Source organism: Orcinus orca, chromosome 12 (genome assembly GCF_937001465.1).
Source record: "Orcinus orca chromosome 12, mOrcOrc1.1, whole genome shotgun sequence".
NCBI lineage: Eukaryota > Metazoa > Chordata > Mammalia > Artiodactyla > Delphinidae > Orcinus > Orcinus orca.
The window spans coordinates 74,386,691-74,675,048 of record NC_064570.1 but is presented as its reverse complement, the minus strand read 5'-3'; the positions used below and the strand labels follow the sequence as shown (position 1 = coordinate 74,675,048).

General features: G+C 39.8%; 2 protein-coding genes and 1 long non-coding RNA gene across 3 annotated transcripts; 1 reads left to right on the top strand and 2 right to left on the bottom strand.

Moving 5' to 3' along the window:
* Positions 1–64,502: 64,502 nt before the first annotated feature.
* LCA5 (lebercilin LCA5) lies at positions 64,503–141,394 on the bottom strand. Its single transcript, XM_004270093.3, has 8 exons — positions 141,200–141,394; positions 130,165–130,554; positions 125,407–125,936; positions 79,680–79,817; positions 78,654–78,750; positions 77,800–77,942; positions 75,118–75,250; positions 64,503–67,284 (listed from the first exon to the last, which is right to left on the bottom strand). Exons 2-8 carry the CDS (start codon positions 130,361–130,363, stop codon positions 66,425–66,427), a joined length of 2,100 nt encoding a protein of 699 aa, XP_004270141.1. The 5' UTR covers positions 130,364–130,554; positions 141,200–141,394; the 3' UTR covers positions 64,503–66,424.
* A 4,606-nt stretch (positions 141,395–146,000) lies between these two features.
* Positions 146,001–156,142, bottom strand: LOC125960655 (uncharacterized). Its single transcript, XR_007470543.1, has 3 exons — positions 152,424–156,142; positions 148,683–148,758; positions 146,001–147,254 (listed from the first exon to the last, which is right to left on the bottom strand). It is a non-coding gene; the product is annotated as an uncharacterized LOC125960655 (long non-coding RNA).
* A 26,512-nt stretch (positions 156,143–182,654) lies between these two features.
* SH3BGRL2 (SH3 domain binding glutamate rich protein like 2) lies at positions 182,655–275,400 on the top strand. The gene is made up of 8 exons (XM_049695271.1): positions 182,655–182,783; positions 201,654–201,816; positions 209,505–209,599; positions 224,171–224,226; positions 225,432–225,942; positions 255,832–256,017; positions 269,089–269,169; positions 272,128–275,400. The coding sequence occupies exons 1-8, from the start codon at positions 182,655–182,657 to the stop codon at positions 272,137–272,139; spliced, it is 1,233 nt and encodes a 410-aa protein (XP_049551228.1). The 3' UTR covers positions 272,140–275,400.
* Positions 275,401–288,358: the final 12,958 nt, after the last annotated feature.

The window sequence follows — 288,358 nt, the reverse complement described above, 5'->3', positions numbered from 1 at the left end:
TCAAGGAAATCATGAAAGACATTGTGGATATGGAAAATTTTTTTAAAAGGTGGGGATTGAAGGGTTTCAAGATATGGTCCTTGGAGAAATTTAAGAGTTAATAAACACCAGATGAATTAACAGAAGGCAACTTGATGAAGTTGAGTGCTTCTGAACTGGTACCAGAGGATGAGGAAGAAGACATATAAGGAGCAGTGCCAGATAATGAACTGACATTAGTCAACCTGGCAAAAGTGTTCTGATTATTCGAAACTGCTTTTGACTTCTTTTACAACATGGACACTTCTATGATGCAGGCACTGAACCTAAAGCAAATGGTGGAAGAAGGATTGGTACCATATAGAAATATTTTTAGAGAAATAAAAAACCAAAAATGTCAGAAAGAAAATTATGATGTCTTTGCATAATACAAGTGTAACTTCCCTTTTACCTCCTTCAACTCTTCCACCTCTGCCGCCCCTGAGACAGCAAAACCAACCCCTCCTCTTCCTCATTCTCAGCCTACTCAATGTGAAGATGACCTTTATGATGACCCATTTGCACTTAATGAATAGTAAATAATCGTCATGCCTTACAGTTAATAAGCTTATCTGTTGCGTATGTGTGTGAGTGTCTTTGTGTGAAAGTCTAATAACTGCATGACAAGAACTGTATGAGATGTTTTTGTGTCACCATCATCATCAGCATTGCTTAAGTACTCATCCTGTAGAACACTGTGTGCAAGACTTGTATTGAAGTGCATAGCCTATTGTTATATAGGCATAAAGTGAGTGATATTTAATATATAATTAATAATGTGTTAGTTTTCTTACTGTTTTATAACTTTCAGAGAATTACATTACCATACAGTATACCTCTCTCTCTTGTAATTGGAGAAACTACATATCAGCCTATCATCACATGTAAATGGTTTTTTTAAAAATGTAACAATGTTTCCATACTGTATTATGAATATGAGTGTAATACTGTATGCCATAAAAATGTGGTAATGATTTATTCATTAATGAATAGACTAGGCTACTGTGAAGCAAGTATATTGATTACACTAGCCTACCATAAAGCAGTCATATTGATGCTTCTTCTTTATCAAGGCATGAATTGTTATACCTGTAAATAAATATGAATTTCTTTTTCACATCATATTTTCATTTTTCATTTTTCATGTCTGGTGTTAGTAATGTGTATAATGTCTACAGTATTCTGTATCATATAAGGCAATATGGATACAGGTACTTCAAGATGAATGACAGATGATTCATCTTGTAAACAGACGATGTAAACTTACAGCATCAATGAATACAGTACTGTACTGTAAATGTATTTTCTCTTCCTTGTGATTATCTTAATAGCATTTTCTTTTCTCTGCCTTACCTTATTTTAAGAATACAGCATATAATACATATAACATACAAAATATGTGTTAATCAACTATGTTATCAGTAAGGCTTCCAGTCTACAGTAGGCTGTAGTTTTGGGGAAGTCAATAGTTACACCTGGATTTCCAATTGTGTGGGGGAGGTCACCATCCCTAACCTCCCACATTGTTCAAAGGTCAACTGTATGTGGAAATTAAACAACATACTCCTGAGCAACCAATGGGTCAGAGGTAAAAGCAAAAGGAAAATCAAAACATCAAAAATGGAAATATAACATACCAAAATTTATGAGATGCAGCAAAAGCAATGCTGAGGGAAGTTATAGTGATAAATGCCTACATTAAGAAAAAGGAAAGATCTTAAATACACAACTTAAATTTACACCTCAAAGAACTAGAAAAACAAAAACAAAGCCCAAAGTTAGCAGAAGAAAGCGATAACAAAGATCAGAGAAGAAATAAATGAAACATAATAGAAAAACAATAGAAAAGATCAACAAACTGAGTTGATTTTTTAAAAGATAGATAAAACTGATAAATCTTTAACTAGACTTACCAAGAGAAAAAGGATTCAAATAAATAATATTATAAATGAAGGAAGAAACATTACAACTGATACCACAGAAAAACAAAGGATAGTGAGATATTACTATGAAAAATAATATGCCAACAAATTGGACAACCTAGAAGAAATGGATAAATTCCTAGGAACATAAGACCTAGGAAGTATGAATCACAACCTACCAAGTATGAATCAGAAATAGAAATGAAATAGAAAACCTGAACATAACAATAACAAGTAATGAGATTGAATCAGTAATTAAAAACCTCCCAACAAAGAAAAACTCAGGACTGGATGGCTTCACAGGTGAATTCTACCAGAAAGTTAAAGAAAAATTAATGCCAATTCATCTCAAACTCTTCCAAAAATCAAAGAGGAGGAAACAGTTCAAATTTATTTTACAAGGTCAGCATTACCCTGATACAAAAGCCAGTTAAGTATACTAAGAGAAAACATGTATATGTATAACTGAATCACTTCATTGGACCCCTGAAACTATCACAACATTGTTAATCAACTGTACTCCAATATAAAATAAAAAGTTAAAAGAAAAGAAAAGAAAAGAAAACTACAGGCCAATATCCCTGATGAATATAGAGGTGAAAATTCTCAACAAAAATATTAGCAACCAAATTCAACAGTACATTTAAATGCTCATACACCATGATCAAGTGAGATTTATCTCTGGGATGCAAGAATAGTTTAATATGTGTAAATCAATAAACATATATCACATTAACAAAATAAAGGATAAAAATCATATGATCATCTCACTAGATGCAGAAAAGGCATTTGACAACAATTCAACATCCTTCATGATAAAATGCTCAGCAAATTGGATATAGGAACACCATACCTCAACATAATAAAGGCCATATATGACAAGCCCACAGCTAACATCATACTCAATGGTGAAAGTTTGAAAACTTTCCCTCTATGGTTAGGAACAAGACAGAGGTTCCCACTCTCACTACAATTCAACATAGTACTGGAAGTCCTAACCAGGGTAATAAGGCAAGAAAAGGAAATAAAAGAAAGGAAATAAAAGAAAGAAAAAGAAATAAAGAATTTCCATCTAAATCAAAAAGGAAAAAGTAAAATTATCTTTTGCTGATGACATGATCTTGTACATAGAAAATCCTAAAGACTCCATGGAAAAACCGTTAGACCTAATAAATGAATTTGATAAAGTTTCAGGATACAAAATCACCATACAAAAATTAGTTGCATTTCTATACACTAACAATGAACTATTTGAAAAAGAAATAAAACGATCCCATTTACAATAGCATGAAAAAGAATAAAATACTTAGGAATAAATTTAACCAAGGAAATGAAATATATATACACTATTACACATTGATGAAAGAAATTGAACACACAAATAAATGGAAAGATATTCCATGTTCATGGATCATGAGTTAATAGTGTTAAAATATTCATACTACCCAAAACCATCTATAGATTCAATGCAATCCCTATCCAAATTCCAATGGCATTTTTCACAGAAATATAAAAATATCGTAAAATTTGTATGGAACAACAGAAGGTCTCAAATAGACAAAGCAATCTTAAGAAAGAACAAAGCCAGAGGCTTCACACTTCCTGATTGCAAACTATTTTACAAAGGTGTAGTAATCAAAACAGTATGGTACTGACATAAAACCAGATACATAGACTAATGGAACAGAAGAGAGAACCCAGAAGTAAATCCACACATACTTGGTCACCCAATGTTTGACAAGACAGCCAAGAATACCCAATGGGGAAAGGATAGTCTCTACAAAAATGGTATTTGGGGAAATGCCCTGGTGGTTCAGTGGTTAGGACTCTGAGCTTCCACTGCAGGGGGTGCAGGTTCAATCCCTGGTTGGGGAACTAAGATCCCACATGCCATATGGCACAGCCAAAAAAATTTTTAAATGGTGTTTTGAAAACAGGATATACACATGTAAGGATTGAAATTGGTTCCCAATCTTAACATTACTCACAAAAATTAACTCAAAATGGATTAAGTACTTAATTGTAAGACCTAAAAACCACAAAACTCCTGGAAGAAAACATAGGGGAAAAGCTCCTTGACATCAGTCACGGCAATGATTTTTTTAATATGGCACCAAAAGCAGAAGCAACAAAAGAAAAAATCAACAAGTGAGACTATCAAACTACAGATTTCTGCACAGCAAAAGAAATAATAATATGAAAAGGCAATATGCAGAATAGAAGAAAATATTTGCAAACCACATATCTGATAAGGGGTTAATATCAAAAATAGGAACTCATAACAATAGCAAAAAATAAAAACAATTTAAAAACGGACAATTTTAAAAATAGACATTTTTCCAAAGAAGGCATAAAAAGTGGTCAACAAGCTTATGAAAAAGTTCTCAACATCACTCATAATTAGGGAAATGGAACTCAAAACCATGATGTATCACCTCACACCTGTTAGAATGGCTGTTATCAAAAAGACACGAAATAACAAATCTTGGGGAGGATGTGGAGAAAAGGGAACTTTGGTGCACTGTTGTTGGGAATGCAAATTGGTACAACCACTATGGAAAACAATATGGAGTTTCCTCAAAAAAAATTAAAAATAGAACTACCATATGATTCAGCAATTCCAGTTATAGGTGTATACTGGAAGAAAATGAAATCACTATCTCAGAGAGATACCTGCACCCTCATGTTCATAGCAGCGTTATTCCCAATAGCTGAGACATGGAAACAACATAAGTGTCCCTCAACAGACGAATGGATAAAGAAAATATAAGATACATATATAAAATGTGAGATATGTACAAAATGTATTCACATATATAAATAAATGAAATAGTCATAAAAAAGAAACAAATTCTGCCATTCCGCAACAACATGGATGGAACTTGAGAGCACTATGCTATGCAAAAGAAGTCAGACAAAGACAAACACTGTATGATCTCACTTATATGTGGAATCTACAAACATCAGTCTCATAGAAACAGAGAGTAGGTTGGTAGTTGCCAGGGGCTGAGGGGCAGTGGGGGGAATAGAGACATGTTGGTCAAAGGGTACGAGCTTTCAGTTTTAAGATGAATAAGTTTGGGAAATATAATATACAGCATGGTGACTATAGGTAACAAACTGTCTTGTGTGTTTGAAAGCTACTGTAAGAGTAGAGCTTTAATGTTCTCACCATAACAACAACAACAATAAAATGGTAATTGTGTAAGATAAATTATGTGTTAACTAACCTTATTGTAAACATTTTGCAATATATATGTGGATCAAATCATTACATTATATACTGTTTAAAAAAGTTTTATTGAAGTATAGTTGATTTACAGTGTTGTGTTAGTTTCAGGTGTGCAGCAAAGTGGCTCAGTTAAATATATATATATTCTTTTTCAGATTCTTTTTCATTATAGGTTATTACAAGATATTGAGAATAGTTCCCTGTGCTATACAGTAACCCCTTGTTGATTGTCTATTTCATATATAGTAATGTGTATTTGTTAATTCCAAACCCCTAATTTATCCCTCCCCCCCTTTGGTAACCATAATTTTGTCTTCTATATCTGTGAGTCTATTTCTGTTTGATGATAAGTTCTTTTGTACCATTTTTTTAGATTCCACATATAAGCAATATCATATAATATTTGTCTTTCTCTGTCTGGCTTACTTCACTTAGTATGATAATCTCTAGGTCCATCCATGTTGCTGCAAATAGTATTATTTCATTCCTTTTTATGGATGGGTAATATAACATTGTACATATATACCATGTGTTCTTTATCCATTCATCTGTCGATGGACATTTAGGTTGCTTCCATATCTCAGCTATTGTAAATATTGCTGCTGTGAACATTGAGGTGCATGTATCTTTTCAAATTAGAGTTTTCTCTGGATATATGCCCAGGAGTGACATTATACACTTTAAATTTACACAATGTTATATGTCAATTATATCTCAATAAGCTGGGGGAAAAAGAATATGAAGGATTTGGGGCTTAATTTTTAAGTACTCCGATCTTGGAGGCTGATTGTAAAGCTTGGCATCCCGTACCCATGGTGATCTACAGGTGGATTGGGTCATTAAGAATCTCCCCTCCTGTAATATGCTACTACTTTATGTAATGAATGACCCCAAGCATAGATTCTTATAGGTATTTAGAAGAGAATTTCAAACTAAAAAGAAAACATAGTAATTTTGTCCCACCACAAATCAGCCCATCTGTGATTTGTGTATCGAGACTTCCCCAGAGAGATTTAGGCAATTAAAAATTGCAAGCCCTTAATTAGGATGAAAGAGTCAGAGATGGTAGATGAAGATGCTGATGAGTTCCAGAAGGGCTCTGTGCGTTGGAAGAGTTGGGTAGTCAATGCAATATTCCATGTAAAGCAGAGTGGAACATTTCATTAGCAAACAATGTAATGATGCCCAGAGATTCCCCAGAGGGGCTCCTCGTGTGTCCTGATCTTGGGGGCCTGTTTCTTCTGGTGTGCTTTCGGGACCATTCAGTGGGTGGACGGCCCTGCTTTCCCCCAGTGGAACTAAAGAGGGCGTGTCGAATCCAACACCTTCCAGAGCTTGCACTGGACTTTGTCAGCCGTGACTTTGTCAGCTGTATGCTTTCTATAATCATCCATCATAAGCAAAGAAGAATTGTTTCTACCCCTCTCTCTGCCAGGCCTGCCTCTAGTACCCAAGATTCCCCTCTGCCACTGGGTGGTTTACATATCATTCTTTCTGTTTGGAACAACCTTCTCTGTTTTCCACACCTAAGTCTCTCCTGTTCTTTGATAGACAGCTTGAACTTCACCTCTTCCAGCAAGTATCTGAGGGTTAGCCTCACATTCTTAAAAAATTCTATTGTGAATTCCTTGATTATATGGTGGTGTAACTGCCTGGGTTCATGAAAACAGTACTAACCAGGGGTCTTTAATTAAAATGCAGTAATGGTGAGGCACAAGTGAGATGCCTGCTGGTCTGGAATTTAGGAGAACAAATGTCTGAAGGGAAAAGGAAAGTAGGATTCAAGTAGACTTTCTAACGATAAAGACTCCAAAGAAAAGACTGCATTTAGGAAACTTAAAATACTGTTAATCATAAATAGAAATCTAAAAATAAGTTTGGACGGGTATATGTGGGAGAGAGTGTAAAAGAATAACAATTAAGACTTCTGCAAAGTGACACAGGAAATGGAAATAATAATCTGAATATTTTAGGCCAACACCAACAAAACACCTAACAATTGTTTTTGATGTACTGGAAAAATAAACAGATTTCATCTTTTAGTTCCTGGGCAATATTAAAAAATTTTATTCTACCATTAGATATTCCCTCTGCCAACTTCCTAAAATGATTCTAGAAGTATTACTGACTTTTCTAACTTTATTTCCCCTGCTACTATTATTTTGTATGTTATTCTGTAAGCACCTTGCTTATTTTCTTGCCTATAGGGAATAATTTTACCTAAATATTAACATTAGTCATTTGAGCATAGTATTTCACAAACATTTTTACCCCTCTGCTTTTCTAAGACCATCCATTACTTTTATTCTGTTTCCTGCGTCGACATTTTTCATGCTGTTTGCAATGATTTTCAGTAGGAGAAAAAAGCTTAAATGCATACAATGATGCTTCCGTGAGACGGAATTTTCAAAGATATTTGTTGCCTGGATCTGTTGCTACAGTTTTAAAATAGAAATGTTATACCCAGGAAAATAAGGGTGTATTTTGCCACTGTAGGTAGGTTCAAATTTCCCCAAATATTTTTATTGCTTTCTTTCCTTTTTTTTTTTTAGTTTCACAAGAAACTATTTGTGCATTCAGAATTTCTTTCTATTTATTGAGATCGTTTTTACTCATTGTTACTTGATGTCAGCTCACCAAAATATCTGATTTCAGTATGTTTTCTGGTTGGATTCCTGAGAGCTGGCAACCTCAAACAGGTTTGTTTAGCCGTGTGATGCACAGAACTGCAGGAAGGAAGCAAAGGCTGTTAGCAGAAGCCAGGAGGAAATCTTTAAAAGTGTGATGAGCCATGTCACACACACTAAGGACACAAAGAAATTGCATTCTGCACCCTCCGTAGAGATATTGATGGTAAGTAACAGAATGTTGGGAGCCAGAGTGTTTACGGAGGATCAATGCAGCCTCGGCTGCAGGTGAGAGGGAGCTGAGGATGCCAGAGCCGCCGGACACCAGGGTCAGAACTGCTGGTCCTGCAGCCTGGAAACTCTGTGAAGCTAGCCTTGAGTGAGAGCTTTTTTTTTTTTTTTTTTTTTAAGCTGGACCGAGACAGCTCCTTGAGTGCAATGTCATTCTGGTCATCAGATCCAAATACGAGCTCAGCAGCTCTTTAAAAAAAAATAAAAATAAAAAAAAATAGCAGATCGCTGCAGGGCCAGCCCTTCCCCCTGATGACTGTACACATTGATTTGCTTTGCAGATTGATTGCTTTTGGCATTTGCAGCCCTCCTGAACAATGGGGGGGAGAAATCCAGGGACTGGGCCAAATTCACGATGATGAATGTGTGTGAAGACACATGTGGCGTCACATAGCTTGCTCTGGATAACAGCACTTAAGAGTAATAACAGCTGGATTCAAGTTTTTTAAATGAAGGCCATATTATTATTGGGGGGTATTGGATCGATGGGAGTCAGAGGGAGATAAAAAATTATTTGACATGAATGGGTTGTACCTTGGGATAGCGGCCACCAGGCGGGCATGACACACTGCTCTGGGTCTTTGTGGGATGACTTTTCTCACCTGGACTTGGGTGTTATGCCTTAGTTTGCAACGAGGGCACAGAAGGAGCACAGAACCTCTTGCGTATTTATTGTGGGGATTTTGTAAAGTATATTGTCCAATAAATCTCACGCTGCTTTCTTCACGAAGATATGCAAGAGAAATTCCTCACAGACCTTAGAGACAGGAAAAGCTATGTTCTCCAGAGGAATGGTGCTGTTTCCCCGTTATGGGCACTGCCTCTGGTGACTGCCAGGCTTTTCCTTCTGCTTTGACCCCTAAGACATAGGAACTGGGTTGAGGGTTAGGATCGGACGTTCCATACACCTTGTTCACTACTTTTATTCCTGACTTCATTTTGCTATCTTAACCTCATTTTCCTTTTAGTTTCATCTCTCTTTCTCATAGGCATTTTTGCAATATAGCAGAGTATAAATGAAGAGTAAATACGAGTTCTATTTTTAAGTGATAAATTGTCATTTAAAACTTTGCCCAAGTGACGTTGTCATCATGAAGGAAACATCCTTAATTTTTAAGAGATGCACGCTAAAGTATACATGGGAGTAAAATGATATGGGGCTGTGATTTGCTTTAAAATACTTCAACAACAGTAAAAGGGTTAGATAAAGCAAGGATGGAACATTTTTTTAAAGTGTTGAATCTAAGTAGTTTCTTTACCGTTCCCTCAATTTCTGTGTATGTTTAAAATTTTTAATTAGAAAATGTTTTCCATTTGGATCAAGTTTCTGACATAGTGGGAGGCCAGGCTCTTTGTGAACTTAACAGTTACATTTCCATCAGGAAATGCTTTGTTTATTCGTTGTTCATATAGTCTTCTGAACTGGCTTTGGTTGTTGGTTTGGTTGTTGTTGGGTTTGGTTTGGGTTTCCTCTCTGCCTACTCAGTTGATGCTTCAAGTCAAAATCTAAGACAGAATGAAGGCAGCAGGTCCGAAATCCAAGGCTACTTAAGTTGTGCTGAACTGAACATAGAAACGCTCCCATGTGCTTAGAAACACATCCTGCTTTCCTCCTTGATTGCCCAAATACGCCCTTCTGAGCTGCCTTTTTTTTTCCTCTCCACCCAATCCAGATCCAGATCTGGGAATTTAAATCTAAAGAAGCAGGAAGTGCTGATTCATGACAAAAGTGCTACACTAACTTGCAAAGTTGGAAGCACATAACATACCTTGTGCTCTTCCTGTGTCATGCATGTTACTGAATTTGGTTACTTTCTCTGTCTCTGTGTGTTTCCACTCCTGTATAAGAGTGAAGATTTGAGATAAAGACTGGAATTTAAGTGTGTATTAGGAAGGAATGCATCTTGGTTTAAATATGAGTCTGAAAAAATCTGTCATGGGCACTCAGCTAGCTGCTTACTTAGGGAAATGGTCATCTTAAGAGAAATTTATCATATGGCTTCATTGTAGTCACCCCTCCATATCCATGAGTTCTGCATTGCAGATTCAACCAACTGACCAAGGATCAAAAATATTCGGGAAAAAAATTCCAAAAGTTCCAACCGGCAAAACTTGAATTTGCCGTGCACAGGAAACAATTTACATAGGTTTACATTGTATTAGGTATTATAAGTAATCTATAGATTATTTAAAGTATACTGGAGGATGTATATAGGTTCTATGCAAACACTATGCCGTTTTTTATACGGGACTTGACCGTCAGTGGATTTTGGTATCCACAAGGGTCCTGGAACCAATCCCTCCTCGATACCAAGGGACGACTGTATTGTCTGGGAACTGATGAAAGCAGGAGTAAAATAACCTCTGCTTTCTCTCCATCTGGCGATGGTATAATGGTTGAATAAATGCACTTTGCTTATGGCCTGGAAAAGCACAGGGGACTTCACCTTTCCAAGTGCTTTCATGCAATGCCCAAGGCTTATTCTTGGCATTTCATGCATAACTGGTCCTAATGTTTTATTTTCTTAACACCTGCTGGATCAACAAGAACCCACAGGATCATTGCTCCAAATTGTCTGAAAGAATTCTGACTATGAACCGTCGATCACAGTGCAACCCCTTAGGCCACTAAACGTAAACTGTCCTGTCATTTTCAGCAGCATCCACAAAATTTTACGTTCTTCTTGCACGGTCGTCATTCCAGATGTACTTCTTTTTTTTCTTCTTCTTCTTTTTTTTTTTTTTTTTTTTTGCGGTACGCGGGCCTCTCACCGCTGTGGCCTCTCCCATTGCGGAACACAGGCTCCGGACGCGCAGGCTCAGCGGCCATGGCTCACGGGCCCAGCCGCTCCGCGGCGTGTGGGATCTTCCCGGACCGGGGCACGAACCCGTGTCCCCTGCATCGGCAGGCGGACTGTCAACCACTGCGCCACCAGGGAAGCCCCAAATGTACTTTTTAATGAGCCTGATAGTGCTATTCTTATTATGATTTACAGTGGTAGCATTTCACCTAAAAACCAGTGCTATGCACACTATTAGTTAATAAACTTTGGGGAAATATTAGGTTGAACCATAGAAATTGACATTTTTACACTTCAAAATGAACGAATCTTGAAAATTTGACATGGCTCAACTTAACAGTGGTCTCTCTTTCACGCAAATTATTCTGTTTGTTATTTTACTTTTCAGGACTTTCTTACGTCAACCCCAGGCCGTTTCTATCAGTCATGGCCTGATGGGCACATGTCGATTTCCTGGGTGTCATCAGTATTCTTGAGCCGTGAGGCCAGAGCTTCAGGGGCCAAGAAATGTGCTTTGTCACCTGCCATGTGGGAGGCAAGGACTGGAGTTCCCTGCAGTTGTCAGTGGGCCCTTCAATGTCCATGTGCCCTAACTTTATTCCCTCTCTTTGTGTTTGAGAGAGATCTAACAGCCACACAGAATGCTAAGGCTCTTAATCCTTGAGGAGATTACCTACCTCAAATTTTAAATTCCTGTCATCATAGGCCATGTTTCTCAAACTGGTATAAATTGTATGTCATGCAAAACCAGAAGACGCTTGGAAACTGTAGTCAGTCCTACCCAGTGATGAATGACTTAAATCACCAGTTTTCTTTGTGTTGAAAGAAACATAAATATACTATGAAATAAAATACAAAAGTCATGTGAATTTTTAAGACCAAATATGACACTTGTTAGACATGTTTTTCTTTTAGAGCTATTGCCACTCCCAGAACCATGCGATGGGAGTTCACTGTTCTCGGCCAGTAGAGGGACTTTAGTGGAAGATTTGAGACCCTGAGTTTAGGAAATGCTTAGATCTGACAGCAAAGCCCATGCAACACTCTGTAAAATTACACTGTAAAATTAGCATAGAATATTAGTCTATAATCATTTGTGGAATGAGTGAGGGTATATATGACGATTATCATGATAAAAAAAGCCAGTATTTATTGAGTTCTTACAATGGGCCAAAGTATGCGTGCACCAGTATCCCAGAGGCTGGCAAACTATGTCCTGAAAGCCAAATTCAGCCCACTGCCTGTTGTTATAAATAAAGTTTTATTGGAACACAGTCACGCCAAATCATGTACCTGTTGTCTCTGGCTGCATTCACTCTTCAACAGCCTATTTGATTTGTTGCAACAGAGACTGTATGTCCTGCGAAACCTAACCTATTTATCATCTGGCTCTTCATAGAAAAAGTTTGCCAACACCTGTATTAATGCATTTATTCCTCAAAGCAAGCTTTGGAAGGACATTCTATTATTGACTTCATTTTCTCATGAGAAAACTAAGGCATGAGAGGTTATATAACTTACCCAAGGTCAAAGAGCAGGTAAGTGGCAGGACAGGGTTTGGAATCCATCAGTCTGGTTCCAAAACCCATATGTCTTAACTCATTATTAGAGATCCTTCTATATAAGAAGAAACATCTTCAAGGTCATCTTAAAAAAGCAGACCTTAAGTTGATAGCTCCCTAGTAGGTGACGCTGGTATATGTATCTATAACTAAAAAAGGTGCCAAGTCAGAAGATGATCAGCAAGAAGCCTAGCACATAGCAACAGTGGTGCCTGAGAAGATCACAGCTCATCCATGTGCTGCCCATTCCCCTTCTGCCTGTGGGCAGACCAGAGAGTCTGAGACACCTGAACAAAGCCCCGTGGAAACCTTGGCTCCAGCCAACATCACTCTTCCTGAACTTGGCTCATAAATCCCAATTCCACGCTTGTACATTCCCCAAGTTGTTCTTTTCTACTTTAATGCCCTCCCAATGCCCACAGTGAAAGAGGTGGGGAGTTCAGACGTTATGTGAGACGACGTTGATAATGGTGGGGAATGTCAGGTTTACCCTTTGGTGGTCATGACAGTGGCGTTCTTTTTTTTTTTTTTTTAAGAAGATGTCGGGGATAGGAGTTTATTAATTAATTAATTTATTTTTGCTGTGTTGGGTCTTCGTTTCTGTGGGGGGGCTTTCTGTAGTTGTGGCAGCGGGGGCCACTCTTCACCGCGGCGCGCGGGCCTCTCACTATCGCGGCTTCTCTTGTTGCGGAGCACAGCCTCCGGACGCGCAGGCTCAGTAGTCATGGCTCACGGGGCCAGTCGCTCCGCGGCATGTGGGATCCTCCCAGACCAGGGCTCGAACCCGTGTCCCCTGCATTAGCAGGCAGACTCTCAACCACCGCGCCACCAGGGAAGCCCAGTGGCGTTCTTTTAACTTAATATTATTAATCTTTCCAGAGGACAAAGGTTATGACGACTTTATAAAATTCTTAAGATCCTGCAGTGTGCATGTGACCACATCATAAATAGAACAAATGATCTCGTCGTCAGGCTTCCGTTAACTGAGATTGCTCTGTTCATTGGTATTCCTGTGCTTATAGAGTGGTGATCTCAGGAATTGTTGAGGGTGCTTCTTCATTCAAAACCTGCATTCATCATAGTTTCAATATTAAAGGTATTTGACTCTTCCTGATTCTGTTTAAAATGTACAATACATATGGTGTGCTATTTTCTTTTTAACTGGAAACAGGTCACTTAAAAAGCATTGGCAGTTTTCTCTAATGATGAAAATGGCGGCTTACCTTTGGAACTGGCTTCCTTTGGGGGGCGGACAGGGAAATTCCCAAATAGTCCCTTGTGTGATATAAATATAAAGGAAATAGCCACCCAGGTGTTGAGGGAGGAGATAGCCAGGTGTTCATGGGGTTGAGCCCCAGGCTCTGGCTCTGTAGGTAGATGGGGTCTCATAGCCTGTCAGTGTCCAACTGGTTCCTCTGCTTTCAGGGTCAGAGCTGTCAGAGTGGCCTGATGGGACTCAAAAGCCCCAGTGGAGGCCAGATGGCCAGGAGGGGTCATTAAGTCCTGAGGTACAGTTTGCCATAAGCCGGGAGAGTTTGCACTGGTGACCCTGTTTCAAGGTCAGGGCTTTAATCAGCTGAGTGGAACACTAACTCTGAATTCAGTGCATAGCCTATACTAGAACCTCTTTGGACCAGTAGCCCAGTACTGTGTGTGCGTCCTGTGTAGAAATGGCTGACGGTGTGATTCAGCAGAGCTGATTTCATAAAGTCCTTGAAGTCCAGGCCATATCTGTTGTGGGCCACGCATGGCTGAGTCTACGGAGGAAGATGCATCCCTCACTGCTCCCCAAGGAGCTCTGTGCAGAGCAGGGACAGTGGGAGTGCAAACAGTGGACTGCCCTGTCCACCCGACCTCCTACCAGGGAGTGAAGGGGTGGGGGATGTCCAGAGTTGGGGTGTCTTCTTATAGATGGACAAGGGTCTTAACTTCTGACTTGGAGTAATGAGAAGATCCACTCACTATTATTCTCTAAATGATGTTATTTTCTCACCTCACTGTACTATGAATACTTCTGTGTACATGAATTTATTGGGCCCATTGAGGACTCTTCATGAATGGAAATCTCTGCTGCTCCCTTCCTTCCAAAGAAAGAATGGATAATCTGCTCTTTGAAAATGTTTGAGTCATGAGTCTACAGTCATTTGGAGGAACTTTAAAATATAAAATTTATACTAAATAGAGTATGAGGCATAATTCTTTTCCACTGCTATGGGATGTATAGATGTTTGGTAGACACAGGGATCTTACTGAAATAGTAAAGAGAAATCTTAAGCAGATAAAACTTTTCGTGTATAAGCCAGGAACAATCTAAAATATTTGCCCCTTCCACAATAAATTATATATGTAAAATCTATGTTTAGTTGAGTGCCTAGCAGTGTAATCTAATATTTTACTGATCATCTGATATTTCATCAGAATGAATACGTAACGACACCTTCAGCTGGGTAGTTCTATTAACAGTTTTTGGTCCTCTTCAAGGATTGCTACCTAAGGTTAGCATTTAGATAATAATGCCCCTTCTTCTTCATGTCCAAAACAAATTTTTTTCAGTGCTAGCTATTTCTCTAGGAGTTAAGAAATATGTTTACCTTATGGTAACAATACACAGTCAGGAGTCTCTCCCCCTGCCTTTGGCCCTTACTTGCATAAATCTTTATAAAAGAACATCTTACTTAGAAAAAAACAGAGATTCCATAACTGTCACTGGGAAGTTGGAAAAAATTTCCAGTGCTTCAGAGCAGCTTCCTTGTACAGAGAGGCCCTACCTTATTATTATTATTTTTAACATCTTTATTCGAGTATAATTGCTTTGGCCCTACATTATTGATCCCTGCATGTCCTGGGGACATGGCACATAGAAGGTCCTCACATCTGGTAAACTGCCCCTTTTTGATTTTTTTAAATTGAAGTATAGTTAATTTATAATGTTGTGTTAATTTTGGGTGGCCAGCAAAGTGATTCAGTTACACATACGTATATATCTATTTTTTTTCAGATTCTTTTGCTTATGCACTGTTGCAAAATATTGAGTATAGTTCCCTGTGGTATACAGTAGGTCCTTGCTGGTTATCTATTTTATATACAGTAGGGTGTATATATCAGTCCCAAACTCCTAATTTATCCCTCCCCTGCTTTCCCCTTTGGTAATCATAAGTTTGTTTTCAATGTCTGTGGGTATATTTCTGTTTTGTATATAACTTCATTTGTATCATTTTTAAAAGATTCCACATATAAACAATATCATATGATATTTGTCTTTCTCTGGCTTACTCCACTTAGTATGATAATCTCTAGATCCATCCATGTTGCTGCAAATGGCATTATTTCATTCTTTTCTGTAGCTGAGTCATATCCCATTGTATATATGTACCACATCTTCTTTATCCACTCCTCTGTCAATGGACATTTAGGTTGCTTCCGTGTCCTGGCTATTGTAAATAGTGCTGCTATGAACATTGGGGTGCATGTATCCTTTCGAATTATGGTTTTCTTCAGATATATGCCCAGGAGTGGGATTGCAGGATCATATGGTAGCTCTATTTTTAGTTTTTTAAGGAACCTCCATACTGTTCTCCATAGTGGCTGCACCAATTTACATTCCCACCAACAGTGCAAGAGGGTTCCCTTTTCTCCACACCCTCTCCAGCATTGATTATTTGTAGACTTTTTGGTGATGGCCATTCTGACCGGTGTGAGGTGATACCTCATAGTAAACTGTCCCGTTCTGAACACGATCATAGCTGGATAGATTTTGTGTTAGAACTCATTCAGGTGCAAGTGACAGAAAAACCCAACTCATACTGCCTTAAGCGAAGAATGAATTTTGGGTTCACGTAATTAAAATACCCCAAACCAGGTCTTTCGCCCCCTACCCCTCCCCTTCCCCCTCCCCATCTCCCTCTGCCATATCTCAGCTCAGCTTTCCTTTTGCATGTTATCACCATGTAGTAATTCCAGCAGTTCCTGGTAAAGATAATTTTTTTCTTTTCTCAGCTGTTCTATAAAAGTCCCAGATTTATTTCATTGGACCAATTTGGAGCATGTGCCTTTCCTGAACCAATCACAGTGGCTGAAGAATTTGAATCTCTTATTGGCCAACCTAGATCATAGGCCCAGCCCTGGAGCTATTACTGTCACTTGGATAAGATTGGAAAAGTTGTGGTTCTTCCCCCCAGTATGGGTTATTTTACTAGAAAAACATAAATGGATACCAGGCAACCTGATTCCAGGTTGGGTTTTGTTTTTTTTTCCTTTACAACAGGTAAATATGTCTATGTCTTTCCCAAGTTAAGTAATCATTCCTCCATTTCCACAAGAAGGAAACTGTTCACACAAAGACTATAGAGAAAAGGGAAACACGAAAGAGGTGAGAGCTGTAGCCAGGCTGACTTCACGTGCATATGCAGCTCTCCTCTTAAAATTGGAAAGCCCTTAAACATTCAAGGCTTTGATATTTTGGCTCAAATTATACATTTCAACACCTTACTGTTTGTGTTTGATGTCTGGGTTAGTAATATTAATGCAAAAAGAACCATCTGGGAAAACATTTTTTTCCTTTCTCACGTGGCTTCTTAATGGATAAGCAAAATGTTAATTATTTAAGCAAAAATGTTTATAAAATGAAGCTGCAATATTGTTTTGAATAAGGAGTTTTATCACTGTACCATCCACTTCTAGTTACAGAAAAACAGAAGCAGATTGCTTTGTACTCATGAGGAAAGTGTGGAGATCATTGCTAGAAACGCATTTTAGAATTTGCCCCAAATATTAATCTGTAAACACCATTCTTTGTAATTAAGCTCTGTTATAGTATAAGAAAAAAACTCAGTAAACCCTTTTAAGTGATATCTCATAAGATTATAAAATCTCTGAAACCATTTTTGGATTAAGAAAGCCACAGACACACAATATTCACAGGGAAAAGAAGATTTTTAAAATAAAATTCTTGAAACTAACAGATTGGCATCATTAAATCAGGTGAGTTCTGGTAATTACTGAGAAATAAGACACCTGGATTCAATAAATATGGAAGCATTTAAGCATGTAGGAAAGCACAGAGAGACAGAGTAAAATGTGTAAATTTGAATTCTTATCCTATTGAAAGTCACAACAATAAGAATCACGTGAAATACTCTTGGCTTCCTGGGCAGAAATGAGCACATCAACACTTCAGGCTATGGCAATACGTATTAATGCATTACAGATAAACCAATTAAAGGGCTTGATTACCAAATATAAGACAATGAAAAGCAGTGCTTCTCATATAAATGTATGTGGATATTAGCGTACAGGACACTGGCCCTAAAAGCCCTAAGGATCTAGATCCTCACTCTTCACACAAATTCTGTCCTAAACCCATCTGCCTACGGACACCCATCTCCTCCGCCGCCACTATCCTCTTTTTCCCACTTCACCAAAGAAGAACAAACCTCTTATCTTCTTTTTTCTTGAATCTAACCATACTGCATTCTCCCAGAGTAGAAAAACCTCTCATCTAACCAAAGGGACTACTTAACATATAAAATATAACGGGGACTTATAACGGTGGTGCAGTGGACAAGACTCCGTGCTCCCAATGCAAGGGACCTGGTTCGATCCCTCGTCAAGTAACTAAATCCCACATGCATGCCACAACTAAGGAGCCCACGAGCCACAATTAAGACCCGGTACAAGCAAATAAATAAATAAATGTGTTTTTTTTTTTTTAAGTAGGAAGCTTGTTTATAGAGAAAAGAAATTAATTTAAAAAAACATAAAATATTGCCACAGGAAAAAAAAATCATCAGTAAGAAATGAGGATCCCGATGCCTTATTTCATACAGGTGACAAATGTATGAAATGATTTTTTTCATCAAAGGTTTTTATCTATCACAGAATTAGAATATTTAACTGTGAAAAACATGCTGGGAATTTACAGTCAGCTAAGAAGTGCGTTCTGTCTGCATTTTTACGATTCTCCACAGCGAGAACGAGCTTTGGTGATTCATGTTATTAACCTGTGTCTTGGTCTGTGTCTCAGTTGCTCATTTTGCATGATTTCAAGGAAGGATAAAAATGTCCATGTTTACTTGCATCAGATTTCTAAAGGTTATAATAGAAATCTTTGTGTTTTTTTTTAATATAGGCACACATCTCCTCCTGTCACTCTTCATTCATTCCATTTATTTATGTACTTAACATTGCTGTGCTGTAGATGGTGCACTTAACAGCAATCATTTTATTCACTTTTTGTAAACTCTACAATTATTAGGGACTAAATACCTTCTCTTTGCTGTTAATTCCCAGAAGAGTTAACTGCACTCTTTAAAGTAAAACATCTATTTAGGTATGGGTGTACGACAAAATATTCTCAAAATGCAATCTAGTGTGTAATACCCTGAACTTTAGAAAATCATCTTTATTTAATAAGGATTAGTTCCTTCCACTCAGATGTTGATATTTTAATACTGTCAAGTGTGTAATCATAAACTTAATAATTTTCATCCAGGAAATGAAATTCTTAAGCAGTCCATATGTAATAATTCTCAACTGTCTGTCTTTAAAGCCATCTGTCATGCCTTTGTAAGGTCCTTCAAATCAACCTAGAATATTGAAATTGGCATAAAATAGGGCTTTGTTCGTGAGCGACAGAAAAATTCTTACAGTCTCCAGTTTCATGAGGTTGTTTTTTACCAGGTTTGGTCCAAACCCAGCTCCACAAACAAGATGCCTCTAAAGAGTATAGCAGGTGTAACTAACCATCAATTGGTTAAGTCTTGATATAGCATGAAGGTATATTTACCAAAAACTGAGAAACTGAAAGGCTTTTAGTTTGTCTGGCAAAATACTGGATGATGTCTTGGATATTTTAATATTTTGTATCCCAGTATTATTACCAGTAGTTGAATGAAACTCACCTGGAATGGGTTTGGTAGGCCTCCACTCAGTACTTCCAACTTCTGACAGGCGTGTGCAGGGAAGAGAGCTCTCACTTTAGATCTGAAACATGGGTTAGATCTGAAAGACAGTCCATTCTCTCTTTTACTGACCCTCTTCAGACTGACATAACTAATACTCATCACCCATCAAAGACAGCATGCAGAGCTTTCCTGATAAAACAAACATGGTATCTTAGTCTTCTTGGGCTGCCGTAACAAAATACCATAAACTGGGTCGCTTGAACAAGAGAAATTTATGTCTCGCCATACTGAAGGCTGGGACGTCCAAGATCAAGGTGCTGGCTGATTTGCTTCCTGGTGAGAGCTCTCTTCCAGGATTGCAGATTGCACCTCCTCACTGCATCCTCACATGGCCTTTCTTCTGTGCTCATGTGGTGTCTCTTCTTATAAGGACACTAATGCTATTGGATAAAGGCCCACCCATATGACCTCATTTAACCTTAATTACTTCCTTACAGGCCCCATCTCCAAATACAGTCACACTGGGGGGTTAGGGCTTCAACATATGAATTTGGGGGCGATGCAAATATTCAGTCCATAACACACGGGAAATGATAATTAAGTGCATGCCAAATAAATGCAAAAAATAGAAACTGAGCAGTCCTGCATAACAAACCACTCCAATACTTATTGACTTAAAATAACTGTTTAATACTCACAATTCTGTCATTCAAGGATTCAAAGAGTACTCAGAAGGGAACGTTTATTTCTGCAGTTTGTGGTGTTGGTTGGAGAAACCCTGATAGCCTTCCTCACGTGTTTGGTTTCTTAGCTATTGCCTGAAATGGCTGGGGGTTGGCTGGGTCTCTCTCTCTCTTTCTTTCTCTCTCTCTCTTTCTCTCTCTCTCTCTCACTTCCCCCCTCCCTCCCTCCTTCCTAATAGGCTTTTCTACTCCAGAGCCTCTTTCTTTCCACATGCCTCTCTTTACAAGGATTCTTTAGATGTCCTCTGATTTCCCCCATGATTGAAAACAGAAACTATACAACCTCTGAAGTCCTGGGCTCAGAAATCCCAAACTATCATTTCTGCTGCATTCAGTTTGTCAAAATGAATCACAAGTCCAGTTCAGATCCAAGATACGGGGAGATAGACCTACCTTCTTGGTCAGAGAAGTTGCACAGGCGTACGGGGATGAGATTAATTGTTATTGGCTCTAGTTGCAGACAAATCTACCACAGTCTGCCCTCGGGGCACAAAAGTTTACATCACTTCCACATGTAAACCATAATCAACTCCTCCAAAGACTCCCAAAGTCTCATCCAATTTGACATCAGGTTCTATGCCCAGAATTTCTTGATCTGTGTTGATATATATTTTTATTTATTATTCTTTAGACAAATTTTCTTTTTGAAAATGGTTTTTGAATTGAATGATTTTATAGGTCAACAAATATAAGAAAAATAATTATTCGTTTCATAAGTGAGTTTTTCTAAAAACTGCAAATGTCCCGGTATAGATTTTTAATGTCATAGTCACCATTCCACAGTTGTCTAGTACACTGCTTTCTGCAGTGATAGAGATGTTTTGTAGCTGCACTGTCCAGTGCTGTAGCAATTAGCCACATTCGAATATTGAGCACTTGAAATATGGTTTATGTGACCGAGGAATTAAATTTTAAATTGTATTTAATTGAATCAAGCCAAATGTGACTAGTGGCTACTATACTGGATGGTTCAGGTCTAACAAGTCCTTTTGCTAGTTAAGAGGTATATAATTCTTTTCTTTCAAGAGACTTAAAGAAGAACATAATTGTGTTGTCCAGTGATAGACTGAATGAGTCATGGCAACCACCCATGGTCACATGGCAAGAAAAGTATGGCATATGCACATTAGAATAATTCCAGGAAGATTTAATACATGGACTATTGATAAATGTAAGCAGGATGTAGGGAAACTCCCAAAATAGTGCAATACCTTAGGGATAGTAACAGGAAAGTTGTTACCATCTTTGGGCCAGAAGGGGTAGGAGGAGGGAGAGTTGACCAGAACCCAGAAGGAAACAGGCAATGTAGAGAGGGTCACCTTGAAAGGAGAGAGACCCTTGCAGGGAAGGAGCTAGGAGAACAAATATTCGTCTCTTCCCTTCCTATCACCTCCTGCCAAAAGATCCTCATTGGCCAAATCCGACTGGAAGCAAGAAGGAAAGAAAGTACATTGGTGTAGTCTGTACAGGTCAGCCTCTGGACAGAAAGTGGGGTTAAAGAGGATGACATAGATGTAGAAGGATAAGTAGAAGATGCCCCATACATAAAAACATTAAAATAATTTTGTACTATAAATTATTATGTGTTTTTGGCATCCAACTCAAATGGAATTCAAGGAATTGAGTGACATTGCTATAATTAGACTCTTTCTATTTCATTTACTTATTTATGTAAGTAAGATTTTCTCAATCTGAGCTCTGTATAATTTGAGGAATAAGTGATTCATCCAAAGGTATACAAACTGAGTGGAAGGGAAAGCTCGATTCATCTCACATTTTACAAAAATATAATTAGACTTGGCAAATGTTTTGTGTATTTAGATTCTTAAATCAATGATGAGTTTTATTATCATAATTATTAGCTTCAGGTGAGTGAGACTTTTCAAAGGAGGTGAATGGAAGCATCAGCAGTCCGTGATGAGAGGCAGCCAGTGGGGGCTCAGACTCTGGGCTGGGTGGCCTCGATTCTAGTGTGCCACCACTTGTTTGCTATGGAGCTTCAGGCAAGTTCATTAACTTCTGTGCCTCAGCTTCCTAACCATAAAATGGTGATGATACTAGTACTCACCTCATAGGGTTATTGTGAGGAATAAATGACCTGATGAACGTAAAGAGCTTTAGACAGTACTGTATAAATATGTGTTGTATCAGTCAGCCATTGCCACAATAACACTGAGTAACAAAAAAACATAAAATTTCAATGGCATAAAACAATAAGCATTCATTTCTCACTGTGCACTTGTGGATTGCTTAGAGTTGCCTCAGGCTTCAGGTTGAGCCCAGGTCTGCTCCAAGAGTCTCTGATCCTCCTTGGACCAACAGCTAAACAGAGCATGTTCTTCTCATGGCAAAAAGCAGGAACATGAGGAGATCTTAATCTCCTTCTCTGAAGTTAAGAACTTTTCTGAAGTAACTTTTTGCTTAAGTTTTAAATTTTCTTTTGTTGCATATGTCTTTCTGATATCTTGTATTTTTATTGGAATCTCAATAGAGAGTACATTGTTAATTGAAAAAAATTCCTTGATTTTGAACCAAATTCATGCTTCATTCAAAAGACCAGTATATTCCATTCTTTGCAAGAGTCTCCATCGTGTCTCCAGCAAACAAATGACATGAATCCTGGACAACATAAAAGAAAATGGATAGCGATCATTTTCCTTGGATTCTAGATTCGTTTTGAAAATAATTTTTTCTCTCCTTCTTTTGATAAACCTGTCTGTGGACTATCTGAGCAATTTCATAGCATCTACTGAAGATAAATAATTTGGCAAACACATCACATGTGCTAGCTAAGAGAGTAATCTTGCCCCTGAGCAGATGAAGTAGGATTCCAGGGGAAATTATGGATCTGTCCATCGTTTGGCCTGCATGTTTTATTATCAGAAGCCAACGAAGTTTTAATTTCACCTTCTTCTGTTTTCTGGTGAGTAAACAACAACTGTAAACAGTGCGGCAATGAACACTGGGGGGCATGTATCCTTTCGAACCATAGTTTTCTCCACATATATGCCCAGGAGTGGGATTGCAGGATCATATGGTAGCTTTATTTTTAGTTTTTTAAAGAACCTCCATACAGTTTTCCATAGTGGCTGTACCAATTTACATTCATACCAACAGTGTAGGAGGGTTCCCTTTTCTCCACACCCTCTCCAGCATGTATTGTGTGTAGACTTCTTTGATGATGGCCATTCTGACTGCTGTGAGGTGATTGATATCTCATTGTAGTTCTGATTTGCATTTCTCTAATAATAAGTGATGTTGAGGATCTTTTGATGTGCCTGTTGGCCATCTGTATGTCTTCTTTGAAGAAGTATCTGTTTAGGTCTTCTGCTCATTTATTTTTTTTTAACATCTTTATTGGAGTATAATTGCTTTACAGTGTTGTGTTAGTTTCTGCTGTATAACAAAGTGAACCAGCTATATGTATGTGTATATCTCCATATCCCCTCCCTCAGGCATCGCCCTCCTATCCTCCTTATCCCACCCCTCTAGGTGGTCGCAAAGCATTGATCTGATCTCCCTGCACTATGCAGCTGCTTCCCACTAGCTATCTATTTTATATCTGGTAGTGTATATATGTCAATGCTACTCTCTTACTTCGTCCCAGTTTACCCTTCCCCCTCCCTATGTCCTAGAGTCTATTCTCTACGTCTATGTCTTTATTACTGTCCTGCCCTTAGGTTCATCAGAACAATTTTTTTATTTTTTTAGATTCCATATATATGTGTTAGCATATGGTATTTGTTTTATTCTTTCTGACTTACTTCACTCTGTATGACAGACTCTAAGTCGATCCACCTCACTACAAATAATGCAGTTTCGTTTATTTTTATGGCTGAGTAATATTCCATTGTATATATGTGCCACATCTTCTTTATCCATTCATCTGTCCATGGACACTTAGGTTGCTTCCATGTCCTGGCTATAATAAATAGTGCTGCAATGAACATTATGGTACATGACTCTTTTTGAATTATGGTTTTCTCAGGGTATATGACCAGCAGTGGGATTGCTGGGTCATATGGTAGTATATTTTTAGTTTTTAAGGAACCTCCATAGTGTTCTCCATAGTGGCTGTATCAATTTAAATTCCCACCAGCAGTGCAAGAGGATTCCCTTTTCTCCACACCCTCTCCAGCATTTATTGTTTCTAGATTTTTTTGATGATGGCCATTCTGACTGGCATGAGATGATACCTCATTGTAGTTTTGATTTGCATTTCTCTAATGATTAGTGATGTTGAGCATCCTTTCATGTGTTTGTTGGCAATCTGTATATCTTCTTTGGAGAAATGACTATTTAGGTCTTCTGCCCATTTTTGGATTGGGTTGTTTGTTTTTTTGATATTGAGCTGCTTGTATATTTTGGAGATTAATCCTTTGTCAGTTGCTTCATTTGCAAATATTTTCTCCCATTCTGAGGGTTGCCTTTACATCTTTTTTATGGTTTCCTTTGCTGTGCAAAAGCTTTTAAGTTTCATTAGTTTATTAAGTTCATTAAGTTTCATTAGGCCCCATTTGTTTATTTTTGTTTTTATTTCCATTTCTCTAGGAGGTGGATCAAAAAGGATCTTGCTGTGATTTATGTCATAGAGTGTTCTGCTTATGTTTTCTTCTAACAGTTTGATAGTGTCAGGGCTTACATTTAGGTCTTTAATCAATTTTGAGTTTATTTTTGTGTATGGTGTTAGGAAGTGTTCTAATTTCATCCTTTTACAGGTACCTGTCCACTTTTTCCAGCACCACTTATTGTGGAAGCTGTCTTTTCTCCATTGTATTCTCTTGCCTCCTTTATCAAAGATGAGCTGACCATATGTGCATGGGTTTATCTCTGGGCTTTCTATCCTGTTCCATTGATCTATATTTCTGTTTTTGTGCCAGTACCATACTGTCTTGATTACTGTAGCTTTGAAGTATAGTCTGAAGTCCAGGAGACTGATTCCTCCAGCTCCCTTTTTCTTTCTCAAGCTTACTTTGGCTATTCGGTATTTTTGTGTTTCTATACAAAGAGTGAAATTTTTTGTTCTACTTCTGTAAAAAAAATGCCGTTGGTAGTTTGACAGGGATTACATTGAATCTGTAGATTGCTTTGGGTAGTATAGTCATTTTCACAGTGTGTATTCTTCCAATCCAAGAACATGCTATATCTCTCCATCTGTTTGTGTCATCTTTAACTTCTTTCATCAGTGTCTTACAGTTTTCTGCATACAGGTCTTTTGTCTCCTTATGTAGGTTTATTCCTAGGTATTTTATTCTTTTTGTTGCAGTGGTAAATGGGGGTGTTTCCTTAATTTCTTTTTCAGATTTTTCGTCATTAGTGTATAAGAATGCAAGAGATTTCTGTGCATTAATTTTGTATCCTGCCACTCTACCAAATTCATTGATTAGCTCTAGTAGTTTTCTTTAGGATTCTCTATGTATAGTATCATGTCATCTGCAAGCAGTGACAGCTTTACTTCTTTTCCAGTTTGGATTCCTTTTATTTCTTTTTCTTCTCTGATTGCTGTGGCTAAAACTTCCAAAACTATGTTGAATAATAGTGGTGAGAGAGGGCAACCTTGTCTTGTTCCTGATTAGAGGAAGTGGGTTCAGTTTTTCACCATTGACAATGATGTTGGCTGTGGGATTGTCATATATGGCCTTTATTATGTTGAGGTAGGTTCCCTCTATGCCTACTTTCTGCAGAGTTTTTATCATAAATGGGTATTCAATTTTGTCAGAAGCTTTTTCTGCATCTGTTGAGATTATCATATTGTGTTTAATCCTTCAGTTTGTTAATATGGTGAATCATGTTGATTGATTTTTGTATATTGAAGAATCCTTGCATTCCTGGGATAAACTCCACTTGATCATGGTGTATGGTCCTTTTAATGCTGTTGCATTCTGTTTGCTAGTATTTTGTTGACGATTTTTGCGTCTATGTTAATCAGAGATATTGGTCTGCAGTTTTCTTTTTTGTGACATCTTTGTCTGATTTTGGTATCAGGATGATGGTGGCCTTGTAGAATGAGTTTGGGAGTGTTCCTCCCTCTGCCATATTTTGGAAGAGTTTGAGAAGGACAAGTGTTTGCTCTTCTCTAAACGTTTGATAGAATTCGCCTGTGAAGCCATCTGGTCCTGGGCTTTTGTTTGTTGGAAGATTTTTGATCACAGTTTCAATTTCAGTGCCTGTGATTGATCAGTTTATATTTTCTATCTCTTCCTGGTTCAGTCTCGGAAGGTAGTGCTTTTCTAAGAATGTGTCCATTTCTTCCAGGTTGTCCATTTTATTGGCATATAGTTGCTTGTAGTAATCTCTCATGATCCTTTGTATTTCTGCAGTGTCAGTTGTTACGTCTCCTTTTTCATTTCTAATTCTGTTGATTTGAGTCTTCTCCCTTTTTTTCTTGATGAGTCTGGCTAATGGTTTAGCAATTTTGTTTATCTTGTCAAAGAACCAGCTTTTAGTTTTATTGATCTTTGCTATTGTTTCCTTCATTTCTTTTTCATTTATTTCTGATCTGATCTTAATAATTTCTTTCCTTCTGCTAACCTTGGGTTTTTTTGTTCTTCTTTCTCTAATTGCTTTAGGTGTAAGGTTAGGTTGTTTATTTGAGATTTTTCTTGTTTCTTGAGGTAGGATTGTATTGCTATAAACTTCCCTCTTAGAACTGCTTTTGCTGCATCCCATAGGTTTTGGGTTGTCGTGTTTTCATTGTCATTTGTTTCTAGGTATTTTTTGATTTCTTCACTGATCTCTTGCCTATTTGGTAGCATTTTGTTTAACCTCCATGTGTTTGTATTTTTTACAAGTCCAGCCTGTAACTGATATCTAGTCTCATTGCTTTGGGTCAGAAACAATACTTGATACAATTTGAATTTTCTTAAATTTACCAAGGCTTGATTTGTGACCCAAGATATGGCCTATCCTGAAGAATGTTCCATGAGCACTTGAGAAGAAAGTGCATTCTCTTGTTTTTGTATGGAACAGCCTATAAATATCAATTAAGTCCATCTTGTTAATGTGTCATTTAAAGCTTGTGTTTCCTTATTTATTTTCATTTTGGATGATATGTCCATTGGTGAAAGTGGGGTGTTCAAGTCCTCTACTATTATTGTGTTACTGTTAATTTCCCCTTTTATGGCTGTTAGCATTTGCCTTATGTATTGAGTTGCTCCTATGTTGGGTGCATAAATATTTACAATTGTTATATCTTCTTCTTGGATCGATCCCTTGATCATTATGTAGTGTCCTTCTTTGTCTCTTCTAATAGTCTTTAGTTTAAAGTCTATTTTGTCTGATATGGGAATTGCTACTCCAGCTTTCTTTTGATTTCCTTTTTCATGGAATATCTTTCTCCATCCCCTCACTTTCAGTCTGTATGTGTCCCTAGGTCTGAAGTAGGTCTCTTGTAGACAGCATATATACGGGTCTTGTTTTTGTATTATTCAGCCAGTCTTTGTCTTTTGGTTGGAGTATTTAATCCATTTACACTTAAGATAATTATCGATATGTATGTTCCTATTACCATTTTCTAAATTGTTTTGGGTTTGTTTTTGTAGGTCTTTTCCTTCTCTTGTGTTTCCTGCCTAGAGAAGTTCCCTTAGCATTTGTTTTAGAGCTGGTTTGGTGGTGCTGAATTCTCTTAACTTTTGCTTATCTGTAAAGGTTTTAATTTCTCCATCAAATCTGAATGAGATCCTTGCTGGGTAGAGTAATCTTGGTTGTAGGTTTTTCCCTTCATCACTTTAAATATGTCCTGCCACTCCCTTCTGGCTTGAAGAGTTTCTGCTGAAACATCAGCTGTTAACCTTATGGGGATTCCCTTGTATGTTATTTGTTGCTTTCCCTTGCTGCTTTTAATATTTTTTCTTTGTATTTATTTTTTGATAATTTGATATTTTTTGATAATATGTTTCTCGGCATGTTTCTCTTTGGGTTTATCCTGTATGGTACTGTCTGTGCTTCCTGGACTTGGTTGACTATTTCCTTTCCCATGTTAGGGAAGTTTTTGACTATAATCTCTTCAAATATTTTCTCAGACCCTTTCTTTTTATCTTCTGCTGGGACCACTCTAATTTGAACATTGGTCCATTTAATGTTGTCCCAGAGGTCTCTGAGACTGTCCTGAATTCTTTTTTCTTTATTCTGTTCCCTGGCAGTTAGATCCACTATTTTATCTTCCAGCTCACTTATCCGTTCTTCTGCCTCAGTTATTCTCTTATTGATTCCTTCTAGAATATTTTTAATTTCAGTAATCGTGTTGTTCATCACTGTTTGTTTGCTCTTTAGTTCTTCTAGATCCTTGTTAAATGTTTCTTGTATTTTCTCCATTCTTTTTCCGAGATTTTGGGTCATCTTTACTATCATTACTCTGAATTCTTTTTCAGGTAGGTTGCCTATTTCATCTTCATTTATTTGCTCTTGTTGGTTTTTACCTTGCTCCTTCATCTGTAACATATTTTTTTGTTGTTTCATTTTTTTTTTTGATGTGTGGTGCTTTATTCCTGTCTCACTGGTTGTTTGGCCTGAGACATCCAGTACTGGAGTTTGCAGAAGGTTGGATAGAGGTGGGCCTTGGTGCTGAAATGAAGACCTCTGGGAGGCCTCACTCCAGTTGATATTCCCTTGGGTCTGAGGTTCTCTGTTAGTCCAGCGGTTTGGACTTGGAGCTCCCACCACAGGAGCTCGGCCTGACCTCTGGCCGGGGAACCAAGATCCCGCAAGCTTTGTGGCATGGTTAAAAAAAAAAAAAAAAAAAAAAGGAAGAAAGAAAGAAGAAAAGGAGCAGTACAATATCAAAGAATAAAAAACTGAATAGAATTAGAAAGATAAAAATTATATTAGGAAAAATAAAACTCTAATTGAGACAACTGCAACAAGGTAAAATAAAACCACAACAGAAAAATAAAAATACAAAAGAATCAACAACAGTGAATCAACAAGGTAAAACAGAACCCCAATCTAAAAGTGGAGAAAAGAAAAAAAAGCCTTGGCTATGGGGACGGAGTTTAGGCGGGGGTGGAACTTAGAGGCAGAGTTTAGGTTGGGACGGGACCTAGGTGGGTGGGGGGCTGATGTTTGAGCGTGGGGCGAGGCATTGGCAGGGCGACGTTCAAGCGTGGGGCGGGGCCTCTGCTTAGGACCTGAGTGGAAGGGGAGAGGCAGCATGTCAAAAGGAGGGCCTCTGGAGTGTGGAGTTCAGGACTTTGGAGCTAAGGCCCTGAGTGAGGGTGTGTGGGTGGGGTTTAGGCCCAGCTCGTTGGAAGGGGTCTCCCAGTGTAGAGGTGGGGCCCTGGGTGGGGCTGTAGGGGCAGGGCTTGGGTTCTGTGCTGCAGGAGGGAGGCTCTGAGGGCAGAGGATTAGGCCCGGGAACCCAACAGGCTCCTTGGTGCCTAAGTGGACAGGGAAAGCACGGGCCGCATTCCCTTTCATTCCTCTGTGCCCCTCCCCCATCTCCCCCACGGTCTCCCCCATCACTACTGGACCCCTAACCATGGGTGCGTCCTATTGGGTGTAGGAACTCCTCCCCTCCCCCAGCCACCCGTCAGGGGTGCTGGTCCCAGAGGTCCAGCCTTTACTTTTGCTCCCCCTTCCCTCCCTCCCACTCCCTCAGGACCCGCGTGGCTGGAGGGGGCCTAGGTGGGCAGAGGATCAGGCCCAGGATCTCAGCAGGTTCCTGCAGGCCTATGTGGGCAGGGGAAACCTGGCCATTCTCCCTTGTGATCATGTGCCCTCCCAATGGTTCCCCAGTTTCCCCCTTTTTCCCTCCCCCAGCTGCCCCTCAGGGGTGCCATTCCTGTCCCACCTCCACTTCTCCTCCCCCTTCACTCCCCCCATGCCCCACATCCTACCCGTTTGCTGGGGGTTCCTCCCATACCCTTAGTTGTATGTGGTCCCCCTCCAGGGCCTGGTAGGTAGTTGTCAGGAGACATGAATTCCACATCCTCCTAGTATGCCATCTTGACTCCGCCCTGCTAGGTCTTCTGCTTTTTTTTTTTTTTTGGTGTGTGAGTGTGTGTGTGTGGTACACAGGCCGCTCACTGTTGTGGCCTCTCCTGTTGCGGAGCACAGGCTCCGGACAGGCTCAGTGGCTATGGCTCACGGGCCCAGCCGCTCCACGGCATGTGAGATCTTCCCAGACCAGGGCACGAACCTGTGTTCCCTGCATCGGCAGGCAGACTCTCAACAACTGTGCCACCAGGGAAGCCCCTGCTCATTTTTTGATTGGGTTGGTTTTTTTTTTTAATATATTGAGCTGCATGAGCTGTTTGTAAATTTTGGAGATTAATCCCTTGTTGGTCGTTTTGTTTGCAAATATTTTCTTCCATTCTGTGGGTTGTCTTTTTTTTTCACTTAAGGTTTCCTTTGCTGTGAAAAAGCTTTTGAGTTTAATTAGGTCCCATTTGTTTATTTTTGTTTTTTTCTAGGAGATGGATTGAAAACAGTATTATGCAATTTATGTCAAAGTGTGTTCTGCCTATATTTTCCTCTAAGGATTTTATAGTATCTGTTCTTACATTTAGGTCTTTAATCCATTTTGAGTTTATTTTTTTATGTGGTGTTAGAGAATGTTTTAATTTCATTCTTTTACATGTAGCTGTCCAGTTTTCCCAGCCCTATTTATTGAAGAGACTGTCGTTTCTCCATTGTATATTCTTGCCTCCTTTGTCATAGATTAATTGACTGTAGGTGCATGGGTTTATATCTGGGCTTTCTATTATTTTCCATTTATCTGTATATCTGTTTTTGTGTCAGTACCATAATGTTTTGATTACTGTAGCTTTGTAGTATAGTCTGAAGTCAGTTAGGCTGATTCCTCCACCTCCATTTTTCTTTCTCAAGATCGCTTTTGCTATTCAGGGTCTTTTGTGTCTCCATACAAATTTTAAAAGATTTTGTTCTAGTTCTGTGAAAAATGTCATTGGTAATTTGAATCTGTAGCCTGCCTTGGGTAGTGTAGTCATTTTGACAATATTGATTCTTCCAATCTAAGAACATGGTATATCTTTCCATCTGTTTGTATTATCTTCTATTTCTTTCATCAACATCTTATAGTTTTTCAGAGTACAGGTTTTTTGCCTCTTAGGTAGGTTTATACCTAGGTATTTTATTCTTTTTAGTGTGATGGTAAATGGGATCATTTTTTAAATTTCTCCTTCTGATCTTTCATTGCTAGTGTACAGAAATGAAAGGGATTTCTGTGTATTAATTTTGTTTCTTGCAACTTTACCAGATTCATTAATGAGCTCTAGTACTTTTCTGGTCTCTTGTGATTTGATGACTAACTTTACTGTTGTGTTTGGATTCTTTATTCTTGAGTGTGTGTGTATCTATTGTAGATTTTAGCTTTGCAGTTACCATGAGGTTTTGATATAGCAGTCTGTATATAAACAAGATTGTTTTAAGTTGCTGGTCTTTTAATTTCAAATGTATTTCCAATATCCTGCACTTGTACTCTCCTCTTCTCATGATTGCTGGTTTTGATATCATATTTTTGTGTGGATGATCTTCTACCTTTACTGTATGTTTCCCTTTACTGGTGAACTTTTCCATTCATAATTTTCTTGTTTCTAGTTGTGGCCTTTTTTTGCTGCCTAGAGAAGTTCCATTAGCATTTGTTGCAAAGCTGGTCTGGTGGTGCTGAATTCTCATAGTTTTTGCTTGTCTTCTCCTTCTCCTTCTTCCAGACACTACCTCTTGCAAATGCTTTTGTTAAAGGAATTCTTGCCAGGAGGCTCGGTGTGAACAGTAGGTTAAACACAGGGCTGCTTTGGTAGAGGTGAAGCGGAGATCCCCGCTTACCCTTCCCCCTTCCCACACCGGAGGGATTCTGCACAGACCAGCTTTCAAGGGCCATGTGGGCAGTGGGCCTGCGGACCTGTCTAGAGGTGGGTTGGAGAGGAAAGAGATTCTATTCATAAAAATGTAACATGCTCAACAATACTCCCCCCCCCTTTTTTTCTTTTCTAAATTACTTGCTTTTGTATTCTGGGCTCCCTAGAACTTAGATTGACTTGTAACTGAGCAAATACTTGTTTAGTTCTTGCTGAGCTGCTATCATGATGTGAGGTTTTAGAGAAATATATGGAGCAGTCCTGCCCCCAGAAAGTATATAATCTAATTGGGAAGCCAAGACGGTCACCGTCCTGAGAGTGGTTCCAAATTTACAGGTTTTCATTTCTGATCTCTTGCCTGAATTTTAGCTCTAATACTTTACCTGTCTGTCTGCCTCCTGGACAGTCTCTGCTTGGCTGTCCCACTCTCACCCGAACTCAAAATTTCTAAACCTGGAGCTCTTTCTCAGAAAACCCAGAAAGTTCACAACATCAACATCAGAGTTGTCTAAGAGAACAAAAGCACTGAGGAACATCAGGAGACAGCAGGGATCATCAAAGTGACAAAAGCAACACAGATAATTGGGGAGAGTTGCCATTAAATATGTGAAGCCCATCATGCATGACAGGGAAGAGGTGTGTCCTGCAGGGAATGTATAGCAACATCATCTCGACTAGTCTCAGATGTCTTGTGAGACTCTCTCTCTATTAATGTGATGGTAGTATTAAAAAACAGGTGTTTTATATATAAATGGCCTTTAATTGCTTGTCAACAACTACCACCACTGTTCAGCCACAGAAGTAGAAATCTGTTCCAAAAATGGAGGGAAAACTGGCCATGACAGGTTTTCTCCAAGATGGTATTATGTACACAAAACCGTATTTACTATAACTTCTGGGTGGTGACTGGGATTTTCAAGGGTAATATTGACCTCGTCTGCTTACTTTATTTTTTAAATTTTTTATTGGAGTAGAGTTGATTTACAATGTTGTGTTAGTTTCAGGTGTACAGCAAAGCGAATCAGTTATACATATGCCTACATCCACTCTTCTTTAGATTCTTTTCTGTATAGGCCATTACAGAGTATTGGGTAGAGTTCCCTGTGCTATACAGTAGGTCCTTATTAGTTATCTATTTCATATATAGTATCGTCTGCTTACTTTAAAATGAAAATACTCCATGAATTGTGACTTCCTTGTATTTGATTTTGCTCTAGAGGACAAACCGAGGCTGCAGGTAGCAGACAATTGCTCGGGGTAAGGGAGAACTGCTAACAAGACAGCTGCCCAAAGGCACACTGGGTGGCGGCGAGAGCAGTGTGCTTTCCTCCCAATTCAGACACAGGCCAGGATGAATTCCTGCATTTGGAGGGAGGCTGAATTGAAAAGCCTCCCAAGTTCCTTACAACTAAACATTTTATGAGTGTATGAATATGAGCTCCTTTGGAGGTCAGAGAGGTGAGAAACTAAAATTAGGAGGCGTTTTCGCAGAGGGGCCTTCCTGATGGAGGAGGTTATTGGGGCTTGCTTTGAAGGACTGCAAGGTTGGGGAGGTGAGGCAAGGAAAAGCGTTATTCTGGGTGTCAGAGGTGTGGAAGAGGCTAGGCAGGGGCAGGGGAATGAAGAGGCCAGCTGATGATGATGGAGGAAGAAAGAAAGATGCTAGAAAGAGCCCCCTTGAGAGAGAGGATGAGTTGAACTGTGTTTGAGGCAGTGGTGAGCTTAGCCAAAACCTGACAGCTGTTCATACATTATCTGAGAGACCTGACAGTTGCCTAAGGACACGTGAAGTTTGGAGCAGCTCTGAAATGAAAAGAGGTGGGAAAACTGTACGCTGTGTTAAAGCTTCCTCCGTAGAGCTGAAGAACTGGGGTTTTCCTAAACACAGGGCAGGGCTACCCATCAGAACTCCCAGTAGGTCCAAGGCCAAGTAATTTGCTCTTTTTAGGTATCTCACCCCTCTGTCTATATTGAGATGAAAGGGCAGCGAGAAAAATCTGTGAACATCCCACTAAAGTCAGGACATGACATTTTAAGAACTTTATTTCCCCACAGAGGTGAAAAGGATTTTCTAAGAATATGATAAAGATGTTTTGTTCGTGAACAAACAAGTACAGAAATGGTACAAGATCATTTATAACATAACTGAAAGCAATCCTGACATGGAACTGTTTCAAAAGGACCTTTGAATGATTATCCATTTAGTAACTCTACTCTTGTATTTATAATGAAAATCATACAATAAAACCATTATTGGATAGTTTGCAGTAGTGTGCAGCTTTGAGCGAGGGTGTATCCTCTGGACTATAAATGACCAATCTCTGTTGTCAGCCAGTCCCACCTGAGCCTCTAGAGATATGGCTGTGCATGTTATGTAGGTGATCAAAGAAATATCATGATGGTCTTGTCAGAAACTCAAAAGCTGTGATGGTTCTAAGTAGTTTGCCTGTCCATGTTTTCGTGTTATTGGGTTACCACTGTGTAACTCTGTATTTTTATTTTATTCCTTTTATCTATACAAAGGAAAGAAAGGAATACATTCAGAAAATTGGGAGCAACACAAATAACGTTTCAATCAAAGAGACCTCAAATCTAGAAATATCATTAACCTGGAGCAGGTGAAGTCCCAAACGATCTACTACGACCATCCTGTTGTCCAGGTGTGAGGAAAACACTGGTGTGAGCACAGAGGACTAATCACAGCACTCATCATTGGGATAATGAGGCTCCTTGGTAGAATAAAACATCAGGAAATTATGCTCACTCTGAGGAATAGACATAAGACTTTTGTAGCTTGGATGCTGGCAATACCCAGTATTGTTTATATCCCATTACCTTCTGCTATAGAATATTATCTCTCCTTGGGTCCTACCAGTTTATGATGAACCTTGATTTCAAATGAGTTTTCCAAGACATTGTAGTTTTTCCTCCTCTCTTTTCAAATGTTCATACAAGTAGGATTTGGATGAGATGAGGGGAAAGGGACACTCAGGGCAAGGGAAGCAGCCTGAGTAAAGACAGTATGTTCAGGTAGGAGGGAAACCAGAGGGGGAGCAACCAGGCTGGGACAGATGATTCCTCCTGGAGGGGGAATAGTGGAAGGTTAAGGAGAAATATTTTGGTGGGCGATCTTATATAGCAGTGGACATGCTGGGTTATAGAGCAGTGAGATGGGGGCCAAAGAGGGGACGTGGCAGAGGAAATATGACAACTCCTAGGCGGGTCATTATGAGGAACAATGTGGGCAACTGGGTGGCTTCTGAGTGGGGAGCTAGGGAACAGTCCACGAGACCACCCTCATGCAGACAACGAGTTCAAGTTTGGGGGGCCCCAAGACCAACTTCAGTTTCAGTATTTTGCTAGCAAGACTCACAAAACTTACTTAAAGTTGTTATACGTGTTAAACCATGGTTATGACGTATTACAGTAAAACAATACAGATGAAAGTGAACCCATGGAAGAGATGCATGGGGAAGAGTCCAGGAGAGTTCCAAACTCAAGAACTTCCAATTGGAGTGTGGAAAGCATTAACATTTCCAGGAACAATGTGAGACAATGAGCACAAATTATTGCCAATCAGCAAAGCTCACCTAAGCCTTGGTGTCCGGAGTTTTTATGGGAGCTCAGTTACATAGACCTGAATGGCCACCCACATTGCTGACCTCAGTATCCAGCCCCTCTGGAGGTCTAGCTGGTGCCACGGGACCCAAAGCCTCCGCCCCTAATCACACCGTTGGAGTACTGGTGTGGCCCATGGCCCTCAGACACTCTGATCAGACATGACATTCCAAGGGTTCAGAGGTCACCTCCCAGGGACCAAGGGAAAAAGCCAGACCTCCCTTTCGGGTGCAGTTAATTCTTTACTACACACTGAGGTAACACACTTTTGCTCCTTTTTTCTTCTCCCTCACATTTCTGTCCCTTCCTTCTTCCTTTCCCTAAATCTTTTAACGTTCAAAACAATCAGTGTTCCTAAGGACCTCTTCTCAGCTGCTGTCAAGTCAGGCTACAGTCATAGTGACTGGCCTCCAAAAAATGAGAGCAGAGTCAGTGGCGTGTCTTCCTCCTCAGCCTGACAAACTCCATGGAGGGCACTGGGTACATCTCGTGGTGCCAGGTCCCTGGAGAATGTTATCTGCAAGGATGACTTCTACTAACTTGGGAAATCACAACAAATAGAAATTACCTCCGAGGCCAAGGACTAAAAGTCTGATTTCCATGGTAACATAGAGATCGCACCTCTCTGCTAGGGATGGAGAATATATGGCCCCAGAAGACTTCTTCTGGGGCCATATATTCTCAAACAATGAGATTTCTTTAAAAAAAAATTACCCCAAAGAAAGTGACTGTGATTTAGATCAGGCTGCCTCAAAGCCTCAGGACAGTTCCCTTTAGAGCTCTCCCAGGTGGCTTTTTGTTTTACTTACGATTTCTTTCTTGGTCAACTTGTTCCCTTCATTGAATGCTTAGCCCAGAGAAAGCCTTCTCAGATAATGGGGAGCTTTTTTCTTCCTGCAGATGTTGCCATCGTGAATCATAGTTCATCTTCAGGCTTGCTTAATCATCTGTAGAGATTTCTATGAGGGTTGCCTGCCTTAAACATTTTTTTAAAATTATTTGGAAAAAGCAGGTTTGTCTCAGCTTTGGGCTTAGGGCTGCATGATAAATGCTAAAGGGCTTTATTTGCAAATAAAATGTTTTCCACGAGCACTTGTCTAACCAAATCACAGAGCACAAAAATAAGAGGACTTGAATTGACAAAAACGATCATTATTTGCCAAGGGAAACTCTTTCAAATGTGCTTATACCTATCCACATCTGGTTTTTGATCTTGGGGCCCAAAACCCTCTTGATTTAAGTGTTTTGCCTAGGGTGCATTTATCTCAGAATTGTGACATGAAATAAATAGGGAAAGTAAACAGCATTATTTTAAAATAATGCAATTTGTATCTAATGTGGTCATGTGTGGTACTCTAACTTATTATGTGGAGCTGTAATTTGAAATACTTCATATCCTACATTTTAAAACTAACCTAGGGTTTTCTCCGACGTTTTCAAAAGTCACTATTATATTTTCATATTGTCATTAACATTGATTATGCTACCATTCTAGTGTTCTGCTTTATATATTTTAATTAAATGTTTTATATTGTGTACTTGAACCCTGAGGCAATTTTAACATGAAGGGGACAATTTTATAAATGAAAAAAAATAAAACCTTACAAAATGATTGGTGTGTTCCCTGCTGCACAGAACATTTAAGAGCCAGAATTCCTGCCTCAAAATGTTTCCAGGCTAAGTAAAATTATAAGGAGAATTAGATGCTTTCAAAATGTCAAGAGTTAGCTCTTTTATTTGGTTTGATTTTTGGTTTGTTTGATATAGGCATGAAACCTTTTCTCCTTAAAGAGGAGTCCCTTTTTGCTGAAGAGAAGGTAGTATAAAGGTTTATTATATAATTATTTGTAATCATTTAAAAATTGGATACAATATAGGTGTCCCAAAATAGGGGGCTAGTTGCATGGTTAGGTAGCATCCACACCACGTAATCACACGTGTTTACTGTATGTTAAGAGAAAAAATCAGATCATAATCAGTATGCACAGAAGAGTCCTTATTTTATTAAGAAAAAATATGCAGAATATGAATAATATGTGTAAATATGCATGGAAAACCCTGAAAGTCTATTTGCACCAGGTTAGTAGTGGTCTCTCTGCATGAACGTGACATGATTTGAACGATCATAAATCCCTAAATCTTAGAGTTGAAGGGGACTTGGAGATCATGTAATTCAGTTTCTCATTAATTCACCAGATAGCTCATTCCATTTACAGACTGATCCAAGTATTCGGGAGCTCTCTCTTAAATGGAATTCCTACCTGCCTCCCTGTAGGTTCCACTAGCTGCTGCCCTCTCTGCCCTCGGGAGACGTGTGGAATAAATCCAGTTCCTTATACATCACTGCTCTTGAGCTATTTAAAGACTGCTACTCCTTCTTCCTAAATCTTCTTTTCTTCAGGGTAACATCCCTAATTTATTCAGTCATTCTTTGTGATTTCCCAACTCCTCCTGTGGCCCCGATTCATTTTTCTGGAGGTCAGGGAATTGTTGGCATATCCCTCTTAAGATGGGTCATCCAGAACAGACCCCCATGTTCAAGTGCGCTCAAGCCAGCCCCAATCCAGTGGACCTTGTTTGCTCCTTTGATCTCTAACCAGTAAAGGCCACGGTTTGTATCAATTTGAAGTCAACGAAAACTTTTCCAGAGATCTTCTATATGAGCGACTGTTAAGGGCCATGTTCCCCAATTTGAATTTATTCTATTAATTCTTTGACTCCAAAGCAGGATCTATACAGCTATAACAAGCTGCAATTCAGCTTCTAGCCTTTCTATTAATCCTTACTAAGCCATATCTTATTTGTTTTATTCTATATCCAAGTCTGTCAAACTCATTTCAAATCTTGATTCTGTCCAGCAGTGTGTTACCTCTTTTTCAGGTTTTTGTACTTCCTATATTGATAAGTAAACCATCTCTATCTTTAGTCATCTCTGAAAATCATTTTTAAGGGCAAAGACTAGAAGTCTCTGAAATCCCAAATCTGCTTTTCACACAGCACTTGATGGTACAGTATTCCATTGGATGTCCCCCTCTATTCACGACCTACAACTCTGGGGTGAGCCAGCAAGCATCCCCGATGAGATGCCACGGGCAGCAGCTGGGGAGGAACGCAGCCCTGAATTTCCTACCAGTGGGCACAGTAAAAATGTCTTGTGCTTTTCCCACCACCAGGCACAGGAAAAAGAATATGAAAGCCAAAAGTGGAGACAAAACTAAAGAGGGTATTTTCCTGAAAGAAAGGAAATGTAGTAAAAGAACGGAGTTCCTGGTATCAATCAGCGCTTCCATGCCACTGACAAGCTAAGACCCTATAAACAGAGTAACGGGTTGGACCCCTGCCTAGTTTCCCCTGTAAATGCCACCCATGTCTGGCCCATTTATTTGAAATGTGGTCTCCAGAAAAATCTTGGATGGGGGAACCAAGTTCCTGGGAGAATTAGTCAGCTGTGAGTTTCACAGACTTTTGTCTTTACTGATTCTGCAGCGTCCCCATGGAGCTCTGGTTCCACACGTCCAAGGTGAGGGAGTTGAACGTGACCCGGTGACCTTCATGTCTTCTCCGTTCAATACTTTTGATATGAAGATAAGTTTGATGCACGGTCAAGGGGCAATTTCCAGTTTTTCCTCATTATGCTGTTCAAGGTTATCTGTGGAACACAGATTTGATATTTCCAGAGCTTCTCTCCTTTTAACAAAATTTTATTTTATTGAAGTATAGTCGATTTACAATGTTGTGTTAATTTCTGCTGTACAGCAAAGTGATTCAGTTATACACACGTATCCAGAGCCTGTCCCTTGCTCAGCAGTTCTCTCACATATCTCAAATAGGCTCCCTTCTTTTTCCACGCCCCTCAGGCACTGCTTTCCGCCCCTGCATCCTCCCTGTTTCCTGAGAAAATCGCAGAGATCTAGCCTGATGGCTAAGGGCAGCTATGGCAGCCTCTCAGGCCTGGACCTCTCAGGCCTGGACTGCACGCCCCTCAGCTGTGAATTCTGCTCCTTCCTGCGAGGGACCCAGCCCACCACTATATTTCTTACAGCCTCAGTTTACTTATATAAAATGGGGATGATAATTCTCACAGGACCATGGCGAGGCTATGTCAAAGAAAGAGTGTAAACTGTTAAATATATTGTCTGGCACATAGAACACACACACATAGATGTTAGCAAAAAAACCAAAACAACTTCGCATTTCTCTGCATCTTCACCCTATCTGGTCTGAGAGGAAGTAGGATACATCTTCTTTTTCTGAGGTGATCACAGTTCCATTTGTACTGATTACTGGCTTAAAACAATAAAGAGGAATTACAGGTTTATGTAAGCGGAGGTCCAGAGAGAGGACAGAATACTGACAGCAACTTGAGGTTCAGGTGAGGGCCCCTCGGGGCCATGAGATGGCTGCAGAAGTTCCAGCACCTCATCCTTCATTTTGCACGTTCAGCAGAGAAAGAGAGTTGCTTCCAGCACTTCACTCAGAAGAGCAAAGCAGCTTCTTTTTCAAAAGTCTAAAGAAAACTCGTCTCATATCTCACTGGTCTAAATGAGATGAAATGCCTTCCCTGGGCTTCCCTGGTGGTGCAGTGGTTGAGAGTCCGCCTGCCGATGCAGGGGACACGGGTTCGTGCCCCAGTCCGGGAAGATCCCACATGCCGCGGAGCGGCTGGGCCCGTGAGCCATGGCCGCTGAGCCTGCGCGTCCGGAGCCTGTGCTCCGCAACACGAGAGGCCACAGCAGTGAGAGGCCCGCGTACCGCAAAAAAAAAAAAAAAAAAAAAAAAAAAAATGCCTTCCCTAAATCAGTCGGGCGAAAAGTTCATGCTATTTTAGGCTTGAACCCCATACTCTATTTCTAGAAACAGGGTGGAGTCAAATTTCCCCATTGCATATAGGGTTTGGGGTACCCAGGCAGCATTGTCCAATTAAACAGTTTCAGGAGGCCTGATCCCTATGGATTTCTCTTCTGGAACTGTGTTCTATGCTATCCACATAAAATGCAATGGGAATAGTGCTCTGTGGAGTTACTCAGCTGGAAGCATTGGACTTGGAAAGAGGTACATAAGTCCCCTACCTACAAACCTTCAAATTGTGAACTTTCCAAGATGTGAATATGCGTTCGTATGTCCAATCACGTAAGTTAGTTCATGTGTCTGGTGCATATTGTCATGTGCGTGCATCCTCTACAAGTGGTTGTGCTTTTGTATCGATCTGCAAGAGGATGACTTCATTGAACTCCTTGCTGTGCAACACAAGGGGCTTACTAATGAAGACCTGATGGAATTGGAGGCCCAGAGAAGGGACGAAGAGAGACAAGAGGAAGAAGAAGTAACTGAAGAACTGAAGAGATTCACGTTGCAGGAAATGGCAAGGGGATTTTCTGTATTTGAGGAGGCACTGTTAGTTTTTGAGGCACAGGACCTGAACGTAGACGGTACACGAAGGTTGCAGCAGCCGTTCAGAATGCAATCCAGTGCTACCGTGTCATCTATGGTGAGAAAAAAAGAGCTACTACCCAGACATCCCTGGATCATTATTTCAAGAGGGTAGACAGAATTGAATCCAGCAAGGGATCAGAACCTGTGCCGTCAGCGTCAGGTGTGAGTGAAATTGCAGCCTTCTGTCTCCTGTTGCTGACGATCCTTCAGCTCTACCACCTCCCATCTCCTCTCCCGCCTCCAGTCAGTAACTCTTCTTGCCTGTTCACTCGATGCCAGCCCCTGCATGCCAGCTGTTGTACTGTACTACTGTACTTTTCGAGGTACTGTACTGTAAGATTAAAAATGTTTCTTTATTTTTGTGTTTGTTTTTTATGTATTATTTGTGTGAAAAGTATTATACACCTATTACAGTACAGTACTATATAGTCGATTGTGTTAGTTGGGTACCTAGGCTAACTTTGTTGGACTTAAGAATAAATTGGACTTACGAACGTGCTCTTGCAATGGAACTCGTTCGTATGTAGGGGACTTCCTGTACTTGAAGTTCAAGGAAGTTACCACAGAGGTACTAGATATTGGCTAGCTCATCACAAAGGTCATTCCACTAGTGCCTGAGTCCATCTCCTCCTCCTTTTCCTACGGAACGTTCTCCTGTTAATTTATCCTTTTTCTTGAATTGGCATCAGCTCCCTTTTTTATTGGGTCACTTGCTTATGCTGATTCTTCTTCATCCAAAACCAAACAAAAATTAAATTAAAATTAAAAAATCAAAGCTTCCCCAAACCTGCTATTCCACCAAGCTACCTTAACTTCCCTATCACAGTTCCTGAAAGCACGGTCTGTATTCATTGCCCCAGGTCAATCATCTTGCTTCTGCCTCAACCTCTCCGCTGAATCTGCTCTCTCAGAATCATTTCTCTGTAAACTAATCGAAATGTCAGGCCAGTTCCAACTTCTCTGATCACCACATCCTCCTTCGTGAAACTCTCTCCTCCTTCCTATCCATTTATTTGATCAATATTTATTGTTCACCTGCCACATGTTAGGCACTGGGGTAGATGCTGAGGATGCAAAGATTAAAAGAATCTGGTTCTCAAAGAGGTTATAAGGCAGTGGAAGGGCAGCCAATGAAACAACAGGTGAGAGCCTGAGTGGAGGAAACATCTAAATCTACTAGGAATAGGAGAAGCTTCTAAAAAGGCAATTCTTGGACTGTTTTTAAAAAGCTAGGCGCCTGTTGATTGGAAAATGTCAAAGGCACAGGGAGAAGCATGGTACAATCAGGAAACTACAAGTGGCTTGGTATGGTGTGAAGGATGGCAGAGACCCTGGGGCGGGAGGGAGATAAAGTTGTTCAAGAAGGTAGAAGCCAGGTCGGTCAAGGGTTTGGACAATGTGACATAGATCGTGGGCAGCTGCTGAAGAATTCTGAGCCATTTAATGACATGATCCAATTCATATTTTACAAAGATCATTCCAGTGGAGGACAAAATAGGCCCAGAAGCTGGAGGACAAGTAAGGAGGATGCTAAAGAATTTGGATAAAAATGATGATGTTTCTGAACTACAACTATGGTGGGGGGGCTGTTAAGGTGGTAGAACAAATTCAAAAGATATTGAGGAAATGAAAATATACAGCATATAATATGGGATAGGAAGGTAGGACCAGTAAAAACTGGTGAAACCAAGTGGGAAGAGAAATGCAATAATATAGTGGAGAGGTTAGTCAAGAAAAGAACATAGAATATTCTTGGTTTCCTCGTTACTTCTATGACCAGTTCTTACTCATGCTTGGGTTCTTAGCCCTGCCCCTGAGCAGGGGTGCTTCCCAGTGAAAAAGCCGGAGCAGATCTGCATTCTTCCCTTCACAACACCATCTGATCTTATGGCTTCGACAATCACATCTATGTCCTAAGCGCCGATTCTACTCATCTGAGTCCAAATTGTTTCTCAAATTCCAGTGTCAGTTTTCAGTGCTTCCTCGGTGTCTTTTGCTTGGATGTCCATCTCTGCATTCTAACTAAACTGAAATCATTGCCTTTTCTCCAAACATATTCCTTCTCCCCCGTTTCTTAATCTGTTAATGCTGCTGCTCTCCTTTTAGCTGGACAATTTACTGTCACCTTTGCATCCTTATTAGTTCATTCATTCACTCATCAAATATTATCGAGTGCCTATGATATCTCTTGAGCGCTTCTAAGTGCTGTAGATATAGTGATGACCTAAACAAAGTTCCTGCCCATATACAGCTTCATTCCAGTAAGGGAATACATATCGTGTTAGATAAGTGCAAGAGGGTAAGAGTGACAGAGTGCTTGCTTGCGACATTCAATAAGTTGGTGAGACCTTTCACTTTAATGTCTTTTGCATTTATCCTCATCCTCTATTCCAACACTGTACCAAAGTTCTGCCTTCAGTGTCCCTCAGACAAATGGTAATAGTGTCTCAGTTTAATCCAATTCATTTGAAATAATACGTCGGGAGCCCTTACTACATGCTGGATGCTTGGCTCGTTACAGATCCCGAAATGAACTCTAAAAACTTTGCAATTTAGAAAAAGTGATGAAATGACCACCTAAACCACTTAAATACAAAACATTGATAAAATTCCACATGGAAATTCTACCTAACTAGCCAGGGAAATTCACAGGATGGGTAGATCACTTCTGAAGTGGGCTCAGTTGAATTAGGGGTATTCAAAATGCCACTCAAAGGATAGATTGGACTTTTATTGGGTCTGGGGTGGCAGCTGGGGAGGAAAATGCATTCCAAGGGGAAGACACTGGATGAGTAAAGGAAGGAATGTGGGAAGGCATGAGTGTCCAGGTAATAGTGGGTAGTGCCATTTTCTGGGAGCTTCAGTTACTGATAGAGGAAGCTGAGGCTAGGAAGACAGACTAGGACCATCCTGTAAAGAAGCATAAAGGCTGGTCTGATGAATTTATATTTAAATTATGAAAATCCATCATTTTTTCTCTTATTTTTATTACACACATGACCTTTTTATTTGTTAATTTGCTTATTTATAGAACACTTGTGGAATTACTACCCACTCCTATCCCAGAATATTGGTAATTTAGTAAAAAATTGCTATACAAGACCCATGTGTTGAAACAATATCTTATGATATGAAAGTTAAATGAACTCTGGTAGACGGTGGCATGAATGTATTTGTATCTGAAAAATTATGTTTCTGAGCTTTGAAATATTTTGGGTTTCCCATTATTTTGAAATTAGATAAAGACTAATTTGGACGCTAGCAGTGAGCTAGCTTCCAAACTTCTATTTTTGCTAACTTCGTAGAATGAAAAAAAAGAAAATTTCTCTCCTGTGGGCTTTATCAAAATTCTATGAATTGGCAAAGGCTATGAAACATTAGAAATTTGAAGAACAAATCTGAGTAGAATATCTCCAGACTTTAATACATGTCTGAATGAAAATACCAAAACTATGGTTTCTTCCAAAAATATGTTAATAATTATCCATTTCTAGAATGAGACATTAGTTTCTAAAGAGGTGCTAATTTGTCTTTCTAAATAAAAGATTGAGTTGTTTTAAGTTTTGCATCACCTTATGAAAGGAAATTCCCATTCGGAGGATTTTCAAAAACAAATAAACCAGTTGAAGTTTCCAAATATAGAACTATGTGTGTTCTATTGATGACATCTCTTAACAACCAGCTTTCTGGTTTAGCTTCTGAATTATTCTGTACATGGACAATCTCTTGAAAGTATGTATTTGGTAATGAGTATCATACTGATATGCTCCTATGTGAGTAGATCTGAAACCCAGTATGATTTCAAAATTGGCCAACTTTACCAAGGAAACATGAAGGTTTCCATGGTTCCAGAGAATCAATAGTGCCCTCTAAAGGAAATCCACGTGAGGTGCAGCCCACATCCAGGTTGAATTCAGCAGTTAATCTGCCAAAACGTTACTCAATTGTAAATCCAAAAATGCATTCAAAATTATAAAAAGAATGCAGGCCAGCCCTCATCGTAAGTCCCCTAGGTAGCTGCCCACCCCACTTTGGGACTGTTGGAGCAGAAAGACCATTCTTCAGCCCTAGTTTCTTCTTCGTGCTGAGAGCTGTTTGTCACCACCCTGGGGGAAAGTTCCTGGAAAGGGAAAAGGTGATGGTTTCTAAAGGGAATCCAGGTACGTGTCTTGGGCAAGTGTGTTACGTGTAAGGAAAAATGTGTAGGATAGAGTTTCGAGGAAGCCTTGCCAGCCTTATGCCCTGGGCCAGCTCAGAAAACCCGAATATCGGGAAGAGAGCCCGATCAGCTGAATTCCAAGGGGACAGACAGTGTGGTCTGGCTGAAACACATGGAAATAAAAAGAAGGGATATGAAACATTTGTGGATATGCGTCTGTCCATCTAATTTTGCGGTTTAATCTTACATTTTTTCTTCTATCCATCTTGCATGATACACAGAGAAATAGCCACAGATGACTTGATAATGTTACAAGAAATATTGGGCAAAATTTTATATTGTTACTATTGATTAGTAGCAGGAGAAGCCTTGGAGATTAATATCTGCCTTAGAGGCATAAAAAGTCAATAAGTACAGAAGATGTTAATCCCAAATATAAATTGCTGAAGCAGGTTATTATTGTCATAATGAGATGGCTGAGAATGAAGTTTACAATATTTCCTTTCTTCTGTTGCCGAAACTACATGTATAGAGAATTGGTTATATTTTTAAGATCTTCCTTCAGCATTCAGGTCCCGTTTTGTCAGACAATAAATATCACGGTGAAGTTGGCACTCAGCACATACACCTGTAACAGGTGAGACAGCTTACCTGGCACCTCCAAATGTGAGACTTCACCTGAGCCTCACATTGACCTTGTAAGGTCAGCAGGTCAACTATTTATTTTTAATTAGTTAATTATTTATTTTTGGCTGCATTGGGTCTTCGTTGCTGCGCGCGGGCTTCTCATTGCGGTGGCTTCTCTTGTTGCAGAGCATGGGCTCTAGGCACGTGGGCTTCAGTAGTTGCGGCACACGGGCTCAGTAGCTGCGGCGCACGGGCTTAGTTGCTCCATGGCATGTGGGATCTTCCCCGACCAGGGCTCGAACCTGTGTCCCCTGCATTGGCAGGCAGATTCTTAACCACTGCGCCACCAGGGATGTCCCAGGTCAACTATTATCATAGCAGAGATATGGAACGAAATCTCATGAGCATTTAATTTCCCAAGATCCTTTTTTCTACTTATTGATTAGAATATTAAAACACCTGAAGATACATTAGGTTAAAGATGAAGGGAATTTTAAAATCTGCTAAGATGATCCATCAGCCACAGCAAAGCTTTCCCCTACCTTTCGGGACAGTCCAGTTGAAGGGACACATTTCCACAGATATGGCTGTGGTTAGTAGAGTGAGTACCATCTTAATTAGACGTGACCCATTCGTCTAAAGGAATCTGAGAATTATGGCAATTAGAGTCATTCTTAGCAGGTTCCTCCAACTACGAGCCAAGCTAAAAGGTGCATCGTCAGAGCAAGCAGGTGTGCGAGAGCTGACAGGACATGCTGGCTCACTTATAGCACTACGTCTCCTCACAAGCCTCCTAGGATGCATTTGAACTTCACAGGCTAGAAGTTAAAAGGGGTTTTAAGTGTTCATTTAGGTTTCCCTTCCAAATGGCTCTTGGAAAAGACAAATCCTGGAAACTACAGATTTCTTTAAATCTCCAGGGCAGGAGGTTACACAAAATCCCTCCTCCCATGACTTACCCTTTTCAGCTAAGAGGCTATTTTAAAGTAGGTGCCAAAGATGTACTTCTAAGGGTTTATCACCACCACAGCCCGGCACAGTGGCTGGCGGGGCCAGGATCACAGAGCTCCCTGGGTCTGACTGCCCGTCTCAGTGTGGAGTGGGATGTGGGCAGCCTTCTTCCAGCATTTTTGGAATTCTTTTCTGGAACCAAGGCCCCACTTTGGGAACAATGGCTCTTGATGGAGTTTCTGCTCACGGGGGGCCTCTGGCGGGGTGAGCAAGAAAGCTTCTAGCCTGGGACACACATAAACAGCCTAGGTACAACCGAGGGTCAGAAGCCGTCTGCCTTCAGTGCCTTGGCCACTGAACAGAAACAGTACTTTCTATTTTAGGCACTAAACTCTGTATGAGGTCAGAGCCCATGGCTCTGAGAAGGGTGCTGTTCAGTTCGTACTGACTCCGTAACTACTGGGTCTTCTCACTGTCACAGACCAGTTTCTCCTTGTCCTGAGAATTATTATTATCATGCTGTTCTGTGTGGTTGTCATACTTGGACATGGCATGGACGGCAACTCCGGAAGTTAGGAGGGCAAGGACTATTATCCCCACCTCGCTGCTGGGAAACCAAGGGTGAAATGAAATGATTGGGCCTGAGGACACTCGGCTGGCTGAGGACACTTGGCCCCACCCTGTAAGCAGTGCTCTTTACTTTATATCATCTACCCACCCTCCTTCCCTCCTGTGCCACCTGTCCATGAGGCAATGTGATAAAAGAACTAACACGGATAGGATGAGATCAAAAGTGATTCCCCCTTGGTCTCTCTTCTTTAAGATCTTTCTGGAGACAGTATCTTTAAGTGTTCACTGTCTTGGTAAGAATTTGAGGCTGGAAAGGATAGCATTTTCTTGTGGCTTTTAGGGATGATGAAAAGCAGTGAGCAAATGCGCACCTTTAATTTTCTTGTATAGGATGTTCAGGAACACACTACAGGTCTTTCGGCTGTTCAAGAAAACTGGCCCAGGCACTAGGATTCTGCTCTGCGTTGGGCCAGGGGGACTAGGTGACAGGGCATGGGCGCTACATCGGTTAGACAGAGGATTGTGACCTGTATGTATGGAAACCTTCTGCCAGAACACTGTAGTTGTTCAATGATAGAGTCATTCAGGATGTTTCGTGTGGATAATGGGGCAATGATCGCACATTTCATTTCTATTTTACTGGATTTGAACATTGCTTTGGTGACTGGAAGAGCAGGAATAGTTTGGGGGACGGTTTTGAAGTGCAGTGAGAGCGTGAGGAAAGAAGAGCAGGCAGGAGTCAGTGGACCCTTTACCTAAATGAGTGGTTCAGAATATGCATGGCCCACAGAATTGCTTTCTCAGTCTGCTGCTAGAGAAAGCAAATAAATCCTGAGGACTATTTCTGAAGTCTTACCCGTTACAGGGTCAATCACTGGAGGCACTGGCCTCCATTAAACTGGCTCATCCCAGTAGTCTAAGATTCTACCAATCAGGAAACCACCATTTTCCTGACCTCCCCAAACTGGAAAGCGAAAAATGACATTCCCCAGACTTGTACGTACCTAGGGTTCTGGACGCAATGAGGTGAAGGTTATCTTCTTTCAGTTTGGGGCACTTTTTTTTTCTGCTGGCAGCCAAGACTGTGGAGACCCCTATATATACCCTCTAGATGCTGTAGGGGCAGCAGGAACTAGACTCCAGGCTCCAGTGTCCAGCAATTGTGGTGATGTTGCTTTCCAATAATGGCTTTTAATTCCCTGAATTGAAGCAGGGATAACGCGTTCTTGAAGTCGGGGGGCCCTGCCTGTGGCGAGGAAGGGGTGCCCTGGGGGATGAGTCAGGCAGTGTTCTGGAAGTCAGCTGTAGAAGCCCAGTCTACAGCCCACTCCTCCAGTTCTTCTGTTTTCATAAGCACTTCATTCCCAGTGTTAAATCCTTTCTGTTCAAGATCTCTCGAGTGGTTTCTGTCTTATGCTAAACTTGTTCTGATACGCAGGGTACCAGAAAAAATAGGAGAGGCCTTCAGTAAACATGGCCCATTGACATTTTTATTTCAGTAATAAGGAAAGAAAATCTAGGCAAACAAAGAAGTTACTAAGGGGAGGAGATTTGAATTAGAGTAATAGTTCTCTATAATACTAAATAGCAAGAGAATTGGAGTGGTATCAAATTTAGGAAATGACGCATACTCCACTTACAGATTCATAATATGTAATTGCCTGGTACAGACTCGGAGAAGCTTGCAACAAAGAAGCATGCTTAATTTCGTTTACCCTTGTATTTCCCAAAGTCATTCAGAATGACAGTCATTATTTGGGAAATGCTAGTTCACTTCAATCTGAGGTAAAAAATATAGTCTTAATAACTATTCTTAAAGTAGATTAGTACTTTGTAGTAACTTACTAAGGAAATACTTGAGATGCACACACACCAAAAAATCACGATTTAAAAAGCAAAGACAGGCTATAGAAGAAAAGTCAGCAAGCCGTAAACCCAATAAAATAGTGAATGTTGAACTAATTGTTAATGTGGCTACTAAACTTAAAATGCATATTAAGCAAAAGTCTTGAAAGGAAAGATAAAGTAAAATGCTAATAATAACTATAAATTTAAAATGCTCTAATATTTGAGCAAAAAACTAAGCAGTAGGAAAGGAAGAATGAAGAAAGTATGTTAATGTTTATATTCTACACTGGGGGGGCAACACATTTGGATTTGTTCTCGATGCTGATAGGAAAATTTAGGAAATACATACATACATACATATTTAATGCTTCAAGTAACAGAAAAGTATTTGGATTAATAGCTTTTTAAAAAAGAGAGAGAAAGAAAGAAAACCTAATAGAGAAATAATATCAAGAAATTCTAGCATTAGATGACAAACATAAAATAAAACCCAGTAGTGACACCTGTAAGTGTAAAAAGCAAAAACACTTACACTGGCTTTTAAAGAAATCCAACTATATGTTCTTTATAAGCAATCTATCAAAACCAAAATCATATAGAAAGCAGAAAATAAATCAAGGGATAAACAAAGATATCACGAGAAATGCAAACCGAAAAGAGGTAGGAGGTCTTGGTATCAACACCCAAATAAAACTCAAGGTAAAAAAAATTAACTGGAGAAAAAAAGGAGATTTTAATGTTGCTAAAAATTACACAGTGATGACAAAGGGGAGAGATGCCATTGTCTCCCTCTCTGAAATAGGAGCTCCCCAGCTCTCAGAAGTGTTAAGGCCCAAGCCTTCAGAAGTGCTTTCCCCTTTGCTCTCCTATGTCCCTTCCAAGGGATGCCTCATTTGATCAGTGAAATCAGAAAAGGATCATGTGTACTCAGGGACTCCACTCTTGGCACACTTTCTTAGAGCCACCTACCTAAAAGCACAATGAGTTCCACATGGAAATCTCCCTGGAATATAGAATGATTCCATTGGCGAGTGGCTTTGGAGAAATCCAGCCCCTCCTCACTGAAGCCACTAGAATGAAGAGTGAAACAGTGTGCTTGCTCTGCAGACACGGCTTCAGGATCTGCTCCCTGGCATGCTGTGCCAACCTCACTATACAGAACCACCCCAACTATATAGAAATCCTGGGCTACTGCCTTTTCTGTCCTGGCTACTCCGTTAATGACTAAATGAATTCAGTGAGTAGAGGAAGGTCTATTTTGGCTAGAAATCCAAGCTAAATCCTCCAATTCAGTTTAGTATGCAATGAAGCTAATATTTTATCCCAATCTGATGTCTGAGTATCTTTACCAATTAGTTTATAAACTAGAAAGGAGAGAGCTGTGGGTACTTACAGCCTCCAAACCTCCAAAATGGGGGCCATTAACTTTAATGAAAATATATTAAAGCAATATATAAGAATAAATTGACAAAACCACATTCTAGAAGGAATACTTAAAACACTCTGTTTCAATCCCTAACTGAACAAAAGGACAAAGATTATGACAGGAGATAGAGAATTTGAACAAATAATAAGAATATGAATACATCAAAATTTGTGCTCTATGAACAGAGAGGATATGCATTCTTTCCATATATTTATGGAAAAATTTACAAAATTTGATCATATACTAGCCCCAGATAGAAACTCAATAAAATTCAAAAAGTGACAGTTCTTCCTGCTATATTCTCTGACTGTAAAACTAAAACTGAAGATTAACAATACAAGCAACAGTAAAATAAAATTTTAAATGAATTAAAAATATTGAGTAATCCTAAACTTCCGGTCAAAGAGACAATTCAAATCACAGTTTCAGAAAGTTGAAATAAATTACATCAGATGCCGCCTGTGTACCTTACATCCTTCTTGGTTTCACCTCTGATTCCATCTGTATCTGAGACAAATATTTCCACACAGGTTTCAGCCTGTTATGTGCAGATAACCATGCCCCTCAAGGGTGGGCCATACTTAGTACTCATGGATTCTCAACCAGGACGTGTGGGGAAGTTAAGGCCTCAACCAATGGGGATGGGAGTCAGCGGAGAAATAGTTCTTCCTTTTGTCCTTTGGGGAGACAATTCTATGACACTTTCAGTACAGTCCTCAGAATGTCCCTATGGGATCAAGGACCACTTTCACATACTGATCATCAACTCAATAACACATACACACCTTAAACGTCCCTCTTTTCCCTGTTTCAGTCTCCCTGGTCTCTCACTCCTACTCCTGGTATCACTTCCCAAATAAACTACTTGTACACAAGCTCTTGTCTCAGGCTTGCTTTTCCCTTTCCCAAGAACACAAGGTAGGTGAAGCATGGTCCTAGAAAGCTCACCCTTGGGATGGTATCTGGAACCCAATTCACCAGGCAGATGGCAATAAGAACCCCACTGTGGTGAAATGAACTTCAGGTAACTGCAGGAGGACTGAGAATATCACCACGAAAGGATTGCTGCCTATGAGCACTGAGTATATTTACCTATAGAATTAAGACTAAAGCAAATGAAGAATAGGGTATCAGAACAGAGTGTAAATGTTTTATGTCCTGATATTATGGAAATTATTAAACTTGGGAAAGGAAGGCAGAAAGAAATAGGAGCTATTGTAAGAACATTAATTTCTTCATCTGTAATAGTTTAGAGTTAAAAGATATCATTTAAAGTTGATGACCCAAGAATCAGAAATATAATAATATTTAACAATACAAAAAGAAGATATTATCAGCTAAAATTTGTTTTTAGAGAAAAGGGGATGGGGGGAAGAAATATGCTATTTTTTTTTAACACTGCAGGGTAGGAAATTAATAGATACTGTCCAAAGTAGTAGAAGACTAAGTAAGGGTATTAGGTAGTAGGGAAAAAACTCACAAACCTTTAATATCAGAAAAAGAAAACACACACACACAGAGGCATATGCATGTACAAAGAAAACAAGCCACATAATGAAAGACATTTTAAAAACTGCTAAAATAGAGTACATAAAATAATACAGTGGAACAAAGATCATCTGAATATCAATAAATGTAAATTTAATTTACATATTGAAAGAAAGATTTTCAGATTAGATCACAGAATAATCCCCAACTCTATGCTTTATACAAGAGGCATATCTGAAACAAAACAATCTAGAAAGGTTCAAAATAAATACTAGGCAAACACTTCCCAAAATAAAAATAGGGTCAGGATCTTAATATCAAAAAAAGGTGGAATTCATACCAAAAAGCAGTAAACAAGACACACAAAAAAGGACTTTTTTAAACCTAATGGGCACAATCCACAGTGACTGTATACTTAAGAATCTTTCATGTACCAAATAATGTTGCTGCAAATGTTATAAAGCAAAAATTGCAGAACCTACAAGGAGAATTAGAAACACAGTCTACTAATATCATTCACCACATTATTAGACCATTCATATAATCCTATCTATTGTTATGAAAAAAGCATTTGGAAAACAACTGAACAATCATTCTTGATTACAAATACTCAAGTAAAATGGGAAAATATGATTATTTGCTTAACATGATAAATCTATTTCAGCCCAAAAGTCAGCATCATGCTTAAAGGGAAAACAATAGAAGCATTCCTACCAAAAATTATGTGCAAAACGAGTATGACCACTGTCCTGACTATTATATAAAACTGTGCTGGAGGAAGGAGCCAATGCAATCAACCAAGGAAAAGAAATTAGACACATGTGGAATGAAAACAGATAAAACTACCGTTATCAACATGATCACAAACCTGGAAAACTCAAAGAGTCGCTTTGACATATACACATAGTAATCAGATAAAATATATGATATGAAAGTAAAGTTGCTATTTACAGTAGCAGCAAAAAGATTAAAAACCTAGGAATGAACTTAACAAGAAATGTGTGAGACCTTTACAAAAACAATAACAACAAAACTTTAAAACATACTGAAAGATACAAAAAAAATTGAACAAATGGAAACACATACTATATTCTTAGATAAGTCAGCCAAATATTAAAAGCATCAATTTAACACAGTTTTAATAAAAATACCAAAAAATTTTAAAAAAATAGACAAAAATGATTCTAAAGTTTTTAAGGCAAAAAGCAATATATATCAAGCAAAACTCTGAAAAACATGAGGTGAGAAATGCGGTGGAGGGTCTAGTACCACTAGATATTAAAATATATTTTATAGTTTCAAAAGTTAAAACAATGTAATATTGGCAAATGAATAGACAGACAACCAAAGGAACATAGAAATACCAGAAATACATTCAAATACATAAAATAATTTAGTATATGATAAAGGTAGAATTTCAAATCAAAGTTCAAAGACAAGCTTTTAACAAATAGTGTCAAGACAATTGGATAGCCATCTTGAAAAAAAAATTATGTTGAAACCCTGTCTCACAGTATATACAAGTATTGATATAAATTCTATCGAAAATGGAGACTAAAAAATTGTTAGATGAAAATAGAGGATTCTATTATAACTCTGTGATTCAAAACAAAAGACTGATAAATTTTACATAAAAATGAATCATGCATGGTGAAAAGAAAAAAACACATAAGCAAATCAAAAGACAAGGGATAACCTGGGGGAAAAGTTTCCAAGTCATATCACGGGTAAAGAGCTAATCTCCCTAATATGTAAATAAATCCTAGAAATAAAGAGTAATAACCTAATAGAAAAATGGAAAGATTATGAACAGTCAGTTCAGAAATGTAAATGGCTCTTAACCACAATCCCACACTTGCTAAGGGAAATGCAAATGAAAACCATATTGAGAGATCTTCAGAAAGGCAAAACAGGCACTTACATTGCTGAGTGTGTAAACTGGTTAAAACCATGGAGGGTAATACTGTAGTATCCATCAAAATAACAAATTATATATCTTCTGGCCCATCAATTCCACTTCTGGGACTTTGTCCAAATGAAGATATACTTAGATATACATAAAACTGATGTACAAAGTCATTCAATGAAGCATTGTTTGTAAGAGCAAAGACTGGAACAATACAAATGCCCATCAATAGAGGACCAGTAAATTAACTCTGGTTATTCCTCACAATGGAGTACCGTGAAGCTATTTTTTAAAAGCAAGGATGCTTTCTATGTAATAATGTAAAAAGATCATCGTACTAGTTTCTCAGGGCTGCTGTAACAAATCACCACAAACCGGGTCGCTTTAAAACAACAGAAATTTATCCTCTTACTGTTCTGGACATAAGAAGTCTGAAATCAAGGTATTGGCAGGGCCACATTCCCTCTGAAGACCCTAGGAAGCATCTGCTCCATGTCGTTCTCCTAGCTTCTACTGGTTGCAGGCAATCCTTGGCGTTCCTTGACTTGTAGGCATCACTTTAGTATCTGCCTCCATCCTCTTATGGTGTTGTCTTCTAGATTAGTGTTTGATTGAACAACTGGGTACTACAGCTAGCCAAGTTGACACATAAAATTAACCATCACAATCACCAAGAAATATATTAAGTGAAAAATAATTCAAGATACACAGTAGTATGTAAAATATGCTACATTTTATTTACAAAAGGGTAAGAATAAGAATTCATATTGCTTGTATTTGCATAAGTTCCGGAAGGATTCTCGTGGTTATCTGTGTGCATGTGTAACTGGTTAGATTAGGGACAAGGAAAGGAACAAGAATTTACTATAAACCTTTTCATATTATTTTAATTTTTGAACCATGGAATGCATTACCTAGGCAAATGTTTAACTTAAAAAAAGAAGATGCAACAGTGAGATCTGCGGTACTGATGTAAGAAAAGGCAGATCATTAGAACAAGATACAAAGTCCAAAAATAGACACATACACACACCCCGTTTAATTTTTTTTCCTATCCGTATTTTTTATTTCCTCAGTGAACTTGTTTCTTCTGTGGTGCTAGAAAAACAATTAAATGTCCTTAATCCCTCTCGGAAAGTTTAGCAGAGACGATGATGGATCAAAGCCTTTTGAGAATCAGAGAATTAATCTTCACAAAAGTGTTTAAAAACTGATAGCCTCTCCTATTTTTTTTAAAAGATACATTTCTTACCTTGAAGGATTTGAAGGGTGAAAGAAAACAGGTCCAGCAACTTCATTATCTGTACAGTTCATGTATTTATGAAACTCAGAATTAAAAGTGAGAACTGATCTTTAGGGAAACTGACACGATCATCTCTGCTATTACCGACGTTTGCATTTGCATCTTTTACATATTTCGTAACCTTGTGCAGACCCATGGCTACGAATTCCAGACATGTGTGATTGAGTCCCAGATCAGTATTTCTGGTGTGTCTCTTCCTTCCGTTTGCCAGACATGTCCATATGGACAACAAACTCAACATACTTAAACTGCAGTCACCCACCCCACCTCCTACCTCACACACCTGCTCTTTTCAGTCCCCATTTCAGTCTGTGTCACTCACCTCCTCAGTGACTTGGGGCCTCTTCTCTCTCCCGCCCTCCTGTATCTAATGGATTACCAAGTGCTGTCAATTCTCTCTTAAAAAATAACTCTACAATTCATCCATAGTGTAGTCCTATTGACTCTGTCTCTTGTTATTTCTATTTTTCCAGTTTTATTGAGATATAATTGATATACAACACTGTATAAGTTTAAGGTGTACAGCATGATGGATTGACTTACATGCTTTGTGACATGATGAGCACAATAGGTTTAGTTAACATCCATCATCTGATAGAGTTCAATAAGAAGAAAAAGCAAAAAAAGGAAATTTTTTTTTCCTTGTAATGAGAACTGTTAGGATTTAATCTTCCGAGAACTGTCATATGTAACGTACAGCAGTGATAGCTACAGTCATCATGTTGTACGTTATATCCCTCATACTTACGTTTCTTATAACTGGAAGTTTGTGTTTTTGACCACCTTCCTCCAATCGCCCCCGCTTCACCCTGCCTTCTTTGATAACCGCATACATCACCTTTTTCTATGAGTTTGTTTGTTTGTTATTATATTCTACATATAAATGAGATCATATAGTATTTATATAGTCATTTATAGAATGACTTATTTCACTTAATTTCACCTAGCACAATGCCCTTGAGATCCGTCCATGTTGTTGCAAATGGCAGGATTTCCTTGTTTTTTATGGCTGTTTTATTATATCTACAGATACAGCTATAGATATATCTATATAAATATATAAATATAGATATATCTATAGTTATGTCTCACAACTTCTTTATCCATTCCTCCATCAATGGACACTTAGGTTGTTTCCATGTCTTGGCTGTTGTAAATAATGCTGCTATTACATGGGGGTACAGATATCTTTTTGAGTCTGTTCTCATTTCCTTGGGATCTAGTCCCAGAAGTGGAATTACCAGGTCATATGGTAGTTCTATTTTCAATTTTTTGAGGACCTTCCATACTGTTTTCTACAGTGGCTGTACCAGTTTGCAATCCCACCAACAGTTCACAAGGGTTCCCCTTTCTCCACACCTTCGCCCGCATTTGTCGTCTCTTGTCTTTTTGATGGTGGCCATTCTAACAGGTGTGAGGTGATCTCTTATTGTAGTACTGTTGATTTGTATTTCCCTAATGACTAGTGAGGTTGAACATCTTCATGTACCTGTTGGCCTTACATATATCTTCTCTGGAAAAATGTCTATTCAAGTCTTCTGCCCATTTTTGAATTGCATTATTTGAATTTTGCTATTGAGTTGTATGAGTTCTTTATATATTTTAGATATCAACCTCTTATCAGATATATGGTTTGCAAATATTTTTTCCCTTTCCATAGGTTGTCTTTTCAGTCTGTTGATCTGTTAAGAAATCTGCTCGTTGTCTTACGGGGTTTCCTTTGTATGTAACTTCTCACTTTTGCTGATTTTAAAATTCTTTGTCTTTGACTTTTGACAATTTAGCTATAATGTGTCTCGGTAGAGCGTATTAGGGTTCAACCTATTTGCATCCTTTGGGCCTCTTGGATGCAGAGGTCTATTTCTCACCACAAGCCTGGGAAGTTTTCAGCCATTATTGCTTTAGATATACTTTCTGTCCCTTTCTCATTCTCTTCTCCTGCTGGAATTAGCTTCCCTACCCAGGCTCATCAGCTAAGTATCTCTAAGGCCACTAATGATCTTTGTGGTCTTGACTCAAGTCAGCCTGCACCCCAGTTTCACTGGCTGAACAGGTGCTACTGACTTTGCTCTGGGGGCCACCGGTTCTGCCCACTCACCTGCCTGTCAGCTCAAGAGTTGCTGGGTTGTGCAGCTTCCAGATGTTCTTGTCAGCCCTTCCCGTAAGATAGGAGTAGGTAAAGACCACACTCTACGGTGGGCGGGGCTGTGACCCAGACTTCTGCCTGGGTGGGACTGGGAGAGCCCACTTCAGGCAACTCCCTAGTTTTTTCTGAATAGGATTTCTGGTAGGGAGGCTGGGGGAGGAGCTAAGACTCAGCTCTTCTGCTGGGCGTGGGCAGACCAGGCTCCAGGGCTGGCGGATCTCCTCATTGGAAGACCCGAATTAGGCAGACTTGCGCCCCACCAAGCTCCGTCGTCAGACTGTGCCACCAAATGGGCTGCAGAAGAGCAAAGCTGCTGGTTGGGTTGACTCTTTGGGCTCTGCAGGCAGGAGCTCAGTCTGCCAAGATCCGAGTGCTGCTTGTTGGAAGCCCCTCCTCCGTTTCTCCATCACAATCAGATTCCCAGTGGTTGAGCCCACAGATGCTCCTGTGAGCCCCATGGGGTGAAACCAGAGTAGGGGTTCCCATGAAGTGACCCCCGTGCTGGCGGTGCTGGATGTCACCGCTGTGTTCTCTTTTGCCACTGGAGGAGCTGTAGGCACGGTGCTGTGCCGGCCCAGGGAAAGGGCCATGCGGTCAGCGTGTAGCTGTTCCTCTCACCCTTGAATTCAGTCTGTCTTGGTCTGTGTGGTGCAGGAGGTGCTTCAACCTCACTCCCGTGTTCTGAGATTCTCTGAGTGATGTTTTATTCTTGCATAGTTCTTAGTTGTTCTTCTTGTGAAACGGAGTCAAATCAGGTGTGACCTATGTCACCATCTTGGTGATGTCATTCTCTCATTATTTCTGATCTGCAATTTCTAAACAGTTTAAACCATTTTCCACATTAGTATAGAAGTTATTGCTCCACAATGAAACTCTTATGTCATCAAAACTCCTCTTTTGACTTCTATTAAGTTCCATTTTATATAATAGAATCTCCATAAACTCTTGTTAAATGAATGAAGAAGTGGACAACTGGATGATGGGCATTGAGTAGATTTAGGCACAGTTATTTTCAGACTTATTAGCCATAAAACAACTGTTAGAAGAAATGCCAGCTAGTTAAACCATTTGCTAGAACTTAACCTCTGAAACAACTGTCCATATCACATCAAACTATTACAGATGAAGTTATTTTTCTTTGTAAGTTTCTTGATTTTATTTCATTAAATCAACCAGAGACAATGATGGCAACTTTATGAAATGTTGGAATTGAAAAGACCAGTAAATAATAATCATAATAATCACAATAGGATTTCTGCAGTACTATAGACACAATGGAGATGTATTTCCTAGTGGTGATTTAAAATTCAGAATTCTTTCAGCTCCAAATCCATATATGTTGTACAACACAAAGGAATCTCCCTCAAAAGAAGTGACGAATTCTCATCCACTAAATTGTTTCAAAACACATTCTTTATAAGTGTACCTGCACACATTTCTGTAAAGCTAAAAGCGTCCAGAGATATAGAGCGCTCATCTTGCTATAAATTTAAATGTAATCCTGACCTGTATTTTTATGAATTAATAAAAATTTTACTTGGGCCATCTGGGTTTTGCAGTTAATCAAGAGAATTGTACCTTTAAGAGAGTATCCTAGCAACCTCTCAGCAGCTAAGGAAAGACCCAGAGGACAATATACACAGATTTAATTACTCTTCTGGTCTCCATCAAACTTTGCAGTTAATCAAAAAGATACTTAAAAACAGAAACAGAAATTAAGCCACAGCTGAAAATGAGAACTATTGGTAAAAGGGCATAAGGGAAGAATTATCTTGACTATAAAGAGAACTTTTTATTCTGGAACATGTTTATCAAGAAGCAGAGGAGCAATGAAATTGGTAAAGTTATGATTGCAGTAGGGGTGTCAGAACCAATATATTATTACTCTAAGAGATTGCTAGTTCCAGGGTCAAAATTACATTGGAATAATCATAGCTTTATAGATATTCTCAAACTTGAAACCCCACTACATTTCAAGGCACTGTCTAAATGTACACTTTCTAGTGGTGATGCATTTTAAGGGAACTAAGCCCTGGAGAAACATGTTTCTCTTGAGCACACATTTGGAAACAGCTAATTTCATCACCGCTACGTCCTACGTCCTTCAACCACCAGTCCAAACTCCCCATAATCACCACCGTTATTCTGCATGGCCTGATATTCGGCGCCATCTTTATCTCTTTATATCCATAGATGTTTATAACAGATTACACAGAAACAGGTCTGTCCGAGATGAGGTAGGGGACTTTTGGGTAACAGATGCATAAATCAAGGAAGCCAGAGAAAGACAGATGGAGACTTTGTACAGCAAACAAAATCCAAACTTGTGAAAACATGGCCTGCTTTGTCTAGAAATAAAAACTTCCCCTGGATGTATATAGGCATTCTTGTTTATATACATGTCTTCAGCAATGCTAAGGAGTGGACATGAGAAATCTGAATACTTAGTTCTAATTTTTCTTTTATTTAACATATTCCCTGTATATAGGCTAATTTAGATAATTTTAATATTTCTTAAACCTCAGGCACAGAAAGCTACTTGCCTGGATCATCAGGTACACACACACACACACACACACACACACACACACACACACACACACACACACACACACACACACACACACACACACACACACACACACACACACACACACACACACACACACACAGCCCTGAAACTCTGAGAAAGCTGAACTTTTAGATGTAATGTCAAATTTAAACCACATTGATTAGTTTTCCTTCAGGGAGTGCTGGAGGATGTTTGGAAAGTTTTTCTGGAAGCTTGGGGGTTATAGGCTGTGATGGAGGAATGACATATGAACTAACTAATCTTTTTGGTGCTGGTTGTTCCAAAGGCGTTTCTCTTTCCTGACTAGTTCAAATCTTCTGATATATTAGCCACAGAGAGCTAACAGTTAGACCATATCTGGTTATAGCCGTAAAGAAGTGGCTTATTTCTAGTCTAGGTGGCACGCAGTGTGAGGGGCAAAGGTGAGTCCAGATCCAGCACCTGCACACTGCAACCCCAAGTCCTCAGTGCTAAGATTCGAATTTGCAAAAACTTGCAGGCAGCCACTTCTGTCTCTGTAGGAACGTTTCCCCTCACCACCACCTCCTATTGTTAGCTTAGAGCAGTAGTTCTCAAACTTCAGCTGCAGTGCGATCCCCTGGAGGGCCTCTTCAAATACAGACTGACCCACCCCTGGACTTTCTAATTCCAGAGGTCTGCTGGAGTGGAGCCCGGGAACTAGCATTTCTAACAAGTTCCTCAGGGGACACTGCTGCAGCTCTGGGTGGGTTTGGGGACACACTTTGAGAACTACTGCCTCAAGTTTAAAGCAAATGTGTCTATTTAAATGATGCTGAATCTGTTCTTCAAGAGAAAAACCATGGTTATTGTTCAGAGAGATGCCATTATTTCCTGCTTAGAACCAAGGACTGCGTATTTATGATAAAGCTCGACTTCAGAGTTACGCGTGCCATTGTTTCTGGACCCCGGTGATAATGTTTGAGGTGATAACATGACAGATGTTCCTGGCCCCTGTTCTTTGGTTCTACTGATTCTAGTTTTTACTGAAAATATTTTAAATAAAGAACAGATACGTGCTGATTAAGTCAAGGAGGTCCTCTGTAAGTGCTTAGGAGAGTAAATAGTACAGATATCATTGAAATTAGAAGCAAATATTGAAGCGGAATTTAAGATCTGGGGGTAAGTTCTTATAGAAGAACAAAAGGACTTCAATAAACCTTTGTTCCCAGGTGTACCCAGAAATTTTCAGTATCCACGATTGCCTAGGTAGGGTAACTCTTGGGTTCTTTTTATCAGGATAAAAAAAAAAAAATGATGTGAAATCTATGATGTCCTGTTATATATATAGATTGTATGAAAAGTATGCCTAGCCAGGATCAATACCCACTGGGACAGGAGTTCTGAAATTTGATATTTAGGTCAGTTACACAGAGAGAGGCAAGGCAGCTGCTTTCGGCCATGCTATTCAGGGCGATCCTCGCTCTGTGGCAGGGAGGCTTCACCCTGAATTTCAATGCCCTGTCTTCAGAACACAATGTGGGCTCCGGATTTCCATCTATTCCTCCTCCATGGAAACGGCTAGTGAAGCAAAACTATGTGTGTAAAACTGCTTCTCCCACAGGCGGCTTGTTCCCAGAAGCAGCAAAGTGCCTTCTGTGGAAAAACTGTAACCTCCGCGCGGCTCTGTAAAGACAAGAGCCACTTCAAAGATGGCAGATTACAGGGTGAAATAGCACGTTTAGTTTTAAAAATTCCATATTAACAAGCATCTGCTATTAAACAAAAGTTTGGGGCGTTGATACGGAAGTAAAGTACTGACGAGGTGATGCTCTCCCTATGCTGACATGCCACTGTTTTACTTATTCTCTTCTCTCAAGAATACATCCTTTTATTAATCCTCACAATAACCCTTGTAAGATATGATCTGCCCTACTCCCCATCCAAGGAACCTTAAGTCAAATAATTATAAGGTTGTAATTAGCAAGTGACAAACTCCCAACCCCAAAGCCTGTGTTCTTTCTACCCTACCCTGGCTACCTATTTCTAATTTTTGTTTTGTGCTGGATTGAGACAGAATGTCTTCATTTATATACAGATATAGATTTCGCAAATGTAGCATTTAGTATGGGAAAATATGTATCTGGATCTCTAAGCCTTTTCTATGAACGTAGAAAAGCGTAGTTTAAATGTCTTGCAGACTCACCTACCGCTGAAATTGCTCACCTTTAACAACAAAATGAACTTCATAACACAAGCATGGTGAAAATCCTATCTTATCACAGAAATGGCCTGTTCCTAGGAATAAGGCGTATGGAGTAAGCAGCTAAAGCTTATTCCATTAAGAGCCTTTCAATGTTTTTTTCTGTTAAGAGCCATTCATTTTTTTAATTAATTGGGAAATACAGTAAATATGATTTTCTTTTTTATGCCCAAAGTGTCTTCATCAGGGAAAAATGCCTCCTCCACTCCACAGAAATACCAATCATTCCAGGAAGAGGGCTAAGAGTAGGGAGTCCATGCCTCCCATGCACATGCCACCAGCCCTACAGGCGAACACGTAACGTAAACTAGCCAAGCAGAGCTTTGCCAGAACTACAGGAAAGATTTTCTCTTTTTGAGGTGGGTGCCAGCTGAAGGGATGCTAGGGCTTGGGGCTGCCAATTGCAATACTGTCAGCAAATGCAGAAGTTATCTGGAAATGATACCCAGCAAATGATATGCTAAGACGTGGACAGAGTAGGCACTACTGTTTTAACCGCCAGAGCAAACCACATTTTCTTGAGCTTTCCAGATTCAAGCCAAAATTAATTTCCTTGCTCTGCTTCAGCTAGTCTTATTTGGGTTTCTGTCACTTACCACTTAAAGAGCACTACTGCAAAACTCTTCCTAAAATACTTTCTTTGGACTTCTTAAATTGAGACTATTGAATGCAGCCTGTTACCTGTGTAATCTATCATATATTACAACCCGTTAGTCTCAACTGTCAAATGGGAGCAGTAGTAAGCGCCTTCTTTAGAGAAAGCTTTGGGAGGACCACGCGAAAAAAACACCAACCGCCAATTCTATATATAGAATTCAACAATACCACTTCACCCCCCCTTTTCTCCGTTACCTTTCCAGAACATCAACAATTTGAGCATCAAATGGTTCTAAGTTTTTTCATGTAGGAACTCATTTACTGTATGCAACTACCATGAGGTAGGTACTGTCATTAGCCCCACCTCGTAGAGGAGAGGGGCGGTGTGGAGAGGCTTTGAACATATCCAAGGACACACGCAGACATTGAGGGGGGAGGGAGCTGGACTACAAATGGTCACATTCTGCAATCCAAGTCCGGTGTTTTCTGGATTTCATTGTCTTTCTGCTATGAGGCTAACTCTCTACCTCTCCTTGCGTCACTAAAACTGTCTTCGGAAAAGCTTTCCAAAACTTAGCTGTTCTACTTACTCTTTTGTAGATTAGGAAGCCAGCTCATCAGTCATGCACAGTTAGTGCCGAATAAAGGGACATTCTAAGTGCAGACCTAAGAGGCACAATATATTCAGTACAGATATTGTATGTTAATTTGGAGGTTTAGAAGCTCTTTTTGCTTGTATCTTACTCAAAGTATAATGTCAGTGTATTTTGTATACATTACCTATGCTCTATTTTTTCCAAGTAGTCCCTAAAGGAAACTCATAACAACTGTGGTAACAACAGCTGATGTTTACTGAGTGCTTAGAATGTATCATGCACTCTGCCAAACATTAACCTAAGTATTTAAGGTACTCCTCATAGCCACCCTAGGAAGCATTATAAAAGACTAGTAATTGCTAAGTAGCCCAAGGACGCCCAGGGAGTGGATGGAAGGGCAGGGATGCAGCCCAGCTGGCTCGTGTCCACACTGAGGGAGAGGCAGGGCCTTACTCTCCCGGCAAGGTAGTGCCGCGCACCCCGCAGGGAGCACGCAAACAAGCAGTCGGTGAATGAATACATGATGTGCTCTTTGCTCAAAACCCAGAACAGAAAAACACTTTCAAGTGATACGAAAGGGGACTTGAAGGTGAAAGGGGCATTTACTGTGTAGAAAGGAAAAAGCTTTAAAAGCAGATCCTTTCTTGACAATTTATGGTAACTTCTTTAATCCTAAAAAATCCACACTGTCACCGTAATACAAGTTTCCCATCCCCTTTTCACCAGGCCGATCTGCAGGCTCTACCCAGGTTAACACCCAGCCAGGGACAGCAGAAGTTTCAGCGTGTCTGAAAGTGAGGTGGGGATGAGCATCAGAAAGCCAGTGCGTCAGCCCTGAAGTGTTTATTTTGATTCAATCTAGTCCCCCTTACCGCCGCCTTTTAATATTATAAGCAACATATGCCATTATGACAGCTATTAAGTGTGAAAGAATTCATTAAGACTATAATTATCTGATAAGGCTAAGCATACCGTCTAACCCGACTTAGGGCAGATTCATCTACTTCAACTAAAAATACTGAATAGGAAAATTTAAAAAGGTGAATAATGAAATAAAAACCCTGCAGGTCCTATTTCCACTATATATTTCCCAAGTGACCTTAAGGAAGGTACCATTCAAACAAAGAGTCAGTGTGTTTTACATTTTTATTAATAAGAGTTCTGAGTGCAAATAAATTTAACTTGACATTTAGAAAAAAATAGTTATTCACTAAGGTTTGTTCATAAAGAAAACTTGTTCTGTATAATCTCCAATTTTAATGCTTAACACTATAATGCTAAGTCTATAACTTAATTTTAGGTTTAATTTAATAATTCTGCCTTATTGCATCTGGTTAGAAAGACTAGAAAACATCAGGTAGAAAAAAGCAAGAGACTAACTAAAATGACCTGAATATAAAACTTTACTAAAGGACTTTTTACAAAAGCCTTTAGAACAAAAAAACCCCCTAAAAATTAGAATACTTTTGGCTGAAAAATTAGCAGCTATGAACAAAATTAACATTACATAATAATATTTTATCAAGAACTGCACTACAATAATATTGTGGTTTACATATATTAGAATGATTTACAATATACTAAATGCTTATTTATATCAGTCATAGAAAACTCTTTATTAAAAAATTTTTAATATACTTTAGCACTTTTGAGAGATTCAGTTCCCAGTAAATAACAGGAACACAATTTAGAAGATGCTAGGTGGTAACAACTTTTAATTAGAGACCTCACCAGGTCAGTGTTGTCAAAGAATTATGAAATTATATTCAATAATAAGCATTTAAAAGAACTCAAGATAAAACAGTAACTCTAGTCCCCTCATCAGTATGTATGCGTGGCATGAGAAATCGTACTATGAGCAAATATGTAGTAAATTCTTGAAAACAACAGTTCACTTTAGAATTAGTGCCAATCAACATTATTTATTCTTCCCCTGACGCACTATTTCCACCACTCTTCATCTGAACTGTGTTTTCTCCTTGGTTGGTGGTGTATTACTGCTTCTTAAAGACCAATCGTGCCCAGCATAACCCAAGGTCATCAGCTCCTTTGCAGCTGAAGTGAGCTACAAAACAGCAAAAGACCAAACACTGCAACAGAAAATCAACCACCCTACTCCGCGAGGCAGGAGCCCCATCTCTTAAACAATTTTTACCAAGGTTGCTTTAAAATTAGCCCTGTAAGTCCAATAGTATCACACTATCGTTGTCTCTTTGGTTTGACAGTAAGTTCAAATCTTAAAAGTACGTATTAAAATTTCCTAGTTATGTTACTCTGGAAACATAATTGAGTTGAAAGTCTTGCTATTTTGGGATGAAATTTCTTCTATCCGTGTATTTGGTATGAACTCTCACATCTAGTCACTGAGATATAAAAAGCGTAGGAGATCAAGAAGACGAATTACTGATTACACTGCACCCAAGCCTCTGGGAGCCATGACAGGGAACTGTCCACCCAAACAAACATCTTCTGAATCCAACCTAATGTATTAGCACAGTTGTAGGTAAGTGATTTAACGAGACTCTGTAATTGGGAAATGAGTAGCATTTAACTGTGGTTGCTTCCAGAGGAATGGGAAGTCCCCATGTTGTCACTGTTCCACTTAAGAGTACCCTCAGCCTTGCCACACTTCCCAACAGAGCCTCTCACTCTTCATTTCCATTCGACAATCAGCAGGAAGACTGTATTTAGCTCAGAGAGGATAGGGCCAAAAATAAAATAAATAAATAAATAGGGATAAAATAGAAAATGAATACGTACGCCAATGGAGTAAAACTCCCCACTGAGCTGATTCAGAGGTAAAACCCATTTGTAAAAAGAAAGTAAGATGCAGCTCTATTTTCGGTTTCAGTCAAAAGAGCATGCTTCATTCTTGGCAAACTAGCTATGCGGTGTGATATGATCTACTTTCTATTTCCGCTGTATTTATACTTTAAAAACTATTGCTTAATAAGGACTTCTTAATATTTATTAAAAACTCTGTTTATAATAAATACTGTATTAAAACATTTTAATATTTACAATTGGAAAAAATATATACTCTAGTCAGTCATCTCAGTGCTACTTCTTCAATTTCATCTTCTACAGAATCACCTTTTACTGCTGGTTTATTGTTTGCATGTTTTAATTGGTGTCTATTTGGATTAAAACTTCTTCCTTCGCTGAAGAAAAAGTCATTGTCATCATCATATTCCCTACCCCTGTTGCTTTTATCCCCAGGGAGAAAATTTAGAGGGTCAAAGTCTCCATTGGTGGCAGCCAGAGAATGTGGGTCACTGCTTTTAGAGGAAATGCTGCTGCCGCCACTGGCACCAAATAGCTGTTCCATCAGATTAGCTTTTTTCTCTTTTCTTGTAATTAAATCGCCACTGTCTTTACTAAATTTCTCTATATTGTTTCTTTGGAAATCCAAAAGGCTACTCTTGTGGCTAACTGGACTTGACTTGCCTAACGTTTTCGCAAATGAAGGCACATAGCTACCAAATGCAAGCCCATCTGGAGAGGCTGGTTTTCTGATACTGCCCGGATTCTGACCATCGCCTTTTGTACTGAAAAGACTGATGTCTTGCAAATGATGCCCATTAAATAATCTCTCCGAGGATTCAAAGAATGTGTGTGTTTTGGGGTTTCTCTCTGGGGAGCGCAGTTTTGATTCCAAATCACGAAGCAATGGCAGAGAAGGATATTTTAGATTCCGAGAACCTTGGAGTTCTCTGCTGATTTCATTCAGTTTAGCAAGTAGCATTTCTCTCTTTAGCCTTTCTTCTTCCTCTTCTTCCAATTTATCAGTATTTTGAATTTGGTACGTTTCCATTCGGTATCTTCCAGTTTCCAACACTGGCTTTTCTTCTCTCTCCAACAAAGATGTCTTTTCCTTTTGCTTTTTAGCAAGTTCTTCTCTTTCCCGCTCTGTATAAAATCAAATTTTAAAAATGGGATTTTACAGTAGTCAGTATTTTCAAATAAGAAAACTCAACTCTCATCTTTTACAAAACAATAGCTTTATCTAATTTGTGTATGATCAGTACATTGACGGTGGACACCATAAATTTCATTTTTATACTTGATATTTAGGGTTTCAAAAAATAATATATACTTAACATATATTTAAGATTCACAATTATAGAAAAAATTTTGTTCTTCAAGTTAGGGGTGAGAAAGAAGGTTCTCTGCCTATTTTTTATACCTAATAGTGTGCTGTACACTGAATGGAGGATGGTGGGATGGGTGGAGCAAAAACTTTTAAATTTAAAAATAAATTGAACCTTTGGATGTCATACCCTGAGAGGGACACAACATCACTTATGTAGTGTTCAGACAGAAGATGCAATAACCTGAATTTAATTAACAGAAAACTTCAGATAAACCCCAAACAAGAAACATTTTATTAAAAAAAGGGGTCGGTGTTCATGAAAAATGTTAATCTCACAAAATATTTTTAAAAGGCTGAGAAGCTGTTTTAGATGAAAGCAGACTGAAAAGATATGAGACCTGAATGCAATTCATGATCACATCCTAAAGGGAAGAAAATGCAGAGATGGCGAGGAAGATGGCAGACGAGTAAGACACGGAAATCACCTTCCTCCCCACAAATACATCAGAAATACATCTACACGTGGAACAACTCCTACAGAACACCTACTGAACGCTGGCAGAAGACCCCAGACCTCCCAAAAGACTCGACTGGTGATTGGTGTCTGAAGCAGGAGGGAGGGCAGTCGCAAAGGACCGAGCCCTGGACCCGTGGAATCTGATGCCATCTCCAGCCGTGTGGATGAAAGGCTCTTGGTGCTGCAGCCAGGAATCAGTGCTGTGCCTCTGAGGTGGGAGAGCCAACTTCAGGACACTGGTCCACAAGAGACCTCCCAGCTCCACATAATATCAAACAGCGAAAATCTCCCAGAGATCTCCATCTCAACACCAACACACAGCTTCACTCAACGACCAGCAAGCTACAGTGCTGGACACCCTATGCTAAACAACTAGCAGAAGAGGAACACAACCCCACCCATTAGCAGAGAGGCTGCCTAAAATCATAATAAGTCCCCAGACACCCCAAAACACATCACCAAAGGTGGACCTGCCCACCAGAGAGACAAGATCCAGCCTCATCCACCAGAACACAGGCACTAGTCCCCTCCACCAGGAAGCCTACACAACACACTAAACCAACCTTAGCCACTGGGGACAGACACCAAAAACAACGGGAACTACGAACCTGCAGCCTGCAAAAAGGAGACCCCAAACACAGTAAGATAAGTAAAATGAGAAGACAGAAAATCACACTGCAGCTGAAGGAGCAAGATAAAAACCCACCAGACCTAACAAATGAAGAGGAAATAGGCAGTCTACCTGAAAAAGAATTCAGAATAATGATAGTAAAGATGATCCAAAATCTTGGAAATAGAATAGAGAAAATGCAAGAAACATTTAACAAGGACCTAGAAGAACTAAAGATGAAACAAACAACGATGAACAACACAATAAATTAAATGAAAAATACTCAAGATGGGATCAATAGCAGAATAACTGAGGCAGAAGAACAGATAAGTGACCTGGAAGATAAAATAGTGGAAATAACTACTGCAGAGCAGAATAAAGAAAAAAGAATGAAAAGAACTGAGGACAGTCTCAGAGACCTCTGGGACAACATCAAACGCACCAACGTTTGAATTATAGGGGATCCAGAAGAAGAAGAGAAAAAGAAAGGGACTGAGAAAATATTTGAAGAGATTACAGTTGAAAACTTCCCTAACATGGGAAAGGAAATAGTTAATCAAGTCCAGGAAGCACAGAGAGTCCCATACAAGATAAATCCAAGGAGAAATACGCCAAGACACATATTAATCAAACTGTCAAAAATTAAATACAAAGAAAGCATATTAAAAGCAGCAAGGGAAAAACAACAAATAACACACAAGGGAATCCCCATAAGGTTAACAGCTGATCTTTCAGCAGAAACTCTGCAAACCAGAAGGGACTGGCAGGACATATTCAAAGTGATGAAGGAGAAACCTGCAACCAAGATTACTCTACCCAGCAAGGATCTAATTCAGATTTGATGGAGAAATTAAAACCTTTACAGACAAGCAAAAGCTGAGAGAGTTCAGCACCACCAAACCAGCTTTAAAACAACTGCTAAAGGAACTTCTCTAGACAAGAAACACAAGAGAAGGAAAAGACCTACAATAACGAACCCAAAACAATTAGGAAAATGGGAATAGGAACATACATATCAATAATTACCTTAAATGTAAATGGCCTAAATGCTCCCACCAAAAGACACAGATTGGCTGAATGGATACAAAAACAAGACCCATATATATGCTGTCTACAAGAGACCCACTTCAGACCTAGATACACATACAGACTGAAAGTGAGGGGATGGAAAAAGATATGCCATGCAAATGGAAACCAAAAGAAAGCTGGAGTAGCAGTTCTAATATCAGACAAAATAGACTTTAAAATAAAGACTATTAGAAGAGACAAAGAAGGACACTACATAATGATCAAGGGATCGATCCAAGAAGAAGATATAACAAAATGATCAAGGGATCGATCCAAGAAGAAGATATAACAATTCTAAATATTTATGCACCCAACATAGGAGCACCTCAATACATAAGGCAAATACTAACAGCCATAAAAGGGGAAATCGACAGTAACACATTCATAGTAGGGGACTTTAACACCCCACTTTCACCAAAGAACAGATCATCCAAAATGAAAATAAATAAGGAAACACAAGCTTTAAATGATACATTAAACAAGATGGGCTTAATTGATATTTATAGGACACTCCATCCAAAAACAACAGAATACACATTTTTCTCAAGTGCCCATGGAACATTCTCCAGGATAGATCATATCTTGGGTCACAAATCAAGCCTTGGAATATTTAAGAAAATTGAAATTGTATCAAGTATCTTTGCCGACCACAACGCTATGAGACTAGATATCAATTACAGGAAAAGATCTGTAAAAAATACAAACACACGGAGGCTAAACAATATACTACTTAATAACCAAGTGATCACTGAAGAAATCAAAGAGGAAATCAAAAAATACCTAGAAACAAATGACAATGGAGACACGACGACCCAAAACCTATGGGATGCAGCAAAAGCAGTTCTAAAAGGGAAGTTTATAGCAATACAAGCCCAACTTAAGAAACAGGAAACATCTCGAATAAACAACCTAACCTTGCACCCCAAGCAATTAGAGAAAGAAGAACAAAAAACCCCCAAAGTTAGCAGAAGGAAAGAAATCATAAAAATCAGATTAGGAATAAATGAAAAAGAAATGAAGGAAACAATAGCAAAGATCAATAAAACTAAAAGCTGGTTCTTTGACAAGATAACAAAATTGCTAAACCATTAGCCAGACTCATCAAGAAAAAAAGGGAGAAGACTCAAATCAATAGAATTAGAAATGAAAAAGGAGAAGTAACAACTGACACTGCAGAAATACAAAAGATCATGAGAGATTACTACAAGCAACTCTATGCCAATAAAATGGACAACCTGGAAGAAATGGACAAATTCTTAGTAATGCACAACCTGCCAAGACTGAATCAGGAAGAAATAGAAAATATGAACAGACCAATCACAAGCAATGAAATTGAAACTGTGATTAAAAATCTTCCAACAAACAAAAGTCCAGGACCAGATGGCTTCACAGGCGAATTCTATCAAACATTTAGAGAAGAGCTAACACCTATCCTTCTCAAACTCTTCCAAAATATAGCAGAGGGAGGAACACTCCCAAATTCCTTCTACGAGGCCACCATCACCTTGATACCAAAACCAGACAAGGATGTCACAAAGAAAGAAAACTACAGGCCAATATCACTGATGAACATAGATGCAAAAATCCTCAACAAAATACTAGCAAACAGAATCCAACAGCACATTAAAAGGATCATACACCATGATCAAGTGGGGTTTATTCCAGAAATGCAAGGATTCTTCAATATACACAAATCAATGTGATACACTACATTAACAAATTGAAGGAGAAAAACCATATGATCATCTCAATAGATGCAGAGAAAGCGTTCGACAAAATTCAACACCCATTTATGATAAAAACCCTGCAGAAAGTAGGCATAGAGGGAACTTTCCTCAACATAATAAAGGCCATATATGACAAACCCACAGCAAACATCATCCTCAATGGTGAAAAACTGAAAGCATTTCCACTAAGATCAGGAACAAGACAAGGTTGCCCACTCTCACCACTCTTATTCAACATAGTTTTGGAAGTTTTAGCCACAGCAATCAGAGAAGAAAAGGAAATAAAAGGAATCCAAATCAGAAAAGAAGAAGTAAAGCTGTCACTGTTAGCAGATGACATGATCCTATACATAGAGAATCCTAAAGATGCTACAAGAAAACTACTAGAGCTAATCAATGAATTTGGTAAAGTAGCAGGATACAAAATTAATGCACAGAAATCTCTGGCATTCCTATACACTAATGATGAAAAATCTGAAAGTGAAATCAAGAAAACACTCCCATTTACCATTGCAACAAAAAGAATAAAATATCTAGGGATAAACCTACCTAAGGAGACAAAAGACCTGTATGCAGAAAATTGTAAGACACACTGATGAAAGAAATTAAAGATGATACAAATAGATGGAGAGATATACCATGTTCTTGGATTGGAAGAATCAACATTGTGAAAATGACTCTACTACCCAAAGCAATCTACAGATTCAATGCAATCCCTATCAAACTACCACTGGCATTTTTCACAGAACTAGAACAAAAAATTTCACAATTTGTATGGAAACACAAAAGACCCCGAATAGCCAAAGCAATCTGGAGAACGAAAAACAGAGCTGGAGGAATCAGGCTCCCTGACTTCAGACTATACTACAAAGCTACAGGAATCAAGACAGTATGGTACTGGCACAGAAACAGAAATATAGATCAATGGAACAGGATAGAAAGTCCAGAGATAAACCCACGCACATATGGTCACCTTATCTTTGATAAAGGAGGCAGGAATGTACAGTGGAGAAAGGACAGCCTCTTCAATAAGTGGTGCTGGGAAAACTGGACAGGTACATTTAAAATTATGAGATTAGATCACTCCCTAACACCATACACAAAAATAAGTTCAAAATGGATTAAAGACCTAAATGTAAGGCCAGAAACTATCAAACTCTTAGAGGAAAACATAGGCAGAACACTCTATGACATAAATCACAGCAAGGTCCTTTTTGACCCACCTCCTAGAGAAATGGAAATAAAAACAAAAATAAACAAATGGGACCTAATGAAACTTCAAAGCTTTTGCACAGCAAAGGAAACCATAAACAAGACCAAAAGACAACCCTCAGAATGGGAGAAAATATTTGCAAATGAAGCAACTGACAAAGGATTAATTTCCAAAATTTACAAGCACCTCATGAAGCTCAATAACAAAAAAACAAACAACCCAATCCAAAAATGGGCAGAAGACGTAAGTAGACATTTCTCCAAAGAAGATATACAGACTGCCAACAAACACATGAAAGAATGCTCAACATCATTAATCATTAGAGAAATGCAAATCAAAACTACAATGAGATATCATCTCACACCAGTCAGAATGGCCATCATCAAAAAATCTAGAAACAATAAATGCTGGAGAGGGTGTGGAGAAAAGGGAACACTCTTGCACTGCTGGTGGGAATGTGAATTGGTTCAGCCACTATGGAGAACAGTATGGAGAACAGTATGTAGTTTTTTCCTTGAAAAACTACAAATAGAACTACCATATGACTCAGCAATCCCACTACTGGGCATATACCCTGAGAAAACCATAATTAAAAAAGAGTCATGTACCAAAATGTTCATTGCAGCTCTATTTCCAATAGCCCGGAGATGGAGACAACCTAAGTGCCCATCATCGGATGAGTGGATAAAGAAGATGTGGCACATACATACAATGGAATATTACTCAGCCATAAAAAGAAACGAAATTGAGCTATTTGTAATGAGGTGGATAGACCTAGAGTCTGTCATACAGAGTGAAGTAAGTTAGAAAGAGAAAGACAAATACCGTATGCTAACACATATATATGGAATTTAAGAGGAAAAAAAATGTCATGAAGAACCTGGGGGTAAGACAGGAATAAAGACACAGACCTACTGGAGAACGGACTTGAGGATATGGGGAGGGGGAAGGGTGAGCTGTGACAAAGTGAGAGAGAGGCATGGACATATATACACTACCAAACGTAAGGTAGATAGCTAGTGGGAAGCAGCCGCATAGCACAGGGAGATCAGCTCAGTGCTTTGTGACCGCCTGGAGGGGTGGGATAGGGAGGGAGACGCAAGAGGGAAGAGATATGGGAACATATGTATATGTATAACTGATTCACTTTGTTATAAAGCAGAAACTAAGACACCATTGTAAAGCAATTATACCCCAATAAAAATGTTAAAAAAAAAAAAAGGGAAGAAAATGCTATAAAGGACAATACTGTGTCAACTGACAAAACAGTACTGTGGACTGCAGATTGAAGAAATGTGTTGTATCAAAGTTAAATTTCCTGAAGTTAAACTATACTGGAATGATAGAAGAGAATGTCCTTATTTTGGAGAAATACATATGAAAGTATTTTAGGATATGGCCATGAAGTATACAACTTACTCTTACGTGGTTCTCTGGCTATTATTGCCACTTTACTATAATTTTGAAAGGATTTCTAAAAGAAAAAACTAAAAATATTAAACATGTAAGAACACTATGCATTTGGTAACTTTATAAATGGCACATATTCTCACTGATAATCAGATCATTCCACACAGACTCCAGGAAAAAAAAAATCAGTCAAAAATGACTAAGAAGAGACAGTCTTCTGCTACTTTATTCCTTTTCCTGGTTCCTAGACAGAACTGACCATAATACCTATTTTCTACTCTATAGTTTAATATGTTGCAAGTGTGTCTTCCTTTGTGGTTTAGCCAACATTGATATAAATGTGGCTTCTATTTCAACTGTTAGATTGTTTTAAATACACACATAAAAATATACATACTCTAAGCAATAATTAGGTCATGATTTTTTGTTAACTTTAAGGGAAAAACAGTATTTCTCTGTAAGCAGCTAATACATAATTAATAAAATACATGCAAAGGATTAGAGTCTGGGATCCTTCTCGCTTATACCTTTAAGACATTTTATCCAAATGGAAATGAATTTATTCCTGAACTTCATTTCCAGTATCTGAAACTATGTGAATTGGTTCACTAAACTTCCACATTAATGGTTGAATATGTTAAAGATTTATTTTATATATTAAAACTGAAGAAAAATTATAGGAATATATTCAAGGCCTCACAATTCATTGATTTTAATGTTTGGGCTGGTCTACAGACTAGACAGGCTCAAGGTCAAGCCAATAAACAGGGTTGTCTTTCAGTTATCTCTTCATCAGGCTTTAGTTATACATAAAGAATTTTTTTCCCCTTTCAAATGAATTCTACTTTATCTGAATTTTCTGAAGGTAACTTGTTTCTATCCCCTAATCCCAAATAGCAACTGACTTACAGTCTTCATTCTTTTTCTTTCCTTAGTAACTTCATGCAAAGGTTTGTGACTGCTTGATAGACTCCCCCCACTACTGTATCAACCTTTTCTTGTTCTGTATAACCAATTCACTGTTCAGCTGGAAGATATTAGGGGATATTAACCCTTTCTTTTCCAAGGCATGCTGACTTATCACTTGCTTACACTCTTTCTTACCATCCTCCAGCTTCTCAGCCTCCTGTTTCACAGCATGGAGTCCTTGATCTTTAACAAATTTGTCTTCTCTTTCCACAATTGGGTTTAGAATCCCTGCTTCTTCATGATCACCTCTCTCTTGAGATTCCAGATCCTATTATACATTTTTTTTAAAATGCAAGTTCACATGCAGGAAAAGGGGGATAAAGCAATTTAAATATCATAGATTTATCTCCCATTAAGCACAATCCCAACTGTTAGAAATTAAAGCAAATTTTCCATTTCTAAAGCAGCAAGCTACAAGTTACCACCTTTGAAAGATTTTCAAAAGCACACAAGATTATTTCTTACTTTAGTTAAAATTTTTAAAGAGGCATTTGGAAAACATATCAGAACCAATATAATGGAAGCAAAGCCAATGCCCTACATAAAATTCTTAACAGACAAGTATCAGAAGTATCCTTACTGGGCTTCCTTGGTGGCACAGTGGTTAAGAATCCACCAGCCAATGCAGGGGACACAGGTTCGAGCCCTGGTCTGGGAGGATCTCACATGCCGCAGAGCAACTAGGCCTATGCGCCACAGCTACTGAGCCTGCACTCTAGAGCCCACGAGCCACAACTACTGAAGCCCATGCACCTAGAGCCCATGCTCCGCAACAAGAGAAGACACCGCAATGAGAAGCCTGCGACCGCAACAAAGAGTAGCCCCCACTCGCTGCAAGTAGAAAAAGCCTGCACGCAGCAACGAAGACCCAACACAGCCAAAAATAAATAAAATAAATGTTTATTAAAAAAAAAAAAGAGGTATCCTTACTTTGCATATTTCACAACAAAATCTGATGAATTCAGTTAACCAATAAAGGCTATTCATCAACTATTAAAGGCCAAGTGTTATGGTGCTGAGCTGTAACACCGACAGTGACAATGGCATAGAATCTTTCAAGTTTATACTATGCCCAAGGTCTCCAATTAATAAATCTTATAATATTTAAATCAAATAAAAATGTAAACTTAAAATTTATTGTTTCTTCTGGTCCCTTTCACGTGTGTGTGTAATTTTTCTTAATAAAAGTAAAATTTATTACTAGTGGATTTGTAGAGAATTGTCTCCTAGTATCCATTTTCCCCTTCTTCCTTTTTGTTACAGAATCCCTTAAGTTTTAGCAGAGCACAGGGCTGCCTAACTGGAGACCACATTTGCTAGCCTCCCCTGCAGCTAGACAGGACCAATGGAATGTAAGTGGACATATGTATGCAACTTCTGATCACATTTATAAAAACAAAAGCTGCTTGCCCTCCACTTCCTCATTCCTCCTTCTCCCAGGTATGATAAGACAATTGCAACCACACAGATGTGGTTACACGCTTCATGAGAAAAACAATGAGATAGAGAATGGCTACCATGGAACAAAGGTGTCTACCTATCCTGGGGACTACCCACTGACCTTCAGTTTATTACAAGAGAAAGAATCTTATCTCTTACTTGAGCCACTGTATTCTGGGTCTCTTTCCAATAGCAACAGCCTATACTTTTACTAACAGAGCTCCCATTTGCTGGGACCCCTCAAAGTGACAGGATTAGTCTTAATGGCTTTATAAACTTCGTGATTAGTTATTACCACAACCCTGAAGGGTAACCCACCCTTGTTTTATAGATTAGGAAACTGAGGCTCCAACAAGTCACACAAGTCACTAAAATGTTAGAACTGTAATTTAATTAAAACGCAGTGCTAACTCCAGGGCTATATCCTCTTTCACTATATCAGGTTGCTGCTTCTGCTGAATCTTATAAAGGGCAAATTTTTTAACCCTTCTAAAATTAAGAATTACTTTGCTATTCCACAATTTGCCTTTTAAAAAAAAAATTAACATGATCTAGTCTCAAGGATTTGTAAATATAGGAAGAAACACACTTAGCAGATACAGCTAACTTATCTAAATTGTAAAACAAAAACAAAATAAAGGAAAAAAACAAAACAAACCTAGAGTACACACAGGAATCAATTCAGTCCACACACAGGTGATCTCAGAATCCCTGGGATACTTACAAGTAGTATCAAAAATACAGCATTATATGAAATATGCAGGATCCCTCGTATATTGTTTTCTTTAGAGTTTCAACTGTAAACACTAAAGATAAAACCCTATTAGAGAAAAGGACCTTCCAGTACTCAGTATGAGTCCTTTTAAATGAAGATGCAACACAGACCTCCTGAATTCCACTCTAATTTGAATGATATAAAGTCAGATTCCACTGCAATTACTTTGCTCGACATTCAGCTAAACTATAAAATTCTCTTACATAGGAAGCCAAAAAAATTAAATGTAGTCAAATTCTAACAAATCATTTGAAAGCTACTATAACTTGCTATTAAACATAAAAGCCAGAAGGATTTTTAGAGACTATCTGGTAAGACACATAAAAGGTAAGAAACTTAGATAAGTTTTTCTTCTTCCTCCAACCTAGAGAGTACAATTGACATTTCTGAAGCATCTGAAAGATGCAGTGTTAACTAAGAGTCAATCCAAAGGAGTTTAATAAAATGCACAGATGTTATCTCTCTCCCTGTAAAAGGCTAGTTGCATATTTATACAGCTATGGCACTAGCTTCATTGCTGAAATTTTAAAATGTTTGATATTGTGCATTTAGGAATAACTTCAAACCTAGAGTTTCGTACCTAATCATATTGCTAAACTCACCAAAGAAAGACGTTCAGGTTCTTTCCATTTGTTTTCATAACACATAACTGTTTGTGCTGTTATAGGATATTCCTCCAGCTCGAAGTCTTCACTGGTTTGTACTTCTTTTGTACACTGGTTTGTAAAATCACTCTGGCATGCAGCTACCATGAAAATTATAAAAGAATTTTTCTAATCGTATTGAACAGTGCTAAGATATATGGAATTCAATTGGTATATGTTCACCCTCCAAATGAGAAAATGCACATTTCTCAGCTCCATTGACTACTCACTATTACTGTTTTTATTTCTAGGATTTACTGGCAATTTTGTCATTTGAGGACAACTCTGAGGGATAAATCTATTAAACTTTTACAAAGTTTATGTTTTTAACTTTTTGCAAACCAGAGAAGAAGGAAATTATACTTTTGTTTTTTGAAAAAGTAAGAATATGCATAAAAATAGCAAAGTATTTATGAGTGAAATGAAATGACAGCTGGGATTTGCTTTAAAGTACTCCAGAAAAAAAGTAGAAAAAATAGGTGAAATAAAATTAGTAAAATGTATAACTGTTAAAGGTGGTGATACCTAAATAAAGGTTTATCATACTATAATCTCCCGTTTAGGGTATGCTTATAGTTTTTCATGAAAGTTTAGAAAAATAAGTTATAATTAGAAAAAACATTTTAATTATGTAAAACATAACTGTAATGACCTCAAGGGAAAAAACTGAGAAAGTGAAAGGATTTCTGAAAAGTACCTATAAGGAAATCTATTTCAATAAAGTTCTTTCCCTTCATCTTCCTTCTACTTCAAAATTAATTTATTTTATTATTAATAACTACAATATTTTTCAACAATAATAACTACTATACCATTTTTTTTTGATGTAATTTCTTTTTCTTTCTTTGGAGAAGACTTTGGCAGACGATTAGAATATATGTTTTTTAAGTCCAGTTCTCTCTCCTTTTCCTGAAAACAAACCCAACACAATTAAGAATGTAGAGTCTCAGTTTAAAATAAAACAAAAATCCTCATCTTTTCAACTGGTATTTTCCTCACCAAATTGGAATATACCTAAGTTCAGCTTCCCTTTGTAACTACCAATTATAGAAAGGAATGTCTTTAGGACATTTAGGTTACGGTAGAGCAATGATTCTCCATTGAAAGTCCAATATGCACTAGCAGTCATGAAAATCAGAATAAGGCCAAATTCATTTTCTACCCACTCCTATAGTGGGTATAGGATATAGTAATGTCTTCAACTGACTTCCAGGCTTAGCCACACAAAGAATTTAATAAGCATCTCTCAAATGTGGGTTCCAAATTAATGGCGAGTTAAAAATTAGACCATTTTTTAAAACACAAGTGTTCTTCACCATTTTGCAGCTACGGCTTTCTCTGAGAATTTGATTAACAAAATGAAAATTCTATGCAAGATAATGCATAAACACTTAATGTTGCACAAAATTTCAACCCATCAATGACCTCTGGATAGAATTAAGAAACACCTACTTTAACAGAATTAATTAATTCTAATGCTTCTTCTAAACACTGTGAAAAGGAAGGGCATTATTTGGAACAACTTTAAAAATAATCAGTCATGGGGTTATCTGAGGAAGAACACTGAACTATTCAACCATGCAACACAGAAAAACTCTAGTTCCCATAACTTTCTTGCAGGATTTTATAACTTTTTTCAGTTATATCATTCCTATTAGTGTATCTAATGTCTCATTTTAACAAATATTTTCTTTGTAAGTGCCAAAGAAAATATTAGAATTTTGTAAATGATATTGTACCAAAGTTCCAAATATAAATGATAACAATGTTTTAAAATAGAGTCTTCATCTAATATATAACATAGGGAGAAATGATGACATTTAAAATAAAATGCTTACCTTTAATTTGTGATGTAGTTGTTGTAGCTCATTTTGAAGAATTTTATTTTCATCATGCGCCTCATATGCCCTTTTCCTTTCAACAAGCAACTGTCGCTGGAAACTGTTAGTACTTAGCTCAAGGTTTCTTGATAGTTCCTATGATATGTGTATAAATACATTAAAAAATAGTACTTAAAAAATAATTCAACAGTAAAATACTGCACTTAGTGTCAAAATGACATTTTTAGTGGTACTAAACAAGACATACAAATCAGGTTGGCCTTAGTGTTCATAAACATACAATAAAATGGAATATAGATTTACCAACAATTTAGTAAGATACTTCACCTATTATTCCTCTCTTTGTTTTCCACAATGATTTGTAGATAAATTCTTAAGCAGTTGCATCCAGAGTACAGGGATAGTCATTTAAGTTGGGAGCAAGAGACAGCCAAAGGATGTGACGAGAAGCACTGGCTTTTGGGAATCATTGTTTGGGCAAACAGAACCTGAGGCAGCCGTGTAAAATTACACAGCACTATTCAAGGTGCAGCGACCATCATCCCAGTTTTTACTTATTTCAGCTCTAAAGACACACAGGATCAAAGTGAAAGGATGGAAGATGATATTTTAAGCAAATAGAAACCAGAAGAAGGTGGGCATAGTCATACTTAGATAAAATAGACTTCAAGGCAAAAAGGGTAACAAAAGAAAAAGAAGGTCATTATCTAATGATAAAGTGGTCAACACATAAAGAAGACAACAATCATAACACATACACTCCTGGGACTTCCCTGGTGGTCCAGTGGGTAAGACTCTGCACTCCCAATGCAGGGGGCCCTGGTTTGGTCCCTGCATGCATGCCACAACTAAGAGTCTGCATGTCGCAACTAAGAAGTCCACATGTCACAACCAAGAGTTTGCATGCCACAACTAAGAAGTCCTTATGCCACAAGTAAAAGATTGCACATGCTGCATCTAAGACCCAGCACAGCAAAAATAATAAATAAATATTTTTTAAAAAACACATACACTCCCAACACGCAAGCACTGAAACATATTAAGCAAATACTGATAGATCGTAAGGGAGAAATAGACAATAATACAATAATAGTAGGGAACTTCAATACCACACTATTAGCAATGGAAAGACTGTCCAGATAGAAAATCAGCAAGGAAATGTTGGAATCACACTTTAAAACAAATGGACTAACAGACATATACAGAACACTACATCCAACAGCAGCAGAATACACATTCTTCGCAAGTGCACATGGAACAGTCTCCAAGATTGATCATACTGACCACAAAACAAATCTTAGCAAATTTAAGAAGAATAAAATCATACCAACTATCTTTTCTGACCACAACGGTATGAAAATAGAAATCAACAAGAAGAAGAAAGTGAAAAGATTTATAAATATGTGGAAATTAAACAACACACTTCTAAACAACCATTAGGTCAAAACAGAAATCAAAAGGGAAATTTAAAAATTATCTCAAAACAAATGAAAATGGAAATACAACATACCAAATCTTGTGGGATGCAGTAAAAGCTGGAAGTTTAGAGCATTAATGCATATATTAAGAAATTAGAAAGATCTCAAATAAACAACCTAACTTTACACTTCAAGAACTCGAACAAGTTAAGCCCAAAGTTAGCAGAAGGAAGGAAATAATAAAGATCAGAGTGGAAATAAATGAAATAGAGACCAGGAAAGCAATAGAAAGGATCAACAAAACTAAGAGCTGGTTCTTTGAAAAGATAAAATTGACAAACCTTTACTTGGACTAAGGAAAAAAGAGAGAATTAGAAGTGAAAGAGGAGACATTACAGCTGAACTACAGAAATGCACTGAATCATAAGCAACTAGTATGAAAGATTATATGCCAAAAAGCTATGTAACCTAGAGGAAATGGATACATTTTTAGAAACACACAACCTACCAAGACTGAATCAGAAAGAAACAGAAAATCTGAACAGACTAATGAGTAATGAGATTGAATCAGTAATCAAAAAACTCCCAACACGGAAGAGAAAAGATCAAGATGGTGGAGGTAAGGGGACGTGGTGCTCACCTCCCCCCATGGACACATCAAAAATACACCTACAGGTGGAACAATTCTCACTGAAAACTAACTGGAAACTGGAAAAAGGACTGAACAAGGCTGTAAGGAAGAGGTAATCACACAGGAATGGAAGAAAAGCGATCAGGTAGGGACCTGTGCTCCTGGGAGGGAACTCAGAGGAAATAAGAAATTGCAAAGGTGGATACCCACCCTGGGTATCCAGGAGTGAGTGGGTCAAGCCACAGACTGGGTGTCCTGGTCCTGGGGTCCTATGTGGAGGAGACAAGCCTCCTGGACTGCTTGGACAGATAGAAAGGCTGGAGAAGCCTGGACTCTATTCATGAGGTGTGAGCACTGGCCTGCCTCTGAAGCAGGGTGAAGAGAGGTCTGCTCTAGCAGCTGCCGGATTTCCCACAACCGTGCCACTCTGGGCCCCACTGTACCACACCTCAACACCTCCCTACCCCATAAACGCAGAGAAACCATTCAGGCTCCCCTCCCCTGTAGAGCACAGTGGAGGCTGGGAACAGCAACCAGCTGTGAGGGGAAAAGGGGTCTTGCCTCTGAGGAGAGGTCTGGGTGGTTGCTGGGTTTCCCACAGCCACCTCACCGTGCACCAGTGAATGCTTTGGCTCTACTCAGTCTGTGCCACAGTGTGGCACTGGATGTGGGACAGCCACGACCAGGAAAGACTCTACCATGGGTTGCATCTGAAGGAGCCACAGACACCTACACAAGCAGTGCGTTGAACCTTTGTATGTGAAAGGCCCCACTTGCTTCAGCACTCCCTACTCTGGGGCAAAGGTCTTGGTGCTGGGAGAGAGAAAAACACACACGTAAAGGGAACAGAGTCAGCTTGAGCCTGACACAAAGGGCTTCTGCTTCAGCAACTTGGGATCAGAACCCGCCCCTGACAGAGAGGTGACAGCCACTGAACAGAGAGAAAGTCCCATCTCACACCAGGAGCCAGCTCTAGCCCCTCCATCCCCAGTCACACCCCACTACCAAGGTAAGAGCAGCCAGCACAACATCAGGAAAGATGTGACTGGCATCCACATCAAATCCAGCCCTCCCAGCAAAGGCACTGGGCATGTGCAGTCTGCATAGGGACACTCCCAAATAAGAACACCCCTTCAAGTCCACAAAAGGTCACTGCTTCACCTTAGTTCATAGAAGCAGAGAAAAGTAAAATTAGGGCTTCCCTGGTGGCGCAGTGGTTGAGAGTCCGCCTGCCGATGCAGGGGACACGGGTTTGTGCCCCAGTCCGGGAAGATCCCACATGCCGAGGAGCGGCTGGGCCCGTGAGCCATGGCCGCTGAGCCTGTGCGTCCGGAGCCTGTGCTCCGCAACGGGAGAGGCCACAACAGTGAGAGGCCCACATACCGCAAAAAAAAAAAAAAAAGAAAAGTAAAATTAAAAGGCAGAGGAACTATTCTCAATTCAAAGAGCAAGAAAAACACCCTGAAAAAATAATGAAATGGAAATAAACAACAGATAAGTAATTCAAAGCAATTGGTAATAAAAAGCTTAACTGAATTAGGTAAAACAATTGATCTAAACACTGAACATTTTAACAAGGAATTAGAAACATAAAAAAAACCCCACCAATCAGAAGTGAAGAACTCAACAGCTGAAAAAAAACACCCTGAAAGGAATGAATAGCAGGTTAATACGGATAATTGCATAATTGACCTGGAAAATATAATCATGGAAATCACCAAATCAGAACAGCAGAGAGAAAAACACATTTTATAAAGTGAAAGCAATCTAAGAGATCTCTCCAATAACATTAGGTGTTCCAACATTTGCATTATAGGGCTTCCAGAAGGAGAGAGAGAGAAGGGGATCAAAAATGGATTTGAAGAAATTATGGCTGAATACTTCCCAAACCTGAAGGAGGAAACAGATATCCAGATACAGGAAGCAGAGAGGGTTCCAAACAAGATGAACCCAAACAGACCCACACCAAGATATACAATTAAAATGGCACAAGTTAATGAGAATTCTAAAGGCATCAAGAGAAAAACAAAGTGTCATATATAAAGGAATCCCCATAAGGCTATCAGCTGATTTCTCTGCAGAAACTTTGCAGGCCAAAAGGGATAGGCATGATATATTCAAAATCCTGAAAGGGAAAAACCTGCAACCTATGATACTCTGCCCAGCAAGATTATCATTTAGAATAGGAGAGATAAAGAACTTCTGAGACAAGCAAAAACTAAAAGAATTCAGCATACTAACCCTACCCTAAAAGAAATGTTGAAGGGTCTTCTCTAAATGGAAAAGAGGTAAGAATCTGTAGGAAAGGGAAAATCCCAGTAGGAAAGTCAAATACACAGTAAGGATTGAAGATCACTTAAATAAGCCAGTATGTAGATTAAGACAAAAAAACTATAAAAGCAACTATAACTAAAATTAAATAGTTAAGGGATAATCAAGAAGATGTAGAATATGATATCAAATACACAAAATGTGGGTTACGAAGGTAAAACATGTAGATCTTTTAGAATGTGTTTGAATTTAAATGATTACCAGTTTAAAACAAGTAGATATAATTATGAGTCAACATATATGAACCCCATGGTAAGCACAACTGGAAAACAAGTAATAAAGTGGCAATAAGTATGTACCTATTAATAATTACTTTAAATGTCAATGGACTAAATGCTCTGATCAAAAGACATAAGGTGGCGGACTGGATTTAAAAAAAAAAACAAGACTCTTGAATATGCTGCCTACAAGAGACTCACTTCAGGGGTGAAGACACACAGAGTGTGAGAGGATGGAAAAAGATGTTTCATGCAAACAAAAATGACAAAGTGTGGGTAGCAATACTCATATCAGACAAAATCATATCAGACTTTAAAATAAAGACTACAATGAAAGACAAAGAAAGCCTTATACAATGATAAAGGGATCAATACAAGAGCGTATTACACTTGTTAACATAAACATACCCAGTACAAAAGCACCTAAACATATAATGCAAATACAGACATAAAGAGAGAAGTTGACAACAATACAACAATAGTATGAGATGTTAACACTCCACTGACATCAATGGACAGATCATCAAGACAGAAAATCAATAAGGCACAGAGGCCTTAAATGACACAACAGACCAGTTAGACTTAATTGATATCTACATGAGACTACATGCAAAAAAAGAATGCACATTCATATCAAGCACACATGGAACGTTCTCCAGTAGAGATCACATACAAAGTCACAAAACAAGCCTCAACAAATTTAAGAGGACAGAAATTATTTCAAGCATCTTTTCCAACCATAGCAATATAAAACTAGAAAATCAACTACAGAAAGAAAAGTGGATAAAGAACAAACGTGGAGATTAAACAACATATTACTAAAAAAACAATGGTCACTGACAAAATCAAAGAGGAAATAAGAAAATACCTCAAGACAAATGAAAATGAAAGCACAACTTTCCAAAATCTATGAGATGCAGCAAAAGCAATTCTAAGATGGAAGTTCATAGCAATACAGGACTTCCTCAAGAGCAAGAAAAATCTCAAACAACCTAACCTACCACCTTAAAGAATTAGAAAAAGAGCAAAGCCCAAAGTCAGCAGAAGGAAATAATAAAAATCAGAGGAAATAAAGATTTAAAAAACGTAGAAAAAGATCAATGAAACCAGGAGCTGCTTTTTTATAAAGATAAACAAAATTGATAAATGTTTAGCCAGGCTCACCAAGAAGAAAAGGGAGAGGACCCAAATGAACAAAATAAGAAATGAAAGATGATAAATAACAACCAATACCACAGAGATACAAAAAATCCTAAGAGAACACTGAACAGTTATATGCAAACAAACTGGACAATCTAGAGGAAATGGACAAACTTCTAGAAACATAAAGCCTGCCAAGACTGAGTCAAGCAGTTTTTTTGTAATAAAAAAAAAAAAAAAACAACAAACAAAAGTCCAGGACCAGATGGCTTTACAGGGAAATTCTACCAAGCATTTAAAGAACTTATACCTATCCTTCTCAAACCATTCCAAAAAACTGAAGAGGAGATAACACTGCCATATTTATTCCACAAGGACACCATTACCCTGATGCCAAAACCAAAAGAAGACACTACAATAAAAGAAAGTTACAGACCAATATCTTTGATGAATATAGATGCAAAAATCCTCAGGCAAAGTACACGCAAACTGAATCCAGCAATATGTAAAAAGGACTACACAACATGATCAAGCTGGATTTATTCCAGGGTCACAAGGATGGTTCAATATTTGAAATCAATGTGAACACCACATTAACAAAAGGAAAGATAAAAATCATATAATCATCTCAAAAGACACACACAAAAAGCATTAGATAAAATTCAACATGCATTCATGATAAAAACTCTCAACATAATAATGGCCATTTATGACAAACCCAGAGCCAGCATACTCAATAGTGAAAAGCTGAAAGCCTTTCCACTAAATTTAGGAACAAGACAAGGATGCCCACTCATACCACTTCTATTTAACACAGTATTGGAAGTTCTAGCCACAGCAATCAGACAAGAAAAATAAATAAAAGGCATCCAGATTGGAAGAGAAGAAGTAAAACTGCCACTATTTGCAGATGACATGATACATTACATAGAAAACCCTGAAGTCTCCAACCCAGAACTATTAGAATTAATGAATTCAGCAAAGTTGTAGGATACAAGATACGTATCCAAAAATACATTGCGTTTCTATACACTAATATTAAACTATCAAAAAGAGAAAGTAAAAAAAAATCCTGCTTAAAATTGCATCAAAAATAATAAAGTACCTAGTAATGAACTTAACCAAAAAGGTGAAAGACCTACACTCTGAAAACTATAAAACACGAATTGAAGATAAAAAAAGAAATGGAAAGATATCCCATACTCTTGGACTGGAATAATTAATATTGTTAAATGACCATACTACCCAAAGCAATCTACAGATTTAATACAATCCATGACATTTTTCACAGAACTAGAACAAGTAATCCTAAAATTCATATGGAACCACAAAAGACCCCAAATTGTCAAAGTAATCTTGAGAAAAAAGAACAAAGCTGGAGGTATTACCCTACGAGATTTCAGATTATATTACAAAGCTACAGTAATCAAAACAGCATGGTACTGGCACAGAAACAGACACATAAATCAATGGAACAGAATAGAGAGCCCAGAATTAAACCCATGCGCCTTTGGTCAATTAATCTATGAGAAAGGAGGCAAGAATATACAATGGAGAAAAGACGGTCTCTTCAATAAGCTGTGCTGGGAAAACTACATGTAAAATAATGAGATTAAAACATTTCCTTACAACATATACAAAAATAAACTCAAATGGATTAAAGATCTACATGTAAGACCTGAAACCACAAAACTCCTAGAAGAGAACATAGGTGGAAGCCTCTTTGACATAAATCCTAGCAATATTTTTTTGGATCTGTCTCTTATGGTAAAAGAAATAAAAGCAAGAGTAAACAAATGAGATGTAATTAAACTTAAAAGTTTAAAACTTAGAACCCATTCCATAGGTTGTCTTTTCATTTCAACAGAAATGAAACCACCAAAACCAAACAATCTGATCAAAAAATTGGCAGAATACCTGAACAGACATTTTCCTAAAGAAGACATACAGATGGCCAACAGGCACATAAAGAGATGCTCAACATCACTAATTACTGGAGAAATGCAAATCAAAACCAAAATAAGATATTGCCTCACACTTCTCAGAATAGCTATCATCAAAAAGAATACAAATAATAAATGTTGAAAAGGATGTGGAGAAAAGAGAACCCTTGGTGGGAATGTAACTTGGTGCAGCCACTATGGAAACCAGTATGGAGTTTCCTCAAAAAACTAAAAACAGAACTACCACATGATCCAGCAATTCCACTCCTGGGTATATGTCCATAAACAAAAACACTAATTTAAAAAGATACATGCACCCAATGTTCATAGCAACACTTTTTACAATAGTCAAGACATGGAAACAACCCAAGTGCCCATCAACAGATGAATGGATAAAGAAGAAGTGGTATGTGTATATGTATGTATGTATGTGTGTGTGTATACATGCACACACATAATGGAATATTCCTGTCATAAAAAAGAATGAAATTCTTCCAACTGCAGCCATGTGAATGGACCTAGAGGATATTATGCTCAGTGAAAGAAGTCAGAGAGAGAAAGACAAATACAGTATGATACCACTTATATGTGGAATCTAAAAAACAATACAAATGAATGTATATGCAAAACAGAAACAAACTCACAGATCTAGAAAGCAAATTAGTGGTTACCAAAGGGGAAATGGAAGGGGAGAGGGCAAATTAGGGGTACAGGATTAAGAGATACAACCTACCATGGGTAAAATAGACAACCAACAAGGACATATTATATAGCATAGAGAATTATAGCCATTATCTTATAACAACTTTTAATGGAATGTAAACTGTAGAAATACTGAATTACTATGCTGTACACCTGAAACTAATATTGTAAATCAACCATACTTTAGTTTTAAAATTTTTAATTAAAACAAACCAGGGCTTCCCTGGTGGCGCAGTGGTTGAGAGTCCGCCTGCCGATGCAGGGGACACGGGTTCATGCCCCGGTCCGGGAGGATCCCACATGCCGTGGAACGGCTGGGCCCATGGGCCATGGCCACTGGGCCTGCACATCCGGAGCCTGTGCTCCGCAGCGGGGGAGGCCACGGCAGTGAGAGGTCCACATACGGCAAAAAACAAAAAACAAAAAAACCCAAAAAACCTCCCAACACGGAAAACTCCATGACCACACGATTTCACCAGAGAATTCTACCAAACATTTAAAGAATTAACACCAATCCTCCTCAAACTGTTCCAAAATATCGAGGAGAATGGAACACTTCTGAACTCGGAAATTCTAAGAAGCCAGAAATATCTTGATACCAAAATTAGATAAGGATACCATATAAAAAAAGAGAAAACTATAGACCAATATCCCTCATGAATATAGATGCAAAAATTCTCAATGAAATATTAGCAAACTGAATTCAAGAACACATTAAAAGGATTATACACCATGGCTTAGTGAGATTTATCCCTGGGATGCAAAGATGCAAATACAAAGATGCAAATACATCACATCAATAAAATGAAAACTAAAATTCATGTGATCATCTCAAAAGATGCAGATAAAGTATTTGACTACAATATCCTTTTATGACTAAAACCCTTAACAGATTGGGCATAGAGAGAATGAATGCATCTCAACATAATAAAGGACATATACAACAAACCCACAGCTAACAATATACTCAGTGTAGAAAAACTGAAAGCATTTCCTTTAAATCAGGATCAAGAGACAAGGATGTACACTCTCACCCCTACTATTCAATATACTACCAGAAGTCCTAGCTAGAGCAATTAGGCAAGACAAAGAAATAAAAGGCTTCCAAATCAAAAAAGAAAAAATAAAACTGTCACTATCTCCTGATAATATAATCATTTATATAGAAGACCCTGAAGAGTTAATCAAAAAACTGCTGGATCTAATTAATGACTTCAGTAAAATGGTAGGATATAAAATCAATATACAGAAGTCAATTGTGTTCCTTTACACTTAAAATGAAGCAACTGAAAAAGAAATAAAACTATTCCATTCATAATAGCATCAAAAACAATAAAATACTTAGGAAAAAATTTAACAAAGGATGTGAAAGATCTGTACAATGAAAACTACAAGATTTTGCTGAAACCAAAAAACACACAAACAAATGCAAAGACATAACATATTCATAGATTAGAAGAATATTGTTAAAATGGCTATACTACCCAAAGCCATCTAAAAATTCAATGCAACCCCCATCAAAACACCAAAGACATTCTTCACAGAAGCAGAAGAAACAATCCTAAAATTTATGTACAACCAAAAAAGAATCCAAAAAGGCAAAGCAATGCTGAGAAAAAAGGACAAAGCCAGAGATATCGCACTTCCTGATTTCAAACTATACTACAAAGCCAAAGTAATAAGAACGGTATGGTACTGGCACAAAAACAGATACCAGGATCAATGGAACGGAACAGAGAGCCCAGAATTAAGTCCCAGCACATACGGTCAACTAATATTTGACAAGACAGCCAAGAACACACAATGGGGAAAGGATACTGTTTTGAACAAATGGTACTGGGAAAACTGGAAAAAAGACATGCAGAACAACGAAGCTGGACCTTTATCTTACACTGCTCACAAAAATTAAACTGAAACGGACTAAAGACTTAAATATAAGACCTGATACCATAAAACTCCTAGAAGAAAATGCAGAGAAGCTCATTGTTATTAATCTTGGCAATGATTTTTTGCAAATGACCTCAAAAGCGCAAACAACTAAAGCAAGAAATCAACAAATGGAACTACATTAAATTCAAAAGCTTCTGAAGAGCAAAAGGAACAATTTACAAATTGAATAGACAACATACAGGATGAGAGAAAATTCTGGCAAACCATATATCGGATAAGAGGTCAATATCCAAAATATATAAAAAACTCAGTCAACTCACTAACAAAAATACAAACAATCCAATTTTTAAAATGGGCAGAACTAAGTAGACATTTTTCTAAAGAAGGCATCAAAATGGCCAACAGGCACATGGAAAGATGATCAATAAGGGAAATACAAATCAAAACCACAGTGAGATATCACCTCACACCTGTTAGAATGGCTCTCAAGAAGGCAAGAGACAATAGGTGCTGGCAAGGATGTGATGAAAAGAGAACCCTTATACACTGTGGGTGGGAATGTAAACTGGTCCAACCACTATGGAAAATGATAGGGAGGATCCTCAAGAATTTAAAAATAGACCTACCATACAAACCAGCAATTCCACTTCTGGGTATATACCCAAAGGAAATAAAAACAGGATTTTCATGAAATACATGCACTCCAATGTTTATCACTGCATTATTCACAATAACCAAGATGTGGAAACAACCCAAATGTCCATCAGTGGATGAATGGATAAAAAGATGTGAATATATATACACATAACAAAATTGTTTTAGCCATGAAAAAGGAGGATATCCTGCCATTTGTGACAACATGGATGGACCTTGAACACAATATAGTAAGCAAGATAACTGAGACAGAGAAAGACAAGTACTGCACAATATCACTTATGTGTGGAATCTAAAAAAGTCAAACCTGTAAAAACAGAGTGTAAAATGGTGGTTACCAGGGGATGAGGGCTGGGGGGATAACTGATGGTGTTTAAGGGTACAAACTCGTAATGAGGAGTAAATAAGCCATAGAGATCTAATACATCATATAATGAATGTAGACAATAATATTGCACTATAATTATGTAACACTGATAAACATCACTACAGTGAGTCATATTACAATATTTAAGTGTATCAAAGTAACACACTATACACCTTAAATTTATTTAAATTTATTATACAATGTTACATGTCAAATTTATTCAATTAAAAAATTTTCTTTTAAATAACTTAAGTTGTCAAGATACCATTTCTAACATCTGGATGAAAAAATGCCTTTTATTGATATAATTATAAAATTTTACTACAAATGTAATAAGTGTTTACTTTAAAATATTAAAAAATCACAAAGAATAGAAAATTTTAAAAAGTGACAGTCTATCACTCTGTGATAATCACTGCCACCATTTTGGTGTGTATAATTTGAGACTTTTATACATTTTTCTCAGTAAATAATATCATAAATGCCTTTCTATATCAATAAAAACACTAATATCACAAAAATTTTTAAGGAGGTAACATTCTATATTATAGATTATCAAAATTTATTTAATCATATTCTGCTCAACATTTGATTACTTCCAATTTTTCCTATGGTGAACATCCTATTACACATAAATTTAAGCTTATTTTTTATTATTTCCTCAGGGTAAATGCTAAGAAATTAAGTTTCTGGGTTGACAGACATTTATACGATTTTAACGCTTTTCAAAAGCATTACCAAAATGACTGCTGGAAAGATTGCAACAATTTACATTCTCTTCAAAAGTCTACTAGCCTTTATTTTACTATATTCTTGAAATAACTGGATATTGAAAATTTTAAATCTATTGGACTAGCAAAAAAGGATATTAATATTTTAATTTGTATTTCTTGGATTAATACTTAAGTTAATTTTTATGTTTATTGGCCATCCATATTCTTTATAAACTTTTTATATAGTGTAATAGGAATTTAAAAGATAATGACACAATAGGGGAAAAAACAATATTGAAAAACAAAACAAAAAGACTAAGAATTTTCCAGAAAGAAAAATATAAAAAGAAGATATAAAAAGAGAGAGCTGAAAAACCATCACAATTAAGACTGGATCAGGAAAGAATCATCAATGGATGTTAAACTTTGATGGGAAATAAGATATATAAATTCCAAGTGGCTCACCACAGACTGCTTATTGGTTTCACTGAAGAGGAAAAATCGTAATTGTATATATGGTGTACAAATCAAGAAACATCGGTAAAGTGATCAAAATTAACATCAACAATAAAGGATACGTGAAGATCATGTACCTCCAGCGGTGATATCTTAAGAAGGAAATTACATCACCTATTCAGTATTCTAGCCAAGAATACAAAAACCTCAGTCTAACAATAAAACATCAGAGGGCTTCCCTGGTGGCGCAGTGGTTGAGAGTCCGCCTGCCGATGCAGGGGACACGGGTTCGTGCCCCGGTCCGGGAAGATCCCACATGCCGCGGAGCGGCTGGGCCCGTGAGCCATGGCCGCTGAGCCTGCGCGTCCGGAGCCTGTGCTCCGCAAAGGGAGAGGTCGCAACAGTGAGAGGCCCGCGTACCGCAAAAAAAAAAAAAAAAAAAAAAAATCAGAACTGCAAATTAAGAACATTCTATTAAATGAAAAGAGATGGGGTACCATATTCTTCAAAAATGTGAATGTTGTAAAAAAGACAACAAAAGTATGAGGAAATGTTCCAGATTAATGAAGGCTAAAGACATCTAGACAACCAACACACTACCTGACTCCAGACTGGACCTTGTACTGAAGGAGTAAAGTGGCATAAAAGACAATATTAAGTCAACTGAAAAAACTATATTGTGGAGAGATTCGAGAAAATTATTTTACAAATGTAAATTTATATCATAATTATACTATGTTTATACAAGGGCATATCCCTATTATTAGGAAATAAAACCAGTGTATTTAGGGGTAAAAAGCATGTTGTGTGGAACTTGCCCTCAAATCGTTTTTTAAAAATTTACACATGTACATGTATGTCTGTGTTCACATGACAGAGAGAGAGCATGTGTACATAAGACAAATGGGGTAACATGTTAACAAAAGGTGAATCTGCGTAAAGAGTATGAGGGTGTTGTTAGAACTACATATATATTTACAACTCTCTGTAACCTTAAAATTAATCCCATATAAAAAGTTTATTTAAATAAGTGTACCCTTCGATATTTGGAGGCAAAACAAGAAACCACTATACATAAAGAAAAAATGTTGAAAGCTACTGGAGTTAAAAAAAAATCAAGTTCTAAGTGATAATAACTGTCAACCTAGACTCCAAGACCCAGTAAAATTATCATTCAAGAGTGATACAAAGACTAGAAAATTTTACCACTCAGAAGCCCTCACTGAAAGAATCACCAAAAGATAAGAAAGACAATGAACCGTGAATGAAAGGTGCAGTAATGAGCAACGGTGATGTGCAAGTAACAATGGTGAGCAAAGAAACTAATGGTAAACCTCATAAGCATGGTTAAAAAATTGAGGAGTTTCAAAATAAGGTAAATTAAGACAGACAATAATAATGTGGAAGATGACATGAGAAGAGACTGGAGAAAGAAAGTGTTCTACTGTCCTGAGAGAATTTGAAAAAAAAAAAAAGATATTAATTGCTTCAGACTTCCTTAATTCAAGTACACATATCTTAAAAATTCAAGGCTAAACTCTAAAAGAATAGTAGAATCTGTCATTCTGAAATCAATGGAAAGTCAGGGTAAAGGGTTAAGAAGCAGGAAGTAAAAAAAAGAAGCAGAGAGAAAAATGATAATTTTGTTTTTAAAGATAACCCACGTAGATCTAACAATCTCAGTAATCCCAACAAACGTAAATAAATAATTTTGTGGAACGAGATATTCTTATGTTGGATCCTTTTTAAAAATGAATTTAGTCAAATATTGTACAAGCACAGAGATAAAACATTCACACACAAAAAGATGAAAGTAAGGGGCCTCCCTGGTGGCGCAGTGGTTGACAGTCCGCCTGCCGATGCAGGAGACACGGGTTCGTGCCCCGGTCCGGGAAGATCCCACATGCCGTGGAGTGGCTGGGCCCATGAGCCATGGCCGCTGAGCCTGCGTGTCCAGAGCCTGTGCTCCGCAACGGGAGAGGCCACAACAGTGAGAGGCCCGCATACCGCAAAAAAAAAAAAAAAAAAAAAGATGAAAGGAAAAGAAAAAATATATTAGGCAAAAAAAAAAAAGTAATGTAGATTAAATAGGCTTTAAGACAAAAAGCATTATTAGGGAGAGAGAGGAATTTTTATTCAACATTGAAAAAAAAAATCACCAGAAAGGCAAAACAACCCTGAATATGTTTTAGTTTCAATTCTGAACCTATAAATAACACAGCTTCCAAACATGCTACGTTTTTTGGCAAGCTTTATCAAGAAAAAGAAGAGGTACATATTAACTACATTAGGAATAAGAGTGGGGTATGTAACTATAGAAGTGACAGAAATTTAAACATCATAAATACTATGAAAAACCTAATGCCAACAAATACAAAATCTGAGATAAAATGAATAATTTCCCAGAAAAATATAAATTATTAAAACTAAAAATATAAGATCTGAGTCAATCTACAAATGAAGTGAATAAGTAGAAAAAATTAAAAAAAAACAAAAACAAACTAGATCCAGGTTTCAGAAGTGATAATCTACAAATTTTAAGGTAGAGATATTTCCTATCTTTTATAATCTGTGAAAGAGAACAGAAAGAAGAAAAAGCTCTCCAAGTCATTCCCTGTGAGAACTTATATAACCTTGATGCCAAAACTGGATCAGGACAGCTTGAAAAAATACATCATTTTTACATATCATTTTTATATTTTCCATTCTTACATATGCATATTGCTGCAAAAATCCCAAATATTAGCAAAAGGAATTCAGCAATGTACAAAAATTACATCACAAGAAGCACTTCTCCCATAAAAGCAAAGCGTAAGAGTAATGTAACAGTAAAAATATATAAATGTAATTTTCCATGTTAATTAAATGAGAAAAAAATACTTGATCACTTTAATAGTCGCAAAAAAAGGCATTTGAACATTTGACAAAATTCTCCACTACCTGTGATTTAAAACAAAAATCTTAGGAAGCTAGTAATAGAAAAGCTAGTAATTCTTCATCTATAATACATATTATACACATACACAGAAAAGATCAAGAAGGATATACGGGCTTCCCTCGTGGCACAGTGGTTAAGAATCCACCTGCCAATGCAGGAGACACGGGTTTGAGCCCTGGTCCGGGAAGATCCCACATGCCGCGGAGCAACTAAGCCCGTGAGCCACAACTACTAAGCCTGTGCTCTAGATCCCACGAACCACAATTCCTGAGCCCGTGTGCCACAACTACTGAAGCCCGCGCACCTAGAGCCCGTGCTCCGCAACAAGAGAAGCCACTGCAGTGAGAAGCCCATGCACCACAACGAAGAGTAGCCTCCGCTCACCGCAACTAGAGAAAGCCCACGCGCAGCAACGAAGACCCAACGCAGCCAAAAATAAATTAAAAAAAAAAAGGATATACACTAAAATGCTAAAACTGATGATATCTGGGTGTAAGAATGTTTTTATTTTTCTCAAGATTTTAAAAATGTGTATGTGCTACTTATATAAAATAAAAGGACAATTTCTAAAAATACATTTAACTGTAAAAAGTCAAATAGGAAGAAGATATATCAACTTCAGAATAGTTACTTCTGAGGAGGGAGAGTAGAAGAGAGATGTTTTGGAGAAAGTGTACAGGGGAACTTTAACATCTTATTTTTTAAAATATGACCTAAAGCAAAATTAACAAAATATCAAGTAGGTAGATGAATGTTTTAAATATTATTCTCTTTTTTATACGTTCAAAATATTTCATAAGAAAAAAATTAAAAGTGCTTTAAGAAATTAAAGATATGGAATAGAAAAAGAAGAAAAATTTTTGGCTGGAAGGACTATGGGTGTTTTTCCCCTACTTCACTGTAAGTCTAAAAATGTCTTTAACAAACATTTTTATAATACAAAAAAAAAGTTAAATAACTTATTTTTTTCCAAAAGGAAAGAGCACAGAAGTCTAACTGTTTAAAAGAGAGAAATAAAGGTTTACATAATTTAATTTTTGCAAGCAAACCCAAAGGATAACTGAACTTACCTTCACTTATTTTATTAATTAATAGAGCAATACATACTTAAATAACAACACTCCATTTGTTAAAACAGGTCTATAAATGTCAGTTGTTTTATTCATTGCTCAGTGTTACTGTAACTCAATTCTGAAGGCTTAGACCCTTGTATAAGCAAGGAACCTATAGCTGTGGTCCCCAACCTTTTTGGTACCAGGGACCGGTTTCGTGGAAGACAATTTTTCCACGTACTGGATAGGGATGATTCAGGCGGTAATGTGAGCTTCACTCACTCGCCTGCCATTCACCTCCTGCCGTGCAGCCCGGTTTCTAAGGGGGCGGGGAACCCCTGCCCTATAGGAACAGTTTTTACATTCCTAGTAGGTGGTCATGCAGCCTCTGTACAAATACCTGTGGTGGCAGAAAAGCTCAATAATATAAAGGGTACTGATTTCATTATCATTGGACAATTCCAACTATTAGGAAGCTCTTGTTTATAAATGAGTGGAAACCTGCTTCCCAGAAATATCCATTAGGTTCATGTTGCCTTCAGGAACATCCAAAAGCGTATCTGTTTCTCCTCTTTCACACAACAGCTCTTTAAATACTGAAGTTACATTTTCCCTTAATTTGAATCTTATCCATAATTTCATGCTTCTTCCACTGTTCCTTATATGCCAGTTCTTTGACCCCTTGGTTCTTCTGCTTGCTCTCTACAGGTCAGTTTGTTACCTAAAATTGGGTACCTGTTATCAGATGTGATCTGTCCAGTAAAATAAGTTATTATTACCTTGAGAGCCTGGGCACCACCATACTCAATTAACTTTTTTCTTTCAGTTATCTTTTTAAACAGTTATATGATTATAGGTTCCTCAACTGAAACCTTAGACTTTTTAAAAAACGGAATAACTTTCAAGCCAGGTCTCCCCATATGGTATCCATAAAATGGATGGAAAAAAATTGAGGACTCAACAGTTAACTTGACTAAATTTTATCTTGCTTGTTTTCTGCCAGATTTTGAACCTAAGGAGATCAATTCAATCTCAGTCTTCTCATCCGTCAAGTTAGCTGTCCCTTCTATTTGTGAACCTGTCCACGAATGCCACTTTATTTTATTGATCTATCCATCCATTCATTCCTTTAAGAGACACTAAGTCTAGCCAGATAGTGTATCAAATGTTGCAAATACAAAATCAAATAAGACTTGTTCTTGTCCTTAAGGAGCCCACTCAAATACACTGATAAACATGCTGAAAGGGGCAGGGCCTAACATGGCACCCCAAACACCCACCTAGAAATGTTCTCTCCAAGTTGACAGCTGTGTGTTTATTTGCACTCTCTGGGTTCAGTTACTGATCCAACTGTAATGCTTTCTAACATTATTTTCAACCAGTCCACATTTCTCCACTAAATCACAAATATGAAAGATTTACTGTATCTACTGTATATCAAGATATATTCTACTTATTATATATCAAGATATACCTATTAGAATCCAGTAGATATAGTATATACCTACAAAATATAGATGTATGTACTATATATACTATATAAATGGTATAGTATAATCTGTAGTATATATTGTATAGTATAGAGCATATAGTTTAGAATATGGATGTATACATATACTATATGTAAATAGTAGAATATAATAAAGTATACCTCACTGTACCAATCTACCAACCTCATGGGGAAAAAAGTGAGGATACTTCTAAGTGAGAAATATTTTCCAAAACATACTCAAAAATTTGGTAGAGACTGGCATTAAGTATACTGATTGATAATTTCTAACATCTACTTCCACCTATCTTTGAAAACACTGGTACTTGTTTTTTGTTACTTTTCTTGCCTTTCTTACTCTTCCTAACTCCACAAAGAATACTGACAAAGATTCTGAAATCACATTCACAGGGTTCTTCAGTCCTCTGAGGTATAATTCATCTAAATCTGGAGACTGAGATTTTTAAATGAGTTACCCATCACTTATTATTTCTTCATCTGCCTCGAGCAGGAAAAGAAAGAAGCAAAACATAGAATCCAAAAGTTATGTTTCCTTTGAGCATTTCAAGTGTTGAGTTTTGGTAGAATTACTCTAATGAAACTTCTACTGTTTTCTTTTAAAATGTTTGCAAGCCTTTGCTTACTCTGAGTTTTTGTCTTCCAACATTGTTAGATTTTACTCCACAGTATTCACCACAGTTAGCGCCAAAAATAAAACAGATTTCCGAAGTGTTACCTACTCAACAAACTGCATATAGAAAATTAATATGAGAGATTCTGAAAAAATGATTTGTTTCTTTAACAGCATGTGGATACTGATAAAACAGCCAAGGTTAATTTTAATCTTAATTCATGCTATCGTTAAAAATTATGAAAAAAACACAAATGCACTATAAGAGGAACATATTATTCAGCATTTAGATACATGATAAAATCCTAAGGCTTTTACTAAAATGATAATAAAATAATAGAGCAACAGAATGGGAGACAAAAGACTGCAGCTCTAGTTCCAGACATGTGGTCCTAATGACCTGTGCGACTCTATGTAACCTAGAACATGGTAAATAACATCTGTCTGTCATAACCTCCTCAACTGTAAAATGCTTGAGTTGGACTAGAGAGTGCCCCATGAAGGAGTTTCATGGGCTGCCTCAGATTGCTGGGCAAGTGACTTTCTAAAGCCCTCTCTGCAGCCTGACTCACCAATCACCACACAGAATAGTTCAAGTTCACCCTTTGTCTGGTTTTCTATGAAGAACTGCTAAAATTTGAAAAACAGATGGACCAAATCAGTAGTTGTAAACTTAAAAAAAAAAAAAAAAGAACGCTTAAAGTCCACTGAGCTCAATTTGAAAACCAATGCACTAAACCATTTCTATGGTCCTTTCAAATTGTAGGATACTAACTGTAATGTACTTATTTTTAAATAGTGTACTTTTCCCTCAGTGTATTTTTTCTTTTTCAATTCATATATTAGGTGCCTGATAAATACCAGGCACTAAGCCAGACTCTTTATGAATTTTATCTGTAAAATGGTTCATCGCCACCTGCAAGGTTTTACAGACTGAAAACAGAGGTTCAGATAATCTAAGTGGTAAAGCACATCATAAAGCTAGCCCGGTATAGAACAAGACTTGGAACCTGGTTTATATAATGTATGTCCATAAACTTCCAAGTTTCATTAGGATATAACAGCTTAAGAGGTAGGTATTAATTAACAGAATAATTAAAAGAAATAATTGTTATGTGGCCTTGAATGCTAAGGCCATATTTTCTAACAACTAAGTTACAAAATTCAACAGTTTTCATATTAAAGATGCTTACATAAAAATGCATATGTTTTAAAATCTTAGGTGATATTAATCACAAGGAAGGCCAATTTGATCCTTCAAAAAACAGAATAATTTACTTTATTACTCCAAGAAAAACAATTATCCAGCAACATTCTTTAGGACCTTATATTAACAAGTAGCAAAAATGATTTTTAAATGACTTGCTGATCCAGAGACTTTAACTTGCAGAAATTTTGCATTAGTATACTTATATATGCATGCAAAGACTTATGTTCCCTGCCATGTATATTAGACTACCCCCAAAACAAGAAACTAATATATATATTAATAAGGGAAAGGGTCAACATAATATATATACACAATTGAATAATACAAAACCTTTAAAAAGAATGAGAAGGTTAGAATGACATAACCAAGATGATGACGTAAGTTGTTCCTGACTTGGCTCTGCTTTACAAGAAAAACAACTAACAACTATGCAAGAATAAGACATTACTTAGAGAGTCTCAGAACATGGGAGTGAGGCTGAAGCACCTCCTGCACCACACAGACCAAGACAGACTGAATTCAAGGGTGAGAGAAACAGCTACACGCTGACCGCATGGCCCTTTCCCTGGGCCAGCACAGCACCGTGCCTACAGCTCCTCCAGTGGCAAAAGAGAACACAGCGGTGACACCCAGCACCGCCAGCACGGGGGTCACTTCATGGGAACCCCTACTCTGGTTTCACCCCATGGGGCTCACAGGAGCATCTGTGGGCTCAACCACTGGGAATCTGATTGTGATGGAGAAACGGAGGAGGGGCTTCCAACAAGCAGCACTCGGATCTTGGCAGACTGAGCTCCTGCCTGCAGAGCCCAAAGAGTCAACCCAACCAGCAGCTTTGCTCTTCTGCAGCCCATTTGGTGGCACAGTCTGACGACGGAGCTTGGTGGGGCGCAAGTCTGCCTAATTCGGGTCTTCCAATGAGGAGATCCGCCAGCCCTGGAGCCTGGTCTGCCCACGCCCAGCAGAAGAGCTGAGTCTTAGCTCCTCCCCCAGCCTCCCTACCAGAAATCCTATTCAGAAAAAACTAGGGAGTTGCCTGAAGTGGGCTCTCCCAGTCCCACCCAGGCAGAAGTCTGGGTCACAGCCCCACCCACCAGAGTGTGTGGCCCCCAGCCCCATCTGGAGGAAGGGCTGACAAGAACACCCAGAAGCTGCACAACCCAGCAGGTGAGTGGGCAGAACTGGTGGACCCCAGAGCAAAGTCAGTAGCACTGTTCGGCCAGTGAAACTGGGGCACAGGTTGGCTTGTGTCAAGATGACAAAGAGCATTAGTGGCTTTGGAGATACTTACCTGATGAGCCCGGGTTGGGAAACTAACTCACAGCCCCACTTATTGCTGAAGACAGACTTCAGCCCGCCTGACCAGGGAACCTCACCAGAGCACACAGGGGGGCTGCAGAGCCCAGCCAACATCCCTGCTGACAGTGGCACTTGAACAGAGAGCACGGCCCGTGGCCTTCCCTGTCTGCAGAGCAAAGCTGATGGCCTCGCCTGATTAGGATATTCAGCGCACACTCTTGCCTGATCTGGGTCCCCAAACAATGAGGCACCCAGGCATCCTGTTACCCCACCAGGGCAGGGCCGCTAATTCATAGTCCCATCCACTGCTGAGTGTATCTCCCAGTCTGTACTGTCTGGTAAGCCTCTCCAGAGAATCCAGGCAATAGCGAGGCCATCCTACAGCCTCACGTGGTCAGGGAACCAAGCCAGCAGGCCTACCCAGCTGCTCTCCACCAGTGGCACACCCCGCCACTCCTGACCTCAGAACTCAAGTAGTTGCCTCAGCCAAAAGTAGACCCTAAAAGCAGGCCCTGCCTGCTCAAGGATGTGACCAGCAGAAACATCCAGAAACCCAAACTGAGCTGATGGGTGAAGAACTGTCTCTGCCAAAGCAAAGCTGCAAAGTCTGGAAGAAGGCACCACTTAATGCAAATGCACAGACAACCAATGCAGGAATCAAGGATCTCACTCACACACACACACACACACACACACACACACACACACATCAGGTAAATATGACACCACTGAAGGGAACTATTAAAGCTCTAATACCTGACCCTAAGGAAACGGAGAGCTATGAACTGTCAGACTAAGAATTCAGAATAATCTTCTTAAAGAAGTTTAGTGAACTACAAGAACACACAGACAACTAAAAATATTAGGAAATCAATGCATGAACAAGACAAGAAGTTTATCAAAGAAACAGAAACCATAAAAAACAAATGAACAAACTGAAATTCTAGAGCTGAACAATACAATAACTGAACTGAAGAATTCAATAGAGAACTTCAAAAGGAGAGTCAACCATACAGAAGAAGAAATTAGCAACCTGGAATTAGGACACTTGAAATTATCCAGTCATAGGAGTCAAAAGAAAAGGGAATGAAAACAGTGAAGAAAGCCTATGGGACTTATGGGACAAAATGAGAAGAAACAATATTCAAATTATGGAAATTCCAGAAGGAGAAGAGAATGAGAAAGGGACAGAAAGTATATTTAAAGCAATAATGGCTGAAAACTGCCCAAGCTTGTGGCGTGAAACAGACCTCTACATCTAAGAGGCCCCAAAGACCCCAGATAGTCTGAACACTAATAAGGCTAGACAGAGACACATTGTAATTATATTGTCAAATGTCAAAAACAAAGAATTTTATAAACTCAACAACAACAAAAAAAGAGACGTTACATACAAGGGAAACCCCACTAAGACTGCTGGCAGATCTCTTAACAGAAACTATTCAGGCTGGAAGAGAATGGAATGACATATTCAAAATATTAAAAGAAAAAATCCCAACCAAAGATACTATACCTTGGTTATAGGTTATAAAGTTATCCTTCAGAAGTGAAGGAGGGAAAAACACTTTCCCAAACAAATGAAAGCTGAGGGAATATATGTATACCTGAATCACTTTGCTGTACAGCAGAAATTAACACAACATTGTTAAACAATTATACTTCAGTAAAATAAATTTTGAAAAAAACTGAGGAAATTCATCACCAATAGACTTGCCTTACAAGAAATGACTACGGAAGTTCTCTGAGAAGAAGTAAAAAGATGGTATTAATGTCATAAAAACAGAAGGTAGTAAAACTCACTGGTAATGGTAAATATATAGTCAAATTTGGATTCTGTGATATGGTAATGGTGGTGCATAATTCACTTACAATTCTAGTTTAAAGTTAAGGAAACAAACTCAGTAAAAATAATCATTACTACAATAATCTGTTATTAGTTACACACTATAAAAAGCATGTAAACTGTAACATCAATAACCTAAAATAGGAGGTAAGAGAGAAGTGAAAGTGTAAAGTTTAGGAATTTTACTCAAATCAAGTTGTTACTAGTTTAAAATACAATGTTATAACTTTAAGAAATTTTATGTAAGCCTAGTGGTAACCACAAAAGAAAACTACATTTATTGCCTCAGAGAACATGATAAAGTCAAAGCATAATGATACCTCAAGATATCAAAACACACACACACAAAAAGACAGCAGGATAAGAAACAAGGAAGAGTGGATCTACAAAACAACCAGGAAACAGTTAACAAAATGGCAATAGTAAGTCCTAACTTATTAACAATTACTTTAAACATAAACAAATTAAATTCTCCAATCAAAAGACACACAATGGCTGAAAAATTAAAAACAAGATTCAACAATATGCCACCTACAAGAAGCCATTAGCCTTAAAAGACACACATAGACTGAGAGTAAATAAAGGGATGGAAAAAAATATCTCAAGCAAACAGTAATAAAAACAAAGCAGGGGAGAGGGGGAAGATGGCGGAAGAGTAAGACGTGGAGATCACCTTCCTCCCCACAGATACATCAGAAATACATCTACATGTGGAACAACTCCTACAGAACACCTACTGAACGCTGGCAGAAGACCTCAGACCTCCCAAAAGGCAAGAAACTCCTCACGTACCTGGGGAGAGCAAAAGAAAAAAGAATAAACAGAGACAAATGAATAGGGACGGGACCTGCACCAGTGGGAGGAAGCTGTGAAGGAAGAAAGGTTTCCACACACTAGAAGCCCCTTCGCGGGCAGAGACTGCGGAAGCTTCGAAACCGCGGAGGAGAGCACAGCAACAGGGGTGCGGAGGGCAAAGCATAGAGATTCCTGCACAGAGGATCGGTGCCGACCGGCACTCACCAGCCCGAGAGGCTTGTCTGCTCACCCGCCGGGGCGGGCGGGGCTGGGAGCTGAGGCTCGGGCTTCGGTTGGATCGCAGGGATCGCAGGGAGATGACTGGTGGTGTGAACATAGCCTGAAGGGGTTAGCGCACCATGGCTAGCCGGGAGGGAGTCCAGGGAAAAGTCTGGACCTGCCAAAGAGGCAAGAGACTTTTTCTTCCCCCTTTGTTTCCTGGTGCGAAAGGAGAGGGGATTAAGAGCGCTGCTTAAAGGAGCTCCAGAGACGGGCGCAAGCCGCGGCTAACAGCGCACACCCGCGAGACAGGCATGAGGCGCAAAGGCTGCTGCTGCCGCCACCAAGAAGCCTGTGAGCGAGCACAGGTCACTATCCACACCTCCCCTCCTGGGGGCCTGTGCAGCCTGCCACTGACAGGGTCCCCGGATCCACGGACAACTTCCCCGGGAGCTGTGCAAACAAAGAAGGGAAAGGGAAATTTCTCCCAGCAGCCTCAGGAACAGCAGATTAAATCTCCACAATCAACTTGATGTATGCTGCATTGGTGGAATACCTGAAAAGACAACGAATCATCCCAAATTGAGGAGGTGGACTTTGAGAGCAAGATTTATTATTTTTTTCCCCTTTTGCTCTTTTTGTGAGTGTGTATGTGTATGCTTCTGTGTGAGATTTTGTCTGTACAGCTTTGCTTTCAACAATTGTCCTAAGGTTCTGTCCGTCCGTTTTGGTTTTTTTCACTTTTAAAAAAATGTTTTTTCTTAATAATTATTCTTTACTTTAATAACTTTATTTTATTTTATCTTACTTTATTTTATTTTATCCTCTTCCTTTCTTTCTACTTTTTCTCTCTTTTATTCTCAGCCATGTGGATGAAGGGCTCTTGGTGCTACAGCCAGGAATCAGTGCTGTGCCTCTGAGGTGGGAGAGCCAACTTCAGGACACTGGTCCACAAGAGACCTCCCAGCTCCACATATCAAATGGCGAAAATCTCCCAGAGATCTCCATCTCAACACCGACACCCAGCTTCACTCAATGACCAGCAAGCTACAGTGCTGGACACCCTATGCCAAACAACTGGCAAGACAGGAATACAACCCCACCCATTAGCAGAGAGGCTGCCTAAAATCATAATAAGGCCACAGACACCCCAAAACGCACCACCACACGTGGACCTGCCCACCAGAAAGACAAGATCCAGCCTCATCCACCAGAACACAGGCACTAGTCCCCTCCACCAGGAAGCCTACACAACCCACTGAACCAACCTTAGCCACTGGGGACAGACACCAAAAACAACGGGAACTACGAACCTGCAGCCTGCAAAAAGGAGACCCCAAACACAGTAAGATAAGCAAAATGAGAAGACAGAAAAACACACAGCAGATGAAGGAGCAAGATAAAAACCCACCAGACCTAACAAATGAAGAGGAAATAGGCAGTCTACCTGAAAAAGAATTCAGAATAATGATAGTAAAGATGATCCAAAATCTTGGAAATAGAATAGAGAAAATGCAAGAAACATTTAACAAGGACCTAGAAGAATTAAAGAGGAAACAAGCAACGATGAACAACACAATAAATGAAATTAAAAATTCTGTAGAAGGGATAAACAGCAGAATAACTGAGGCAAAATAACGGATAAGTGACCTGGAAGATAAAATACTGGAAATAACTACAGCAGAACAGAATAAAGAAAAAAGAATGAAAACAACTGAGAACAGTCTCAGAGACCTCTGGGACAACATTAGACACACCAACATTCGAATTATAGCGGTCCCAGAAGAAGAAGAGAAAAACAAAGGGACTGAGAAAATATTTGAAGAGATTATAGTTGAAAACTTCCCTAAAATGGGAAAGGAAATAGTTAATCAAGTCCAGGAAGCACAGAAAGTCCCATACAGGATAAATCCAAGGAGAAACACACCAAGACGCATATTAATCAAACTGTCAAAAATTAAATACAAAGAAAACATATTAAAAGCAGCAAGGGGGCTTCCCTGGTGGCGCAGTGGTTGAGAGTCTGCCTGCCGATGCAAGGGACACAGGTTCATGCCTCGGTCCGGGAAGATCCCACATGAGGCGGAGCGGCTGGGGCCGTGAGACATGGCCACTGAGCCTGCGTGTCCGGAGCCTGTGCTCCGCAACAGGAGAGGCCACAACAGTGAGAGGCCCGCGTACAGCAAAAAAAAACAAAACAAAAGCAGCAAGGGAAAAACAACAAATAACACACAAGGGAATACCCATAAGGATAAGAGCTGATCTTTCAGCAGAAACTCTGCAAGCCAGAAGGGACTGGCAGGACATATTTAAAGTGATGAAGGAGAAAAACCTACAACCAAGATTACTCTACCCAGCAAGGATCTAATTCAGATTTGATGGAGAAATTAAAACCTTTACAGACAAGCAAAAGCTGAGAGAGTTCAGCACCACCAAACCAGCTTTACAACAAATGCTAAAGGACCTTCTCTAGGCAAGGAACACAAGAGAAGGAAAAGACCTACAAAAACAAACCCAAAACAATTAAGAAAATGGAAATAGGAACATACATATCGATAATTACCTTAAATGTAAATGGATTAAATGCTCCCACCAAAAGACACAGACTCACTGAATGGATACCAAAAGAAGACCCATATATATGCTGTCTACAAGAGACCCACTTCAGACCTAGGGACACATACAGACTGAAAGCAAGGGGATGGAAAAAGTTATTCCATGCAAATGGAAATCAAAAGAAACCTGGAGTAGCAATTCTCTTATCAGACAAAATAGACTTTAAAATAACCACTATTACAAGAGACAAAGAAGGACACTACATAATGATCAAGGGATCGATCCAAGAAGAAGATATAACAATTGTAAATATTTATGCACCCAACATAGGAGCACCTCAATACATAAGGCAAATACTAACAGCCATAAAAGGGGAAATTGACAGTAACACATTCATAGTAGGGGACTTGAACACCCCACTTTCACCAAAGAACAGATCATCCAAAATGAAAATAAATAAGGAAACACAAGCTTTAAATGATACATTAAACAAGATGGACTTAATTGATATTTATAGGACATTCCATCCCAATACAACAGAATACACATTTTTCTCAACTGCTCATGGAACATTCTCCAGGATAGATCATATCTTGGGTCACAAATCAAGCTTTGGTAAATTTAAGAAAATTGAAATGGTATCAAGTATCTTTTCCGACACAATGCTATGAGACCAGATACCAATTACAGGAAAAGATCTGTAAAAAATACAAACACATGGAGACTAAACAATACACTACTTAATAACCAAATGATCACTGAAGAAATCAAAAAGGAAATCAAAAAATACCTAAAAACAAATGACAAGAGAGACACAACGACCCAAAACCTATGGGATGCAGCAAAAGCAGTTCTAAGAGGGAAGTTTATAGCAATACAATCCTACCTTAAGAAACAGGAAACATCTCGAATAAACAACCTAAACTTGCACCTAAAGTAACTAGAGAAAGAAGAACAAAAAAACCCCAATGTTAGCAGAAGGAAAGAAATCATAAAGATCAGATCAGAAATAAATGAAACAGAAATGAAGGCAATGATAGCAAAGATCAATAAAACTAAAAGCTGTTTCTTTGAGAAGATAAACAAAATTCATAAACCATTAGCCAGACTCATCAATAAAAAAAGGGAGATGACTCAAATCAATAGAATTAGAAATGAAAAAGAAGTAACAATTTACACTGCAGAAATACAAAAGATCATGAGAGATTACTACAAGCAACTCTATGCCAATAAAAAGGACAACCTGGAAGAAATGGACGAATTCTTAGAAATGCACAACCTGGGCTTCCCTGGTGGCGCAGTGGTTGAGAGTCCACCTGCCGATGCAAGGGACACGGGTTCGTGCCCCGGTCCGGGAAGATCCCACACGCCATGGAGCGGCTAGGCCCATGAGCCATGGCCGCTAAGCCTGCACGTCGGGAGCCTGTGGTCCGCAACGGGAGATGCTGCAACAGTGAGAGACCTGCATACCACACAAAAAATTAAAATCTTCCAACAAACAAAAGCCCAAGACCAGATGGCTTCACAGGCAACTTCTATCAAACACTTAGAGAAGAGCTAACACCTAACCTTCTCAAACTCTTCCAAAGTATAGCAGAGAGAGGAACACTCCCAAAGTCATTCTACAAGGCCACCATCACCCTGATACCAAAACCAGACAAGGATGTCACAAAGAAAGAAAACTACAGGCCAATATCACTGATGAACATAGATGCAAAAATCCTCAACAAAATACTAGCAAACAGAATCCAACAGCACATTAAAAGGATCATACACCATGATTAAGTGGGGTTTACTGCAGGAATGCAAGGATTCTTCAATATACGGAAATCAATCAATGTGAAACACCATATTAACAAACTGAAGGAGAAAAACCATATGATCATCTCAATAGATGCAGAGAAAGCGTTCGACAAAATTCAACACCCATTTATGATAAAAACCCTGCAGAAAGTAAGCATAGAGGGAACTTTCCTCAACATAATAAAGGCCATATATGACAAACCCACAGCAAACATCGTCCTCAATGGTGAAAAACTGAAACCATTTCCACTAAGATCAGGAACAAGACAAGGTTGCCCACTCTCACCACTCTTATTCAACATAGTTTTGGAAGTTTTAGCCACAGCAATCAGAGAAGAAAAGGAAATAAAAGGAATCCAAATCGGAAAAGAAGAAGTAAAGCTGTCACTGTTTGCAGATGACATGATCCTATACATAGAGAACCCTAAAGATGCTACCAGAAAACTACTATAGCTAATCAATGAATTTGGTAAAGTAGCAGGATACAAAATTAATGCACAGAAATCTCTGGCATTCCTATACACTAATGATGAAAAATCTGAAAGTGAAATCAAGAAAACACTCCCATTTACCATTGCAACAAAAAGAATAAAATATCTAGGGATAAACCTACCTAAGGAGACAAAAGACCTATATGCAGAAAATTATAAGACACTGATGAAAGAAATTAAAGATGATACAAATAGATGGAGAGATATACCATGTTCTTGGATTGGAAGAATCAACATTGTGAAAACGACTCTACTACCCAAAGCAATCTACGATTCAATGCAATCCCTATCAAACTACCACTGGCATTTTTCACAGAACTAGAACAAAAAATTTCACAATTTTTATGGAAACACAAAAGACCCCGAATAGCCAAAGCAATCTTGAGAACGAAAAACGGAGCTGGAGGAATCAGGCTCCCTGACTTCAGACTATACTACAAAGCTACAGGAATCAAGACAGTATGGTACTGGCACAGAAACAGAAATATAGATCAATGGAACAGGATAGAAAGTCCAGAGATAAACCCACGCACATATCGTCACCTTATCTTTGATAAAGGAGGCAGGAATGTACAGTGGAGAAAGGACAGCCTCTTCAATAAGTGGTGCTGGAAAAAGTGGACAGGTACCTGTAAAAGTATGAGATTAGAACACTCCCTAACACCATATACAAAAATAAGCTCAAAATGGATTAAAGACCTAAATGTAAGGCCAGAAACTATCAAACTCTTAGAGGAAAACATGGGCAGAACACTCTATGACATAAATCACAGTAAGATCCTTTTTGACCCACCTCCTAGAGAAATGGAAATAAAAATAAACAACTGGGACCTAATGAAACTTCAAAGCTTTTGCACAGCAAAGGAAACCATAAACAAGACCAAAAGACAACCCTCAGAATGGGAGAAAATATTTGCAAATGAAGCAACTGACAAAGGATTAATCTCCAAAATTTACAAGCAGCTCATGAAGCTCAATAACAAAAAAACAAACAACCCAATCCAAAAATGCGCAGAAGACCTAAATAGACATTTCTCCAAAGAAGATATACAGACTGCCAACAAACACATGAAAGAATGCTCAACATCATTAATCATTAGAGAAATGCAAATCAAAACTACAATGAGATATCATCTCACACCGGTCAGAATGGCCATCATCAAAAAATCTAGAAACAATAAATGCTGGAGAGGGTGTGGAGAAAAGGGAACACTCTTGCACTGCTGGTGGGAATGTGAATTGGTTCAGCCACTATGGAGAACAGTATGGAGGTTCCTTAAAAAACTACAAATAGAACTACCATATGACCCAGGAATCCCACTACTGGGCATATACCCTGAGAAAACCATAATTCAAAAAGAGTCATGTACCAAAATGTTCATTGCAGCTCTATTTCCAATAGCCCGGAGATGGAGACAACCTAAGTGCCCATCATCGGATGAGTGGATAAAGAAGATGTGGCACATACATACAATGGAATATTACTCAGCCATAAAAAGAAACGAAATTGAGCTATTTGTAATGAGGTGGATAGACCTAGAGTCTGTCATACAGAGTGAAGTAAGTCAGAAAGAGAAAGACAAATACCGTATGCTAACACATATACATACAATCTAAGAAAAAAAAACAAATGTCATGAAGAACCTAGGGGTAAGACGGGAATAAAGACACAGACCTACTGGAGAATGGACTTGAGGATATGGGGATGGGGAAGGGTAAGCTGTGACAAAGTGAGAGAGTGGCATGGACATATATACACTACCAATCGTAAAATAGATAGCTAGTGGGAAGCAGCCGCATAGCACAGGGAGATCAGCTCGGTGCTTTGTGACCACCTAGAGGGGTGGGATAGGGACGGTGGGAGGGAGGGAGATGCAAGAGAGAAGAGATATGGGAACATATGTATATGTATAACTGATTCACTTTGTTATAAAGCAGAAACTAACACACCACTGTAAAGCAATTATACTCCAATAAAGATGTAAGAAAAAAAAGCAGGGAGAGCTATACTTACATCAGACAAAATAGTCTTTAAACTAAAAATGGTAAAAATAAATAAATAAATAAAAACTACATCAGTTTGCACATTCTAATCAGTTTCCAGTATCAAAAGGGAGATTTTTACTTATATAATAGTCCTAGTGTATACAGCTGGTAAAACCAGAGGCTACAATCCAGTATTACTGCTAAGAGACATTTGTCATCCACCAATGTTGTACATGTATGAAAATGGTGTACAGTACAATAATGTAAATCCTAAAAGCACCACTATTTTAGCATAATAGAAGAAAGTCCGAAGAGCTCCTATACAGACTACTGTTGATAACTTCACTTCTTTGATACTTGTAGCTTATTGTAATTTTTAAAAAATAAATTCAAGGTCATTCATTGTAAAAAAAAGAAAAAAAAAGACAAAGGTCATAATATAATGAGAAAGGGTCAATACACCAAAAAGGTATATCAGTTGTAAATATCTATGTACCCAACATCAGAGCACCTAAGCAAAAGGAGAAATAGACATCAATATAATAATAGTTAGGGACTTTAATAATGCACTCCCAACAACAGATAGCTCATCCAGACAGAAAATCAGTAAGAAGACCACAGATTTGAACAGTACTATAGACCAAATGGACCTAACAGACACACACAGAACATTCTATCTGACAACAGCAGAATGCACATTCTCCTCAAGCAGACATGGAAGACCACATGCTAGGGCAGACCACATGCTAGGCCACAAAACAAGTCTTAGCACATTCAAGAAGACTGAAATTATACCAAGTATCTTCTCTGACAATGGTATGAAATCAGAAATCAATAACAAGAAGAAAATTGGGAAATTCACAAAACATGAAAATTAAATAACATTCTTCTGAACAACTAATGGATCAAAGAAAAACTAAAGAGGAAATTTAAGTGTATCAAGACAAACAAAAATGGAAACACACCATACCAAAACTTACAGGATGCCCCAAAAGCAGTTCTAAAATAGAAGTTCAGAGCAATAAATGCTGACATTAAGAAGCAAGAAAGATCTCAATAAACAATATAACTCCATGGCTAAAATAACTAGAAAAAGAAAAAACTGAGCCCAAAGTTAGCAGAAGAAAGGAAATAATAAAGATTAGAGCAGAAATAAATGCAGTAGAGAATAGGAAGACAATAGAAAAGATTAACCAAACTAAGAGTTCGTTCTTTGAAAAGATAAAATTGATAAACCTTTAGCTAGACTAACCAAGGAAAACAGAGGATCCAAATCAACAAAACTGTATGAAAAAAGGAGACATTACAACTGATATCACAGACATACAAAGACTCCTAAGAGGCTACTGTGAACAACTATATACCAACAAACTGGACAACCTAGAAAATGTACCAATTCTTAGAAACATACAAACTACCAAGCCTGCTAGTTCTGTTTTTAGAGAAACCTCCATACCGTTTTCCACAGTGGCTACCCCAACTTACACTCCCACCAACAGTCTATGAGTATTCCTTTTTCTCCACATCCTTGCCAACATTTGTAATTTGTGTTATTTTTGATGACAGCCATTCTGACAGGTGTGAGGTGATATCTCATTGTGGTTTCAATTTGCATTTCTCTAATGATTAGTGATGTGCGCATCTTTTCATGTGCCTGTTGGCCATCTGTATTTCTTCTTCGGAAAAATGTCTATTTAGTTCTTCTGCTCATTTTTTAATCAGGTTGCTTTTTTTTCATGTTGAGTTCTGTGAGCTGTTTCCATAGATTGGATATTAACTAACCCCTTATTGGTCATATCATTGGCAAAAACTTTCTCCCATTCAGTATGCTGTCTTTTCATTTTGTAGATGGTTTCCTTTGCTGTGCAAAAGCTTTAACTTTATTTAGGTCCCATTTGCTTATTTTTGCTTTTATTTCCTTTGCTTTAGGAGACAGATCCAATATTGCTACAAGTTATGTCAAAGAATGTTCTGCCTGTGTTTTCCTCTAGGAGTTTTATAGTATCCAGTCTTACATTTAGGTCTTTAATCCATTTTGAGTTTTTTTAATCAATATATAGTGTTAGAGAATGTTCTGATTTCATACTTTTACATGTAGCTGTTCAGTTTTCCAAGCACCACTTACTGAAGAGACTGTTTTTTCTCCATTGTATATTTTGCCTCCTTTGTCACAGATTGACCATAGTCTGTAGGTTTATTTCTGGGCTCTCTATTCTGTCCCATTGATCTATGTGTCTGTTTTTGTGCCAGTACCACACTGTTTTGATTACTGTAGCTTCGCAGTATAGTCTGAAGTCTAAACTACCATATGACTACCATATGAGCCAGCAATTCCACTCCTGGGTATATATCCGAAAAAAACAAGAACACTAATTCAAAAAGATACATGCACCCCAATGTTCATAGCAGTATTTACAACTGCCAAGATATGGAAGCAACCTAAGTGTCCATCAACAGATGAATATATATATACCACATCTTCTTCACACACACACACACACACACACACACACACAATGGAATACTACTCAGACATAAAAAAGAATGAAATTTTGCCATTTGAAGCAACATGGATAGACTTTGAGGGCATTATGATAAGTGAAGTAAGTCAGACAAAGACAAATACTGTATGGTATCACTTATATGTGGAATCTAAAAAATACAACAAACTAGTGAATATAACAAAAAAAAAACAAAACACAGATTCACAGATATAGAGAACTAGCGGTTACCAGTGGGAAGAGAGAAGGGAGAAGGGCATTATGAGGGTAGGGGATTAAGAGATACAACCTATTAGGAATAAAATAAGCTACAAGGATATACTGTACTACATGGGGAATATAGCCAATATTTTATAATAACTATAAATGGAAATTAACCTTTAAAAATTTTGAATCACTATACTGTACACCTGTAACTTATACTGTACAGCAACTATACTCCAATTATAAAAAACAAAGACAAGGGGCTTCCCTGGTGGCGCAGTGGTTGAGAGTCCGCCTGCCGATGCAGGGGACACGGGTTCGTGCTCCGGTCTGGGAAGATCCCACATGCCGCAGAGTGGCTGGGCCCGTGAGCCATGGCCGCTAAGCCTGCGAGTCCGGAGCCTGTGCTCCGCAACGGGAGAGGCCACAGCAGTGAGAGGCCTGCGTACCACAAAAAAACAAAAACAAAACTACCAAGACTGATTGAAGAAGAAACAAGTCTGAATAGACCGATTATTAGTAAGGAGATTGAATCAGTAACCAAACTTCCAATGAAGAAAAGCACACGACCCAGATGGCTTCACCAGTGAAGTTTGCCAAACATCAAACTCTTTCAAAAAATCAAAGCAGAGGGAACACTCCCAAGCTCATTTTACAAGGCCAGCATCACCCTAATACTAAAGACAGAAAAGAACAGTACCAGAAAATAAAACTACAGATCAATATCCCTGGTGAACACAGATGCAACAATTCTCAATGACATACTAGCAGACCAAAATCAGCCCCATATTAAAAGGAACATTCACCATGATTAGGTGAGATTTATAACTGGGATGCAAAGATGGTTCAATACATGCAAATCAATAAATGATATACCACATTAATAGAAGGAAAGAAAAAAATCATATGCTCATCTCAATAGTTGCAAAAAAAGGAGTTGAGAAAATTCAACATTTGTTCTTGATAAAAACTCTTAACAAATTAGAATTATTCCTCAACATAATAAAGGCCATGTATGACAAGCCCACTACTAACATGATACTCAATGGTGAAAGCTTGAAACTTATTCTCTAAGATCAGGAATAAGACAAGGATGCTCACTCTTGCCACTCCTATTCAATATAGTACTGGAAGTCCTGGCCGGAGCAATCAGGCAAGAAAAACATAAAAGGCATCTGAGGGCTTCCCTGGTGGCACAGTGGTTGAGAATCTGCCTGCTAATGCAGGGAACACGGGTTCGAGCCCTGGTCTGGGAGGATCCCACATGCCGTGGAGCAACTAGGCCCATGAGCCACAACTACTGAGCCTGCGCGTCTGGAGCCTGTGCTCCACAACAAGAGAGGCCGCGATAGTGAGAGGCCCACACACCGTGATGAAGAGTGGCCCCCACTTGCCACAACTAGAGATAGCCCTCGCACAGAAACAAAGACCCAACACAGCAAAAATACATTAATTAATTAATAAACTCCTACCCCCAACATCTTCTTAAAAAAAAAATTTCTAATTTCCAAATTAGAAAGGAAGAAGTAAAACTGTCTCTATTTGCTGATGACATGATTTTATATGTAGAAAATCCTAAAGACTTTAGCCAAAAAACCGTTAGATCTATTCATTGAATTCAGCAAAGTTACAGGATACAAAATTAACATACAAAAAATCAGTAGCATTTCTATACACTAACAAATTAGCTGAAAAAAAAGAAAATAATCCCGTTTACAATAGCATCCAAACAATAAAATACTTAGGAATAAACTTAACCGAAGAAGTGAAACATCTCTTCTCCGAAAGCTAAAAGATACCGACAAAGAAATCAAAGAAGATATAAGTAAATGGAAACGTATCCAGTGTTCATGGAATGGATGAATTAATATGTTAAAATTGTCCACACTTACCCAAAGCCATATACTGATTCAATGCAATGCCTATCAATATTCCAGTGGCATTTTTTTTTTACAGAAGCAGAAAAAGAATCCTAAAATTTATAATGAAGGGCAAAAGACCCCAAATAGCCAAAGCAATCCTCAAGAAGAAGAACAAAAAGCAGGAGGCATCACACACATCCAGACTTCCCGCTAATACTATAAAGCTATAGTAATTAAAACAGTACAGTAGTGACATAAAAACAAAGAGATCAATGGAACAGTACTGACAGCCCAGAAGTAAACCCAAGCACACACAGTCAAAACTAATATTTGACAAGGGAGTCAAGAATACTCAGTGGAGAAAAGACAGTCTCTCCAACAAACGGTGCTGAGATAATTGGATATTCATATATAAAAGAAAGAAACTAGACCCCTATATTACACCACTCACAAAAATTAACTTGAAATGGATTAAAGACTTAAATGTAAGACCCAAAACCATGAAACCCCTAGAAGAAAACATTGAAAATAGCTTCTTAATATGGGTGTTGGCAATAATTCTTTGGATATGACACCTAAAGCACAGCAACAAAGTAAAAAATAAACAAGTGACACTACATCAAGCTAAAAAGCTTCTGCACAGCAAAGGAAACAACCAAGTGAAAAGACAACCTACGGAATGGGAAAAAAATATATGTAATAAGAGAATAATATCCAAAATATATAAAGAACTCATTCAACTCAACAGCAAAAACCACAAATAATCCAATTAAAAAAATAGGAAAAAGACATTAATACACTTTTTTCCAAAGAAGATATATGAAAGGCAAACAGGTACATGAAAATGCTCAACATCACTAGTCATTAGAGAAATGCAAATCAAAACCGCAACGAGTTATCACCTCACATCTGTTAGAATGACCATCATCAAAAATTGAGACAACAAATGTTAGTGAGGATGTGGAGAAAAGGGAACCCCTGTGCACTGTTAGTAGGACTGTAAACTGGTACAGCCACTATGGGAAACAGTATGGAGGATCCTCAAAAATTTAAAAATAGAGCTACTATATGATACAGCAATTCTATTTCTAGGAATATATCCTAAGGAAGTGAAAACACTATCTCAAAAAGATATCTGCACCCCATGTTTGTAGCGGCATATATTTACAATACCCAAGACATGAAAACAACCTTAGTATCCACTGATGTCCATTATTCATCAATGGATAAAGAAGTTGTGGGATGTGTGTATAATGATCTTAAAAAACAACAACAACAACAACAAACAAACTCACAGAAAAAGAGATCGGGGGCTTCCCTGGTGGCGCAGTGCTTGAGAGTCCGCCTGCCGATGCAGGGGACGCGGGTTTGTGTCCCGGTCCGGGAGGATCCCGCGTGCCGCGGAGCGGCTGGGCCCGTGAGCCATGGCCGCTGAGCCTGCGCGTCCGGAGCCTGTGCTCCGCAACGGGAGAGGCCACAACAGTGAGAGGCCCGCGTACCGCAAAAAAAAAAAAAAAAAAAAAAAAGAGAGAGATCGGATTTGTGGTTACCAGAAGTGGAGGTGGGGCAGGGGGCAGTGGCGGAATTGGATGAAGGCAGTCAAAAGGTACAAACTTCCAGTTACAAAGTAAGTACTAGGCATATGATGCATGTATAGGATGATGACTATAGGTAACACTGCTGTAGAATATACATGAAAGTTGTTTAAGAGAGCAAATCCAAAGGGTACTCATTACCAAAAGCAAAACAAAAAAACCCACCTTTTTTGCTTTTTATTGTATCTATGAGATGATGGAGGCTAACTAAACTTGTTGCAATAATCATTTCACAATATATGTAAGTCAAACTATTTTGCTGTACACATTAAACGTATACAGTAATATATGTCAATTATATCTCAATAAAACCTGAAAAATAAAAATGAGGCCGATTTAATATATGTGTATGTGAGTGTACACACATATATATATTACATATACATCCACAATGATATGTAAAGAACACCAAAATATGTGAAAAAAACACATATTAAGCAATGTGTGTGGTACACTTTCATTTGTAGTTAGAGAGTAAAAAAAGGGACATACACATATACATGTATGAATTTGTGCATGTAAAGACGATTTCTTAACAGCGATTACTTCTTGAGAAGAGGCCTACAAAGGCTAGCATAGAGGGATACTGATGTTTCACTGTATACCTCTCTGTATTATTTGAATTTTTAGGCCCTTTTTTTTAGTACTTCTATTACTTTTTCGATAGAAGGTTTTTACTGTAAATATTAACACAAAATTGCTGTAATAATTGTTCTACCTAAATGGTTAGTTTCTAAGCACCCTACCAAATTTATTCTCTGCAATGGTTTTAAACTTTACCCTTCAATCACAGATCTCATAATTTCATTGTAAATCTTCTTCCACCAAAAATGATAAAAATTTTGTAAATAATATAATAAAATCTAGCCAATTAAGGATCTCAATGAATGCTATTTTATTTCACAATCAATTCCTTTCTTCAACATTAGAAATCTTTCATTTCTCCAACTTCAATAATAAGCCTAATAAGGACTTAATTTTTTTTAATAAATACGGTTTACCATGCTAAAAATACTTTTGACACATGAAAGGTTTAAAAACATGAGTTAGACTCTGATTCAGATTTCAGAACTGAGAGGGGCCTCAGAATCATTTAATTCTGCAAACAAAGCAACCAAAATCTGGGCATTAAGAGGGCTGCACAACGTCAGAATAGGGCAAAAACTGAGCTGAGCTCCTGGTCTGACCTCCATTACTCTGTCCTAATTAGCATTTTTTTTTTTTTTTTTTTTAAGAAACAAAGCAGGTAGGTGAGGCAAAGGCAGGCCTTCTGGATTTGGGTTTCTGGAGGGTGAAACGGCAAAAAAAACATTTAGAGCAGAGACCTAGCCACTGGAGTAAGGTATGGCAGGGAAAGATACAGAAAAAGGAATCTACCTAGCCAACACTACACAGCTCAATTCTCATTCTAAATCAACTAGGAAGGGTAAGGGAAGACAAAGCTGAATCAATTCTTACTTTTGAAAATGATTTACAGTGGAGGACAATATTATTTTTTTATCGACAAGAAACAAATACCTACTTGAGGGCAGCTCTAGGGCCAAGGGAATTTGAATGCCAATCTGTTACAAGAAAAACTATCAAAAGAAAAAGAAGTCTATTCAAACTTCATTTTAGAGCTCTATGATATTCAGGCTACTCAAATCATTCCCCAAAATCTTCAGAAATTTCTAAAAAGTGAGAGAAAGCCTTGTTAACAGTTTCATTATATTTTTCTGACAAGGTAATTCACTCTGTGCCAATTTAATGTTAAAATAAGAGTTGGATTTTTTTTTTTTTTTTTTTTTTGCGGTACGCGGGCCTCTCACTGTTGTGGCCTCTCCCGTTGCGGAGCACAGGCTCCGGACGCGCAGGCTCAGTGGCCATGGCTCACGGGCCTAGCCGCTCCGCGGCGTGTGGGATCTTCCTGGACCGGGGCACAAACCCGTGTCCCCTGCATCGGCAGGCGGACTCTCAACCACTGCGCCACCAGGGAAGCCCTAGAGTTGGATTTTTTAATGCATTAAAATGTGTGCCCTACAGCTTACTGGAGTATTTTAATAATTATGCGCATGCTATTACATTTATGATCTTTTCATAAAACTTAGTAGATAACTTCCCATTTAGTGATTAAGGATTCTTATGATAGTTAGCAATTCATGATATTTGCTTTATGACAGACTGTTGATCATATCTCTGACTAATCTGCTACTGCATCCTGAGATCGGGAATGCAACCCCAGCTGTAAGGCTTTCTTATGAGGGACAGGACAGAATCGGTGCCTTTACCTTCAGCCCCTACTGGAGGACAGTTCCAGGCCCGGTAAACAATGGTGCAGTTTGGCAGTCATCAATAGAAACTGCAAACTGGGGGAATCGCTAATGAAGTTGCTAACAAAGAACCACTGATACTCAATCAGTGATTCTCGAAGAGTGGTACAGGGACCCCTAAAGGTCTCTGAGACACTTTCGGGAGTTTGCAAGGTCAGAACTACTTTATAATACAATATTATTTGCTATTTTCACTCACTGTCATGAGTGTACGATGGAGCTTTCCAAAGGCTATGTAACATGTGATATTATATAACGCAACATGTCAATATTTGGAAAGTGTGCCTAATGCAATGAACGAACATTTTCCAAATAACGAACATTTTCCAAATGGCTAATCCATGATATTACAAAATCATTCATGGGTAAAACATTCATTCAAAGGAAAAGACCGATGGATTTTACGGCGACAGAGTACAAAAAATTCTTTGACACGGTTTTAGATTCCACATTGCAACAAACCTTTGAGAACACCACTTACTAAGTTTTGATGTAGTATCAAAGAATATCCAGTTATCTGAAAAGCTTTTAAATATTCCTCCATTTTCTAACTCCTATAGACATCTGTGTGAGGCTGAATTTTCTTTTATTTATCAAGCGTAATAACATATTGCAACAGATTGAATGCAGAAGCAGCTATGAGGAGCCAGCTGTCCTCTATTAAGTATGACACTGAAGAAATCTGCAAATATATATCAATAAAATGATGCCACTCTTGTCCCAATTTATTTTGGGTTTAGAAAATAGATATTTTGCATTAAAAGATTTCATGATACCATTTAGTGAGTTGTTTATTTTAAATAAATTAAGAAATATTTTTGAATGTTCTCAATTTTAATTTCTAATATGGTAAATATCAATAGGTATAGCCATATAAACAAAAGCTCCTGTGGTAATGGATGGGGGGGATCTGCAATAATTTTTAAGAGTATAAAAGGGCCTTCAGAACAAAAAATTTGAGAATCACTGCATTATATAACTAAAAATATTTTACTGCTGCAAATGTTAGCACTTTAACAGTTTTCTGCAGCTTTTTTACAATTTGTTGCAGTTTTATTTAAATATTAATATATATAGCTATTAATATTAAAATAAACATATTTAACTGGGGCTGCTACTTTGATAGGACCCTACTCAATAAACTTATTGAAGTAAAAGCCTAAATGAAGGTATAAAGCCAACCCTAAATAAAGTAATAAACATGTAGTCTGATTTAGCTGTCTGTACCTTTGTACAGAGCTCAACAAATTTAACCCTATCAAGCAGCTCTTCATTCCTGGTATAAGGCCCAGGATCCGGCAGACCACGGGGCACAAGGCTGGTGAAAAACAACTGCTATGGGTGATTGATTGTCCCTACTCGTATTTTAAGAGGTTGTTTGTCTAACCATGTGTCCACTTCTAAACCACAGTACTCTTAAATTACTCAGACTATGCATTCTGTCACTTCCATCAACTAACGAAATAAACTTGTATCCAACTTACAGAGGGTGAAGAGGGAAGTTTTTCACAGCTCAACTATTTAGAGGTAACCTTGAAGAATGCTTCCCCGCCGCCCCTCACCCCCCGCCCCCCAGGAAGAAAATGTAACACAAGGGGAATAAGAATTGTGGCCTGAAATCCTTTCTGGGATAAGGCAATCTATAAACAAATAAACAAAGTTGCCTGTCACAAACTCCAGCTTAAGGACATATTCCTAAAATAAACAACACCGTACAGATAGTCATCCTTAGTAAAGAATAGCACAAAACTTAAAGACAGCACTACTAGGATTTTACTGCAATTTCAAGGGACACTCGGGACTTTCTCAGGTTTTAGTTAATTTGCAAAATGAAACACCACAATTGAGCTCCTAGATTCCTCCCTTACCCTTAAAGTCAATGGTACTGAGTCTGAAGAAAAAAGATTAACTTAGTGTTAAATAAAATTTGAAAAACTGAATGAGGCATGAGAACAAAAGCTAACAAAAGCTAAACTTCACACTAAATTAAGACACTCAATAGTAAATATTTCGAATTCTGGATTGATTACTGAGATTATGAAAGATAATTTTCTTTCAAAATGAAAACTTTAGGAAGTATCAAAACTTTAGGAAGTATGAAAAGGTAAGCTAAAAAGCAGAGAATAATTACCCTCAGGTGGGTTTGCAGAGGCTCCTCCATTCATAAGAGAGCTAGTTTGATATGACAGCTGACTTGAGATTGATTTGAGAGCAGGTTCATAATAACGTATTAAATGTTGATTCCAATATAATTTACAACAGAAATGAAGCAGTTTAGATCTCCCAAACAAACTTTGAGGCTTGGAGCTAATAAATTTAACATTCCTGAAACTTGCGAGTAAACTTCTAAAGCTAAGCCATTCCTTTATGTGCATTAAATAGTCATAATCCCTTGTGAAAATGATTTTTGCAATAAAAATGAGCTTTGAAATTTGAAAATAAAAGTTCAAAAATAATTTTCTCATCCAGAAAAAACTGAGACTATTTACAGTTGCTTCAAACAAAATGAAATATTTAGGTATAAATCTAACAAAACCTGTTTCGATCTGAATCCAGAAAATTAAAAAATGATGATGAAAGTAATCAAAAATGGAGAAATATACTGTGTTCAAGAATTGGAAGATTCGGGGCTTCCCTGGTGGACCAGTGGGTAAGACTCCATGCTCCCAATTCAGGGGGCCCAGGTTCGATCCCTGGTCAGGGAACTAGACCCCGCATACATGCTGCAACTAAGAGTTCACATGCCGCAACTAAGAGTTTGCATGGCGCAGCTAAGAGTTTGCGTGCCACAACTAAGGGTCCGCATGCCGCACCTAAGAGTCCATATGCTGCAGCTAAAAGATCCCATGTGCCGCAACTAAGACCCAGTGCAGCCAAAATAAAAAAAAAATAAATAAATATACTAAAAAAATTGGAAGATTCAACATAATAAGGATGTCAATTCTCCACAAATTGATCCATGTTTAATGCAATTCTTATCAAAATCTCAGGAAGGTGTTGGTAGACAGAGACAAGTTTATTCTAAAGTTCATTTGGAAAGGCAGAGGACCTAGAGTAGCTAAAATAGGTAAAATTTTAAAAACAAAGCATAACATGAGATGAATCCCTCTACCATAATCATATATATATGGTTTACTATGTAGCCTGTAATGAGGAGAGTGTGGTATCGTCAGAGGGACAGACACATATATCAATAGAATAAAGAATCCAGAAATAGACCCACAAAAATAAGCCCAACTGATTTTTGACAAAGGTGCCAGATTCAGTGGAGGAAGAACAGTCTTTTCAACAAATGGTACTAGAGCAACTGGGCACTAAAAGGTGGGGGGAAAAAAAAATGAACCTCGACCTAAACCTCACAACTTATACAAAAATTAACTCAAAATGAATCATGGACTTTAAAACATAAAACCATAAAGCTTTTGGATAAAAACACAGTAGAAAATCTTTGGAGCTACAGACAAAGGGTACCAGGGATAGCAAAGAATTCTTAACTTGACACTAAAAAGCACAATCCATGAAAGAAAAATCTGATAAACTGGACCACATCAAAATTTAAAACCTTTCTTCTGAAAGACCCTGTGAAGAGGATGAAAAGACAAGCTACAAACTGGGAGAAAATATTTGCAAACCACGTATCTGACAAAGAACCTGCATTTAGTATATATATAAAGAACTATCAAAATTCAACAGTAAAAGCACAAACAATCCAATGAGAAATATAGGCAAAAAACAAACAAAATGAATAGGATCTTCTGATGGCAAATAAGCATATAAAAAGATGTTCAACATCATTAGCCATTAGGAATAATGCAAGTTAAAACCAAGAAATAGTGCTAAAAACCTGTAAGAATGGCTAAAATTTTAAAAAGTGATAACACCAAATGCTGGCAAGGATGTGGAGAAAGTGGATCACTTATACATTGCTGGTAAAAATGTAAAATGGTACTGCTGCTCTACGAAAGAGAAAGGCGGTTTCTTACAAAACGTGTGCTTATCGTACAATCCATCAAGTATACTTTCATGCATATATTCCAGAGAAATGAAAATTTATGTTCACACAAAAATCTGTACATGAATGGTCATAACAGCTTTATTAGGTAATAGCTAAAAACTGCAAACAATCCAAATGCCCTTCAACGGGATATACCATAACACTCTGTTGTATATCCATGCCATGGAATACTACCTGGGAATAAAAAAAGGAACAAGCTATTGATATACGCAACAACTTGGATGGAACTCAAGGGAAAAAATGAAATCTGCCAACCGCAAAAGGTTAAATACTGTATGATTCCAGTATTTATATTACATTCTTAAAATGATGAAATTATAGAAACGGTGAACAGATCAGTGGATGCCACAGATCAGAGAGCTGGGGAAGCCAGGAAGGTAACTGTGCCTATAAGTTGGTAACACAAGTTCCCTGTGATGGAACTGTTCTGCATCTTGACCACGGTGATGGTCACATGAATCTACACATGTGATAAAATTGCATAGAACTAAATACACACACACACACACACACACACACACACAGAAACAAGTCCAGGTAAAACTGGTGAAATCTGAATAAGGTTGATGAGTTGTATCAATGTATTACCACCAATTTCCTAACTGCAATATTATATTCTAAGTATGCTATATGTTACCACTGGAGAAACTGGATGAAGGATCTATGCGATCTCTCTACATAATGTTGTTAAAACTTCATGTCAACCTAAATTAACCAAAAATAAATTTTTTAAAATTTCTTAACTCCACTAAGAAAAAAAAGTAAGAATTGAGGACACTATACAGTTAACAAGTATTTCAAAGACTTATCATCACAGATGACTGATTTTCAGCTCTCAAGTGGGTAGCCACATAATTCAACTCCATCTACAACTCAGAAACCACAGACTTATTCCATTTTTCCTCTCTTCCTTCTTTCTCTTCCCTCCTCTACCACTCCATCAACCCCCTTCCTAACTGGCTATAAGAGAGAACTGCAGTATGTGTATATGTGTGTGTGTGTGTGTGTGTGTGCATGCGTACTGCAACTCCGTGTTCTCTCTAGTTTTATATAAACACGCACAGAGGTGTGGGTTGTTTTCAACCATACTTATTAATTAGCATTCTGTGCTCTTGGTTCCTAATTTTAAAATCCATTATGTGGCACATTTTATACTTCCCTTTAAAAATAATTAAAATGTCAGCTATTTGTTTATGACAATAGTTGCTTCCATCCCTACCCCCACCCCACTACATAGGAAAGTGGTCCTTAAAAAAAAGTTTTCGTATGTTGCTCTGAAGTTCGAGTTGATCACTGGTGGAACCTATACAATAAGATATCTTCTGTGCACTGAAACAGAAGTTAATGATTGCTAATTTTGGAGAATAAGCTAGGCACTTTTTCTGGTCACTGATATACACTCCATTTAATAAGCCACTGTCTCCGGGCATGGCATTGGTAGATTGAGCCTGGCATACTATACAGACTACGAAGTACTATTATCATACCATGTACTAAAAACATCTAATTAATACACTGCAGAAAGCTAGTTTATTTATAGTTCTGACTTTCCCTTGCTCAGAGAGCTCTCACAGCAGGCATTATTCTCATACTTTTTCCCTACCTTTGCTTTCTAAACTACTTTGTCAATTCTAAGTAATTCTAACCCCTGACTCAGGGCTTCTGTTTGATACACACAGACACACACACACACACACACACACACACACACAGCACCACATTTCAGTGGATGTTTAACTCCGTGGATCTTAGTCACTTGCGGAAAATATAATATTTGATTTGAGATATATATGTATGTGTGTATGTGTGTGTGTGTGTGTGTGTGTGTGTGTGTGGGTGGGTGTGGGTGTGTGTATATATCTCACAGGTATCATCTAATATAAGTTTTCCATATAACAGTCATGGGGTAGGACTCTTTTCCTCTCTAATTATAAGAAAAAAATATTTTTATAAGATCTGCTGTATTCTCAGACCATTAACTCAACATCATTCCACCCACCTCTCACATCAGTTTTTATTTGGGGGAGTAGGGCACACCCTGTCCCAAAATATATCTTTCACAAATGTTCAAAGAAATAAAAACAGAAAGTATTATTCATGTGGCATTTCTTACACAATGGCCCCAAAATGTCAGTTTTCTACACTATAGCTCTTATAGTATCATTTTCAATTTCAGAGAAACAATCACATAATCAAATAGTATATTTCCCCCAAATGGCCAAGATCCATGGAATTAAATATCCATTAACATGTGGCCCATTAATGTACACAATCTTTTACATCTTGCTCTTAAAGATAAAATCTTAAGTTTTTCCTAATCTCTTACTCAGAAAGGTAATACCAACAAAATAGTTTTCATTTCCAAGCAATGCAGAACTGCAATAAGCAGTCTTAAAAGAGCACATTAAATGCCCAATGAAGAATAACACAAAACAGCACAATTAGAAACTGTAGAAATTTTACCTTAATTCTTCTCTCGGTGTCATCTAATTTTAACTCTGCTGAAACGAGTTTCTTTGCTAAGTCATCTCGTTCAGGTAGGTGTCTAGCTTCAGAGATCTTTTTCAGTTTCTGTAAGGAAAGTTTTGTCCTAAATAGTTCACCTTCTGTATCTTTCACCCTTTTCTCAGTTGCCCGTTCTTTCTCTCGAGATTTTCTTAAGCGTTCTTTGAGTGCTGTAATCTCATTGTTATGACGAGCAATAAGTTGTGAGATTTCATTTTCTGTATCTTCAAACTTATTCAGGGCTTTCTCCTGCCGATACTGAAGCCTTTTCAAAGCCTTATTTTCTTTTAGCAGCTCAGCTAACTTGACCTGGAGTTCAGTTACTTCATTCTGCAATTCATTGATTTTTAGCAGTCTTGCAGAAAGAACCCGTTTTGTAACAAGATCAGTATCTTTCCGAAGTGGCTCCCTATTGAGGCCCTGGGAGTGAAATCCCGCTGGGACTCCCCTTCTGTTTGGTGGACCCTTAGGGCTTGGTTTCCTAGGGACTAAAAAAGAAACAGTAATAATGTAAAGTGAAAGCTGTACCAGATGTAGTATTATTTACTCATCCTAACACAAGTGGATCCACAACATTCTTTAGTTATCTTGTTTCCTTAAAAAATGATTTTACAATATTTAATTAGATATCAGGTTTTACCTAGAGCTCTTAATATAATGGTTTTATAAGAAAGGTTTGAAATCTTTTAAGAAAGTTCAAGAATTATATTCTGATCCAGCAAAATAATATCCCCATAGTTTATAGGGAATTATTTTACCATTTTTAACTTTACAGATAAGATAGCCAGCCAGCATTTGAACACAGGCACCGTCAGCACTAGCATGGTGCCTAATAAATACTGGACAAAATATTGTGATACTCAAGTCATTTGTCCCAAGATATTTGGGATCATTATTTAAAATGTGGAAATGTATGGGTTTTTTAAATTAGTTAGAAATCTTTATTTGGGGAAAGAGGATGACAACATGACAGCAAGAAGATTTGCGACTCAGATTTACCACTTAATAAATCCTTGAGCAATTCAACTTAAACCTTTTCCAGGTCTATCTTCCCTACCCACAGAATGAGGATAACAACTCATTTGTTGTCGTGAGGATTAACTGAAGTTTGCATGTAAAACAGAAAGTTCTCCACAAATATTCTCTGTCAGCGACAAAAACTTAATCCCAGGTATCAGTGATTGGAAACAAAAAACACTTCAGCAGTACAGGTGTGATTCTAAATGCTTTCTCAGAGGCTTTCTTTTGTGTGATGTTCGAATCAAAAACATCTGGCATAATTTAAGAACAAGATAAACAAAAAACTCCACCCTAAAAAGTACAAGCATGTGAAATCTTTAAAGTTAACTAATACACATTAATCACAATATTTCACAAAAATCTGGAATGTTTTTTTTTTCTTTTTACTAAAAGTTCATTAAACTTAAGCCTCAATATACAAAGCACCTGCCCTTTAAAAGAGGCATCTGGAAGTCTGCCACAGTTGAGAATAACGAACTTTAACCTCCAAGGTGACTGCATTTTTTCAAGAAGGAAATGCATTCCAGAGGGAAAAAAAAATGAAGAAAAACTAGAAAATCCAATGTTTCCCTACCCGTTTTACCAGCCATGGATACCCTGATTTCATTATGTAAACAAGGGTAAGAGTAATATTTACAATTTAACACTATAAAGTTTCATTAAAGAGATGGAAGTTTTATAGAAGCTATTTTGAATGTGTAACTGATTTGGGATTGCAGCTCTATAAATGCTTGAATATATGAAAGGAAGTGGTAATAAAAAGAAATGAGGGAAAACCTACTTGTAACTCTGAAACTATGCTATCCAATATAGTAGTCACTAGCCACATGTGCCTACTGAGAAACTTGAAATGTGGGTGGTCCAAACTGAGATACCCCGTAACTATGAAATACATACCAGATTTCAAACACTTAGTTTAAAAAAAAAAAGGAATGCAGAATATTCCACACACTATGTTTTATATTAACTATATTTAGAAATGATAATATTCTGGATATGTTGGGTTAAATAAAATATATTATTAAAACTAATTCCACCTGCTTTTCTTTTTAAATGTGGCAGTAAAAAATTGTATATGTGGCTTGCATTTGTGACTTGCATTATATTTCCATTGGAGAGATTGCTCCAGTTTTAAATTGGAGCACCCATCATTTCAATTCTCTTTCTTTCCCAACATACTGAATTAATAGAGTTTTAGTATCTATATGCTATTATAGAATATGTATTCAGCTCTTGGAGTGACAGAAACTTTATACATAAAAATGACTGTACATAAGGATGAATGTTAATCATTCCAAATCTCTGATTTTTATGTATAAAATTATATTGCTCAGCAAACAAGACTTGATACAAATGGAAACTTAATTTGAAAAGTTAAAGCCTAGATATTATACGAATCAGGATAAAAATTTTCCACTAATATTTTATTGAACAATTTAGCCAGACAGAAAGGGCTTCCACAACCAACTTTTGACATCCTAAAAACCTGAACATTGATTTTTAGCATATTCTATTAGTACATCTACAAACAAAGTACACTTAACCAGAACTCAAAAATATTTCTTAGCGTTCATCTACCTCTTTCATTTTTAAAACTATCAAGATGAAATACAGGGCTAATAGGAGTCAGAACAACGATGACTTATTGTTGTGTATATCATTCTTCATCTCCCCCTTGTTAAGTCACCACCAAAAAGAGGGTGGGCAAATAACTGCTTTTTTCCTTCCGTCAGGTGTTAAAATTACGGTATGACTCATTTAAAAAACATGTAACAAAGATAAACTATGCATCTACCAAAAACTCAGTGTTTATATTACTGATAAAACAAGAAATAGAATAAGTATGTAATACGTAATACACAAAGATGTATAAATTATTAAATTTTATTATCATATAACTTCTGATAGAGCACAAATTTTACTTCTGATAGAGCACAAATAACTTCTGATAGAGCACAAATAAAGCATGCTGAAATTTAAAAGGAGGAAGAATATGTTATCAAACATGAAATTCCACAAATTCAAGTGTTAAAGATGCTTTTTTAATCACATTTGTTCTTTCCTTAATTTAGTCTACACTGATGATTGTGACTTAAACCAAAAGGAATTAACTTAGTGTTTAAGGAAAGTTATCAGTTTGGTTATGTTGTTTGATCTAAGGTAGACAAATTACCACAGATTTTAATTCAAAAGATAATGCAAAGCAGAAAACAGTACAAGTCAGATTGAAGACAATAACCAAAATTTTTCTGGTGATATTAGAACTGTTTCTCATAGCTTTTTCTCAATTATCTTCTTAAATAAGATAAGGCGTAAGAAGTTCTGACTCCTCAATTGGGTAGCCTCCTAAACTGCTTCTGGGTAACAAGTGAAAAAGTATTCTTGCCAGTAATTCCCAAGGTATGTAAATGATTTCTTGGGAATAAATAGTCATTTTCTAAGGTTCAATCCTAAGGTCTGTTTGTTCTTAATTATATAGCAAAAGTTTAATATCAGATCATGCTCTCAGCCACAAAATCGAAACAAGAAAACTGCACTGAGACAGATTTGGAGGAAGAGACTAAGAAACCTGCAGCATTGTACTTGCAGGACAAACAGACAAACAGAAGAAGAAAATGCACCCAAATTGTTCAAAGTATCAACATCCCTGGGAAGCTAGATCAGGGATCCATGAGAGGGCTGCTTTCAAAAGGAACATATACTCTTCTAAAAAAGCAAATGTTACTTTTCAAAGTAAAAATCTGTAAAGGCAAATTTAATCAAACTCCTGATTAAAACTTTTCAATAGCTAACTATTCTCCTGTACAGAAACAGTCAATATCTTAACACAAGATTCCAGGTGTTTCATTGCCTTGCCCCTGTTTTCCTTTTCATCTCCCAAACTTACCACTCCCTGCCTTGCAATCTTACCATTCTAAGCTACTGCTGTTATATTGTGCTGTATTTATTAACATATATTATAAAACCTCATTTACCTTAGCTTACTTTTCTATGATATACTCATACTCCTTACATATTTTGTTACTAAGTACACATCAGGGTTTTCTTGACCAGGGATTTATTAAGATGAAGAAGAGATTTCTAGAACATTATCTAGTCAAATATATATTAATAACTAGTTCCAGACTAGTAACATTTTAGTAAGAAAAATTATTTCTAATGATTTATGTTGTTTCCATTATAACACAGCTTAATGGAAAACAGACTGGTGGACCCAAGCCCCAAATTCCAATTCTAGGCTGAATTTGAACTTTTGTAATAAGTAGGGAAAGTAATTTTACTCAATCTATAAAAATGCCCCTTAACCACTTTATATCAATGCTTCTCACTACTTTTTGAAATTGAAGATAAAGGAAGGTCCACGTGTTTTGTGGGGCTTTTTGTGGTTTTTTTGCCTTTACAGTACCTCACAAACTCCAAGATAATCATTTATTTAGGAAAAAGAGAAAACAAAATGAGAAGCCTCAGTTATGGTTCTTTCTTTGGTATACCGTATGACTTTGAATATAACAAAGGATAATACACAGTACCATAAGCAACATTTATAAAAATATATCCTATTCTAAATGTAAATCATCCCATTTCCATGCACATATCCATATACATATTAATATAAGAGTTTCATTCATACATGTTTTCCTTAAGCATTCAAAATGAATTTTCTAGATCTACTGGACTTTTTTAAAGGATGCTTACCTTGATGACGCACTTGGCTGTCTGAAATTTGTTTTTTAGGATTTTTTCTCTTAATACTTGCCGGTGAGGACGGATGGACCAGCGATGACCGGCCAGAAGACTGTGGTGTAGCTCCAAAATCAGATGAACAGTAAGAGTAATAATGTCTGCCTGCCTTACTTTCTTTACCAGTACCTGGACTTCTTTCTCTTTCCCCCATGGCTTTGAAAAATGGCCTCTATTCACATAATTTCACAGATTCTTTTCTTCAGAAAAATCCACGGCAATCCTGAAGAGCATTTTTTAGAGTCTTCAGATCCCGGAGATAATATTCATGTATGTGCAATTTGTTTTCTCTCTGTATCTGTGGTCCACAATTCACAGGAGGGACCAGAAAATACACTTTTTCCCCTACAATTAAGGAAGGGGGAAGGAAACTCATCATATTTCATGAAATAGATTTCTACAGTTAATTACAATGGAAATATACTAAAAGCAAAATAATATACTGCTTATAATTTTTAAAAGAGGCTGTAATTTAATTCATCTATATTTTCACACAGTTGTTTACAGTATTTGGAGAAAAGACAAACTGTCATAGCCTAGACAGAGAACATGTAAAGTACCTGACATATACTTGCTTCTGAATAAATGTTAACTGCACTTGACTCCCTTGAATCTTAAGATTTAAAATAAACACAAGTGCTGATTTTTAACAGGTGAATTATGATCAAATCACCAATTTCTTTCTTTTTTTGGGGGGTGGGGTGTTGGGGGATGGTGGTAAAGGACAAGACTGCTAACAAAACCAAAGAAAAATATCTAAAATTGCATAAAAATGTAAAACTGAAAGTATGTAAAAAAATTAATCAAATTAAAGCACTTGATGAAAAAACATTTGCAACATGACAGAAAAATGGTTACCACCCTTAACAATAAATACCTCATATCATGCCATAAGAAAAATATGAAGTCCAAAGATAAATGGCAAATACATATTAAGACCCACAGCAAGCAATATAAACGATAGGCACATAATAACATTCAACCTCAGATACCATTTTTAAACCTATCAAATTGTCACAGATTTCTCAACACTCAATGCTTCCAGAATGGCTGTCAAGAAAATACTGGGAAAAAAGTTGGCAAAATATATTAAAACTTTAATTATGCTTTTAACCTTTGATCTGATAATTCCATTGCCGGATACCAAGAAAATTACCCTAAAAATAGGGGGAAAGTTTATGCACAAATATTTAATGCAGTACAATTAAAAAAAAACCAAAAAAGGAAGCAACCTAATCTAACCACTGCAAAATAACTAACAAAATTAAGGAAAGTATTGAAAAAATCAATATAGCCTAGTATCATGCAACTGTTAGAAATGTTTACAGAAAGTTTGCGTTAACAACGAAGATGCTTATACTATTACAGTAAAAAGAAAAATTCAGACTGGTGTATAAATATGATCTCAACTACACACAGTCATTGAAAAATACTGAAAACACTGAGTATTCTTTTTAACTGAACTCAGGAACTGGAAAAAAATTGCAAACCAAGGTATACATAATATACCAAAATAACGTCTGGAATTGGATTACTTTTATAATTATAATTGTTCTTAATATTTACAAGAAATGAAAAGCCCATTGATGAAATTAGTGTTAAAAGTATATACTAGTAATAAATGAAAATGACACATGCACAAGGTAGCACTACTACTATTCATGTAGCACTTTTGTAGTGGCAAAGGACTAAAACAATCAAAATGACCATCAATAGGGAACTGGCTGCATACATTGTAAACCTCCACACAGTGAAGTACAGTACTATTAAGCTATTAAAGGAATGCGGATTACCTCTGTATATTCTTTGCAGTCTGAAATGATCTCTAGAATATATTAAGAAAAGGAAGAGGGAGAAAAGCATGTATAGTACGCTACCATTGAATGAAGAAGGAGGGTTATAAATTTATATACACAACTTTTTATATTTTTAAAAAGTAGAAGAACAAATTAAATAATGAACAAACAATGGGTTCTCTAGGGCAGGGCTGTCCAACAGAACATTCAGCAAGAATGGAAATGTTCTAAAATCTGTTCAGTATGATAGCTAGCCACATGTAGCTACTGAACACCTGAAATGTGGCAAGTGTGAATGAAGAACTGATTTTTAATTATGCTGAATTTTAATTAATTTAAATGTTAAAAGCCACATGCACTAGTGGTTAGCTGATTGGACAGTATAGCTGTAGAGGAAAGCAGGAAGCAGAGTTCAGGGATGGGAGTTAGACTTCTTTATCTATAACTTTTGTAGACTCAACTTTGGAAATAATAATTTTTAGAAATTAGATTTTTAAAAAGCATTTCCTATGAATCCAAAGAAAATGAAACAAATAAATGTAACTATATATACAGTTGGTGACAAAACCACACAGATTAACCAATTCTAATGACTTTAAAACACAATCCCTAGTGAGATATATCCTACTGACAAAAAGGTACAAAATTTTTCTAAAAACTAGTTTCAATAATCACATTGTTGGCATTGTTATTCTCAGGCTACATGTGCACTGTGAGATAAAGCAAACAAGTAATTACATTGGTTCGGTTAGGTATTAGAATTTTCTAAAACAAACAAGTATAAGCCAATACGAGTTTTAAAATTCTGGAGCCCAAAATGTGAATTTTGAGTATCGGTATGAATTTATAACGGATTTTACATTTTCAAAAAAAAAAAAACGCTGTTTCCCAGCTCTGTCCACTGAAAAACCCTAGAAGCAAGAAACGAATTAATAGCAACAAACATTCCCAGCACTCAAATGTAGTGTCTAAATACCGTTTCCCTTAGAAGAAACTAGAACTCCTTGTAAAACGTCTTATTCCACATCTAAGAGAGGAAACATACAAGATGAATCTAAAAATCTAGAAATTTGGTCATACTAGAAAGCGAGAAAGCTGTGAGGCACTCCTGATGGAGCATCAAAAGGGCTCGGGAGCGCACTCCAAGAAGCTCTGACTAGCCCACAGTGGGACAATTGCATCATCAATAAGAATTATATCAGCAAAGGATTAAGACACATCAAATATGTTTAAATTCATGAGGTCATATGTTATTTTTAAAAAACTAATTAGTTACCTCTGAAAGACACTAGGCAACCAACTCATTCATATGAAATTGATACATAAAGAGAAAAAAATCAAACATGTATCCTACCTATACTGTTAAGAGCTGTATCTTAAAATAACAAAACAGTAGATAAGGGGAAGTATTGGGTTGGCCAAAAAGTTTGTTTCTTTACAGAATTATTCTGGCTAATAAATTAAAAAGGGAATATCAGAATGACAGAATTAGAATACTGCCACTTTGTAGCCACTAATGAAATAATGAAAGTAGACAATGCTTACTAATGGCTGCTAACACCATAGAAAAGAAATAATCAGACACTGTGTGCCTTCCAGATAGGACAAGGATACCTCTGAAGTAATCTGCTCCTCCTACAAGAAAAATAAAATCTGATTCTGGTCAAACTTCTAAACTGAAATGACAATTTATAGAAAATACAGGGGACAGAGGTACAAGGAAGCAATTAGCAAAATCCACACTGTGGCAAATCCTATAGGACAAACTGGCTTCTTTAACGCATAAATTGCAAGCAGGAAAAGAAGAGATGGCGAGAGGGTTTCTATATTTTTTAAAAGTCTTAAGGAAAACAAACAATTGCAATCTATGAGCCTTGCTTCAATCTTGATTCAAACAAATTATATAAAAGAAAATTATAAGATAATTTAAACACTGACTGGATATTTAATGACATTAAGGAATTGCTATCGCTTTAGGTGAGATCATGATATTGTGGTTACTTTATTTAAAGAGTCCTTATATTTCAGAGGTAGATGTTGAGATATTTATAGGTAAAATTAAATAATGTCTGGGGTTTGCTTCAAAATAATCCAAGGGGAAGGAGGTAAAAGTAGAGATTAAATAAGACTGGCCATGAGTTAATAAAACTATGTAAAAACTGTGGAGACTTGCAGCTTCACTTATTCTACCTCTGCTTTCATATTGTTTCAGATTTTCCTTAACAAAAAAGATTTTTTCAAAATCAAGCAAACAAACTTAGAATTTTGTTTTACTTCCTGGTAGATTATTAGTGCCTGGCAATCTCAGTCTCTGTTACAATTAGCTATCTGATCTGAAATCAGCAACAAGTACTAATATTAAAAAATATATAAATCAGCCTGAATCTTTCACTTTGCAATCATGACAGAAAATATTTACACATTTAAAAAACTGTCTAGGGGGCTTCCCTGGTGGCGCAGTTGTTGAGAGTCCGCTTGCCGATGCAGGGGACATGGGTTCGTGCCCCGGTCCGGGAAGATCCCACATGCCGCGGAGCGGCTGAGCCCGTGAGCCATGGCCGCTGAGCCTGCGCGTCCGGAGCCTGTGCTCCGCGACGGGAGAGGCCACAACAGTGAGAGGCCCACGTACCGCAAAAAAAAAAAAAAAACAACTGTCTAGGAAAAAAGGATGATGGATTAAAGCAATTAAGTGGCTCTATCACTTATTAGCTGTGCAAACCTGGAGAAGCCACCTAACTTCTCAATCTAAATCTAAATCTCAATTTTCTCATCTGTAAAGTGGAAATAATAATGGTAACTTCCTTAAAGAATTGTTGTGACAATTAAATGGGATAATTCAATAACTATCACACAATAAGCACTTGGTAAATATCAATAATTGTATATTACAATTCAAACATACAAGATGCTCAGTAAATTCTGATTAATACTCTTTGTCAAAGACTTTCAGTTTTAACAGTATAATTAAAAGTTGATTATATGATATGGATGAAGATTATTTCTGTTTATATGCACATAGCAGCAGTAGCTCCCTATGACCTATCCCATGTAAGTCAGGGGTCCCACCTAACTTTTTCTTGCGAAGGGTAAGAATCCACAAAAACATTACCTGCCATTCATCTCATATACACCAATACTAGCTCTCTCCCCAACCCCTGCCCCAAACATATACATATTTTAAAAAAAAAAAAAAGGAAATATCCATTGCCCCATTATCCAAATCCTGTTTCCTGGGACAACTATTTTAATGGCTTATACTTTTTGCTTATACTATTTTTTTTATTGAAGTATAGTTGATTTATAATATTGTGTTAGTTTCAGATGTACAGCACAGTGATTCACTTATGTGTATCTATATATATATATATTCCTGTTCATATTCTTTTCCCTTATAGGTTATTACAAAAATTGAGTATAGTTTCCTGTGCTATACAGTAGGTCCTTGTTGCTAATCTATTTTATATATAGTACTGTGCTTATACTATTTCTTGAATTAGCAATTTTAGACTATGAAAGATGAGGATTTAACTCACACCTCATTTTAAATGGCTGCAACATGCAACTACATGTTGGTTACGCAGAGGTTTTTCTCTAGAATTCCTAATTGTCCTTTTTTCTTGACAGGAAAAAGCATCCTTCTTATCACATCACTGATATCTATCAGTTTCTTAGTCATTCTATCTATAGCCTGAAATCCATTATTCTTCCTCCTAAAAGACATTTTTCTTGGAGACCAGTAATTTCCTATTCTAATGTAAACCAATGACTTTCTACCTGCTGCACCACTGTCATTCTGGAATAACTTTTACTGTACTTCTGAGTTAATCTACCATTTCTAGTGGCCCATGTCATCGTCTTTATTAGTTTTCATTGTATTTTACTGCTCCATATCCTCAAGTAGCTTCTTCAGAAAGGGTTATCCGAGGTAGAAGTTCTGAGTCTTTGCATGCCTGAGAATGTCTTTATTTTGCCTCATACTTGATAGTTTTCATAGGTTCCAAATTCTAAGTGACTCTCTCAGAACTTTGGAGACACTGCTCCACTGTCTTCTAAACCCTCAGAGCTGCTTATGAGATGTGACAGTCATTCTTTTACTCAACATATACTTTTCTTGAGCTCTCACTATGCAACAGTAATGAAAAAACAACAACGAAAGATCCCTGCCCTTATGGAGTTCACACTCTAGTTATGTTCATCTGATTCTCATTCTTCATAGGTAATCTTTTTTTTTTTTTTTTAACTCCCTAGGAACTTTTAGGATTTTCCCTCTTGCTATATTGAAATGTCACAATGATGTACGTAGGTGTGGTTCTGCTTTCATTGTGTTGCCCTTTTCTTTCCCTCTTCCTTTTAATCTGGAAACTTGTGTCTTTAAGCACAAGAAATGTTCTTAGGTTTCTTTTTTGATAACTGACTCTTCCTTTACTCTTTTTGAAACTTCTACTGGTTAAATAACAGACCTGCTCTCTTTGTCTTTTTGGACTATTTTCAAAGACATTTACTCACTCTATCTTCTAAATCATCCAGGAATTTTTTTTTTTTTAATTTGTGCAAACATCTTAATTTGCAAGAACTCTTTCTTGTTCTGATTGTTTTAAATAATTATTCTGTTCTTGCTTTAATGAGGCAATACATTCTCTTTCCCAAGAACACTAAGTAGACATTTTGTTTGTTTTAAGGTCTCTTCTGATCCAGAAATTATCTTCGTTTCACACAGTTACAGTTTTTCAGTTTGTTCATCTTAGGTTTTTTTATACACTGCTGATTTTATTTCTTTGAAGATAATTTTTAATCACCCACTGATATTTAGGAAAGAAGAAAAAGAATGAACGGAAACCATATACATGTGAGCGGGGCCTCCTGACAGGCACACGTTGCTTTAGGATGAACAGCAAAGAATCAGCCATTATGCTGGGGACTCCCTAAAAGTTAGCAATGAGGAGGGATTACCTCCAAACACAAATGTCCACCATGGCAACTCTACTTCTTCTTTAGTGTCATCTTTGTTTTTATTTCCAGAAGAAATTACTTCTATGTTTTTTGATGGAAAAGAGAGTGAGGGGTGAAGGGCAGAGAGTATTACACTGACGGTCGCTGTGCATGAGCTTGGGTGGAAAAGGAGGCACAACTATTCCATTTATAGTTTTTTAATTATTCTTCCTCCCCATTTTCAATTTTCTTTTCTGACTTTTTAAATCCCAAGATACTCTGAGACTCTGTTGGATATATCAGAATATTTCTTTGCTGCAGTTCCCTCTTGAATATCTTGGGACATAGTTCTGTTCTAATCTATTCCACCCGTCATTTCTTTCATGTTTCAGAAATGTGTTGTAATCTCTCGTCTACTGAGAGTATTCTATCATTCTTACAATGTTATAGGTTTATTCTCTTTTTTTCTTTAATATGATTTTAATGTTGTCTCCAAGTAGAAGAGACAAATACATATGGTCAGATCTATATCTTTAACAGCAAATATAAGTCATCTTTAGGCTAATTATTCATAACAATTATTCTCGACCTTTCAAGACAACTTGATATAAGCAATCACTTTTCCAAAGTTCATGAAACTACTATTCAATTCATACACTTATTCAGTCAACAAAAATTACTGATGATACAGACGCCATTTTAGACAATGAGGAAACTAAAATGAGCAAAAATACACTATGAGTTCTTTTAGAGCAGCGTCTGGCTCTTCCATCAAAGAGAGACGATTAGAAAAAACAGTCACAATAAATTATGTATGTATCCTTTATATATTCCCTGAAAATATTACATGTTAATTACACGAGAACACTTTAAAAGTGATAAATTCAAGAACAGCCCCCAGGACATATATGTGGAGAAAACCATAATTCAAAAAGATACAGGCGCCCCAATGTTCGCTGCAGCACTATTTATAACAGCCAGGACATGGAAGCAACCTAAATGTCCATCAGCAGAGGAATGGATGAAGAAGATGTGGTACATATATACAATGGAATATTACTCAGCCATAAAAAGAAGGAAATAATGCCATTTGCAGCAACATGGATGGACCTGGAGATTATCATACTAAGTGAAGTAAGTCAGACAGAGAAAGACAAGTATCATATGACATCACTTATATGTGGACTCTAAAAAAAAAATGATACAAATGAACTTATTTACAAAACAGAAACAGACTCATAGGCTTCGAAAATAGAAAATAAACTTATGGTTACCAAAGGGGAAACGTTGTGTGGGCGAGGGATAAATTAGGAGTTTGGGATTAACACATACACACTACCATATATAAAACAGATAATCCACAAGGACCTAGTATACAGCACAGGGAACTCTACTCAATATTCTGTAATAACCTATGTGGGAAAAGAACCCGAAAAAGAATGGATATATGTATGACTGAATCACTTTGCTGTACACCTGAAACTAACACTACATTGTAAATCAACTATACTCCAATATAAAATAAAAAATTAAATTTAAAAAAAAGGAGAAGAATAGTCCCAGGAATGCTAGAGAACATTTTGTTACCTTTGCCAAACTTCTGATTACTTAGGATCTATGCTGAAATAAGGTAGGTATTTCTAATCCCATATTATGTTACAAACCTTCATGACAACAAACAAGCATTCCTTAGAAAATAAAGCAACCCAAAGATCTAAGCCTTCCTAGAAAATGGAAATTTAGACACTTGTGAAAATTTTCCTTTATAAAATTAGTCCTTAGTCCTTGTAAGAACACCGTTGCCTGGCTGTCAGTGGCTGCCAGAAAAACTGTTCAAACAAGCAAACAGGAAAACAAAAGTTAACAAGTTAAAGAAAAAAGAAAATGCATGAAATATTAGACCAAAATATGAAAGGAAGAAATGGATAAAGATGAGGTAAGACAACTATTAGAATAATAACTAATAATGTTTTTACGAAGTAAAAACAAATGAACTACTATAGTTCAATAAGATTACATAACAATTTAGCACTGGAAGGAACCCTGGGAAATCACTCCTTTCTTTGAATAGATTAAGGAAACTAAGACCCAGAAAAACAAAGTGACTTACCCAAGATCCCAACTTATCTAAGGTCACAGACCTAAGTTAGCAAAACTGGAAATGGACTACAAGTTTTCTGACTCTTGGTTGAGGGACCTATTCAATATTTCAATACCAACCATCGATGAGAACTACCTCATCTTTAAAGCCACCTCCATGTGCATCTATTCCATAGTGTGGCGCTCCCGCTCCTAAAACTGAAGCAGCATTTCTGCTCCTTTTTAGAGCTAAACTTTTCACCTGTCTTCCTTCCCACTCCTCTCCATCTCAAGGACTGTGCTCCTGCAATTCTGCCCTCTCTACAGGATCATTCCAATCAACAAAGAGGTTCTAGTAAAGCTGCTGCTTGACTCCATGGCCTATTGCATCTACAACCCAATTTCTCCACTCCAATTTTCCAGTAAAAGTTTTCGAAGAGTAATTTATAATCTAGAATGTCATCTCTACTTCCTTTCCAACAATGTTTTTCTGAATCCACACTAGTCAGGTTTTCATCCCGACCATTCCGCTGAAATAGCTTTTGTCAAAAGAGACAGTGACATTCAGCCTGGTGAAATCCAAGAACCAATTTTCTGTCCTCTTCACCCCTGACCCCCCAGCAGCATTGGACGAGACTGACCAGTCCCTCCTGCCTACAACACTCTCTTTTCTTACTTAACTTCCATAGCCACCTGCCTTCCTGGTTTTCTCATTACCTCATTGGCTGTCTCTTCCCAGTCTTCTTTGTTGAATCCGCCTCCTCTTCCTGACCTCTAAAGGTTGGAGTACACAAGGCACCACATATTTGGCCCTCTTTTCTTTTATCTATGCTCTCTCCTTAGGTGATCTCACCTAGACTTCATTTACCCTGCCTTTCGGATTCATATATTCACCTTCCTATGTGAGAACTCCAGCTAGGTATCTAAACATCATTTCAACCTTACATGCCAGCACAAAATCATGATCTATCCCCTTTCTACTCCTACCCACTCTTTCCTATTTTTCTGATCACATTAAATGGCATTTCCATCTACTAAATTATCCATTTCACAAATCTAAGGATCATCCCGGATTCCTTCTTACTCTCACATCCCACAACCAAACCATCTGTAAAACCAGGCTGTTTTATCTCCAAAATATACTCCACATTTGATGATTTCTTACCATCCCCACTGCAACTGCCCTGGTCCAAGCCACCATCTTTTCTCACTTGAACTTCTACAACAGCCTCCTAACTGATATCCTGCTTTCATTTTTGTTGCCCCAGTTAGAGAAACCTATTGAAACTTGACAAAGAGATCAGACAGCATGACTCTCCTGCTTAATTCCCAATTTGTTACTAATTGATAGTTGTGGTTTGTCTGAGGCCACAAAGTGAATGAGAGGTTTAAACTCAGGTGAAAGTCAATGAGAGGGGTTTAAGCTCAGGTGGAAGTCAGTGAGAGGGGATTAAGCTCAGGTGAACTGGACCCGTGCTCTTCACTACTGTTAAACACTACCCCGTGGTCCTGCCGACTTAAAACGCCAAGTATCTGAGCACCCACTCCGATTCACCGATGCCAAGAAGGCACTTTTTTTTTTTTTTTTGCCAACTCTCCCCTCCTCTCATCCCATCTCTGAAGGATGTGTAAAAATTTCACAGCCTGCACCAAAGAGCCGTTCCACTCTAATCAGTCTTAACTTCCTATCATTTATTAATTCCAGGGCTACAAAGAGCCTCACAGCCTCCTTCCCCTTCTTGCCCCGTCCCTCCTTTCCCATCTTCAGTGTCTGCAGGCCCCTAGGGCTTTCTAATAACTCCGAACCCCTTCTCTAGATCCTCCTGCAAGGCGCTCCCTTCCTTCTTTGCCTGATCTCCCAAAGCAACCCCTCCCGAACTCGTTCTCATCCTAACTTCCCAATCCCCCATCTCTCGGTCAACCTCCCCTCCGCCCAACCCCCTCCCAGCCGCCGGGCTCCAGATTTGTTTTCCGAGGACTTTCCTTCTCCCCGCGTCCCCCAGTCCTCCTCCATCCCTAATCCTTTAACAACTCCACTCGCACGCCCCCAACCTGCTTGGCGGGTCCCGCACAGCCCGGCCTCAACTCGCACCCTCAAGTCCCCCCTATCCCCACGCCCACCCCAAAGCCCACCTCCAAACCGCTCCCGCCCCTCCTCAACGCGGACGCGGCGCCCGCCTCCTTACCTTCTGTCCGCGGGGCCTCGGCGTCTGGCCGCCAAAGAGGGGGTGCCAGACTCGGCTGCGGGGCGGGCGCTCAGGGGGCTGGGGTGCGGAAAGTTTGAACACGGGGCTAAGGTAGGGGCAGGGACGTCAGCTCCTGGGTTGCAACGGCGCGGCGACCTCGGCTCCAGGGTAACGGAGGGGGAGGCCCAGACTGCACTGCGGGACGCCCGCAGCCAATGATAAGCCCGCCCCCGACCTCCCATTGGCTTCTGTTGTTAGAGGGCTCTTTCTATTGGCTTCAGTGGAACCGGAAGGCGGGACGATGAGTACGAGACTAGGCGGCCATTGGTTGACCGCTCTGGCTGTAGAGGCTACGGAGAGTGGCGAAGTCGTGCGCACCGAAGCTCGTAGAAGCGCGCCCGGCCCTTTAAGCTGAGCGAAGCCAGGGGCGGCCGCAGAGGGTCTAGGCCCCTGGGTGGTGGGAGGTGAAAGGCGCGGGCGGAGAGGAGAGGGGTTACTTGACGTGAATTGTAGAAATGAGCAACTGCGTAGTTGAAAACATTGAAAATTGTCTCGAATCGTTTTTGGAAATCGCTTGGTTTTAAATTAGAAACAAATAGCTAGTCGCTTCTCTGTCTTAGCACTGAAATTGCTGATTTTCAGGAGGATGTGGAATAAGTGTACTGATGCGCCTGCCTCGAAGACCTGGCTTTAGTGAAGCACGAAAGTGCCCCGAATTAGGCTTAAAAGTGATTGTTGGGTTTTGGAAGGGGTTTGAGGTGGAATGACATTTGTGGGGCATGTCAGTAACCTATCGAGAGCTGCTTTAAGGCATATTTTCCCTTCAAAAATAATTGACAGTGTATATCAAATGGCATTAATTGCGGGAGGCAGGGAAGGTAAAAAGAAAATCCTCTCTGCGATGAAGTTTCAAGCCTTTCTGAGCCTTCTGATTATCATGATGGTTTAACACCATACTCCGGTGTTCTCGCCTTTGTTAATTTCTCTAGCACCTTCATTCTGCAGAGAATCTAATTCTTGAAGGCAAAGGCGTTCTAATCAATCTTCTGACCATGAATTACGGTAATTCCGTTTCTTGCTTGACCATGTTTTCGACTTGCACTGTTTCAAACCTTTCATTTTACCCTGTCAATATATTTTACTTCAAGTTAAAGATTAACCCACCTAAACAATACCATAATTAAATACAATCGTCTCTATGCGCGATAATCGGGAGAAGATAGTAATCATCTGTTAGTAAAAAAATTAAGATGAGTAATACCAGAAACTGCACTGAAATAGCTTTTCATTAATTTGTTTAAATCTGCTAATACTCTTCATTAAACTAGTTCACTGGTTATTACTCCGTTAAAGTTAATACTATGTAGCTCAGTAAACGCATTGATGGATTACTTTTAAAGGAAGTTGCTATAAAGAGTCAAAAAACATCCTGTAACTAGATTAAAAAACAAAAACAAAAAGAGTCTCTCCCCAAATAGTCAAACTGGGGTTTGCTAGCACTCAAGGAGAGCTGAGAATGAAACGGTATTTATTTAGCACTAACAGTGTGCTAGTCAGTGTAATATTCTGGCTTCATTCAGGTTCTAGACTGGTATTGTTATTCATCGTTCTACCTGAGGAAACAGATTCTGAAAGGTTAAAGGATCTACCACTAGATACTAAAGTAGTAAGTGGTGGGGTCAGGATTCAAGCCAAGGTCAGCTAAGTTCCAGGTTTCAAATTTAAGGCCTTTAATGTGTTTCACCTACAGGTTAATAGAGTTGCTGGCGAGCAAGAAAGAATTTAAAAGTTCAGGAGTCTCCACAAAATTGTCTAATTGTATGTAACACATTTTCAAGATCTTTACAATGTACAGTTTTATTCACTCTATCGTATTTGGAATAACAGTGACTATCAATTTGTTGGACCTAGGAAAAAGACCAAAAGAATGTATAAACCTACATAAGTTAAGAATCAGTTTATTGAACTAATTTTTTAAAAGGTTATCCCAAAATAGGAGATAATTTCAAATGTTTTTATGTGATTTTACATGGTTTTGATATGATTTTGATAGGGCTGGAATTTCCTAAGATTATACCATTTGCCATTTCATTTCACTATATACTACATAGAATTCTGCTTTTCAAAAAAAAAAAAGGGAAACAAAGCCAACAAAATCACATCTTTACATTTCTGCCACTTGAAATTATAAGCAACAGGAACCAGACTTACTATTTTTAAAGATTATGTTTATGAAAAAATTTATGTTAATAATTATTAAGCACTTTGGAGTTTTATTTTTATTATTTTGGGGCTTATATTGTTATTGCAATATCTCCAGATTTAACTGAATGTTAACTTTTTGCAGGACTCTGATTGCCTTGTTTAATACTATGTGGCAACAGTGATACAGATGATATCAATTAAAATCTTCCTAGAAATGCTTACCAGTAGACTTATTCCCATTTTGCATATGGGGAAACTTAAGTGTTTGAACAATTTGTTAGAAGCTTCATAAAATTAATAGACTAGTAAGTAGACTTTCCAACTGTAGACAATCCAGAAATTACAATGACTATAATTTAAAATGGGCATACTAGAAATAATCACAACTTAGAAAGTACACCAGCATATAATTATTCTTAGCTAAAGTTCAGTTGTCCATTTAATACAATTCTTAAAAAAAAGAATATATATATAAGAATATATATATTCTTACATATTTTACCTTTTGTGATAAGTAGTACAAAATTCGAAAATTCTAAATCTAACTTTTTGGTGTCCATATTGCTAGAAAATTTTAAATTTATTTATAAATTCCAGGTAAATAGTGGGTTGCCAACACATAATATTAACTTTTAAACATTATCTAATACACCAGATGTTTAAAAAAATGGAATGGCTTAGGAAAACTTGAGTAGGGTATAAAGAACAGTAAAACTGGGGACACAGAAAGTAGTCTGCTCTTATAAAAACAAATTTAGTCTAATTGATTTTTGTTATTATTTGCCTTTGCAGTACAGAAAGCTGATACTCTTTGACTATTACTTTCTTTAAAGGATAAATCTTATTTGATCACTTGATGAAATTTACAAGTTAATTATTTTGTTAGTGGAGAAAGAAATAAGGCTATTGAGATGTTTACTAGTATTTTTCTTTCATAATTGGTGAGTAAATCATTAATAGTTTCTCAATTTCTTAGAGTTTATTTGAATTTGGGGGGCTTTTGCTTTTGTTTTGCATAGAAAGAACTAAATCAAAAGCTGGTTTAAGCTAGTTTTTAATACATGTTTTCATATTTTGTTACTCCACAATTACATCTTTAAGTAAATTGACCTACAGGTCAAATGCTGTCTCCAACGCAGTAGGACTAACACTGAAGGAAAATGTAATTCTATTTGTATTCACATTGTTAGATTTGAAAGGGAGAATGTTAGTATAGTTTTCTTAGTAGATGATTGCCTGTTCTCAACTGAAAATAATCCACAGGAGATTCTATTAAAATCAGTGACTGTCTTTTTAATTGACAATAAATATCCTAGGTAAAGAAAAAAGTGTTTTTACTACTTTGGAGTTCTAGCATAATAGACAGGTATTTCTCCAGTGAAAACAGAAAAATGGCATAGCAGAGCTGCAATGGGAAATTTCTGAGGTAGAAACCTTCGTTCATTAAATACATATTGAGTACTTGGGGAACACAGAGATGAAAAATGAAGTCCTTGTCTTCCAGCTGCCTGCTGTCTAATGAACAAGAAAGATAAGTTTTTCTGATTGCAGGTCATCTATGTAATAAGGGCAATTATAAAGATATACCTAAGGTGCTAAGGGGACTTGGAGAAGGGACTCTTAACTCAGCCTGGTGGCCCAGATACGATTCCCAGAGGAAATAACTCTTGAATTAGAGCTTATGCCACATAAAGCTAACCAGAAATGGGAAGATAAATAAGGTAGAAATAAATCAGTATATCCCCAGGCAGGGCAGTATATGCCCAGAGGCAGGGCAAATCGTTTAGTAAACATCATGGGGGAGGGCATGGGGAAAGGTAGAGCATACACTGAGAGAGGGAGTAGCCCCTTCTCTCGCCAGTGTATGGTTGGATAGGAGGCAAAGGCTAGAGATGTTTAAATGCTTTTTTAAGCTTGTATTTAATCCCAAACACCATAGGTAGTGACTGATGAATTTTTGGACTGATATGATTTGATCTGCACTTTAGATAGATTATCCCAGCAGGGTGAGACTAGAAGCAGAAAGGTCAGGTAAGACCTTTAAAACTTCAGGAAGGGGCTAGTAACATAGGCAAGAAATGAGGAGGGCCTGAATCAACTAATATTGATCAAGGGAGCAATATTGACCAATATCAAGTAAGCATCTTCTATTCCTGGCCCTAGACATACAGTTTTACATACTCACTTTAATCCTTGCTGCAACCCAATTTAATCCTTACTACGGCTCTGATATAGTATTATTTTTGTTATTTGTTTGTTACAAATGAAGCCTGGGGCTGAAAGAGGCTAAGTGTTTTGCCCAGGGTTACAGTTAGGAAATAGCAGAGTAGGGATTTAAATCCCTGTCTGACTCTAGGACCCGGGCTTTCAACCACCTGTTTTTGTGGTTTATTAATGAATTATCAAATCAATTTATGGTTTGTAACCACATTTTTTAATGGATATAGAGGAGAACAGAAAATATCAGAGTATATTGTGTACAGGAAGGATAAATATCATTTTATGAAACTTCTGTTTCAGTGATTTTTATATATCTATTATGTGGTATTACTATGTCTCAAAGTAAAAAAAAAAGAAAGTTTGAAAATGACTGTACTATGTTATACTGCAATTGTAGTAGGGAGAGAAAGAAAATGGGTGTGTATTACCTATGTTATAAGTTTGGGTGACTGATTGTATGTGAGAGGGTGATGGGGAAGAAGAATCCCAGGTTGACCCCAAATTCCTGGAGAAGACGCCTGGTACCCTTCACCAAAGACGGTGAGTACAGAAGGGCAAGTGTGAGATAAAGGACAGTAATAAATGGTTTGGGGACCATGTTTGAGATATCTTTGGGACATCCAGGTGAAAATGCAGACAGCATTTCTTAGGAAGTTAAACATACATTTATAACATGACCCAGTAATTTCGCCAAGGTATTTACACTAGAGATATAAAAAAAAATTCAAAAAATACTTAATCAATAGCATTTATAGCAGCGTTATTCATAGGCAAAACAGGAAACAACCCAAATATCCATAAACATGAGAATAATACTTTTAAATACAGTATTATCCTTACAATGTAATGCTGGTCATCAACAGAATTAACTACTGGTCAGCATGGATGAATTTCAAAGGTATAATGTTGAGCAGAAGTCAGACACAAAAGCATATATTCTGTATATTTCCACTAACAATCAGTTAAAAAACAGGCGAAGTTCATCTTAACTGGTGAAAATCAGAACAGTAGACTATGGGGGTGGGGTAGGGACGGACTGGAAAGGAGTGAAAGAGTGATGTGAATATACTATATCTTGACTGAGGAGGTAGTTAAGAGTGTTTCCTTTATCAAAACTCATCAAAATTCATAATTAAGATAGGTGTTTTTCACTGTATGTGAACTTTACCTCAATTTTTAAAAATGGCTTAGTAAAAAACAAAGAAGAATAGATTGTTTTATATGATAGAAAAATCTAGAAGTAAACCCAGGTCCAAATATGGTTGGATCCAACTGCTCAGTGTTATTGATATTAAATTTTTGTTTTCTCTTTGTCTCTTGCATGTACTTCTTTATGTGTAGGTTTTATGTCAGGCAGGCTTTCCCTGCCAAGTTTGACCATCAAAGCGCCAAACTTACATTCTATTCATCTAGCAACGCCGTAGGAAAAAGAACACCTCTTTTCTGATTGGTCCAGCAGAAATCCTGGTATTAACTCTGCTCGTACCTGAACATGAACTATTACTGTGGCCAAGTGGCTCCTTGGGGTGGAAAGGAGGTGGAAAGGGTATGATCAAGTCACCTGTATTTTTATGTTCACCCAGAAGAGCTGAGAGAGGTGCTTCTCCAAAGGAAAACTGGAATGCCGTTACTAGAAGAAGGAATACGGGACAAAACCAACAGATGTCCCCAAAAGTGATAATAATTTTATTCAAATAGGTTCGGATGGTCTGCTGTTTTTTAAAGTTCTTTTTAGAAAAGCACATGTAATTCTAAGATCCCCAGTCTGTAAATACAGATCAGATCAGCCAAATTTTGTTGTCCTTTGACCCCTTCTGACTTATAGTTGACCCTCCACTGTCAAAAGACTTCCCCACCAGTAATTTATGGGACTTCCCAGAGAGTGTCTCATACTTACAAACACCATTACCTTCAATGGTAATCCTTCTTAGGAGAGACAATAGGACCACTGCCCTATCACGGTTAGTCTCTCCCCTTTCTCTCCAGAACCCGGCAGTTTCCACTGGTGGCTGTTACTGATTCACTAAGTACCACCACTATGTCAGTGCCAAAGTTGAACTGGAATAGTGCCAGTTAAATGCCTATTGTTTCTCACTTCCTAGCCTGCCTTTCTGTATTCTATTATGTGATGCTGGTACTAGGACTTGGCTATCTGCATTTCCCAGACTCCCTTGTGAGTTGGCTCCCTGTCAGGTTCTGATAGCAGAAGGCACTGGGGAAAGTTTAGAAGGTTGGTGGTGAGCAGAGAGACATTCCTTCTTCGTGTCCCTGTTCCTATCAGTATTGCTCCAGCAGCAGAAGCAGTTGGCTCTAGTCTAACATGTCTTTTGCTGCTCCCAGGACTAGATACCTAGAGCTCTCTCCTCTGGGTGTAGATACCAGACCTGTGGGGCCTTCTCTCTGAGTCCCTAGGTTCTAGTGACCCCACCTCTGTGTTTATTCCTTTAATCCATACAGGTAATTGCTTCTTGCAGTTACAAATATCTGGGTTATCCTTTGTGATCTTTCAGCCTTTCAACACCTGTGTACCAGTTCCCTGTATTAAATACTCTTATTTATTTTATTTTATTTTATTTTATTTTATTTTATTTATTTATTGCCACACAGCACGGCTTGAGGGATCTTAGTTCCCCGACCAGGGATTGAACCCACGGCCTCGGCAGTGAGAACATGAAGTCCTAACCACTGGACTGCCAGGGAATTCCCAAATACCCTCTATTTAAACCTAGTGCAGTTTCTATTTTCCCAACAGCATCCTGACCTAGTGTTCTAGAGCCAAGTTTTGGAGGTGAAAGTGATATGCCCCCTTCCCTATGTGTCACTCTCTGTTACATGGATCCCAGTTAAGTGTTTCTTGCTGTTATAGACTGAATGTTTGTGTCTCCCTGAAAATTCATATGTTGAAATCTAATCCCCAATGTGATGGTATTATGAAATGGGGCCTTTAGGAGGTGATCAGGTCATGAGGGTGGAGCTCTCACAAATGGGATTAGTGCTCTTATAAGAAGAGGCCAGAAAGCTAGGACTCTGCCATGTGAGGCTACAATGAGACAGCTACCTGCAAGCCAGGAAGTGGGTTCTCACCAGACACCAGATCTGCTGCCATCTTGATCTTGACTTCTTAGCTTCCAGAACTGTGAGAAATAAATTAATGTTGTTTAAGCCACCCAGTCTATGGTACAGTATTTTTGTTATAGCAGCCCACACTGACTAAGACACTCATTATGCCCAGATGTTTTACATAATTTAATGAAACAGTGCTTTCATTTCTCTTGCCTTATCATACAAACACAGTAGGGAGCTGGACTGGCATGGATTTGAGTGCTGTAGTCAGACACTACCTTCTCTGACAGCTCTTGATCAAGGTAGCTGTACTTTACCCTTTTCCCCTTGGAAAAGTTCTTTCCCAGGAGGATTCTGAGGTCTATGGCTCAAGCTGAGATCCTCACAGCATGTAAGTATAGCATCTACCATTTATACGGTTCAGTACTGAGGCTGAGTTAACAGACTCAGTGCACACACAGAATATAAATGAGAAGACTAAGTGAATGTGCTCATTATTATGTTTGTAGCCTACACTATTACTTTACCTCCCCCTGCCCCACCCTCCAAAAACATATAAACAATAACAAAGAAAAAACTCCACAAAACTTTCCAAGGAGCAACTAACACAATGGGTGACCCAACAAGCATTAAAATGCCTTGGAGTAGGATCTTAGATTTGTGTAGCATTTTGCATAGCACTTTCACAAAGATTACCTCATTTGATTTTAAAACAATCCTGAGAAATAGAAAGGGCAGATACTTTCCCCTTTCAACAGATGAGGAAACTGACCCCAAGGTTAAGTCAGATTTGTCTAATAGACCCATAATGTGAGCCACATGTTTAATTTTAAACTGTCTAGTACTCAGGCTAAAATAAGTTTTAGACAATTCATTTAACATAATATATCCAAAGTATTATCATTTTCAACATGCAATTGATATTTGAAAATTATCAATGAGATATTTCACATTTTTTTCTACTAAGACTTTGACACTTAAGTGTCTATTTTACAGTTACAACACATCTCAGACCAGCCACACTTCAAGTACTCAACAGTGGGTTGTGGCTATCCTATTGGGCAATATAGGGTTAGACTATTTACCCAAAGGCATGTAATAAGGAAGGTAGTCAGCTTCTGAAAAGGGAAATAATAGTCTGAAAACTTAAAGACCTGAATTTTAGACATGACTCAGCCTCTTACTGGTTGTGGGATAGAGGACAAGGAATTCTTCTTCTTTAAAACAAAGCAAATGGCATTAATCACTTGTCTTTACTCTGTTCCCAGTCTTCCTCTTTCCCCCATACACACATCGGAACCCTTTCCTCAAGGGAAATCTTGAATGGAAAGCCAATATTTAATGTGCTTCTCTGTTGAAGGAGGAATGCCAATGGGGAGGGAGGGGTACAAGTGGCTCACAACCTGTTTAGCATACACACGTGTTTGTGCATACACATGCACACACACACAGAGCATCTTCTGAGGGGACTTGGATGAACCCCTTGGGCATATTTGAAACCCTTGGAGGAAATCACCTCTAAGTTCTTCTCATTTTAAAGTCTATGATTCCATGGGTACAACTCCACTCAGGTATGGTTGACTCTTTCAGCCACTGTTTAGTTTAGATTTAACCAAGAAAAAGAAAGTACTATTGTGAGTACAGTACAATCCACAGACATCATTATATTTGTGTTTGACTCACATTTTTAGTTTCATAGAATCGTCAGTTTTCATAAATGGAAGGGAGTCTTTAAGATCAATTAGTCAAGTGGCTTTCTGATTATTTTCCCGTAGTAATAGAAGCTTCTTTTCAAACAGTAGGTTACACAGAAATCTAAAATATACTCTATGAGAAAAAGGAACCCTTCTACGCTGTTGACGGGAATGTAAATTGGTATAGCCACTATGGAAAACAGTATGGAGCTTCCTTATAAAACTAAAAATAGAGTTATCATATGATCCAGCAATCCCATTCCTGGGCATATATCCAGAGAAAACTATAATTTGAAAAGGTACATGCACCCCAATGTTCATGGCAGTACTATTTACAATAGCCAAGACATGGAAACAACCCGAGTGTCCATTGACAGATGAATGATTAAAGAAGATATGGTACATATATACAATGGAATAGTACTCAGCCGTAAAAAAGAATGAAATAATGCCATTTGCAGCAACATGGATGGACCTAGAGATTATCATACTAAATGAAGTAAGCCAGACAAAGACAAATATCATATGACACCATTTATATGTGGAATCTAAAAAAAAAACACACAAATGAGCTTATTTACAAAACAGAAAGAGACCCACAAACATAGAAAATAAACTTATGGTTACCAAAAGGGAAGGGGGGGGTGGATAAATTAGGAGGATGGGATTTACATATATACACTACTATACATAAAATAGATAATCAACAAGGACCTACTGTATAGCACAAGGAACTCTACTCAACGTTATGTAATAATCTATAAGGGGAAAGAATCTGAAAAAGAATATATATATGTATAACTGAATCAGTGTGCTGTATACCTGAAACTAACATGATATTGTAAATCAACTATACTTCAATTTTAAATAAAGGAAAAAATATATATATATACTCTATGATAGAGTCAGGAGGATAGCTGTGCAAAGGGGAAGTGCATATGAGGATCTCCCAAACCCCTCCCAGAAGCAGGCCCCCAAGAATCCTCTCTCAAATCACCAGGGCAAACCAACACAGAATTTTAACAACCAAAGTTTAAGTCCAGTTCCAACCCCTTCATCCCATGAGGAAACTGAGGTCTTGTGAGATGCTTGGAGTCCCAGGACAAGCTGGTGTCAGAGCTGTCACAGAAACCAATCAATGACCTGCGAGAGCTCGCTGGTACTGGCTCCCAAGAGCCAACTGTTAACATTTTCAGAAGGTTTGTAAGCCAGCTGACATCAGGACAGTAGCCGGAAATCAGGCATGGCGAAAATATTTAAACCACAGAAATCAGCAAACACTACAAATCAGGGCTTTCCCCAGAGAACTGGTTGTTATACCTTGACCAGCACACCTCCCAATCCAGAGTTTCCAAGTCCAGGTCTTTATATGCTAGGCAGCAACCTGAGAATAAGATGCACTCGTTGTCGCTTTATAGGAAACAAAATTTTAAGTTAATAAAAAATTTTAAATAGTAAAAATTGTGTCTGTTCATGAAGAAGAACTTAATACCTAGCAATTTTTTTTTTTTTTTTTTTTGCGGTACACAGGCCTCTCACTGCTGTGGCCTCTCCCGTTGCGCAGCACAGGCTCCGGACGCGCAGGCTCAGCGGCCATGAGCTCAAGGGCCCAGCCGCTCCCCGGCATGTGGGATCTTCCCGGACCGGGGCACGAACCCGCGTCCCCTGCATCGGCAGGCGGACTCTCATCCACTGCGCCACCAGGGAAGCCCAATACCTAGCAATTTGTCTCAATATTTACCACTTTGTATTGTCCTGTGGGCACTGGTCCCATTGAGTCTTTTCAGCTGTTATTTGGAGATTTCAGCTACTTTGGGGATTGAGGTGTTTTTGTTCTTGTTTGTTTTGACAGAGCCGCGCGCGGCATGCGGGATCTTACTTCCCGGACCAGGGATCAAACCTGAGCCTCTGCGGAGTCTTAACCACTGGCCAGGCAAGTGAAACCTTTAGAACATTAGTTAAAATTAAAGTCTAAAAATAAAATAAGGAGAACAAATGAAACTATCGAAATTGCCGTTTGAGTAGCGAATGATCTGATATACCTCTTCTCAGTCTTCCTCTGGTTCTGTTTCTGGCTAAGAAGGTATTTAAAGGTCATTGTAAACAAACGCTGGTCTCCAAGCTTCTCAGCTGGCCTCGTGCCTCCACCTATTCAATCCTCCCAACCGAACTTCTGATTTATCATTTTAACAATAACCCATTCCCTCTGCCTCTTCCTCCCCTCCCTTCGTGGCTTTTCTTCCAGTCCTTTGTGGCTCCGCTCCCCTCCCTGGCTTGTCTGGACATGCTTGTGATGTCAGATGCCTGCACTTGAGCTGTCCTTTTGTATCCATGGTGATGGATGAAAAGTAAGCTGCTTTGCAGTGATTTGAACTTTAATCCGTTCAAATGATGCATGCTTTATTACTCAGGTGATTTTCTTTTCCCCAATACTTTTGGATCACTGAAATCTTGAATTATTAAAGAAGAATTAACATGCTTTCTCTTTTCTTTCTTTCCTTTTTTTTTTTTTAACCTTTTTTCCCTCGGTAAATTCGAAGAATCTTTTTGATCTCAGCAACTGCACTTTTTTCTTGATAATTAAATCAATAGGAAGATAATTTCAAAAATATGATTCCAAAGGAAAAGGAATTATAAAAGATATTTAAAGTTTCTTCTCACTACATGTATATAAGGAACTTATACTAGGTTAAGTAAAGTTTGGAGAGCCTACATAACACTGTAAGAAAAGGGAAACAGACTCACAGATATAGAGGACAAACTAGTGGTTTCCAGTTGGGAGAGGGAAAGGGGGTGGGGCAAGATAGGGGTAGGGGATTAAGAGGTACAAACTATTAGGTATAAAATAAGCTATAGGGATATATTGTACAACACAAGGAATATAGCCAATATTTTATAACAACTATAAATGGAGTATAACCTTTAAAAATCGTAAGTCACTCTATTGTATACCTGTAACATATAATCCTGTACACCAACTATACTTCAATTTAAAAAAAAGAAAAAAAGAACAGAAAACAAACAAAAAAACCCATAAAAATCTGGCACTCAGTGATCAGTGTAACCAGAGGTGAGTAAGCCTTGGGGAAAACATTAATATCATATGAAATATCCAGAATAGGCAAGCTCAGAGAGACAGATAGTGGAACTGAGGTAATCAGCAGCCAAAGGGCAGGGAGAGAATGGGAGTTACTGTCTAATGGATACAGCATTTTTGTTTGAGATGATGAAACCTTCTGGAAATAAACAATGGTGATGGTTATACATTTGAATTTACTTACTGCCACTGAACTGTACACTTAAAATGGTAAATTTTAGGGCTTCCCTGGTGGCGCAGTGGTTGAGAGTCTGCCTGCCGATGCAGGGGACATGGGTTCGTGCCCCGGTCCAGGAAGATCCCACATGCCGCGGAGCGGCTGAGCCCGTGAGCCATGGCCGCTGAGCCTGCACGTCCAGAGCCTGTGCTCTGCAACGGGAGAGGCCACAACAGTGAGAGGCCCGCGTACCGCAAAAAAAAAAAAAAAAGGTAAATTTTATATATATTTATGTGTATTTTGCTACAATTTTTAAAAATATTGCAATTCATAGCTGTTCTTATCCTTGGTGAAAGAAGTTTTAGTGAACTGGCATGGGCAGAAACTAGTGATAGATCACAATCTAGCATTAGAGTTTAGGGAAGCTGACGTGCACAGGATGCCCTTCCTGAAAATTCAGAGGCAAAGCAGGACACCCAGGGCAAGTCCAGGCTGTGGATGAGCATCAGTAACAATGCAATTCACCATACCGGATCCTGAGATAAGAACGAGGGACCTGGCTGTGAAAGCTCAGGTAAGAAATCAGACAGCAGGGAGCAACATCTTGTCAAAGGCATAGTGGCGGGCTTCCCTGGTGGCACAGTGGTTGGGAGTCCACCTGCCGATGCAGGAGACACGGGTTCGTGACCCAGTCCGGGAAGATCCCACATGCCGCAGAGCGGCTGGGCCCGTGAGCCATGGCTGCTGAGCCTGCGCGTCCGGAGTCTGTGCTCCGCAACGGGAGAGGCCACAGCAGGGAGAGGCCCGCGTACCGCAAAAAAAAAAAAAAAAAAAAAAAAGGCATAGTGGCCAGTTGCCTGCTCCTAGTGACAGGACAAGAGTGGGATTAAGGTCATGGTATCTGGACCAGGTAGAAGGTTAGGGAGAACAGGGTAGCCATTTCATAAGCTTTGGTCCAGTCTATAACACCAACATTAGTAACTGGGAACAGACACCAGGCAGACTCTGACACTAGGACAATACCTAAGACATTTAAGAAAACTGCAAGAGTTGGATGAATTGAGAAGACTTTTCTTTTCAGATAATAAAAATTAAATAATACAAATAGTGGGGTAAAAGTTATTAAACTTGAAAGTGTCTCTAGTCTTCCCCTTACCCACTTCCTGCTTAGTGACATGTTGCATGGGATTTTTTCCTGTTGGTCCAGAATTGTGGCTACTTCCCAAAGCTGAGATCATTCTCTAAAGAGCCATAAATAATTAGGACTCAAAACCTTCTACCAGTGCTTTTTAAAAAGTATAGAAGCAATCTTACCACTACCAACCACCACCCTAGGAAACTCCTTTCTTTGTCTTCATCTCACCAAAGGAAAGGCCTTTGGGCCTTTGGGCCTCACCAAAGGGGTGAGGGGAAGAAATCCAGGAGAACAATTCACAGGTAACTTGAAGAAGAGGAGACTAGCATCTTGCTCCCTGACTGACGCCTGCTAAGTTGCAGCCCCTTTGTAACTTTGTGCTGCCATTGGAATAAGGCATTTGAGATGGCTTTGGGAGCATCTTCCATTGTTTATGGGGCATGCATAGAGACTAATGTCCATTTCTAGCCTAGAAATGTCTGAAGCTGAGAGTAGAAAAACCACTCCCAATAAGGCTTGAAGATACAGTATGCCTAGAAGAAGGTGAAGGCTCCTGCCCCCAATCAGTTGGCCATGATTTTAAAGGACGTGGCAGGGACACCCGAAGTCTCATTATTCCAGGGAAGGAGTGGAGAGTTAGAGGAGAAGCAGAAGAGCATGGAGGCAGATGTGTGGTAGATGCACAACCCATAGAAGCTGGGAGGGCAAACAGCTGGGCAACCTGAAGGAAGTCTAGTTTGCCCTTCTCTTCCCCACAGCAACAGAGGGGACCTGGGGAAAGCTGAGCATTGCCCCAAGGGACCCACACTTCACCTGTCTGGAGACCATCTCAGCCTCTGAGGCATTGGCATCGGACAAGAACACGACGAACCAGAGGGAGACAAGTGATGTCTCCCCACCTGTGACCCATGGGCCATTCACAAAAGGAGGTGGATGCTGACCGCCTCCATTGTCCAGAACCAGCTGTACGGCCTCCCCTACTTCTGTTGTGTTCAGAGTTCCAGCTTCTACTGTACGAGGGAAGGAAAAGAAATTGAATCAGAAATGAGACTGAAGGTCTAAAACTAGACTATACTTCAAAACCTGAAAGTAACCACAGTGTTATGGAATCTGTCCAAGATGTTAATCTGGAATTCAAGAGAGCACAGTTGAAAGCAGTGATACTGTTGTATTTTTGAATATTGAGACAGCTTAATTAACGTACAGAATCAAACTATGTACACAATTTTATACGTGATTTTTTTTACTTATAACAATTTTCTCATCATCTTAAAAAAATCTTCACATGCTCAAAAAACTTTATAAATATTATTTATAATAGCTGCATATTTCCATTTTACAGATATGTCACAAGTTTTTAACCATTACTCTGTTGTAGGACATAGATGTTGCTTTCAAATTTGAATTATAATTTTTTTTCTTCTTTTAATGTGATTATTATTTTTTTTTTTTTACAGTATGTGGGCCTCTCACCGCTGTGGCCCCTCCCGCTGTGGAGCACAGGCTCCGGACGCGCAGTCCCAACGGCCATGGCTCACGGGCCCAGCCGCTCCGCGGCACGTGGGATCCTCCCGGACCAGGGCACGAACGCGCGTCCCCTGCATTGGCAGGCAGACTCCCAACCACTGCGCCACCAGGGAAGCCCAATGTGATTATTTTTATCATTATTAAATATCCACTGACTACCTAGTAATTCATTAGAACAGTTTGGGATATCAGTAAGCCAGCCAGGAGTTTCGATGATGTGTTTACTAAGCTGGCAGCATTACACATTTTATCCTTCTAGTGTTTGCCAATTTGTGTGGAGCTGATGGCTGCAGTCCTACAGGATATAACATGTCTCTGCCTTTTAGAATATAAGCACCACAAGGGTGGGTGTTTGTCACTGTTTCATCCTCTGTCGTATGCCTGGTACCTTGAACAGGGCCCAATAAGGGAAGGCGCTGAATAAGTACTTAAAACTAAATTAATGTAGTTTTAAGTAGGAATGGGACATAATTACTCCTCAATTTCCCTTCAGTTTTTGCAGGGTGCATTTATGGGAACCACATAGGAGGCGGTTAAGATAAGAATGGATCTAACAGAAGAAAATGAGAGGAGGCAGAGCCACTAGCAGAAGACAGAGACGAAGGGGAAGAGGGACCTTTGGGTCCTGGCATCTGAATAAATATCGACATGATCCTACGTGACGTGATCTTGTTTGTATTAAGATCTAAATTAAGTTAATTCAGTTAGTAAGATATTAGGTTTACCATAATATGGCTGAAACCACCCATTGCCATACAGGGGAAGTTATTCCTAGTGTTGCCAAGTGGTGGACTGAACATACACATTGAACCCCCTGCTCCCTGAAGTCCCAGGGAAATAACAGAAGAGCCATCACATAGATTTTTTAAAAATATTTTTGAAGATTAAAAACATAATATATCGGGCTTCCCTGGTGGCACAGTGGTTGAGAGTCCGCCTGCCGATGCAGGGGACATGGGTTCGTGCCCCGGTCCGGGAAGATCCCACATGCCGCGGAGCAGCTGGGCCCATGAGCCATGGCCGCTGAGCCTGCGCATCCGGAGCCTGTGCTCCACAACGGGAGAGGCCACAGCAGTGAGAGGCCTGCATACTGCAAAAAAAAAAAAAAAAACCAAAAAAACATAATATATCTCCATGGGATGGAGATAGCTAGCAGCTGACCAAAAGTTTGCAGAAGTCCTAGAAGACAGAAACTAATTAGGATCAGACTGAAGGGGCAAAAAGAGTGAAAAACTACAGTCCAAAAGTTCATAGGTAAGAGGAGTCCTTTCTAAAGGAGGCCCAGAGAAATTCCAAGTTCAGAGGCAACACTGGCAAAAGTCAGTTCAGGATGGGGATATTATCAGTGTAACTAATTAAAGAATTACTGAGAGGACTTCCCTGGTGGCGCAGTGGTTAAGAATCCGCCTGCCAATGCAGGGGACGTGGGTTCGATCCCTGGTCCGGGAAGATCCCACATGCCGCGGAGCAACTAAGCCCGTGTGCCACAACTACTGAGCCTGCGCTCTAGAGCTCGTGAGCCACAACTACTGAACCCCTAGAGCCTGTGCTCTGCCACAAGAGAAGCCACCGCAATGAGAAGCCCATGCACTGCAACGAAGAGTAGCCCCCGTTCACTGCAATTAGAGAAAGCCCGCGCGCAGCAACGAAGACCCAATGCAGCCAAAGATAAAAATAAATAAATAAATTTTAAAATAAATAAATAAGAAGTACTGAGACTGTTGGGTCCTCTCCACTCCCTTTTCCCTGTCTTTCCCCTGGGTTTATATTTCCAAACTCAACCTATAAACACAGCATGGAAGATCTCCTTAAAGCCACGAGACAATATCAACATTATAAATGTCAACAATTTAAAAAATTTAACAAACTCAGGAAGGACAAAGGCAGAGTATCCGTAGGTGTTCAATTTCCTCATCTTTCATGACAAGTTGATGCATACTACCTACAATTAATAAGTCAAGAAATACAAGTGATGCTGTACACCTGGAACTAACACAACATTGTAAATCAACTATACTTCAATTAAAAAAATTTGTTTTTAAATTTTAAATAAAAAAATAAATAGAAGTGAAATGTATTATTTGAGGTTAAGGAGTAACCACCACAAACAAACAAAAATCCCTTACAAACAGTGAGTGGACTACTGATGAAAATGATCATGCCCAGGAAGTGACACTTGGCATAGGAGGTGGGGGGAGTGGCAAGGAGTCTCAGAGAAGTTTGTATAATTTAAAAGGTTTTCTAAGTTTTTATATTGCTTTAATAAAAACAAATGTTTAAATGCTTAGTAAGAGGAAAACAGCAAAAGTACACTAAACTGTTAATAGTGGTTGTTTTTGAATGATAAGAATTATGGACAATTTTGGATTTTCTACAATTCTACATTCTCCAAGCTTCCTATCTCTATTTCTTCTGTCATAGAAAAAAAAATCATTATTAGGAAAATGTCATGCCTACCGTATAGCACAGGGAACTATACTCAATATTTTATAATAACCTACAAGGAAAAAGAATCTGAAAAAGAATAGATAACTGAAGCACTTTGCTGCACACCTGAAACTAATACAACATTGTAAATCAACTATACTTCAATAAAAAATAAAATTTTAAAAAATTTAAATAAAAATTTTAACTAAAAATAAATTTAAAAAAATTTTAAAGATAAGAAAAAAATAGGCTCTCAAAACACACACACACAAAGTAATGACCATGGGTTTGCTGTAAAGTATTAGACATTCAGATAAAGAATTTAAAATAACATGTATCTGAAGGGAGGAGGCCAAGAGGGAAGGCTGGACTTTGCAACTACCGGTAGCTGGAAGAGGCAAACACTGGACCTGAAGAGAGGAGGCTGGCACTGGTTTCAGAAAGGAATGATTTCTGCACGTACACAGAATGGAGGGTGTGACCAGCCATGGGTTTACTGAGCCACTCCTGGATTTTCCCCCACTGAGATCCTCTGCTTCTCTAGATTTTTCTGTAGGATGAGACATGCATATCCATTTCCCCCCCTTATTTAAAACAACCAAGAGAAAAACCTGACCACTGCAGAGACCACCAATGAGACCTTCCCCATTAGGACATACTCTTCCTGGAGCTGCTGCTTCCTGCTTTTGCACTGGCTGGTCCTGTCTCACACAAACCGGACATGATCTTACAGAGTTAGCTCCACGACCACCTGACGGCTGTTCCTACAAGTGGTCAAGTCAAGACCATGCAGGCTAAGGTCTTCTATGGGATGGTCACCACATATGGTGTGGTTAATGCAGAATGTTATCAGAAAGTAACTGATTACCATAGTGGGTGCCTTTTCTAGCAGTTTCCATGCTGGCACAACTATCAGTGCCTCCAGCAAACCTGTCTTACTGGGACTTCAATGTCATGACCATGGCGTCTATCTCTGAGCCTTTCTTTTAATACTTTTTCTGCCAGTGTCCCAGAAGAGCATATTCTTTCATGCAAAATCCAGCAAAGATTTTCTACAAAAGTCAGTAGTCAAAGATGCAGTGTTAATTGAACATCAAAAGGGAAGCATGTCAGCCTACTACAAAGAGGCCCTTTAGAAATATCTATCATTTCAAGGCACCCTGATGAAGGCCAATTGAGAATATTTTTGCAATGTTTCAAAATTTGAAGGACTGTTACGTTTTTCCCCCATTGCCAAGACTTTATTTATTTTTAATTTTTTTATTAAGGTATAGTTGATGTACAACATTATGTAAGTTTCAGGTGTACAACATAGTGATTCACAATTTTTAAAGGTTTTACTCCATTTATAGTTTATAAAATAATGGGGACTGTTACTTTTTTGAAGGACTTTTTTACTGATCCTCTGGTGTGCTTTTTTCATCGCAGTCTATAAAGAGATTTTAAATTATGTGCAAGTTCTTAGGAGTTACAAAGCCTCACCCCTCAAATTCTTTGCTATATAATGGAGCAGTAGAAGTTATTGAAATACTAAGGGAGTCATGACTACCTTCTCAGTGGTTTATCTAAATGTCACCTGGGATTCTTTTGGCCAAGATCTTGCTTCTCAAAGTGGAGTCCACAAACAAGCAGTGTCAGTATCTCTGCACATCACTTAGAATCTCAGGTCCCACCCCAGACCTACAGAATAAAAACCTTCATCCAGGTGATTTGTATGCACAGTAAAGTTTGAAAAGTACTGGTTTAGGAGAATCCAAGCCTGCTTTGGGAATGTTCTCAGCTGTCAAAACAGAGGATCTACGTCTATGAATTTTACGACTAACTTCTGAGCGTGCTCTAATGGTTATTTGATATTTAAAATAGGTTACATGATTCTCATAATGATTGCAGTATTTCAGATTGCAGTTACTCTAAGCATGAGATGCTATACCAAAAGATGTGCAATCAACCCCTCATTGCCTTGGTGATTCAGACTCTTTTAATTGTGCTGCGGTAGACCAGAGAGACTCCCATCTCCCAAAGAGTATTCAGTTTGGGTATGGAAGCCACTTCTCAGTCACTGCTGGAATTTTCCTTTGAGAAGCATTTATAGAGTCTAAACAACCAAGTGAAGAAAGAAAAGATGGAGTTCATAGCTGATGCAAGTCAAGCAACAAAGTTCTAGTTTTACCATCTAATCTGCCATGGCCTCTGAGTTCGTACCTGCCAGTCCCAATGTTTCTCTGATCAAAATTACAGAATGTTGAGGAGGATAGTGTTTGTATGTTTTCTTACACGTGGAAATATTTTGCAAGACTGCATTCTAAAGAATCTGTTCAAAATCACAACAAAACCTCAGTTTTAGACAAGATACACACATGTTCAGAAGAACCGAGTGCAAAAGAAAAAGTTGACCATCTAAATAAAGATAATCCGGGCTTCCCTGGTGGCGCAGTGGTTGAGAGTCCGCCTGCCGATGCAGGGGACACGGGTTCGTGCCCTGGTTCGGGAAGATCCCACATGCCGCGGAGCGGCTGGGCCCGTGAGCCAGGGCTGCTGAGCCTGCGCGTCCGGAGCCTGTGCTCCGCAACAGAAGAGGCCACAACAGTGAGAGGCCCGCGTACCGCAAAAAAAAATAAAAGCTAATCCATACTTGTGGCCCAGTGAAAAGAAGGGACCCAAAAATTCAGTGTATGTTTTGGTTTGTTCGGTTTCTTTTTTACCACGTGCACAAGCATGCAAACATGATATATCAAAAATAAGAACGGTGACTTTTGCAGCCATGATGGACAGAAGCCATCAGAGTACCAAAGATCCTGGATGACTTAATCTTGTAACATGGAGCCATTTTCCTTCCTCTTTCATTAAGTATCTTTGATAATGAACAGGTTTCTGAGAAAATTATAAGGTCTGGTCCCATTTTTTAAGGACTCTTCTTCATTCTGAAGAAATGCTACAGTTATTGTTCAGAAGCTATTATTTATCATGCATTTCTTAATGGTCATTTTAAATTATGTGGTCAATTAAGCTGTGTTGAGCTCATGAGTATAATTTTCAATGGCCTTTGAAGAGGCAAATGACCTGTCTTTCCCTCTTATTTCTCCTGTTGTGACCATAGTAGGTATATTAATACTGTGTCATTATGATAGCTGTTTAATGTATAACAAAAAATTAAATAGGAGTTTCTGGAAGTGTCTAGAAGCTTTTTGTATATGAGAAATTCCAGGGGTGGGAGAGAGAGACAAAATTTTTAAATCACAAAGTTTGTGCTAAGGACATAATACGTGCAAAAATATTAATAGAGCCTTTCTAATCTTCTTTTGACAAGTTCTACTGACAGTCATTTGAGAATTCTTGTTTCTGGAGTATTCTTTGAAATTCAATAGAGATTTATTGAGGAGTCTGCAACAGGGAATAAAGAATGCTGACTTGAAATTTGTAAGTCAAATGTACTTTCCTCTCAATCCTAAAATTCAGTCCATCAGAGTATAAGTCAAAAATATAAAATGGAATAACTTTCCTACTGCAGTGTGGCGTGGTTTAATAGCACAGACTTTGAGGTCAGAGGTCAGAGAAACTTGGCTCTGTCACTCAGAAGCTGCAAACTGGGGCAAGTTACCCAAATGCTCTTAAGTTTCAGCTTCCTTACTTGTAAAATGGAAACCAAAATGTCCACTTGCTCAGACTTTTTTGAAAATTAAATAACATAATTGTTTAGTAAACCCCAAGTAAACCTCAGTGAACATAGGTATTATTATATTTTTATTAGGTACCTGGCAATATCTAGTTGGACAATGAAAGAGATAGATATTATTATATAGATAAATATTGTTATTACAGATATTGTTATCAGATATCTACCAATATCTGGCTAGATAATGTAGAAGACAAGATAGTTCATTCACAATAGTTACATTTCATGACCTACATAAAGAAAAAGCTAAAAATATACCATGTCCCTGGAAAGGAAAACTGAATAATTTAAAGGTGTCAAATCATCCCAAATTGATTTATAGGCTCACTGATAGTCCAAAACCATTTAAAAATTTTTTTCAAAAGGATCTTAAAACATATTCAGATGAATAAACATGCAAAGTAAGTTTAAAAATGAAAAATAATAATTATGAGGAGAAATATAACATATTCAAACATTAAAATGTTAGAGTCCTACCACAATTTTTATAATAGTACTAACACAAATTAAAATATACGATAAGGAAAACTTCTCAAATCAAAAAAAGAAAGAGGGGCTTCCCTGGTGGCGCAGTGGTTGAGAGTCTGCCTGCCGATGCAGGGGACACGGGTTCGTGCCCCGGTCTGGGAAGATCCCACATGCCGCGGAGCGGCTGGGCCCGTGAGCCATGGCCGCTGAGCCTGTGCGTCCGGAGCCTGCGCTCCGCAGCGGGAGAGGCCACAACAGTGAGCGGCCTGCGTACCGCAAAAAAATAAAAGAATTATTCATTAAATGACTCTAGGGAAAGTCACGGGCTTAGAGATCATTATTTATAACCCATACCTTATACTATTTCATTAAATGCATATCAAATGAATTTACGAATTAAATGTAAAATTCAAAATATAAAAAGCAAGCATAAAATGAAATATTTATCAGATTTCTGCAAGGAGGAAGCTTTCTAAAATTAAAAATAGTGAAACAAGTCTCCAGTAAACATATAAACAAAAGATATGAATAGACAGTTGCCCAAAGAGAAATTAATGCATGTTAGAAATATAGAAAAGTCTAACGTCATTAGAAGGCTTTAAAATTTTTTCAGAATGAAATGATTCTATTTTCATCCCTCCACTTATTTCTTATTTCAAGAATAAAATTACTGAATGCTGGTAAGGAGGTATTAAAACAGGCACTCTCAGACTCTCTGGTAGTATAAACTGGTTTAAACCATTTTGTTAGTAGTACATCAAAAATCTTAAAATGACTGTATCTCTCAACCCAATAATTCCACTTTTAGAATTATTCTCCTTGAAGAAATTCCTATATACAAAACTTGTAATGTGCAAATGTACAATAGTCACAAAAATATTTTAAAAAGAAAATTGAAGATAACCATAAATAGTAATGTGATTAAATATCATGGTATACGATTAAACTTTGGAAACACTAAAAATGTAAAATTTACAATGAGGAGAGGAAATAATATGATAATTTTTAAAAAGAAACAAACTTCAATACAAAAGCATAATAAATGTGCAAAAATATTAACTGTTTTTGGATGATGGAACTACTGGAATTTTCTGTATTTTTTTAAATATATGTTCTGATTTGTCTATTATGAACATGTTTAACTTTTATGATTAGAAAAATAAAGTACTTTTGAAAACTCAGAAAGTAACATATTTGTTTTTATAACAATTCATGCTTTTCTGACTATGTGAGAAATATATAAAATAACAATTGCCAATTTATATTTCTTCCCAGACCACATGCATAATTATAGACTCCTAGGTGTCCAAGTAGAATGCTATTATATACATTGCAATAAACTTTGATTAAAAAACATGATTTGGGGCTTCCCTGGTGGCGCAGTGGTTGAGAGCCCGCCTGCTGATGCAGGGGACGCGGGTTCATGCCCTGGTCCGGGAGGATCCCACATGCCGCGGAGCGGCTGGGCCCGTGAGCCATGGCCGCTGGGCCTGCACGTCCGGAGCCTGTGCTCCGCAGCGGGAGAGGCCACGGCAGTGAGAGGCCCGCGTACCGCAATAAATAAATAAATAAATAAATAAATAAATAAACATGATTTGTTTGTTTAATCAGCAGATATAAAAGAGTACCTGCAATTTATATTTATAATATTTTATAGATAACTTCAAAATTAAATCATGATAAATAAGATGATTGGGAAAAGAAGATACGCAGAATTATAATATGAGTCACATTTTAATTTTTATTAAAATTAGTACCTATTTATTTCTTTTTCCTTTTTAGTTCATGATCATTTTAGTGGTTCGTGACACGAAAAGTTAAAATTGATGACTATGGAGAAGATGTTGAGTTTTCCAAATTATTATTAAAATATAAAAGGTTTAAAATTCTTATTGAGCAACAAAAAGCATCCAGCAAAGATTTTCAAAAACATCTGTAAAATGGAAAAAAAAATGTGGGGAGCTATTAATAGAGAAATAAGAGAACTGGAGCTATCCCACTGGGAATGTTCCCAGATTGTAGCAAACATTACCATACAGTAACCTTCTGAGGGTAATTATGTTTGGAATATTTACATTTGGACTAAATGAGCACTGAAGGAAAATGCATTGTAATTAGTAGTGGATAAGCTTGCTAGGACACAACTTGCTTCAGCCAGCAAACATTAGCTATCCAGAAAATACCATGTTTAAGTCAATTTTAATATTTTACAAGACAATTATTCATTTATGTGTCCCATTTGGCATGCAAAACTTTTTCCAGAATGCTTCCAGGAGAAAAGTTACCCTGATTGTGGGGAGTTTGGAATTAATCAGGCTGGAATGGACAAACAATTATGTATATTACAGTTTATTATTTTGAACGTCACTGATTTAAGACATGATCATTCAAGTCTGACTGGGCTCTTGTTTTCCTTGGAATCATCAAGGGAGAAAATGTTTACAAGGCAAATGAGTATCATAAATGAGAATCTCCTAAATAAGAAAACTAATTTTAAACACATCAGCGAATTGACTTGCTATGAGGGTCAAATGAGTTTCACTCGAATGAGCCACACCTGCGAGGAAGGAGGCAGCATAGCCCTGAGGAATGAACAGCAGATGAGAGGATGTGTGTGGAGTCTGCTGCTTTAACTCCTGCAGACAGCTCAGCTCTGGAGATGGGTGGACTGGAGAATCAGCATGGTTTGAAAACAGGTCATCTACACACAGAAGGGTCCACCACTGTCAAATAGGCAATGGTTGAGGGTGTTGCAAATATAAGGATAAAAACTATATCCTGGTGTCAAGACCAGCCTTCCACGGTTGCATAAATGCATAATATAAATGTGAATTTTAGAATCCTTTTTGAAGGGAGGAAGCAATTTATTTGAGGATACTTACATCACAGAATCTGTTAACTACATATAGTCATATATTCACTTTAAAAAATGAAAAAGGAACTCTCCTACCCTGTTGGTGAGAATGTAAATCGATGCAGCCACTATGGAGAACGGTATGGAGGGAGGTTCCTTAAAAAAACTAAAAATAGAGTTACCATAGATCCAGCAATCCCACTTCTGGGCATATATCCGAAGAAAACTCTAATTCAAAAAGATACATGCACCCCAATGTTCATAGCAGCACTATTTACAATAGCCAAGACATGGAAGAAACCTAAATGTCCATCGACGATTGAATGTGGTATATATACACAATGGAATATTAGCCATAAAAAGGAATGAAGTAATGCCATTTGCAGCAACATGGATGGACCTAGAGATTATCATACTAAGTGCAGTAAGTCAGACAGAGAAAGACAAATATCATATGATATCACTTATATGTGGAATCTAAAAAAATGATACAAATGAACTTATTTACAAAACAGAAATGACTCACAAACATAGAAAACACACTTATGGTTACCAAAGGGGAAAGGGTTGGGGGGGAAGGATAAATTAGGAGTTTGGGATTAACAGATACACACTACCATATATAAAATAGATAAACAACAAGGTCTTATTGTATTGCACTGGGAACTATATTCAATACCTTGTAATAACCTATAATGGAAAAGAAGCTAAAAAAGAATAGAGATATCAGGACTTCCCTGGTGTCACAGTGGTTAGGAACCTGCCTGCCAATGCAGCAGACATGGGTTCAATCCCTGGTCTGGGAAGATCCCACATGCCGTGGAGCAACTAAGCCTGCACACCACAACTACTGAAGCCCAGGTGCCCTAGGGCCCACACGCCACAGCTACTGAGCCCACACACCACAACTACCGCAGCCTGCACACTCCAGGGCCCACATGCCACAACTACTGAGCCCACATGCTGCAACTACTGGAGCCCGCGAGCCTAGAGTCCGTGCTTCGCAACAAGAGAAGCCACCGCAATGAGAAGCCCGTGCACCACAACAGTTGGATAACAAACTGAGGTGACTTTATAAGATGCATTCTTGGCACTTGGGGTGTTTTTTTAATTTAACTTTTTATTATGAAAATGTTCAAACATACAGAAAAATAGAGAGACTAGTATAATGAGTCTCCATGTATCTATCACCAAGTGAAAACAATGATCAATATTTTGGTGGCATGGACTTTGATTAGAATTACCACTGCAGGGTGTGTCTCTTTCACCTTATTATCTGGAATACCAAGCATAGTCATGACACATATATAAATGAGTGACTTAATGAAAAAATTTCAAACTAAAAGAAAGTAAAAGGGAAATTCCCTGGCAGGCCAGTGGTTAGGACTTCGAGCTTTCACTGCTGTGGGCCTGGGTTCAATCCCTGGTTGGGGAACTAAGATCCCTCAAGCCATGTGGTGTGGCCAAAAAAAATAAAAAAATAAAAGTATTTAGTTCAGAAAATTGTAACAGGAAAAAAGAGCTAAATCACTACTAGAAGAATACTGCACTCTAGCAGACCGATTTGATATAAGAACTGGAGAGATGAAAGTGTGAAATAGAGTAAATCACAATCCAACCATATACCCACCAAAAAAACAAAGAAAAGGAGGCTGATCCGCTTTCCAGAGCCCAGAAGGAAAGAAGAAAAGAAATAAGTTAACATGTATCAACTTTCCTAAGAATAACAGACAACCTATTCTGGATCTGTAGAAGAAGGGCAAATCAGGAATGAGGGTTGGGATTGGTACAGTAATGGTGTACTGCAAGTGCAAAAAGAAATCAAACGGGATGAAAGAATCAGAAGCAGGTAGGGATGACTCAGATAAACGGGAGAAGACGGATACTTTCAAGGAAAAGAAACAGGAAGAGCTCTGTCAAGTGAAAGGGCCCTGGAAGCAAAACAACAAGTACGGTGAGTGCCAAGACCTTGTTCTCTAATGTCACTCCCTACAGAAAGGAAGGAACCAGGGCTTCTAAGAGGAATGACTGATTCCAGGGCTGGCATGCTATCACACTGAATCATATAGGCGTAGTCTATTCCCCTTGTTTCACAGACTCGTAAATGTGCACCCAGGGAAGTTATGTAACTTTTAAAAAGTCATAAAGTTGTTCAGAGGCAAAAATCAAAATTAAAACCCACATCTCCTGATTACAAGAAAGCTGCCTTTGCACTATGCCATATTATTTATGTGTGTATGTTTATATTTATAATATTGATATTTATTTTATCCAGTTAATATTTTATTTTATGTGTATATATTTTATATTTACACTATTATATTTATTTATTTAAAAACACATTTAAAAATGAATACTATACTATCAATACAAGCTCCTTGAGAGCAGGGTTTTTTTTTCTTTTTGATTCATTCACTGACATTTTCCCAGTGCCTATAAAAGTAATGACGTATATTCAGTGCTTACGAAATATTTCCTGAACAAATGAATGTAGGGGCAAACAGTTATAAAATGTCAAAACCATCAGTTATGTCATATTTTAACTAAGCTGGTACTACATGAAGGCAAGTACTATCTTTTGTTCACTGTCCTACCTTAGGCACCTTGAACTTGGGCTGATATCAAATATTTAATTAACACTTTGAAATAGCTATGAAATGGTGATTGATTTGTACCACAAACTTTATTTTGACCAGAGGCAGCATGATGTGGTAGACAGCACTAGTCCAGATGGGTGGTCTAGGTTAGGAACTCAACTCTTCAATTAACTGGCTTCATAGCTCTGGATAAGTTACTTCAGCTCTCTGGACAGTGCTAAAATGAAAGGGTGAACCATATTTCCAGTCTCTAATTCACCTCTAATACACTAAGATGAATCTCCCCACATCTTTGGCAAAAAAATATTAATAATTTTGCAAGACTCTAGATGTAACAGCTTAGTAACTCACTGATTTTCAAATGTATGACATTCTTCTTCTGAAAACTGTCATGTCAGATAGGTCATGAGGGAGCGAAGATATAAAGTTGGGTTACAACTGCTCTGAGCAATTTTCATCATCTAGATCACAGAGGTAAAATGCTGAAAAACAGACACCTTGGCAGTGGCATAAAACAGATCTAGTAGCAAAATCTTCTAGCCCCTGCAGTTAAATGTGAAATGCATCTAAACACAGATGTTTCTTTCAACTTCAGAACATCAGAATATGGAGAGTTACGTAATGTCACTTAAGCATAGAATAGAGTACCTAACAAAACAGGTCAACTACTATCACTGGCTAAACCATTTTCTGCATAAAACCGACCATCACCAATAAACTTTACTTAGTCATTGGTTCCCGTTCTACTCAGCTATGTAAAATCAATCATAGGCCACAGAGTCCATTTTTTCAAGGGTTTCCACTGGTGTGCTTCACGGGTTTCATATACCACCCACCACCATCGCCACTCCCAATCTGACTTGTCTTGAATGGAAATAATATTAATCATTCATTTATTATGTGTCTGTGAGTTGAAATTTTATCATATTTAGAAAGTGATGACAATAGAAGTCTGAAAGGCAAGGTGTGTCAACTCTAAACATTGCATTTTCTTACTGTCCTCTTCATGATTTTTAAGACTTCTTCTATTAGCATAGGCAAATGGGTTGGAATTCAAATTTGACATTTAAAAATATAATCTAAGTTCTATTTCAAAGCTTGACACATGCAAGGTTGAACGGTGGCACTATGAAGAAAAGGCAACATCACGTATTTTCAGAGCAGGTTATGATGTTTAGTCCTCCATGGCTTTGAACATACTGCTCCCTCTTTTTGCAATGAATTTCCCTCCTGCCTCTCTATCTGTAAAATCCTGTGCATCCAAAACCGAGCTCAGGCATCACCATCTGTCACAGGTCGTTTACAACATTTCTCTCCTTACACCTGGTGGTCACCTCCCACACTAACTTGCTTGGCCAGTGAGAATAACAAGTGTGACACAAGCAAAGACTTGAAAAGGATTATGAATTGAAACTTACTTTCTCTTGCTCTTTTGGGTACACAGCAACAGTGTCAAGAAGCCTCGGCTTCCCTGCTACATGTTGGAGACATGTAACCCAATTGTCCCTGTGGCTCCTGCCATCCACCACACACGTGAGTGAGACCGTTCACAAACAACCAGACCCCAGTGACACACCAGCTGAACGTAATCACATGAGTGAGTCCAGGTGAGACCACCCAGATACATCCGGCCAAAATCGCTGGTCTACAGATTTGTGAGCTAGTAACTGATGATCCTTTTCAGGGACTATGTTTTGGAGTGATTCATAACAAGCAAAAATGAGCTGATAGAAAAATTTGTTTCTATAAGTGAGGTGTTGCTATAAAAAATATCTAAAAGGTGTGACAGCGGCTTTAGGGGTAGGCAGCCAGCGGAAGCTGGAAAAGCTGTGGACCAAGGCTGTTCGCAAAGACTGGAATAGTAGCAAGAAAGCCGTTAGCAAAGGCTGGAAAGAATGCTGAACCAACTATTAGTGAAGACTGGAACGAGAATAAGTAAACTGCTGCAGCAGGCTGAAAACATGGTGACCCATTAGTATAGTAGTCCAACAATTCACAGCTGTCACCTGTGGTACTTTGGAAGATAGCAAATATACCTAATAAACTTGTGGAGCTCTTATGGAGATTTCCAGGCAGTACCAACTGGTTTCTGCTAGCTGTCTATTAGAAGGTATTGTAAGTCTGGAAGAGAGTGGATATATGTATATGTATGGCTGATTCACTTTGCTGTACAGCAGAAACTAACACATTATAAATCCAACGTATATACTCCAATATAAAATTAAGTTTTTAAAAAACTACTGTTAAGAGAGAGATGAGCTAAAGAAGGAACTGCTCAGTTTGTAAATAGAATTTAGAAGACAATGACCTTCATGCCCAGCAGGAGAAACTTTAAGAAAGTGGAAGTGCATTATATTTTATTCAATTTTAAAATTTTTTATTCAATATTAATTTGTACTTCCCTTGAGTTTGCAAATTCTTTTACTAATTCTGCCATGATGCTTTATTAGAAAAAGCGAATCTCTGAGGTTACAGATGAGGGCACGGAAGCTATTTACCCAATTACACAGCACGTAGTAAAGCCAGGATTTGATCTCCAGCTCTCTGGATTCAAAATTAGTACTCTTTCCTTCTTCCCTGTTTCCCTAATTCTATCAATCAAGAGAGCCTTCCAATTTATGAGTTATTTAACTTAAAATAAAATGTATCCTATTTTTTTCATTTATAATGATTCTCAAAATATACACAAGAGTTTCACAGAACTGAATCTTTTTTAATATTCAAGATGGGTGATAGAATGATACATTATGTATGAAGGGCTGTAATATGCTTTTTTAATTATAATAGGGAGGAAATTACTACGGTGTCCCGATAGCTTGTGCTGTTGAAGGTGGACTCTCTTTGATATCTGACCCGTAATGCTCCCCTGGTATATCTTCTGCTGTTTCTGGCTTAGCTTCTTCCTCTTTTTCTGGATAAGCTTTTTCTCTGTTTTTTTTTTATTTGGAAAATTCCCATTTAGATTAATGAAATGGAATTTTCCCTGGCAGGAGAACAAGGAAGAAATGAATGTTCAACAGCAGGAGGATATAATATTAAACCTACTTAGAAAGGGAGGAATACATTCAGTTAAGATGATTGTTCCCTTTTTTTTTCCCCTCCACACAGAGAACTCTATTCTTGGAACAATTTATATGTTATTTTCCCTGGAATCAGGGAACACATAATAAATTTCTTTAAGTCTTTTATTCTTTGAATTTTCTCACAATCTCCGTTCTCCTGGGATTTGGAAATGAGAAAATTCTCCATCTTTTAAAAACATGAATACAATAAGAATTAAGCCTCCTACAATGACCTTTATGTGTGGCAGAAGAAACTTCAAGAATATAAAACTGCACTGTATTTTATTTAATTTTTAGAATTTTATAATTCAACATTAGTTTGTACTTTCCTTGAGTTTGCAAATTACGTCTTTTACTACTTTTGCCATGATGTTAGATTTCAAAATTAATGCTCATCAAATGCAGTTGTTTTTGTCATGTATCAAATATCTTAAATATTGTAGAAGAAAGAGAATTAGAACATAACTCATAGTTTATCATATTATTTGGTATCGTTATAATGCACGGTTTCTCACTAGAGGCACTATTTAGTAGCATTTTGGCCAGAAAGATAATTCCCTGTGTGAGATTGTTCTGAGCATTGCATTAGTTTATCACGTCTGGTCCCAACACACTAAATGGCTACAGGACCCCAGAGTCATTGGGAGAAGCAAAAATGCCCACACACATTTACAATTACCCTTTGGGGGTGTCGTATTGTCCCTGAGGATATTCATTGATACAGTGCAGATTTGAGACATCCCAAACTCTCTCTTTTTCCCCTCTACATCTGTCCCAATGAATTATAGGAGTCCCTAGGGGGTATCTCACTTGTGCTCATGGAATAGACCTGTCCTCTCCTACATGGCAGCAGCTAACTTCCTTCCTCCTGCTTCAGCTTTCTGCAGTGATGTCCATCTCATCATTGCTGGTGCTTTTTCCTGCGACAGCTCTTTCCAGATACACGCTGGTACCACTGGCTTCTCAGAACCTGCCTGTTTCCTCCGCATTCTGACAGTTGTGAACTAAAATATCACCTGCCATTATCAGTAAACAAAGGATGTTGCAGCCATCAAGCCTGATGATGAGCCCTGAGGGAACTCAGGGTGGAAGCAGGATGCCCCCCCATCCAGCAGTCAGCTGCTGCAGCCACCCCTACGTTGCACCCTGAGAGGACTCAGGATGAGAAAACACAGAATACTAGCCACAGACAGCTGAGGTGCATATCAAAGGAATAATTTCAGTGAGCCCAGACTCTTGCATCTTCCCATATATAGAAAAGTGCTAAATTTCTTAACTTGAGATGTCTGGTTTTCTTTTATTAATAGTAAGCTTTTAACATTCCAATTACCTGGTCTTTTGTTGCAAAAACTCTGATGTATCCTGGCTCCCCCCTTGCCTCTTCAGAACAGTTTCTCAGCGTTATTTGAGATGCTATGTCCCGGGCTTGAAGTCCTCAGAGTGCCCACCGAATAAAACATAACTCTCAACTTTTACGTTGTGCATTATTTTTCAGTCGACCTAGTATTAAGTGAGATGAACGGTACGCTTTGGTAAGTTTCGGGGGGAGGAGGTTGGAGCTGAGAGCTCTAGCCTTTCATCCCAGAACCTGTATGTAACACTCTCCTCCCTTAGAACGAGTTACTTCCCAAGAGCATCTCGGCCCCTACCGGATTCTGGATTCCATGAGAGCAGGGAGTTTTGAGGAACAATACCTGGCTTATTGCCAGTGTCAAATATTTAGAGCTTGGATTTATCTTGAACTCGTGTATTAAAGTTCCTGAATTAAGCAGCAGCCTCTGCTAGACCTCTAGATATACTCAAAAGTGTCGCATCCAAACCCTATTTAAATTCCCAGACTGAGACACTCCTCTATAATTTTAGCTTTTAAAAACTTAGTTGAAATCTTAACTGTGTGCTCATCTTATGCTTCCAAATGCTTGTATTTTTCTGTTGTCCCAAACTCAATATGTCCAGAACAGAAGTATTATCTTTCCCATCAAACCTGCTAGAAAGTCTTTCCAACTTCTTAAATTTGTGGAGGAGGGGAGAGGAATCAGTAGTATAATCATACTTCATGAAAAACGTTGAGGTAATCTTTGACTCTTCCCTTTCTTATTTTTATTAGATACTAATTATTACATGTTAGTAATTCCTTCTTAGTGACCTAATATGTCACTAATTTCAACGATCCCTTTATAAATTAAAAAAAAACTTTTTAAATTAATTTATTTAGTTTTGGCTGCATTGGGTCTTCGTTGCTGCGTGTGGGCTTTCTCTAGTTGTGGCGAGCGGGAGCTACTCTCTGTTGCAGTACGTGGGCTTCTCAATGGGTGGCTTCTATTGTTGCAGAGTACAGGCTCTAGGAGCACGGGCTTCAGTAGCTGTGGCACGTGGGCTCAGTAGTTGTGGCTCATGGGCTCTAGAGCGCAGGCTCAGTAGTTGCAGCATGCAGGCTTAGTTGCTCCGCGGCATGTGGGATCTTCCCAGACCAGGGCTCGAACCCATGTCCCCTGCATTGGCAGGCAGATTCTCAACACTGTCCCTCCAGGGAAGCCCCCTCCTTTATTAATATTTTCTTAATTCTCCAATTACATTCTTTCCACGTTGCCATGACACTTTTTTTCCGAACTTTATTGCCTTGAACTGGATTAATCAACTACCTGTGACTCAGTTTCTCCTTGATTTATTCTGCCCTCTACCCTATCAAGTGAATTTTCCATCGGACCATATACAGCTCTGTACCTACTTGGTCAACTATTCCTTGATGTCACTCATTTTACAAATATTTATTGGACACCTATCATGTACCAGACCTTGCTCTTCCTTTCCTTATTAAAAAAAAATCCTACTTATTTAATATGAAATTTATCCTGATTCCTTTAATCCACAGAACTCTTTTCTCTGAACTTGTATTCCACAATAGCTCATAGTCAGAAGTACAAAGCTCGGAATTTTATTAATAATCAATTGTTTTTACAATAAATTATAAATCCTTGGAAGACATACATCATATTTTACTCCATTTACATATTTTTATATTATCTGGAACAGGGCTAGGTACATTACAATTGATTATGAATAAATACTTGTTCACAATTTTTATTGAAAGCTTAGATTCTCCCAAAAATGAGCTATCTGGTATAGAACATATAAAATCTCCATTCATTGATCTTGGCTGGTTTCCTATAGGCTGTGATGTTTCATGTTTTTAAACAAAATAAAGTCTTGCTAATTAAATTTTTTAGGATGGATGTTACTGAGTTAACTCATTCCTTAATCTCTCAGCACTGCTTTAAAATGATTTAACACTTATTTGTGCAGTGTCTAACACTTACTTAAGTATTTAACATTTATTTTCCTCCTATGTTATAGAAAAATTATAATTAATGAAAGTACACCTGCAGAAAAAGTTTATTAAATTGCTTTTGTGAAATGTGATAAGTGAATTGAAATTTTACACGAAAGAGCAAAAGAATGAGAATAGCCAAGGAGAAGAAAGAATAGCCAATACACTACTGAAGAAAAAGTGTGCATAGATGGAGAAGAGAATTTACCTACTAGATTTCGAGGTTTATTTAAAGTTTCACAAGTGTCTTAGTGGTGCAGAGATACACAAATATACCAAAGCAACAAAAATAGGAACCAAACCTCAGAGACAGACCTTCACATATGTATATGAAAGAAGTCAGAGCTGCAGTTTTAGAGCAATGTGGAAGGAATGGACGACTTAATAAATAATGAATGGAGAGTTTGCTTTCTATATGGACCCGCATCATAACCAAAAAATAAATTCCTGATGATTAAATACACATAAATTTCTAAACTTTCTGAAGAAAATATAGATTATCTTTGCAAACTTGTGTCACAAAAGGGACTTCTTAAGACCGAAAAACAGCAAATACAAGTCTCAAAATAAGAACTTCTGTTGATTGGAAGACACCATTTTTAAAATGTAAAAAGACAAGATATAAACCAGGGTAATATATTTCCAACACATTTTAGTTAGAACAAAGTGTTAGAATCATATACATCTATAAAACGTCAGTAAAAAAAAAAAAAAGCCATGCAAACCAATAGAAAAATGGACAAAAAGCATGGGTACCCATTTCATAGAAGATGAAAAGCCAATATTAAGTAAACATACAAAAAGATGTCCAGCTTCACTTGTAATCAGGAAAAGCCTGAAATATCATTTTGCACCCAAAATATTGGCCACAATTTGAAAGCCTGACAGACCAATGTGCTGGTGAGGATAAGGGAAAACAGAAATTCTTAAATACAGCTCAGGAGAGAGTAAATGCGTCCAACCTCCTCTGAGAATAATTTGACATTATCTAGTAAAGGTGAAGATGTACCCACCTAACAGTTAGCAATTCCAACTCTAGATAAATACCCTAGACTACAGAAACTCTCATATATATGCAACAGTACACAGGGGCTAAAATACTCATTGCAGTACTGGTTTTAATAGTGAAAACCGGAACCAACTCAAAAGATCATTGACAGGAGACTGGATAAATAAGTTGTGGTAGATACATAAGGTGGAATACTTAATTTATAGCAGTGAAAACAAATGGACTAGAGTTTCATGCAGCCAGATGAATGAAACAATGCTGATGAAAAAGAAAGTGACGGAAGAATACATAGACTGCAGTTCCATTTATAAAAAATGTATATAGAAACACATACAAAACCCCACAAACATATTATTTAGTGATACATACGTTTTTTGGAACTACGAAGAAAAATAAAGAAATAACAACCCATAATTCCAGATAGTGATTACCCAGGAAGCCAGGAGTGGAGTAAGTTGGAAGGCTGGTGATGCTTGGTAATGCTAGGATCAAAAATATGTCACTGTTTTCATTCTTAAGCCGCGTGGTACGTAGAGGTGTGTTTATTTTATTTTTCTTATTTATACTGTGCATATGTATATTATATATTCTTTACATATATAAATAATTAAATGAATTTGTTGTTACCATATGTAATAGGCGTTTAGTGAACTAACTATGTTCCTGGTTTACAACCTGATTCTAAAGTGGGTTCGTTTGCCTAAATTGTCTGGATATGTACCTGCAGTGGTCACTTTAAGCACAATTTCTGCTTTGTGTGCATGGTTCCAATAACCGAATGTAAAGAGGACTCGCTCTTTACGGCTCTGTCTTACTTCCTCGAGAATTCACATCCAAACTCTACGGAGTAAGACTATCCATGGGAACAAGCAGAAAGTCGGGGTGGTTGCGATGAAACTGGGGACTGGGATTATTTCTATTCATTGTGTATATCAATAATTTGGGAGATTTCCACTTTGCTCTATGCTGAGTGGTAACGGTCTACATGCCTACAATTTCAAAATAACATTTTCAAAAATAATCCCCTTCTTTTTTACAACTCTCCCCACACTCCGTATCTTCAGGAACATATGGTAGTTGCCAGAAAAAGCCAAGGGAATATCTGAGACATTAATGCGCCCTGCTGCTATGATCACAAGAATAAAGAAAACTGGGAATCCAGCAATCTCCTCACACAACCACTGCCTCCTGCCAGCTCTTATAGCAAATAAAAACCATCATTTCGGGGAAGGATGGTTGCACGGTGACTAAGCAGACAGATGGCAGGTGTGAGTCAAAACACTCTGGGGCGCTAGCTCAAAGCATTCTGCATTACTCACTGCTGGAGAAAGAGAGAAGCAAAAAATCCATCGCCGAGTGGACGAGGAGTAAAGTGCTCAAAATCCAACCAATAGACACAAATACAAAAGGTAGAGGAGACAGCCAAGGTTTTAAGCGTTGTAACTTCTTACCAAATTCTTCAGTCCTGCCCTTTGATCTTTCTCTGCCTTCATCTGATTTAAGCCTCTCCCACCTTCCTGGCTGGTGTTCCCTGTGAGGCACAAAGAGATTATTGTTTCTCCCCGTTACTGCCCCGCCTGGGCTGGGACCACCTGTTAGAGAGGTTAGCCTGCTGCATTCCTGGAGGGCACTGTCCCAAGGCCACAGGAACGATGTGAACCACATCCTCGCCTGGTCAGCATCCCCCAAGGCCAACAGAGCCTTAGCTTTCCGTTCCTGTCGTCGGGAGGGACCAAACCTAATTTGTCTGTGCTGGATGCTCAGAAGAAAACAAAGATTCAACCACTCTCTCTAATTTGCATAACTGTTTTTCCTATTGCCGTCCCAAAGATTAGCTTTCACGAGTATGAATGTAATTACAGAAAAGGGCCCTAGGTGGAGCCTCAGTACTGGTCGCCACAAATGCAAGAGCGAATGAGAAAGAACATACATCAAAGTCCTCTAAAAATGCCGCAAAGAATGACAGCATTTTATCCCCAGACTTGTGCGTTGTTGATATTGTGCTTCCGGTATAGGAAAAAGATGAATATAGAAAAATATTTGTTTCGCTTAAGAATAACTCTCAAAAGAGTGTGTTCCCTAATAAAGAATGAAAGCACATTATTCTGGGGTGAGCACATGTAAGCTATTATGTATAGGATGGATAAACAAGGTCCTACTGTACGCACAGGGAGCTATATTCAATATCTTGGGATAAATCGTAATGGAAAAGAATATGAAAAAGAGTGTATGTATGTGTAATTGAATCACTTTGCTGTATAGCAGAAATTAACACAACACTGTAAATCAACTATACTTCAATTTTAAAAAAATAACAAAAAAACAAGCACATTCATGCCGCTGTGGGTATTCTGTCTCAGGGGGTTTCTAAGAGGCAGTGTTTGGGCGGGAGGGACTGTCCCTAACCTCTTAGCATGGTCTCCCCACCATTGCTCCTTGCTCCTTAGAGGGACACCACCACTAACTTATTTTTAGGGTAAAAAATCTCACATTATAAGAGAAATAATCAGAATTATTTTAAACGACTTTAATAGGTTACAAACGGAAACCGCAAGATGTCAAAATTACCTTTTTCTGGGGGGCTTCCCTGGTGGCGCAGTGGTTGAGAGTCCGCCTGCCAATGCAGGGGACACGGGTTCGTGCCCCGGTCCGGGAGGATCCCACATGCCGCGGAGCGGCTGGGCCCATGAGCCATGTCCGGAGCCTGTGCTCCGCAACGGGAGAGGCCACAACGGTGAGAGGCCCGCGTAGAGCAAAAAAAAAAAAAAAATTACCTTTTTCTGTATTTTTTTTTTTAATCTTTGTCACCATCACCAAAGAATCCAGACAGACTTATTTGATTTTGAAACCTTATTGTATTCTGAGGAATCTATACAGCACTTAGACAGAAAAACGTATTTGTTATCACATGTAGAGATTATTCATGCAAAAGTGAGATTTGGAAGATTTTGCCAGCCAATGACAAATAAGTGGTGGAAAAGTGGTAAAGTGAGAATGCCTGCCTAAATGCAGGATTTCTGCATTCTGGGTAGAATTCTTTGGGTCTGCAGTTGGAATTCAGGACATACATACTGATCCTCTCTTTATTTAAAAATCTTGATATTTTGCTCATCATGATTCGTTTTGCCTTAAATTTTAAAAATACTTTAAATATTGTAAATATTTTTGTAAAATTTTGATTTATTAAACATATTAAAATTCTTAAAAATATCTTGATAACCGAGTTTTTGGGTGCTCCTTAAATTTTGCAGTTGAGGTGATGGCTTTACCCACCTCATCCTGGTGCTAGACCTGATCTACAGACAATTTTTTTTTTTTCGGTACGCGGGCCTCTCACCGTTGTGGCCTCTCCCGTTGCGGAGCACAGGCTCCGGACGCGCAGGCTCAGCGGCCATGGCTCACGGGCCCAGCCGCCCCGCGGCATGCGGGATCTTCCCGGACCGGGACACGAACCCGTGTCCCCTGCATCGGCAGGCGGACTCTCAACCACTGCGCCACCAGGGAAGCCCTACAGACAATTATTATTTTCAAAAACTTCTAATTGAAACTTAGCATTTCCTTTTCCTTTTCTTTTTTTTTAGCATTATCTTTAACTATAAACTTAGGCAACAAACTATAACAGTATAAGTATTATCTGTGACTTCGAGGCCAGTAGAAATTATAGATGACTTCATGTGACATTATGATTGTTGCAAATATCACCAAATATCATTTATGTTCATCACTACTTTCAAATTATGATAGCTATATCTGCAGTATATCTTGTTATTCAATGCCTTAATAAGCACACATTAATATACTACAAAAATTTTTAAATAATTTATAACTATATTTTAATATAATTATTTTCTTTTATAATCTTATGTAATTATTTTATTCATTTAAATGCGCTATTCTGAAAAGGGATCCACAACTTTACCAGACTGTCAAAGGATGCAAAGTACAAGAAAGTTTAAAACCCATTATAGGATAGCTACCTAGCTGGCTAATAATCTCTTGGTCAAGTTATCTCTCAGCTGGGACTACTCATTAATTCAGGTAACCTATAACTCACATATACATACATTCATACTCACATAAAGTATACAGATAGCTAGATAAAGAAAGATAGAGAGAGAGAGAGATTATAGAGAGAGAGACAAAGAGAGAGATAAATAAGAAGTTTTTTGAAATCATTCATGCTAAAATAAACCAAATCAGTTTAATTACATAGACATACTCTAAATGGTATAAGAACACTTAGTATGCTAAAAGTCCAAGTTCTAGGTCTTACTTGAACTCAAATCTCTTGGGGTCTTGGGCCCAGAATCAAACTTCTTTGTGAGCTTCCTTGAGTTTCTGAATCAGATGGTTGTTGTCCTAAATGTGCCTCAAACTCCAATCCTTAGAGGTTACTACGAGAGGTCATTAAGACTTCCAAACCATTTAGAAAAGAGTATTTTTAAAACTTTCTGTACTTAGTACTGCTTCCTTTCCTTTCCACTTTTCTCTCTCCCTCCATCCTTCCCTTCCTTGTTTCCTTCCTTTTAGAGAAACTGGCTTTTAAAAAATTATCAAATATTCTAAATAATTTAAAGGGAGAATTTCATAACAAAATCTGTATGTGTACGCACCATCCAACTTAAGAAATTAAACATTGAAAATAAAGTTTAAATTCTGTCATTATTATGTGGGATCTACCCGGACCGGGGCACGAACCCGTGTCCCCTGCCTGCATCGGCAGGCGGACTCTCAACCACTGTGCCACCAGGGAAGCCCAACTCTTTATTTTGAAATAATTTTAGACTTACAGAAATGTCAGAGGGTAAAGAGACTACCCACACATCACCTCCTCAACATTTCCCAGTGGATATTTCACACAACAACGGTACTTTGTCCAAATGAAGAAATTAACATTCATACATTACAAATAACTAAACTAGAGACTTTATTTAGATATGACCAGTTTTTCCACTAATATCCTTTTTCTGTTCCAGATTCTAATCTGGGATACCATATTGCATTTAGTATCTTCTTTTTCTACTGCATGATTATACTAAAATTTATTTCTCCATTCTTATATTTATAGACGAATAAGTTGTTTCCATTTTTTTCATTAATATACCTGATGATATCTTTGTGTACATGTATGATGTCCTTGTGCACATACATGTAACATGTATTCTTCAAAGCAGTTACACCAACATATATCTCACAAAGAAGTGAAAGTTCTCGCTGCTCCAAATTCTTTCTGACGTTTGGTATCTTCAGCCTACGTTGTTAACAATTTATGGGTACAAGATAGCACCCATTTTTATTTAAATTTACATTTCCTTTACTACTGGTGAGACTGAGTATTTCTCTTGTGTTTCCTATTTTGTGAAATGCTTGGTCATATCCACTGCTATTTGATTTTTTGGTACTGATTTATAGATATTTATATTCACACACACATACTCTACAGCTCATGAAACTGAAAAGTATAATTTACTAAAACTGACTCATATATAACCGTATAAGAAATAATCTCTAAACATTAAGGAAACGGAAATGGTAATTTAAAATTTTTCCCAGAAAAAAAATGCCAAGCCCCATAAAATTTACAGGTGAACTCTATCATATGATCCCAACTTTACACAAACCCTTCTGCTTATGAACATAACTGTAAAATCTTGGCAAAGTATTGATGAACTGAATCTAGGTGAGTATTAGATTTATAATACATGACCCCAAATCACCTGAAGATGATTAAGTTTGGGGGCTATATGACAAAATTTAAAGTGAGTGGTATTGGTAAAGCTACATAAATAGATCAATGGAACCAAATATACACATTTGAAACACACACATTTAGAGAAACTTGATTTACGGTATCATAGGCATTGCAGGTTAAGTGAGTAAAAGAGAGTCTAAGATAATTATCTTAGCCTGGATTCTTGGAAACCAGAGCCTAGGGGAAAGCTTAAGGGCTTTTACTTTACTGGGAGATCTAATCCTAGGCAAAAAGTGATTTAAAAAAAAAAGCTGGCCAGGGGGCGGGGGAAGCAGTGAGGCTGTGAAGGAGGGGAAACGAATATATTTCTGAGCTATCCACAGCTTCACATAAAGACATGGTTGTTTGCTCACTGCTCAGTGATGCTGGACATTTTAAGACAGGTTATTCAGATCATCATGGATGGTTCACAGTAGCCTATCAGTGGGAAGACTGGGGAGAGAATTGATCTGCTGGTTCTCTCTTGTCTTCTATTCCTCACTGGTCAAAGTTTGTCTCAGAAACCATGAACCCCAGCACAATTGCAGGCAGTATCACTTGACCTCTTTGGGCCACCTCTAGAACACTCACGCCAAGATCTCATACCTTGTAGTGTTGGATTTTGTCCAGAGTGGGCAGAGGCAGGAGGAGCCAGAGACTCTATGGGTCCATTTGGTTTGGGCCCGTCTTGGGCTGCACCCTGCAGGCCTGCAAGCCCTGTACTTGCCCAGCCTCAAGACCAAGAAAGAGCCCAGAGTCAGCAACAGAGACATTAATGGTTTAATGGATGGGAGATCTTACATGTCTAAAGCACGGTCCTGCAGCAACACCCCACCGTGTGCAGCAGACGGCAGGCAGGACGTGGCAGTAGTCTTTGCTATGGGGGTGGTGGGGCGGGGGTGTGTACAGGGGGAATTGACATCAGGTTGGCTCATCTATTACCAAGGAAACCGGCGAGGAGCTTGCCCTTCACCATCCCTTTGATAAGCTATCGTGGTGGAGATGTTCTGATCAAATATCAGAACAATCACTAGCTGGGCCAGGAGCAATGTATTGAGAGGGAAGGTCAGTCATGTGAGCAGGATATAGGTGAAGCAGGGACTGGTCCAGCAGGGGATGTACAGAGAGCAAGAGAACAGCCATCTTGAGTGGCCTGACCATACAGCCCGGGTTCCAGATCTACTGATGTTCCCACAGCAACAGACATGATGGGGGCAATGCTGGAGCTGCCACTCTCCATGGGTAAGGTCAAGACAGCTGCAGTGCTGGTAGAGGAGGCATTAGGAACAGCAGACGAGGAGCTCCCCAAGCACCATCAGCGGAGGACCCTGGGCAAGGTGAGGCTGAGTGAATCTGAGGAGCCCCACTTATTGGCCCCAAACAATGGGACAATATGACATCTGATCCTACCTCACACCTAAAAAAAAAAAAAACAATTCTAGGTGGAGTCAAGATCTAACTGTCAACAGAAGACAATTCAGGAGAATACACTTATTTCCTGAAGAGACAGATTTCTTTAAGAGGTCTCCAAAAGTACAAACCATAAAGATTTAAAAATTGTATATAACATTTATGGTTAAGAATCTACTGTTCATCAAAAGACTTCAAAAAAAGACAGAAAAGACAAATGACAAATGTGGAGAAAATTTTTGCTACACTTATAACTGAGAAAGATATTTAGGCTATATAAAAAAAGTATTAAAATCAGTAAGAAAAGGACAAACAACCCAGTAGAAAAAAAGGCAGATGCTATGAACAGTATTTAATAGAAGAACACAAATGGCCTGTAAACATATTTTAAATACTCAAACTTAACATCTGAAATCAATCAATGTAATACATCAAACAATATAGGACAAAAACCACATGATCATCTCAATAGATGCAGAAAAAGCACTTGATAAAATTTTATCCTTCATGATAAAAACACTCAATAAACTAGAAATAGAAGGAAATTCCTCAATTTGATTAAGGGTATCTACGAAAAGCTTCCATCAGACTTAATGATGAAAGACTAGATGCTTTCTCCTTAAGATCAGGAACAAGAAAAGAATGTCTGCTCTTGCCACTTCTATTCAACATTGTACCAGCTGTTTTAGCCAGGGCAGTTAGGCAAGAAAGAAAATAAAAGGTCTCCCGATTGGAAAGAAGAAAAATTATCTCTATTTGCAGATGATATGATCTTTCTTGTATACAGAAAATCCTAAGGATTCTATTTAAAAACTATTAGAACTAATAAATGAATTCAGCTAGGTTGCAGGACACAAGATTTATATACCACAAAAATCAATTGTATTTCTAGATAGCAGCAATGTACAAACCATAAATGAAATTAAGAAAACAATTCATTTTACAATAGCATCAAAAAGCATAATATATTTAAGAACAAATTTAACAGAAGTACAAAAAATATACTCTGAAAATTAAAAATCATTGTTGGAAGAAATTAAAGAAGACCTAAAATAAATGGAAAGACATTATGTGCTCACAGATTGGAAGACTTAATATTGTAGTGATGGAAGTACTCTCCAAATTGGTCTACAGATTCAATGCAATCCCTATTAGAATCATGGTTGGTTTCTCTGCAGAAATTGACAAGCTGAACCTAGAATTCATATGGAAATGCAGGGAACCCAGAAGAGCCAAAGCAATGTTGAAAAAGACCAGAGTTGGAGGGCTCACACTTCCCAATTATAAAACTTACTACAGTCCTGCAGTACGCAAGACATGCGGCACTCAAATACAGGTCACTTGAATAGAATTGAGAGTCAGAAATAAACTGTCATAGTCAGGGCCAACTGATTTTCAACAAGGTGCCAAGACAATTCAATGGGGAAAGAGCAGTCTTTTCAAGAAACAGTGCTGGGACAACTGGGTATCCACAAGCAAAAAAATGAATTTGGAGCCCTACCTTATGCCATACACAAAATGTAATTCAAAATGGATCAATCTAAATGTGAATGCTAAAACTATAAAACTTTTATAGAAGAAAGCATAAACATAAATCTTTAGGACCTTGAACAAGTCAGTAGTTTCTTAGCTATGATATTAAAAGCTCAAGCAACAATAGAAAAAAAATGATAAATTGGACGTCATCAAAATTTAAAACTTTGTGCTTCAAAGGACACCTCAAGACAGTGAAAAGACAACCCACTAAATGGTAGAAAAGTTTTGCTAATTCTATATTTGATAAGAGACTTGTGTGGAGAATATATAACAAACTCTCACTACTCAATAATAAAAAGACAGTTAACCCATTTTAAAAATAGGCAAAGGCTCTGAATAGACATTTCTCTAAAGAAGATATATATATATTGCATATATAATACAAATGTCCTATAACCACATGAAAAGATGCTCAACATCAATAGCTATCAGGAAATGCAAATCAAATCAAACTGAGATACCACTTCACATCCAGTAGGATGAATATAATGAAAAGACAGATAATAAATTGATGAAGATATGGACAAACTGGTGAGAATGTAAAATGGTAATGGCAGCCCCCATGGTAAAACAGTCTGGCAGTTCCTCAAAAGGTTAAACATAGAGTGACCATATGACCCAGTAACTCCACTCCTAAGTGTATACCCAAGAAAAATGGAAATATGTATCCACACAAAAATTTGTACATGACTATTTAAAAGTATAAACAGCCCATATAGTGTATTTCCATTTAACATTAACTGATGAATGGATAAATAAAATGTTGTACATCCATACAATGGAATATTATTTGACAATAAAAAGGAATCAAGTGCTGATACTGATACATGCTACAATATGGATGAAGCTTAAAAACATTACGCTAGTGGAAGAAGCCGGTTTATATGATTCCATTTATAGGAACTGTCCAATGTAGGCAAATCTATAGAAATAAAAAGTTACCAGGGTTTAGGGTCTTGGGAGGAAATGAAAAATGACTGCTAAGGGGTACAGGGTTTCTTTTAGGGGTGATGAAAATATTCTAAAATTGCTTGTGGTAATGGTTGCGTAACTCTGTGAATAAATCAGAAAGTATTGAATTGTACACTTCACATGAGTGAATCGTAAGTTGTGTGAATTATATCCCAAGGAAGTAGTTATAAAAAATTTAAAAGTGCTCAACCTCATTCAATATCAGATAGATACAAATTAAAACCACAATGATATTTTATTGCAAACAAGTTGGGAAAATTCAAATATTGGAAAGTGCCAAGTGTTAGCATGATCACAGAACAATGAGACTCTCATCCACGGCTTATGGGATGCAAATTAGAAGCACCACTTTGGAAAAAACTTCGGCAGTAACTTGTTACATATCCTATGACCTAGCAAATCCCCTCTCCTGCATATAAACACCAGGAGACCTATGCAATAATGTTTATAGCAGCTTCTACCACAACAGCAAATGACTGGTACAACCCAAACGTACACCCACTGGGGAATGGATTCAATTGGCTGGGACAAGGCAGACACCTTACCAATCGTCCCATGGGAACTGCCCACAGTAGTAGAGGGGACATTCTGTAAATGGAAATTGGGTGCTATTAGGAAAGGAGAATGGCCAAAAGCAACCATCACCACCACCATGAAACAAATACCCTCTACACACCAGGGTGTCTTTTTTATCAGTTGGTTCAGAACCCACAGGTAATATGGGTATGATTACCTAACTCCCTCAAACTCCTAAAAAGCAATGCACCCTATTATTAGCCCAGCATGAGCCCGGAATCACAGAAAGAATTAATGAGGGTAGAGAAAATGGGGGCTTTGTCGACTGTTTTCAAAGGTTCAAGATGGGACTCTGAGGGGTGAAGGCCCCCCTCTCTCTTGCTATGCATAGAGAAAAAGAAAAAGCAGGCAGAAGGCAGCTCTCTCTCTACTTGTCCTCTGGCTACACCACCCTGTCCCGGAGAATCAGGAACAGGGACAGAGGAAGCCACTGGTCCTTCCGCTCTTGAGCTGGTTCAAAACCTGCATTACACACATTAACCACACTCCCCCAGGCAAGGGAGAAAACCACACTGACCCATTCTTATCTCCTCTGGTACAGAAGTAGATGCTGTGTGTCTTCTTACTGCTGAGAAAAGTACTTCCTTCTTTCACCTGAAGTGGGTTCCCAGCTTCTCTGGCCACTAATCATTTGTTTTCTGAGTGGGACATCTTCCCAGTTGTCCTTTCTATTAATAGATCCTCAACTTGTCCCACCATCTTCCCAGGTGACACTGGTGTCACTGATTTGCTCCATCATCCCAGCTTCCTCTGCAAGCATCTCAGGAGTTCACCCTAAAGCACCCACTCCTCCCCTCCACCAGATGTAAACAGATCTCAGTGTCAGTTGAAGGTTTTCACGCCCTGAATCTGCAAACTTGGATCATCTGGCAACACTGTTCACCTAAGGTGGTAAAACCCATGAATTGTGACTTTTAGGCAGGTTTTTCTTCCTTAAAAAAAGGTGGCAGGGAACCCACTAAGCCACAGAGAGAAGGAGTTTTAAGTGGGTCTGCAAGAAAAAAAATTATATATATGTGTGTGTGTATGTGTATATATATATATATATATATATATATATATGTGTGTGTGTGTGTGTGTGTCTTGTAGTGAAGTCATCCTTCAGCAATTCAAGTGGATTTTACACTTTAAAAATTCAACTATTTCACAGATAAATGTCATCCGTTGTTTATGAAATATTTACTTATTCTCACTCAATACTCTATGACAGCTATGTCACAGGCCTGTAGAGAGGCCTTTCCAATTTTCTACAAATACATTCAAAGTTTCTTTGGTCACCGTTCACATCAGTATTGAGAGCTAACCATTCATACTACACATCATTCTCTCTGTGAGATTCCTGAAACATCATTTTACTATGAAGGACCCGATCTTTATTTATTTATTTATTTATTATATGGTACTTGCTTTCAAGAAGATTTTTGAGGTGGCTTGAAACATAAAACATAAAAATAATGCAACTACAATAGTAAAAGAAATTAAAAGCCATGCAAAAGAAAGGAAACAAATATACACAAAAGGAAGCAAATACAGCTACACTGATTGAGCACTAACTTGAGCTTTCTAGCAGCTAAAGTAAAAAGGGAAACAGAAACCATACCAACACTTGAATTAGACCGGTTTGGTTTCGTTTTACAACCAAATCTAGAGGGAGTTTATCCAAAAGGAAACATTCATTAACTTATTTGAAAAGTATTTATTTAATGCTTACAGTAAGCCAAATTCCGCAGAAGATAATGGGAATATAATTTTAAACATTTCCAAATGCTCTCTTCTCTCATAGAATTTAGAGTCTCTTGGGAGCGACAGACAATAAACAAGTAATCAAATAAGTAAAAATAAATCACAATTGAAGACATGTACAGGGAACTGAGAATAGCCAAGATTCAATCAGGAAGTCCTCCCTGAAGGGGTGACATTTAAAAAACAAGTAAGAACAGACTTGTGGTTGCCAACGGGGAAGGGGCATAGGGGAGGGATGGATTGGGAGTTTGGGATTAGCAGATGTAAACTGTTATATATAGGATGGATAAATAACAAGGTCCTACTGTAGAGCACAAGGAACTATATTCAATACCTTGTGATAAACCACAATGGAAAAGAACATGAAAAAGAATATATATATTTATAACTGAGTCACTTTGCTGTGCAGCAGAAATTAATTACAACGTTGTAGATCAACTATACTTCAGTAAAATTTTTTTTTAAAAGTAAGAAGAAAAATGTCATTTCTGCATAGAGGAAAGGCCCTAAAGTACTTTTACAGAAGATAGGATTTTTAAGGGGCAGAAACTCAGAGTGTGATTGTCAGATATATCCTGCTTAGACACATCGGAAGACAGGCTCTAGATTTTTAATTAACATACCTATTTATTTTATTTTTATTTTTTAAAATATTTATTTATTTGGCTGCATCAGGTCTTAGTTGCAGCACGCGGGATCTTCATTGTGGCGAGCAGGCTTCTCTCTAGTTGTAGCATGCGGGCCCCAGAGAGCACGGGCTTAGTTGCCCTGCAGCATGTGGGATGTTAGTTCCCCGACCAGGGATAGAACCCAGGTCTCCTGCACTGAAAGGTGGATTCTTAACGACTGGGCCACCAGGGAAGTCCCCATACCTAAATATTTTAAATTAATATACCTAAAGATATACCTAAGTATATTTGTAATATTAATATACCTAAATATTTTAAATTAATATACCTAAATATATTTTAATTAATATACCTAATTTTTCATTAATATTCCTAAATATGGGATTGAGAGTCAAGGCAGACTTCTAACGTGAGGATGGCTGGAAGTTAGATTTACCTAAAGAAGGAGCAGAATCTGTTTGCAAGAGTCCTAAGGGTACATGTCTGCTTACTTAGACTTAGGTGATTTTGCCTGAACTCAAAGGTTAAGAAGAATGGTTTCATTTTGGTAACTTCTTGCTTTATAATTGCTTTCCTTCCCCTATCTCCTCTTTAAGTAAAAGAGAGATAAGTAAGAAATGCAGTTTTACGATGGAAACATTATAATTCAGATTCATATTTGAAGTTTGAATAATTTAGAGACTGAAAAAACCAAGAGGAAGTTATATGAAATGCCTTCATTCTCTTTTAGGCTGCTGAGAGAGTAGGGGCAGAGAGGGAGAGTGCAGGGGAGAGGAGAAAAGGGGCAAAAGGGGGAAGAGTAGGAAGAATATGTGTGAGAGAGCCTCTGCTTTAGAAGGAATATGATGCTGAAAAAAGCTGACAGGCAGAAAACACGCCTAAGTGGTGTTGCTATAGTTACCGTACCATCTGTGTTCCTGCCTACCCCACGCCAAAGAGTTACATAACCTTGAAACTAGATAAATATGAAAATGGACTTCACAGTGAAACCCGTTATTTTTGTTATTTTTAAAAAGGGTGGTCCTAAATCAAAATGAAACACTGCACAAATGCTTTTTACGTCTACTTCCGCGCGAAATACTCTAGGAGGCAAGAACAATTCCCCTTGAGGGCATCAAGGAATCTCTGAAGTACTGCAGTGGCCCTGATTTTAAAGTCTTTGAGGGGCTATTGTGCTTATTCAATTTACAATTAGGTGATGTCTCAGCAGTTGATATATTTATATGTTTTCAACTGCAGTTGATTTACAAATAAACCAAAGGTAAACTAAAACACAAGAACTGTTCTCTACAAGGAAATGAGACTCCAGTGACCCAAAATCCATTTTCCTCAAATGTGGGAGTGTCCAAAGAATATACTCTCCCAGGCACAGGGAAGAGAATATTCTAAATTCATATCTCTCACTAGAAATGGAGCGTTTTTGTGCAAGTTTACAGGAACTGTGATCCAAATTGTTGTATCACAACTGGCAGAAAAACCATCCCTGACCCATCCCACCTACCCACGGGCCCACAACATGATATTGATATAATAGAAATGCCAGCCACAAATGAGCAACTTGCAACCATGACAAGTGAGAATTGGGTGGCTGTTGGATTTTGTCAGTTTCATCCCCAAACTGCTTCTCAGTCTCCCTGGGAAAATTCGTGTTTGGGTCCCATGAACGCCAATCATTCCTAAGACTGTATTTCCAGCCTTTAGCTTCTCCCAGTAGATATCCTGCAGGGACCTCAAAATTCACATGTCCAAGGATTAATTTTTCCATCTCCTATCACTTGTTCCACTTTCCCTATCCCAGTTAATATCCAAGCAGAAAGTTCAAAGCTACCTTCAGCTTTCCCGCCTCCAAACACTTGAGCCATGTAACTTAGGTGAGTTATCTCACCTGTCATGACTTAGCCTGAGTTTCCCTCAGTTGCCAAAAAGGTACCTTTCTTCTCAAGTTAGTGATGAAGGTTAAATAAGAAATTGTGTGGAGAGTGCTCAAACAGTGCCTGGCACTAGTAAATGCTCAGGAGATGGTGGTGGTTTCACGAGTATTCCTCACTGGATGACTGCACAGGATTCTAATCCATCGTCCTGAGGGCAGAACTTTCCCACTTTTTCCATGCTTACTCTCTGCTCCTTTTAGGGCCTGGGAGGGGGCACAGTATATAATCATTTACCTATTGTAGTTTTCCTGTCCTTGTGTCGTCACTGTGTGTTGGGTATGTGGGGAGCAGAAAACTTGTCTATTTTTTAATCAATTTTTTTTATTGAAGTATAATTGATTTACAATGTGTTAGTTTCTGGTGTACAGCAAAATGATTCAGATATCTATATCTATATCTATATATTCTTTTTCAGATTCTTTTCCATTATAGTGTATCACAAGATATTAAATATAATTCCCTGTGCTATACAGTAGGACCTTGTTGTTTATTTTATATATAGTAGTGTACATCTGCTTTTTTGTTGCCACACACAATATATTAAATGAAAAGTGTACATTATAAGACAGTATGAATAGTATAATCCATTTTTTAAAAGTTTGTAAATAAGCATACTTATGCATAGAGAAAATCTGAAAAGTATATATGCCAAATATAAAGTGATAATTGCTCATGGGGTAGACTGTGGGAGATTTTTTTTCCCTTTCTGCTTCTCTGTGATTTCCTAAAAAGACAGTGGTGCCCCTGGGCTGCTCTAGAGCCCCAGGTACTAGAGGTGTCCTGCTGTGGAGCCATCCAGGCCCTGCTTACCCAAACCCAAGTCAGGTGGCAGGGACATCTGAGGCCACTGGGCATGCAGCCCTGGGAGACCCAGGCCAGGGGGCTCCTTTCCCCACTCTGCAGCACCACTCCCTTTCCTCTCCTAATTTATCCCTCCCGCCCTTTGGTAACCATAAATTTGTTTTCTATGTCTGTGACTCTGTTTCAGTTTTGTAAATAAGTTCGTTTGTATCATTTTTTAGATTACACCTATAAGTGATAGCATATGCTATTTGTCTTTCTCTGACTTACTTCACTTAGTATGATAATCTCTAGGTCCAACCATGTTGCTGCAAATGGCATTATTTCACTCTTTTTTATGGCTGAGTCATGAGCCATGGAGAAAAGTGGCGACTAGTGTATTCTGCATGGGGCTGGAATGTGAACTGTGTTAGGAGGTGGAGTATAGTAGATGGTTTCCCAAAATGGCGGCATCAATATTCCCCATCCCACGAGCTTTTCACAATGTGATTCTGCCACTTCTCTCCTCAAGAGGTAGTGCCTATTTTCTCTCCTCTTGAATCTGGGCTGGCTTCGTGACTTGCTTTGACCAATAAAATGTGACAGAAGTGACATAAATCTTATAGTTTCACGTAAAGGATTTTATAGCTGAAATCCTCCAAGAATGTTGCCTTGAGCCCACCATACTGTAAGCAATGTGGAGAGGCCACCTGCGGTGAACATCAATGTGCCGTGGCCGACAGCCTCCGCTGAGCCCAGTCCCCAGCCCATCCGCCATATAGGCACAGCCCCGTGAACGATGCTGGGAGAGATCGGTGGAATCACCCAGGCAACCCACAGAATCGTGAGAAAAAAAATAAGCTGTTGAATGATTAGTCATGTGAATGAATATGTCCATTATCTTGTTCCCATCTTCTTACAGTTTAATTTCCTACCCCTTGCCCTTGACGTTGCATAAGGAATTATTTAGACAAATATTAAGATTTTAAGTTTCTTCATAGAGTATTATCCAAAACCACCTTGAATTTTCAATGTTTTGGTAAAGCCGTAATATTCATAGCGAATTTTTAAATGTGGGGAATGGAGACAATGAATACCCAGATGTTAAGTGCCAAGATGAAATCTGTGGCGTGGGAATTCAAACAGCTGAACAAGCAGGGTTATCATCCGTTGACTGTGGGCACCCAGGAGAGTCAAAATGTGAAGAAAACTTTGAACATGTGTCGTTGATTATATCAGTTTGATCAAACACACTCAAAAGAGAGATGATTCCTGCTGAGCCAATCAGGAAACGAAAACAAGTGTCTGAAAACATAACGGCAGAGTTGGTCACTAGGAAGCACATTTCACCTTGAGATGCAATCTTGGTGGAAAATTTTAGTTTGTACTTCTTCTCCTGGACATAAAATTGCTGACTTAATCATATTAATCCCCAGTGGAAAGAAACCAAAGGCTTCTCATTTAAAATAAATAATAATGTAATAAATGTTTTAGAGTACTGTTGACTTGGTCTTCAAAACCTGACTTTGCAGGTTGGGGAACTGATGCTGAAAGGCCTTTTCAGAGGTGGGAGATGGGCGGGTAGAGAGGCTGACTGAGGAAGCGCTCACATTCCTGTTGATCTGGGGTGGAGCCTGCAGAGAAGCCTTTCTGCTATAGGAGAAGACAAGTCTGCCCTGCCTAGATCTCCGGGTATCCAACCCGGAAGCCTCAGGACAATCCTTACACAAGATTTTTAGGTTTTAGTTGGTGGGGCGTGTATTTTGTTTTCTTAACTCTTCTTAGACACATACATACCTGTAGCTACCTTCTTTCCTATTCTTGGGTCTCTGAAAACTTATTTTCTTCATGTTGGGCATTAGATACCCTTGCTGGAAGAACTCAGACCTTTCTGCTGTCACGATAAGGCTTACACTGCATTTCCCTTGCCATGCTGAGAGCTGCTGAGTAGTTATAACTGGGGTGAACGCTAGTGCATCAGAAAAACAACCTGACCTTCGGTGTCTGGCTGGCTGGCTGGCAGACCCTTTAGAAGTCATCTGCTTTTTGGTTAAAATGTCACAAGTTACTGTGTCAAGGAAATTTGATCTTTGGCTTTTTTGAAATCAGAAACCCAGATTCCCCCTTCTTTTCACTAAGTACCATATTTTTTGGTCAGGAGAAAGTTCCTTTTTCAGATGAGTTTATATAAATGAACATCTTTTGTCATTTACTTACACACCAAAATCTGGATGGGAAGTTCTGCTCGTAGTAAACGTTAAGTAATGCCATTACTTATTACCACATTTTTTTTTAAAAGAAAAGAAAAGTATTTCAGTTTTGGACATTTATTATTTTCAGAATTAAACTTTGGGCTCCAGTTTTGAGATAAACATAAATTTTTTTTTCTAATTGTTTAAAAGGAAAACACACATTGCTTCTTTATTGGAATAGAGATAAACAAGCACCCCTCTATCTTTAGAATTCTTCAGGCCTTTTTTTTTTTTTTGCAGTACGTAGGCCTCTCACTGTTGTGGCCTCTCCCGTGGCGGAGCACAGGCTCCGGACGCGCAGGCTCAGCAGCCATGGCTCACGGGCCCAGCCGCTCTGCGGCATGTGGGATCTTCCCGGACCGGGGCACGAACCCGTGTCCCCTGCATCGGCAGGCGGACCCCCAACCACTGCGCCACCAGGGAAGCCCCCTTCAGGCCTTTTAAAGAGACTTAGCTGCTAACTTTACCATGAGAATCCCATCCATCTTTCCCCAGCACTCGTTTTATAAGAATGTAAATAACCTTGCTTCCCAACACGCCCTTCTGCGCAGAGGCCTGGGCTGTTCCCTGACTCACTCTGATCTCTGTTGATGCAGTTTGGTTCAGCTGGTCTTAAAATTCTCTGCAGTTTGGAGCTTCCTCCCCTTGGCTGATTCCCTGTAGTTTCAAAACCACAGCAGTGGACCTCTAGCCTTGCAACAGAGCATGCATAAACAAAAAGCCAGCAGCCTGACGGACAGATCCAGGGACGGAAAGCAGAGGGCTGGAATCTTAGGCTCAGATGCACAGCTGGACAAACAGCACATGCTGGGTTCCCAGTGTACCTGGCAGAAGGGAGAACTCCTGGCTCTCCTGATTTCTTTTTCTCTTCATTAGCATCATCTTCCTCCCTTCTTTAAACCCACAATCCTGTTGAGCACTTCTGCCATGAACCTATGGCCTGAATGGCTATTCCAGCCTTTCTTCAATTCTTCCCTCAGAGGCCGGGAGGCACTTCCATACAGCTCAACCCTAACCTTCCTGGGACAGCTGCACCTAGCACACAGGTACTGCACCCTTGGGCATTCCATCCATTATGAGAAAAGAAAAGTAGCAGGAGACTGGAAAAGGGTCTTCCCTGGCCTCCTAGGAAGACAGCAACATCACCTGGATCAAGGTGTGCCAGGATCAGCTCTTCAGTACCTCTGGCTCTTTCCATCTGTAGTTCATCATCTGATTATTCATGTATAAGAGTCTCATTTTCCATAGTCTAGATTCAGTGTCAGCTTCCTGTAAACAGGAAAATTGTCTAACCCACTGAGTTGCCCAAAGGGCCTGGCATATGGTAACTGTTCAAGGCATTCTAACTTAACAGGATCCAGAGACTCCTCCAGAAAGACCACAGTGTAAATTGAGAGTAGGACCGTAATCACACGCAGCATCACAACAGTGGTTTTTATAAAGATTCCTAAAGTGTCTCAGGGGGAAAATTCTCTTATGACTTACAAAATCTTTCTTTTGATTTTACTTCTTTTTGTCTCTATTTTTTTTAAATTGAAGTATAGTTGATTTACAATGTCGTGTTAGTTTCAGGTATACAGCAAAGGGATTTATATCTATTCTTTTTCAGATTCTTTTCCGTTATACGTTATTACAGAATATTGAATACAGTTCCCTGTGCTCTACAGCAGGCCCTTGTTCATTATTTATTTTATACAGCTTTCTTCTTTTTCTTCCCCACAGAATTCAACCTAGGAACCTGGCTTCCCATCCTGGCTGTGGGTCAGAACCACCTGGGGTACTTGCCAGAACCGTAGCTGCTCTGCCCCAACCCCCATTCCCCTCACCCCCGATTTTGAGGCGTTAGATACGGGATGCAGTTGGAAAACACGCATTTGTTTTAAGCTGCCCAGGTAATTGTCTCACGCCTGGCAAGGTTTGGGTCCACCGGCCCCAGAGAACGCTGAAATGCAGAGCCGTGTGCTAAACCTCCCACGGCCTGCAAAATTGCTGGGGAGGCCGAGGGTGTAGCACTCATAACAATCAGCTTCCTATCAGGGTTGGCACAGGGAGGGCTGGAGATTCAGGTAGATCATTTACACTAAACATACATTTACTGTTGGTGCCTCCTCATGGGTAAGCAAGAGAATTTTCCCTCGTGAGATAAGCGTCTTTCCAATTCATGACATTGGACATTAGGATGTGTATTTGAAGCTGGTGGACTGAGTCAAAGGAATGAGTTAAGGTTGGTTGCAAAATAAAAGTTCTATGAGGAGAAAATGTTTATGAAGGGCAGGAAGCATGTACTATTTGAAAAGTCTCTGTTTGCCCACCAAGGCAAACTACTTAGACACATCCAGCTGAGTCTGACTAGAAGACAAGCGATGGCCATACTGGCTCTGATTCCACAGTGTGCCTGCCTTTCCAGGCCCAGGGTCCTAACCAGCAACCGGCCCTGGCCTCTCCCTGGTGACAGGCATCTCTCCCAATTGGAGGAGTCTCTTTTTTCATTCCTCATATTTCTGTCCAGCCTCATCCATCCCTCAACAGCACGGTTAAGTCAAGAGAGCCATCTGAGTTGGCGCAATGCTTTTTCTATGGTGATTTTTTTTTTTTTTTTTTTTTTGCGGTGTGTGGGCCTCTCACTGCTGTGGCTTCTCCCGTTGCGGAGCACAGGTTCCGGACGCGCAGGCTCAGCGGCCATGGCTCACGGGCCCAGCCGCTCCGCGGCATGTGGGATCTTCCCGGACCGGGGCACGAACCCGCGTCCCCTGCATCGGCAGGCGGACTCTCAACCACTGCGCCACCAGGGAAGCCCCTCTATGGTGATTATTAATGATTCGTTCATACAGAGTTGACCCAATAGCCGTATTGATCTAAGCAGTCACACAGCTCTATGTCCATTAGCTGTTAGGATTCCCAAACACTGAATCAGTCATGTCTCAGCCTGGCAGCCTTTATTATATAGTCTTATATTCCACTAATGCAGCAAATATACTTGTGGACACAAAGTTAAAAGAGACTGGCTAGAATCTTATCATCCATTTATCCACCCAAAAAAGGCAGGCCAGTTAAGTCTCATTTCTCATGTAGCCCAGCAAATGGAGTGATTATTGCATTTCTGCACATGGAAGCCACATTTCCAATGTCAAATTAGAGAATTTTAGAAATGTCATTATGCAACCTGCTATGGTTTTAGAGATATGCTGCCTGAGTTAATGTCTGCCTTTCCATACCCTAACTTTACGTTTGCTTCTGCAAAGACTGCAAGACATTTTGCTGACATTCTTATTCTGGAGCAAAGGAGGGCACAATATTACTACTCTTTTTTATACTGTTGAAAGATTCCGAAGCTAATTGGGAGAATGAAATAGAAATTGGATGGAAGTCTACAAGTCCAAGTGTTCCCAAGTCCAAGCTCGTACTGCTTGCTGTACAACAGGCCAATAAATCAATGTGTTGGGACAAGGAATAGTGATTTTATTTGGAAAGCCAGCAGACTGAGAAGATGAAGAACTAGTGTCCCAAAAAACCATCTTACCTGAGTTAGAATTCAGGCTTCTTTTATACTAAAAGGAGGGGACTAAAGTCAAACATTTCCTAGTTCTGGTCAGCCTCTGGAGGGGATGTGTTCATTTCTTCCTCCCTGCAGTTATTCACAGGTGGGCCTGGTCAGGATGTTTCCTGCACTGTAAGCAAAGGTATTTTAGGGCTTCCCTGGTGGCGCAGTGGTTGAGAGTCCGCCTGCTGATGCAGGGGACATGGGTTTGTGCCCCGGTCAGGGAAGATCCCTACGTGCCGCGGAGAGGCTGGGCCTGCGAGCCATGACCTCTGAGCCTGCGCGTCTGGAGCCTGTGCTCTGCAACGGGAGAGGCCACAGCAGTGAGAGGCCCATGTGCCGCAAAAAAAAAAAAAGCTATTTTAGCTTAATGTTCATTACCCGGGAGGCAGGCCTCCCAGCAATGGGCCATTACCTATATTTAAGCTTATAGGCAATGTCCCTCTAGCGGTTAACTTATAATAGAATACAATGGTTCTTCCCTATTACACAAGACTGCTGCTAACTAGTTATTTAACTTTGGATGGTTACTTAACTCATTGTGCTCACCTTTCTCAGTCATGCATTTTTTTCATTCAATATACATTTCTTAAATTATGTGCGAATATTTAGAGCCAAAAGATCTCATAAATAAAGTGGTTCAGGGACTTCCCTGGTGGTGCAGTTGTTAAGACTCTGCGCTCCCAATGCAGGGGGCCAGGGTTTGATCCCTGGTCAGGGAACTAGATACCACATGCATGCCGCAACTGGGAGTTCGCATGACACAACTAAGGAGCCCACAAGCCACAACTAAGGAGGCAGTGAGCTGCAACTAAGCCTGAGAGCTGCAACTAAGGAGCCCACCTGCCACAACTAAGACCCAGTGCAACCAAATAAATAAATAAAAATAAAGTGGTTCAGGGGTTCACGTGGAAGGACATGGAAGGACAGAGAGGGTCTCATGCATTTGAGACCAATGTGGAGGCTGCTCCCTGGGCCTGCCTTGTGCCTGGTGAGGTCACTCTTATCTTCAGAAATGTTCCCAGCAGTTCACGACTTGTGAACTTGATGAATATGGCCCTTTGTTATAGAAACAGATGCTTTTCCTTATTCTTATTAATTGCACTGAAATAAATCGTCCAGTGAGGTTCCAGTCAAAAGGCTCGGACTTCATTTTGTGCAGGACAAGTCACTCCAAAAAGTCACTCACAATGGTATTTTTAACATTCCCATTTAGGATCAAGTGATATCTGATGTTCCGGCTCCTCTCTGGCTTCACAGCAGGTCGAAAATGTTTCTCACTAATTATGTCTCAGTCCCATGACTTAGAGCTCATGGTTTGGCCACGTACAGCCTTCTTATACAATGTCTGACATGTCCTGTCTTCCACACAAGGCCTGATAGTATCCAGGAATTGTGTGCGTATCTGTCGTATTTCACAGTTCAAGAAAGGACCGGTGTCTGGCACACAAGTAGACCCCCAACAGTGCTGGATAGTATGAAGGAGGAGGGCACGAATGGACACAATTCCTGCTCCATTCCCTGTCACCACCTGTTTCTTTACTCTTCAGGCCACAGGATCCTCTCCTGCAGAAGGAGGGGTGAGCTTCATGATCTTGGGCCCCATGTCCTGCTTCTACACACAGTCTGACAGAAAATGTTCTGGGTCTGGGAGACGGGAGACCTGGCCATGCATAGCACATAGTAGGCATGCACATGAAAATGGATTCACTGAATGGAGCCTGCATTCTAGTCTTGGATTTGTAACTAACTACATCTTGTGTGATTTGGGGTGTAAGGTTCTAAATCTAAGTTTTCCCACATGTCAAATAGAGGAGTTAGACAAGGTCACCTTGACTACATTTTTTGGCTCTAAGATTCTATCATTTTATGATTTTATATCCTATCTACCCACAGCTTGGATTCATGGCCTGATCTTCCTGTACGGAGCCTGATAGCCAGTGAACTGCTGCATGAGAGAGTACTAGGGAACATCTCTGAGTCTCATTATTGTCGCGTATGAAGGTGGACAGCAATCCTTCGGCTGTTTTGTGGCTTGAATGAAATAAGGGACATGAGGTTCCTAGAAACATTTGTGACACATAGAAGGTGCCCAACAAAGGAGCGTTGTTGCTGTTTTCATTATTTTTTTATTTTATTTTATTTTTTTTTTGCAGTCCGCGGGCCTCTCACTGTTGTGGCCTCTCCCGTTGCGGAGCACAGGCTCCAGACGCACAGGCTTAGCGGCCATGGCTCACGGGCCCAGCCACTCCGCGGCATGTGGGATCTTCCCGGACCGGGACACGAACCCGTGTCCCCTGCATCGGCAGGCGGACTCTCAACCACTGAGCCACCAGGGAAGCCCAATTATTAAATAACCGTCTTTCCTCCGCTCTTTTAGCTAATAGAACTTTGCTAAATCAACTGGCCTTAAATTAACTAGAGTATATAGCTCCAGTCTCTACCCTAAAAATGTTCAGTCATGGACTCCAATGTTGGGCAAATCCAGATTCTAATAATAGCTCAGCCACTTACTAGCTGTGTAACCTTAGACAGCTCAGTTAACCACTCAGAACCTCAGTCTCTTCATCTGTAAATGATGTATTATTATGCTTCTTCTGCTGGTTTTCTGTGAGGATTAATGGTATGTAAAGAATCTGGCATAGGAGTGGCTCAAAAATACCAGCTATAATTGCAAGTCCATGGTGTTAGGCAAGGCTGGGCTCAGGTGTTTTAATAACTTCACCACGCATGGGAGAAAACAAGCGTAGTCTATTAAATTCCATTCGTCTTACTGCAGCCTGCCTGCAATGATTTCTAGCAGCATTCCACATGATGGTTTTATTCCTCTCACACCACCTTATCTGGGAACTTCCAGATTATTGTCAAGGATCTGACAATAAGTAGGTGAGAAAATTTAACCAGTTCCAACAATAAGGATAGTTAGTGCAACCTACTCCCCGTTACAACGCCTAAGTAATCCAAACCAGTTAGTAATACAAAAAATCATTTTGATTTGACTTTGACACGAAGCTTGGATGTTATGGCGACAAACTTCCTCTCTCATCAAGTTCTGCTGGGTATAAAATCAACTGTCATTTCCTGAGTTCACAGCAACTGAAACAAGGAAGCAGCAGTTCAAAACCCTACTTGGTTTCAGAGAAGCCCAGCTTGCTCCGTGTTAAATATTTGCTACAGAAATCCTCCAGCAATCCACGAAATGCACAGAACCAAAACTGTTTACTCATCAAGTGGGAAATGCGTGGAGAATTGACTCTATGAATTCAACCAGCGCTGGCCAGTCCCACTCACATGCATGTGATCTTCCTGGCCATCTAGAGCCCTGGGGGCAGCCATCAGGGACGGCTGTGAGCGGCTTTGCCCAGGGGACCTAAGGCTCTCTGCTGAGAAAGGCCAGATTTACTGGGACTCTCTTTACCTGAGAGGCGGGTGCGGGGATACCTCTGCAGGGCGGTTAACCCAAAGGCAAGCAGCACTCTGTTTAGCCCGCAGCTAATAAAAGATCAACCAGGCTGCCCTTTTTTAGAATCATAAATGAGAAGAATCAAGTACATCTCTCTTCGTTCTTATGACAGCCTCAAAACCCACATCAAAACCCAGCTGTTCGAATAAAGATGCAGACGTAGAGAACGGACTTGAGGACAGGGGGAGGGAGAAGGGTAAACTGGGACAAAGTGGGAGAGTAGCATGGACATATATACACTACCAAACGTAAAACAGACAGCTAGTGGGAAGCAGCTGCATAGCACAGGGAGATCAGGTGTTTTGTGACCACCTAGAGCGGTGGGATAGGGAGGGTGGGATATGGGGATATAAGTATAAGTATAGCTGATTCACTTTGTTATACAGCAGAAACTAACACACCATTGTAAAGCAATTAATCTCCGATAAAGATGTTAAAAAAAAAAAAAACCCAGCTGTTCAAGTGCTGGGAGAAAGCCTTTGGTCCTGAAAGTGCCTGAAATAGTTAAGCAAGGACCTAGAGAAGGAAAGAGCCACATTCCCTTAAGTGAGTGAGACTGACTCTTTTAAAAAACATTATGTTTTAGTTTATAGTATATTAAATTATAATCCATAATTTCTGAGAATATTTGGGGGCAATAATGTACAGAAAGAGTCATACTCTTTTTAAGCACCTGACAGTATTTGTACTTTTTTTTTTTTTTTTTTTTTTTATTTTGGGCTGCATTGGGTCTTCGTTGCTGCACACGGGCTTTCTCTAGTTGTGGCGAGCGGGGGCTACTCTTCCTTGCGGTGCGTGGCTTCTCCTGCTGCAGAGCACGGGGTGTAGGCGCACAGGCTTCAGTAGTTGTGGTGCACACGCTCAGCAGTTGTGGCTCGTGGGCTCTAGAGGGCAGGCTCAGTAGTTGTGGCGCACGGGCTTAGCTGCTCCTCGGCACGTGGGATCTTCCTGGACCAGGGATCGAACCCATGTTCCCAACACTGGCAGGCAGATTCTTTACCACTGCACCACCAGGGAAGTCCAGTATTTGTACTCTAGAGATAAAGCTTTTGTGTAAACTTTAGGAACAATGTTTGCATGAACTTTGGAACCCACACCTGTCAGATCATTCTACCTCAGTTACTCGTGGAAAACAAATTATTTTGACTTGATTCTCTTCATGACATTATTGTGCTTTCCCTCGGGAAGATGGGTTTGGAGCATTAGGTGATGTGAGACAGGGCAGCTGGAACCTGGGTGTCTGGCCCCAGTCCCAAGCCAGGGGACAGTGAGAGGGGAGAGGCCACATCTGCCACCTCAGTTTCCAGGGGACACTCTGTGCACGTAGACTGTGGTGGGTGACAGTCTGAGCTGTTCAGTTATGTTTTTTCTCCATAGACATTCTCTGTTCTCTCCCCCTGCCCACTTCTCCCCAACACAGGGCGAGATGGGAAGCAGAAGGGTCTGCAGGCCCTGCTGGCTTTTGCTTTCCAAAAGCCAAACCCATGGAAGAGGACAGGGTTTGAGGCAGAGGCCGACCCCTGGAGGACCTTGGAAGGAGGTAATTAGGCTTAAATTAGGCATGAAATGGGACTCTCATGATGGGACTAATGCACTTTTAAGAAGAGGAAGAGAGGCCAGTGTGATCTCTCCTTCCAGCGCACGCAGTGAGGACAGGCCACGTGAGTAAGAAGGCGGCTGTCTGTGGCTGCAGAAGGGAGGCCTCACCAAGCACTTTGATCTTGGACTTCCCAGCCTGTAGAACTTTGAGAAATAAACATCCGGTGTTTAAGCCACCTAGTCTATGGTATTTTGTTATAGCAGCCCAAGTCGCCTAAGACAGACAGAGAGGTCTTCAAAGACCATTATTCGGAGAACTTTTCATCATTTTTAGCACTCTGTGAGCCTCCCTCCCAGACTCAAAGGCAATGGTGGGAGAGGAAGGGCCCCAATACTGACTAAATGAAGCCCAGGTCTGTTTGGGTAGGGGCCTGAAGTAGAGATTAAGTTGATGAATAGATTATAGAAAAAAAGGGACCTCCCTGGTGGTCCAATGGCTAAGACTCAGTGTTCCCAACGCAGAGGGCCTGGGTTCAATCCCTGGTCAGGGAACTAGATCCCACATGCCACAACTAAAAGTTCGCATGCTGCAACTAAAGATCCTGCAGGGTGCAACGAAGATCCCGCGTACCACAACGAAGACCCGGTGCAGGCAAATAAGTAAATAAATAAATATTTTTTAAAAGGTTATAGAAAAAACCCCAATATTTCTTGTATAAATGCATTTGTGGACAGAATCGTTTCAGCAAGCATAGATAGTGCTATGGTCTGAATGTTTGTTTCCCCCCTGCCCCAAATCCACATGTTGAAACCCTAATCCCCACTGATGATGGTATTAGAAGGTGGGGCCTTGGGGAGGTAATTAGGTCATGAGGATAAAACTCTCATAGACAGGATTAATTCTTCTATAAAAGAGACGCCACAGAACTCCCTAGCCCCTTCCACCATGTGAGGACACAGTGAGAAGTCTGTGACCCAGAAGTGGGTCCTCACCTGACCCTGCTGGCACCTGATCTCAGACTCCCAGCCTCCAGAACTGTGAGAAATAAATTTCTGTTGTTTATAAGGTACCCAGTCTATGGTATTTTGTTATAGCAGTCCAAACAGACTAAGACAAGTGGCTTTCTATTCTCACACCATCCTGAATTTTAATTTTGATTTACACTGATCAGAAGTAATAACAAATGGGATTCTACTCTATCCTTTGTATTTTACCAAAAAAATATCACATTCATCTGGAGTCAGTGCTCTCGGCACCAGATTAAGTGCTTTCCTGCTTTTTGTTCTGCCTTTTAAAAGACATACAAGGGGCTTCCCTGGTGGTCCAGTAGGTAAGACTCCGTGCTCCCAATGCAGGGGGCTCAGGTTCAATCCCTGGTCAGGGCACTAGATCCCACATGCATGCCACAAGAAAGAGTCTACACACTGCAACTAAAAGATCTGCATGCCGCAATGAAGATCCTGTGTGCTGCAACTAAGACCTGGCGCAGCCAGAATAATTAAATAAATATTTTAAAAAATAAATTAAAAAAATAAAAAAAATACAAGGTCGGGCAGTTTATTTAACCTCCCTAACCCTGTAGTTTTTCATCTGCAGTGTTAAGAAGGCACTTATTGAACTGACAAGAGCCATGCACAAATGGGGTACCGATAGTCTCTGGCTGTGTCACTCCTGGTCTCTATGGCTGTGTCACCATGAATTAGTTTCTTTACCCATGTTTCGTCAATGCTGAGTGAACAGTGGGTACTTGACAGACAAATGATGATGAAGAAACTTCTTACTGATAATAATGTCCTTGAACATTTGTCAAGTGTTCTGTTGTTCCCAAGGCAGGTCCAAATATTTAATGTGGTTTGATCCTTTTAGCAGCGCTATGAAGTAGGTATTGCTATGCACTTCTGTAACAGGGAAGAACAAATCTGACTCCTTATTAGATCTGTTTCTTTTTCTTTAAGCTTTGTGCTTTGCAGCCTGTGCTTAGTCATGCTGGCTCTGCACCTCTTGTAAAAGAATGTTGCCTATAGCCTGGTATGTACAGAATAGCCTATTCTCAAGTCTCTGACCTTTAGGAGTATAACATTTTTCCATTCCTATAAAGATAAAAAGTTGCAGAATGGAGAAAAACATTTCTTTTGTTGGAGGTTTATAGGAACATGGTGACCTGACGTGGGTGGACAGCTGCAACAACAAAGGATTCTGGCACCAAGAAGTCTGCAACAAGTAACCCCGCCCCTCCCTTACCTTGCGTTTAAAAGTGCTTTGCTGAAACCCTTTGGGAAGTTTGGGGGGTGATGCAGAGCTTGTTTTGGGTCCCATATTCATACTCTGAGTTCTGATTTCTTCCTTGATGATAAAGCCACCTCTTTTAACCAGAAATTGGAAATGGAAATGTTGCAAATGTTGCTTTCCTCATTTTGCTTCGTAATAAACACTACATAATGTATCTGGTTCTTCTAACTCTCTCATGAAGGCTCTTATAGAAAACACTAAAATAAAGAGTATTCATCGTCAGTAGCCCCGGGGCTTCCTTCTCAGACCCATTTCTTACTCTGTCCTGTCTTCCTACTTCCCTGTTCCCTTGTGCTGCCTGGCCTCTTTTCTTGCCTGAGGAACAGGTCGTTGCCTTGTTGCCGGCGGGGACAGTGGAGTCACATTGCCTGGTTCGTGGCTCTGCCACTTACTGGCTCCATGACCTCAGCAAATTCCTCAGCCTCAGAGTTCTCGCCTTTAAAACGTGGAAATGTGGAGTCACTCACTTCCTAACGTGACTGCAATGAAATGGACTCACGTAAAGAACCCGGCATAGCGCCTGTCCATTAGAAACTGTGCTGTACATGTCAGGTGCTGTGGTGTCTCAGGAAAGGCCCCTGATCAGCTCATCTGGACTAAAGTGTGTCAGACTATGTTTGTTACAGGCTTTTTTACATTTTGTTTAATGCTATGGTCCTCAAACTCTGAGACTCACCGAAACTGCCTGGGAAGCTGTCCACCGGGCTGGGTTCTGAGTCAGTAAGCTTGGGTAGGGCCAGGGCTGCCGCCCTCCAAGCAAGCCTGAGGGGACCAGTGTTCAAAAACCACGAGTATAACAGGAAGAGCAAAGGCTTTGGAGGCAGAGACCAGAGTCGGTTTCAAGTCATGTGACCTGGGACCTGACACTTGACTCTCCATACTACATCCAAAAGCTAGACATAAAAATACCTCTGTCATGGGGTTAGTATTCGAAAAAAGGAGAAAGTGTATAAAGGCCCTAGCACCATGGGATCTCAGTGCATGAGGGTGGTGTATACAGAAGGAACCTCAGAGAAGTTCTAGTTAAGTCTCTTTGCATTACAGAAGGAAAAACAGACTTACATGGTTAAATTAATAGATGCTCAAAAGACACGCACTGAAAGGGGACCAGATCTTGCACATCAGAGCTGGGACTTGAGTTTGTCTTTCCTGTGAGAGTCAAACTCAGAACCTTAACAAAACGCCAGGCTCTAGCACTTCACGAGAAAGCTCACTCTCATATGTTATGTTATCAGCGTGTAACCCTCTCAGGATCTTTAGAAGGAGTGATCACCACACAGCACGAGATTGGTAACAGTGGAATTTTACGCAGTCAAGGAGGGAAGTATTACCTACTGTACGATGCTCTGTGTTCAGTATGGAACTGCAGCCAGAGGGCAGCCAGAGGGCTTCCTCCGAATCCCTCAGCATGACGTTCTGAGCTAAACACTATGCTACCCTAGAAATCTGGTACCGTACCTGCCATCACACTATTGTGAACAATTTCTTGAATTGAAGAAGCGGAGGCTAACTGTCTCGTCAGCACAACCCGAAGTGGCTGGCTATTGTCATGAGTATCTCTTCCTTAAAAATGAAATGTTTCTGTTCATTTCCATTCTCAGAGTTGCATAGAAAATTTGGAAATACTCTACACATTTTGAATTTTAAAGCTGAGAGGATCTAATGAATTGTGCTTTCAATCTTTTTGGACCGTAAGTAAGAAATACATTTACATATGACCCAGGTCTCTCTCTCGCACACACACACACACACACACACACACACACACAAATACATATTCTATTCTATTTCACATTATTATTTGTATTTATTCTATTTCACATTTTAATATCTGTTAGACCTATTAACTTGGTTTCTTGATCCATTAATGGGTCATGACCTGAAGTTTTAAAAATACTGCTATAGAGATGACAGTTCGACCTCTCCATGTTATATGGAGGAAAAAAAAGAAAGCCCAGAAAAATGAAGTAACTTATCCAAGGTCGCATAGCAAATAGATTGAGAGAACAGCAAATTCAAAGGCAAAGAGGGCTGAAAGAGGATGTAGGGGAGGTCAGTAAGGATAAGGGAGTGGGGGGGTAGAAGTGAGTGAGCCAGTGCGCCAACATGAAGCTCTGTGTGTGCTCACACACACGTGTGCTCACACAAACTCCACAAGCTGTGGGAGCCCAAGAAGCATTTCAAATAGGCAGCTAACAAACAAAGTCTATGTTTTCAACTACTGGTGGCCAGGGCACTGAGGATGTAGTGGGGCTGGAGAGCAGGGGAGAGGCAATCTCTCCTCTTAATGCCATACCTTCTCTCCTCCCTTGTACCAGCATCTTTCCAACCCTTGCCACATTCCCATCTGAAGCAAGCATCCCATGCCTGGACTTCCTGTCTTCCTAGGACATCCTTGTACTTCCTGATAGCAGCCCTGGTGATGAGAAAACCCATCTGGACGATCCAACATCAGGATTCACAGTTCTATTCTCCCTTGACTCTGATGACCCCCATTGTAACTGCATCACCTGAAACAAGGTCATGCCTTAGACCGTACCAGCACTAGACACTGTTCCCAGGACTTATCCTATGGAATTGCCCAGATTCATCTCATTTCTCCAGTCACCCATCTCCAATCCCAGCAAGAATTAATTAAATGCTACTAATGTGCAAGGGAATCCATGAGGAGTGGAAGATACCAAGTTATATAATACACAATCCTGTGCTCAAGAAGATCCTCATCTTGGGACAGACCGACAAATAAAGAACTAAAATCCAGGGTGATATACGCCATGCTGCTGCTGGTGGCAGAATCATAGTAGTTAATAATAGTTAACATCTGTTTGGTGCTTCTTATGACCAGGCACTATTCTACGTGCTATGTGGGTACGAACTCAGCCCTCTTAAACAGGTAAAGGCAATTTAGCTGGTAAGTGTCAGAGCCAGCAATCACAGCCAGACACCCTGGCTCCAGAAGCCATGCTAATAACCATCAATGATAAAGAGAGACACATGCTGCTGTGGGAGTCTCTTAGGGGGGACCTCATGGAGAACATTCTGGAAACGATGACCCCTGACATGAGTCTTGAAACGTGATTAGAGTTAGCCAGTTGGAGACTGTGGATGGGAAGGAGGTGATCCAGGTAGAAAGAGCAAAGAGTTGGAGGTGAAAATTGATAGACAACATTATGGGTCAAGCAAACAGCTCAGCCTGGCTGGAATGCAGGATGCCTGCATGGGTAAGGCAAGAGATAAGGTGGGCGAGATACGAATTTTGTTTTTGTTCCCCGGCACACAGTGTTTGGGGCTCCAAAATGCTGTAAAATGCTATGGGCTCCTTGAAATCTTTCTTCATCCCTGACAGCCAGAGGTTTTTCGTCTTCTATTGTTTTCCAACTCTTGTTCCTACAGCATTTGCACTGGGCCTCACGCTGTCATGTTCTCTGCCTTGTCTCACCCTCTGCTGGGTGGTAAGCGTCCCCCTCTCTGACCTGAACCTACCGCAGAGCTTTGCACATAGTAGATACTTACTTCCTCACCCGACTAGTTCCAGGAAGGATTCAGGGGAGCTTCTGAGTACCTAACTGGCACACTGTATAGAAAAAGCTCTGATTGAAACTGAGATAAGCCCTGAGTCAGGTCTGTTGATGGAAATGAAGTATGCGTTTCCTGGGTCATGGAGGTCAGCAGCCACAGGAGAGGGAAAGGGCAGTTTTTAGGAAGGGCTGGGATTGTAACCCAGGAGAGATAGCAGGCAGGTCCATGGAGCAGAGGAGGGCTAAAACCACTTTCTGATTTGGTGGGACTCCGGCAGCAGAAACACAAAGAGCCCTAGAAGTGACCCAAGGTGGCCTGGAAGTTCATTCCCTGGGAGGGTGTTCCAGTCCTGGTCCCCTCTCAGGGCTCAGCCTAAAGATTGCTTGTACAAGGGACTGACTCGGGCTCTGGCCGAGGCAGCCCGGAGGACTCGTTATTAATGTCCACAGGTGATGGTGGCCTTGGTACCAGCACTCAGACATTCTTGGGTTGCTTGGGTGCCGCCCCACTGCTCGGGAGGCCATGAGGCCCATGGTTGCTTTAACTTCGGGACCTCCACAGAGGGGATCACGTCCTCCTGGGGTGAGGGCAAGGGGCTCAAATGAGGCTTGGGTTTCAGACAATTCGCAAGAAGGCCTAGACTAACTAGGTCATGAGTTTACACCTGGACTGTCCTCCCTGGCTGATGTGCTTAGAAAAAATAAAGGTTAGAGTCCAGCTGAGTGGACCTTATCGCTACGGTGACCTCCGTGAGGCCACTTCTGGGCAGGATGACTCTGCAGCTGGTGGAGTTTATTGGTTAATGAAAGTGCAGGCTTTGGCATGGGGCCTAGATGCAAATGAGGCTCTTCAGCTTACTGGACAAATCACTTCGTCTCTCTGAGCTTGCATGTCCACGTCTGTAAAAGGGGAATAATATCTCTCTTAAAAGAGCTGCCATGAGGATTAAGCGTGATCACACCTGCAAAATGCCCAGTGCAGTAACTGATACCTATTAAACACTACACAAGTTGTGGTTATTTATTTTGACTTCAAGAACCATTGTCTCAATTTAAAAAAAACAGCAAACTTAGGGGTTGGGTGATTGTATCGTGTGGCAGGTAACTTTACTTTGTCTGCAAAGTAAAGTCTGTTGTTTTCTTTTTGTCTTGAGGGGAAGAATTAAGACCCCGGTGGTAGCACAGTTTAGCTTCAATGACAATAGCCTTCCTCTTGCGTCGATTCAATTGCTGATACTTCCAAGTATGGTACTTATCTTGCTAAATAAGAAACAGGAGTGTTACACTCATGTTTCTTCCAAGTGCGTACTTACAGGGATGTGCACATGCAAAACATTTCTTAGGACTGATATGGATGTAAATATCATAAGATATCGTTAAGTCAATGCCATAATCATTTCAAAAAGTTTGGCAAGCTCTAGCGTTATATTTTTAAATTTATTAAGAGAGACATCAATTTTAATTTTGACTGTACATATATGTATGTTCTCTTACATAGAGAACTGGATGCTCTATGCTCTGTGTTCTGCTCTTTGGGAGAATTATGAATGATATAGGAAAAATAGTATCTTTGTTAAAACATACCTGAAAATAAATTACTGAGTATCAAGATACTAAAAAAAAAAAAAAAAGAGCCACTGTCCCCCCCTGTTTGTGAGCTACAGCACACAACAAACTGTACCCATCAAAGGATTTCTGGATTTATATTTTTCTTCACATCTTATATTTCTTTTTACAAAATCTGTTTTAAGCCATCCATGATTTCTTCACGGTTTTATTTTATAAGCATGTGGGCTGAAGCCACCTTCTTTGGCCGTGCTGGTAAGCAGGAGGCCCAAAGAGCTGTTAAGGACGTTTCCTTGGCACAATGTCACCGTGCAGCTCAGGACAGATGGCAGGGCACATACAGCCACGGAGAGACGCAGGAGCCCACCGGAACTGTGATGCTGCACCCGGCCTTGCCCTTGAAAGCCCAGGTGAGACGTATGCTGAAGGGCGACTGTAGCAAAAGGCAGGGAAAGGAGAGACACGAAGGGTGCTGAGGAGAGGCAAGAATAATAAGAACCAGCGTTTGCTGGGATTCTCAGCTCTGTGACAGTTCTACCCAAGGTTCTTCGTACACATTTTTCTCACTCCATCCTCGTGATGACTATGTGAGACTAGACTATTATCCTGTTAGGAGGATGTGGGCAGAAGATACACCTCAGGGATGTCAAGTGACTTGCCTGAGATCACACGGGGTCTTGGCATCCACGACTTCCTGATTCCAGAGCTCATTCTTTTTTTTTTTTTTTTTGCGGTACGCGGGCCTCTCCCTGCTGTGGCCCCTCCCGTTGCGGAGCACAGGCTCCAGACGCGCAGGCTCAGCGGCCATGGCTCACGGGCCCAGCCGCTCCACGGCATGTGGGATCTTCCCGGACCGGGGCACGAACCCGTGTCCCCTGCATCGGCAGGCGGACTCCCAACCACTGCGCCACCAGGGAAGCCCCAGAGCTCATTCTTTTACTGGGAAGAACGACAAAGCTTCAAGGAGGTGGTCCTAAATCTTCACCAGCCACTGGCACTCAGGGCCCAGACCTCGTCTTCCTGATGGTCACATTAGGGGGTTGGACAGATGATCTCCACGATCCCTTCCACCTCTCACATGCTGCCTTTGTGACTTTGGGAAGCTCTGTTCAGTGACCCAGGGAAGCAAAAAGAAAATGCATGGAGTATCTATTTACTAAGGGTCAGACATTGTCTCTTACTCTATTCAATTCAAATATGAATTTTCACCCAACTTTTGATTATGAGAAATATCAAAACCTTGATTCAACAATTATTAAAATTTTGACATATTTGGTTCTTCCATACCTATCTATCTCTCTACCAAGCTATCTATCATCTATATGAAGTTTTGAAATGAAGTAATGGACATCTCAAGATTTCACCCCTAAATATTTCATCCTGCATCTCCTTAAGAATAACAATATTTTCTTACATAAGCATAAACCATTATCACACCTAAGAAAATTAACAATAGTTCCATATTTATATCCAAGTTTAATAGCCAGTCCAGATTAAAATTTCCTTGTCCCCAACCGCGTTTGTAGCTTTTGCCTGTGTTTTTGAACCCAGATCCAATCAAATTTCAATCATTGTATTTGGGTAAGCAAGTTAAACAAGAACAGCCCCTCAAACTTTGCTATGTTTGTTTTGTTTTATGACATGGACTTTTCTTAGAAGAGTCCTGGCCAAAGTCTGGTAGAATAACCCATATTCCGGATTTCTCTGTTTCCTTGTGGTGTTACATAACTCTCTCCCCTGATATTTCCTGTAAACTGGAAGCTGGGTCTAAAGACGGGATTGGAATTCTGTTAAACACCTTTGGCAGGGGTACGTCATAGGTGATTTGAACTTCATATCATTTCAGTCAGGAGACTCAAAGCTAGGTTGAATATGACGCTAAATATGATCTCTTGGCTAAAGTGATAGCCCACAGGTTCTCCCATTGTAAGGATGGGATTCTCTTGAAAATCTGTTTGGCAGGGTGTGGATCATCTGTTCCGTACTTGATAATATACACATCCATTGATATTTAATTGTACATATTGTTCAACTGATAGTTGCAAATTGGTGATTTTCTAAGTTTTCTTTTCTCCTTCATTTCTTTGCAGGCATACCTCTATAAACAAGACCTTTTCCTTACCTATTGGGGATGAATTACATTTCCTTTTAAAGAGGAAGGGTAAATGCCTCCTTCTCTTTGCTAACTTTCAGAATAAGGAGTTGCTACGGTCACTTTTGATGGTGGCAAATCGGTTTTTTTCTGTCTTTCTTTGAACAGTGCTACAGACTTGTGGCTTTTTTATTAATTCTACTTTTATGATCAATTGCACTCATTTTTGGTGCTCAAATTGCCCCAAATCTGGCCAGAGGAAGCTCCTTCAAGCTGGCTGGCTCCTGCATCCTTTGAGATGTCCCCATCATTCTTTGAGCACTTCCCTGCTTTTTGGCACAAGAAAAGGTCCTGGGCTCACCTTGTACTTTCCCGCCCCAGATCCAGAATTAGCCATTTCTCCAAGGAATGCTGGGATCTTTTATTGAAAAACAGTATTTGAAATCCAAGATCTCTGTACTCAGGGAGCTATTGTACTCATTGCCATTGTACTATCATTGCCTGTAAGCTCTTTCAGTGGCTGAAGCTAAGAAATGTATTTAAATCATGAGTTCATACTGATACTCTCAATTCAAATTTAATATTACATGGCTTTTCTTAACTTTTAAAATTTTACATTGTACCTCTTTTCTCTTACATAGAAACATATCTGTTTCTAATAACATTTACATATTTACTAATTTGCTATAGTTTACAATAGACATAAAGTAGATTTAAAATGCAAATAGCAGAAAATTACTTGGTGAATTTTAGATTTTTTTTTGAAGAGGTATTTCTTTTTGTCCTTCGAATATATTCAACTAAAGATGGGCAATAAGAATATTGTGTTCCAATGTCACTCCAAAGAACTATTTTTCTGTATGTATTATGTCATCCATATGATCTATAGTTAGAGTAACTTGTTTTGGTTTGATTTCAAATTTGGTTTGCTTTTATTTTCTTTGTGAGTAAATTTTAGTTTTGAACAGGTAAAACATGTTTGAGCATTTATGTAGCTCAAATTCAAAATTACATAAAAATAGAGTTAAAGAATTCAACTATACTTATCCATATCCCCTTCCACCTACCCCTCGTCTTCTCTATCTCTAGGTAACCAACGATTTTATCAATCTGTTGGTTTGATTTTTGTTTTGTTTTGTTTTTGCGGTACACGGGGCCTCTCACTGTTGTGACCTCTCCCGGTGCGGAGCACAGGCTCTGGACGCACAAGCTCAGCGGCCATGGCTCCCGGGCCCAGCTGCTCCGCGGCACGTGGGATCTTCCCAGACCGGGGCACGAACCCGCGTCCCCTGCATTGGCAGGCGGACTCTCAACCACTGCGCCACCAGGGAAGCCCGGTTTGATACTTTTTAACTGTACATGTGATTTCCTCTCCCTTTTTACACTAAAGAAAGCACTCTGTATTTACTGCTCTGTGCCTTGTTTTCTTCCTCCCTAATGATATTAACAACATATCCTGAGAATCCATTTGGTTCTTAAGTACCTTCCCCATTCTTTTTTGTTACTGCATCCTTGATTCAGCAGTCCTACACTTTTGTTGCTATTTAGTCTCAAAACAAGCGGTTTTGCTCGTATTATCTTATTGGTGGCTCTTTTTGCCTTTGTTCATGCCCTTCTGGTCCTCGTAGGCACTTGAGGTCCTGACGTCTGCTAAGGTTTTCCAATGGGGCGGAGGCTGGGAACCCAGGTGCGGTTGATTCCCAACAGAGTCATTACATCAACCCACTTCCCTTTGGTGGAGATGAGGATAACGAGGAGCCGAGCTCAGCCGTTTTCCCTCAGATCCAGCCCCAGGCACCCTGGGCTTTTTCCTGTTTAGATGGAGAGCTGACGTGTAATGAACAAGGGGAGGGTTTAGCTTTAACACAGCTTGGTTTTAACGTCTGGTTTATTCCCTTCCCTTCTCTAGTAGGTACAAATGGGAATCGTTTCCCTCTTGTGCTAACTTAAAGGCAATTAAAAAAAGAAAGAAAAACCAAACACAAGATTTTACTAATATTCCAAAGACATACCATTTGGTTGAAGAAAGATTTTACTGCACACTGAAGCTGGAACTTCCATTTCAAATTTAATGTTTCAGATTTCTCAGAAGAGCTTTAACTATTAGTACGTGAGTTTTCTTTAGGCTGACTTTTTTCCGTGCTCATCTCCAAAACTCTTTTTTTTTTTTTTTTGCGGTACGCGGGCCTCTCACTGTTGTGGCCTCTCCCGTTGCGGAGCACAGGCTCCGGACGCACAGGCTCGGAGGCCATGGATCACGGGCCCAGCCGCTCCGCGGCATGTGGGATCTTCCCGGACCGGGGCACGAACCCGCGTCCCCTGCATCGGCAGGCGGACTCTCAACCACTGCGCCACCAGGGAAGCCCTCCAAAACTCTTAACACACACATTCTCTCCTTTTCTTTTTCTGCTGTGTTCCATTCATCAGTCTCACAGGAGCCAGGTTCTGCCTTTTTTTTTTTTTTGAGATAAACAAATGTTCTTTCTTTCTTGCTGGGTAATTCTTTTGAAAATATATTCTTTCAAAGTTCATTTCTTAAGTTATCTGTCCTACTTCTGCCCTATTCATTAAAAAAAAAAGGTGGATAAACCATTTTGGTTAAATTAAGAGTTTTTTGCCTTTCCCTACAACAATTTTATTCTGACCTTTGAGAGTAATATGGCAAAAAGAAACTAATGCAATGACGTGTGTTTATCATCTAATCCACGCATGCTAGGTGCATGCCTGTCGCCTGGCTTGTGAATTACTTAAGCTTCAGCACACGCAGAACAAATTAACCGAGCTCTGAATAGATCACTTATTAGTCTTTGGAGGATAACTGTCTCATAGGAATCTGGAGCCCTGTGTGACGGTCAACATCCTTTTCAGCCTTGGAGTCAGGAGCAGTGGCAAAGCAATGATGATTTCCTGGCCTGAAGGGAAGGGAAGGGGCTCATGAGAGAGAAAAGGAGCACGTGTGGGCAAAGAAGAGAGACGAGTAGACGTGAGAGCAAGTAAGGAAGAGAAGCAAGAAAAGAATGGGAAGAGAGGAGAGGAATGGGAGATACTGCAGGAAAAGAGCACAACGTGTCTAAACTAGGTTACAGACGTACGTCTGGTGGAAAAAGCTCTCCTCTCAGGGTTGGAAACCATGTTTTCCACTTGTGTGTCTTCTGCACATGGTGCTCTCCAAAGGGTCTGAGGTGGGTTGCAAATCAAGAACTTTGGGAAATACAGTGGCTCTTTTTATTAGTAGCTATTATTCACACATGCTTACCATGTACCAGGCCCTTATTCAAGCACTTAGCACGGGCTATGCCGTTTAATTCTTACCCCAAGCCTAGGAATTGGATTTCATAATTATCTCAGTTTTCCTGCTGTGGAAACTGAGGCAAGGATGCTAATTAACTTACCCAAGGTCACACCGAGCAAATGACAGTTACTGTTTTTTGCCACTCACCCTGTCTTCCTTCCTGGCAGAACCCCAGTAGTTTGGGTTGGCTATAGGCCCACCCTCCACCCCAAAATCCTTGGGGATAAAGACCTAAACCCATCTTGCCTCTGGCACTCTCCTTCCTGATATGTACTTTCCCAGCCTCCCTTGGCCATGTGACCCAGTTCTGATCAAAGAGGTTTAGGGAGAAACCCACTGGGGGGCTTCTGGGAAAGCTTTTCCTCTGTGATAAGAGGAAAGCATATTTTCTGACTGCCCTCTTCTTTCTTCCTACTTGGGATGATAGTATGACAATGCCATCCTTGTGGCTGAGGCAGCCACTTTGCAACCATGAGGCAACGAGCCCAAGGAAGAACATCACTATGCTGAGGATGGCGCACTGGAAAGTGGAAAGCGTCCTGGGCTTTGAGGACGTTGCTGAATTGGGGTGATAAACCTGGATTCACCTCCCTATCCTCTTCTTGTTATGTAATATTTCACATCAAATGTCCCGATTGCTGCGACAAGTTTGTTAGATTTAGCCAAACCTACAGCTGCATGTATGTCAACTGTTATGGGAACAGAAGTGGATTTTGGACACAAGAAGCCTGTTTCTGTTTTGGGCTGATAGGCTGCTATTCAGTACCACTGAATTCTGTCTGCTTCAGCACCTCCCACCCTCAACCTTGACTCCACATACACAGTTGTTACGCTTGATTGAGGAACAAAGGCAAAATGTAGCAAACTGTAGGAAAATAGACACTGATGAGATTTTTAAGTACCAAAATATTACTTATTCTACTAAAACCGGAACAGACATGATACATATTGCAAGTAAACTTTAGATCATACTACAGAGATTCCTTTCCAAGGACCCATACTCCATGTCTCTGCACTGTTCGCACATAACCACCCACTCACTGGCCTTTGTGCTTCTATCCAGGACTTCAGTTTGTGCTAAAACTGTTTTATTCCACCTCTAATGCACACACTCTTTTATGAATCTTCATATACCCAGCATCTAGTAGAGTGCCTGGTACCTAGTAGGAATTTGATATATATCAGCGGTATGGAATTAAAATCGTATAATATCCCCTCTACTGAACAGCTATCCAGTTTATGCATCTCAGGAACTACAAAGACATATTCATAATTTTATGGTCCTGAGAGATGATTTCTTAATAATTATTAAACATTTAAAGAAATGCACATTGCTTAAGAGAGGAAGTTTGATAAGTTGCTAATAGAGAGCAGGTGCTCAACAAATAAACCGAACTGAACAGATTGGCTTTTAAAAAGCTACACGTTCGGGGCTTTCCTGGTGGCACAGTGGTTAAGAATCTGCCTGCCAATGCAAGGGACACGGGTTCGAGCCCTGGCCTGGGAAGATCCCACATGCCGCGGAGCAACTAAGCCCATGCGCCACAACTATGGAGCCTGAGCTCTAGAGCCCGCGAGCCACAACTACTGAGCCCACGTGCCACAACTACTGAAGCCCACACACCTAGAGCCTGTGCTCCTCAACAAGAGAAGCCACGACAATGAGAAGCCCACGCACCACAACAAAGAGTAGCCCCCGCTCACCGCAACTAGAGAAAGCCCGCGTGCAGCAACGAAGACCCAACTCAGCCAAAAATTAAAAATAAATAAATCAAATAAATAATTTAAAAAAAAGATTTTAAAAGCTACACGTTCATCATATGATCCAGCAATCCCACTCCTGGGCATATATCCAGAGAAAACCAAAATTAGAAAAGATACAGGCACCCCAATGTTCACTGCAGCACTATTTACAATAGCCAGGACATGGAAGCAACCTAAATGTCCATCGACAGAAGAATGGATAAAGAAGATGAAGTACATATATACAATGCAATATTACTCAGCCATAAAAAAGAATGGAATAATGCCTTTTGCAGCAACATGGATGGACCTAGAGATTATCATACTATGTGAAGTAAGTCAGACAAAGACAAATATCATATGATTCACTTATATGTGGAATCTAATTTTAAAAAATGATACAAGTGAACTTATCTACAAAACAGAAACAGACTCACAGATACTGAAAACAAACTTATGGTCACCAAAGGGGAAATGTGGAAGGGGGATAAATCAGGAACTTGGGATGAACATACACACACCACAATATATAAAATAGATAACCAACAGGGCCTACTGTATAGCACAGGGAACTGTACTCAATGTCTTGTAATAACCTATAATGGAAAAGAATCTGAAAAAGAACGAATATATGTATAACTGAATCATTCTGCTGTACATCTGAAACTAACACAACATTGTAAATCAACTATACTCCAATAAAATCTTTAAAAAAATAAAAAGCTACATGTTCTGGGAAATGTAAATTGTGGTTCAAGTAAAATAAGGCATTCCCACTACATTGTTTTCAGGGCAAGAAGAATTTAATGGGTTTTTCAGATATGTCTGGTTTATAACCAGAAAGCAATTAACACTAGAAGGACTAGAGCTTCATTATTAAGTCCTTCATTTTGTCATAAACTTAGTGATACCTGGGCCAGATCATAGCTTCCCAGTACAGTGAGTGCATTCACAGAGAAGTCTCATTCCCTGACCTTGGTGTTAAAAGGGATTCCACTTAATGCAAAAATGCCTTCCCTCTAAAAAGATGCTATTTAAACCCCACAGCTCTCATTGCAGTGGAGACCAACGTAGAGCGATGGCTGCAATTTAAGTTGCTCTGAATAAACTGGCTAGAGATGGATGCAAAACTGAGGAAAAGAAGTGGTAACCTAATAAAGGGCTCTATATTTTTTGTCGCCCTTTGATTTTACTTTTTAGGAAAGAGTGGAGAAATTTAAAGGTGAAGAGCTCATTGTTTTTTTCAAAACCATTATAGCTCAAGGTATTTAGAAGTACTAAAAGCAAATGTTCATCATTTCCATTGAGTAGGCCCTTCAAAATCATAGGAAAAGCAGTAATAAAAAGTAATAACTGCTACAACAACATCGTTTTATATTTGCTTAACCTGACTTTTCCATCTACTCTAATTGAAGCTATATATAAACTTTTTCTTATACTTGCTCTGTTGCAATTATTCTAAATGGCTTTATGCCTAGCATAATGAGAAATTACAATGAACTGAAAACTCATTAGCAATGTATTCATGAGGAATCAAAATAATTTCGAAATTCAACAACCTAAATGTAAATTTTTGTTTATTATAATATGGCATTCATTTATAAAGTACTGAACTAATAATCAAAATATTGTAGAGTATTGGGAGTTCATCTAATTTGCCGAGAACTATTTAAACAATATCAACTTTTAACCTTTATCTTGTTATGGTGACGTCATCTCTTGATCTGGAATGTAATCTTGGAGGGGGCAGGGGGAGATGTGTACACACACACACACACACACACACGTGTGTGTGTATATATATATGTATCTGCAAAAAAATTGATTAGGAGAGTCCTACAAGATTAAAAAACAAAATAAAACAATAAAAATAGTCCTTTCCTTCAAGCACCTAGCATACTCTTGTTGAGTTTTCGTCTTCCTGAGAAGCCACAATCTCCATGAGGGAGAGGTAATAGATAGATGGGCCCCTGGGCCAGACAGCTGGTGTTTGTCAAGCAGAGTAAAATTGAAGCTTTGTTCTCACCCAGACACTCCAAGGACAAAGCTGGTGGCAGAAGCTGAGCTCTGCTGAAGTAAAGAGATAAGATGACCACTCCTGAGGCCAAGGAACACTTCCCTGTCTGCACATGCGCAGGAAGGTTCCTTGGGGGTTAAAAAGGGAGGGGGCACTGCCCCATAATAAGTGTGGACATGCACCCACAGGCCTCTGCGGTGGGATCCATCTTGGCAAAAAGTTGCTCACCCATCTTAGGGAAGGAGGGTCCTAGGACTCGTCAGGTGTGAAAAAAGAAACAAGATAATTGGCCAAAGGTAAACAAAGACTCAGAAGGACTGTCCTATGTAAGTGATTCAAATCACCACTTTACTGGGCTCCTCCTTAGAGAGGATGCCTAGCTTCTGATTTAGATAAACTTAAATAAATAAACTGCTTTTCTGTATGCTCTCCCATACAATGTGCTGTGTCTCTAATAATAAACTTTGTACCTGTTTTTACAGTTTTTGCCTCCTTGAAACATTCTTGCTTTCAATGGGGGTAAGAGCTAGGGGAACCTTGCTTCTAGCCTCTAACCCCTGATGGTTTAGTGGCTAGGATTCCCGGTTTTCATCCAGGCTACCCAGGTTCAGCTCCTGGGCAAGGAACTAAGATCTCTCTTCAGGACCGCTGACGGCTGTCTCTCCGAGATCAACAGTAGGGACTATGTTTGATTCAGTGCTGAGTCCTCAGCATCTAGCATAGCACGTGACACACACTGAATGACTACAGCTGCAAGAAATTAACTGCATGCAAGGTTTTTAGCTCTTCCTGTGGTTACCAGCAGACCTCGAAGCTTCCTTGTTACAGTTCCAATATATATATATAGTGCTCCAAGATGGCTTGTGCATTCACCTCTCTCCTCCTAACTTTTTTCAGATTCTAGTGGGAATAAGGTATTGGGGAAATGAAAGTGTTTTCTCCTGTCAGAGAGGATAGGGATTGGATTGAATGTGAACTGATTCAAGAATATGTCCTGGTGCGGAGAAAAAGGAACCTTCCTACACTGTTGGTGGGAATGTGAATTGGTACAGCCACTATGGAGAACAGTGTGGAGGTTCCTTAAAAGATTAAAAATAGAACTACCATATGACCCAGCAATCCCACTCCTGAGCATATATCTGGAGAAAACTATAATTCAAAAAGATATATGCACCCCAATGTTCACTGCAACACTATCTACAATAGCCAAGACATGGAAGCAACCCAAGTGCCCATCAACAGATAAATGGATAAAGAAGATGTGGTATATATACATACAATGGAATATTACTCAGCCATAAAAAAGAATGAAATAATGCCATTTGCAGCAACATGGATGGACCCAGAGATTATCATACTAAGTGAAGTAAGCCAGAAAGAGAAAGACAAATATCATATCATGATATCACTTATATGTGGAATCTAAAAAAAAAAAAAAGATACAAAAGATACAAATGAACTTATTTACAAAACAGAAAGAGACTCACAGGCATAGAAAACAAACTTATGGTTACCGAAGGGGAAAGGGGGTGGGGGATGGACAAATTAGGAGTTTGGGATTAACATATACACACTACTGTATGTAAAATAGATAACCTACTGTATAGCACAGGGAAATCTACTCAACATTTTGTAGTAACCTATAAGGGAAGAAAATCTGAAAAAGAATATACATATATATATGTATATATATACACACACACACACACACACACACACACACACGTATATCTGAATCACTGTGCTGTACACCTGAAACTAATACAACATTGCAAATCAACTATACTTCAATTTAAAAAAAAAAAAAAAAGAATATGTCCTGAATGTTGGTTTCAAGCCTAATTCCTTGCTTTACGATTTGCCTCCAGTTCTTAAACATGACGGCTGAAAGTTCCATCCAGTTCAGGGATTGCTTAGTACGGTTCTGTCAATTAAGATTTTATTTCATTAAGAATGGACAGAATGGCCCGATGAAGCCACATAAAAGCAGCGAATGAATTTTCTTACAAAATTCAAGCCGCCTTACTTGCCTTTATTGCTGCTTCATTTCACTAATACTCCTTTTCTCTTAAGTATGGTCTCTAAACTTCATTAACATCAAAAAGATTTTAAGTACTTTAACAGGACATGGCACTGGACAAGAGGCTCATAAGAACCAGATCCCTGTTATTTAGCAAGTTCAAATCACAGACATGAGACAGAAATATTTACAGGATTTATATGCTTTATGCAAATGAAGGCCATTCCTTGATTTACTTTGCGTGATTCGTAACAGCTAATACTTTGTGAGTCCCAACTGTGTCCCAGGCACTGTGTGAATAGCACTTTACTTACATCTTCTCCACTAAGCCCCCAACAACAACTCGGAAGGGGAGGTATTGGAAAGTTACCTAAACTGCCTAAGGAAGCTCATAGAGCTGGGACATCAATCCAGGTCTGACTCAGAGGCCCGTTCCTTAACCACTCTGACCTATCCCTGCCCTACTCCTGCCCTTTGGCTTATAACCTCCACTCCCACAAATCTGTTGCCTACTAACAGCCAAATGTGCTCATTGAGCTTTCAGGGGAGCTACTGCCTGGAGTAGGGCAGGGATGTTACACGCATCCCTGGTGTGGTGTTACACACATCCCTGGTGTGGTGACTGACATTCTTTAAAAAGTGAAATTCCTGGGGGTTTTGTTTCCAACACTGAAATGCTTTAAATGTTATGTTTTCATTATAAATGTATAAAACTGATTATAAGCAGTGTAATTGAATAAATACTAGTTGTTACACCTAAAAAAAAAAAAAAAAAAAGTGAAATTCCTGGGACTTCCCTGGTGGTCCAGTGGGTAAGCTCCGCACTCCCAATGCAGGGGACGCAGGTTCAATCCCTGGTCAGGGAACTAGATCCCGCATGCATGCCACAACTAAAGATCCGGCACAGCCAAAATAAATAAATAAATGTGTGGGGTTTTTTTTAAGTGAAATCCTTGGGGAGCTAGACAGTCTTGGATTAAGTGCTGTTAAGGACAGGCACCCCCGACAAAACAGAATTATCAATCAGATTCAATGCCACTCTAAAAATAAAATCTGGACAATTGGGGGACTCCAGACTGTTTCAAAGAGCTCTTCATTTAATCTGTAGATAAACCTGAAAGAAGAATGTTTCTGTTCCCTGACTCCCCTGCAAGCTTCTGTCCTTGTTCATTCTCTTATTACTCCTCAACTTCCAATTAGAAAAGACTAGATCGTTCCCTCTACTGCCTCATTAGCTATCGCTGCGATGTGGCTTCTGCCTCTGCCCTCCTGCGGGAAATGCTCTCATAAAGGTCAGCAATGATAACAAACCATTATTATAATAACACCCGGTGCTTCTTGTGGCTTTACTGGAGCCAAACACCAGGCTCAGAGCTTTATTTACGTTGGAGGGAGAAACCTGGAGAACCCTAGGGCTGTATGGGACTTGCGAGTCAATATTGAAAGATGAGAATATTTTAGACAAAAATCTGTATTTTTGAGCAGTGTTGTCCAGTTTGCTACAGTCCTCTCGGTGAAGACATGTGCACTTGGACCTACCCCACCTCTCTCATTTATGTCACCTGCCTGACCCCTATAGGGAGAGGATTTACTATCTGCGCTTTACATAGATATTCTGGGCGGGATTGTGTAGCTGCCAGGAAAAGAGACGTTATACACCTTAAATTTACACAATGTTATATATCAATTACATGTCAATAACACTAAGGAAAAAACCCACTCTCGCCAGATGTTCTATCACGACTTGTCAAAGGGATCGATTTCTAGGCAATGCAGGAGCAGCCTCCATGATGCCTAATGACCTACTCCATTTTCTGAGTTCTGTCTTAAGTTTCAGCCACCTGCTCTATCTGCAGACTTGACTTGTCAGATCAGCACGGAATCCTCTCTGTGCTATGATACCCTGGTGGTGATCTTGGACTCTTAGCTTATGTTCCAGATTGCTTTCTACTCTCTGTCACTCTCTGGGTCCCAACTCTATACTGGCTACTGTGGGTTCCTGCACTGCTAACACTTTGTCCTGAATACAAGCTTTAAGGATAAACCTCTTCACTGAGGGTCCAAAAAACAGAGCTAACTATGACCAGAGTAATCTTCTCAAAGTACAGTTCTTTTTTTTTTTTTTAAAGACTTGGTTTTAACAAATTTGTTTAAAATAGTTTTTTTTTGTGGCTGTGTTGGGTCTTCCTGGCGGTACGCGGGCCTCTCATTGTGGTGGATTCTCTTGTTGCCAAGCACAGGCTCTAGGTGCGCGGGCTTCAGTAATTGTGGCATGAGGGCTTCAGTAGCTGTGGCTCACAGGCTCTAGAGCACAGGCTCAGTAGTTGTGGCGCACAGGCTTAGTTGCTCCGCGGCATGTGGGATCTTCCCGGACCAGGGCTCGAACCGGTGTCCCCTGCATTGGCAGGTGGATTCTTAACCACTGCAGCACCGGGGAATTCTTCAAAGTATAGTTCTGATCATATCCTTTTCTTCCTCAGAATGCTTACAAATTAAGTACAACCTTCTTAAGGCACTTTGGGTTGCACAAAACAGAAACCTATTTGGGGTGACTTAGGTTAAGATGAGGAATTTATGATTTGACTACAGGACTATGACACAGGCCTCCAGAGCAGGGATACAGGAACAAACTGAGCCATAAACAGGGACTGGCAAACTTCTTCTGTAAAAGGGCTACAGAGTAAATGTACTAGGCTTTGCAGGCCATATGGTTTCTGGCATTCTGCCAGAGACAATAGGAAAACTATTGTGTTCTAATAAAACTTTATTTACAAAACAGACAACCAACTGGATTTGACACACAGGCCAGAGTTTTAGGGCCCCTGGGCTAAAGCATTATGAGGATTCTCTGAAACATCTCCATCGCCCTCCACGCCCCTGCTTTGTTGTTCTCTTCCTGTTGACTACCTTCCTCAGCTTCTCTGGTTCTCACGTTGGAACAGGGCTTCTGAAAGCACTGAGCTTCCAGGTCACAAGATGAAGTTCAAGCGTTCTCTCTCTCTCTCAGTCCTAATTTTATTTTATTTTTTTTTTTTTCAAAAATTTATTTATTTATTTATTTTTGGCTGTGTTGGGTCTTCGTTTCTGTGCGAGGGCTTTCTCTATTTGCGGCGAGCGGGGGCCACTCTTCATCGCGGTGCGGAGGCCTTTCACTGTCGTGGCCTCTCTTGTTGCGGAGCACAGGCTCCAGACGCGCAGGCTCAGTAGTTGTGGCGCACGGGCCCAGTTGCTCCGCGGCATGTGGGATCTTCCCAGACCAGGGCTTGAACCCCTGTCCCCTGCATTGGCAGGCAGATACTCAACCACTGTGCCACCAGGGAAGCCCTAGTCCTAATTTTAAATCCTTAGGGAAGAGATGTTGCCTGGCCTTGCTTGGCTCAGACGCTCACCCCTCAACCTATCAGCTGTGGCCAGGGCTCTGGGTCTTGCTCTATGAACCAGGGGCGTGTTGGGAAACCACCCCTACAAGCTCTTGGATCAAAGCTGAGGAAGAGATTCCAGAAAAAGGCAGGGAGTTAGGCAGACAACCCGGTGAGAGCCTCTTGCTGCATTCAACCAAAGCTGTATTTTCAGCATTGCCCCCTGTTAGGACCCTGATTTTCCTTCCTGAAGCAAAATGGACCCCTTGCTGTTCCTATAGACCCTGCATTTTCGATCCTGCATCCCTTCTATCTGCCAGCAGAAATTCTACTCACCTTTAAAGTCTCTTCTAGAAGGCCACCCTTTCCCTCGCTTTCCTTTATATCCATACAACACTCTACTGGTACAGTGTATCTCATTCTGTCACTATTTCTGTACCTGACTTTTTGTTTTGCAGACAACAGGTGCTCTGCTGACTGAGGAAATGACTTATTCAGCTTTTCACCCACTCTGGTACCGGTTAGAGCACAGGCTCTGAGTTCTCATTTGTTGAGTTTAACCATATCCTCAAAGCTGAATAATTCCAAACCAAAGAAATTGAGACTTTTATAAAGTTGCATTTATATAGGAAATACGGTATCTACCTTTAAGAAAATTATTGTAAAAGTAATAAACATTCATTTCCGCGTTTATGGTGGCCAAATTAAACTAAATCTGCAGAGAGAGATTATCTACAGCCAGCAAAATTTATAGTTAAAATTGTTGAATAGTAAGAAGAAATAAAGTCCCATTAGCATTGTATCTTCTGTCACCGTACTAAATAAAAAATGGAATACTACAGACATGACTTCTGATAAATAGGGACGGTTATACACTTGAAATATTCAAAATCGCTCTAAAAAACAAATGCTCCAAAACGATTAGTGTTTGTGCAAGAATTTTACCAAAGAGCCGGAGACCTCTTCATCTAATTTCTTTGTTTCTAGAACTATTAATTAACATTGCTCCCAGAACTCTGCTAAAACTCCCCTGCTGCAAGGAAGAAAGTAAATACAGTACTGCAGGGAAAACGGGTTCATTTTCACGGAGCTGCGAGAGGCTTGCGCTTTCGTGAAACAGAAAACACTTGCTGAAGAACTATTCCTAAACTCTTAGCAACTACATAGAAGCTTTTTATTTTAACAGCATCCTCCTGGGAGACTGCGCTGGAATGTGCAGCAGGTCTGAAAAAGCCACAGATTTGGCTCAACTGTAAATATCAGGTGCACAGAGGCGAAGCCATTGTGTAGGGGAGGGGGTGGGGCGGGCGGGGTCCTGATTCCCGATGCTGATAGTACGATTCTAATTTCGCTTGGTATTTATTTTTTCTGCTACAATTACAGTTTTGCTAGAAAAATAAAATATCGGCTGTGCTCTCACCTGGGTTTCTAATGTTCAGCGTCTACCGAAAAAGAAAACCTCTCATTTACCCCGCAAAGAATCACCTTTCCGCACCTCCAGAGCCGCTGGGAAAAGAGAGGAGCGCGCGTCCCCACCGCCCTTACCGTCCCCACTTCCCCGAGCGCCCGGCCCGCCCCACCCCGCCGGCCGCGAGTCGCTGGGGCTTGCTGGGCGGGCAGGAGACCCGGAGACGATGGGTCTCCGCGTCACCACTAAGTCTGTGGACGTTTCTGGGAGGGGATGCTCCACACCAGTAAACCACAACACTGAAACCCCAGCTCGGACTTTGAACCAAGCTCTTCTTGCCTAGTTTTCTTTTTGCCCCTTCGTCTCGCCAGGATCCTCGCCACCCCCGTCATAGCTTCTTCCCGGCCTCGGGTGGCCTTCCAGCCACCTGCGCGCGACCGGCATCGACGCGCAGCAAGGAGGCGGTTGGTAAGAGCTCAGTCCACCGCCATCCCAGGGAGCTGCGGAGACTACAACTCCCATCACGCCCCGCAGCCGGCTCCCTCCCCTCCCCTCTGCCCCCCCCCTCTCTACCTTGGCCGGCGGTTGGGAAGCTCTCAGCTTTTATCTGCAGACCGGGCGGGAGGGTTCCGGATCCCTGCGATCTTCCCAGACCGGAGCGCTGTGCCCGGCGGTGGCGGTGGCGGTGGCGGAGGCTCTCAGCCGAGTTCTGCCTTTGCGTCCGCGCCAGCCCGGAGCCTCCGGGGGGCCGACGGTCAGTCCCGGCGCGGCGAGAGGATGGTCATCCGCGTGTTCATCGCCTCCTCCTCGGGCTTCGTGGCGGTGAGCACGTAGGGGACCGGCCGTGGGCCGGGTCTGCGTGGTAGGGGCAGCAGGGCGCCGATCCTGCGGGAGGCGCGCGGCGCCCGCCCCGGTGCGTCTCGGCGCGCTGCGCGTCCGGCGGCGGGAGCCGGCGCCCGGCAGGTGATCCATCATCCTCGGACAATGAATAGGGCGGGGAGCCAAGGTTGGTGGGGGACCCCGGACTCACCCACGTGCCCACCCTGCACGGCCTGAGACGGAGACAGGAAAATGGAGTCGGCGGGAAGCCCCCAGCTCCAGTTGAGTGGCTCGGGGATTTGGGGATGGGTGGTCCGAGAGCTTCGGGGGTCCCGCTTCCCTTGGTGTCAGTTCTTGCCGATTTGGGACACTCAGCCCGGTTCTGTGTTGTACGGGAGCTTGTCAGGCTGCTTGGTTTGCTAACCTAGCTCCTGAATGGAACAAGTTTAAGTAGAACTTGCTCTCCACCCTCTGTGCCCCGCCACCAAGCACGTTTCTTCAGTTTTATACCTGCGCAGAGAGAACAGTAAACCAGGTTTGTCCTGTCGTGCCAGGGGTTTTTGTTTTGTCCTTTTTTTTTTTGGCCTCGGGTACTATAAATATTTTTACATCTATATGTAAAATGTGGTGCGTTTGGTTTCTCTTCTCCAGTAATGCTGTGCTCAGTTTCATCTTGGGGATATATAAATTGTGGTCTCTTTCATTATTTTAAGCTGTTTTGTTTGGTCGATATTCTTGAATTTTTTTTTAGGAAGAAGTTACATAGCTAGATATCAGACTTTAGGGAAAAATTCAGTAATATACTTGATAGCCCACTGAATAAGACAGGTAGCAATATGTTCTACACGATTAGATTATTAAGATTTGGTTACCTTAGCTAAGAGTAAAACTCTAGATTTAAGAGGCTCTTTGGTGAGATACAGATTCAAATACATCAGAAAGTGCAATGCTGATAGCTTAAAATTTGGTCTGGCCAGTTGGTTGCAGGCCCAGCAACTCAACCATGTTTTCCCCAAATTTGTTTCTGAAGCAGGTGAGATGGAAGGAAGAAAATGTTGTTTGCAACACAACACTGAGGTTTTTTATTTAAAAAGGAATTACCCCACAATAGAAAAAAAGGCCCCCTTTTGCATTAGTTACAATAGATGGGAAATTCCAACTTATCTTTGTATGCAGGCATGCCCTGGTCCCCCACATTCCTGATAGTTTTGGTGTTTCTTGTTATTTGGGGCTGCTTGGTCATACCTGCCTTTTATAGATGTCTGCACTGAAGCTGCACTTCATGTGTTTGGAAACCCATACTGTTTCATGGATAGATTTTTTTCCAATTCACTTCTTCCTAAGAGTGCTACAAAGCTTTTGGTTTCACCATCAACTTGCGTGCTCCAATAATTGTTGCAATAGCATTTTATTGATTGAAAAAGGGATGCTTTATGTATTAAGAAGCCTACGCTAGCGATGTTGGACAAATCAAACTTACAGTAATGACTTGGCTTATCCTGTAAGAAGGTCGTATATCAAGAGAGTTCTGGAACCCCACATCTCTGTTTCCTCAATTCCATTAACAAATATTTATTGCCTGCCTGCGATGTGCCTTTTTAACTTTTAAATTTAATGTTGGGTGTTTTGCACATGAAGCTAGACCTGAGAGACCCCAGTTTTGAGGAAGGCTCTGACGAGTGGTGTGAGGTTGGTTGAAGTACCTCACCTCTGCTGGAGTTTCTTGTCCATAGAATGAAGGGTTGTGATGAATAACTCAGCATTGCACTCTAGCTTTAAAGTGCTTTGAATTAATTAGTTGGGTAAATGTGGATCAATCCTTATAATGACTTCTTTCCCATTGACAATATACATGTTAGTATCAAAGTGAATTTATTCTTTTCCTCTGGTGTTTTACTGGGATGGCTCAGGTCCCCTCACTAACACACCCGGTAGTCTGTGTTCCGACAAGATACGGTTTCAGCTGGAAGACATACTCTGTTATCACATACCATATGTACAGCCCATAAATGCTAATTATGTATTTTAAAGTACCTGATCTTTTTGGGTCTCAGACAACCCTCAGTCATTGAGTCCCTCCAATTGTAAATTTATCTCCTATATCAGTACAGAGTTTTTCTGTAATTAGGGAACATCAGTACTTTGGGTGAGGGTAAGTTTATGCTTCTATGCAAGAATGGTGATTTCTAAGAGATAATGAAGTTGTTTAGGTCAGCTGTTGAGCAGAAGAGGCTCACTAGGGCTTATGGTATTATGCTGTATTGAGCTGTGAGGGCACAGCTGTGTTTTCCCTCCAGCGGTGTTGCATTGACCATTGGCTCTGTTTCATTCGGTGACCAACCATGACCAGCAAGTGCACGGGAGAATGAATAATGTGATTCCCAAGTCAGTTTGGTTTTAGCTGGAGTGGATTCAACCACAAGGAAGGAATGTGACTAGAAGTAGACGTGGCCAAGTAAGTCCCAGGAATTTCCAAAAAAGATGCTCTGCCCCAGTCAACAATAGATTTAAACAATCTATCTGGGGAAAACTCTCATATCTTGTTCTGATTTGCCTGAACTCTCCAGCTTCAACACCTAACAGTGGTAGTTAGAATAATTAACAGAAGGGGTGATTGCCCTTTTCTCTTCCCCAGCTCCAAGTAAAATCAGCTTTTATAGGAAATAAAAGCAATGCCACATTATTATGCTACGGCTACTTGAAAATCAGATTTCTTATGCAACTAATCATGCTGCTGTCATTCATATCATAGAGGAGGGCACTTTATTTCAGTCCTAAGAAAATAGTGTAGTCATAGGAGTGCCGTTTTAAAATCTAATTTATTCTGGTTGTGTACCCAGAAGGGGAGGTCTTGGTAACTTTATCCAGGAAATGTATTGATATGACTTTTTAATGTAAAAACATTGAAATCAGTCGATCATTTCATTCATTCATTATTTTATTTGCTCAACAAGCATTTTCTAAGGGTCTGCTCCTTGCCTAGCCCTGTCCTTGGTCTTGTGGGAATTGGAGGAGAGCAGAGGGTGTGGTTTCTGTCCTCCAGGAATTCAGGTAGGGATCAGGTGGGGAGATAAGATAGGAAAGGTGAAACCACCAGTAATAAAGTACAACCCAAGGACACATGCCTCTTTCAGGAACATTCTTTACCAGAGATAGAAATTATATAGGCGGTGGAGGGATGCATTGCAGGATGTCAGATAAGGAGGAAATGTGCCAGAAATCATAAAATATGCATGTGGGAGCCTCAGGCAGATGGCAGAGAGAGGGATTGAGTTGGATTTGGAGCCCGGGAGAGAGTGCCTGAGCCCATCTTGTTCAGGCTGGAAAGGGAGGAACCTTAGGTGGGAGGGGACAGGCACCTGGGGTCCCTGTGGACCTTTTGAGTACGGAGTAGACTCTGAGTCCTTGAAAGCAGCCGGTGCTAACAAACTCCAGAGTACTCCACATCTCAGAGGTGTTTTCAGGATCTGCAGCTGGCGTGCTGTCTGGAGCCTTTTGTCCCCAGGGAACAAGGTGCTGTCTGACAGGGAGAGACCCCTGGTGTGTGATTTCAGGAGAATCTTTACCATCCTGCTTGCCTTGACTAAAACTTCTCAAAAAGGAAGTAAAGTTTGTCACTCTTTGTGAAAAGTTCTTGGGCTCAGTTGTGAGAGCTGGAAGAATACCGAAAGAGATTTTCTAGTGAAGTCCAACCACCTCATTTCACAGAGGAGGAAATTTGGGCCTAGAGATTAAATGACTTCCCCTGAGGTCGTTAATGGCAGTCAATGCAGAGCTGAGGGTTAAGTGGAGGCCAGGTCTCCTGACTACTGAATGTATCCCTTTGTACGTTCATTCAGCCCTACATTCATTCATGCCTTGATTGACTCATGCTCGCATCAATCATTGAAAACCTGTGAAGTACCAGGCTCTCTATCAGGTGCTGTCAGGTGTATGATGGTCAGCAGAACAGGCACACACTCTGCCTTCATGGCGTAAATCAGTGCGGACACTCCACAGCCCAAAGACTTGGGTTGCAAACCATTTCATCAAGGAGAATGAAGGGCTGATGCTGGCTCGGGGGATGTTTCCATGGGACAAGGGGAAATGAGCTAGACAGAAGTAGTATATCCCTGGATGTTGGAGGGGACCATCACCGGGAGGAAGAGGTACAAAGAAAGCAGAGTTGGAAGCAGAGTTGGAAGACATGGGCCTTTGTCCACGGCTGCAACTGTGTTTTCAGGTGGGTGTGGGAGTGGAGGGGAAACATGTAGAAACTGTGCTCAGAGTTGTCACGCTCGTTTTTACCTGTAGAAAGGCGTGCCCATGCTTTGCTTTGTGTGACGTATGACTGCTGTAACCGTGCAATGGTCAGACCCGTGATAATGATCAAAATGCATTGTGAAGCTTCGTTGGTATAAGGGAGCTTCTGAAAGGAGCTCCGACGTGGTTAAAGTCAGGGTGTGACCATATAAGACAGAGTGAGCATCAATTCCCCAGTGATTCTAATGCAAAAAAAAGCTAGTGAGGGTAAGCCTGGGCTTGCTACGATCTTTAACTCAGTCCTGAGTCACATGGCAAGGTTTATTCCCATTTTACAGATGGAGAGACTGAAGTTAACGGACCTGATTGAGGTGATACACAGTAGATGGTGGGACCCTGAGTCAAAGTCTGGCAGGCAGGTGGCTCCAAAGCTTCTAGAGCAAAATTTCTCCACTATGGGCCCTTGGCGGAATGAAAGTACCAGGGGTGTTCCACATCCTGCAGTGTGCTGGACAGTCCCCTGTAAGAGCTGCCCGATGCAAAATGCCAGTGGTACCCCTGACAAGAAACAGCGCCGAAGGGCATTGGCAGAGGAGGGGAGGGAGGGAGTTTAGGGAAGTGGCAGGAGCATTATAAGAAATAATTAGGAGAGGCAGGAATAAGTTGGGAGTGCAAGGACCAAGTTGTAAGGGAACGTCAGGCTGGGAAGGCTTGTGTATTGGTTTTCTAGGGCTGCCATTAACACAGTACCGAGAACTGTGGGGCTTAAACAACAGAAATTGGTCTCACAGTTCTGGAAGCTAGAAGGCGAGATCAGGGTTTGGCAGGCTTGGTTCCTTCTGAGGGCTGTGAGGGAGACTGTGTTCTGTGCCTCTCTCCTAACTTTTGAGAGTTTGCTGGTAATCTTTGGCACTCCCCCTTGGCGTGTAGATTATGACCCTGATATCTGTCTTTATGTACACATGGCATTCCCCTTGTGTGTGTGTGTGTGTCCTCTGTGTCTACATTTCCCCTTTTTATATTGAACTTCAGCCTACCCTATTGGCCTAATCTTAACTTGATCATTTGCAAAGATTCTATTTCCAGATAAGGTCACAGTCACAGGTACTGGGGGTTAGGACATCAGCATCTTTTAGGGGGACACAGTTCATTTCCCATAACAGCATGCAAGTTGACAGTTGAAATAGAAGGACTAATTGATGGCATTTCCCCCCTTTAATTGGAAAGACTATGGGCGAATTTCCTGAATCTTAAAGTCAGATATGGGTATGGAATTATAGTCAATGTATACTAAGGTCCATTGCTAGAAGGGGAGATTTATCGATATCCCAAGCGAAGACCTGACCTCACTTTTTCTAGTTCATCTTAATATTTCCCAAATTTGATATTTTTTCCATTCTGTGATACTTTAAACTTGTAAATATAATCAAGGACATGGACTCCTTTACGAAATTAGGGACTTTTTAAAATCCATGTGCATTAGGACATTTTAAATAAATGTTTCATTTGATTTGAGGAAACTAAATTTTGACATCTATTTATAAAAGTATGAGGTGGTTTCCACATCGCAGGAGTGTAAGCCTAATTGAGCTTTGTTTATTTCTGTATTTTTCAATTTTTTGATCAAAAGCAGAAAACAGCTATTGTGAAAAACCCAACAATTCTACAGGCAGCAGTGTGAGATACTAACTCTAAAGAATATTTCTTCTTCAGGTTTTTCATGTTTAATTTGTAAAAAGTTCTGAAATGAATTGGTTTTTTTTTTCAGTAAAGTTAGAAATGGGTGACAGAATAGAAAAGTTCTAGATTCTTAGTGAATGTTTCATTTTTAACATAAGAGTTAGTATGGCTTAGCGATCATTATATATGAAATTTTGAAATGCAGATTTGAAAAAAACTGGATCAAGAAATTATTAGTTTAGCTGCCAACGGTTAATCTTTTTAAAATTTGCCTTCCAAACTCTAAACTCAGAAGGAGACCCTTTTAGGTTTCATCAGGTTTTCAGTAGGGACTGCTTTCAGGGGTGTTAGTTTAGCTGCAGAGTTCTTTAGAAACTTAAGTTCTCATTTAAATCACATTCCTGTATTCACTATTTTTCTGTGATCAATTTTATATTACTCTGTTTATCCATTTTGCCGAAAAGGAGCTTAGCTTTCCAGGTGAGAAATGTAGTGAAAAGTTATTTTTTCTCAGAAATGGCCAGTGCTTTTTAACATGTGAGGGAAATCCTCTACTCCTGATCATGTACAATTCTCTTTTTGGGCCCTCTTTCTTGTTGTAGCTTAACAACAAGTCGCTGAAACCTTCTGTTTGGTGTTTTTTTAGACCAATAGGATCAGTACTTACCGTTGCCAGAGTTTTGATTGGCAGTTGGTGTGGCTGGGAGAGTGGGACAGGGGAGTCAGAGGTTGGAAATGGACACCAGCTGCAACTGAGCATCTAGTTTAAAGCAGTGGTTTCCCTCTGTCCTCTGAAAAGGCTTATCTGAGTTTATCTGCCAGCACAGGCTAGTCCCCCGGGAACTGGGCTGTGGTAATTTAAGGTTAGAGTTGTTACTTCTTTTATGTTTGATTGTTTTGTTCCCAAATGCTAATGGACTGAGGAAAAGTACTTAATGGAATGTTTCCCTTCTGGACTCATGACAACTCTGCTGTAGGACTGAAAGCTGAGCTAGATGCTGGCAGAGGGGGCCCCGACCTACAATCCCAGGGACTTTTAGGCTGGTATGGCCCCTGGGAGACTCTGGAACAGTTTGATTGGTATTTCTGAGGGGACCTGACTCCTTTGGGTTGGCTCCGTAACTGGCAAAACCCGAAAGGGGGTTTCCTGGAACTGACCCCTGAGAGTGGAGTGGTGTGCATCAGGGTGTGTCTGCCTTCTTGTGGCACCTTTGTGTGCTCCCTGCCAATATTACCTCAGAGCTCCCAAAGCCGGAAAGGAAACACTGGCTGTGACTGCGGGCAGAGAGTTCTACTACGTCAGGATGCATTTTCCATTTCCTACTGGTGATGGATAGCCCAGATCTGGAAATGGCTTTTTGTCACCTTGGCTCTAGTGGCTTGGGAGTGGAGGGCTAAGAGTAAGAGGTGACTTGCTGGACAGGTCAGTTCAGTGGCATTTGGTAAATGCAAATATATGTAGTTAAAGTCAGCAGCTATTGCTACACACCAATCCGATATTAAAAACAAAACAACCAACAAGGACCTACTGTACAGTGCAGGGAACTGTACTCAATGTCTTGTAATAACCTATAAGGGAAAAGAATCTGCAAAAGAATAGATATAGATATATGTATATCTGAATCACTTTGCTGTACACCTGAAACTAACACAACATTGTAAATCAATTATACTTCAATATAAAAAAAGGTAAATAAAAAAATACACCACCTGTATGCAACTTAAGTTGGGAAAAGAGTTTGTGATTATAATATCTGACTTAAATCAGTTTATGACCACCATCCGATTTCAAATAAGTTCAAGTGAAAACAAAACAAAATAAAACAAAGCAAAACAAAAAAACCCAAAGCAACACAGCCAACATAGCTTTTGAGTTAGTTTTCCTTCTGTGGGTTGCGCAAGGAGTGGGAGCATGGTCTCCATTCATGACGTTCCTGTGTGGATTGAAGCTTCCAGGTTCTCTTCTTTAGTAATCATGCTCATCAGGATAGTTCCTTTGACTGGAAATTGGCCATTTCCATAAGCCTGGATCCCCAATTGACAGGAGGTTTGGGTTACACTGTCATTTTATGATAAACTACATACTAGCCAAAGTAGGTCTTTGGATTGAATACCTACTGATTTATTTAATTCTGGAGTCAGTTTACATTCAACCCATGCACCTACTTCTGCCTCATCTTTGGATTATGTACCATTGACGAGATGTCACCCAGTGCAGCACGTTGGCTACATTAGTGTAGCCTCATGGTTAAGGCGGGGCTTGGTCCAAATCCTAGTCTGCCATTGGTGAGTGACACGACCTTAGGCAAGGAGCCTCAGCCCCTTCATTTGTAAAAGTGGGACAGCAGTGGTACCTTCTGTGTAGGATCGCTGTGAGCATCGAAGGCCTGAAGTATTCCACATACAGTGCCAGGTACATAGAAAGCACGCGGTGCATTTTATCTGTTAGTTCTATTATATCGTTATTAACAGCAGCAGCAGTAGTAATAGCAGTAATAAAAACATGAAAAAAAATTATAACCCTGAACTGTGCAAGATCTTTAATCATCAAAGTATTGCATACAGTACATAATGCTTACCAAGGATGCATGCTGATATAATTTTTGGAGAATTTTTAGTAAATTCAAGTGTAAAGAGTTTTCAACTGAAAATTTGAATAAGAACATGACAATTTGAGGCCGTTCCCCAACAAACCACTTAGAGTTCTTCTGTAATTTTTGAACACTTTATAGGGACACAGCATGCTGTGCACAGTCACTAAACCATATTTATCCACAGCCTACAAAGTGCTTACTATGATGCAAATGGGCACTCTTCCTTTGCTGTACACAGTCCATGATTGCAGAGTCCTCATCTGATGTAAGCCTTCCTAAACTTGGCAAGTAGATTTCATCCCAAATGGCAGCCCTGTCTGATGAATGGTGGCTGCCTGCAGAGCTGGGAGAGGGGTTTTGGAGCCTTGTCTGGGATCAGCTGGAAAACACCCAGTGCGGTTTTTTTGTTTGTTTGTTTGTTGTTGTTTATGACTGCATTGGGTCTTCATTGCTGCGTGCAGGCTTTCTCTAGTTGCGGCGAGCGGGGGCTGCTCTTCACTGCAGTGAGCGGGCTTCTCATTGCAGTGGCTTCTCTTGTTGTGGAGCATGGGCTCTAGGCGCGCAGGCTTCAGTAGTTGTGGCTCGCGGGCTCTAGAGCACAGGCTCAGTAGTTGTGGTGCGTGGGCTTAGCTGCTCCGTGCCATGTGGGATCTTCCCGGACCAGGGCGTGAACCCGTGTCCCCTGCACTGGCAGGTGGATTCTTAACCACTGCGCCACCAGGGAAGCCCCCCACACAGTGTGATTGATTGTTGATGTCTGCTCTGGCCCCGGAGGAGGGAAGACCAGGGCTTATCCACATACTTGCCAGCCCTGTCTTAGACTCTGTAGTTGCACTCTGTCTTTCAAATTCATGTAACTGAATGTAGAATATTTTCAATCTGTAAGAGGGAAGAGAAATATGAGAAGTGGGTTGAATTGATGGATTATATCCTCTGCAAACATCTCACCTCGAATATGGGGTGAGGAGGTGGCAGCAGAGAAAGGGCAGGATTTCTGTGGTTAATGAAAATGAGTGATACTTCCCGGAAAAGACAGTGATTATCCTGACTGTGAAACTGAACACCGAACCTTGTTTGTTGTTGTGAAACGTAGGCAGGGTTCTTTCAAATCTGGCAGATGGGCAGGGGTGGTGGTAAAAGAGATAAGGGGCTTTGTGGAAAAAGGTGGTCGAGACAGGAGAGGGAGAAAAGCACTGGAATAGGTAGATTCGAGGATAAGCCTGCCCACTGTGCCGAGCCTTGGACATTGAAAAGTCAGGTGAACAATGAGTGTTTACCTGTGGCCAGCAATGTGGGAGGATTTTTTCTGCAGGTAATTTAATCCTTACAATCATCCTGCAGACTGCAGTCTATTATACCCATTTTACAGATGAGAATATTGAGGCACAGAGTTGTTAAGTAACATGCCCAGGATCATTCAGCTCCATGAAACCAGATTCAAGCCCCTGTCTTCTGACTTTGTGTGTGGTACTTGTTTCATGACACCACATTGCCCACCAGAAGGGCCCCTGATCCGGAGATCAGTGAGGACCTGGTCATGCCGACCCAGAAAGCTGGCTGGGATAACAGTGTGTGAACTCATGCTAACGAAGGGGGAAGGGGCAGAACTCCACTCAGCAGGTAATTTTTAGGCACAGTGTCCTCAGGGCTTGTGAAAACAATAGCTTTGCTTCTTCAGAGACTCTGATAAAAGCTATGAGGAGTATGCGTTGAGATGAAAAGCTAATATTTCATAATAATAGTAACAACTGCTGTTCACAGCATGTGCAGGAAGTACTCAGGGCTTTGCGTTTGTTATTTGTATTTCTTACAGTAACTTGGCGTGGGAGCCATTGGAAGTGGAGAGAATATCTGAGCAGAGAGACCTGGGTTCAAATGATGCCTCTGGTTCCCTAACTGGCGGGGTAGCTTAGCAAGCCTTTCTATTCCCCTGGCTCTCAGCGTCCCCATTTGTAAAGCTGTTGGAGCTTCAAGAAATGGCAGCCATCAATAATATTATGAGTTTAAGTCAGCAGTAATTCTCTGGTCTTTGGTAAATTTTCAACTTTAAATGAACTATCAAGATTTAATTAAGGAAAAAGAATTGTTCTTATAATCAGACAATAGGTCCTGCCTTCGATGGAACCTGTCCCTAGGAAGACCTGAAACTGTGAAACTGACATTGTTTATTGGGATTAGTGTGAGCTAAGAGGTCACGGTCTGGTTGCAGAGGCTGGAACCCCATTGTTTTTGACTTAACAGTGTTTAAAATTTTTTTGAGCAAAGATTTTAAAATCCTGGGAGATGTCTTTCTCACCCCTACACATCATCTGGATTTCCCGTTCTTCTTGAGACATCTGGAGACCTTTTGATCTCCATCCTGGCATGGATCCACTGAAGCTGACTAGTGGTGGCCCCTTCATGGGGGCGTATACCCCGGGGGTCTCCACAGCCCCCCACCATGCCCACCACCTTCCCCACTCTGAGCCATTTGTTCTTGAGCCCGTGTTATTCTTTTTCTTATGTTAGAAAGCATTTCTGGGCGTCCGTGTCTATCCAAAGTGGGTTAGATTGAGTGTATTGAGAGGGTTCTATATGTTTCAGGAAGAACAGGAGCCAGTGAGAGTTTTTCTGTGGAAGAAAAGACAGAATAGTCCCAAATGGTTATTAGGTGTTTGTTGGCCGCATTCCTTTCTGTTAACTGCTGGACTCCTGTGGGCATTTGAATAGTCGACTCTCTGTGGAAGCTAATTATTATGGGAGGTGAAAAGTGTCTATTTCCTGTCTCTGCTGTGCCAGCCTTCCAGTCAGTCTGTAATCTCAGAACTGCGGCTTGAGGTCATCATGCTCTAGAGCTTCTTTGGAAAGGTTGGAGATGAAGCTGGTCATACCCTAAGCCCGGGTTGGTCAGCAGCACCGCCGTCAGCATCTTGGGCTGCATAGTTCTCTGTCGTGGGAGGTTGCCCTGTGCGTTTCAGACAGAGAGCAGCGTGCCCAGTCTCTACCCACCCCGTCCCCGAGTTGCGACAACCAGAAATGTCTCTAGACGTTCTCCCATGTCCCCTGAGGGGTAAACTCCCTGACTGAGAACCCCAGCTCTCGTCACCAGTAGCGGAGAGGAGATGCTCACGATGTGATATAAGACTTAGATCGCAAAAACTGGAAGGAACAGAAGAGATCATTCAGTTCATCTTTCTCTTCTGCTGAGGCGTGAGCCAGTAAAGGACTAGCTGCCTCGCGTCTACACTACTTGTCCTGATTCTCCTGGAACGGTGTCCTGGGCGTCGGGAGACTTGAAATCTGGTTCTGGAGATGCCATTTAATCAGCTTTGTGTCTTTGGACAAGAAACTTTGCATTTCTGGGCCTTAGGCTTCTCATCATGCGATTGTTGTTTTCTAGTTGAGATCATTCACATACCACAACCCTTTAAATTGTTGTGTAAGTGGTTTTTCACGGATTCACTGGGTTGTGCAACCATCGCCACTAGCTCCTTTCATCAACCCCAAAAAGAAACCCGTGTCCGTGAGCAGTCGCACTCCCCAGCCCCTCCTCCCCGAGTCCCTGGCAACCACTGATCTACTTTCTATCTCTGGATTCGCCTGTTCTGGGCATTTCATGTAAATGGAATCATACAATACGTGACCTTTCGTGTGTGGCTTCTTTCACTTAGCACGTGTTCTCAGAGTCCAGGCCTGTTGTAGAATGTATCGGCACTGTGTTTCTTGGTATGGCTGAACAATATTCTATGTACGAATATACCACATTTTGTTTATTCATTCATCGATCGAGGGATATTTGGGGTTGTTTCCATGTTTTGACTACTAGGAACAATGCTGCTGTGAACATTTGTGTTGGAGTTTCTGTGTAAATGTGTTTTTAGTTCTCTTGGGTATATTCCTAGGCGAGGAATTGGTGGTTTCATATGGTAATAACTGTGTTAGCTTTGTGAGAACTGCCAGACTGTTTTCCAAAGCGGCTACTCTGCTTTACATTCCCACTAGTAATGGATGAGGGTTCCAGTTTCCTCACCAACACTTGTTATTGTCTGTCTTTTGGATTATGGCCATTTTAGTGGGTATGTGGTAGAATCTCGCTATGGTTTTGATTTGCATTTCCCTACTGCCTAGTACTGTTGGTGTTGTTTCTTAAGAACTGGTTTAGATCTTTTTTATTTTTAAGAGCTCGCTTTAACTTTTTAATTTTTTTCTTTTATTCCACACTTAGACCAGTATGACAGAATTGAGTCTTTAGGGGATATGTGTGTGTGTGTGTGTGTGTGTGTGTGTGTGTCTATAATTAATTGAGTTAATCAATTCCCATATGTTCATAAGTACCTTCTATTGCCCAGTGTTCAGCCATGTTTAGGACAGAATATATGGCATGATCCTTCCCCCCCCAAGTAGCTAATCATCTGAGTGAGAAGAAGAGCACAGAAAACAGAGCCATAGGGAATACAGTGCTAGAACGAATGATCTATCCTGTAGGTAAGTCTCCAGGGCAGACATATTTATCTGGGTAAGGGCAAAGGAAGGCATATTCTGAGCGAGACAGAAAGATGGCATCTCTTAAATGGGGAAGGTGGCTGTTTTTAAGATTCTAGAAAGTGTCACTTAAATAAAAGGCTCCAGTGGAAAATTGAGAGACTTTTTTTTTCCAAAATATTTTGTTTCAGCTTGGCTTGTGAACTAGAAAAGATGTCATCTTTCCTGTTCTTTATTTTTTTAATAAGTTTATTTTTATTTATTTTATTTTATTTTTTTAATAAGTTTATTTATTTTTGGCTGCATTGGGTCTTCGTTGCTGCGCACGGGCTTTCTCTAGTTGCAGCGATCAGGGGCTACTCTTCGTTGCGGTGCGCGGGCTTCTCACTGCGGTGGCTTCTCGTTGCGGAGCATGGGCTCTAGGTGCGCGGGCTTCAGTAGCTGTGGCAGATGGGCTCAGTAGTTGCGGCTCGCGGGCTCTAGAGCGCAGGCTCAGTAGTTGTGGCGCACGGGCTTAGTTGCTCCACGGCATGTGGGATCTTCCCGGACCAGGGCTCAAACCCATGTCCCCTGCATTGGCAGGTGGATTCTTAACCACTGCGCCACCAGGGAAGCCCCCCTGTTCTCTTTTTGTCAAAGAAATGAATTTGACTTGTGTACCCATGCTGCCTTTTGTTGTAGACTAGATGATTCCTTTTCCACTGGCGTGCATTTCCTGTCGAGTGAGAGCATGACACGTGCATGCTCTATAGTGAGTTCCATAGTGACATTTTAAAAGTGAGCTTGGTTCTAAGAGATAATTAACCGAGATGAGATAATTAATTATTCACCTTTTTAAATTCCTTTTCCATTAAAGGAGGGAAAACAGCGTCCTCCTTCTAACAAGATTAAGTCTGCATGTTAGGTTCAGAGAGTGTAGGAAAACCTCACTGGCTGCTGAGAGCTTCTACCTTCGGGGCCTCACCTTTTGGCCTTGCATCTTGGACCCTCTGATCCGAATCTGACCTACCTTCACAGCATTTTCTTTCACTATTCTTTAGACCACTCTATACACACACCAGGCCATTTTTAAACCCCTGGTTTAAAACGCCTTCTGTGCGTTTTCTCATGCTGCTTTCTTTGCCTTGATTGTGCCAACCTTGCATTGAAACTGGTCAGAGTCCCCTCCCTTCTTTGAAGCCCATGCCAATAATATTTCCCAATGAAGACAGCCGTCCTTTGCCCTCCAAACTGGGAGGATGCTGTTTCCACAGCCCTCCAGGATGTGGCACTGTTTTCCTGGCACCCAGCGCATTTCACCCTTGGTTACAATTATTTTGTACCCAGGTGGTTTGCATGCCAAGTTCTAAGCTCGTTGCGGTCAGGTCCTATTCATCATCTTATCACACACTGCCCCACATTTGCCGTTAGAGAGCTTGGCATGTTGTATTTATTGAACACGTGGAGAAGAAATATTGTTTCTGTAGCTTCCACATCAAAACCGAAAGCTAATAAAAGTTGGTGACCATGGCAAGGCGGGACTGGAGTGGAGTATGGAGTAGACGAAAGTCTGATTGGAAAACAGAAAGGCTGCGAGGGCCATGATTTATTTCGCTGCTTTGTAAATAAGTGGCGTGGAGAATCTACGTTATTAGGGATAATTTTATTACACTATTACGTCTCTTATCCAGATATCATAATTCTAGAACCTTCATTTGGGAGGAAGCAGGGAGACCTCTGAGAGGCAGTCAGCTGTTCTCCCTTCAGTGGAGCAGGGGTCAGGGAGCTGACCTCAGGGCCTCACCCAGAAGACTGGGCATGCAGTAGGCCCCTGCAGCCTTGGGCCCCGCTGAGGGATCACCAGGGGAAGCTCTGAGAAGGGACAGCCACCTTCTGAAAGCAGAAGTGGAGAATTCCAGAAGCACAGCTTTGGGCTCTGCTTGGCATAAAATAAAACAGCGGGCTCTTGTAAGTGGGCTCTGAGAATGTCAGTGCACCACATCAAAGGATAAAAATGGGCCGGAAGGATGATGCCTTGTCCAGAACAGATCAGATCGGCTTTGGCACATTTTGGTTTGATGTACCCTGCTGAACAATGCAGGAACACATGTGGTGCATTTCAGAAAGATTTCTAAAATAAAAGTAGTTTAAAACAAGATGATAATAAATCTGTGCTTAAAGGGCCAAGTTTCAGTTATATGGAAGACCTCACTCTCCGATCCCAGGAGAAAGTAACTTACTTGCTCTTAACTCTGTGCCCATGTGGCCTGCCACTTTTCCTTCTCTCTGCCTTTCGATATTACAGCTGTAGATTCTTTTTCCTCATCATCTTAGAAGCCGTTTATTTTATATTCTTTCTATATTTCTCATGCTGTGCTTCTCTTCCTTGCTTCCACATCAGCTGCAGCGTTTATCGCCCATCCCGGGCACCTTCCCCACGGAGCACCTGCCTTTGGGCTGCCCTGGCCCTGTGGGCACTCCTGTGTTGCTGCCAGTTTTCTATGGAAGTTACTTGTTGACAAGCCCTGTCTCCACCCCCTTCCCCAACGACTATGCACTGCATCACACTGGAGCCCTTGATTTGTCACTTACGTTCCCCTAGTTACTAGGGCGGCGTTTACAGCCTCGTGAGGTCTCCACAAGGTCTTGTAAAACCTGTTGAGTGAACCATGCCTCCTTGACCTTTTAGAGACTTCGGTTTTTCTTTGTGCTGCGTCTCTCTGCTCTCTCTCTAATTCCTTTTCTTCTTTTTCCAGTTTTAATATTTTTTTCATTGAAGTATAGTTGCTTTACGATGTTGTGTTAATTTCTCATTCTTTGTTAACTTCTCCACTGACTCTTTGGAGTCAAGACGGAATGCAGAAATGACATGGCTGAAGATAACGAGGAATCTGAGGTGGAGACCCCAGAATTTGGAGTCACTCTTCCAGACAGACTGTCTTATCTGGGCTGCAGGAATCAGGGTCCTCTGTAGGAAGGGTGAGAGCTTGCAGAGATTCAAGCTAGCTTTGAAAGCTCCTAGGGGCGGTTGTGTGGCATCTGAACAGAATGGAGTGTCCAGCTGAATGGGAATTTTCAGCACCCAAGGCGCACTGACCGGCCTGGCTCAGTAGCCCGAGGAGGGAAGAGAAGGCTGACGGGACCGGTCCATGGGATGTGGGTGAAAAGGCCCAGACTTTCTCTGAGGCATCAGTGTGCACCCACTATGGAAATACTAATTCATTATATGATCCCCCTAAAAATGTAATTGTGAGAACAATCTGCCGTCCCCATATTATTTGTCAAATGTAAATAGATATAGTTTCTAGATCACCTCTTAGGATCTCTTCTCGCACATCTGAGAATGGACTGGCGTAGAATTGGGAAGAACATACTCCAAACACACTGTTGCAGGGCAGCACCTCCGGCCATTGATAAAAGCATGGCTTTTGGCCGCAGTCCTGTCGTTCTTGGTGGAAAATACCATCCTCAGCAGGATTTCCTCATTACTGTAGAGGATTTGGACTATTACAGCAAGTTTTGCTGGAGCCGGTTTTTCTACAAACGATCCTCTAATTAACAGGAAGCATGTGTGTGAACAGTAGTATGTAATTTTCATAGATAGTCTTGCAAAAGAGCGGCATTTTAAGTTTGTATTTTATACTTGGCTGACTTTTTCCTTTAAGGAAGTAAACATGTAATCTTGACAGGGAATGTAAAAACAGAAACATCAAACCACCCACATCTTTCATTCCAGGTTTTTGCTCATGTTTTTTATGGCTTCGCGTTGCCAAGTAATACAAGTTGTTTTGTTTTCATTTTTGTTTTTTTCAAAATGCAGAGTAAAAGCAATGTATGGCATGAGTTGATAGAGAAATTAGTTAAAGCCGTTTATATTGCATCAAGCAGGTGGGAAAGGAGACAAGTCAACTAACAGGTATGTGACGAGCAGCTCTTCGGAGCCACCGTGCTGAGTCCCGGGGGAACACCGATGTGCTACACACATGGTCTTCATCCGCCGGAGGAATTGACAGTTAAGTTGGGGAAAGAGGCGCAGGTACTCGCAACTGCTATCAACAGCGCCAGGCTGTATATCACTAAATGGTGGTGACCCGTGGGGATAATGGGAGTTTGATGAAAAGAGGATCTGGGAGGGCTGTGGCTGGTATAAGCCAGGGTTTCTCAGCATCAGCACTGTTGACATTCTGGGGGGCTGTCCTATACATCATGGGGTGTTTAGCAGCATCCCTGACCTCTGCCCACTCGGTGCCAGTTGTACCTGCCAACTGTGACAACCAAAAATGCCTGCAGACGTTGACAGCTGTTTCCTGGGGGGGGAACAGAATTGTCCCAGCTGAGAACCACTGGGTAGGCATAGTTGATTGCAGTGTGGGCTTTGGGGCTGAACCTTGAAGAATAAATAGAACTTGGACAGGACGTGTGGACCATATGGAGATGATTTAGTTAACAGAAGCCATTATGGAAAGACCCAGTCAATTTCTTTTTTCCTTTTTTCTTTATTTACTTGTTTACTTATTTATTTATATATTGGAGTATAGTTAATTCATAATATTGTGTATATGTCAAGTGTACCGCAAAATGATTCAGTTATACATATATATATTTTTTCAGATTCTTTTCCATTATAAGTTATTACAAGGTATTGAGTATAGTTCCCTGTGCTGTACAGTAGGTCTTTTAGTCCCAGAGGACAGCCATGGGGACATTTGTCAATTCCTCTTTACGTGTCTGACATCTGTGGTTCTCCCTGTTCCACTTTCTAGTTTGTTTTTTTAAATTTATTTTATTGAAGTAGACTTGATTTACAATGTTGTGTTGATTTCTGCTGTACAGCACAGTGATTCAGTTACACACACACACACACATATATATACATATATATATATATACATTCTTTTTCATATTCTTTTCCATTATGGCTCATCACAGGTTACTGAATAGAGTTCCCTGTGCTACAGTAAGACCTTGTTGTTTATCCATTCCATATATAATAGTTTGCATCTACTAACCCCAATCTCCCGCACTTTCTAGTTTTAACTCTGGCATTCTTTTTTTTTTTTTTTTTTTTTTGCGGTACGCGGGCCTCACTGTTGTGGCCTCTCCCATTGCAGAGCACAGGCTACGGACGCGCAGGCTCAGCGGCCATGGCTCACGGGCCCAGCCGCTCCGCGGCACGTGGGATCCTCCCGGACTGGGGCACGAACCCGCGTCCCCTCCATCGGCAGGTGGACTCTCAACCACTGCGCCACCAGGGGAGCCCAACTCTAGCATTCTTTTTCTCAGTCCCTGTATGCAGCAGAGACGGGAAAGTCAAAAGGGTTACTCTTGTGAACACACAGCAAGGGACAGCGCCTGTCTGTTCCTGGGTTTGGTGAGTCTGGCCTGGGCAGTTGAGGCGCATTCTGCTGTGACGAGCTCTGTGCAGCGTGTGCCTGAGGAGAGCCCGTCCTGCCCTCATCACTTGTAGGCTGCCCTAGCCTGCCTCGCAGGATGGGAGGACGACAGGGTTGGCAAGAGGATACAGCCTCGCAGAATATGTGCTAGTGTGACAGCAATCATCCTCATCTCTAAAGGGAAGCCCATTTTTACCAAAGGGTATGTTCCCAGAGAGTGGATCCTGTCAATGGAAGTAATCAACAATCAATCGTAAGAACAGAAAAGAGTTTTATTTGAGCCAAACTGAGGACTAGCCGGAAGCCAGCTTCCCGGGTGACTGAGAAACTGCTCTGCAGAAGCAGGGTTTCCAGCACAGTTTATATCTTGTCAGAACAAAGAACATGAAACTAGTCAGGGTTACATTTCTTTAAGATTTCAGAAAAAGAACATTCCAGCCAGTACCTAGCAAGTCAGCATGGCCTTGGCCCCTGGGAAGGGAGCCTTATCCTCCCTTTACGTCCTCCCCGGACCGGGGCACGAACCCGCGTCCCCTGCGTCGGCAGGTGGACTCTCAACCACTGCGCCACCAGGGAAGCCCTTAATCTCTATTTTTAACACGGACATTCTTTACTTTTAATCAATGTGTCCTCTAATAATTAAAACAGATGTACAATGTATGTTTGATAGGCCACAGTCTATTTTAGTCAGCATAAAATTCAATGTAACTCATGGGAAAGCCAGAATGACTTCCCCATATCTCAATCTGTGAACATTTCTTTTTATCAGTCCTCTCTGCGTTACCTAGTTTTATAGTTTGGGCACTGTCAGTACTTTGACTCCCTGTAACTCCCAGCTTTCTTGGGCGCGAGCTGAAGGAAGGCAGAGGCAGGTGTGTACCCACTAAGCCTAGCACAGTGCCTGGGCACCTGCTCGACCCTCAGAATGTCCTTCTAGAGTGAACAAATGAGTGACTCACTGAGGGAATGGCGTTGTACTGGGCCCAGGTGTCCTCAGTGATTGGCAGGAGAGTAAGCTTGCCAAAGAACAGAAGAGCCGATGAGGTCTGTGGCCTTAGAATTAAAAGTGTAATGATAATAGTGACTAATGTGTGTTGAGCTCTTTCCCTACGTGCCGTGTACTAAGAACATTACGTCATTTAATTTTCGTCACCACCGTCTGCCCTAAATTCTGATCTGCCTTTCACCGATGAGGAAACTGAGGCTTTGATAGAAGAAGTAACTTGCCCGAGGTGACAGATCCATCCCTTGCTAGTTGTCCAAAACTAGAACACAAATCAAAATGAAGTGGCCCCTCTGGGGATCAGGCCACTGCCCTTGACATCATCATCAGATGTTCTAACTGTCGTGGAAAAAGTCACAGATGAACCAGGGCCCCCCGAGGACATCAAAGTCACAATTCCAGTACCTACCAAACTGAGATAGGAGAGGCTCTTCATCTAAAACAGAGGGGGAGAGAGAGGGAGAGAGAGTGAGAGAGAGAGAGAGAGAGAGAGTGTGTGTGTGTGTGTGTGTGAGTGTGTGTGTGTGTGTGAAGGCTTTCCTTAGGTAGGTTATTTTTGGAACAGTGTTAAGTGTTGGACTCACAGGCAGGTCTGTGGTCATGCTGAGCCAGCAACACAGTGATGTATTGTTAACAGAAACAGGGAAGTTAGGAGAAGGAGGTAGATTGCTAGGTTGATCTTATGACAACAAAACCTTGTTTTGTTGTTTTGTTTTAGCAGTGAAGTCTGAGGTGATGGTGGGACGTTTAAGCATACATTTCCAGAAAGGCTTTGGCGCTCTGGATTGGCCCTTGTGAAAGAGGCCAGTTTTGAAATGCACATTTTAGATGTGTCTCCATAGAGGTGACAGTTGAAGATGTGGAAGTATGTGATGTCTTCCAAGTATTAGTATCAAGAGAAAGCAGATTATGAAGGATATGCACATGGAGGATAAGCATCATTAGAATTCAAGGACAGTGATAATCATTTTTCTGGTCCCATCCATCAATAACGCAAAAGTGGTAAAAATTCTGTAGTTAAAATCCTACTCTCTTGCCTGATGTCAATTAGTTCCTGAAAACGAATTGAAAGATGTTAGATTTTTACATTAAAAAAACTCACTGGAATTTTTCATTTGAAAGATTTTTAGTAGATTAGAAAATTATGTTTCTGGGTTTTCGTAGTGACAACTTTTATAGACAACAAGCATTGTTTTCAGTAACAAAATCATAATATCAAACATTTCCTAAAATCCATTTTGTGACATAGTTACCTGATAAAGTATCATCTTCACTTTGAAGGGACAAATCAAGAAAGAAGGTGTGTGTGTACGTGTGAGCATCTCTGTGTGTTTTAGTATCTGTTAGGTAGCCTACTATTGATACCATTTGTCATCATGAAAAATGTCAGCCCGTTTGAAACAGCTTTGTTTTCTTAAAAAAGAAAAATATATCTAGAATATACTTAAATTTCCAATGGTTGGATAATGTTCTAAACCTTAGAGTTAAATACTTAATAGAATCCATGCATGCAATAAGATAACTATGAAGATTACAAAAGCAGAAAATATTTGTAATACAACCGAAACATTCTACCCAAAATGTGTATGTTATTATGACAACCATATAAAGTCTGCTTCTGAACATTGAATCCTTGGAAGCTAATATAAAAAATAATTACTTCGGGATGATATTATTATTTTTTAATTGAAAAGACGACTTAACATTATAAACATGGAAAAAAGAAGCCAATGCAAGTTGGTTAAGAAAACAGGATCCAGAGTATTTACTGGTTAAAAAAAAATATGTTAAAAGTATTTATTCAAGCTCAATAATGTTTATTTGTTTACAAACATATGGAGTGCCTAGTAACTACCAGGGGCTGTGCTAATGATATACAGACAAAAAAGCACAATGTTTCCCATCACTGAAATTGTATTGCTTTAATTTACCACATATAATAATGATTCTTTCAAAAATTGCCCTGTAGTTCACAGTTGCTCTTTCTGACACTCTGATTCCCTAAAACTCAAGTTTCAATCTCTTGCAAGACAGCTTCTCTCACTGTTCTCTTCAGCTTGGTAGCCTGGTATTTGCTTTCTAGTAAGACAGACTGAAATAGACACCAGAGACACAGCACTTTACGTGTAATCTCATGTTGAGTTAAACAGCATTTGAATGTTGCCAGTGAGCCAATGGCTTGTTGGGGTTTCTTCTACACCCCGTCCTGCTTCCCAGAAAGGAAACATATGTGGGTGTTTTAGGGGAGGCGTGTGTCCGTTTGCAGGTAAGAGAGAACCTGAGGAACGTGAACTTAGATGAACAGAGGTGTTTGGGTCTCTCCAGGTTAAGTCTGGAGACTGATTTGTCCAGGGCCTGTATTTCTGGGATCTCTTGGCCTTTTCCTGATGCTTGTTGCCTCATGGTGGAAAGGCGGCCCCTGCACCTCCAGCCCTCACACCAAGGTTCCAAGCAAGAAGAGGGAGGAAGGGCAGGGACAAAGGGCCCTGGTATTGATCCATTAGCTTCAGCAGGAGAGCAGAGCCTCGTGCAGAAGCTCCACCCATTGGACTTTGGCCCCCAGCTTAGCAGTGGGCTCTGGGTCAGTGACTTCCCAGCTGCAAGGGTGGCTGGGAACACAGGGCTTTCACTTTCTAGTCTTCACAGGAGACATAGTGAATAGCTTGGGGTAACTAGTCTATCGCCTGCCATTTACATCCTCTTTATGAGAATGTAATGCCTAGTAAGTCCAACGGTGTGGTATTAGTTAAAGAATTTGCCATGGAATGATAGATCTTCGAGGTACCCTACTCAATTGCTTGGAAGTTCGTGTGTCTTTGACCCAGAAGAGATCATCAGACCTTTCTTCCCTTTTTATTTGGAAGGAGGAGTTGTCTTCGGGCCCCCTACCCCTCCTGGTCTAGTCCAGCGCCTCCTCTGTAAGTCTTAGAAAGTTATAAGAAAATCTGTGCTCTCTGTCCTCTTTCCTCTGCCTGCCTTTGATTTTTTCCTTGTGACAGACATAAAAGGCCCTAAATCAGCCTTACATCTGCCTCAAGTCAGAAGAAAGAAAACTGTGTATTTGAAGTGTGAAAGGAGGTGAAATGAAGAACTGTTACATCCAATACCTAAAGCCTTTGAAAGTTCTATGAAGTTACTTTATATTTTTTGCAGAAGGCCACATCTAGGGCAAAGAAAGAAAACATGCTTGAATGAATGAAACAACTGAGCAGTGCCTATTACGGTTTAGCTCTTTTCTTATTTAATCCTCCCAATAAATCTGTGAAAGAAGATTCTGGGTCCATTTCACGTATTTGGAAACTAAGGCCAAAAGAGAAGCGTAGTAATATCTCCAAGGCTACTCGACTAACAGGGCCAGGGTTAAAACCAGGACAGTCTAACTCTAAAATACATACTTTTCTTTTTTTTCCAGTTTTTCTTGTTGTCTGCCATCTGTGCTTTGTCTTTTTTTTTTTTTTAATTGAAATATAGCTGATTTACAATGTTGTGTTAGTTTCAGGTGTACAGCAAAGCGACTCAAGATACACATATATGTGTGTGTGTGTGTGTGTGTGTGTGTGTATATGTGTATATATATATAATATATATGTTTTCTTTTTCAGATTCTTTCCCCATATAGGTTATTACAAAATAGTGAGTAGAGTTCCCTGTGCTATACAGTAGGTCCTTGCTGTTTATGTATTTTATATATAGATGTATGTTATGTTACTTCATAATTTATCCCTCCCCGCCACCTTTCCCTTTCCCCTTTGGTAACCATAAGTTTTCTATGTCTGAGTCTCTTTCTGTTTTGTACATAAGTTCATTTGTATCATTTTTTTTAGATTCCACATATAAGTGATATCATAAGATATTTGTCTCTGTTTGACTTACTTCACTTAGTATGATAATCTCTAGATCCATCCGTGTTGCTGCAAATGGCATTATTTCATTCTTTTTTTCTGCTTTGTCTTTACACTTGCTTTCCCACAATTGCTCACGTTAAATCTCAGTTAGAGAAAAAAACAAGCCCTATCTTATTCAAATTGATAATGTCTTTGTTTACTAGGGACTCCCAAGGTCCCAGGATACAGCCTCCGCTGTGTTCACCCCGGAATTCAAACATGATTAGACACGTCTGGAAGCGTCTGGAAGAATCTGGCAGGGGCTGCTTAATTACATAAGTTAACTGGCAGCCTTCTGGGAAAGAACTAATCCTACGCGGAGAGAGAGTAGAGAAGTGCAAGTTTACTTGCACTCAGCGCCTGAGAACAGGGGGTAAGTGTAAGTCAAGTGCAGTATAATTTAGTTAGCCTGGCCTCTGATCCAGTCCCTAGGGATGCCTGGAGCCAGGAGGTTGCCAGGGAAAGCTACCAGTGTCTTCACTAAGATTTGCGTGGGTCGTTGAGTGTTCACGCTACATCAGCAGATTGAGTGGCACCAGCCCAGACAGCAGACAGCTTATCACTGGGGCCGGTTCGTCAGGGCTTGGGGCTTCAGCAGATCTGGGTCCTGCAGGGCCCCGGAGTTGAAAGGGTAAAGGTTTATTGTTTTAGTCCATTTGGGCTGCTATAAGAAAATACCACAGACTGGGTGGCTCAAAAACAACAGGAGGGCTTCCCTGGTGGCGCAGGTTGGGAATCTGCCTGCCGATGCAGGGGACACGGGTTCGTGCCCCGGTCCAGGAAGATCCCACATGCCGCGGAGCGGCTGGGCCCGTGAGCCATGGCCGCTGAGCCTGCGCGTCCGGAGCCTGTGCTCCGCAACAGGAGAGGCCACAACAGTGAGAGGCCCGTGTACCACACACACACACAAAAAAATCCCCTGCCCTTGTGGAATTTGTGTTCTAGTAGGACGAGGTGGACAAACAAATGTGTAAAACGACAGTATGTCAGATGCTCTGTGCTATGGTAAAATAAAGCATTGAAAGGGAATGGGGAGTTTTGGGGGAGGGAGGCTGGTCAAAGTGTAAAATCGCATAGTCAGGCAAGGCCTCACTGAGAAAGTGAGCTTTGAGCCGGAAATGAAGATCTGTGATCTAGCGTGGAGTTGGCAAACTTTTTCTGAAAAGGGCAGCTGTTAAATACTTTAGGCTTTGGGAACGGTACAGCCTCTGTTACAATGGCTCAATTATGCTAATTTCTCTAGGACGAAAGCGTCCAGGGAGAACATGTAAATGAATGGATGTAGTTGTCTTCCAATGCAACTTTACTTATGGACACGGAAATTTGTATCTCATAGAATTTTTATGTCATGAAATACTATCATTATTTTGATTTCTTTTCCCCCCAACCATTTAAAAAGATAAAGACTATATTTGGCTGTGGGCCATAAAAACACAGTTACCGGGCTAGAATTGTCCTGTGGGCCTCCCTGCGATAGAGCCCAAGAGATTTAACAGTGTCCTTTCCCCTTAATTGCTTTGGATGACGTGTAATGGTGTACGTTTGAAAGATAAGATGGAATGCAACTCATGCTTTTGCAGATATCTGCCTGTTTTAAGTCCAACAGCTTTGCTGTTGCTTCACAAAGAAAAGGAATGAAAATTCATCTGTTTATCCAGTGACAGATCCTCATTTCACTTATATGAAATTTATGTCTTACAGCTTTTATTTTTAGGCTCTGCTGTGCAATAATAGCTTTTATTTTCAATCCGTCATACTACAGTATTGCCGAAGACATTTTATGTAGCAATTAAGAGTTTTCCAGGTAGCATTGCATTGGGATGCAAGCTCTAGAAAAGTTGCTAAAAAGTGGCTTAACTAATTAGGGTTTTATTTGTCTAATAAGGTTTAGAGTGGGCTGCACAAGACTCGTGTGGCAACTGTTAGATGTCATCAAGAACCCAGGTTCCTGTCATTCTGCTTGACCACTGCCATTCTTGCATATGGTGTTGGTTTTCACAATTGCCAAATGCGTTCTGCACCTCCGGGCACCACGGGTGCATTTCTGCAAGAGAGAAGGGAGAAGAGTGACCAAGTGCAAAATGGGCTTTGTCTTTTCATTCATTAGGTGGAGCCTTCCCAAGGAGCAGACGCCTCACATCTCACTGGCCAGCACTGTGTTCTGTGATCACCCGTAGCTGCAGAGGAGCTGGCTCAACAAGTTTTTATAGCTGAGCACATTGCTTTCTAAAACCAAATCAGGCTTCGGTTATTAAGAAAGAAAGGGAGATGGGCTACTGGATAAATAGCGTTATCTGCTATGGCTTCTAAGTGTGTTTGAAGAAAAAAAAAACAGTCACGTGAGTTACAGGTACTGTCACCCATGGCTAAATTGACATGGGTGAAGGCCTTGACTGTCACCCCACAATTTACTTCTCTTCCACAAATTTCTCTCCCCAAACTTCTTTTGATATTGATTGCAAGGTGTGTTTTGTTTCAGAAGGGTTGAAACGTAAATAAAACTCTTTGTGTCAAGGAAGTGACGGTATATGTTATTGTTATCTGAACCCTGGGTTTATGCCGGCCTGTGCAGTGCCCTTGACGGCTTCCTCTTGCCATGAGGGAAGCCCTTCCGTTACCTACGACCCTGGCTTCTCCCAGGTCCCACCTCCTGGGCTGGTCTGTCCCTGCCGCTCATCCCTGGGCTTCCACAGTTCCAGCCTCGGTCACCTGGGAAATCTCAAAACAGCCCTGCTGCCATGACTCATCTTCCTTCCTGAGGCTAATGTCACAAACATCCCCTTGAAACTTCCTTCTCTGGAGCACAATTTCTCCCCTTTGTTTATTTGGGTGACCTGCTATCGTATTAATTTTCTGTGGCCTTAGCTCTTTTTTTTTTTAATTTTAAAAAATTTTGAACATGTGCTAAATTTATTTCTAAACTTCAACAAAAGCAAAGCAAAATACGATAATTTGATTCACCTTGTCTCAAAAAAGTGAACTTTTCCCTGACACTGCATTCTGAAAGATTTTTTTTTAATGTGATTTCAAATAACAAATTCAACAATAATAATTAAGACGTTATACAGCACTGTTATGTGCCAGGCAATAAATATTGTAAGCTACACATAATTTATCTATAACCCTCACAATAATCCAATAAAGCAGGTAATACTATTATTCCCATTTTAAAGATGGAAAAACTGAGGCATAGAGAGATTAAGTAGCTTGCTCAAACTCACCCAGTAAATAGGTGGGGGAACAAGGATTTGTAGCTCTTTTTTTTTTTTCTTTTTAATCATCTGGCCTTTCTTCTAAGTGTAAGGAGTCAGGGAGGCCAGCAAGTGACGAAACGCTCCAAGTCCAGCTTCATGTCCTGCTGATTTATACGAAATGCCCCTGGTCTCTATGGCCATGGACTACTGCCCCCCTCCAGGTTGTTTTCTATGGGAGGCTTTCTTTCTCTCTTAAATTTCTTCTCTTTAATCTTTTGAATGTTGACACATTCACACTTTTCCAAAAGGTTTACAAATATAGAGTGAAAACTCTTGCTGTCACTTTGTCCCCATCCTCCAGTTCCCACTCACTCCCCAGGCAACCGCTTTTGTTAATTTCTTATATAAACCTTCAAGCATTTTTCTAAAAAATGAAAATACAAGTAAATACAAAAGTGTTCCTATTTTTCTCCTTTTTTTTTTTTTTAATGTGCCTAGCCTACACACAGTTCTGCTTTTTTTTTTCCCATGTATACATCTTGGAGACCTTTCCATAGCAGTGTTAACAGTACTTACAGAATTTCTCCTTTTTTCTCTTTAAGCTGCATAATATTAAAGTGATCTCTTTGAAACACAAAGCTGTTCATGCCTCTCCTGCTTTCCTCTTAAAATACAGATATAATTACTCACATTTCACTCCTCACGCTACTATCAGCCATCACCACTGTCGGTGAGGAACTGTCCTTTGCTTCCTGAGCATTGATAGGGTATAATGATGCATTTGAATTTTTTTCTTAAAACAGCGACCATTTTTTCCCAGTTTTATTAAGATATAATTGACATACAACACTTGTATAAGTTTAAGGTGTACAGCATAATGATTTGATGTATGTATATATTGTGAATTGATTATCACAATTAGTTTATTAACATCCATCACCTCACGTCATTTGAATTTTAATATTCTACGATGTAACTTTCAAATATTGGCTATAAGGAGGAGGGGTGTTGAGACATGGACACTCTTAGACTAATGGTAATGTAAATTGAGGTGGCCTTGATGAAAGACAGTTTTACCCTGAGTCCTTCAGGAGTCTGAGAAATAGCTCTGCCCTTTCACCTGGGTTTCATTCACAGGGCTTTGTCCTAAAGTAGTCTTGAGCGATACCATCAAAGATATATAAAGATGGCATTATTTCTAGTGGTGAAACCTACAAGCATGCCAAGTATTCAACAATAGAGTAATAGTTAACTGTGCATCTACATGGTGGAATTGCCAGGAAGATATTAAAATTCATACTTCTGAAAACTTTTCAATGACAGAGGGCAGTGGTCATGATACATTTATTGTTCAGTGAAAGGGTCAAGGTGCAGTTTTTTTACCCGGTGTGATTGTGTGAAAGGAAAGACCAGGTGAGCTGTAGGGGATTATAGTCGAGCAATAAATACCCTGTGTGTGTGTGTGTGTATGTGTGTCCCTGTGTGTTTATGGCCAGGAGGTGGGGGGAGTGAAGAAGCTGTGTGCAGTCTTGATTCATCCTCATATCGAGCCTTTAAGTACCCACATTTTGGAGTCGTGGTGGACGTTATATGTCTGTACATTATATATGGAAAACCAAGGTTTGACTATGGATAAGTCCCATTTTTGATCATGCTCACGAACAGTTGAAATGTGCTGGGTATGTAGAGCTCCAAATACGGACATTAAATCCAGACCCTTTCCTCTATTTAAATTTTGGCAGTGGCCGTCTGGATAGTAGGATTGTAGGTAACTTTTTGTTTGCTTTACGAAGGCCAGTGGGGACCCACTAAAGAAGGATTTTAGGGGGCTTCCCCGGTGGCGCAGTGGTTGAGAGTCCGCCTGCCGATGCAGGGGACATGGGTTCGTGCCCCGGTCCGGGAAGATGCCACACGCCGCGGAGTGGCTGGGCCCGTGAGCCATGGCCGCCGGGCCTGCGCGTCCGGAGCCTGTGCTCCGCAACAGGAGAGGCCACAACAGTGAGAGGCCCGCGTACCGCAAAAAAAGAAAAAGAAGAAGAAGAAGAAGGATTTTAGGACAGTGACATGATTGTCTTGATAAGAACACACACTAGGACTTGGATCAAAATAGGTGAACGCTTTCAACCTCAGGGTCGATAAACTCTACCTGGTAGAGTTGTAAGGGGAAGTTAAGTAGGATGGATGATACTTTTTTGCATACCGAAGTTACAAAATAATATATGTTCTGAAATTCTATGAGTGAGGAGGAAAAGTTAACTTTTTCAGACATGAGAAGTGGCTTAGTTCAAGAAATGGAGATAATATCATTTTCAACTTGGATTTACAACCATACAGTAATTCTCTCCTTTTATAATATTATTGCGCTTAAAAGGTGTCCTTTCTTGCCAGCCTTTTATTTCTGTCCATACTAACTATGACATTGCATCATTAGTCATTCATAGACTTGAACCCAGTGATCAGACACACTGAGGCTTTTGGGGAGCAGTCGGATTGAGGTGGGGTGGAGGAGATTGGTTGGGACAATCAGTCTGTGAAAGTTTGTTCTTCAGCATTTTATTTTCTTTGTCCAGAGGTCTTTCTAGCTGCTTCACTTCTCAAAATGATTCTTTTCTTTGGCCATTATAACATTTACTTCACCACTTAAGTTTGTTGTTTGTGCAGATTTCCCAGGATCGTTCAGAAAAAGCACACTTGTTTTCTCAGGTTTTACATGCTGTGGTTAAGATACCTGAATCTTGTCACCGCATCTCAATGAGTTCATACGTACCTTCAGTTAAGAAGATTGGTAACATCTGGAAAACCTGCAGATGTTTTTGCAGCTCTTCAAGAGCATACCTGACCCCTAGTGACTGGAGAAGGAAAGATGAAACATCAGGGGAACAAGAAGGGTTAAGAAAGAGAGTTCAGAGTAGGATGGTGCTTGTTGTTTACTCTCCCCTTGGAAGTGGAGAACGTTTTACTCTTGTGAATTGATGAAAGGATGCTCTCATGACAGTGGCTACAGCTGTGGCATATCTGAAAGAGGCTGCTGAGGGGAATAAAACTGTTGCCGTTCCCAGGAATCAATGAAGTGTCGACATCTCAGATGGGCTCTCTGTGGTTTTCAATTGGTTGGGGACAGACAGGGCTTTCGTGACTGTAAATGTCAACTGCTGGGGCTGGGAGTGGGTAGTTATGGCCCCCTGAGAACTAAGTGAATCTCCCACCTCAGACCTCGTCTGTCCCTCCCAGACCGGCGGAGTTGTGCCCCAGAATTCTTGGAGAAATCACTGTGTCAGTACTTGCTGAGACGTCTGCTGGATCACCAGGGAGTGGACAGTGTGTGCTCTCTGCAAAAATCACCTCTTTTTTTTTAGCTCAGTGGCCTCTGACGATGAACACTCAAATCTAGTTCAAATTGGAAATATTTCCGCTTGGTTTTGGAAGAGCATTTCTCCTTATGTGTTTGTCTTCTCTCTGCAGATAAAGAAGAAGCAGCAGGATGTGGTTAGATTTCTGGAAGCCAACAAGATAGAGTTTGAGGAGGTGGACATCACGATGTCAGAAGAGCAGAGGCAGTGGATGTACAAGAACATCCCCCTGGAGAAGAAGCCTGCCCAGGGCAACCCTCTGCCACCTCAGATATTTAATGGTAACCGATACTGTGGAGTAAGTATCAAATGATTGTTATCACATCATTTCTTTGTCTGATTCAAAACAGAGTCATCTGGGGCTTCCCTGGTGGCGCAGTGGTTGAGAGTCCGCCTGCCGATGCAGGGGACACGGGTTCGTGCCCCGGTCCGGGAAGATCCCACATGCCGCGGAGCGGCTGGGCCTGTGAGCCATGGCCGCTGAGCCTGCGTGTCCAGAGCCTGTGCTCCACAATGGGAGAGGCCACAACAGTGAGAGTCCCGCGTACCGAAAAAAAAAAAAAAAAACAGAGTCATCTGGAGTGCAGTTGGGTTTTTTTCAATGCAGACTGACCTCCTTACCTAGTACCTAGTCAGTTCCACAGGTCTAACAGAGGGTGAATTCGAGAGGGTGTATGAGTCCAAGGTCACAGTCTGTGCCTTCCTGTTTGCTTTGGGAAAAGGGGGTGGGAAGGGAAGCTGCGTACCTGTGTGTTTACTGTGTTCTACATTTTAAAGCGTATTTTTTTACTAATACATTTTGGGGGGCAGAGGGGAAGCGGTAATTATTCTTGAATCTTTATCTCTCTGTAGTGTAAAAAAACTAATGGCTGATTATAAACCAGAGTTTCACTTTTTTATGATCATGAGCCAGCTGGATCGTTATGAGCAACTAAAATACATCAGATGCCTTCCTGCTGCAGGTGGCATTGAGAAGATGAAGCCACTTTCGACTAATTATTTTCCTTCTCACTTCTTAGGTTCAGAAAAAACATTGAGAAATGTCTCTCTAATGAGTCCTTAGGATTTGCTTTCTGCTGTAGCTTTAAGTATGTAAGTCAGTGTTTATTTTGAGACCTGAACTGCAGTCCTTTAAGGATGGCCAGGAGCAGGGGAAGGGGCTACAGTGCAGAGATGCTCAAGGTGAAATAAATAACTGGGTGCTCGTTAGGGTGGAGAAAAGGGATAACAGTGAAACAGTTCTCCAAGAACATGAGGCAGAATGAAATGCTCAAACATAAAGCCATAAAGATTGTGCCCAGCGTTTTTACATGTCATGAAGAGAAAACCGAACCTGGCACTAGACACAGATTTGAGTTCTAGTTCTACTTTATGTTGGCTTGACACCTTTGGAAAGTCACGTATCTCTTTATATCTCAATGTTCTCATCTTTAGCAAAGGACGATAATATCCATCTCACTTCCCAGGCTATTTGTCACTGTTTCTAAAGTACTCCTAAAACTCTATACCCAGCCAAACTACCATTCAACTGTAAGACCAGAATAAAGGCATTTTCACAGCCGCCAAGTCTGAGGAACAGAGAACCAATGGATTTTTGTTTTAAGTTTTCTAGCACTGTTTGGCTGATAGCTTTATTTTGAACTGTACAGTTTACACACATTTTCATCTATTATCCTATTTTGGTCTGCAGGCACAAAAGTACATTTTCTAGACTCTGTAATCATGAATGGAATACACTCTTGGTAACCATATACTTTCCCTAATATGAGATCATGATGTAAAAAATTTCCACAAAAATAATAACCTTTATTATATAATAATGCAGCTTATTTCTTGTTGACGCTGCCTCTGCAGACACTGAGGTTTGACCATCCTCTGCTCTCGACTTCCCTCGCCGTTGCTCTACCCACTTCCTGCATACATGGTTCAGGGCTGTTGACATCTCCTAAGTTTATTTTAAAAGTGGAGTTGTTGCTGTTTTTTTTTTTAGTCCTTGTTGTTTGATAGACCTCTTAAGAGGAAGGACGCAGAGACATCTTTGCTCTATCACCATAAAAGCCGAAGTCTTCAGAGCCCTTTGAGTAGAAGAATGTATTCAATGAATAAAAAAGAACGTGATGTGAAATAAAGTTAATTCCTTCCCTTTATTTCCACCTCTTTATGACTTTCTGAATCTCTGTGTATCTTTGCCTTATAGAGTCTATGGAAGTTTTTTCAGGTAGACCGGGAGCTGGCTAGAGGAGTCCATATTGATTAAACTGTGCCAGATAAATGGCTGCTTGAGCAGTGTCAGTCCCATGGCAGTTGTGACAGCAGTGCTGGTGTATTCATTCTGTCTTTATAGTCTGTTCTGGCAGGAGTTTTGAAGACAGTGTCTGCTCTTATCAAGGTCAAATAAATTCGATTTTGACAAAAGCAAAAACATTTGAGGGCAATGAACCATGGCCTCGTGCATCCCACCTGCTTCTGTGCACCTTGCATTGCCCGGCAGTGGTTTATGAGTGGTCGTATCTGGTTGGATAACCTGTGGAAACCTGCCATATTGCAAGTGGCAGGATCCAGTAAGCATGAAGATTCTCCTGTTTCCTGGAATTGGCCGGAAACTTATTACTTTGTTTTAAACTGGATGAGCTAGGCATGTGAGACATACACAGCTGCTAAGCTGCTTGCTAACCAGTGTGGACAACTGCCTTCTCTCTCTCCTTTAGCACATGAAAATCCTGCCTATTGGGAGGAATTCCCCACCGAATGGAAGCTCCCTGGCGTGTCCAATCAGTTCTTCCCACCCCAGATTTGGACACTGAGGAAATGATGCCGAAACACAGCATCAGTTGGAGGTGGCTCAGTGAGTGTCCAGGGGTGATGGGGCCAGGCAGAGCCTGGTGGCTGGACACCGTATGGCTGGTGTCCTAAGGAGGCTGATCCTGGGGTGTGGCCTAGGTGTGTTCTTGGTTCCCCAGACATGGAAGTTCCTCCTGTTTTCTGAACTGGTCCTCCAGGCTTACCGTGGATTCTGTGAGCTCCCCGCTATACATTCTTTTCTTTTTAAGTTGCCAGTGTCTGTTTCAGTTGTTTGTAGGCAAGAACCCTTCTTGGGGCAGACTGGTTGTTCTTGCTGTTTCCCTGAAGCGTCCTACCATAAGCACGATTCTTCTCTGGAAACGGGTTCCTAAAGGTCAACATCCCAACGCCTACAGGCTTTTCTCATTTTAGAAAGCTCAGATCCTCACGTTCAAGGTTGAAACTCTGTTCTCTCTCTCTGTGGAACTGGCATGTGTGGAATGCACTAGAAATAAAAACACACATATCTACACAAAAGGAAAACATTTCCTCCCATTTCTTTTCTCCCTCCCCATTCAGAAGAAAAAAAAAATTGGATTTCTTTATATTTTTTCTTATTTTTTCTTGAAATTTTTTTATTGTGGTAAAAACATACATCATAAAATGTATCATCTTAACCACTATTAAGTGTACGGTTGAGTAATGTTAAGTGTGTTCGCATTGCTGTAAAACAGGCCCCCAGAACTTTTTCACCTTGCAGAGCTGAGACTCTATACCCATTAAATAACTCCTGTTTGTCCCCTCCCCCCACCCCACTCCCCCGATAACCATCGTTCTACTTTCTATGTCTATGAATTTGACTACTTTAGAGACTTCATAAAAGTGAAATCACGTAGTATTTGTCCTTTGTTTTCTTTGTTTTGTTTTTGTTTTTTGGCCACACTGTGAGGCGTTCGGGATCTCAGTTCCCCAACCAGGGATCGAACCCATGCCCCCTGCAGTGGAAGCGCAGAGTCTTAACCACTGGACCGCCAGGGAAGTCCCAGTATTTGTCCTTTGTGCCTGTCTTACTTCTCTTGGCATCATGCCCTCAAGGTGCATCCATCTGGTATGTCTTAGTCCGTTCAGGCTGCTATAACAAAATACCACAGACCGGGTAACTTACCAACAATAGAAATTTATTTCTCAGAGTTAAGTCCAAGATCAGGGTTACACTAGGGTTGGGTTCTGGTGAAGGCTCTCTTCTAGGTTGCAGAGTGCCCACTTCCTGTAGTATCTTCACGTGGTAAAGGGGGCAGGGGAGCTCTCTCAGTCCTCTTTTTCTTTTTGGCTGCGTTGGGTCTTCATTGCTGTGTGCGGGGTTTCTCTAGTTGCAGCGAGCAGGGGCTACTCTTCGTTGTGGTGCACGGGCTTCTTGCGCGGGCTTCTCTTGTTGCCGAGCATGGGCTCTAGGCACGCAGGCTTCAGTAGTTGTGGCTTGCGGGCCCTAGAGCACAGGCTCAGTAGTTGTGGCGCACTGGCTTAGTTGCTTCACAGCATGTGGGATCTTCCTGGACCAGGGATCGAACCTATGTCCCCTGCATTGGCAGGTGGATTCTTAATCACTGCGCCACCAGAGGAGTCCCAGACCTGTTTTATAAAAGGCATTAATCTCATCCATGAGGGCTCTGCTGTCATGACCTACTCCCCTCCCAAAGGTCTTTGGGCATCAGCATTTCAATGTATGAATTTTGGGGGGATACAAACACCTAGCCTATAGCATTGAAGCATGTGACAAGATTTCCTTCCTTTTTAAGATCTCCATCGTATATATATATATATCACATTTTGTTTTTCCACTCATGCATTGATGGACTCTGGGTTGCTTCTACCCCTTGGCTATTATGACTAGTGCTGCTATGAACATGAGTTTGCAAATACCTCTTCAAGATCCTGTTTTCAATTCTTGGGGATATGTACATATTAGTGGGATTGCTGCATCATATGGTAGTTCTACTGTTAATTTTTTGAGGAACTGCTGTACTGTTTTCCATAGTGGTTACACATACATACACATACCCTTGGTATCTGCAGGGGATTAGGGGTTTGGCTCCAGGGCTCTCCACGACTACCAAAATTCACAAATGATCATAGTGTATATACCATTTTGTGCCCTGCTTTGTTCTCCCAACAAAAATAGCTTCCATGTCATTGTAAACTAATTTTTTAGAGGTTGCCTCTTATTTCCCTGGGTGGATTATTAGAACTAACGTCATCATCACCCACCTATGTTGAAGTCCAACTGTCTGCAGTAATTAATAGAACTTTGTTTAGAGTCCATAAGAAAAATAAAGGAAAGTTAAAGTCAAAAATTTTCATTATCCACAGGAGATGTGGTCTGTCTCTAAAGTAGGGATGTTATTTATGTAGGTTCAAGGCAAAGCCCTGAAAGTCACCCCACACCCATTTTCCTCATCTCGATACTCCCTTGGTCACCAAATCCTGTAAGTTTTACCTCCTACATAATTCTGTCTTTGTTTCCCTTGCAAAGCCCAGTTCACACAAGCCTTGCTCTTGACTCTCTCTAATTAACTAGGACTCTGGTTATTCCTCCCCCTCCCCCATGCCCAGCAAACCTGCGTGTCATTACTCCTATTATGACCTTTAGTTCACAGAATGTTTTTTCATGCCTTTGCCTTCCGCTGGTCTCTGAGTTCCTTGTACTGACCCTCAGCAGGCTACGTGGCATATTTATCTTAGTATCTGGTACCTATCAGGAAGCTGGGAACACAGAACATACTTAACAAAAATTGGTTCTAGAAGTGGGTGAATAGCTCCGCGTACTTTCCGCCAAGCAGGTAGCTCACCCGTTCTGTTGGGTCTCGCCTTGTCAAGGTTCTGAACATTTCCATTCCTGTTTAGTAATAAAACTCAAAGCCAGATCTCTCAAAAGCAAGCTTATTGAACCTTCTTCTAAATTTTACAATGAAATCTTTTCGGTACATCACCTCTATTAGAAGCTTGCCTACCCCACAGGTAGAATTTTCTCAGGAAACTTGTGATCTGAATTTGAAAATCTGGATTCCAAGGTTTTCCGTCTAAAAGATCAGTTATCTAATCAAGGAGAATCTTCTCCTTCAGATGTTTTACTATACGTGATCTCATGCGGCATCCTCACAGGTACTAGGAAAGGGTGGTGGGGAAGGGAGATTTCAATTCTCTTTATCGCTAATTGCTGGATGCCCAGAAGCATAGCAACTTAATTAGATATTCTTTGCAGTCTTATCTCTTCTATATAACCCTAGTTTTTATTCTTCTGTCTATAAATGTTTAATCTCCCATTTTCACCTTACTGAGATGTTTGTCTCAGTATTCTACAGTGATGAATCCCTAGGACATGTCTTCATGAAAATTATGGTTTGTGCTCTGAATATTGAAATATTCAATATTTCAGTATTCGTGCAGACAATTTCAGGGCACCCCAATTGCATGTTCAGCAGTGTATCTTAACTAATATCCAAACTGGCGGTTTCCCTTTTGTTAAAATTCTCCTGTTTTCTGAGCCTTACACAGTTTAAGTTAATGAAAAGAAAACAAAACCGTTAAAACACTAAGGCCATGTTAATATCAATGTTAAGACAATAAAGTCTGTTGACGGGAGGGTCCAAAGTGAAAAGTCAGTCTCCCCTAGATTTCCAAGATGTAGCCTCTTTTATGAGTTTCTGCTTTGTGGTTTTAAGTTACCACCACTCTGTGTTTCATAGACTAATAGCTATATTCCTTGATTTTTTTTTTTTTTTTTTTTTTTTTTTTTTTTTTGCAGTACGCGGGCCTCTCACTGTTGTGGCCTCTCTCGTTGCGGAGCGCAGGCTCCAGACGCGCAGGCTCAGTGACCGTGGCTCAAGGGCCCAGCCGCTCCGCAGCATGTGGGATCCTCCCGGACGGGGGCACAGAGCCGTGTCCCCTGCATCGGCAGGCAGACTCTCAACCACTGCGCCACCAGGGAAGCCCTATATTCCTTGATTTTAAATTAGATAGTATTTACTTTTATCTTTGGAAGAGGGTAAACTTGCATTCTTATAGCTTCTCTCATTTCTCCCCCGTTTTGACTTGCACACATGTGCACGCACACACTGCATTGCTAAAGTTTATAACAGTCACATACTCATCTGTAATTATAATAACTATCGTATACTATGTAAATATACCACATTTATATTGTTATAAACATATAAATATTCTCTACAGAACTGCTTAGTTGTGTGAGTGGTCACAGAGGAAGGTGTATAATCCTATTTTACTAAATTCCTATGAGATTTTCTTAATTGATTTTAGCCTTTTCACTTACTCCTCTGAGTATTTCTTAAACTTTTATTGCTGGTTGCTTTTCCTGTGTTTAGCACAAAATTGTTTCCCATCCAATTTCAGTGGGTGCTTGGGTAGATGTATTCACTTGCTCTGCCATCTCGTATCGGAATGGTCAGAAATGTTAAATGTGTTAGGAATTTTAAATCTTCAGCTTTGGACTTACTTGTATTTTTGGTATTTGGCCTAAAAATTGCTGAATGAAGCTGTTTTAGACAGCTACATCTTATAGATCCTACCGGGATTGGAGCTGTCAAATATTTTTTCCTCCTCTATCAAGATTTCACAAAATGGAATATAGCATTAATGGTCCTTAACCACTGAATCAAAAAATTCTGCTCAGAGGCTACCCTCTGGCTTGAAAGAAATTTCAGGAGGAAGGAGTCTCTGCCCATTTGCAGCAGCAGCGGTAGCTCTTGTAGTCTTAGGAGGAATTTTTTTCCTTAATTTCTCCTTTGGGGTAAACCACATTTGCTTTGGCTCATTTAGAAGTGCTTGCTGCCACCGTTTCCTTGCGGGCCACGTGTTGTTTTTGTTCCCTGCAACCTTCTGTTTGGAAAGGCCCTTGGCATGTAGAAATAATATGGGTCTGTCACTTGTTATCTACTTAGCGTGGGAAGCGATGCAGCTTTTCAGAGTGGCTACTGTGGGTTTTCCTCGCTGTTCTCTGAGGGAACGCGAAAAGGGCAAAGAACTTTAAGGCCTTTGTCTCAAATGCTTGTCCAGTCCATAATAGTCTAACCGTAGGAACGGGTAATGTCCTTAAGTAAGCTCTGTGGAAGAATGAGACTACTGTGAGCTCTACCTGTTGTAGATTTTATCATGAGCTTATAAATGTCTCTAACATTGGTTTTCACTTAAACGCAAACAGAAGTGTAGGTAATGGAAGCCTTTTTTTGTTTCCTTTTTCTTTTTAACAGCTATTTAGCTTGCTTTATTCTTCTTAAAATTGTAGCATTTAGATAAATATTCCATTAGTAACAGTGCTCAGTTATGCTGATATCTTTGTAACCCAGAATTTTTTCTTTTCATTTGGCACTAGAAACAAAGTGAATTTTTCAGCCTTTGTTTTAAATGTAGTTAAAAATGTTCCAGCTTCTGAAACTGAATGATTTTTTTTCTTGAATATGCTTTATGTATTTGTACTCTCCTCCAAAGGTGATATTAACTGATCGTTATATTTTATAGTCACAGGAGGTTGACTGTCTTACAGTGTTCAATTTGCAGACATGTATTTGCAAACACTTCAGAGAGAGTGTCTTTGACTATAAGGAATTCAACAAGCCCATTTAGAAACTTTATAGTGAGTTTTTAAAATACAGTGCTTTTAACGTTTGCAGTATAAGCCCTAGTGTGGTTTGTTTCTTTTAAAACATAAGCCTGATAAGTGAAATGAATTTGATAAGGAAGCAGATCTTTCTCTTTTATTGGGGAATGTCTAAGGCCAGAGTATAAGAGAACTTCTATCTTAATAGAAAGTGATTTTAAGATTTCTAATACTATTTACTCATATTATTTCACATCATAGTATTTAGTTTATTACCTCTAAAAGAGGGTATTCAGAACTTCTAGATTTTAAATTATCAATCATCTACTCTTTGCGTCAACATGACAAAGAAGATGATTTAACTTCTTACAATTTGAGATTCATCAGGCCATTCAAAAGCTTTTGTATGTCAGAAAGTAAATTTTTTACATAATTCTTTAAATCAGTAAGTAATAGAGTAGAAATAGGATTTAATCAGATTACATTATTAGCATGAGATTACCTAAAACATGGCATGTCGGTCGTTAATTAGCAGACACAACTCATCCCCCAGTTTGCCTGGTGTGTGTCAGGTACTATTCTCACGTTGACTTTTAAAAATGATTGCTTTTAAAGTTAATTACCAAATTTTATGTTTGTCACTTTGGGAGTTAATTACCTTGGGTGACAATTTCTAAACTGTTGGGAGCATCCAGTTTAATATTCAGTAAGAAGTCCCCCAGCCATGGTGATGTGGCCCTGAGTTAAAGGTTCATAAACTAAAAATAATGGTTATAACTTTTATGACAGAAATACAGTTCAAGAGAATTTTTTATATAAATAAGAAATGTTGCCATTCTGAGATTTCTTAATAGCTGACATTTCTAAATACCTTTGTTGGTGACTAACATTTATGAGAACAGTTTTGGTTCAGTGTGCTTAAATGGATGGCTTACAGATTTTCTCTACACGTATGTATTCTCTGTTTTGTTTTATATGTATGAAGCTCGCTTGTGAAAGTTGACCTTATTTCTAGCTTTGTGACTTGGAGAATTGTAATCATTTTAAGATTAAGGTTTTTAATATAAACACTGCAACCTGAATGATACATATTAAGTCTCGTAACTTGCCTTTTGATCTTTTGCATGCACTGTATTTTCATGTTAGCACTTCCTTTTTTGTTATTTTGTTTTTGTTTCTGTTTTTTTTTTTTTTTGGCCTCGCCGCACGGCATGCAGGATCTTAGTTCCCGCACCAGGATTCGAACCCATGCCCCCTGCATTGGGAGTGTGGAGTCTTAACCACTGGACCATCAGGGAAGTCCCAGCACTTCCGTCTTTAAAGTAAAATTCACACTGCATTTATAGACATTGAGTCAGGCACTGTTTCTCACTTTTTATTTCTTATATTATTAGTTTTTTCATTCTTGCGTTTTCACACTGACATCAGAGATTATTTATCAGGTAGAAACAGGTAAAGCCCTTTCAGAATTCAAGAACAGGGACGACATTTTGTTGACTAGTCCTTAGTTTTTTTCCTCTCACTTTTGCCCTTTCCCTTTCCTATTTGGTTAAACCTGTTTCCTGTTCAGAGAGAGGTAAGCTCTTCAAACAGGTATCACTAGGAACTGGAATACATAGGCTGGACTTCACATCTGGACACAGCTAACAGCCCATTTAAGAGCAACTCCACTGAATGCTCCATTATTTTTTAGAATTCTGGAACTTCAAGGGACTTTGGTCGTATCTGATACAGAAAGGAAGAAGCAGTCTGAGGAGGCTAAAGGAGTTGGTCAAGGTCATAACTCAGCTAGTAGATTGCTGGACATCTCATCTATAGTTGACTGAGTGTATATACCACTCAGTTTCCCAGAAGTGAAGCTGTGACCCAGACAGTGGTTGGTGCAGGTAGAAGTTCAAGACCCCTCTTCTCCCACAAGGAGCAATGAGAAGTCGTGAAGGAAAGGACTTAAGCAGAGGATGATATGATCAAATTTGCCTTTTTAAAGGATCAGTCTGTCCTCACTTGAGCATGATTCGGGGGGCTGTGGGGAGGTAGGGTAGACTGTAGAGGGGTTGGTATGTTGAGGTGCCGTTGCAGATATCTAGCTTGGATTAGGGCAATGAGACTGATGTAGAAAAACAGAGAGGTTGAAGGGATATGTAAGGTAGTTACTGGTTGAGGGAAGAGAGGAGTCCTATGATGCTTGATTTCTGCCTGGTAGAGCCCGTTAGATGGTGGTGCCAGGCTTCTGAGAGGTCCAGCTTGTGGGGTGGAAGGAAAAGCATGAATTGCGATTTAGACCCATTATGTTTAATAGTCTATTATGAACAGTTAGTTGCTTACATGGAACCAGAATTGAGAGGAGAATCAGAGCTGGGGATCTGAGTTTAATTAGAGCCGTGGCTGCGATTGAGATTCCCTAGGGAAAGAATTTAGACCGAGTAGTGGCAGAATATGGTGTAGAGAGAAACAGGTACACCAGTTTTCATATGGTGGATATCTAAAAGGGTGAGATAAGCTGGCTGTAATTTAGCTCTCTTCCTCTTGTTACCGCATTGAATATAAACAACAAACGATCAGATAGAGAAGGTGTGGGTCAAACAGGGTTATTTCTTGAGCCCAGGTCAATGAAATGCTACTCAATTATTTGGAACTGTCTTTGTTACAAAGAATAGTGGTAACAACATTTTCAGTTCATGGGATTTTGCCTAAAATTCTACTCAAATTGAGACATAGTTTTTCTTATTAAAAGTTATACAATTTTCCATAAGTTTCTATGAAACCTGTAATACCTAGAGTCAGTCGGAACCTCCAACTGCCCCATTGAGATCGTCTTCACTCAGTGTCTTATACAATTTCTCAAACTTAACATTTTAAAACTCAACTCCAACCTTACCCTCAAACCTGCTTTTTCTCTGGTCTTTCCCATCAAGTCACAAAGCTCAGAGCTGCTTTAAATTTTTTTCCAAAAAATTTTTAATTGAGGTATAGTTTTTACAATATTATATGTTTCAGGTGTACGACGTAGTGATTCACAATTTTTAAAGGTTATACTCCATTTATAGCTATTATAAAATATTGGCTATATTCCCTGTGCTGTACAATATATCCTTGTAGCTTATTTATTTTATAATACATAGTAGTTTGTACCTCCTCCAAAATATATCTCCAGTCTGTCCTATCCTGTATTTATGACAGTGGCTCTGGTTCAGGCTGCCTCCGTCTCTTACCTGAATTCCCCCAGTGCACTCCTCACCCTTGTCCCTGCTTCTCTTCTTGCTGCCCTCTCTCTGAGCCATTCCCCACGCAGTCAACGCGGAGATTTTCTTAAAGGAAATAGGTCATTCTGCTCCCTTGCTCAGAACCCGTCCGTGATTTCCTTTTGTACTTAAGATAAAATTCAAAATCGTCTTTTTGGTTTACAGAGTCTGGCGCATTGCTGATCCCGGTCACATCTGCCAGCTCCGCTCTTCCCCGGTGCTGTTTCCCGTCTCAGAGGCTCCTATCCCAACCCTTTACTTGGCCAATTCTATTCATTCTTCACATTTCAGCCTAAAATGCCATTTTCCAAGGAGGTATTTGCTGAGCCTCCCCCTTCAGATGTGTTGCTCCTTCTCGGCATGGTCAAGAAAGGCCTCCCTGTGCAGGTGACTGGCCTCAGGGCTGACCCGAAATGACAGCAGGAGTGACCGCTTCAGGATCAGGAGCAGTGCCCGCAAGGCCTGAGGCTGAGATGACCGGGAACTGCAATCAAGCTGCCTTCCAACCACACGAGGCTCAACTTGCGAAAGCACTTGGACAAGAGAGTCTCTACACAGAGTCAAATAATTCAAAGCTTTTTCTTCAGCTGAGGCCTGCTTTGCAAGAAGCAGATCTCCACTCTAAGTCATCCACTCTCGTTTAGATTCCTAAACAGGTTTCACAAGTATTTGTCATGCCATTGACCCAGCTCAGCAGTGGGTTCGTGAGGGCTCAGTGACTCTGATATACAGGGTACCCCATACCTGGTTTCCTCTTGGGCAAGAAGCATCATAGCATACAAAAAGCATTGATTTCAACACCAGTGAAACTTGGGCCCAAATCTCAGCTTTGTTACATACCGGCTGTCAAACTTGGGTACCGTATTTCTTTGCTCTGCGCGAGTCTCTAACCTGGTGGGCGGTAGCTGGGATTAAAGGATGTGCTGATGATCTGGCGCTAAGCACAAAGCAGTTGCCTACAGGTGATTCTCATTGTCTGCCTGTGCTATTTACCCTCTGCCTAAAATTATCCAAGGGATTTCTCTCCAATTTTAAGACTGCTTCACATCGCCTTAGCAACTATGTCCAATAGTATCAACACATGCAAGCTTTTGAAAAGAAAACAACTGATGAACACATTGGCCAGAATTCCTTAATGGCTTCTCTCCTGAAAGAAGGAGGAGAAAAATGATTCTGTGAGGTAAAGATAAATGTTATAGAGAATATAGTTTCCTCTAGTTTTTGTTTGATCTTTTTATTCTCTCTGAAGACAGTCTCAAGGAATGTGGAAAACTTCAAAAGCAGAATAGAAGCGCTCAACTTTGACACACGGAGACCTTTATGGCTTTTCTGTTTACACAGTGATTTTTTTTCTTGTTTTAAGCCCTAGGTAACAAAGCATCAAGAGTGGAATTGGGAGGCAGCCTTTCAGATTGAAATGCTTAAGTAAAACCTTGTCAGAGTGATTCCACACAAAGAAATGTTAGTTTGACACTCGAGGGGGCATGTTCTGATTTGGTTTCTGTCCTCAATGTTTTACATTTTAATCCTGCCACAGACTTTGGATTAAAAAGTTGTTACCTTCATCATCATGCTCAAATGTTGAGGCTCAAACAGAGCAAATCCGGTAGATTTATGTACCTTTTCCCTGGCCTGGATGGAGTAGTGGTACCTTTTTTATTTACATAGAGACTTTGTCAACAGCACCAAATACAATCGTTTGCTTTTGTTTATTTTCTCCTTCTCTTTTTTCTAGGATTATGACAGTTTCTTTGAATCCAAGGAAAGCAACACAGTCTTTTCATTCTTAGGCCTCAAATCACAGTTGGCATCAAAGGTAGGTCAATCTTTTCTTGTTGTAAAATGTATCTTTCTTGAGTTCTTCTTAGGGATTGAGGTTGAAGGAGTGCATATCTAGTCTCCTAAATTTTCAGTTTTTGCTTTCTCAAATACACAGTTAGGACTGCTCAGGGTAAATAAAGACACACAAGGAAGCCAGTTTTTTTTCTTTCCCATTTTCAATTGTTGCTGTATATTAGAGTTTTATCTTTATTTAAACTTCAGTTTATTTATAATTTATATCTCCTTCTTCCAAGAAAAATTTAAGGTAGCAAAAAACAGTAGGTGCTTTTTATTTTAAAGTGCAAGTTCACATTACTTTACATTTTTTGAAATAGAATCAAAGCCATGTGTTTAAGGTCGTCTGCAATTTAAGCCTTTTACATTGGAAGGGACGTGGTTTGCAGTAACAAATGGTCAACCTTGAAAAAAAGGGCAATTCCTAAACTAATCAGAGTGTTTTCGAAGCCACTTTATTGTGTCATATGTCTTTTAGCAAATGTAAAAGGCTCAAACTTTTCTAATATTTAGAGCTATAGATGATATATATTATGGTAACTTTGTGAAGCACGTGGATTCACTTTCAAAATAAAAAATATTATTTCTTTATTAAATAAGGCAGTATTTTGATTGTTATTTCCACTTCAGAAATACTATATTTTTCTGATTATGAAAGTAGCCTAGGCTCATGTAGAAAAATTGGGAAAATGCAAAAAAGTACAAAGGAGAAAATAAAAAGTCACCAGAGAAAACCACATAAACATTTTTGGTGTATTTCCTTGCAATCTTTATATACATAGCAATTGAGGTTTTGACTGTATTTCAAATTGAGACTGAATTCTAAAGCTTCTGTTTGTAACACTGAATTGAAATGAAAGTACATTGCTGGGAACTTTGATATCTGTAAGTAATAGGTCTTTTGAGGCTCCCCAGGATTTGTGCCGTTTCTGGAACACTTGTGGGAGGAAGACAGAGACTATCAATAATAAAAATTATACAACAGCACCTGTAGTTCCTCGCCGACGTGAAATCATGCTTTGTTATACATCAGTAAGTCCACAGATGCTTGTGGGTGGTTTCTGTGCACATGTTTTAAAGAGACAAAACCCACACAGAAAACCCTTAAAGGCGCTTAAAACTATCTTTATAAAGATGGAACATTGCAATACTTAGGAAAATGAAAGTATTTTTGTAACATGTTTCGTGCAAAGACATGTAAACCATCCAGATTTATCTTCAGAGAACTAGAAAAAACTGGGGTGGGAGCAGTCTAACGGATGCATAAATCCAGCGGACACCAGCGTCTGTGCAAAAACCTTTGAAAAATACTGCGTGCTTGCCATCTTTGTTCTCATTTTCCCTGAAGATGTAGGTTCCTTTGAGAGGCTTCGGGCTGACTTTTTTACTCTTTGAAAATACTTATTCTCTTAGAAATTTCTCAGGAAACCTGTGACCTGTAGGGTATGCCTTCTCACATGACTTAACGGTCATGGGATTGGAGTTGGTCTTGATGGCATTGAGGTTTGCTTGATTGCAGGAGACCATTCCACGGTCAGTGAGAGCGCTAGGCACCTCCACCCATTCAGCCCCCCGCTTTCAGGCACCTGAGTCAGTCAGACATGAGCAGGGGCCCACGGAACCAGAGTGGAAGGCCACGGTGCCGGTGTGTGTGCCATCCCCTCTCGTGAGCCATTCAGGGCCTTAAGGGTTAATAGCAACTCATACTTCACCTCCGTAGGAAAGAAGTGCAAATATCTTTAAGAGCGAGTCAGCATTTTCCCCCTTTCTAGTTAGTCATTTTGTACCTTGGTAGTAATTCATTATACAGTCTACCCTCTAAGGCCTAGACGGAGCATTCACGGGTGTGATGTACCAAAAGATGGAGCCCCCTTTCCTGTCTCCTTTCCTACCCTCTCTGCAGTACACACACGAAAGACCAGGCGAGCAGGCCCGCCAGGGGACGTATAAAGACTCCATTAGCATCTAATTGCTCTCACACAGTGAGGGGAGAGAAGGTCCGTAGGAAAAGAACATTCACAGACCCAACTCTAGACCCTGGGCAGTTCTGCAAAGTGGATGGGGCAGAGGAGGGTAGGAGGCCACAGAACAGCGGCCTGCAGGCCACATTGGTTCTGGATGTGTTTGTCCTGCACGGACTCTTTTTTAAAGACTTCAGGTGGGTTGCTGATACTTAAAATACAGATTTCCCACTTTTCTCCAGAATTTGAATTGTTGCAGCCCTGGTGGGGGGGGGGAGGGGGTCCCACATCCTTCTGTGGCCAGCTGGAGCCCACCGTGGTACCTACCGAAAAGAAAAGAAGGCCTTTTCACCAATACTTTTCAGGTAGAAAATCATCAGTTTTCTTATCGTAACAGATTCAAAGCAGAGCCTGAAATGGAAGTTTCTGCTTTCGGATCCCTGCCATTCAGGGGTGATATTGAAAATACGCAACCACCAGTAAACCTTGAGCACTGACCAGCCGGGGAGCAGGTCTCAGAGGCCCACTCCCAGCCGATGCCAGGGGTCAGCCATCCAGTGGCTGGATCATGGTAGCACTTGGGGGAGAGGGGTATCAGCTATTTACCAATAGGTATGGCCATTCCAGTGCCGTTCGTCCCCTCAGGTCACCCTCCGCAGGGCCCCTGAGTAAGGTAACCCCCGGCCACGCCACTCACCCAGGTGTGAGTGGAACAGTACCTCAGACGAGTTTCCTCAGTTGTTGAAAACATGTGGCTTTCTTTCCACTTTTATATTTGGCAGGTCAGGTGGGTGTGACTTAACTCTGGGCTCTGATCCCTGAACCCAGGATTTATTTGCTCTTATCCATCACATGGCGGTGATTTATTGTGATTTCCAACATCTCTGTTCCTGACATTTAAAATATCACCGCCAGGGTGAAATTTCTTGCCCACACAATGCAATAACTGGCTTTTTTTTTTTTTTTTAAATAAATAGGCAGAACCTTAGCGAAGACAAGCGGAAGAGGACGGAGATGCATTTTGGAGCGCCCCTGGTACTCAGCACACACCTGCTTACCTAATGCATCACTGTGACAGAAGCCACATGCATTATCAGTAACTTTGCTTGCCACGGGAAAGGTGTTTTGGGAAGACATGGGTCTAATGGGATTGCATGAGTGCTTTAAACCAAATCAGGACCGTGGTGGGTTTTTTCCTTGTTTTCAGAATTGCCTGCAGTTGCCTCACTCACCCGGCGGTACTGTCACCTGTTACAGGTGTGCCTCCTGAATAACTGCGTGATAAGCAGGTGGCACCATCAGAGAGAAAGTACTGGATCTGCCCTGGGTTGTAGTTGATGCCAGGATTGCTCAGACCTGCTTCTCTTCAGGCTGCCTAGGTGGTGTCCTTGAAATTAGTCGGCCAGGCTCTTAGACTATTTTGATCAGAAAGGAAAAAAAGCAATGTTGGTTGACAAAGGGCTAAAGATCTTTGCTGCAGATTCACAAGCATCACTATTCCAGTGCTTTGTCATAACTGTAGGAAAAACTTAGGTGTTCTAGCCTCCTTTTGGTAATGGAAATTCTTACCCCCCATAAATCCTCCAAACCCCTACAGATGTTTCCAGAAATCACTGTTGCAACAATGTGTGATCAGAACCAGTTGACAGGGATGAAAAGAATTGCTATTTGGAAAAAAAAATGCTTCTTTATCTCTTACAAAGGAAAAGTTTCACCTAATGTGTAAGATGACTTAAAAGATATCTTTAAAGAGGTGCACTGATAGTTAATTTATAGGGACATTATCTGACTCGTACCTGAAGGCATTTCAGCTCTAGCAACTTATTATGCGTAAGTGCACATATATATATATATATATATATATATATATTTTTTTTTTTTTTTTAGTGCACATATATTTTTAAACGCAGCTCCCCCAACTAATAGCTGCTTATATATTTTGCAAAGGGATTGTATTTTTCGAGAAAGGAAGATCTCGGTTAGATATATTTTGTGAACCCTTGATTGATGAGGCATATTAAAAGATACTAATATTGCTGCACACTTTAATTTTTTTTCCTGTGTTACTTTTCATCGGTCCTCTGACACTGCCAGTTCATATTTCTGGCCAATGCACAGTTCCGGATTTTCAGAGTAACATAGATACATGTTCTCATTCCATATATGAACACCAGTGATTTTTCAGAACAGAGTACATACGAGAAAGGGGCTGTCAGAGACTCACTCTGAATTGTACTTGGCATGTGAAATCTCTCCTTCCTTTGGAGTGGGTGCTGACAAACACTGAACCTGTCGACTTCATTAGGGCAAAGGCTTCTTTTCTGCATCCTTGTCCCTGCTCACATTTTTTTAGAGTTTTTAGTTGCCAAACCTGGGAATAGTCTTGAATAGAATAAACTCAGAGTGCTGCCTAAGATATTCTGCTATTCTCAGTGTCCTGATGGTGGACCTGCCCTTTTGATTCTGAGCAGGAAGTTTGTAAGAAATGGAAAGAACAGAAGAATTTAGTCCCTGTCACCTGTGTTCTCTCTCCCTCCTATTCTAAAGAACTTGTTGAATGCTAAAGCTGACATCCCAGCCTGAGATTTGCATCCCAGGACTACAACCAGAAGGAAAGCATGCCACTGATTACTACATGACTGGAACAGATATATGATCCATCATTTTCTCTGCAAGGAAAGCTGCTGTAAAATCACGGCTGTGACTGCTTAGTTGGCATTAAATACGATCCAGGTCAAATTCCACTTGATAAATCCCAGGGACTAACCAGGAAATGTTTTTGAACTGGATATCGTGTTAAAGTCTAAGAAGACTTAGAATTTCTTTTTAAGATACAGCAGTTTTTAAAAGTTAACGTTGCAATGGTCTAACTTACATTTTGTCTACTCTTGCCAGTGACTACCGAGAAGCAACTTGGTAAGATTGAGTCTTGGGGTTGTAGGATCAATTCAATACCTGCTAGACCAAGAAAGCTACTCAGAATTGTTTGTCTCAAAACTTCTGAATTACTCTGGTTGTAGTAGGCCCAGTATGGTTGTCCTAAACAGACTAGATGAATAGGAGTGCTAAATTATTTACCACAGTTACAGATCATCTACCCCACCCCACTTTTTTTTTTTGGAGCAGCAAAGAAATAGGAGAGACCAGCTTCACCTGGTATTGTGCTTGTTATGAGCAAGCTAGAAACACACTGTGTGGCATTTCCCTCAGTACCCAGGCTCTGCAGAGTCCTAAGGTATTGCCCTCTGGGACTGCACTGTGTCCTTACTTGTGTTTTACCAGCTGAATTCCAAACCTGTAATGGTTTTCTTCATCCCTTCTTTTTTCGTTTTGTTTTGTTTTGTTTTTTTACGGTACGCGGGCCTCTCACTGTTGTGGCCTCTCCCGTTGCGGAGCGCAGGCTCCGGACGCGCAGACTCAGCGTCCATGGCTCACGGACCCAGCCGCTCCACGGCATGTGGGATCCTCCCGGACCGGGACACGAACCCCTGTCCCCAGCATCGGCAGGCGGAATCTCAACCAGCGTGCCACCAGGGAAGCCCTTCATCCCTTCTTTAACTAGCTGCCTTTAGATCTGAATAATCATAGTCTTAAAAATCTAGGAAAGAAGTGGATGGGAATTGCAGACATAGATGTAATATCAAAAGCATTTTAAGACAGAATTTTTATTTCCTGTAGTAGGCTTGTTGGGGCAAAGAAAATGTGCTGCTAAAAATCAAATTATCCCATTTTAAAATGAGATAAAATACAGAGAGTGCCATCCTGCTAGGTATATGCAGACCAGAAGAAAATTTAGTTGGGGAAGTACTTGTTTTTCCACATTCTGGTATTCTATTAAAATCAAAAAGGAGAAAAGGAGGATTTTTTTTTTCTCTCAGGCTCTAATATATTTTAGATTTGTTTCTGTTTTATAGATTTATTCAACACTCCCACATAGATGCTTTTATATTACATGAATTTAATAACGAACTAAACTTATTTTTGTCCTTCCTTGTTGAAAGGTACCAAAGCCTCTTTCTGGTTTGTTTTGTTTTGTTTTTTAATTTGATTTTGCTGTATAGGGTTTTGCTTTTTCTAGAAATGCTTACATCTTTTCTAAAGTGTCAGAGCCCACTTTGATCTGCAAAATTATTGTGTTTAGATTTCCATTTGTATGCATTTATTTGTCTCTAAAGGCATTGGTGAAATCTCAGATTTTATATTAAGCATTAAAGAGGAATAAATTACAGAAAACACATTCTGAAAATGGAGTGCTTGTTCCCGACCATTTCTTACACCTTTTCTAATTTTGCTTCTGTGTTTGGTTGAAACCTTCTTGTTTAGCTGGGATGCTGTATTTCTGCTCCCATCATGAACCCCATACCTGAAAGCTGCAGATTCGTTGTAAAAATGCAGACGGATCATTTGAGTACTTGAGGAGACACACTTGTGGTTGTGTGTTTGTGTGTGTGTGTGTGTGTATGTGTAAGTGTGTGTGTTGGAGGTGACTGCAGAATCATCTCAGACAGTGACCAGGACGAAGGATGGCGTTAACTCACTCATTCCCTGGTTGGTTCAAATAGATGAAGGTGGTTTCTTGAGTACAATGAAGCGATGGGCTGTGGATTCCCTTCCCTAATTTCGTGCAGGAGAAAAGTACAGTGTAGCCACAGCCCTTAATAGCAGGGCTGCCTTTGCTGCAGACACCTCTGAAGGCAGAAGACGTTTCTGAAGGCAGCGTCTGAGGTTAAGCCAATCGCTGAACTATTTCTAACTTAAACACCAAGATGAGGGAGGGTGAAGGAGGAGATAAAGAGAACAGGCTGTCAGTTTCCAGAAATGCACTAAATTGTGAAGCCAAGTAATCCCCGCCCACTTGTAACCCAGATTTTCAAAGTTTTCCTAGTTTTCTAGAAATGCAGGCCAGGTTAGTTTGGTCATCCCATTAATCAGCGTGTGTTGAACCCCTAGAATGTGACAGGGACTGTCTGAGCAGGACAATAGTCTCCACCCTCAAAGAGGAGAGAAACGGAGAAGGATTAGCAGCAGTGACAGTGGCAGTGACTTGAGAAACAGGTAAGTTCACAGTGTTCCAAGCGATGGTTCGTCATCTGAAACGTGCTGTATAGTCTTTTTCTTTGTATGTTTCAACCAGTCCAATTTTTTAAATGATTTCCTACATGCAACGGAATAAATATGTACACACACACGTATATAATATATACACTGACATATAAAGAAAAATAAACACACCCCCGTATGTCTGCCACCAGCCGCCTGCCTTTCCTTTGGGGCTCTGTGTGCTCCCTCCCTGACCCTGTCTCGTCCCTGTTTGATAGCGAGAGCCCGTCCTGAACGCCCTGTTGATCATAGCCTTCCTGTCCTTTATTATTTTACCTTTCTGTACATATCCTTAAAAACTAATAAATGGAATTAAACTCCGTTCTTCTGTCACCTTCTTTTTATGGTCATTGCATTTGGGCATAATCATTTTGAAACAAGTGCCCTAGTTTGTTTATTTTCACTGCTAAGTATTATTTTGTCATATATCACAATTTTTCCCTTCTCCTATTGCTGAATATGGAAATACATCTTTCTTTGAAATAGAGAAAGGAAATGTTGCTACAAACATTCTTGTTTGTGATTTCTGGTGCACATACACAAGTAGATGTATACCTTGAGTAGAATTGCTGTGTCACACGTGCAATAAAGCACATCGTCAACCTGAACAGATAAGACCAAATTGTTTTCCAAAGTAATGGTACCAACTGACACTCCACTGGTGTACTAGTATTTCTGGTACTCTCAATGTTCACCGACATTTAAGATCATCAGACTCAAAGTTTTGTCAAGCTGAGGTGTGTATCTCGTTGTGGTTTCATTTTGCATATATTTGATTACTAATAAGATGAACATGTTTTTACTATGGGAATTACTGTTTCTTCCTGAAAATCCCCCTTTGTGTCTTTTACCATTTTTTCTATGGTGGTGTGTTTTCAATTTTTTTTTTTAAATAAGTGAATATTTTATTTTTTTTCAATTATTAATTTTTAAAAGTTCTTTATACTTAACCTTTTCCTGGTTAATGCTCACCTATTAGAGAGAAACCATATTTGGAGTGGAAGTCTTCTGAAACTATTTCCAGAATTATGAAAAAAAGCATGTGAAACTTTATTCTATTTGGAGAAAATAAAATTAAACACAGATATTGTGTGTTTTTATTGTATGCTAATTTTCACCTTGTCAGCGTATCAGCCAGGAGAAGATATACCTTGGAAACCTCTCTATGCTCTCAAAGGGTTCCTTCTTTGAAGAGATTTCAAGGCTCATCAATTCCAGTTATTTGGTAGGAAATTAATGTCATGATTTGGTTTTCTGCTACAGAATTAAACCAGAAGGAAATCTTTATACAGACTGCATGTTTATATATGCACATTTCCTTACTATGTTAACATAGAACAGGCTTACAACGATAGGCCAAAATGATGTTATACTTAAAAGGACATTTAAAAAATGATTAATTTGCAGAACACACAGTTTTGCGAGCATTAGCCCGCTGTGGCCCCCTTTGCCTGGCAAAGCAATAAAGCTGTTCTTTTCTACTTCCCCACCCACCCCCCGCATAATGATTTATTTGAGTTATAGGAGACTGGACTGAACCTATACTCATAATTAACTAATTCTTAATCTGAATGAAATGTGACCATCATGTGACTATAACCCAGTATGTTGTGGTAGTAGCATGTTTTCATGTGTGTAAACTGGTTGGCAGGTATAAGAACAGGACACTACAATGCAGTCTTCTTTTCTGAGGCCCCTGCTAATCAGGGGACAGCATTTTTAATAGACCAAGGACCCTGACATTTGAAAGCATGTTAACTGAAAACTTGGTACTGCTTATAATGAATGGCACAAAGATTTAGACCTTTTTATTAAAACAGCGGTCCATACTCTTGCAATATACATCCTTTTGGGTTCTATAATGATAAAACTCACTGTAACCAAACTTTCCACTGAAAAAGCTCTAGTGCAAATATCTATCGTCATTAATGTAATGGAAATGAAAGCTCTGTAGTACAGAACAGCGCTGCTCAGCGTGGTACCAGCAAGCCACATAGAATTATTGGACACTTGAAACGTGGCTCATTGACTTTGTGATGTGCCGTGAGTGTGAAATATGTTCCAGATTTTGAAGACTTAGTATGAAAACTGTAAACTATCTATTAATTTTTATATTGGTTATGTTTTAAGTGATAATATTTTGGATATATTGGGTTAAATTAAATATTAAAAACTAATTTTGTCTTTTTTTAATGTGGCCACTAGAAAATTTTCAATTACGTATATGGCTTGCGTTCTAGTTCTCTTGGACAGTTCTGTTCCAGCCTCTTTACCTGAATTTCCAGTAGAGAAAGAAATACCTTTAAATGCTTTTTTGCATTTTGGCAAAATATCTCCTTTTTTTAATTGTTATATGAAAGGAAATGTGAACCTCTTCTGGAATATAATTTTCTAATACTGATGCCAAGGATAAATGCTTTTCTCATTTTGCTTTTTGTCCCCCTAGCTTGAAGCATTTTTGTCGTGAAGGGGGAGAGTTTTTTTCCTGGAATAAGAAGAGTAATGTGTGTGCCTTGTAACATGAGACATCTCTCTGTGTCCAGCCTCTCGTTCCTGTATTGTCACGTAAAGTTGATATCCCCTGTTGAATCGGTCCAACTAAGTCATGGTGGCCTTTATCTGTTTGTTCTTTTTTTAAAAAAAGAGGGACTTTAATGAATCACACAGATACCATCTATAATCTGCAGAACAGTGATGAATATTAATAGGATTTTGTCCTAGATTTCCTAAAATGTTAGTTCTCTGTATCTGTAAAACTCATTTGAACTCGAAAGAATATATGGATAATATGCTTTTAAAAGTTTCATTCTGGTCTCATTGCCAAAGATTAAAACAGAATGTGAATATTAAGGGAAAATAGCTTCCTTTCCCTGCCCAGGGTTTTTAACCATTTTCTTTTTGCTACTCTCTTAGCCAAGTAGTTTGGGGGGAAGGCCTGTATTATTCTTATCATGAAAACAGTTGGTGGCAACAGTACTCATTAAGTGGTAGAGTGTTTCTTTGAATGATTTAGTTTGGGACCCTTCCCTGAAATAAAAGAGTGATTGTAGTACAGCCTTTGCCAACCAAGAGATGCCAACCATCTGTGTTTCCTGTAGCTGCTTTTGCGTGCTGCTTTGGGGCTCTTCATTTGTCATTTTAATGAGCTACCACACCTAGGAAGGATTTAGCCTTTGGGAATGGGTGGAACAACTTGAGATAAATGATAGACACATTTTTCATGCTAATTTGATTTAGCTTATTGATACTATTTTCCCATCTGTTCAGTTGGGATGAAACTTTTCTCTTAATTTTCTCCCTGTCAATCCATTTCATGTTGTGCGCTAATATTATCACCGGGTTAAAATACATGGGCTCTAGGACAGTCCACAGGCTCAGAGATGACTCTGAGGTCGAGAGCCGGGGCAGAAACACCACCAATTCAGCATCGACACCGTTTCCCTAGTCCAGACGCGTCCTTTTCTCTCTCCCTGCCTGTCTTTGGGGATAAACCACTCTTACACAATCTGCTCCTAGCCACAGCCTAACCAACATGTACGGGGGAACAGAGTGATGACAACAGCAATGTTTTTACTCTCCAGATTGGCAACCAGAAGGAAGGACTCCGGCTGCTTCTTCCCTTCCTGTACTGTTTTACAGGCCTAAGAAATATTTATTCTACTGGATCCCAGTCATAAATGAGAAACCGAATACTGACAGGTTTCCCATCCTAGTCATAAGTTGACTGGGCAAACAGAACTTTTAGCGGTTACATATTTAGCAGGTAAAATGACCACAGCATTCAGACTTGTGGTCAGTTTCTGAATGACGACAGCAGGAAACCAGTTCCCTATCGTTGACTCCTTTAGGGACCAGGCTGCCTCTTAGACCATTCCAGAGTGACCCAGTTCTCTAGGGACAGCTTTTTACCCGAGCCCCAAAATGTAAACAGTTACCTCTGCAGTGAGGATGGACAGGTATTACTGGAATCAGGTAGTGCAGACAAAATGACAAGTGGATGAAAGGGGAATGTGGGTGATAGTAGTGCCTACCCAGGGAGACAGCTATCTTCCTAAAATTGGGTCATTTTACCAGAGAATGGATTTTAAGTTTCCTCCAGTGTTACTGAAAACTTTATTAGTCATTCTCATTGCAAATGGCCCTTTACTGGGTAGTATTTTCAATATGCTATTGTTATAATTTACATTTTAATTTTCTGCTGGTTGGAACAGCATCCTTTGCGTGGTGACATAAGTCACCGAATAAGCTGTCCAGCCAAAGCCCAAGAACTCTATGCTAATAAGTCGTGGGTTTTTTTGGTTGTTTTGTTCTTTGTACCTTGGTTTGTATCTTTTACCTGTAAACCTCTGAGAAAGGACAGAGTAAACCCTTTCCTATTTCAGAAATGGCATAATCACCAATCACCAGTTAAACCCAAATATGTTATAAAAACCAGATCCCTATCTCTTATCTTGTATTAAGACCATCGTGTGGAGTTTTTTGATAACTACATTGGTACCTGTATTGATATTTACGTTTGTGTGATGTAGTATTCTTTGTACCTTACCCGTGAGCATAAATGTGTACTGTTTAGTATCTCAGAAGCTGCTTTTTTTGGGTGTTTCTTATCTTATACTATTTGTTCTGGGTCAGCTTTGTATTAAGAGAGAGGAATTACTTATATGTCCTCTTTTTACTTCAATACAGTAAATTTGTTAGATAAAAGCTGACCCTACAGTCGAAATACATGGTTTGTCGGTGTGTGTTCAGTAGTCTATTTGATAATTAATTATATGGCCATGTACTGAAAAGTCTAGTTTTTTTCTTATGGTATCACTGGTAACTTTGATGCCTTATGTCTTTTCTGCTGACAACTACTGGTTGCTAAGTGGGAAACGTGTTGTATTAGGCTGTGACCAATCAGGAGATACACACCCCATGGTGATTTAAACAGGGGAAGTTAGATATCAAGAATTATTAAACTTTGATGAAAGGGTAACTCCCAGATATAAGAAAACTATATTTTACCCTGGGGCTGAAGGAGAATACCCAAGGAAGGACAAACTTGGGAGGAAGGGTGGCCGGGCTTCGGAGTTTGCTGTAGTAACAGCCTACTGGCTGGCTGAGAGGTTCACAGTTCCCCCAGGGCAGTGGTGCTTGGCAACAAGTGGTGCTTGGCAACGGTTGCTTGGCAACAGGAAGCGAACCCCACCCTACCCTCCCGACCGGCACCCCGGAGTGTAGGCGGGGCCAGGTGAGCCCTGGCCAGCAGGTGCTTGCAGATGGAGATGAGGTGCCAGTGCTGGCAGGAGGCCTGAAGCATGTGTGTCTATGTCAAGGGCGCTTGCAGGGGGGTTGGTCATCACCAGGCCAGGCCAGAGCTACAAGGTCCCCGAGGCACCAGGTGTTCTGGGGGCCCGAGTTAAAGCAGCACCATCAGACCGACACCACTGACCCACCTCACAGCAGCCCCACAGGAGCATCCCCTTGGTCCTGCAGTGTCCCTCCAGCACTCTCTACTGAGAACGCAACATCGTGCTCACTGTGAAGGAAAGATGCTTAAAGGAGTTCTGTCCATCATTACAGAACGTGCGCTGGGGCCTGAATTTGGAGCTAAGACACAATAAAGTGATAGCTGCCACATATCATAAAAGGATTCTCTTAGTGACTTTTCATCTGGAATTAGCCATGTTCATTAAGAGCCAAGGATGAGCCATGTTTTGTGAAGTGTAGGTAGTTGAAGTGAAAATTTGCATTACAAGCAGTAGGGATGCCTGGCTAACAAGTATCCGTTGTGGGAAGCTAGCAACTAAGTTGCTAACGAAGCTGGTGAGTGGTCACAACTATAAACGTTAGGGGAAGATGCAACGCTCAGGATGTAACCTTGACGTCCAGTCAGCCTTCCTTTGTGGTTCTCAGTTTTATAAAGCTGTTGAAATTTAAAGGAAAAAGCATGATGCTGAGGAATAGATTTAAAGCTTCTAGAAATGACTCTTCATGTAATCTGTTCCTTAGAGGATATTCACCAACCTTTCTTAGAGCATTGGTCTTAGCCTAGCACTAGAATTTCTCTTGAATTCCCAAACAATAAATACCAAGAACCAAATACTTCCATAAAGAACAGAGCTATTCGCTCTTTTTGTTTTTAATTTACTCCTGTGGCAAACAGAAAATTTGAAAAAAAAAAAAACCCTGTGAAGTCTGACCTATTTACTCACCCTAAAAGATCTACCTCTAATGGAAGACAAGGCAGAAAAGGTTATTAGGAAACGGTAGGCGCCAGAACCAATTAAATCCAATGATTAGGTGCTTTCCCAGACTCTCAGTCTATGGTGGCTAGTGATTAAACGGGTGGGTAAATGAAGAGATAGATGATCCAGCCATCTAGGCTTCTTTATTAACTTTTAAGTGAGCTTGAAGTGAAAGAAAAATTCATTTTACTGAGAAAGCAATTGGCTTCACAGGATGACTAGTCCAGGATTCTCTGTTCCTTCCCAGTGCCTTTCTCGGCGTGCCGCTGGAATGCTTGTTTTCTGTTTTGATTTCTCAACGGCATCGGAGGCGTTTGTGTATCATCAACACATGTTTACTAAATCAAGAGTAACAAATAGATGTTCAGAGTACCAGCACCCTTCTGGACTTTGCTGGGAATAGAAAAGTAACTTCTAGTGTGGCTCTGTCATTTTAGGAGCTTATGGTGTTGATGTCACTGTCGTGCCACCAAGCCCACGTGTAGGAAAGGTTTCTGTGGCGCAGAGGAGCTGCCCCGGACAGCCTCTGCACCCTTTTAATTCTTAGTTTCTATGGTTTAGATTTCACAGGTGTCTGTAAATCAATGGTAACGTCGGTGTTAGTTCCGGTAATTAATTACCCTGACCCACAAGCCCAGACTTGTCAGCTGTGAATATGTATGCCAGGGAGGTTGGGGACTTTATTATTTTACAAAAGTATTAGTTAAGGAAACATTCTAATTTCCCCAGTAGCCAAGTGGAAGGGTCACTGCTGGCTTACAATGGAAGCAGACCAAAATTTGATACTTACTTTTATTGTGTAACTACCCACTTTCTCAATTTTTTTTTTTTTTTTTCGGTGCGCGGGCCTCTCACTGTTGTGGCCTCTCCCGTTGCGGAGCACAGGCTCCGGACGTGCAGGCTCAGCGGCCATGGCTCACGGGCCCAGCCGCTGCGCGGCATGTGGGATCTTCCCGGACCGGGGCACGAACCCGTGTCCGCTGCATCGGCAGGCGGACTCTCAACTACTGCGCCACCAGGGAAGTCCTCAATTTTTTAAAAAATTTGTTTTATTGAAGTATAGTTGACTTACAATGCTATGTTATTCAGATATATACATATATACATACATATATATATATATATATATACACACACACACACATTCTTTTTCATATTCTTTTCCATTATGGTTTATCACAGGATATGGAACATAGTTCCCTGTGCTATACAGTGGGACTTTGTTATTTATCCATCCTATATAAAACATTTTGCCCTACTTTTTCAATTTGATTGCTATTATTTTATATACATACTTAAAAAAACAACAACAACAACCCTTCACTAGCACAGCCAATTCATTCACTAACATAGCCTTTGGGTTGTTTCTCTGTTCAAGGAAAAACCATGGCCTTCCTGGGCTCCTTATTAATTTTAGCTCCGAAGTCAAAAAATCAATGCGAATTGTTTTTAGAAGCCTGACAGAAACCTGCCAGTTTAGCAGTAACTAGATATAGCCCTTAATACGAGCTCACTGCTGTTCAGTATTTTTCTTGGGTAGAGCAAGGGGGTGGATGATAAAAACAGCATGTTCTCTTGTCTTACAATAACCTTGATTACAGTCAAAGTTCTTTGCCTAACAATAGCTTTGGTTATATTCAAAGCTGCCAGAAAATGACTAAATTTGAAATGTAAGACTTAGAAAGTTCCCGTTTATTTATGTGTATGTGTATGTGTGTATATGCAAACACATGCATACATATATATCTTAGTGGAGATTTGTCTCAATTTTTAGCTCTATCAAATCTTAGTTAAAAAAAAAAAAAAGAGAGGCAAGGAATATCTTTAAACAGAATGTTCTTTCCAGTTATTCAATGTAAGACTTGGCCTACCCTATGAAATGTGACCTACAGCAGACATAAGAAGTAAAGTGCAATAACTACAGAGTCAGGACCAAGGAGAATCATGGGGAGAGAGTGACAGGTAGAGCTGCAGAAGCCGTAGCCATGCTATGGCATATATAAGGACACAGGAACAAAGGAGGCGGTTCTAGCATAAAGAGAAAAAGTTGAACAACTGAAGTGATGATTTTTGTAAAAGTCTGTCATATGTTTTGAAATCAAGACGGACACATCTTCTGAATAGGCAGCTTAGAGAAAAACTTCATAAGATCACAGAGGAGCAGAATTGGAGAGCAGACTTTCGACCCTTGTGAACCCTTCTGAATTCTCCCACCCAGCATTCTTATTTCAGATTCCAAATACCATATATGTACATTTATAAGTTGTAAAAGTTCAGAATGGGGAAGAACCAAATGTTAGTGATTAGTGAAATTTCAGCGTGTTTCCGGAACTCTACATGCGTCCTCACTTCCATATTTGCTGCTTTCCACTTTCTTTGAAAACCAACTCACAATAGTCTCCAAAACTGCATGCGAATCCAGAGGGAGAGAAAACACTGACACCATGTTGTATGAGAAGAGGTGTGTGTGTGTGTCTGTGGAACTCGGTGCGTCTTTAATGAATATTCTGGTAGCCAAAGAAAGTCCAGGACTTTCCAGTGCTGATGTGGAAAACAGAATAAAAGAATAAAATTTGAAAGTAGCCAGGCACATCCTTTACTCTCTTAGCTTGAATTTTGCACGGAAAACTAGAGCTGGAATGGAATGGAGGAGAAAGCCAATGTTCTTTACATATATATGAAATCTAGGCCAAGAAAATATACATTATATATATAATATAGGAACAAATATATACATTGTATATATAATACATATTATATATAATGTATATTAGATGCATATTTTTTTTCCTGGATAATTTGAAACAATACTGAACGTCTAGCACGTAGGTGCAGGGCCGCCCCCCCCCCCACCCGCGATAACAGGACTTGGGTGGTGGCGACACCTAGAGGCCCGATGGCTGATTGCAAGTTACAGAGTGGACTTCGTGTTGCATCTTAATAACGTCGCCATAGCAATTCAAAGACCTATGAAGATAACTGTGAAAAGGAAATCTACCTCTCCAAAAAGGTCTTTTTCAGTATATATTTACATACGTTACGTTGGAAATGAAGGCTTTGGGAGGGGAAAATTTTGCAGTATCTCATAAGGTTACCGAAGTGGGTGGGGAAACCTGGGTTCTCCAAGGAGGTAAGCGGGTCCCGTCTTCCTGGGGGAGAAGGGGAGCGTGGAGAGACCCGGTGGAGGGCGGAGGAGCGCCAGAGGTGTTTTGCTTGAATTTACCTTGTTGCAGTACTCGTTCTCAAGGAGTTCTCGAGAATCTTAAACTATAGACCTAATAAGATTCCCCACGGCACCAACCGCTGGGCCTCGCACCAGTAGGTGATAGAAAATACTTCGTGATGCAGGACTTTGAGTTTGGGTGGAGTGATAGCGTAGGGAGCCCCTTCCATATCCCCTCCCAGCCCTGACCCAGCTGGGCCAATAGAACGCCATGCGGGGGTGGGGGTGGGGTGGGGGTGGGGTGGGGGCGGAACACCTATGGGTGTGAAATGTATCTTGGTCAGGTCAGGAGGTGAGCCCCGAGGCATTTTCCTCTTCCTGTATTCTGAAAAGAGCAGTGGTTGAGCACTGTATTAGTTTCCTTTTGCTGCTGTAGCAAATCACCCAAACATAGCGGCTTAGAACAACACAAATAAAAGAGTTCAGGAGGTCAGAAGTGCTTAAATGTGTCTCAGCCGCCAAAATCAAGGTGTTGGCAGGGATGCATTCCTTTCTGTTGGCTCTTGGAGAAAATCCATTTCCTTGTCTTTTTCCACCTCCAGAGGCCTTAGCTCCAGGCTGCATCACTCAACCTGTTTTCACTTCACATCTTCTCCAACCCTGACCCTACATCCTTCCTCTGAGAAGGATCCTTGTGACTACATTGGCCCCACCCAGATAACAATCTAGGATAAACTCCATTCCAAGATCATGAGTTCCATCTGCAAAGTCCCTTTTACCAATGGAAAGCAGGTGCGGGGGATTAGGACATCTTTGACATGTACATCTTTGAGAGGAGAGGGCATTCTTCTGCCCACCACAAACACCATGTAATTCAACACTCTTGTGGCCGGGCACAGGAGATATAAGGTCTCTGCCTCTAATGGGGTGGGAACGGGGGTCATGCAAATAAATCAGATTTTCCACATTACAAATGGCGGTCCTTGTAGGTAACTCAGTAAGAAGCTGTCTCAGCTGAGGCCATCAGCCAGCTCAGGCTTCCTGATCCAGGTGACGTTTGACCTAGGTCTGAAGGATCAGATGAGTTAGCTACAGAGGTGAGAAAGGGAATTTTAAGCAGAGCAAATAGCATATGCAAAAGTACAGGAATGTGTAAAAATAGCTCAGCAGTTTGCATGACTAATAATATGTTGGGTTGTGTTGCTGGACATGGTGGGAGAGGAGGCTGAACCTAACAGCTCAACTATGTATGTGGTGAGAGGTGTTTCTTCTACCGTAGGTTCTGTACTGGCTCAACGAACAAGGAGGTTGATTTTCTCTCACACAAATTAGGAGATTGGGATTAACATATACACACTACTATATATATAAAATAGATAACTAATAAAGACCTACTGTAAAACACAGGGAACTATACTCAATATCTTGTAATAATCTATAATGGAAAAGTATCTGAAAATATATATATATATCTGAATCATTTTGTTGTACAATTAAAACTAACACAACATTGTAAATCAACTATATTCCAATAAAAATTTTAAAAAGCAAACATTGCTTCCCAGTATTCAGGGTGTTAGGAAAGTTTGTTCAACTCTGGTCAAACAGCCGAATGTATTTTAATCTACCTTTTTATTAGCCACTTCTAACGATAAAAGAAAAAGAAGCTATAAAGCTAGAATGAAGATAAGCAGTTGATAATCTCATGAAAATATTAAAAGACAGTATCTAGAGGAAGATGTATAATATATTTTTCATAAGACTCAATATAGTTTTGTCCTCTTACCACTGGCCTCATGAAAATTTTAGTGAGATTTTCATTAAGAAAAAAAGATTACCATGGTAAAGACCCAAAGGTGAATTGTTAAGAAATTTGAAACAAATGTGATATTATTGAACCATTTCACACTAAAGAGCCTGTAAAACACGTATTGCCTTGCTATTATGGAAATTTGATTTTATCTTTTGAATATGGACTAATCCTCAGCTGGTGCTTATTTCACTGGCTGGCAAAAGAAATGGGAAATGTGGCTAGAAAACCGTGAGGTTCCCTGGATTGAGGTGGAATGAAGGTTTGGAGCCCCAGAGGTTTGACAGGTAATTTCCTGGGCAATGTCAGGAATTGCAGATGTAATGTTAAGCAGAAACCAGACTGTCAGGGGCTATGGGATTTGGACATGAACTTGGAACTCTTGCTACTCAAAGTGTGGTCCAAAAGGCTGCAGCAGCAAGGGGAGCCAGCTATACACCGACCCCATCAAAATCACTTTTTTTTTTTTTGCGGTACGCGGGCCTCTCACTGCTGTGGCCTCTCCCGTTGCGGAGCACAGGCTCCGGACGCGCAGGCTCAGCGGCCATGGCTCACGGGCCCAGCCGCTCCGCGGCATGTGGGATCTTCCCAGACCGGGGCACGAACCCGTGTCCCCTGCATCGGCAGGCGGACTCCCAACCACTGCGCCACCAGGGAAGCCCCAAAATCACATTTTAACAAGCCCCCAGGTGATTCAGGGTCACGTTGAAGTTTGAGAAGCACTGCTGTAGAGACTAGAAGGCACTGAAGTGTTGAAAGAAAGCGAGAGTGTCAAAGAATCATATTTGCATTTTCAGAAAATTACAGAGTTGGCAGTAAAAGGAGAAGATTGGGTGTGGGGAAGGGCGATGTTGGGAAGAATAGAGGCTGAGAGACCAATTAGAAAGGTAATTCTGGGATGATAA

What these genes read in the sequence shown, in the direction of transcription:
- LCA5 (XM_004270093.3), bottom strand. Translation starts at nt 130,363, where the DNA reads ATGGGGGAAAGAGAAAGAAGTCCAGGTACTGGTAAAGAAAGTAAGGCA. An exon ending in AATTACATCAAAAAAAAATG is followed by an intron (nt 77,943 to 78,653) that starts GTATAGTAGTTA and finishes TTTTCATGGTAG; the next exon opens with CTGCATGCCAGAGTGATTTT. An exon ending in GGCTGAGAAGCTGGAGGATG is followed by an intron (nt 67,285 to 75,117) that starts GTAAGAAAGAGT and finishes GATTTTATACAG; the next exon opens with AGCGGGAAAGAGAAGAACTT.
- SH3BGRL2 (XM_049695271.1), top strand. Translation starts at nt 182,655, where the DNA reads ATGGGGGCAATGCTGGAGCTGCCACTCTCCATGGGTAAGGTCAAGACA. An exon ending in CTGGAGGACCTTGGAAGGAG is followed by an intron (nt 201,817 to 209,504) that starts GTAATTAGGCTT and finishes GTCACCGTGCAG; the next exon opens with CTCAGGACAGATGGCAGGGC. An exon ending in ATGGTAACCGATACTGTGGA is followed by an intron (nt 256,018 to 269,088) that starts GTAAGTATCAAA and finishes TCTTTTTTCTAG; the next exon opens with GATTATGACAGTTTCTTTGA.